Consider the following 288,358-nt stretch of genomic DNA (forward strand, 5'->3'; position numbering starts at 1 on the left):
CAGCCCCTCAAGGGAAGCCATGTACCCACAGAGGATGCACAGAAGGCCAGGTCTGGACCTGGCTTCAGACAGCAGCCAGTGCCTCATCCTCTACCTTACACTGCCCAGCCTCATATAGCAAGGATCTGACGAGAGTGTGGGTAGGAGACAGGACTCCAAGTCTGACGACCATCAGAGCCAATCTAAGACTCTTCACTCTCCACCAGCATGGATCATCTGTTAGTTTATGGAGTCTGTTGGAGTCCACACACTGGTGAAGATAGGCAGGGCGCCCTCCCACCCAAGTTCTTCCTCCTCATCCACCCAAAACAAACCTAGTGTCCTGAGGCTCATGCCCTGAAATGTGTTGTTTCCTCAGGCCTTGCCAAGATGGTTTCTACAAGGGGAGACCTTGAGCAGCCAGCCCACAGATTCTTTGCGATTACCCACCACACCGGCAGCCCTGCGCTCAGTGCTCTGGGGATACAAAGCTACAGGCTCCCTGCCCTTGGGGCACTACCACCTGGGTGAGGGGAGAAGTATAGCCTGAATGACAGAGAGTGATATGAGTGAGGAAGGGTCTACAGTGCAAGGGGGCTCTGAGGATGAGCAACATGTGAGAGGGGTTCTGAGGCAAGAGCTCCTGAGAGCCTCCTGGGGAGACAGAGAAATGAATGAGAGCCTTGAAAACTACATGAAACTGGTGATTCTCAGCCCTGGCTGGACATCACACGTGCCAGGGGAGCTTTCACAAAATGCCAGTGCCTGGAACCCCCCTACTCCATCACAATCACTGGCTGTGGGGCCTGGACATCAGTATTTTTCCAAAGCTTCCCAAGTGGGTCTAATGTGCGGCCACACCTGGAACTGAAACTTACTGCACTAGGAAACAGAGACTCAGTGTGGGCTTTCAGCAGCAGAGGGACATGATCAAAGGGTTGCTCAAGAAACATTTATTGAAGGGAGAGGGCCAAGGCTGAAAAACTACCTATTGGATACTATGCTGACTAGTTGGGCAATGAGATCCTGAGAAGTCCAAACCTCAGCATCACACAATATACCTATGTAACAAACCTGCACGTGTGCTTCCTGAATCTAAAATAAAATGTTTAGAAGAACATTTAGTGAGCACCTACTCTGGCTATCCAAAGATGAAGAAGATATGGCCTGGACACAACAATATATGTAAGTGCCTGCCCTTGTCCAGCCAACAGATTAGGAGAAAAAACTGGATCCATAAATATGTGTGATGTAAGGGAAGTTATTTCACGTAAGTATGAGCCAAGTGCTCTAAGGACATTGAGAGTTGCTAGAGAAAGCATTCTTAGAGATATTAGAACTCTTTCCTCAGAGATGTTTAGGAGTTTCCCAAGCAAAGAAAACGGAGGAGAACATTATAAATGGAAGACTGAGTACTACACAGGTGCTGAGTCCTATGGGGACCAGGTGTGCTCAGGGAATATTGGGAGAGGGGGACAGGAGGCTGGAAAGAATGGGGAAGGTAAACGCCAAGTGCCTGAATTCTATCTGAGCTCTCAGTATTTGAACAATGAGACAGAGTAGGCAGATCAGAAAAGAGAGAGGAAGGTAGACCAGTTAGAAGCCCAGGTAGTGATTCGGATGTAAGGTGATGAAGGGCTGGACCAAGAAATTGACAATGGGAATAAGGAAGGGAGAAACCCAAGAGAGATTTCCTAAAAAGGCAATGGAATTTGGTAACAGAACAGAGATAAAGAAAGAGGGAGAGGTGAAGATGGTTCCACAGTGACTAATTTGAGACAACGGGATAGATAACACAGCAATAGCAAAGACTGAGGACGCTGGGTAGATGACTTAAATTTTGTTTAACTCCAAGACATCCACATGGAGATGTATCGAAAAGGCTAGCAGAAGGACCGAAGTTGGATTGTAGAAGGTGAAGGGGGAAAATATAAGCAGAGAAAGTGGAATATCCAGATACAAACTATATACACCAGGCACTTGGCAGAAGAAGGAAAGAACAGGGGTGGCACCTGGCAGATCAAGTACCAGCATATTTGCCAGGACTGGCTCGTGTGTGGGTTGAGACCAGAGAAAGGAGGGGGAAACAAGAGTCACTGAGGAGATGGTCCATAAGGCACAGGAGCATGGCATCCAACAGGGGGAGGGGGAGAGTTTGCTTTAGAGAGGACAGGCATGTCCTTTTTTTTTTTTCTTTTTTCTTTTTTTTTTTTTGAGACAGAGTCTCACTCTGTTGCCCAGGCTGGAGTGCAGTGGCATGATCTGGCTCACTGCAACCTCTGCCTTCTGGGCTCCAGCAATTCTCGTGCCTCAGCCTCCCGAGTAGCTGGGATTACAAACACACCATCACATCTGGCTAATTTTTGGAGACGGGGTTTTGACATGTTGGCCAGGCTGGTCTCGAACTCCTGACCTCAAGTGATGCATCCGTCTCGGCCTCCCAAAGTGCTGGGATAACAGGCGTGAGCCACCACGCCTGACTAGGGCAGGCATTTCTTAATAGAGGTAGAGATGTCTGAGAAAACGTTCCCCAGGGCCCAGGTCCTATCTAAAGAGAATAGATCAAAATTATCTAAAACGGGGCTCAGGAAACATTTTCTGTAAAGGGAAAGACAGTAAAATTTTAGGCTTTGTAGGCCCTATGGTGTCTGTCACAACAGCTGCAGAACTCTGCTGCTGCAGCGTAAAAGTGGCCACCGACAACGCGTGAGTGGGTGTGCTGTGTTCCAATAAAGCTTTCGTTTCAAAAACAGGCAGTGATTACTATTGTTAATTTTACATTATGTGAATTTCACCTCAATTAAAACAAAAGCAGACCATGGGTTTGATTTGACCCATGGGGCTGTAGTTTGCAAACACCTGTTCTAGACAGTGGGGCTAGAGGGTGAAGGGCAGGAGGGGGAGGAGCACTTGGGGACTTAGAGAAGACAAGGGCTGGGCTGGCTTCCATGGGTCCCAGGAACAGTGACCAGTGAGTGATCTGAGTTCAAATCTGGCTCTGTCACTTCCTAGCTATGGGACTTTCAGTAAATTACTTATTTACTTATCTCGAGCCTCAGTTTCCTCTTCTATAAAATGGGGGAAAAGAGTACCTAACTCATTGCATTGTTCTGAGAATCAAATGAGATAATGAATGTAGGTGGCTAGCATAAGGGTCAATAAAGATTTTCTTATTTAATTTTAGGATCGACTATGAATTGCAAGACCCTAGCTGTTCCTAGGGCTCCAAGCCCTGCCTGGGTTCCCTGATCATGGATCAGCTTTTCTGTGGACTGGCGTCCAGGCAAGGCTTGGAGCCCTAGCAGCCAGAGAGGTGAGACTGGAAAGAAGGGAGGAGTTGGGGCTGGGGTGGGAGGTAAAGGAAGAGGCCCTACCAGTCAGTGGCAGAGAGAACAAAATGTGTATCTCCAGATCTACAGAGAAATAGACCCCACAGGTGCAAACACGAACTTCATGCACACATGCACACCAAGATGATGCAGCCCATCTCCACCATGCTTAGTAAAACAAGGTTCTGAAGTGCTTTGTCTCCAGCTCATAAACTTGACCCACAGGGACGGGCCTCACTGCCGTGTGGTGTATTGGACCCCAGTGTGGACCAGTGTGTCTCACTGGCACCAGCACATGAAGTTCTGGTCTGGGACTCCTGCTGCTCACCGCAGAGCCTGGAGCTGATGGAGACAGCTAGTCACAGACTCAGGGCAGCCCAAAGCCCTTCCACCTGTGCTTCTCAAGCTTTAACGAATCACCTGGGGAGGGGTTGCTTAAATGGAAGTGCCCCAAATCTGCATATTAGAAGCATCCCAGATGATTTTTTTATTACATCAGTGAGCTGAGGACTACACTTTCAGACATAAGGCTTTACTTCCTCATCTTTCAAGGCAGTCGTGTGATGGTACAAGGAGGTCCCCAACTTCCTTCCTGGACTGCGGCTATACGGCAGGGTCCACCCTTATCTCTTATGCTTCCTCCTCATTGCTCATGAGAAAAAGATAATCTGAGGTTGTATTTCTTGGGGTAACATGAGTAATTCTGAAATAAATGTGAGGATGTTCCAAGACACTGGGTTTATCCAGAAAAGCAAAACACCAGTCCAGGGAAGAGCTGATCCAGTGTTCTTCAGCCAGTAAGAAAATGTTACGGGTAATCTCTCTTCTCAGAACACTTCAGTTGAACCATCAAGTGCAACCTATTCCAAGACCAGTTTGCTCTCGTGCTGGCTATCCAAGAGGTCTGTGCCTGATTCTCGCGTCTTCATCCTAGAACACTCTGTTGCTAGCACCTACAAACTGAGTTTCAGGCTGCTAGGGAAGCGGTTGCTGTCATCTAGTATCACAGTTTGTCTGAATCAAGCAAAATAGCTTTGCACATGTAGACATTTAATACATACTTAGTGAGTGACGGAAAAAATCCATGATGGGTTATACAGGCTGACGGCATGTCAAGAATACTTAAAACCATAAATTGAGATGATTGCTTACAGAAGATATACCTCTACTCCTGCAGATGCAGTTGATTGGGCAAAAAGACCAACACAGATCATGAATAAATGACAGTGTATGAACCTAAACTACAAAGTCATCCACTACACACACACACGCAAACACACACTCAATTTATCAAAATGTATATACAGTCATGTGTCATTTAATGACAAAGATACGTTCTGAGAAATGTATCCTTAGGCAATTGTGTTGTTGTTTGAGCATCATAGAGCGTACTCACACAAACCCAGAAGGTACTGCCTACTATGCACCTAGGCTGTGTGTCATAGGCTACTATTCCTATGCCACAAACCTATACACCATGTTACTGTACTGAATACTGTAGACTACTGTAACACAATGGTAGTCATTTATCTAAATATGGAAAAGGTGCAGCAAAATACAGTATAAAAGATCTGAAAAGGTACACCTGTACAGGGCACTTATGGTAAATGGATCTTACAGGACTGGAAGTTGCTCTGGGCGAGTCAGTGAGTGAGAAGTGGGTGAATGTGAAGGCCTGGGACACTCCTGTGCATGACTGTAGACTTCATGTAGTCACTGTGTTTAGGCTACACTAAATTTATAAAAATATTTTTCTTTCTTCAATAATAAATTAACCTTAACGTAACATTTTTACTTTATAAACTTAATTTTTTTAACTTAACTTTTTGTCTCTCTTATATTAACATTTAGCTGAAACACAAACACATTGTATTATACAAAAAGATGTTCTTTCTTTATAACCTTTACATCCTTATTCTATATTTTCTGCTTTTTTCTACTTTTCTACTATTTTTCTAATTTTCTAATTTTTTTCTACTTTAAAAATTTTTTTACTTGTTTTTACTTTTTAAACTTTTTTGTTAAAAACAAAGATACACACCTTAGCCTAGATCTACACAGGGTCAGGATCATCAGTATCACCGTCTTCCGCCTCCACATCTTGCCCCACTGGAGGGTCTTCAGGACCAATAACACACATGGAGCTGCCATCTCCTGTGATAACAATGCCTTCTTCTAGAATACCTCCTGAAGGACTTGCCTGAGGCTGTTTTACAATTAACCTTTTTTTTTTTTAATCTGGAAATACCAGATTAGGTTTACTTCAAATTTTAAAAAGAGATTTTAGCAGATTTTTCTTTTTTCTACACCACTTAACTCTTTTTTAATAATTAGCAGGTGTACACCCTAAAATAACAATAAAAAGTTTGAGTGTGGTGGCTCACACCTGTAATCCCAGCACTTTGGGAGGCCAAGGAGGGCAGATTACTTGAGGTCAGGAGTTCAAGACCAGCCTGGCCAACGTGGTGAAACCCTGTCTTTATTAAAAACACAAAACAAAATTAGCTGGGTGTGGTGGTGCACACCTGTAATCCCAGCTACTTAGGAAGCTGAGGTGGGAGGATCGCTTGAACCTGGGAGGCAGAGGTTGTAGTGAGCTGAGATCGTGCCACTGCACTCCACCCTGGGTGACGGAGCAAGACTCTGTCTCAAACAAAATGAAAAATTAAAAAAAAAACAAAATATATATATATATTAAATATTTACGTATACTGAATATATAAACCAGTAACATGGTTGTTTATTATCAAGTATTATGTATTGTATATAATTGTATTAATATGTGCTATACTTTTATACAACTGGCAGTTAAGTAGGTTTGTTTACACCAGCATCACCACAAACACATGAGTAATGTGTTATGACATTATAATGGCTATAACATCACTAGGTGATAGGAATTTTCTTAGACAATCTTATGGGACCACTGTCATATATGTGTTCTGTCATTGACCCAAATATCATCATGCGGCACAAGACTGCATCTAAGTGAATGTTGTTCCTTCCAAATCAGCCCCTTGGGAAGCCTCACAGAATTATTCCAGTGACACAGTCAGTCCTCAGAATGTGCTGCATGGGTATCTCATCTTTGGAATTTGCCTCAAGATTGGTTTACTTTATGGTCACACCTCATTTTTGACCCAAAGAAGGTGATTTAGCTTGATCAGTCCCCTTATTCCCAGGCTTGGTTCCAAATGATTTCTGGTGCTTCTAGGAATCAAAAGAACTCTCAAAGGATAAAAATTTATCATTCATTAGAATATTCAAAGGCTCTGAAGAGAGTACCAAAAATGGAATCCCAAGCATGATTTGAAGAACGACAGAATTGTTGGCTGGAGTGTGTGATTCACCACAGGAGACAGAGCTCTGAAGGCACAAACTTAGTCAAGTCAGGAGACTCACTCATTTGCCCTTAATAAGGAACTTCATCCAGTTTTCTCATCCAGCAGCATGGTGGCAGGAACTGGCTAGATGCCCACCAAACCCAGTCCTCTTCTTCCTGAGCACACAGCCGCTCTGTAACTCCCAGACTGACTTTCAGTTTGACAGATTATGTGTCTACTTCTGGCCAACTGAATGCAGGAAGTGACAGGAGCCCTTTCAGCCTTGGCCCCTAAAACCTTTCTGGGTTCCTCCATGTGTCTGTCTTCTTTCACCTGCCAGCTGGGTGCTGAGAATTCAGGGGAAGACTCTGAGGTCATAGAAGATGTTCAAGCCATGCAACTGAAGGAGGTCAGGTCCCTGAATGACAGTGTAAAGAAAAACTTCTCATTCCCTTCTGACTTGCACTGGACTGTAACATGAACTAGGAATAAATTTATAGTGTTCAGTCACGGCAATGTGGGGGCTGTTTGTTACAGCAGCAAGTCTGGCCTGACTGACACAGACACACAGAGTTCCACTGAATTGCCTATGTGAGAAGCAGCTTAAGTAGAATAGAAATTGACACTGCCATTTGGAGCATTTATCCTTATGACTTTCAGTTTGGGGTTTGTATTTGAAGCCAGTGTTGTTTTCTCCATCGTCAGCCTCTTAATACATATGGTATATGTCACATCGCACAGATCAGCACTCATCAAGCCCTCCTGCTGGCTGCTGGGGCATGACTGCTAATTCTTTGAAATGCCACCTGCCCTCAGAGCTCCCCAAAGTGAATCTGATGTATACCACATGGCCCATATTTTAAGCCAGGCTTCACATTTGGTGAGTTCAACCTTCTCTAACAGAAACAGGAAAGTGCACACATATACACATGCACTGGTGTGTGTTATTTCAAACAAGATAAAACAGAAAAAAACAAACGCAGGCTTTCCAATATTTTAGAGACTCTCATTTAGAGAATCACTCTGCATCTTTTAGAAGGTGGTTGTGTCCCCCTTCACACCAATGAATGGTGGTGAGCCTGCGTCCTCCACTCACCCTTGGCTGGTTGGAGGTTGGGAACAGGAAGCGGGTGCCAGCCGTGATGCTGCAGAATGGGCTGCATTCCCGGAAGCACAGCCAGCTGGAGACCCCTGATGCTGGTGGGCCTTTCTCACCATCTGCTTTGCCTTCTACTTGAATGTGGCCTTCTTCCCAAGAAGAGTGCCTTATCAAGAGTCAGGGGCTTAAGCCTCTCCTTCCTGCCTCAAGCTGACAAACTGGCATCCGTTTCTGCTGTGAGCCTCCCCAAAGGAGCCCAGGTGCATCTCCAAGATGCAGGACTGCTCAGCAGTATTTGGTGAGCACAGATTTCTGCAATCCCCCTGCCGATTGAGAAGTGCAAGCAATGTAGAAAAATCTCCAGCCCACACCCTTCCACAGCGGATCCTCTCCTCTCAGATGTCTACGAGGACCTCAAAGAGATAAGACAGAGCAAGGCGTGAGTTATTTACTCTCGGGTAAGCCACGGTTCAAAAGAACTGGAGAGCAAGGTAGGTTTTAAGTAACATTTCCAGCTAGGTGCAATGACTCACGCCTGTAATCCCAACACTTTGGGAGGATGAGGTAGGTGGATCGCCCGAGCCCAGGAGTTCGAGACCAGCCTGGGCAACAGAGTGAGACCCTGTCTCTACAAGAATAAATTTTTTTTTTTTTTTAAGACGGAGTCTCGCTCTGTCGCCCAGGCTGGAGTGCAGTGGCCGGATCTCAGCTCACTGCAAGCTCCGCCTCCCGGGTCTTATGCCATTCTCCTGCCTCAGCCTCCCGAGTAGCTGGGACTACAGGTGCCCACCACCTCGCCCGGCTAGTTTTTGTATTTTTTAATAGAGACGGAGTTTCACCGTGTTAGCCAGGATGGTCTCGATCTCCTGACCTTGTGATCCGCCCGCCTCGGCCTCCCAAAGTGCTGGGATTACAGGCTTGAGCCACCGCGCCCGGCCAAAAATTTTTTTAAGTTACCTGAGTATGGTAGTGAGTGTCTGTCGTCCCAGCTACTCAGAAGGCTGAGGCGGGAGGATCGCTGAGCTTGGAAGATTGAGGCTGCAGGGAATTACCACTGTGCCACTGCACTCCAGTCTAGGTGACAGGGTGGGCTCCGATCTCTAAATAAATAAAATAAAATAAAAAATTTCCAAGGCTCTGGGAAGGGAGGGAGAAGGCTGGGCAGAGGAGTGATACAGGGTAGTGGCCAAATAAATTTGATAGGCCAAGGGGGTGGCTGGGTGGGGCGGTGGGCAGAGCTGAAATGGCAGTTGAGCGGCCTCTCTGCAGCTTCTCCTCTCTCTGATTTGGGCTTGCAGGTTTCCTGGTGCTGGCTAGTGAGGGTGCACCGCTGTGTCTGTGTCTCACATGATATAGCATGACCTGCTGAAGCAGAACCTCACTGTGCTCCGAAATTCCAGGTGAGCAGGTGCCAAGACATACTGCAGTTTTCATGGCTTTTTTTTTTTTTCTTATGGTGTTGCCTACAGTAAGTGGCATGGAATGAGCAGGGGTGGTAGGAGAATATTCTTGAGGTGCTCCTCCACATCTCCCACCAACATCCCGTCTTTATCTCCTCCAAAAAAATGTGTCTCACTGTTTTAGTACTCACAACTCCACGTGGAGGAAGGTAGGATTATAATTCCCACGTTACAGAGAAGGGAAGCAAAGCTCAGAGATTAAGAAGCCCTCCCAAGGCCACAGAGCTAGGAAGTGCCACAGCCAAGATGGAAACCAGAGATTTTCTTTCCCAATTCCCATGAATTTGCAGCTACACCAACCTCCTTCTCAGGTGACCTCACTTAAAGGTAAAAGGCAGGAAGAGGCCTGGGCTGCAGGTAGGCCTGCCCTCTCCTGTCTGGGGCCTTCTGCCCCATGTGTCTGTCCATCTCATTCTCTTGGTTCAGAAGCCTTGCCATGTCCTCTCACCAACCTGGTTCGAAACTCGCTTCCTCCAAGAAGTCTCCTGAGCTTCTTCCTCACTGGTTGTCTCCCCGGCACTTGTGGATTCATCTTGTAGCATGTTGCTTGGCTGCGTGCTGTATGCTTTGTGGTTACGCTCCAGCCATTTCCCGCATGCCCCCAAGTCGCATATGGCAGGCAGAAGGATGCCCCTCCAAAAATGATCTGGTCCTAATCCCCAAAGCCTGTGAAGATGTCACTTACAGGACAAAAAGGACTGTGCAGCTTTGATTAAATTAAGGATCTTGAGACTGGGAGACTGTGCTGGATTATCCAGGTGGGCCCAATCTAATCACAAGGGTCCTTCAAAGCAGAAGAGGGAGGCAGGAGAGCCAGAGAAGGAGGTGAGATGGCAGAAGCAGAGGCCAGAGGAGATGTGCTTGCTGCCTGCTGGAGCTGAAGATGCAAGGGCCCCGATCAAGGAAAGCGGACACCTCTAGAAGCTGGAAAAAGGAGCCGACCACCCCGCAGAGCCTGCAGCAGGAGCCCAGCTCTGCCGACACCTCGATTCTAGCCAGTGAGACCCCGTTCAACCTTCTGACCTCTAGAACTGTAAGATAACAAATCTGTGTTGCTTTAAGCCACTAAACGTGTACACGTTTGTTGTAGCAGTCACAGGAAAGTAACACTGCAGGGCTGGGTGTACTGCTCACTTTGTTCCTGTCTCTACTCTCCCTCAAGACCATTTCCACAGGCCCCCAGTGCAGCTGGAGCTCAGCATACACTGGGGGCTCTGAGAACTGGAAGTGACTGGCCCCTGCCCCTCCAGGGGTCTGGGCTGGCTCCTCAGCCTCTCCTCCCACTGGCCTAGTCTCAGGGGTGGAAAGCCCCCCGCTGGCCCTCTCCCCATTCTCCAGTGTAGCAAGGAGAGCAGAAACAGGAACCAAAAAATGTGTCGGGGAAAGAGGGGATCAGAAGCTGGATTTTTCCTGAACCTGGATCATGCAAATTCATTTTAAAAATAAAACCCTGTAACATTTAGAGGATTGATTTTTGCTCTCACTCTCTAGCCTTCCCTCCTCATTCTCTAGGCACACAGGGTGGCCTGCAAGCCCCTTCAGGATCCGCCTTTGCCTACCTCTCCTGCCTCAGGCTGCTGCAGCCCATAGGCTCCTGAAAGCCTAAATTATGGCCAGTCCCCACACACTGTGTCTCATCTCCTTGCCTTTGATCACACCGTCCCCTCTGTGTAGATGCCCAGCCGTCCTCTCTGCAGCTAACTGCTTGGGTGCGGGTCATTTACCTCCTCCTCCAGGGAACCCTCCCTGACCATTGTCAGAGTGGGCTAGGGGCTTCTTTGCCCACCCATGGACCCTGGCTCTGCCGCTCTCTCCACTGTCACCACACTGGACTCCTTTCTTCAGTCCTCATTTCCCTCCTCTACTTATGGAGAGGATAGAACTCCCACCCAACTCCCTTCCTCCACGACAAAGAAGAGGGAACACTTTGTCCCCTGCTCCATCTCTGCCGTCCTGTATTTCCTCCTCCCCACGGTAGGGGGCAATCTGATTGGTCACTGCCTGGACCACCCTGCATTGGTAGGCAGGGCCCTGAGCTGAAAGGTAATGTGTGGCCACCACATGGTCTCTGTCCATCTGTCACTGGGTGATGAGACCAGCTGCCCTCATCACCCAGTTGGGCATTCTTTCTCTTGGTGCCAGCTTCTCATCCATCCTCATGGGGTCTCTGGATTCTTAGACTTAAGAGGAATAAAGGTAGACTCTAGAGGACCTGTGTCAACCCTCTGATCTCGACTGCATTCTCCACTACAGCACTTAACAAAAACTGTGCACCCTCTTCCTGGTATTAATACATTAACAGACACATTGTTTCCCATCCCCTCAGTCAAAAACCTAGAGAGAAGGAAGGATGATGGACTCCTGGACCTGAAACTCCCACACTAATTTATAATTGTGCAGGATACCCCCTATTGTATAGGTGAGAGGACTTGTTAGCATGACTCCCGGAAACAGCTGAGAAAATCACCGCCGTTCTGGTTCCTCACCTGAGTTTAAGAATGCTCTGGCACTGGGCTGTACTCATCCTTAAGGTCTGAGGGTGGTGGCTGGGGAGGCTGCTTTTACCTGCATGGCCTATGATCATATTTTTACATGATAGAGCTCTGAGACTGGTGAGGTGTATCTGACTCAGATGAGATGGTTTCAGGCACCCATCTACAAAGTTATGAGTACAGTTCCTCCAGCCTTGGATGGATGGGTGGATGGAATGATGGATGGATGGATGGGTAGGTCAATGGGTAGGTGGGTGGGTGAGTAGATGGATCATTGGATGAGTCAATATATAGACTGTTTGCTCTGAAGGGAGACATTCATGGGCCCAGAAGGTCTGATACAACCCTCACTCATTCAGACGTTCTCACCTACAACTGTGGACTTCTTGGTAAAATTCAGGCCAGGAATCTGTCCCTCTCCCTATCTTAGAAAATGTTGCTGGTCTCACTGTCACATATACTGGCTGTACTGACATTTTGGGGGCATCCTTTACATAAGAATGATCCAATGACATGCATGTTTTGTCTTTCTGACAACCTGTACTTACTACTGACCTCTGTCAATACACAGGTTATTTATAATACCTCTTAATGTGCCAACTCAGATCCTCTCTGCTCCACCCACCTCTGGGGCAAGGCCTTGTTCCATCTCAGCCGCCACTGGAACCAGTTCTGGTGGGCTGCAGCAAGTGTCTTCTTGCTGCAGCCTGTTAAGCACTCACGTTGTGCAGGTCACAATGGCAGGGTGGCTGGTGCCCACCCAGAGGTAACTTTTGTTTATGGGAAGCAGAAGCCAGTAGATGAATTCTGATCCCTTCCTACCCCTAGGGTTCCTGTGGTTTCTCAGCAGAGTTCTTTGAGGTGAAGCATCATTTGCATGTGATACTAAGTGGTTGCTAGCCCTCCTCCCCTGCTTTACCCCTCTTTCCTCTCATCCTGCTTCCCTGGCTGCACTCTCCAATCAAGGGATAGCTCATAAGCCTCCACTTTCTGAGAAACCCAGGCTAAGACCTGGTTACTATTACTATTTTCACAATCTAGCTGGAGTGAAATACAAGATTTTTGGACCTCATTAGAAAGTCAGCCTGTGTACCACCTGCCTCCTACACTAGACTGAGCCATTCATTTTGGTGGTCCCCAGTGTGGAAGATAATGTTTGAATTCTTTATCATGCTCCATTCTTCTCTTATTCTTTTCCATAAAATCAATCACATTAGGAGGATGCTCTTCCTGGATACTTGGATATTCTACGGCATTTGGTTTTTAAGCTTGGTACCATCTTTTTCAGACTACTGGTTTTCAAACTCAGTATTATCCTTTACAGAGTGGTTACTTTCTTAAGTGTATAATTCAATGAGTTTAATAAGTGGATATAATCATAAAACCACCACCAAAATCAAGTTACAGAATAATTTCCCCAGCCAGACGCAATGGCTCATGCTTGTAATCTCAGCACTTTGGGAGGCCGAGGCAGGAGGATCACTTGAGGTCATGAGTTCGAGACCAGCCTGGCTAACATGGTAAACCCTGTCTCCACTAAAAATACAAAAATCAGCTGGGCGTGGTGGTGCACACCTGTAATGCCAGCTACTCGGGAGGCTCAGGCAGGAGAATCACTTGAACCCGTAAGGCAGAGGTCACAGTGAGCCAAGATCGTGCCACTACACTCCAGCCTGGGTGACAGAGTAAGACTCCATCTCAAAAAAAAAAAAAAAAAAAAGAAGAAGAATTTCCTCACCACAAAAAGTTGTGTCATGCCCTTGGCAATTGATCCCCTCCCAGACCCAGACCCAGCTTTCTGTCATTGTGCTACTGCCTTTCCTGGAGGTCAAATAAAACTTCAAGTATTTTATCTTTTGTGCCTGGCTTCCTTTACTTACCCAGTGCTTTAAAATTCAGCTACATGGTTTCCTGTGTCAGTATTTTAATACTCACTAGGATTCCATTGCGTGGATGCAACAGGATGTTGATCCATTCTTGTCAATACAGAGTTGGGTCATTTCTACTTTCTGGTTATTTTACATAAAGCTACAATAACATTGCTTGTTACCTCTGGACTGGATGAACTGGACTTCCAGGCAGTCCTGGATAGAGATGAGCCTGGGGGCAGAAAAGGCCAGGACCTGAAGACAACTGGCAGCCACAAGACTAGAGCTCCAGCTTCTTTTTGAAAAGATTTCTCTCGGCTGCCACACAAGAATGATACCTTGGCCAGGGTGGCATCAACATGAAAGGGGATATACTTGGCACTACAGCAATTCCAGTTGCTCTTCCAGCCCTCAGTCTCCAGGTCCACTCAATGACAAGGAGCAGAAATAGATATATTAAGATTAGTAATGGCCAGGTGGGATGGCTCATACCTGTAATCCCAGCACTTTGTGAGGCTGAGGCAGGAGGATTACTTGAGCCTAGAAATTTGAGACCAGCATGGCAACATGGCAAAATCCCATCTTTACAAAAATTACAAAGATTAGCTGGGTATGCTGGTGCACTCCCAGCTACTTGGGAGGCTGAGGCAGGAGGATGGCTGGAGCCCAAGAGGTTGACGCTGCAGTGAGCTGTGATTGCACAACTGTACTCTAGCCTGGGAGACAGAGTAAGAACATGTCTCAAAGGCAAAAAAAAAAAAAAAAAAAAAAAAAAGATTAGTCATAACAGCACCAAAGGAAAGGAGCAGACACGATAAGCATCTGTCCACTGAAAAGTCAGGGCCAGTTGCTGTGATTACCTCGAGCCCTCAGGACACAGATTTGAGGACTGACCCAGAGGTCTTGAAATGGAGAGAATCAAGCTTAGTCTAGATGGACACCATCAGAGATGTCAGCTTTAAGCTTTATCACAGTTACCAGTTTACATTTTTGTAATTTTTTTTTACAAATGCTTGTTTCCTAGTAGAATATCATTCCACTTGTATCCTACAGTCAGTGGCGTCTGATTACTGGTTTCTAGAGTTTTGAGAGCAGTCTCCTGGGCAGATGCTAAGGACAGCCTCTTCTCAACACTGCTGAGGAGTGTGGGACATCCTTTAAACAAGAGACCTTATTCCTGCTGCTCCAGGAACTACTAGAGGCTGTCACAGCAACTATGGTCCCTCAGGCTGAGCTCTAGGCCCAATATGTAGTCATGATATCTAGGCCACAAGATTTGGCCCACAGAGCTCTGTACTCTTTCCAGGAAGCTCTTGGGCAACAATGCAAATGAGACCACACCTGAATTTTGACCTATTCCCTACCATTCTGCTGTCCTCTCTGAAGCAAAGCCAGGACTCCCCACAAAAGCCTTCCCTTCCCTATTAAACTATTGCCAGTAAATGACTGTGACAAAGCACCAACTAAAGCACACGCCTTGGGAGCACAGGTGGCTCCTGCACTTGGTGCTTAAGGCCAGCAGTGCCTGATTCTATTCTCAATCCATCCCCTGCAATGAGCAGAAACCCCAGTATTGAAGTGGCTTAAACTCTTTGTTACACAATCCAGGGCAGTGTAAGGCAGGCAACTCCTGAGCTAGAAGAGTTGGAAACTCGACGAGTCTCATACAGGCATCATGTGTGGAGCCAACAATATCCACGAGAAAGGGCAACCATCTCTGAAAGCCCTGAGACCCCATCTCAGGTGCTCTTGGCCAAGGTTGTATCATGTCCTTACCTAACCTGTCAATGGGGAGGCAATGCGGGCCCCCAAAGGGCTTAACAGTGGTTACTTTTTTTAGCTTGTTATGTAGAATTCAAAAAAGATTCAGTAAAGGTTCTGTGATAGGCTGAAAAAGGACCCCCCAAAAGACCCACATCCTATTCCCTGGAACCTGTGAATGTTTCCTCATTTGGCAAAGCCTTTGCAGATGTGATTCAAGTACGGCTCTTGACATGTGGAGATGATCCTGGATCATCTGGGTGGTCCCTGAATGCAATCACATGTATCCTTACAGAAAGGAGACAGAGGTAGACTTCATACAAACAGAGGAGAGGGTGATGTAAAGACGGAACAGTGAGATTTGAAAATGTTGGCCTTAAAGATTTGGGTGATATGATCACAAGCCACCAGAAACCGGAAGAGGCAGGGAATAAATCCCTTGTGGAGCCTCTGAAGGGAGCTTGGTCCTGCTGACACCTTGATTTCATCTAAGTGTTACTAATTTCAGACATCTGGCCTCCAGAACTGTGAAAGAATAAATTTCTGTTGTTTTTAAGCCATCCAATTTGTGTAATTTGTTATAGTAGCCATAGGAAACTAGAGCAGCTTCTTTTTTAAAAGAGCCTGGTTAATATACCAAAACAATTAGCCAGGCGTGGGGGTGTGTACCTGTAGTCTCAGCTACTTAGGAAGCTGACGTGGGAGGGTCACTTGGGCCTAGGAGGTGGAGGCTGCAGTGAGCTATGATCATGCCACTGCACTCCAGTCTGGATGACAGAGTGAGACTCTGTCTCAGAAATAAATGTAAAGGTCCTCTAAGATCACCCAACTTAGCCCTTCATGGCTACAATCTGTCTTTTTCAGCATTTCTCCTTCCTACATGCCTACTGCCAATTCAGACTCTGCTTTCTAATGATGTTCAGAAATCGGGTATTTAACCAAAGCCAGATTGCGAGAACAGTAATCATAAATAAAACCTCATCTTCCAGGAGAGAACGTTAGGATCTAGCTGATCCTTCATCCTGACCTTCCCAGCCCTCACTCACGCTAAGCCCCTTCCATTCAACAGCTCAGTGTTTCTCAAAATGCGGTCCAAGGATTGCCTGCATTGAATCACCTGAGGCACTTGTTAAAGATGTAAAGTCTAGGACTCCATCCCAGACTTGCCAAATAAAAAGTTTAGGGGTGAGGTGCAGAAATCTGCATTTTTTTTTTTTTTCTGAGATAGAGTTTCACTTTTGTTGCCCAGGCTGGGGTACAGTGGCACGACCTCAGCTCACTGCAACCTCTGCCTCCCAGATTCAAGCAATTCTCCTGCCTCAACCTCACAAGTAGCTGGGATTACGGGCGCCTGCCATCACGCCCAGCTAATTTTTTTATTTTTAGTAGAAACGGGGTTTCACCACGTTGGTCAGGCTGGTCTCAAACTCCTGACCTCAGGTGATCCACCTACCTCAGCCTCCCAAAGTGCTGGGTGAACGACCAGTGCCCGGCCTGAAATCTGCACTTTTGACAAGACTCCCAGGTGATTGTTAGCACACTGACTCATGAGAACTTCCACCATAGAAGGAGCCAGAAGTGATCCAACAATACTTCCCTCTGTGGCTCCACGGCAAAGCATCTGACCCTGGGCCAAGTGCTAAATTTTTCTGGGGAAAGCTACTGCCACAGTCCCTGGTACTGGGTGCTTGTGATGAATGTCAGGCAGAGCTCATAAGGAAACTAAAAGAGTACCGTGCCCTCATGTCTTTCATGCTGCAAAACAGCTGCAAAGGCATTCCAGGAGTTGAGGACCAGATTCTTTGGAGAACATGAGTCACCATTAGGCAATTCATATTAACTCTTTAATTAGAAAGACCCTCACTAAACAATAGTAGTTTACAAATGCATGTACCTTTTGATCCTGCAGTTCCACTTTTGAGAATTTATCCTAGAGATACACTTTATGCTTGTACATTTGTACAAGATTCTTTGCTGCAGAGCTGATGGTCATTGCAAAAGATTGGAAAGAATCCAAACGCCCATCATTGTGGAAGTGGTGACATAAATTATAACACATTTACACAATGAAAAAAAATGAAGAAATGGCATATGAATTGATATGAAATGTCTCCAAGATAGATTGTTAAGGGAAGAAAGGTGCAGAACACGTGTATAACATGCTAACTTTTGTGTATAAAGAGAAAATGTGAGACTCTACAATCCTATTTTTGCTTGTGTGTCCATAAAGAAATGCTGGATGTATGGATGAGAACAGTGGTTACCTCTAGGCCAGGGTAGACAGGAACTGAGCAGGTGGAGGACAAGGATTGGAGGGAGACTTTTCACTCTATACATAATTATAAGTTTTGGGTTTGGAACCATGTGAGTGTATTATTTATTCAAAAAATAAATAATACAATAAAATATAAAACATACATTTATTATGGCCCTCTGCACAGGCAATCTGGTTGTGGGTCAGCTCTAGTTCTCCAAACCTGGGAGTTTTGGTGTCCCCCTGCTAGTTTTAGTGCCTGTGTAGAACTTTTCAGACTGGGTCTTACGTTGCAGAGGCTAGCACCATTCCTGATGTCACCCTGGGTGAGACGTGGTCCTCAGAATGCAGATTTCCTTTTTTGTCTTTCTTTCTCCTTCTTCCACATGTTCTAAGAAAACATAGATTTCTGGCCAGGTGTGGTGGATCACGCCTGTAATTCCAGCACTTTGGGAGGCTGAGGTGGGTGGATCACGAGGTCAGGAGTTCAAGACCAGCCTGGCCAACATGGTGAAACTCTGCTTCTACTAAAAATACAAAAAAATAGCTGGGTGTGGTGGTGCACGCCTGTAATCCCAGCTACTCAGGAGGCTGAGGCAGGAGAATCTCTTGAACCTGGGAGGCAGAGGTTGCAGTGAGCCAAGATTGTGCCACTGGACTCCAGCCTGGGTGACAGGGCAAGACTCTGTCTCCAAAGAAAAAAAGAAAAAAAGAAAAAAAGAAAGAAAGAAATGTAGATTTCCATTGTCCAAAGTGACAGTGGAAGGATGGGCCTTGAGTTTCTCAGGGAGGAGAAGCAGCCCCATGAAGGTTCCGGGCTTGGGTCCACTGTGCATGGGACAGCTCCAAAAGAGGAAGGTCCCAGCGCTGCGTCTAGTAGGGAGGCATCAGCTGCTCCCGGCTCATGAGGGAGGAGTGGTGGTAGCGATCCCGAGTGGCAAAGTCTGCGTTCTCCTGGGTGAGCTGAGTCATCTCCATGTCAACCTTAGCCAGGGATGGCGCCAAGATGATCTGCTCCTGAGGGGACCGCAAGCTCCTGCAGTGAGAGAGACACAGAGGATGGTGAGGAGGACAGAACAGAGACTGAACAGTAGAGGTGAGTCTACTGGGCATAGAGAAATTATTTGTAAACACACATATATTTAAATGTTTAAAACACAATTGTTAAAAGGTATATGTACAAGAATATATGAACTCAAAGAACAAGAAATACAAAGTATCAAATAAAATAAAGAGAGAGAGAGAGTGTGTGATATTTACCCTCCCTAAGTAGAAAGTATAAAGCTGTACCTACCTGATAGGAAATAACCGACAAAGAGAGGTTTTTGCCTTCCAAATGGTATCATGCTGGGGCTCTGTAGCTTTTCTTTGCTTTTTTTGTCAAAAATAATGGAATGGAGAGGCTGGAACATTGACAAGAGTGGAAAGAGAAAACTTCTCGTAGATGTATTGAAAATAAAGTTGAATAAGGAATGATTTCAAGAGCTAAGGCTCACACAGCAAGCAGCTAAGAGGGACTGCAAAGGCTTTTGACACCAAGGTGGCCTCAAGTGAAGAACAAGTCCCATATGGATCCCATTGTCACTGGAGTCTCTGCACATAGTTTTGGTTGGGGTAAACTGGGAAAGAAAAATGTTAGGGATGCACAGGGAAAGTGCTAACAGGAAGAAAGGAGTGAAGAAAGCTCAGCTTGGCTGTCCGGGCAGCTGCTACAGAAGGCAGACCCAGTCACAGCTCTGTCCCTAATCAGCTAGGTGGCCTCCGGAAGCCTCTTTACCTCCTTGTGTCTCTATTTTCTTATCTTCCCGGGTCTCTTCCAGTTCCTATAGTCTGTGTTAAGTCCTTAAGTCATAACTTAGACATGGATTTCCTCTTAAAATTTTTACTCTAAAAGAATCATCTACTTTATTAGTAGTAAGCTTCAATTGTTTGAATATGGAATATATTTGAGAGTTGCAAAAAGGTAGAAATCTAATGTTATAGATCTGTGGAAGAACTTAAACAGAAAGTTTCAATGGACTGTGGCCAAAAGTCCTGCTATAGAAGTTCAGATCATATGACTATGTCATTACAACTAGTTGTTGAGAACGTATATAAATTACATAGGTCTCTGAGGGTTCTGGAGAACTGAATTAACTTCTATAAAGTCTGAATCTCCAAAAAGGTTAGGAGGTGACAAAAATGTCATACCAGTCAACATGTAAGTGTTTTTGCTAATGCTTTTGTTTTGATTTTTTAGGTGAAACCATTACATTCTTCTGAGTCTGGAGAAATAAAATACTTCACTCTCTAGTCTAGAATGACTGTCGAATCCTCATTTGGACAGTTGCTAGTGCTTCAAGAAAGTAAGCCTTCTCAACGACAGGCTCAACTTCACAGAGTTCACAGGAATTGTAGGCATAACGGAGGAAGTAACCTAGCCAAATTCTTCTGCCAAAACACACTCTACATTCTTCTTCTTCTTTGGTTTTGAAGAGCATCTTGGGGATTATAGTTGGGGATTGGGAGGGGAACTTAAAACTACAAAGCAGAAACACAGCTACCAATCTCTATTTTTTTTAAATTTTGTCTTATTTTTATTATTTGAGACAGTCTCATTCTATTGCCCAGGCTGGAGTGCAGTGGTTGATCTCAACTTACTGCAACCTCTGCCTCCCAGGTTCAAGCAATTCTCATGCCTCAGCCTCCCAAATAGCTGGGATTACAGGTGTGCACCACCATGCCCAGCTAACTTTTGTAGTTTTAGTAGAGATGGTGTTTTGCCATGTTGCCGAGGCTGGTCTCAATCTCCTGGCCTAAGTGATCCACCTGCCTCAGCCTGCCAAAGTGCTGGGATTACAGGTATGAGCCAGTGCATCTGGCCAATCTCTATTTTAAAATAAATCACCATTTTTGGTTTTTTTTGTTGTTGTTGTTTTTGGAGACAGGGTCTCACTCTATTGCTCAGACTGGAGTGCAGTGTTGTGATCTCAGCTTACTGCACCGTCTGCCTCCCGGGTTCAAGCGATTCTCCCGCCTCAGCCTCCCCAGTACCTGGGACTATAGGCACCTGTCACCAGGCATGGTTTTGCCATGTTGGCCAGGCTGGTCTCGAACTCCTGACCTCAGGTGATCTACCCGCCTCAGCCTCTCAAAGTCCTGGGGTTACATGTGTGAGCCACTGCGCCCAGTCTTTGTTGGTCCGTTCACCCTCCTGAATAACCATCCCAAAATATCACCCAGCAGCCATGGTGAGGCCAATAAGTTTGATGTTGATTTAGCTGAGGCCTCTGCTGCCCACCTCACAGCCTACAGAGCCTGGTTTTGTGTTATGAATGGTGTGGACTGATTCTACTCCAACCAAAGTACTGTCCTTTTCTAAGAATAATCTCCCCCTAGTATATTCTTCTTTCTACATAGCACTGCTGTGGCCTCCAAGGTGAAATCCTAGGAATTCAGAGTACAACATAAGGAGTGGTGACCTCCCATGGCATTTTTAGGCTTTAAAACCAGAAATGACTAAAAATATTCCTGTAAATCAGGCAAGGCAAAATAGTCTCACCCACACACCACTTGCAGCTCCAAAATCTGTAGGCAGCTTTTACACAGCATCTATTTCCATTTAAACTCTACTCTTTCTCAGGACTGGGTTGTAGGGGAGAAGAGATCAGTGAAGATGTGTTGTGACCTGGCTCACCCAACCTTGTGCATCAGACAGGACAAGAGGCAGAGAGATCACTCACCCTCCCTATAGCTCCACAAGGGACATTAAGCCCAGATGGCCCAAGTAAGCAGATGACAGGGTGCTCCCCATGCACCCCAGCCTCCATCCCTGGGCCCTCTCCCTGTTGGTTTCTATAGCCCTTCTTGTCATCCCAAGCTCCAGCAGGAAGGCTTTATTTCTTGTGCCATCTTGAATAGATCGGCAATGTTTGTGAAGAGTTGTCTTCAAAAGGATTCTTGGGAATGGAGGGTGTTTAATGGGTGTGGTGATGATAGCACAGCAATGTGAATGTCCTTAATGCCACTGAACTGCACACTGCACATAAACATGGCTAGGATGGTACATCTCATGTTACATGTATTTCACTATTTTTTTTTTTTTTGAGATGGAGTCTCGCTCTGTCACCCAGGCTGGAATGCAGTGGCGTGATCTCAGCTCACTGCAAGCTCTGCCTCCTGGGTTCACGCCATTCTCCTGCCTCAGCCTCCCGAGTAGCTGGGACTACAGGTGCCCGCCACCACGCCTGGCTAAGTTTTTCTATTTTTTAGTAGAGACGGGGTTTCACCGTGTTAGCCAGGATGGTCTCGATCTCCTGACCTGGTGACCCACCCATCTCGGCCTCCCAAAGTGCTGGGATTACAGGTGTAAGCCACTGCACTTGGCCTTTTTTTTTTTTTTTTTTTTTTTTTTTTTTGAGATGGCGTCTCACTTTGTCAACCAGGCTGGAGTTCAGTGGTGTGATCTCAGCTCACTGCAACCTCTGCCTCCCCGGGTTCAAGCGATTCTCCTGCCTCCGCCTCCCTAGAAGTTGGGATTACAGGCACACCACCACGCCCAGCTAAGTTTTGTATTTTTAGTGGAGATGGGGTTTCACCATATTGGCCAGGCTGGTCTTGAACTCCTGACATCAGGTGATCTGCCCGCCTCAGCCTCCCAAAGTGCTGAGATTACAGGCATGAGCCACAGCACCCAACCCTATTTTACCATAATTTTAAAAATAGGGCTATGAAGTTACATCTGGGATCAATGGCAAAGGATCCCATGATCCACTAGCAATGTCTGGACATGGAGGGTGGAAATACCAGCAAGTACAACTCGGACATCTAGAGTCTCAAAAACCAACAAAATGCAACCAAATGAACACTGGGTTGGGTTTTGCCTGGATTTTCCTAGCCTGCAGCTCTAGCTCCTCACTGATATTGAAAGGGGAAGGGTGGGTGTCATTCCCCAGAATCTCCGGGCCTTAAAAGGTAAGAAGCAGTGGTACTGCAAGAGTGGAGGAGAAGGAATGAGATTAGGGCACATGTGAAATATACCTTCTCTAGGAAGCTTCTATTTCTTACGAAAAGTTTTTTTCCCTTTTCCTGTGTATCTGACCATGGAGGTCCCACAGAAATCCTCCAGGATCTCCACTTTATTTCTATACTTGGCCTCTGCACTGTCCCCAACCCCATCATGTCAACTACCTCTGACTCAGATGGAAGAATGTGCGTCCTAGTGTTACATTTCCCTGGGGCTTTAATCTTGTGTGTGATTATGCATTGATGCTAATGTGTCTTAGACTGTAAACTCACTGAGAGTAATGACTTATCACCCCAGCAACCAGATTCTAAATAAAGCCTCTGTTCTTGATGACTGAGGACAAGAAGGGAAGAGGACATGAGCCTAGAGGAAGCTTCTGATGAGCCGAATCTGGGGGCCAAGTGTGGTGGAGTGCAGACGAGAGTAATATCTGGTCTCCCAGAGGTGCCCAGTTGTTAGGTTCCCATGACACAATCCAGGCCCAAGCCCAGCCACGAATGGGACACCCTTGGCACCTCCCAGGACTCTGGACACTCATCCATTCTGGTACTGGCTCCACACTGGCACAGACCTGCAGGAGGGGAGCAAGAGAGACCTCATCCACCGGAAAAAGCTGAAGTTGGAGGCTGATCCTGCAGGGAAGACATATACATAACCATTTCTGAAGGTTCTACATATGAATCTAGAAGCTCAGTTTTAATAGGGTGAATGCACACCCCAGTACACACACACGCACAGAATTAACACAAATGTTTTCCTTTTTCAGTCTAATCAAACAATATTCATTGTAATCCTCCAATGATAGCAGCCTACTAAGGACTTTTACTCATGTGAATCTTTCAAAACTTTATTTCTAACTCCAAAATCACTCCCAAAAAACTGGATAAAGTGCTATAAGGAAAAATGCAGAAGACTTGCTAACTTTAGTTTTAGGAATTAAAAAACTTTGATAATTTTTTTAAGACTCATACTGACAAGTGTTGAATACACGCTATGAAATTTTCTACTAGACCATACAGTCATTGAGAATAGGGAACATGTCTTTTTCATCCTTATAATCATCACAGTACCTCATGGGATGTGGAACTTAAGAATTTTTTAACAGGTGTTAAGTGAATCAAATAGTTCCACATGTAGAAATGTTAGAGCTGAAGTTTGAAGTGACACTGTTATTGATTCTAGCCAAATAATCCTGACATCAAACACACTGATTAGAATAGGGTTTATCAATTGATAAAAATCCATCCCTCCTTTGGTGTAGGTTTAAAAAAATTCACATAGTAAATTATATATAACTTTAGAGAAACAAATCAAATGTGATTTTAGAAAATGCTTTTCTAAATTATACATACATATGATTGAAAATTGACTGATTAGATAATGTTCAATATACGATCAGGAAAATAGCATTATTTTAAGAGACTTAGAATCTCCACAAATATCAACAGTATGCAGCTGATAACATGTTTCCTCAATATAATTTAGGCCCTTATGGCTAAAGGGATGATAAATTTTAGATCTGCATTTGCAATTGCAAAGAGAAGATTTCTAATATATTTTGAGATGGTCAGAAGGAAGAAAATAAACATAAATATTTTATTAACTCACCCTACTTAAGTGTGATAATTTAGATCCTAAATTATTTGAATTTTACATGGACATTGGCCTGAAATTTGATTTCATGTTTTCCTATGAATAGATTTCTAGGAAATATTGAAATTTCTTAAGATTAAACTACTTTTTAAGAAATACAGAAGCAATCACTGAAGTAATCACTGTTAATTAAAATACATTCTATCCATGAAGTCAGCTAATGTAAGGACCTCTTCTTAACATTACTGTTTTTCTAAATCAGTATTTTTAATACACACGACTTAAAATGTTTGAAGTGCATTTCTTTCAAAGTGTTTGAAGTGCATCAGACTATTCTAATTCTAAAGAACCTTTTTTTTTTTTTGAGTCGGAGTCTCACTCTGTTGCCCAGCTGTAGTGCACTGGCTTGATCTCCGCTCACTGCAACCTCTGACTACTGTGTTCAAGCAATTCTCCTGCCTCAGCCTCCTGAGTAGCTTTGATTACAGACGCCTGCCACCATGCCTGGCTAATTTTTGTATTTTTAGTGGAGATGGGGTTTCACCATATTGGTCAGGCTGGTCTCAAACTCCTGACCTCGTGATCTGCCCACCTCGGCCTCCCAAAGTGCTGGGATTACAGGCATGAGCCACCATGCCTGGCAAACCCTTTTTTTTTTTTTTTTTAAGTTTGCCTAGATAGTTATGGGCCATTTGATTTAGTTAGTAGTTGTAACAAGTTGCTTTATTTTAAATTGGGGCATCGTAGAATTTTGCTGAAAAGGGCTCTCTAGTGTATTTTTAAACAGCTTTATTATTAAGGAATAATTGATATGCAATAAACTGTGTATTGACTATATTGTTTTCTATATTCTGGATGCTCGGGCATTTTGGATCTTGATCCTGGAGGTTCTAGCTAATTCCTAGATACTGAATAGCAACAATTCTCCAGTGGGTGGGCTTTTGATATACAAACCAACCAATCCAGGACCCTCCCCTTAATGTAGTTCTTTATCAAACTCTCCCACACCAAGCCAATATTACCCCTGCCCTAAATCACACCAGGACGAGACAACTATAGTTCATCCCTATAGCCCAGAGTCTGCTACTATTACTCAAATTATTCAATCCTAACCTTACACAGTGTACCTACCCTGCCTTGTTCATTCCTTTTCACAAAAACCCAAAAAAGTCTCTAGACCATGATCTTCCCTCTTCCTCTTCTGCCCCATGACTGACCCTGGTCCATCCCCACCTGGCCTTGCATGGCATGCCAAACCTCCTGTTTCTAACGATCTTCCTCCTTCACGACAGTCATTTCCAGGTCAGTGTGTTTTACCACATCTGATTAAAACAAATCCTGGGTACATCTGCAGAACAAACTGCATGTAAAGACAGTCCATGACTTACAATTATTCTTTATGATTGGTTTATTAGGACATAATCCCATCATTAAGTCAAGGAGTATATTTAAAGTATACAATTTGGTCTGTGTGTGTATATGTGTGTAATTTTAAGAATATTAAGTCTTGAAATTTTAAGAATATTAAGTCTTCCAATTCATGAACATAGTATATCTCTTCATTTATTTCTTTAATTTACTCTTTAGGTTTTTTTTTTTTCAGAAATGCTTTGTAGTTTTCCTTTTCTCCTCTGTAAATATGGTGATTACATTAACTTCAAATGCTACATGAACCTTGCATTCCTGGAATAAACCCACTTGATCATATTGTATTATTCTTTTTACATATTATTGCATTCAGTTTGTTAAAATTTTGTTAAGAATTTTTGCATCTATATTCATGAGATATGTCAGTCTATAGTTTTCCAAAGAGTTTTTATAGAATTAGTATTTTTTCTTCCTTAAAGGTTTGGTTGAATTTATTAGTAAAGCCATCTGGGCATAGGCTTTTCTCTCTGGTAAGGTTTTTAATGACCAGTTTAATTTCTTTTTTTTTTTTTTTTTTTTTTTTTTTTTTTTTTTTTATTATACTTTAAGTTCTAGGGTACATGTGCATAACGTGCAGGTTTGTTACATATGTATACTTATGCCATGTTGGTGTGCTGCACCCATCAACTCGTCAGCACCCATCAATTCATCATTTATATCATGTATAACTCCCCAATGCAATCCCTCCCTCCTCCCCCCTCCCCCCTCCCCATGATAGACCCCAGTGTGTGATGTTCCCCTTCCCGAGTCCAAGTGATCTCATTGTTCAGTTCCCACCTATGAGTGAGAACATGCGGTGTTTGGTTTTCTCTTCTTGTGATAGTTTGCTAAGAATGATGGTTTCCAGCTGCATCCATGTCCCTACAAAGGACGCAAACTCATCCTTTTTTATGGCTGCATAGTATTCCATGGTGTATATGTGCCACATTTTCTTAATCCAGTCTGTCACAGATGGACATTTGGGTTGATTCCAAGTCTTTGCTATTGTGAATAGTGCCGCAATAAACATACGTGTACATGTGTCTTTGTAGTAGACTAATTTATAATCCTTTGGGTATATACCCAGTAGTGGGATGGCTGGGTCATATGGTACATCTAGTTCTAGATCCTTGAGGAATTGCCATACTGTTTTCCATAATGGTTGAACTAGTTTACAATCCCACCAACAGTGTAAAAGTGTTCCTATTTCTCCACATCCTCTCCAACACCTGTTGTTTCCTGACTTCTTAATGATTGCCATTCTAACTGGCGTGAGATGGTATCTCATTGTGGTTTTGATTTGCATTTCTCTGATGGCCAGTGATGATGAGCATTTTTTCATGTGTCTGTTGGCTGTATGAATATCTTCTTTTGAGAAATGTCTGTTCATATCCTTTCCCCACTTTTTGATGGGGTTGTTTGTTTTTTTCTCGTATATTTGTTTGAGTTCTTTGTAGATTCTGGAAATTAGCCCTTTGTCAGATGAGTAGGTTGCAAAAATTTTCTCCCATTCTGTAGGTTGCCTGTTCACTCTGATGGTAGTTTCTTTTGCTGTGCAAAAGCTCTTTAGTTTAATTAGATCCCATTTGTCAATTATGGCTTTTGCTGCCGTTGCTTTTGGTGTTTTAGACATGAAGTCCTTGCCCATGCCTATGTCCTGAATGGTACTACCTAGATTTTCTTCTAGGGTTTTTATGGTATTAGGTCTAACATTTAAGTCTCTAATCCATCTTGAATTAATCTTCGTATAAGGGGTAAGGAAAGGATCCAGTTTCAGCTTTCTACTTATGGCTAGCCAATTTTCCCAGCACCATTTATTAAATAGGGAATCCTTTCCCCATTTCTTGTTTCTCTCAGGTTTGTCAAAGATCAGATGGCTGTAGATGTGCGGTATTATTTCTGAGGACTCTGTTCTGTTCCATTGGTCTATATCTCTGTTTTGGTACCAGTACCATGCTGTTTTGGTTACTGTAGCCTTGTAGTATAGTTTGAAGTCAGGTAGCGTGACGCCTCCAGCTTTGTCCTTTTGACTTAGGATTGTCTTGGCAATGCGGGCTCTTTTTTCGTTCCATATGAACTTTAAAGCAGTTTTTTCCAATTCTGTGAAGAAACTCATTGGTAGCTTGATGGGGATGGCATTGAATCTATAAATAACCTTGGGGAGTATGGCCATTTTCACGATATTGATTCTTCCTATCCATGAGCATGGTATGTTCTTCCATTTGTTTGTGTCCTCTTTGATTTCACTGAGCAGTGGTTTGTAGTTCTCCTTGAAGAGGTCCTTTACATCCCTTGTAAGCTGGATTCCTAGGTATTTTATTCTCTTTGAAGCAATTGTGAATGGAAGTTCATTCCTGATTTGGCTCTCTGCTTGTCTGTTGCTGGTGTATAAGAATGCTTGTGATTTTTGCACATTAATTTTGTATCCTGAGACTTTGCTGAAGTTGCTTATCAGCTTAAGGAGATTTTGGGCTGAGACGATGGGGTTTTCTAAATATACAATCATGTCATCTGCAAACAGGGACAATTTGACTTCTTCTTTTCCTAACTGGATACCCTTGATTTCTTTCTCTTGCCTGATTGCCCTAGCCAGAACTTCCAACACTATGTTGAATAGGAGTGGTGAGAGAGGGCATCCCTGTCTTGTGCCAGTTTTCAAAGGGAATTTTTCCAGTTTTTGCCCATTCAGTATGATATTAGCTGTGGGTTTGTCATAAATAGCTCTTATTATTTTGAGGTACGTTCCATCAATACCGAATTTATTGAGCGTTTTTAGCATGAAGGGCTGTTGAATTTTGTCAAAAGCCTTTTCTGCATCTATTGAGACAATCATGTGGTTCTTGTCTTTGGTTCTGTTTATATGCTGGATTACGTTTATTGATTTGCGAATGTTGAACCAGCCTTGCATCCCAGGGATGAAGCCCACTTGATCATGGTGGATAAGCTTTTTGATGTGCTGCTGAATCCGGTTTGCCAGTATTTTATTGAGGATTTTTGCATCAATGTTCATCAGGGATATTGGTCTAAAATTCTCTTTTTTTGTTGTGTCTCTGCCAGGCTTTGGTATCAGGATGATGTTGGCCTCATAAAATGAGTTAGGGAGGATTCCCTCTTTTTCTATTGATTGGAATAGTTTCAGAAGGAATGGTACCAGCTCCTCCTTGTACCTCTGGTAGAATTCAGCTGTGAATCCATCTGGTCCTGGACTTTTTTTGGTGGGTAGGCTATTAATTGTTGCCTCAATTTCAGAGCCTGCTATTGGTCTATTCAGGGATTCAACTTCTTCCTGGTTTAGCCTTGGGAGAGTGTAAGTGTCCAGGAAATTATCCATTTCTTCTAGATTTTCTAGTTGATTTGCGTAGAGGTGTTTATAGTATTCTCTGATGGTAGTTTGTATTTCTGTGGGGTCAGTGGTGATATCCCCTTTATCATTTTTTATTGCATCTATTTGATTCCTCTCTCTTTTTTTCTTTATTAGCCTTGCTAGCGGTCTGTCAATTTTGTTGATCTTTTCAAAAAACCAACTCCTGGATTCATTGATTTTTTGGAGGGTTTTTTGTGTCTCTATCTCCTTCAGTTCTGCTCTGATCTTAGTTATTTCTTGCCTTCTGCTAGCTTTTGAATGTGATTGCTCTTGCCTCTCTAGTTCTTTTAATTGTGATGTTAGAGTGTCAATTTTAGATCTTTCCTGCTTTCTCTTGTGGGCATTTAGTGCTATAAATTTCCCTCTACACACTGCTTTAAATGTGTCCCAGAGATTCTGGTATGTTGTATCTTTGTTCTCATTGGTATCAAAGAACATCTTTATTTCCGCTTTCATTTCGTTATGTACCCAATAGTCATTCAGGAGCAGGTTGTTCAGTTTCCATGTAGTTGAGCGGTTTTGATTGAGTTTCTTAGTCCTGAGTTCTAGTTTGATTGCACTGTGGTCTGAGAGACAGTTTGTTATAATTTCTGTTCTTTTACATTTGCTGAGGAGTGCTTTACTTCCAATTATGTGGTCAATTTTGGAATAAGTGCGATGTGGTGCTGAGAAGAATGTATATTCTGTTGATTTGGGGTGGAGAGTTCTATAGATGTCTATTAGGTCCGCTTGGTGCAGAGATGAGTTCAATTCCTGGATATCCTTGTTAACTTTCTGTCTCGTTGATCTGTCTAATGTTGACAGCGGAGTGTTGAAGTCCCCCATTATTATTGTATGGGAGTCTAAGTCTCTTTGTAAGTCTCTAAGGACTTGCTTTATGAATCTGGGTGCTCCTGTATTGGGTGCATATATATTTAGGAGAGTTAGCTCTTCCTGTTGAATTGATCCCTTTACCATTATGTAATGGCCTTCTTTGTCTCTTTTGATCTTTGATGGTTTAAAGTCTGTTTTATCAGAGACTAGGATTGCAACCCCTGCTTTTTTTTGTTCTCCATTTGCTTGGTAGATCTTCCTCCATCCCTTTATTTTGAGCCTATGTATGTCTCTGCATGTGAGATGGGTCTCCTGAATACAGCAGACTGATGGGTCTTGACTCTTTATCCAGTTTGCCAGTCTGTGTCTTTTAATTGGAGCATTTAGTCCATTAACATTTAAGGTTAATATTGTTATGTGTGAACTTGATCCTGCCATTATGATATTAACTGGTTATTTTGCTCGTTAGTTGATGCAGTTTCTTCCTAGCCTCGATGGTCTTTACATTTTGCCAAGTTTTTGCGATGGCTGGTACCGGTTGTTCCTTTCCATGTTTAGGGCTTCCTTCAGGGTCTCTTGTAAGGCAGGCCTGGTGGTGACAAAATCTCTAAGCATTTGCTTATCTGTAAAGGATTTTATTTCTCCTTCACTTATGAAACTTAGTTTGGCTGGATATGAAATTCTGGGTTGAAAATTCTTTTCTTTAAGAACGTTGAATATTGGCCCCCACTCTCTTCTGGCTTGTAGAGTTTCTGCCGAGAGATCTGCTGTTAGTCTGATGGGCTTCCCTTTGTGGGTGACCCGACCTTTCTCTCTGGCTGCCCTTAAGATTTTTTCCTTCATTTCAACTTTGGTGAATCTGGCAATTATGTGTCTTGGAGTTGCTCTTCTGGAGGAGTATCTTTGTGGCGTTCTCTGTATTTCCTGAATTTGAATGTTGGCCTGCCCTACTAGGTTGGGGAAGTTCTCCTGGATGATATCCTGAAGAGTGTTTTCCAACTTGGTTCCATTTTCCCCCTCACTTTCAGGCACCCCAATCAGACGTAGATTTGGTCTTTTTACGTAATCCCATACTTCTTGCAGGCTTTGCTCATTTCTTTTTCTTCTTTTTTCTTTTGGTTTCTCTTCTCGCTTCATTTCATTCATTTGATCTTCAATCGCTGATACTCTTTCTTCCAGTTGATCGAGTCGGTTACTGAAGCTTGTGCATTTGTCACGTATTTCTCGTGTCATGGTTTTCATCTCTGTCATTTCGTTTATGATCTTCTCTGCATTAATGAGTCTAGCTGTCAATTCTTCCACTCTTTTTTCAAGATTTTTAGTTTCTTTGCGCTGGGTACGTAATTCCTCCTTTAGCTCTGATAAGTTTGATGGACTGAAGCCTTCTTCTCTCCTCTCGTCCAAGTCATTCTCTGACCAGCTTTGATCCGTTGCTGGTGATGGGCTGCGCTCCTTTGCAGGGGGAGATGCGCTCTTATTTTTTGAATTTCCAGCTTTTCTGCCCTGCTTCTTCCCCATCTTTGTGGTTTTATCTGTCTCTGGTCTTTGATGGTGGTGACGAACTGATGGGGTTTTGGTATAGGTGTCCTTCCTGTTTGATAGTTTTCCTTCTGACAGTCAGAAGGACTCTCTGTTGGTCTGTTGGAGATTGCTTGAGGTCCACTCCAGACCCTGTTTGCCTGGGTATCAGCAGCAGAGGTTGCCGAAGATAGAATATTGCTGAACAGCGAGTGTACCTGTCTGATTCTTCCTTTGGAAGTGTCCTCTCAGGGGTGTACTCCACCCTGTGAGGTGTGGGGTGTCAGACTGCCCCTAGTGGGGGATTTCTCCCAGCTAGGCTACTCAGGGGTCAGGGACACACCTGAGCAGGCAGTCTGTCCGTTCTCAGATCTCAACCTCCGCGTTGGGAGATCCGCGGCTCTCCCCAAAGCTGTCAGACAGAGTCCTTCGCGTCTGCACCGGCTCCCGCTACTTCCCCTGTTGGTCTTCAGCTGTGCGCTGTCCCCAGAGGTGGAGACTACAGAGACAGGCAGGCTTCCTTGAGCTGCTGTGAGCTCCACCCAGTTCGAGCTTCCCAGCGGCTTTGTTTACCTACTTAAGCCTCAGCAATGGCGGGCGCCCCTCCCCCAGCCTCGCTGCTGCCTTGCGGATAGATCGCGGCAGACTGCTGTGTTAGCAGTGAGGGAGGCTTCGTGGGCGTGGGACCCTCCCGGCCAGGTGTGGGATATATTCTCCTGGAATGCCTGTATGCTTACAGCGCAGTATTGGGGTGGGAGTTACCCGATTTTCCAGGTGTTGTGTGTCTCAGTTCCCCTGGCTAGGAAAACGGATCCCCCTTCCCCCTTGCGCTTCCAGGTGAGGCGATGCCTCGCCCTGCTTCAGCTCTCGCTGGTCAGGCTGCAGCAGCTGACCAGCACCGATTGTCCGGCACTCCCTAGTGAGATGACCCCAGTACCTCAGTTGAAAATGCAGAAATCACCGGTCTTCTGTGTCGCTCGCGCTGGGAGTTGGAGACTGGAGTTGTTCCTATTCGGCCATCTTGCTCCGCCCCCCCCCAGTTTAATTTCTTTAAGAGATGACCTGAATAGCCCTGTATCTATTTCTTCTTGAGTGAGCTTTGATAGTTTGTATCTTTCAAGGAATTTGTCCAATTCATCTAAGTTGTCAATTTATCAAGAGAAAGCTGTTTATATTATTCATTTATTTCACTTTTAATATCTGTAGGATTTCTAATGATGTCATCTCACTCATTCCTGGTATTGGTAATTTGTGCTTCTTCTTTTATTCTGATCAGTCTGGCTAGAGGTTTATTAATTTTACTGATCTTCTCACATAATCAGGTTTTTGTTTCATTTGCCTTCTCTATTTTTTTTTCTGTTTTATATTTTATTAATTTCTACTCTGATCTATTCTGATTTATTATTCCCTTTTCTCTTCTTACTTTGGGTTTAATTTGCTCTTCTTTTTCTAGTTTCTTAAGTTGGATGTTAGGATCATTGATTTGCAAATGCTCTTCTTTTCTAACGTAAGCATTTGATGCTATAAATTTCCCTTAGCTACACCCCACAATTTTGCTCTTCCATTTTCACTTTTATTCAGTTCAAGATACTTTGTAATTTCACTCTTTCTTCTTTGAATCATGGATTATTTATTTTCTGTATTTTAATTAGGGTTATGTAATATTCTTTAGTTTCTAAATATTTGGGGATTTTCTTTTCTTTTTTTAAATTTTTTATTTAGGAGACAGAGTCTTGTTATTTTGCCCAGGCTGGCCTCAAACTCCTGGCCTCAAGTAATTCTCCTGCCTTGGCCTCCCAAATAGCTGGTGTGTGCCAACTGTGCCTGGCTTATTGAAGGATTTTCTGATATCTTTCTGTTATTTATTTCTAATTACTCCGCCCTTTGGTCAGAGAGCATACTCTGTTCTTGAATGGACTTGAATACTTTTAAATTTATTGAAATATTTTTTATGTACTAGAATATAGTCTCTCCTGGTAAATGTTTCACGTATAATTGAAAAGAACGTATATTCTGCTGTTTGGGGGTAGAATGTTCTCTGTCAATTAAGCCAGGTTTGTTGATAGTGTTATTCAAGTCTTCTATAGACTTACTGATTGTATACTTAATGGTTTTATCAATTATTAGGAAGGAGGTATTGAAATCTCTGACTACGGTTGTGAACTTTTCTATTTCTTCTTGTGGTTCTATCAGGTTTTGGTTTGCGTATTTCAAAGCTATGTTTTTAAGTGCATAAATGTTAAGGTTTGTTATGTCTTCCTGATATGTTTTTCCCTTCAGCTTTATGAAATGACCCTCTTTATCCCTGTAATATCCGTTTTCTTCAAACTCTACTTTGCCTAATGTTAATATACCTACCCTGGCTTTGTTTTTCATTAGTGTTAGCCTGATGTATCTTTTTTCATCCTTTTACTTGTAATATGTTTGTGTCTTTATATTTAAAGGAGGATTCTTGTAGGCAGCATATAGTTGGGTCATGCTTTTTCATTCAATCTGACAATCCCTGGCATTCAATTAGGGTGTTTAGACCACCCATATCTAGTGTGATTATTGATATGGTTGGGATTATATATACATAAACCATCTTGTCATTTGTTTTTTTGTTTGTCTCATTTGTCCTTTATCATCTTTTTCTTCTTTTTCTGCCTTATTTTGGTTACTTTTTATCTCCTTTATTGGCTGAACTATAACTGTTGTGTTATCTTAGGTTGCTTTACGGTTTATAGTATACATTTTAAACTTACCACAATCTATCATCAAGTGATGTTATAGTATTTAACAAAGTATAAGAAACTTACAACAGTATACTTTCATTTCACTCCTGGCTCTTGTACTGTTGTTATCCATTTTACTTCCACATAGCTTATAAACCTCACACTAAGTTATTATTTTTATTTGTAATCATTCATATGCTTGTCACAGTTCTCCTCCTAGACTATAAACTATTTGAAAATGGGATTCATATATGAATCAGTGTTGGCATTCAATTGACATTCAAAACTTTTTTTGTTGTTTCCAATGAATGGTAAAGAGAATGAGGGAACCAGTGGCAAAATGGCTCTGCTGCTTACCAAGGTGAAGCCCTGGACTAGCCCGGCCAATGTAGAAATACACGATGGCAGCAACACCCATGTTAACCAGGGTATACACCCACTGTATCACAAACATGATGAGAAGGGACCCAACAGCCTGTGAAAACAGAATAGGAAGAGCAAATGACCTAATGGCTTTCTACATGGTAAGCAAGCCACAAGGCTAATGTCTTCAGCAACATTCCCTCTCATCAACTTCTGATCACTGTAAAAGTCTGAATAACTGAAGTGTATGAATAATTCAAAAAACCTCATTTAAGCAGATATTTGGGCAGATACCCTCTGAGAATAACTCTTTAATTAAAACTATCAATTAGATATTTTATCTTACCTCCTTGTCCCATTCTTCCCTATAAGAAACAAATTAGGATGAAAGTATAACTTAGTGTACCTTAAAATTAAGTAACCCAGAAGTTATCATAGACAATTAATTATTTAAAAAGGAAATTATTGATTAAAATAAGCGGTTCATTGAATGTAATCTTGCCATATGTAGTCTCATCTAAATTCTAATACAACAGGCAATTAAATCACATTGCTTCTAATTAGGCCCTCCATCTTTCCTTCCCCTCAGCTCAAGATCACATATGTGTCCACCTGAACTCTGTCCCAAGAACAATTGAGATCGAGATGAAGTTACTCACCCCCAACAGGGAGACCCAGGGGTTGCACATGTGGGTATAGAAAGAAGTTGATCTTCTCCAGATATCTTGTTCTTGGAGCCTGGACTTCAAGAAGAAATCTAAAAAATAGCCAAAGATTTGGCTGCCAAATTGCTATCAACCCTCTACTATTTTTTAGGAGAAAATACCTATGAGCTCCTCTTCCTCAATTTTGTAACTTAGCCTGAAAGACAACTCCCAGGGCTTGCTCTTGGAGGAGGAAGAAAGAAGTGTTTACGGCCTCCTCCCACCAGCCAATGATCTGAGAAAGAAAGGGAAGGGAGAGACAGAGTGGAGTGGAAGGTCCTCTGATGCCCAAGGCACATCTGTCTAGATATGTCATCTGGGGGGAGGGAATTGAAAACTCAGCTCTCCCCTCTTTTTCGGATGTAAGAGGTTAGAGTTGGAGAACTAGACATCTGGTATTCTTGGCTCCCAGGTGTGACCACTGGGACTGCTAGGGCAGGTTGGCTTTTGTCTAATGAGAGATGGTCTTTGCTACCTTCTGACTCTGAAGGTTAGCTCATGTTACACTGGTCTCAGGTATCGACGAGAAAGTGATGAAGCAGAGAGATGGAGGGAGAATTGCTCCTCTGATTCCTTCCTCTGGCAATTGAAATGGCTGAGGGGAAAGGGGCCCAGCAATAAGCAAATGCATAGTCCTGCCTCATCCTTTCAGGCACAACAGGGCTTCTCAGAGCTATGCCATGTTCTGTTTGGCTCTGCATTCTCAGTTTACACTTGGTTCCAAATGCACTCAATTTAAAAATAATAATAATAATTTTTTTTAATGTCAGAGTAATGAAGTTTGGGCTTTTAGTGTAAGCCTCACCCAAATAGTGTACACTGTACCTACCTATTAGGCAATTTCTCATCTCTCAATTCCCCTCTCACCATCCCACCCTCCTACCTTTCCAAGTCTCCAGTGTCTATTAGTCCACAATCTGTGTCAATGTGTACACATTATTTAGCTCCCGCTTATAAGTGAAAACATGAGGCAGTTGACTTTCTATTTCTGCAGAAATGCTCAATTTAACTATGAAAATGCATCTAGATTGTTTAACAATATGGTCTAATCACCATGAACACACAATAATGTTTCAAACAAATGATATGTTGGATTAACTTCACAGTATGTTTATACTTCACTTCAACACTAAAACTTCAGGTGTTCTCAACTTCATAGTTTGTTGCTCAGGAAATACAGTAGAAAGCTCCCTACATAGCCCTTCTCTGTTCTCCAATATCAAACTCCTGCTTCAGCCAAACTGTCTTGACTATGCCATCTCCTCTGCCCAGCCCTTCCTTCTTCACTACAGTCCAGAACCTGTCTCATATACCAGAGTTTTCCCTACCTCAACCACCCCTGATGTGTCGGTTCCTGGAATCTCTCTGGGATCCACAACTCATGGATCCCCTAGCCCTCTGCTTATCTAACTCTTACGCATCCCTCAGGTCTCAGCTCAGTTATCACTTCCTTGGGGAAATCAGCCCCCACAGGAAAATCTAAATATAGTCCCTCATACCATTAATATTTCCTTACGACCCATTTCCTTCACAGCACTTACCATCATTTGTAGTTGTATACGTATTTACATGTTTCCATGCCCTCTGGATTATATGCTTCATGGGGGCAGAGTCCACATCCATCTTGAGCCTAGGGCTTGGCATGCAGCAGAACTCACTGAGTATTCCTAGACCAAGTCTCCCATCCTCTCTGGTCACTGTGGTTTTATGACCTAGCCCCTTTGAAGCACATGCCATCAGACTATTTCACACCCTACCCTTTATCATTACAGTCTTTTACCAACTTGTCATTCTTCTCTTGCTTGTTAAATATTTCAGCCCCTGGCTCACCATCTTTTTCTCTATCAGCATCCATTGTCATCCTTGGTGACTTCTACAAAAACAACTCATCCAAGGCCCTGCTTTCTCGATTCCTTGAAATCCTCATACTAGTAACATTTTATTTCCCTCATCCCAACCATCGACTCCCTTAGCTGCACTTGCGGTGTGCCGTTACCAGTAACCTTACACTTCCTAAATCATGACTTTAAGCAATCTACTCTCAGCCCATAACCTCCTTTAAAAACAATGTTAAGCTCATTTGCTCTGCTGTTCTTCATTCCAACCATTCATAGTCTACAGAGGGACCTTTAGATGATTTGCCTTAGTATGTTTTTGATTTCCATCACCTACCTCCCGCTTTTTACCTAGCTTGGGTTCCACCATCTAAGACTATCAGCATTCCCTTACAGACACATCTGCTCCCATGCTTCAGCATTACTCAGCAGCCTCATACCTAGGCAACTCATTCTCCTACTCTCTGGTAGAACAAATTTACAAGCTCTCTTCTCCAAAGAGAACTTTTCATGTTCTCTCATCACCAAATCAGCCAATTCACTTGCATCTATACCCTCTATTCTGTATTCCTTCCTTTCACAGTGGATGAACAGCCTCTGATCATAAGGCCCTTCCCTCCACTTGTGCCGTGATCCCATCCCTTTTGGCTTGTTCAAGGACTTTGTTCTCGCATCATCAATTTTTCTATCCCCTACTGAATCATTCCCATCAAATACAAATACACTGTCATCTCTCCCACCTAAACAAACGTCTACAGGTCACCCCTAGTTATTGCCCTATTTCTGTGTCTCCCTTATAGCAAACCTCATCAAAAGAATTGCCTATGCAGTCTCTATATCCCATGATTTCCTCAACCCACTCTTAAGATTGTATCCACTTTTCCACTAAAACTACTCTTACCAAAGTTGCCAATGATTTGAATCTTTTCAAAATCTGTGGTCAACTCCTAGTCCTCATTCCGTTTGATCTTTCAGGCAGCATCTGATACATTTGATCACTTTCTCCTTATTGAAACACTTTCGCCTCTAAGATGCCTCACTCTCTTGATTTTTCTATGTCACTGCCCACTCTCTCAGTCTTCTTTGCTGACTTGCCTCCTCCTTCCAGCCTGAAAATATTGGAGTATTCCAACATTCCGTCTTCAGCACTCCTTTTTCCCATGTATACCCACTCCTAAGAGATTTCTTCTAGTCCCATGGCTTTAAATGCTACTGATATATTGATGACTCCAAGTTTATATCATCCTTGACCTCTCCCTTGAACTTAAGTTTTGAATAGTTCATTGTCTTCTCAATATCACCCATTAGTTGGCTAATAAGCACCTTAAACTTAACATGACTAACACAGTAATCTATTCACCTCAAATCTTCATTTGAATAAATAACACCACCATTTACACAAACATGTAAGATTCATCCTTACTCCCTTCTCTCACACTTATACTTATTCTGTCCATAAACCTTGTTGATTCTACTATCAAAATATATGCTGAATACAATCACTCCTCACTGCCTCCATTGCTCCTGTCCTAATCCAACCCACTTTCTTTTTTTTTTTTTTTTTTTTTTTTTTGAGACGGAGTCTTGCTCTGCCACCCAGGCTGGAGTGCAGTGGCCGGATCTCAGCTCACTGCAAGCTCCGCCTCCCGGGTTTACGCCATTCTCCTGCCTCAGCCTCCCGAGTAGCTGGGACTACAGGCGCCCGCCTAGTCGCCCTGCTAGTTTTTTGTATTTTTAAGTAGAGACAGGGTTTCACTGTATTAGCCAGGATGGTCTCGATCTCCTGACCTCGTGATCCGCCCATCTCGGCCTCCCAAAGTGCTGGGATTACAGGCTTGAGCCACCGCGCCCGGCCCCCACTTTCATCTTTCATCCATTTACTGCAGTGGGCTCCTGTGGTACAGACCACAGCTAGAGTACAGTTCCCAGGATTTCTCACTGTTAGGTGTAACCATGTGACTAAGTTCTCAGCAACAGAATGTGAACAGAAGCAGTGAGTGCCACTTCTGGCCCAAGGTCTTTAAGAGAACGTGTGCCTCTTCTCTGTACACTTCCCCCTTCCTCTGCCTGAAATCTGAATGTGGTAACTCAGTCTTGACTGTGCACATGACTAGGTTCGAGGGCATAGTGAAGTCGTACAAATGGCAGGAGCCTGGATCCCTGAGTGGATGCATGGAAGAGAGCCTCCCACGGAGTTGGAACACCCTTCTTGCACTGTAATGCAAGTAAATAACATTTTTTGGTTATTGTTTAGCCTACCCTAATTAATATACCTCCAAATTGGCCTTGGCTCTCTCTCTTACCTCTAAAAGTCACTGATCTTCTTAAAGTCTGACTCTGGTCACATTGTAGCTGTAGCTAGAACTTTCCGAGCCTTCCATCACACTCACAATGGCCCACATGGCCCTATACAGCACTATCCCCCACTTTCCTCACTGGACTCCTCTCACCTCTCTTCCCTGGCTCACCGCTCTCCAGTCACTACTGGGCCTCTGCCATTCTTGATGAGTTGCCAGTCCAATTCCCACCTGGACCTTTCTACATGCCAGTTCCTCTACCTGGAACTCTTCTTCTACCTCTCTGTATGTAAATAATTCTACACCTTGAGAAGACTTCATCCTCTCAACATCTATTTGCCTTCATCATGTGCCTCCAAGTATTATGCTTATCTTTTTATACATCTACACCTTCAGGGACAAGGACCCTCTTTTATATTCTAAATGCCAACTCTAGGCATTTAGAAGTTTGTGTATAGGAAGCACTCGGTAAAAGTCTCCTTAATAATTATGGATTAAAATACAGTCTGCAAGATTGATCTGAATGGACGGCTCTAGTACTTTTCAAAAAATAAATTCTGTTATGATTGCCATTAATTAAATGCATAGTTTTAACAATTTAAATTGGTTGTTTAGTTTTGTACTTATCACTTATTGACATCACAGTGTGTATTTGCTTATTTATCATGTCTTCCCCTACCAGAATGTAAGCTCTATAACAGCAAAAACCTTCTATGTCTATTCAGCATGTTAAATTGTGAAGTTTTAACAATTTAATTAGTGGCAATCATAACAGAATTATTTTTAAAATTGCTTAATTTTAACAATTCAATTAATGGCAAACATAGGCTTAGTAAAATACAGTTGCCCCCTTGGTTATTAAGAAGGAACACTAGACTGGGCACAGTGGCTCACACCTATAATCCCAGCACTTTGGGAGGACAAGACAGGCACATCACAAGGTCAGGAGACTGAGACCATCCTGGCCAACATGGTGAAACCCTGTTTCTACTAAACAAAAAATACAAAAATTAGCTGGGCATGGTGGCACATGCCTATAATCCTGGCTACTTGGAAGGCTGAGGCAGTAGAATTGCTTGAACCCAGGAGGCTGAGGTTGCAGTGAGCCAAGATCATGCCACTGCACCCCAGCCCGGGCAACAGAGCAAGACTCTGTCTCAAAAAAAAAAAAAAAAAAAGAAAAGAAGAAGAAGAAGAAGAAGAAGAAGAAGAAGAAGAAGAAGAAGAAGAAGAAGAAGAAGAGGAGGAGGAGGAGGAGGAGGAGGAGGAGGAGGAGGAGGAGGAGGAGGAGGAGGAGGAGGAGGAGGAGGAGGAGGAGAAAAAGAAACACTATTCACTATTGGTTAAGAACTTATATTTTGCCTTTCTCTGAGATCTGTCACCTATTAAAGCTCACCGTTTTACAACACTTGGTCTTATACAACCTCAATTTTACTGAACCTAAAGGGAATTTTGTGTGTGTGTGTGTGTGTGTGTGTGTGTGTGTGTGTGTGTGTGTTCTGAGGAACTTGGGCAGAAGTAGTAGGAAAGGTTTGTCCTCAAGGCAGCCACAATGGTGTTTTATCTATTAGCAATGTAAGGGAGAATTTATGTGAAGATGCCCAATGACTCTTTGAATAGGTACTATAAAATAGACAATTATTCATAATTCTGAATAGCTAGGGTTTCAAAACTCTTCCAAAGTGACTAAAGGAATTTTTTTCTCATCTCAGATTTTGCTGGAAAAAGCAAGTTGTACAAACTTGTCAAGGGGGCAGGGGACAGCTTCTCATGCTAGAAATACTAGGAAGTTACAACTAGGAAGGCAACTTTACTTTATCAAGCCTCTACTCATAAACAAGCATGCATCGTGCATGTTAAAAATGCCAAACATAACAAATATAATGCAAATATTAAATTGACTTTTAAAATCTAGTGATATGTATAAGTTCTATATTCACAGCAGATATAAACACTTTAAGCATAAAGGGGAAACCCCAATTATGTTAATTTTTAAATAATAAATTTAAGTAATTTTATAGAAATTACTTAAACATTAAACCCTCTGTGAAAATTCACTTCATATCTTTATCAGAATAAATAAACATGTAGTTCTAATTAGCATGTATAAACTGATAATGTATATTGCCATATGCTACACAGAATCATGTTTAAAGTCCCTGTGGTATTTTCTCATGTTGATGTTATAATTTGCTTAACCACTTTCCAAATACTGAGCACTTAAGTTATTTCTAATTTGTCATTAGCACAAACAATGCAGCTATGACAATCTTGTACACATTTTTTGGTTTGTTGTTTGGCTGATTTGGGGTTGTTTCCTTGATAAACGTTTCCCTCAAATAGACTTACTAAATCAGGGCAATTAAACAGTTTTGTGTTTCTTGTTACGTCTTGAAAGATCATTCTCCACACAGAATGAACCAGAGGGACTTCTAGCCATGGCAGTATGAAGAGGTCGGTGAATCTTCTCCACACACACACACACACACACACACACACACACACACACACACACACAAAGGTATTATACTAGACAAAATAGTCCAAAACAGTTACTTCAGAGCTCCAGAAATTTACCAGATGAAGAAAACAAATTGAGAAGTATTTATTTTTCAAAAATGTCTAAAGCTGAGGGTAAGAAACATGAAAGCCTGTGGCCTTCTTGCCTCAGCTGCTCCCATTCAGCATGGAGCTGGTCAGAAACCAGCAGTTTGCTATCAAAGGGGAAAACTTGATTTGAAGCCAGGGCAAAAGGCTGTGGCTTTATATGCTAAATATGATGAGCACAGTAGAAAAATGAATGGGGAAAATCCTTGCTAGCCTGAAAGTGCAGATCCAGCTAGGGTGAGCAGAAGACTAGCAGAAATCTAATGGGGGAGATCCTGGAAATGAGAGCACCATAGAAAGACTAGATAACCTCCCCACATTTCCCTGGATGACTAGAAAACTATGCCCATGCCTGGGGAGGCCTGAAAGAACCTGGCAAAACATAAAACCCAGAGGAGAGTGGGGAACTAATTGGATCCAACTTTAACTGTGCTTCCCAAGTGACACACAGATCCACTGGCAGAACGCAGAGCCTTAAGGGCTATGCAGACACAGGGGGCAACCTCCTAGCAAACCAGGCTAAACAAATAAAAATAAGAATAAAAAGCTGACTAACAATATCAGCGGCCACACACTACAGGGGAGGCAGATGCCACCGTTTAAATCCAGGCAATTTACTAAAATAAACAAAAAATGAAAAACTCAGAAATATATATCAGAATAAAGAGTTGCTACAATATATTATTTAAATTGTCTAGTTTTCAACCAAAAATTACAAGACATGAAAAAATCCCAGAAAACTGTGATCCATGCTCAGGAAAGGAAAACATTAAGTAAAAGAAACTGAGTAGGTTCACATGTTGTATTTAGCAGACAAAGACTTCAAACTTCAAAACAGCTGTTAAAAATATGTTTAAAGAATTAAAGAAAAATATAATGTTAGTGAGAAAAAATTAGGATGACAATGACTTTAAAAATAAAGAGTACCAATAGAGAAATATAAACTATAGGCCAGGTACAGTAGCTCACGCCTGTAATCCCAGCACTTTGGGAGGCTGAGGCATGCAGATCCCCTGAGGTCAGAGTTTAAGACCAGCCTGGCCAACATGGTGAAACCCCATCTCTACTAAAAATAAAAATTAGCTAAGCATGGTGATAGGCATCTGTAATCCCAGCTACTCAGGAGGCTGAGGCAGGAGAATCACCCGAACCCAGGAGGTGGAGGTTACAGTGAGCCAAGATTACACCACTGCACTCCAGCCTGGGCAATAAGAGTGAAACTCCATCCAAAAAAAGACAGAGAGACAGAGAGAGAAATATAAACTATAAAAAATAACCAAATGAAAACTCTACAGTTAAAAAATACAGTAACAGAAATGAAAATTGTACTAGATGGCATCAACAGAAGATTTGAGATGACAGAGGAAAGAATCAGTGAACTTGAAGACAAAAATAATCCAAAGTGAAGAACAGAGAAGGAAAGGTGGAAGCAAAAGAAAGAGAGTCTCAGAGGCCTAATGGGATAATGTCAAATATATCAACAAATATGTAATGGGAGTCTCATAGGGACAGGAGAAAAAGAAAGGCCAGAAAAAATATTTGAAGAAATATTAGCCAAAAACTTCCCAAATTTGATGAAAAACTTTAATCAACAGGAAAGGAATGAATCAATTGATGTTGCCTCTAGCAATGTGTACATATACCTAATTATCACAAATCTGCTATTTTATTTTTTATAGCTTAATAGATATGCACTTATATATGTATTTATTATTATTGTTATTATTATTTAAAAATGGAGTCTCACTCTTATTGCCCAGGCTGGAGTGCAATGGCGCAATCTCAGCTCACCGCAACCTCCACCTCCCAGTTTCAAGGCAGCCTCCTGAGTACCTGGGATTATAGGCATATGCCACCACGCCCAGCTAATTTTTGTATTTTTAGTAGAGCTGGGGTTTCTCCATGTTGGTCAGGCTGGTCTTGAACTCTTGACCTCAGGTGATCCACCCACCTTGTCCTCCCAGAGTGCTGGAGTTACAGGCATGAGCCACCATGCCCAGCTTAATGATATCTTAAAGATGATTTAATTTGTGTTCATTTAATCAATATCATGGCCTAGTTCAAAACAAATACTCATTACAAGTGGTGGCATACACATTGTGCAGTGGTTAAGAGCACAGATTTGACAGTCAGATTGACCTGGGTTCAAATTCTGACTGTCTCATATCATAAGCAAGTGTTTAACTTCTCTGAGCCTCAGTTTTATCATCTGTAGAAAGACAGAACAATGCCTAAATCTGGGCTTCAGTGAAATAACTCATATTAAATGCTAATCTCAGTGCCAGGCACATAGGATGTGCTCAATAAGTGCTGGCTATTTTTAGCTACTAATAATACTTAACAATAAGAATTCATTTGTTGACTTGACATGAATGAGTGAGCATTGATTTTTCAAATGTTAAACTTTGTATTTATCTCACCTGACATCTTTTCAGTAAAATCTAGATTTTGGACCTTCCTGTTTTTAAAAATAATATGCTTTGGAAGGTATGCTTTTATCAGTTGTGTTTGTAAGAATAATTGTTTCCTTCTGTGACACTGTGTTGTGCAAATGTTTTTTATTTCTATTTAATCAGATACCTTGTCTTTGATGACGTCTACATAGTCAGAAATATCTCTCTTGCACAGCTGTTGTAAATAAAGAATTCTTATGTATATAGGCATAAAATACAGCCTCAAGTTAATTTTTAAAATCCATGCTCTCAGGAATATTTATTTCATCGTGATTTGATTATTACTATTTTATAACATCTGGTTTGTCAACGATTAGGTTCTTGTAATAGTTTAACTCTTTCTATTTGATCAATGCTTCAATGTTTTAGCCAATATTTGCTCAATTGCTCATCAATTAAAGTAGGCTTTACTGAGTGCTACATTATGTGTACTGTGTGGGAATATGGTGATGAGTACAGAGGTGAAAAGACAGTTCACAAACAAAGGAGTCTGACAATCTAGTGGCAAACAAATGAGATTAATATTTATTTCCTTAAGATAGACAAATAAACCTAAAGACAAATGTGTAAACAAATATGACATAAATATGATGTCATATAAATATGAGATAATACTTTATATTACTAATATGAATCAAATGTTATGGTTGCACAGTGGAAGACATCACAGAATCCTTCTCCAGAAGAGGCAAAGTGGGTCTTAAAAGTCAGATGGATTTGAAATGATATCAGAGTTTTCCAGATGGAGAAGGGGGAGGTGAAGCAATCGGAGGAGGCAGAACAGGGTGTATGAAGGCAGGAAGGAATAAAGAACATGGTGTGTTTAGGACATCAGTTTGGGTGAAAGTGGAACATACAGTGCATGGGTTGTCATGAGAAGGGTGGCTAGGAAGGTATGTTAGGGCTGGATTGCGAAGAACCTTGCATCGCACACACAATCTGGGACTTCACCATGGAAGGGGTTAGATTCCAGCAAGGGTTTTTAAGTAAGAGAGACATGATGAGAGTTTTATTTTAGAAAGATCATTCAGTGGGCAGCATGAAGGAGAAATGGGATGGGGGAGCATTTTGGAGACTTAGGAAGAGTCCAGGTACAAGATGATGAGGGTCTGCACCAAAGTAAAGGCAGCAGGGAGTGGGAGAGAGGGAATGGTCAGCAATACCTATGACGTTTCTAAGACTAGGCAACCGGACAGCGACCACTTCCTTGATTAAACATTGCAGACTGTTCACGTCTCTCCTGAAAACCCACTGAGAAGACAGAAAATGAATGAGACAGACATAAACCCACAAACACAAACAGAATGAGAGAGGAAAAATAAAAACAAGCCCTGGAAGATGGAAAGGTGACAGTGGTGACAGACTGAGCAGAGCAGAGGAGAATGAGCCCTAGGGCCTCCAGAGAGGGTGCTGACAGGGAGCAGCCCAGTTCACTCTGGCAGACCAGGTTCAGGACCAGGAAGCACCACATCCCAAGCAGTGGTGAGGTACAGGGGGCTGATGGGAGGCCTATATTTGTGGTACATCAAGATCCTTTTCTCTGCCTATGAAGCCAAGTAACAACCCTTCTGTTGCCCAATTCCCTCCCCAAGGGGGCTTTCCTCTGAAACAATCAAGCCAGAGAGTGCCCAAACTTAGTACAGCAGGCACAGCAAAGAGTGGGGAAATGGAACATGAAGCCAGGGAATGAAATGCACATCTATACCCTAAACAATGGGACCCCTCTCCAACTCACTCATCTCATCCTGTTCCCAGAATGCAAGTACCTATCTGTGTGTCCCTCGAGCAAGGGATTACAGAACCCTCCTCTAGGGGAACATACTGAAGAGTCCAAGAGAAAACCTCTAGATATTCACATGTGGGGGGGTCCTCCAGTAAAAAGTCTAGCCCCCTCCTCCTTATTCTACAGTAAGGTGCCCCAATGAACAAGCCCTGCTAATGTACAAAGCTCTTCTAAACAGTTTTTTAGTATTTCACTTTAAAAAAAAAAAAAGAGAGACAGAGACAGAGTCCTACCCTGTCACCAAGGCGGGAGTACAGTAGTGAGATGATGGCTCACTGTAACCTCAATCTCCCAGGCTCAAGCAATCCTCTCACCTCAGCCTCCTGAGTAGCTGGAACTACAGGCATGTGCCATCACACTTGGCTCATTAAAAAGATTTTTTTGTAGACACAGGGTCTCAATACGTTACCTAGGCTGGAGTGTAGTGATGCGATCACCACTCACTGCAGCTTCAACTTCCCAGGCTCAAGCTGTCTTCACACCTCAGCCTCCCAAGTAGCTGACACTACAGGCATGTGCCATTATACCTCACCAATTTTTAAATTTTTTGTAGCGGCCGGATCTCGCTATGATGTCCAGGCTGGTCTTGAACTCCTGGGCTCAAGCATTCCTCCTGTCCCAGCCTCCCACAGTGCTGGATTACAGGTGTGAGCCACCGTGCCCAGCCAGTACTTCACTTTTAAGTACAAAAAGAAGTCAAAAGATCAATGGACATTTCAGAAAAAGCCTCCAAGATTTAAAAAGAGAGAGAGAGAGCGCCCAAACCAAAGAGAAAAGAATTAAAGAAAACAGGAACAGTAAAAGGAACAGAAAAACTTTTAAAAATTATTTTTACTTTTATTTTTAGAGACAGGGTCTTGCTCTGTCACCCAGGCTGGAGTGCAGTGGAGTGATCACAGCTCATTGTAACTTTGAATTTCTGGGCTCAAAAGATCCCCCCACCTCAGCCTCTGGAGTAGCTGGGGCTACAGGCACATGCCGCTATGCCCATCTAACTTCCTTTTTAATTTTTGTAAATATGGGGTCTCACTATGTTTCCCAGGCTGATCTTGAACTCCTGGCCTCAAGTGATCCTCCTGCCCCAGCCTCCCAAAGTGCTGGGATTACAGATATGAGCCACCATGTCCAGCCTCAGAAAAAAATTTTAAAGGGGGAAGAAAAATAATATTATCAGAGAGAGAAGATAAGCCATTGTACCCATAGAACAAAAATAGATGACGTTCAAATTAGAAAAAAAAAAAAAAAAAAAAAGACAGGGACAAATTAGATTACAACCAAGAGGTCCTGGAAATTAAAAACTGGATAATTGTGACATAGACTGATAGTTGCTACCCTATCTCTCCTTTTTTCTTAGGAAGAAAAGAAAAAACACATACTTTTATGTAAAGTAGTAATATGATCGGTTTAAAAACAATTTCTCAGCCTTCTTTGCAGTTTGTTGTAATCACATGACTAAATTCCAACCAGTGAAATATGAGAAGTGTGGAATGGGACGTTTGAGGAAGCCTCCTCCAAATGACTCAATTTAGAGGCTCATCCTTTTGCCCTTTTTCCCTCTCTTTTTTCCTAGTGCCTGGAATATAAATGTAATGGCATGACCCCAGCAACCACATGTTGGATCACAGAATAATATACTAAGGATGATGGTAAAGAAAATGATAAAGGAGCATGGGTCACTCAGGACCATGGAGCTGCCATGGCATCCAAGGACTGCCCACCTCTGGATCCTTGTGTATGAGCTAGATGAAGTCACTATTATTTTCCAATTTTGTTATCCTCAGTCAAAAGTAATCATGACTGATACAACAACCAACCCTTCAAACAAAATCATAGGAAAGAGAAAAGAAAGAAAATTAGAGAGCCATTTAAGATACAAAATCAAGATAATAGAGCGGGGATGGAGGGATGGGGGTGGGGAATTATCAAAGAAAATCTATGTAAATGCATGAATTTGGTAAGAAATCTCTTGTTTCCTGGATCTGACACAGAAGTGTGGTAACAAGAGGAATTCTAAGACAACAGCTTTGTAGCAAACCTAGCAAACAAACAATCTAGAGTGGAACAGAAAGATGGAGCCATAGGACAGAGGGGAAAAAAGAAAAGAATATATTTCTGAAGAATTGGAGCATTTTGAAAACAACACAAAAAGACGTTTGACAGATCTGCCAGAGCATTTAAAGAAAAATGATGACAGAAAATCAAGCAAAGAAAAAACTAAGGCAATTATTAATTCTAGGAAACAGCAAAAGTTGAGCAAAAAAGGAAATGTAATCATAGTGTAACATATGGCTCAGAACTGAGCAATATTTACTTAGTCATGATAACAAGAATGCTAGCTTTTAATTTAATAAAAAACTGTGGGTAACTACTCTGGGGGCATTAGATGAGGAGAAGTCAGAGTGGCATGTAAGAATTAAATCCAGGCAGGGTGTGGTGGCTCACGCCTGGAATTTCAGCACTTTGGGAGGATGAGGTGGGCAGATCACTTGAGGTCAGGAGTTCAAGACCAGCCTGGCCAACATGGTGAAACCCCATCTCTACTAAAAATACAAAAATTAGCTGCGTGTGGTGGTGGGTGCCTGTAATCCCAGCTACTTGGGAGGCTGAGGCAGGAGAACCACTTGAACCCAGGAGTTGGACGTTGCAGTGAGCTGAGATTGCATTAAATCCTCATTTATCATAAGAGGAAGTCAAAAGACAATATCAGAAACTGAAATATCAAGAAGTAGCAATGCAAATACATTATTTAGTGACAGATGAACAGAAGAGGCAAATTTTTGGTTCAAAGTAGGATTTTCTGGGAATGGGACTGGAAGTAGAGTAGGGTAAAAGGGGTGGTATAAAAGAGTAGGAACTACTGTTTCTGATTATGTGACTTTAATATTATTTGGCTTACTAAACCATATTACCAAACTTATTACATTGATTAAAATAAAATAGTTTTTAATTTTTAATTAAAAGTTCCCGGCAATTTAGAGGCAAAGAAGGAAAAACAGGTTTCTGGGAGAACATAAAACACGAGGCTTTTGGGGGCTTGTTTTGGTTTTGTTTTGTTTTGTTTTTCGTTTTGAGATGGAGTCTCACTCTGTCGCCCAGGCTGGAGTGCAGTGGCGTGATCTCGGCTCACTGCAACCTCTGCCTCCCAGGTTCAAGCAATTCTCCTGTCACTGCAACCTCCACCTCCCAGGTTCAAGCAACTCTCCTGCCTCAGCCTCATGAGTAGCTGGGATTACAGGCACCCGCCGCCACGCCTGGCTAATTCTTTGTAGTTTTAGTAGAGACAGGGTTTCACCATGTTGGTCAGGCTGGGATTACAGATGTGAGCCACTGCGCCCGGCCAAAACACTATTTTTTAGACACCTCCTTCTATGTCCCTCATCTCCTCCTCTTTGCCCACACCTGTCTATATATAGTTCCAGGGAGAGCATAATGTAGAGGAAAGTACATGGGCCTCAAATACAGACAATACAATGCAGGGTGATGTCCAGCTGTGGAAAGAATCAGCTCAGAGTCTTCTCTGTGACCTCATGGGGACACAAGGTCTTCATTTATAAAATGGAAAATGCTAATATATATTATATTACATGAAGTAATAGATGTAAAGTACCTAGAATATGGTAGGTCCTTGAAAATACGAGTTCTCACTTTCAGAATTGCACATGTCCTATAAGCCTCTCTGTGAGTGTCTCTCTCTGTGTCTCTGTGTTTATAGATTTGAGAAAACAAAGTTTGAGCCACCTTCTCTCCATCCCCTCTTGCCTGGTTTGGGAGGTTCATCTTCCACAAAGAAAACATATTGCGTCCTTGACAGGTAGTTTATCACAACACATTTCCACTTCTCTTGTAAGGACAGATTGATTTTACTCACATTGGCTTTATACTTCAGTTCATTTTTGAGTGAAAAGAGATTGATCCCCAATTACTAGCTGTGGCTTCCAGGTCTAATATACAGAAGTAGATAGAAATTTCTGTTTAAAATTAACTATCTATAACAGAGTAGAATTACAAATAATTCAGCTGATACCTGACTATAATGTTTTAAAATAAATATTGCACAAAATTAACAAGAATTTTAAACCCAGCTATAACTGGTTCACAATAACTGGGTAGATAGGATAATCAGTGGTCATCCCCAAATAAGAGGCCCCAGTGTGATGCCAGAGCACTCACCTTCTCCACTGGACTCAGATTGGTTGCACAGGTCAGGAACCAGTTGTTCTCCATATGTTCCCCCAAGCTGAGTCTCTTCGCTCCTGGAAGTCTGCTTGTTCCAGCAGGACTCCTGCCCTTCCCAGGAGGCAGTGGGCAACCTGTCAGGTATCTCGACAGGGAAAGGAGGGGATTTGAGGTCCAAGAGGAAGCTATCTCGTAGGGTCTGCTTGGTGGCCTCCTTGCTTTTCCTCTTCTGACTTTCTGGGGTCCTGTTACCCTCTCCTTGCCTGGGCCGGCTACTCTCTAGCTTTCTGGTTAGCTGGAGGAACTGATCCATATCCTTGGTGAATTCTAGCAGCGTTCCCTCCAAGACTCTTTGGGCAGGTCCCTCAGAGCCGTAGCTGGGAGCTTTCTCTAAGAGCAGGTGCTCAGAGCAGTGGAGGCCTTCCGGGCCCTCCCTGAGCACTGGCTCAGGCACCGGGGGCAGGCTGCAGGAACACATGGACAGGGAGAAGTAAGAGTAGTCCACTGCGACGTATGTCAGCATGAAGTTGATGGTGACGATGGGGGCCAGAACGTTCACTTGACCCACAAGGACAAAGGCCATGGTCACCAAGCTGGTCAGGCAGATGGCAGCCACAGGTGTTTTGTTTGGCCCCTTCTGCAGCAACAAAAATAACACGCAGGACCATAAAATTTCAGATAGAATGCTTCAGAGATTTCAGAAGTTATAGGCTAGAAACACAATTCATAATGACTCAGCCACTTCTCCCCATGTGATTGTTCATCTATAAACTTGAGATAATAGTAATCCTAGTCATGGGATTATTGTGAGATCAGAGTTCATACATGTGAAATGCTTCACATAGACTGATATGCAGTAAGCCCCACAGATATTAGTTGTATTAGTAACTTTATTTTTTGAGACAGGGTCTGGCTTTGTTGCCCAGGCTGGACTGCAGTGGTGTGATGTCAGCTCATCGCAACCTCCACCTCCTGGGCTTAAGCCATCATCCCACCTCAGCATCTTGAATAGCTGGGACTACAGGTGCACACCACCATGCATGGCTAATTTGTGTACTTTTTGTAGAGACATGGTTTTGCTATGTTGCCCAGGCCAGTCACAAACTCCTGGGCTCAAGCAATCTGCCCAGCTCGGCCTCCCAAAGTGTTGGGATTACAGGCATGAGCCAATGTGCCCAGCCTGTATGAATAACTATGAACATGGTGCATTTTTAATAGAACTTTGGCTTCCCAACTATTTTCTCCTTTTGTCTTTCATTGGGTTTTGATACCAGCATAGAAAATCAAAGAGATGCAAAGTTGATTCTTCCCAGGGAGACGAAGATTCCGGAAGACACAGCAGAATCACTGGTGGCTGGAAGAGGGGAATTCTGACCCTAAACACCAGCAAATGCTCACGCACACACATTACACACACCTGTTATTAATAAAGGTGGGTATGGTGACCTTCAGGCGGACAGGAATGGAAAACAGGTGCTAGCTGCCATTCCCGGGAGCTCTCCATCACAGTCACTGACATAGTTCTTGGGCCAAAAGCAACAGTCACTTCTCAGTCCCTGTCTTCTTTGACCCAGCTGGCTACTCCCTCCTCTTCGAAACACTTTCTTCACCTCACTTCTCCTGACTGACCTCCCTCTTCACTGGCTGCTCCTTCTTGGTTTCCATAGTTGGCTTTCACGTCTCTGAACTCCACATTTAAAGCAGCCCCAGGCTCCATCCTCAGACCTCTTCTCTGTCTGTACTCCCTCCCTTGGTGAGCTCAACCAGGCTCACGCTTTGAATACTGGCATTATATTGACAACTTCCAAATGTGAATCTCCAGCCTAAAACATTCCCCTGAAACCCAGGCTTACATATCCAACTGCCTACTCAACATTCCCAGTGGATGTCTAATAGGATCTCAAATGAACAATGTCCAAAACCAAACTGCATTTTTGAAGGAAGGTAAAGGAAGAAATCAAGGATAAGTTGCAATGATGTGTTCCCTAAACCAGAGGGAGGGTGAAAATTGGAAGCGGGTGGGGACGCCCTCTGTGGTACCTCAACAAGACAAAAATGAACTATAGCTTGTAAACCATATTATTGGGAAGTGGGATTCTCTGTTTATGTCTCTTTGGTCCTCCCCTGGGCTTTAGAATGTCTATTTTAATCATCCCAGCCTTGACTCAACTAAGCTGTCCTTTAGGTATCAGTTAAGGTTTGGTTCTTGATGGTTAACAGGAAGTATAGAGGCCAGAGGTGTGGGAAATCATCAAACAGCAAACCCCAAGGGGCAGGTGAGCCTCGAGGGCAGAGTTAGAGCTGCAAGGACCAGCTCGCCTCCTGACCAAAACATGCTTTCTTCTATGCTAAACCTGGAGGACCCTGAATTCATTTTTATTGAAGAATGGGGCACTGCATTTTCATGCTGCTCAGGGTCCAAGATGTTACTAGGACGGGTTAGCAAACCCAGTGCTAAAAGTGCTAAGGGGCTGGGTGGCTGTGACATTTAAGATGCTTCATCTACTTAGCCCTAACCTAAGCCAGCCGGAGGACAGGGCTGAAAGAAATGACCTCTGCATTATTTTCGGTGTCACCCTAAAGAAATTAATCAGAGGCTCTGATCAGAAAAGCTTAACCAACTGATGGGCCAACAATCAGGTTAGCAGCAAAACATGTTTCAAAAAACAAACAAACAAAAAAGAGGATTACTCACCCCTTGTCCCAGACAGGCAAGTGCAGGGATCACTTTCTCCTGGGCAATGCACTGCAGGATGCGGGGAGCTCCATAAAGTCCTCCCATACAGGAAGCCAGGGACGAGATGTATAAGCCCAAAAGGAACAGGAAGCCCACAAGGGACACCTGTGTGAGAAGTGGTTTCATTCGCCAGTGCCAGAACCTGCTCCTGTGCCTTTCTACTCCCTCAGCACCCACCCACCTGCTTCCATTCTATCATCCACTGAGTCCTCTGGATCTGATCTCTGGGATACAGTTTCTATATCCCCAGCCTCACCCCCATTCATTCCATGGTTTCAGCTGAATCTGCCACCACATTTCATATGGACTGCACAGCGGTCCTCAAATGAAGCGTCTGCCAGACTCAGCTGCAGTGCTTCCTAAAGACAGATTTCTGGGCCCCCTCCTCAGTTTCTGGTTCAGTAGGCTTGGGGTGGGGCCTAGAAATTCGGATTCCCCACTGGGTTCCCAGAGACCACACTTTGAGAACAAACTGGCCAACTACAATGCTCATTGGCCTCTTGCCTTTAAGCTCACCCTTAAAGATGAGTTTAAATCATTCAGATGATTGACTCTGAATCATCCCCTAAGCCTCTGCGGGAGTGACTTCTCTAAACTCAAATCTAATCACAATGTCTCTGTTGCAGACATATCAAAGGCTCCCCCTGTCCTGACATATAAGGCTCTTCATGGTCTGTGACCTCTTTAGCTCCACACCCGGCACACTGAGAGTCTGGTCACCATGATTTTTCTGTCTGTAGGAAGCCTCTGTCCACACCCCCTAATCTACTCATTGTCTGTTAAACTCCTAATTGTGCTACAAAACTCAGCACCAACCTCACCTCCACTGTGAGGCCCTCACCTCTTCCCCTGACTACAGTAGTCGCTTCTCAGTGCTCCATAGCATCCCCAACATGACTTTAGGACAGCACCTATCATGGTGCCCCCTCCACTAATGTGGAGGCTTCATTTAAGCAGGTCTTCTGTCTTGTTCACCCTAGAATTATTGGTGTCCAACACAGAAACATAAATGCCAAATGAATGAATGAGATCCATGACCCACAAGGCACCAACAGATAGAATAAGAGGGCACAGCTGTTCTTCTTGGTGTCAACTTACAAAAGATCAGGGTCTAGGATGTTACTAGCTAACCCAGTGCTAAAAGTGCTAAGGGGTTGGGTGGCTGCATCACTGCTTGCCATGCGCAGCCAGGTCCCAAGCTGTCACTCATGAATTCACCCTCCTGGGCCAGACCTCATCTGTACCCATAGGGAAGCAACTTTGTTTTCTTATTTGAGGTGCCCTCTCCATTCTACTTTACTTTAGGCACAGTGGCCAGAACTGTACATTCCGAGTACTCATGTGTCCAATGCTTACAGATAGGTTAGAGTTAATATTCAGCTTTGTCACTTACACCCTTCTTGATGAAGGCTCTCCTCGCCCCATTTTTTACTTCCTTGCATCAGCAAAGCACCAGATTCATGTCATCAAGCTACACTGAACACAAGCCACTGGTTAGACTTCTTTCCTGGCTCATAAATTATCACTGGAATAATTTGACTGACTGATGAATCAGTCAGGACAGTTGATTGGGAAAAAAAAATACTTTTCTTAAAAAAAGAATATATTTGTAGGACACTGGCAATTTGTAGAATCATCAGGAGGCTAAAGGATGAGGCTCAGAAAAGGGCAGGACCAAGCCTGGAGGCATACCCAGCCTCTTCCCCAGGAACAGCTTGGCCAGGATGCTGCTGCACCCCTGCTGCCCTGTGGATGGATTCTCACCAGCTCTTTATCTTTGCTTCATTGGTTACAATGGGAGCACGCAATGGCCTAGTGTAGGTCATGTGCCCTACCAGGGCTGCAAAGGGACAGGCAAGAGAGGTCTGGTCCATTGGGTTTCTATTACGCAGAATAGGGGTACTCCCTCCCTTCAAGACCATTGGTGGAATAACCCCCAAATGGTCAGGAAGGTCAGAGGCTTGATGACCAAGACTAAGGTCCACTGTGGAGCCCACCTTGTCTTTAATTCAGTGTTGATTCCTTTCCCCTATCTTTATCATCTGTCTTATCCCCAAAGAATCTCGCCTGTCTCTTTTTTCAATGTCACAGGTTTCTTGGGTTTGTCCTACCCACCCTACTCACTGTTTTATTACTACAGAAAATCAATGTCATCTAGTGTTTCCATCACTTTGTGTGATCTGATGGCATTTTGTTACTTTCCATCCTGTGGGAGAGTTATGCTCATGGCTTATCCTGCCAGCACCCTGAGTGCCTCACGGGTAGAACTGGCCCCCTTCCCCCAGCAGCTCATGCAGAATCGGGCAAGCAGAGCTCAGCAGCTGTATTCATGCAGCTTCACGACTTTGCTGTCATTGAGCCCTAGGTGTCTTACAAAACTGTTAGATAAGCTGGGTCCATTATCAGTCCTCAATCCATTCTGAGATGTGATCATTCATCTATAACCTTTATTTCTGTCTTCTCTACCAAATGCATCCTATGGTGACTGGTTTTTAGAAAACAGATTCTATGATGAAATTTTATCAAGAAAGAGCCTTTTGAAAAGTTAAATCAATAATTCCCCACTCTGGCTAAACATAAGAATCACCCAGAGATTCTGATTTAATTAGTGTAGAGTGAGACACAGACGTGGTTGATGTTAAGAAAGCCCCCCCAGGTGATTCTAATATGCAGCCGATGTGGCACAACACATTGTAGCCATTGCAATTGCATTGCAACCCCTGGGCACAACACATTGTAGCCATTGCATTCTCCCCTCAAAAAATTCTTTGGGAGAGTCAGGCATGGCATCTCCTTGTAGAAATTTCACTGCTTCTTACCTAAAAGGTTATGTATATTTGAATTTTTACAACTCTTTTTCATTTAAAGCCTGTCTATTTACTCAGAGCAGAAAAGAGTGGGAATGCTCCAGCCTGTCATACTCCTAGAGTTGGACTGACTTCAGGAACTGGGTTGAGCCTCTGGCACCATGAGTACACGATATGGTGGCTTCCATCTTTGGCCAGCCTTCCCACAGACACACCCTGGGATTCCTCCAGAGCCCTAAGAGCTGGGATCAGACAGGGCCAAGTTAGCAACTTGTTTATGTCCAGTTTGTCGATCATGTAGAATGATCTGTTCACTTACCACTTTTAAAAAATATAAAAATATTATTCAGTCTATTTTCTGAATAATATATGAAATGTTGGTCCCCACATCTAGACAAATTATAAAAACTTCATTCCATCTCTCCTGCCTAAATCCTATCTCTTTCTTTCATTTGTCATCCATCCATCCACCCATTTAGGAAGCATTTCCCAAGGACAGGTTATGTTCCTGGCACAGTGCTAGGCAGAGCAAGGCTTATAGACACAACGGTGAACCATGCAGCTCTGCTCCCAGCCCTAAAAGAACTTAATTGTTTTCTCTATTCATATCAGACTGAAAATTTGCTAAATGTGCCAGTGGAGGTGGAAGTGAGGATTTATTTGAGCAGAGGTGTGTCAACAGTTCTTTTTAAATAAAAAGTGATTCTTTTCTGGCATACACCTGTTTGAGCCATCCCCCTCAAAGCTCTTTCCAAAATATTACATGGGGTGTGAAGTACCCTGATTTCTTTCTTCAGTAACTACTGATTAAAATAATTACTTCCATCTCTCTGCTCTTAGTATTTTCTCCCAGCTCCCACTTGAGCTTCGGTCATTGAGGGACTCCACTCATTCATTGGCTGCTCTCTTCTCTTGAAGGACAGGATTGAAAGTCATTTGCAAGGGGCTCATTCTGTCTCATCTAATTCCGGTGGCCCCCTGACATCACTGAGGAGCGCACCCTAAAAACCTTTACAATCCCAAGTGTATTAATAAGGCCATGTCTCAACAACGCTTTGGTTTTTTCCTCCCACATCTCATTTCCACAGTCATGAGTTTCCTAGCACTCTCCACGCTCCACGAACTGATCAACATCTCAACTTTCAGTCCAGTTTTACCTCTCACTTGAGAGCCATTTTCCATAATGAGACCTAGTGTGCTTCTCTTCCTGAGAGGCAGGACTGTGTCCACGATGGAGGGCAGAGGACACTCAGGCTGACCCACTCCCAGGTGCTGAGTGGCCCACTAGGACTCACGCCCTAGTCACCAGCGTTGTCCCATCCCCATCTTCCCTGTACAGCTTGTGCCATGAGCTTCCAAGGTCCCTCGTGAATATGTGAAACCATGACTATTAAATCCAGGAATCAGAGTTTGCGCTGTGGGATTACCCAGTTTTTTGGGGTTTTTGTTTTTTTTAAACAGAGTCTTGCACTGTTGCCCAGGCTGGTGTACAGTGACACGATCTTGGCTCACTACAACCTCCACTTCCTGGGTTCTAGCGATTCTCTTGCCTCAGCCTCTTGAGTAGCTCGGACTACAGGCGTGCACCACCACGCCTGGCTTATTTTTGTATTTTTTGGTAGAGATGGGGTTTCACTGTGTTGGCCAGGCTGGCCTTGAACTCCTGACCTCAAGTGATCTGCCCACCACGGCCTCCCAAAGTGCTGGGATTACAGGCGTGAGCTGGCCAGATTCCCTAGTCTTAACAACAATACTTTTGGGATATTTTTCCTTCTTAGATTGCTCTTATTTTGCTAGTTAGCAAGCCCCAGGGCTCTAAGATATTTGGTCTTTTTTGTTTGTAATAAACATGTTTCCTGGACTGTATACAAGTTTCTTTTGAAACATTTAATCTATTTCACCCCAACTAACACTGTGGTTTATACAATTCCTTTTTTAACTAAATAATACTGAGATTGACTATTTTGGCTTTTCCTATTAAATATGGTGGATTTGTGGGGAGAAAATGTGTTCCTAAAATAAATGTTTTGATCTGTAAGGGTATGCCCATAAGGAGTGTGGAAGGGAGTTAAAATTTAATTAGCACCTGCTATGTGCCAGGTAAAATGTATTATAATTAGCACCTACTATGTGCTTTCATGGGTTAGCTCAGAGCCACCACTGTATATAAGACTTTTAAGAATGCACATACACCTGAGAGCTGGGAGAAAATTCCTCTATGGTTGGGATAAAAAGTAAAAAGATGTGGCCGGGCACAGTGGCTCACCCCTGTAATCCCAGCACTTTGGGAGGCTGAGGCAGGCGGATCACCTGAGGTAAGGAGTTTGAGACCAGCCTGGCTAACATGGTGAAACGCTGTTTCTACTAAAAATATAAAAAATTAGCCAGGCATGGTGGCATGTGCCTGTAATCCCAGCTACTTGGGGGTCTGAGGACAGAGAATCGCTTGAACCTGGGAGGTGGAGGTTGCAGTGAGCCGAGATCATGCCATTGCACTCCAACTTGGTCAACAAGAGTGAAACTCCATCTCAAAAAAAAAAAGAAAAAAGAAAAAGGAAAAAGACGCTTCTTAGAGAAACCGTGAGTTGAGAAGCCAAATAATTAGAAATAGATCAGAGAAGCTGTAGGAAACCCAGACAGAAACAGATTAACTGACCAGCTGCAAATCAGTAGAAAGGAATCCAGGGCAGCCTGCAGCCATTGAAGATAATTGTTCTGGCAGAAAGCCCCCGAGAGAGAGAGAGGAGTGCGTTGGGGAGCAGCGTGTGAACGCGCGCCAAGGAGAGTAGGTCAGAGGCCCGCCCTGTCTCAGTGTCCAGAGGTGATGCGCGGGGCACACATACAGAAGAGGTCTTTCTTCAGGCCCAGGAAAGCTCAGAGATGCGCTGGCTCAGAACTGAAGCCACAGGTAAGACAGGAAGCTGAAGTGAACAGGTTATCAGGGTGGCAGGTTGTATCAAGTGACCAAGGTAAAGAGACTCCTCACTTGCACCTCCCAACTAGTGTAGGTTGCACCCTCCCCTTCTCCAGGCACTGCCAGTAAAAACAGCTGTGGCCCAATCTACCTCCTGAGCACGGTACCTGCTCCTGCAGCGAAGTCAGTCCCGAGGAGCGACACCAGTGAGCAGGAAAGCACAAAAGGTGTGGGAGGAAACTCCTGTGTGGTCCCCTTTAGGGGGTGGGTAGTGGGAACCAGAAGACCCAGGTGCTGCTATTTTGAAGTCATCAGGGTCGGTTCCATCACGGCTCACTGACTTGCTGCACCTGCCCATTTCTACTGAGAACCAAGAGCAGTAGCTTTGTTCCTTTATAGGCTTTACAATGGCCTATTCCAGGGAACAGTCTCCTGTCCTATCCGAAAACTACATCTCCACCTTTCATCCCAGTGTGTGCATAATTACATTCCCAAGTGTCATTGCTGGGCCTGGTGCAGCAGGTGCCCCCAGCTGGCTAAGTGCTTGCCTACCTGCTCACTGTCGGGACAGGTGGCATTCCAAAGGAGGCTCCCCCGGTTTGGTGCCTATTATGAGGTGTGGAATTTCCACCCACAAAGGCTCTCAGATGCCAGTCTCTAGGCTGTTTTTACCCTACTGCTGTTTGTGGCCTTAGATACAAAGCTGCCTGCCCTCCCATATACCTACTCTGAGCATTCCCTTGAAAAGCAGGGGAAGGAGAGGAGGGAGGAGCCGCGGCCCAGGGGATAATCAGATCAGAGTCTCTAAAGGGTGCAAGGACCTCTGTGAAGGAAAGCATGAGAAAGGAACTTTAGAAGCAGGCAGAGCAGCCCAGCCACTGGCAAGCTGCAGACGAGCAGGAAGCATTTCCCCCTGTCAAACCAGCCTCACCCAGGCTGCTCCTTTAGGCCTTCAATTCCTGTCATGCAGCCAAGCTTTCATTCCGCAACTAGAGAACAGGCTCTTGGGAGTGAAACTCCAGACGGAAGCGTGCATGTAGATACAAAGGAGGGCTATAGACTCCTGGCTCGAGAGCACACCTTGCCGCCTGGGGGTCTGTGACCTTGGGTGCTGAAAGGTGGGTATCAGTTCTCTCACTAACTGAACTGCACCACCTTTCAAAAAACCTGCTTTTATACTAAGGTCAAAACCCTTGAAAACAAATAATCACCTTTGCATGGGTGCCTACAAGCCTTAAAAAGAAACCTGTGCTAATGTGAAAACCAAGCTCAAACGTATCTCTCAAAAGAAAATTCAGAGTTTCCTGCCCCAGGTTGCCCTAGGCGCTGGCCCTCCACAAAGGTCAGCAGGGCTGCTTTGCAAAGCCTCACACTAAGAGAAAATGGTACTCCATCCTCAAATATAGGGGCTCATGCCTGTAACCCCAGCACTTCGGAAGCCTGAGGTAGGAGGATCACTTAAAGCCAGGAGTTTGAGACCAGCCTGGGCAACATGGTGAAACCTTGTCTTTACAAAAAAATTGAAAAAAAAAATTATCTGGGTGTAGTGGTGCATGTCTGTAGTCCTGGCTACTTGGGAGGCTGAGGTGGGAGAATCACTTGAGCCCTGGAAGTTGATGCTCTAATGAGCCATGTTCATGTCATTATACTCTAGCCTGGGTGACAGAGTGAGACCCTGTCTTTAAAAATTTAAAATATTAAATTAAATTTAAAAATACATAAAATATAAGCAGCGATACTCAGGAGTTAACAGAAAAACTCCCTAACCAACTACATTTCTTTGAAAACTGATGGGAATCTCAGGGTCTACTTTTTCTCCAAGAACTTAAAGGAGGGTAGGAGTTTTCGGGGATTTCCAGAAAAATATCTGGAAATCTTATGTGGATTCTAGGATGCCAAATAAATGTCCTTGATGTCACATGACGTCCAGCCTGCTAACGGAGGAATGCCAAGAATTCATTAATCTTCTCCTGGCAGGGTGTGGACTCTAGAAACAAAGATGTTGCAGCCAAATCAACCCACAGTGTCTGAGATTCTCAGGAAAGCAAAAGCGGTCAAGGACCTCGGAGACAAGGAGGGCCTTGGCCCTCACCCTGGCGCTGGGCTTCCTCCCTCTCCCTCCACCTCTGCCTGTTCCCAGCCTCCTTCTCCACTTGCCACTTCTGAACAGCACATTCTATTCATCATGCAAGGTGAAGCTATTAGCAAAAGTGAGGCACTTGCTTAGCTGGGAATTTGGGGTGAACAAATTCTTCTGTTTCTGTCCTGACTTTTGACAGGAAGAGATGTCACCATTATCTAGCCCCTCATGTTTGTGAATCTCTCTGGGCATCGTTATCTGTTTCTCGAAATCCCTAAGCAGAGCCTGTACCTTTTCCATCATCTCTCTTCCCCATCACAACCCAACACTTCATTCCTGGGCTAGAGACTATATGGAGGCTGGGCGTGGTGGCTCAAGCCTGTAATCCCAGCACTTTGGGAGGCCAAGGCGGGAGGATCACTTGAGGCCAGGTGTTTACGACCAGGCTGGGCAACACAATGAGACCTCATCTCTACCAAAAAATTAAAAACAAATTAGCCCAGTATGATGGCATGCCCCTGTAGTCCCAGCTACCTGGGAGTCTGAGACAGGAGAATTGCTTGAGCCTGGAAGGTTGGGGCTACAGTGAGCTGAGATTGCAACACTGCACACCAGCCTGGGCAACAAAGTGAGACCCTGTCTCAAAAAATAAATTAATTAAATTTTTAAAAGACTATACGGATTCCCAGACAGTACTGCAAGGGGAAGGCGGCCACTTGTTGGTGAAAACAAACAAATGACTCCAGCTGACTGAGCCCTTCGAGGAGCACAAGCCTCACTCACCTTTTCCGCTATCAGGAAGTCATAGCGAAGGGCCTCTCGAGTGCAGATGGCGCCCAGGAGGAAAACGAAGACAATGTACAGAAACCACCTGAAAACCCAAGAGCAGAACAGGGCTGCCCCCCACTCACCTCACCCAGCCCCATCCAGTCCCCCGACTCAACCTTCTGTTTCCAAAGGGAACCTGTCTCAGAATGAGACAAAGGCCAGTCATGAAGCTTCCCCAGCTGGCTTGGGAGGATACTTTTTGTACTATTTCTCTTCTGGCACATTTCTTACCAAAAAAGGGGTACCATTGTTTTGTTTTTTTTTTTACTTTTAAATGTATATAAAAATATGGAATGCTTCATGAATTTGCAGATCATCCTTGCACATGGGCCACACAAATCTCTGTATTGTTTTAATTTTAGTATATGTATTGCTGAAGTGAGCACTGTTTTTTCTCTTTCTTACATTAAAAAAGAAAACCACACAACGGGCATTCCGAGTAGGGAAGCGGGAGGCCCAGTTGCCTTTAGGTTGTCAGGATTCGGGCCAGGGCAGCCTCACATCCCAGCCTCCTCCAGCAAAAGAACAAGCTGATGATCCTTCAGGCCTCTAAGTCCTGCTGGTCTGTTATCTTTGGATCAGATAATAAAGAGGGAAACTAAAGTCAAAAGGCAGAGAGCAGAGGCCTGGCTCTGTCCCCAAGATGCCCTGTAACCTTGAACAAGACCCAGGTTCCTGTGGTCTCCTCACTCCCATCCGGGTGGTGAGAGGATGGGCCAAGGGTTCATGGTGGAACCTCCCAGCTGGGACCAGAAGCAAGACAGGGTCCTCATACAGAAGCCTCTTTCTTTTATTTCCTTCCCAACACTCAATTCTATCTCTGTTGTCTTCATTTTCTTCCCAATGTTATTGCCTTGTTTTGCACAAAATACCCTGATGCTGTATTCCAGGCTGATAGCAAAGGTGTCACTGCAATAAGCTAAGAGCAAATTCAGTGTTTGTGAAACAGATACATTAATATTTTTCTAAATACTGTGGTTAGAATAACACAGGCCCTTTTAACTTCTCAAGTCATTGTCTCTGCTCTCTGAGCTCATTGCCTCTTCACACCCACCCAGTGAAGGGCAGAGAAGCTTCTTCCTGTGGTACAGAGAGAAACAATATTCTAAAAAGTCAGAAATAGACCCAAAGCCACCCAGCCTGCTTGTGTGGGTGGCACAGTTTGAACTAAAACCCCAGAGGCCTGATGGCCTGGGGTAGTTGGAGGGGAGGCTCACTGGGGGAAGAAGGAGAGCTGGGTGCTGAGCTTCCACTGTGTGCCTTCTACTCTCTCCCCCACAGTCTATGAAACACATATACTGTCATCATCCCCATTTCACAGGAAAGGAAATGGAGGCTCAGAGAACTCAGTAAATTATCCAGAGTCACGCAGCCAATCAGCGGCAGAGCTGAGAGGCAAACCAGAATTTGTCTGACTGCAAAACTCTTCATCTTTAAGCTCCCTCCAGGGATCCTGGAAACTCCGTGGTTAAAAAAATCCCCAAGTTCAAAATGGGGGTTGAGGAGGGACGGGGGCGGGAGGCCGAGGAAAGGAAAGAAAGGATTTGGTCTGTGATCTGGGTCCTGACACTCCTCCTCGGCAGCACTCCCAGGCAGGGCGCATGAAAGGGCAGTGTCTGAACCCACCAGACGTGAATTTTCCAGCCCGCCGAGTGTTAAAAGAAGGATCGGAATACGAAATAGATGGGTCACAGTCGGGGCACTCTCAGAACAAAAGGGGCAATCCCTCTTCTGCCTGGGGTTCTCTCTCCCACTCTCCCGCTCGGACTGATTGCCATGAGGGGAACTTACGAGATGCCAACAGCTGCCAGGGAGCCCAGGGGGATGCTGGAGGCAGGCTCCCTGAGGTCGCCCCCCATGTTGAAACCGGCCATGACTCCTGAAAGATACCCAGATAGGGAATGGGGTGAGCAGCCTTCTCCACGCATCACCTTCCCCAGGGCTGCCCCTCCTCTCCTCCCGGACCCTCTCCTGGAAGCTGTCCCACAGCAAGCCCTCCAGCTGCAGCTCTGCGCACAGGCTGCTTTTCCATCTCCCCTGGCAACTAGGGAGGCATCCCTGTGGCGTGAAAGGGACCTTTGTGGGTTGGAGGAGACTCAGGAGGAAAGCCCTCCCGGCTCCAAAAGCATCCTACCGCTTAGCGCAAAGCAACCAGGGGGAGGAAGGCGGCTTGCAAGGCACACAGAGGTCCTGCGCTGTGTGCTGAGCTGGGACAATGCCCTGGAGAGGCTCAGCATTACAAAGGTCTGGCAGCCTCCTGCTCAGTGGCTTTCCCTGCCTCTGCTGCCTGCTGATTCCGTGGGAGCTTCCGGTGTCCTTGGGGTCAGGTACCATCCTCCAAGCTCCTAAGCTACCAAAGGGTTTGAAATAAACTCCAAAAAAACCAATCCTGATGCCACTGACATGGAGTCACAAGCTCCTTTTCATCATCACCTCTCTTCTGCAAGAACACTAATGACAATGAATGAATTCATAAGGGACCCACAGCACTGTGCTGCATGGTGAGGTGGGGGTGATGCCTCTTCCCTTACGAACAAATATATGAAAACAACAAGACAGGGTGTTCTGAACATCGGATGAGGATCCAGCCCACAAGTGCCATAACAACTCAGTGTGATGGGCTGCCCTGGTCAGGAAAGCCCCATAGAGGGGGTGCAGCTTGAATGTGGCCTTGAAAGAGGGGTTCGAACGGGCTTAGGGACGGGAATGAATCTAACACCATGATTTGCGAACACTTTCAACCTGCCTGGGCCTGTGTCAAGTGCTTTACAGGCACTTTTTTATCCTGTTTAATTCTCGTAACAGCCTCATCAGAAAAGTAGAATTATTTCCTCATATTATAGAAAAGTGCTCAAAGAGGTTAATTAAAACAGTCTAAGCTCACACATTTAATAAGTGGCAAAGCTAAGATTCAACCCTGGTCTGTCTGACTCTGAAAATTATGCTCACAATGCCTCTGCCATAATGCTTCACAGAATCCAAGAGAAGTGCAGTGAAGTGACAGTTTGGAACCAGAAAGTGAAAGTAGGGGAGTGTATTTCAGAGAGAACCCTGAATGCTGGCCCGTGGATGGGGGTGCATATACTGTCACCCAGCAACTCCATTATGAGGACTTTACCCAAAGTAGATAGTCAAGGCTATGAGGGAAGATTTAGCCCAACAGTTTTATAAATGCTTGTTTAGAACAGTGGAAATTAGAAGCAACCTAACGTCTAAAAATGGAGGACGGGTTAAATAAGTGATACAGCTTTCAATAAATACTAGGTCTCAGAATACTGTAAGGGACATGTTGTGACATGGAAAGATGTTTAGAAGCTTTTGCTTAGTTTTAAGAAGCATATTAGAAAACAACACATCTGGTATGATCCCACTGTTATAAAAATATATAGAAAAGGGAACTAGAACATGTTTTAAAACATTAAGAATGTAATTTCTGGATGATAAAAGAACAGGTCATTTTTATTTGACTGTTTATATTTTCTCACTTTTCTACAATGATCATTTTGAAACACGTGAAAACTAACTTCTAAGGTTTTGTTGTTGTTGTTGTTGTTGTTGTTTAACGGCATGTTAGGCATATTTTCTTTCCTCTCATTCACTCCTCTCCAAGATCCTATTAAAAGCATAGTAAATCACTCCTGTAATCCCAGCACTTTGGGAGACCAAGACGGGCGGATCACGAGGTCAGGAGATCGAGACCATCCTGGCTAACATGGTGAAATCCCGTCTCTACCAAAAATACCAAAAAATTAGCCGGGTGTAGTGATGGACGTCTGTAGTTCTGCCTACTAGGGAGGCTGAGGCAGGAGAATGGTGTGAACCCAGGAAGCGGAGCTTGCAGTGAGCCGAGATGGCGCCACTATACTCTAGCCTGGGCGACAGAGTGAGACTCCATCTCAAAAAAAAAGAAAGCATAGTAAAGGGGGAAAGTGGATAAATTCCTATAAGCAAAGAGAAGTTGAGGGACCCTAAGTAGATGAAAGGTTCACATAAATGTCTGGAACATAGAACAGAAAATGGAGAACATAACACAGAGGAAAAGAGAAGGAAAGAAAGCCTCGGAATGCTTCTCTACAAGATCTGAATACACCAAGGAAAACCAGGGCTGGACGTTTGCACCCCAAATGAAGCCCTGCTCAAGAATCAACAGCACTCACAAACTTGTCATCAAGGTAGGGCCCCAGCAGGGAGACAGACCTAAACGCATGGCAGCCAGGGAAATCCACGCCTGCAACCAAGGTCGCCCGATGTGTGATGAAAAACAGCAACAAATAAACAAATACATGCATAAATAGAAACAGAACAACCCAGGCTGGAAGAAACATATAAATCAGGATACAGAGAGAATTTGGAAGAAAACACTGATTAGTAGCTCCAGATACATCCAAGAAGAATATTCTATCTATAAAACAAGGTGCTGTGAAAAAAAAAAAAAAATCCAAGAACAAGAAAGAACTTTTGGAAATTAAAAATATGATCACTAAAATTAAAAATGTAATAGATTTAAGGGCCAGGCATGGTGGTTCATGCCTGTACTCCCGGCGCTTTGGGAGGTCAATGCAGAAGGATCACTTGAGGCTGGGTGTAATGGCTCACACCTGTAATCCCAGCATTCTGGGAAGCCAAGGCAGGCAGATCTTATGAGGTCAGGAGTTCAAGACCAGCCTGACCAACGTAGTGAAACTCTGTCTCTACTAAAAATGCAAAAATTAGGCAGGTGTGGTGGTGCATGCCTGTAATCCCAGCTACTTGGGAGGCTGTGGTGGGAGGATCACTTGAGCCCAGGAGGTAGAAGTTGTAGTGAGCGGAGATCATACCACTCACTCCAGCCTGGGTGACAGAGCTCCTTCAGATAAGAGTTCAGAAAATTTACTTCCCCCATATTGTTTCTAAGATACTAAAATATGTATTCCAGCAAAATGAGGATGTAAACCATGAAGAAGGAAAACATGAGATTCAGAAATCAGTGGTGATAACTGAGGAATGGAGTGAAGTTCCAGAATAAGGGTTGCACAGCAGAGAAACTGCCAGGGATTAAAGCAAAAAATGGAGGCTCCTGGAGGGATGCCTCTGGAGAGGAAATGCTTCCAGCACAATGGGCAATAGAATTAAACTGAATGATTTTAAGGATATACTGACTGCACATTTTGGCAACAACATAAAAAGAAGAGTTATTATGACTATACTTTCAGGGATCATTTCTATAGTTTGTTATTAGAGAAGTTTCTCTGAACGTGTAGAGCACTGTTGACATTCTCTTTTGTTGAACTACCTCAAATATCACTAAACAGTCATTTAATACAGCAAAGCCAAATATATTTATTAGAACTCACTGCAGTGAGGTAGAACACCACCTTGCCAGGGTATTGGCTGTACCTCCCAAGGGGGAGGGCATGTTCTCAGGATGTTGGGGTCTAAGGTATTTCATGATGGAAGGAGGATAGAGATTGGGTAAAATTTGTGATATGGTAGTTTAGTATTGGTGGACAGAATAAGGTGAGTATCTTATGGGAAGAATTGATTAACTGTTATTTGACAGGTGAGCTCTTTGTCCAAGTAATCAAACTACTGAATCAGATAAATTGATTTTCATTAATATCTTGAAGCAAATAATATTAGTGGTTTATAGTCTTTATCTTTCCTGGGTAAAGTTTTCATGGAAGAACTAAATCATGTTAATACAGGTTATCTCAGTTTGCATTTTTCATTTTGATATACATCTAGTTTACTGTTTTTACAGAGATTCAGAGTTGTGAGTCCAAACTGTTACCACAGTATAGGTAAGCCTATGAGCTTTGGAGAAATTTATATTGTTAGATATAGTCTACTGTGTTCAGCAAAAAGGGTTGTGGAAGGGTTACAGTTAGTAGAAGATGGGAAAGATGGGGAAAAGGTATACCATTAAATCTGTGGTGGTGAACTCTTGGCTATGTTTGAGGTGGAGTGATTTTTACCACTCAGAATCATCTTTAGAATATGATATACCAGGACTATTATCTTCAGGTCCACATTTTACAGAGTGCTGTCCTGATGTGGGGCCAGAGAACTTACTCTGAGAAGGAAGCAAAATTTGCTAGCAAAATACTCAATGCTCTTAGAAGAAATGTTAATGACAAAACCTTTGTGTAGGCAAGAGGCAAGGTAGTTGTGACCATATATATCTACATGAAAAGAATGATGTCTACGCTTATTTATTTTCAATTAATAAATCATTTTGGCTGCTAAAAGAGTTATTGAAACTCCAGGAGAAGTGAATAAGAAAGTTAAGCATTATAAATAGCTAGAAGGGGGATACTGAATATCTCCTATACAAAGAAATGGTAAATGTTTGAGATGATGATATGCTAATTACTCTGATCTGATCACTATACATTATATGTATCACAACATATCCCAAAAATATGTGCCATTATGTGTCAATTTTAAAATTTTTAATTAAAAGTTAAAAAATAAATTAAAAAAATAAAAATTTAATTTAAAAATTAAAGTTAAGGTCTAAATATGAAGCAAACCAAAATGTGACATGATTTTAAACAACTAATAAAATGTTAGAAAAATTCTCCCGTTTGACCATGGTATAGGAACTTCCTCTCCTAAATGACACAAGGGCTATATGAGAATCACAGTGAAGAAAATGAAATTCCAGCCCAACACTTTGCTCTTCAGGGAGCAACAGCTGCACAGTCATAATCGTGTATTTGCTTATTGTTCTTTAACTTCTAAAACTGGCCTATAGGCAGAACACAGAGGACATAACTATTGATATGGTTTAGATCTGTGTCCCCACCCAAATCTCATGTTCAATTGTAATCCCCAAAGCTGGAGGTGGGGCCTGGTGGGAGGTGATGGGATCTTGAGGGTGAATCCTTCATGAATGGTTTAGCATCTTTAGCACCATCCCTTTTGTGCTGTTCTTGTGATAGAGTTCTCACAAGATCTGGTTGTTTAAAAGTGTGTGGCACCTCGCCCTCTCTCTCTGGGTCCTGCTCCTGCCATATGAAGACACCTGCTCCCCCTTCGCCTTCTGCCATGAGTAAAAGCTCCCTGAGTCCTCCCTAGAAGCAGATCCTGCCATGCTTCCTGTACAGCCTGCAGAACCATGAGCTAATTAAACCTCCTCTTTATATATTATCCAGTCTCAGGCATTTCTTTATAGCAGTGCCAGAATGAACTAATGCAACTATAGTTATGAAACAGAATATGAATATTATCTATCTTGACAATGTAAAAGAAGGTTATAGCTAGCTGATATTAGGAAGTGAAAAGAGGAAAGAGAAGGAGAGGGAAGAGAAAAAGCACTAATATTTTCATCATAGTAATGTAGAAAACAAAAATATATAAGTCTCATGTTCATTCACTAGGCCTGACTTGAATGTTACAAGCTTCAATTAGTTTAATAAGCAAATTTAAAAGGTAATCTAAGCCACGCCTTTTGAGCTACCTGTTAAATGTGGTAGGTAGCTATGGAAAAACCTAGCAAATATTTACATAGCAGTTGCAATAAATTTTAAGTTAATTATTTTGTATCTTGTTATCATAAAGTTGAGTTTCTGAGTGTTTGCTAAGTAGAGCAAAGAAATGTCAAATATATGAAGCAGTTTGTTTTCATAGTTCCAAAGATAGCTGACTTGTAACCTCAAGGCAAAAAATATTTTTAATAAGTGTGTGTGTGTTTGTGTGTATGAGCGCATGTGTGTGTGAGAGAGAAACTATTTGTTCAGTTAAAGTTTTAAACTACATTTTTCATGGGATTTTGCCCACTCGCCTGCTAATAATCAACTTGCTATCTATAGTTTTCCTGATAATGCTCTAAAAACTCAAGTACAAAAGGATTATGTAGATTCCTTTAAAATTAGGACAATAACTAAAGCATTCCTTATAAAAATAAAGATACACATAAAATAAATATAATTCTAATACATTAATCTTAAAACACAACACAGAATCTCAATTTCCCACGCCAACAGCAAGAACTGAAGGGATGTAACCTAAAACTGATAGAATAGCAGAGATTTAAGTATATTCTTTAAAATTATCAATGTAATCATCAAAATAAGTAAAACTAAAAATATAACTATCAAACATTGGAAAGTGGATGAGGGAGCATGTAAGAAAGCGAACTCTCATGTTTCCTAGCATGAAGTCAACAGACGATGTCTGACTTTGATTAACCAAATTATATGTATACTTACGTTGCTTGGTTATACACAGCTCTCAAAGTACTAAAAATGATTAAAGTGGTTGTCCCTATGGAGGAGTATTGGGGATAGTGAAAGGTGGGGTGGGAGACTATTGCTTTGTATTTCAAGCCCCTGTGCTGTTTTATTTTGTATCATGTACAGGTCTTATTTGGATTAAAATTAAAAAAAGGAATATCCAGGACCTGCTGTATTCCTCTGTCCTCTCCCTGCTAATAAAGACATACCTGAGACTGGGTAATTTATAAAGGAAAGAGCTTTAATTGACTCACAGTTCCATATGGCTGAGGAGGCATCACAATCATGGCAGAAGGTGAAGGAGGAGCAAAGTCACATCTTGAATGGCGGCAGGCAAGAGAGAGCTTGTGTAGGGGAACTCCCATTTATAAAACCATCAGATCTCGTGAGACTTATTTACTGCCATGGGAACAGCATGGGAAAGACTCACCCTCATGATTCAATTCCCTCGCACCAGGTCCCTCCCATGACACGTGGGAATTGTTACAATTCAAGGTGAGATTTGGGTGGGGACACAGAGCCTAACCATATCATGACATAGTGCTCCTTATTCCTCGCCATTGTTGTACCTCCTACATTTTGTCAGGTCATTTTGTACACCTTTCTTCAGATCATTTATACAGAAGTTAACCCATGAAGACCCCTGAGAACACCACAGCGATATATGCTTCTGTGGAGGAAAGTGACTGATTGATCCTAATTGCTTCCTGCTTCCAAACACATACTGTCTTCGTAACAAACCCCCTTTCTTCCTTCCCCAGGTTCTGTGTAGGCTTCCTGATGTGCAGTACATTAGGATGCTGGTCAGTGGGAGGAGAAAGGACTGACTGTAACACGGGAATGAGCCAGGCCCAGACGTGGCCAGAAAGCTGGCTTTTGAGAGAAAACAGAGAAGCCAGAAAGGAGATCATATCACAGACACAAAGAGTCACAGACAAGGAGATGCAGGCAACTCGGACTGCAGACAAGAAGTCTCATGGGTGATTCCTGCTGGGGCAATGTGGGCGGTTCCCATGGCAAAGTATACATTTGGATTTTTTTGTTTGTTTGGATTTATTTTTTTGAGATGGAGTCTCCCTCTGTCACCCAAGCTGGAGTGCAATGGTGCGATCTTGGCTCACTGCAATCTCCGCCTCCTGGGTTCAAGTGATTCTCCTGCCTCAGCCTCCCAAGTAGTTAGGATTACAGGCACCTGCCACCATGTCTGGCTAATTTTTGTATTTTTAGTAGAGATGGGTTCACCATGTTGGCCAGGCTGGTCTCAAACTCCTGACCTCAGGTGATCCGCCTGCCTCGGCCTCCAAAGTGCTGGGATTACAGGCGTGAGCCACCGCGCCCGGCCTGCACATTTGTTATAGGGGCTCACACACTGTGACTGTCATTTCCAAAATTCTACCTCTGTGTTACCACACGATTCTTGGGCAATGCTGTCTAGCTTCGGTGAATTATAAATGTCTCATTCGCTAGTTAGAGCTAGAAAAAGTATTTTGACTTAGTATTTTTTTCCCCATCTTTGTTAAGTGTTACAGAAATTCTCTAGTTTGCTTTCCTTTTGCATCCAGTGCAATTTTAAAACACTATCGTTAAGGTTAGAGTTACATTTAGGGTTGGCATAATAGAACAAATACGATTTCCCAGAGCATTAGTGCCCAGGTGTTTTACAAATACTACATTTTTTAAAAAGTTCCACAATGGAAAATAAGGTTGGGAAAACCTTAATTAGAGAGGTTCTCAGTGCTGGGCTATTGTAGTGCTTATAATATGCTAATATTCACTGTCCATCGCTAAGAACAGCACACAGTGTTTCATAAAACTTATTTGGCATTGAACCCTTTTTTTTTTTCAAAGAAATGAAACACTGTGTTCATTATTAAAGTTCCCCAGAGCACAGTTTGGGAAACACTCAGTGCCCATTTTATAATTACTATTTGTTCTTGACACTTTTCTTGGTGGGCTTCCAAAAATTGTTTAAATTTGGCTATTTAGGGCTGGATGTAGTGGCTCATGCCTGTAATCCCAGCACTTTGGGAGGCTAAGGTGGATGGATCACCTGATGTCAGGAGTTCGAGACCAGCGTGACCAACATTGTGAAATCCCGTATCTACTAAAAATACAAAAACTTAGCCAGGCATGGTGGGATGCACCTGTAGTCCCAGCTACTTGGGAGGCTAATGCAGGAGAATCACTTGAACCTGGGTAGGTTGCAGTGAGCCGAGATCACGCCACTGCACTCCAGCCTGGGCGACAGAGCAAGACTCCGTCTCAAAAACAATAAAAATAAAAAATAAAACCGCTATTTAGAATCATGATTCTTAAGGCTAGATGGTACCCTAGCGATCATCTTCTCCAACCTTTTATTTCACAGATGAAGCAACGGAGGCCCAAAGAAGGGAAGCCATTTGATTCAAGTGTTCCAAGCTAATTGCTAACAGAACCAGCACTAATCCTCAAGTTTCCTGATTCCAAGTCAGTGTTCTTTCCACTACATCACACTGCCTTTCCATTTCTTCCTAACACCCCTGCTCTTTGTAGATTTCCCCTTCTGAAACAGTAATTGCATGATTAATGTGGGGTTACATCCCCACCACAAGGCTGAGCTTATCAGTTACAATCGGCGCGGCGCATTGATTTCCCCACAGGCGCTTGCATCACCAGTTCCTCATCTCTAGACGGTGCTGGATTGATGGCATTTCTGGGTTTTCAACGCCAGTTCCAGGAAGTAGTTAATTGCTTTACCCAAAAATGTTTTTTCTCCCTGCATCACAACGATGATCTGTCTGGTCTGCACACTGTTACCATGTGACTTATGTAAACGGCTTCCTTAATACGGGGAGAGCCTTCTGGCTTGGTCTTCCACCCCAGTCCTGGGGCCTTCAGGCACATCTTTATGATCTCAGCTGTAATATGCAAGTCTGATGGTGTCAGCCATCACTTGACCAGCTTAGGTTTATGAGGCTACACCTCGACTGGCATCCGTAGCCACCTAGACATTGACATTACGCCTACAGTTTCGATGGATGGTGAACAGGGGGCTTGGGGTCAGCGCCTAGTTCCAGTGTCTGGTCTCACAGAAAACATAGATGGCCAGAAGATGAATCAACCCCTTACAGCTCTCAAATATACATCCTTGGGTAAAATAACCAGTGTAAATGTCAATGACCACTTACCAACATTTGCAAGCAGGCAGCTCATCTCTTTTCTTCCCTGCCCCCTGAATCACCCAATGGCACACATAGACCAAAGTCCTTACTTATTACCAATTACCACAAGCCCACTTCCCACTCCAATTCTCTTTTCTGTTCCTGAAAATGAAGATTCGTAGGAAAAGAAAAGCCCAACAGTTTTTCTAGGCTTTTCAGGTTCCTGTTAGTTCACAAAGGACTACTTACTCTTTCTCAAGGAACTTCCAAGCTTCCTCCTGGGGACTTTTCAATCCAAATCTGTGTCCTGAGAAACTCTTCAACTTTTTCTTCCCATTTATAGCTGAATTGTTTCTCTGCTGCCTGTTTTCTAAGTTCATAACTTTATTTTTCTTTCTTATGAAGGTAGACTACACATGCACAAATGTGCCCAAGTCTCATCTGCTGCCTTTTTTTTTTTAACTGAAGAAACAAAAGGGATCTATTACTGTCTGGAGGCAATGTGGCTCCGAGCCCTGCTTTCCTCACCTGTAAATGGGGATTATACTATTTGCTTTGCAGGGCTGTGATGAAGTTGGAACAGATATTCATAAGCACCTAGCATAGTGGCTGGCACCTTGTAGGTGCTAAATAAATGCTCACCCAGGAGAGATGGGCTCTGCTCCTTACTCAGAAATCCCTCAGATTCCTAAAGACTGGTCTGCCTCTCCTTACCTTCCTTCTGATTTCCAAACCCCATTCCTTTCCCATACCTGGCTTGTTGGTTTGTTTGTTTAGCTGTTCCTGCAAAAATCTCTAAACCTCTCTTGCTCTGTTCTTGGAGCAAAACTTGTGAGTTTCCCTCCCTTTCAATGTTTTAGAAATCCTCCTGGGACAGACAGTGTCAAATAATGCAACTTTCTATCTCCAGGACCCAGGCAAGATTTATTGGCTTCTGAATGAGGGGCGGCACCAACATTGTGTGTTCTCTCTTCCAGCATCCTCTCTCAGTACGTGGGAAGCAACGGGGTTTACCGCTTACTGGCTGGGAGATGTTGGGGAAATAACCTCTCTATGTCTTTGTTTCCTCATCTGTAAAATGAGTAAATAATAGAACCTGTGGGAGGATCTAGGTTCCATGGGGCCCGAAATTTTTTTGAAAGTACAAAATTATGAATATAAGATTAGGAACAGGGCTTTGGAAGGAGCCCACACAAGTGAGGGACCTTGAAGCCCAGGCTTCATCTACTTCATGGCAGCCCTGTGTCTGATGGAACCAGTCAGGCTGTGGAGAAGTTTAAATGGAAAACTATGCACAAAGTGCTTAGTGCCTGACATAATAGGTTACTGTAATAAGTATTGTCGATATTTATAATTGTTTTGATACAAACTGTTGATATGTATAATTATTTTGATAAAACAATTATAAATTAATTCCATAAATAAAATCACAAAAAATAGACATGTATAGATATGTATAATTATTTTGATAAAACAATTATAAATTAATTCCATAAATAAAATCACAAAAAATAGACATGTATAGATATGTATAATTATTTTGATAAAACAATTATAAATTAATTCATAACTAAAATCACAAAAAATAGACATGTATAATAATTATAAACCTTTTTTTTTGAGATGGAGTCTCACTCTGTCACCAGACTGAAGTGCAGTGGTGCTATCTCGGCTCACTGCAACCTCCACCTCCCGGGTTCAAGTGATTCTCCTGCCTCAGCCTCCCGAGTAGCTGGGACTACAGGCATGCACCATGCTTGGCTAATTTTTGTATTTTTAGTAGAGAAAGGGTTTCACCATGTTGGCCAGGATGGTCTTGATCTCTTGACCTAGTGATCTGCCCACCTTGACCTCTCAAAGTGCTGGGATTACAGGCGTGAGCACCACACCCGGCCTAAGCTTTTTTTTTTTTTTTTTCCGAGACGGAGTCTCGCTCTGTCGCCCAGGCTGGAGTGCAGTGGTCAGATCTCAGCTCACTGCAAGCTCCGCCTCCCGGGTTTACACCTTTCTCCTGCCTCAGCCTCCCGAGTAGCCGGGACTACAGGTGCCCACCACCTCGCCCGGCTAGTTTTTTGTATTTTTTTAGTAGAGACGGGGTTTCACCAGGTAAGCCAGGATGGTCTCGATCTCCTGACCTCGTGATCCGCCCGTCTCGGCCTCCCAAAGTGCTGGGATTACAGGCTTGAGCCATCGCGCCCGGCCCTTTTTTTTTTTTAAGACAGGGTCTCACTCTGTCGCCCAGGCTGGAGTGCAGTGATGCAATCTCAGCTCACTGCAACTTCTGCCTCCCGGGTTCAAGCAATTTTCCTGCCTCAGCCTCCCGAGTAGCTGGGACTACAGGCTTGAGCCACTGAGCCCAGCCAAAGCTTCCATCTTGTCTCCTGTTTCTGCTCACAAGTCCATCAGAATGAAGGGAGTGGAGTGAGCCCCCATCTTCAGACTGTCCCTACTTGGGGCTCTCTAGTCCTTAAACATGGGGACCCCATTCTGATCCCCATGTTTAAGCAGGTTTCTGTCCTCTCACTCATAAGACACATAACTTGTGAGGAGACCCAGGGGATGCCTGGGAGGGGAGAATGGGGGAAGTAGACCAGAGGAGGGGTGAGCACTAACAGCCGGGCTGAGGGGCCTGGAGACAACCAGCCAATTGGAGGGCCCAGCAAACTCCCAGAGCTTCCCAGAGTGTGTACATGAGCAGGAGAGAGGAGTCAGGCCCAGGGAGGTCAAAGGGCATCACAGAAATAGCTGGGCTCTTGAAAAGGAAGGTGACTGTGGACGTTTCAGTAAAGGCTGTAGGTTTTCTACCACATTTTTTCGTGCTGGGTGCGGTCAACCACAGGCCCATGTGTTGGCTGTGGCCAAAGAGGCTCTTATCCCTTCCAGTAAGAGTTTGGAATCTGGGAACAAGGGTTACAGGACTTCACATGACTGACGTTCTTCTCAGTGAATTTCCATTTCCTAGTTCCTCTGTGAATGGTGTTCCTGGATCCCCAGAGTGGCTGCATCCGCGTGGTGTGTGTGAAATCCTAGAGAGGGGATGTCTGTTTCTCAGGGAAAGTTTGGTAGTGAAGCTTGGAGAAGGAACACACGTTGAGAAGCAAAGCAAGTACAGTGTCCACTCCAAGCCCCCCATTCCACCCCTGCAGCCACCAGCACAATGGAGAAGAGTGCAGTGAGGGGGCAGGGGGACAGCTTCCTAAATCCAGAGGAGCCCCCAGACCAAATCTCCAGCCGCTCTCCCAGGAAGTCGCCTGCCCTTGGGATAAAACGTCTGAAGTAACTTAACTATCATATCTCTGATGGGAGGATGGGGGGCTGGGGGACAGAAAGGTTTGTTCTTCAAAACTCTCCCCTTGCCACAGCCAGGAGGTTCTCTTGTTCCAGAAGAGGATGGCGTTGGAGGGAGCCCCAGCCATGACTCACTTGGAGCTAACCCTTAGCAAATCTATCACCATGGAAACTGCCAATCATCCACGCTTTTCATAGCTTAACCGAACATCTGCCAGGAGACAGCAAGTCATACAAACCATTCATCCTGCCTATTGTGTTTACATTTGGGGCCCTGAAAAACAGAGACAGAGACACAGAGGGCAGCTCTCCACAGCAGGGTGGCGGCCCAACTCTGGCCACTAATCAGCTGCGTAACCTCTGTCGGGTCCTTCACAGGCTCCTCTGCACCCCTCCTCCCCCATCTGGTAAAATAAAGGATCGGATCAATGATTCTTAACCTTGGTTGGGCCAAAGGAGAGTGGGAGGGACAGGAAAGCATGTCCCCTAAAAGGGGTGGGGCAGAGAGGCCTGTGTAGTTACAATCTATGCACTATTATCATTTTACATTTGAAATCTTACAAAATAATACTCATAAGTTAAACCACAGAAAACAAATCTTGACTCATCGTCTTAGGTAGCTATAGCTTTCTCCATCTCTGAGCCAGAACGTCCAGTGTCTGTGAGGCTTTTAGTATCATTATCAAAAGGGAATATAGGCCAGGCATGGTGGCTCATGCCTGTAATCCCAGCACTTTGGGAGGTGGGAGGCCGAAGCGGGTGTATCACTTGAGGTCAGCAGTTCGAGATTAGCCTGGCCAACCTAGCAAAACTCCATCTCTACTAAAAACACAAAAATTAGCTGGGCATAGTGGCATGCTTCTGTAATCCCAGCCACTCAGGAAGCTGAAGCACAAGAATCGCTTGAACCCCCACTCACACCAGGCATCCTCTCTCTTAGGAAAGCCAGCCGTGGGAGCAGGGTGGAGGGGCGCATCAGGGCCACATTGCCAAGACAACCCCATGGTGCACCGGAGTACACTCGGGACATTCCCTGCGCAGTGTGACCAGGCAAAGAGGCCTTCTGCCCCTGCCTCTAGGGTAAATGCTAACCTGGCATCTCGGCCCAGGGGTCTTCACTCAGTGGGGACACTGGCAGGCCCCAGGGAACACTCAGATGGTTTTCAATTTGTGTGCGGAAGGAGAGAGGAAGAGAGGCTGGGAAACATCTTCAGATGTTAATTTTGTTTTAATTCCCTCTGTTTTTCCCCTTTCCTTTTCTGTCCATTCAAGAGGAAGCTGACCTATATTCTCTTGCCTTGTGGGAGACAGGAGGCAGAGAGGAAGCAGAATTTGCCTGTGCACTGTTTTGGCTTCTGTTTCTCAAAAGCCTAGGTCCTTAGAAGATTTTGGAGGGAAACAGAAAAGAAACAGCAGAATGGCTGGGGAAAACCAGGGGGGGGACAAGGAGTAAAACTATCACACAGTTTGTGGGGCCACATAAAAATACAAATGCAGAATCAAAAATTATTAAGATTTTTTTTTTTTTTTTTTTGAGACAGTCTTACTCTGTCGCCCAGGCTGGAGTGCAGTGGCACGATTTCGGTGCACTGCAACCTGTGCCTCCCAGGTTCAAGCGATTTTCCTGCCTCAGCCTCCTGAGTAGCTGGGATTACAGGCATGTCCCACAACACCCAGCTAATTTTTGTATTTTTAGCAGAGATGGAGTTTTACCATGTTGGCCAGGCTGGTCTCGAACTCCCAGGCTCAAGTGATCTGCCTACTTCATGCTGGTATTACGAGGCGTGAGCCAGTGTGCCCGGTCCAAGAATTTTAGAAACAGCAAAGCCGTAAAACAAGCACGAGGCCCTTCTCAGGGTAGGGACAGTGTGAATGCATAGGTCACATACCCAGAACGCTGGCCCTGGACAGGAGTGTCCCCCATATTTGACAGAAAACTGGTTCTGGAGTTTGGGGCAGGGGGAGAGAGAGGCTGTTCACAGGTACTGGGGAAATGAGGACCTGGGACCCCCCCACTCCCTGGCAGTACTGATGAGGAGCTGGTAAGACCCCCAGTCTATGTACTTGGGAAGTACCCAGACCCTAAGCATAGGGTTCCCAATCTCAGATTTCTGGTCCCTGAACGTGGCTCAGAGGCAGCACAAACCTGAAAGGCCCTATGGACAGGACGATGGGAAGGCCTGGTTCTGTTTACAGATAAGGAGTTGCAGAGCCCCCCAAACATGTCTGGGTACTGTATAAAACCCTAAGCCCCTGGAACTGGTGCAGAGCATGGCAGGAGCAGGTGGAGGCATGCTGAATTACTGATGTTAATTTTAAGCCATCCTGGCAGAATGAAGGCTTAGAGTCAGAGACTGACTCTTCTTGTTTTATAAAAATGAAAACGCACTATTTCTGGCAAATCTGGATTTGTGGATCAGGATTCGACCTGCCACTTCCAAGCCCTAGTTCCAGGCTCATTTCCATGGCCGAGCTTTAAGAAAAGTCAGGCAGGAGGCTGACGCAGTGATACAAGTGATAGATGAAGCTGGGACCAGAGTGGTCAGCTGGTAGAGATAAGGAGAAGTAGAGAGAATCTAGCGACTCTTAGGAGGTAAAATTGACAAGACTTAGAGGGCACTGGAAAGAAACAGGGTGCTCTGATCACTGGCATAAGCAATTGGCTGGGTGGAGGTGCCATTTACTGACATCAGGAGTACAGGAGGAGGACGAGTTGAGGGGTAGGTGAGATGGGTCTGGTTCAAACTTGTTCGGTCCAAGATACTCAAGAGAAGATGTCACATGGGCAACTGAATGCATGATGTGAAGATTGGAGGAGAAGTCTGGGCTGGAAGTGTGAATTTTAGAGTCATCAGTTTTGAAGGTGGTTATTCAACAATGAGCATGGATGAGACTCCAAGGAAAATAGTTGAGAAAGAGATGCGAGGGCCTAGGAATAGCCTGAAGACCCCCAATATTGGATGGTCAGGCAGAGGGGATGCACCTATGAAGGCAAGTCAGAGAGTAGGAGGGAGCTGAGAAGGCTGCACCATGGAAGGCAAGAGAAATGCAAAGGGAAGTGCATTGTTGCTGAGAGGTCAAATAAAGTGAGAAACTAAAAATGCGTGCTGCATTTAGTAACAAGGAAGTCGCTGGTAAAAGAGCCATGTCATTGGAGAGACAGGCTTGCAATTCCCAAAGGAGAGAGTGGGAGAGTTGAGCAGAGGATGAAAGAATGGAGACGCGGAGACATGTTATGTTTGGCATGAAGAGGAGAGGGAAAGGCTATTGCTATAAGGAGAAATGGGATTGAGGAAAATCAATTAAAGATGATTAAAGTTATTGTCCTTTTCATTTTAACAGCTTTATTGAGGTATAACTAACATACTATAAGATGTACATGTTTAAAGTATAACAACTTGAAAAGCTTTGCTATATGAATATACCCGTAAAATCATCACTATAATCAGGAATACACACACACACACAATTTTTTTTTTTTTTTTTTGATACAGGGTCTCACTCTGTCACTCAGGCTGGAGTACCATGGCGTGATCAAGGCTCACTAGGATCAAGCAGTCCTCCTGCCACCCACCACCCACCCCCAAGTAGCTGGAACTACAGGTGATTCTCCTGCCTCAGCCTCCCGAGTTGCTGGGACTACAGGTGCATGCAACCACACCCAGGTAGTTTTTGTATTTTTAGTAGAGATGGGGTTTCACCACGTTGGCCAGGCTGGTCTCAAACTCCTGAACTCAGATGATCCACCTACCTCGGCCTCCCAAAGTTCTGAGATTGTAGGCATGAGTCACTGAGCCCGGCCCAAGCTAACTTTTTAATCATGTTTTGTAGAGACCACAGGGTCTCACTATGTTGCCCAGGCTGGTCTTAAAGTCCTGAGCGTGACAGATGCTCCTGCCTTGGCCTCCCAAAGTGCTGGGATTATAGGTATCAGCCGCCATGCCAGACCAGGAATATAATTTTCATCCCCCCAAAATTTCCTTCTGCACTTCGGTAATCCCTTCTTCCTGCTCCTCTCACTCCCATTCCCAGGCATCTGTCACTATAGCTTGCATTTTCTAGAACTGCATATAAATGGAGATGTATACAATCATATTTATTTGCTCTTTTTTTGACCTGACTTCTTTTACTCAGCATAATTATTTTGAGATTCACCTATATTGTTGTGTGTATCGATAGTTCTTTCCTTCTTTTTTTAGAGACAGAGTCTCACTCTGTCACCCAGGCTGGAGTGCAGTGGCACGATCTTGGCTCACTGTAACCTCTGCCTTCCATGTTCAAGCAATTCTCCTGCCTCAGTCTCCTAAGTAGCTGGGACTACAGGTATGCACCACCATGCCAGGCTAATTTTCTTTTGTATTTTTAGTAGAGACGGGGTTTCACCATGTTGTCCAGGCTGGTCTTGAACTCCTGACCTCAGGTGATCCGCCTTCCGCAGCCTCCCAAAGTGCTGGGATTACAGGTATGAGGCACCATGCCCAGCCAGTTATTCATTTTTATTGTTGAGTGTTTTCCTATTGTGTGGCTACACCATAGTTTGTTTATGCACTCATCTGTTGATGAACATTCAAGCTATTTCTAGTTTGGGGCTATTAAAATTTAAGCTGATTTGAAAGTTCATGTGCAAATCTTCATATGAACACAGGCCTTTGATCCTCTGCAGTAGATAACTAGTCATGGAATAGCTGGATGTAATTTTTAAGAAACTGTCAAACTTGTTTCCAAAGTCATTGCACCATTTTACATTCCCTTCAGCAGCGCATGAGGGTTCTGGTGTCTCCACATCTTTGCTAATACTTGTATGGACAATCTTCTCAATCTTAGACATTCTAGTAGCTTCTCCTTCTTTTTCTGTCCCTATCCCATTTGGGTGGGGACAACAAGTGAGGAAATGGCCACGTATAGGAGGGCAGAGGGAAAGGGGAGAGAGACAAGGAGACAAGGCAAATACACTCCAGGCTATCGACATTCTCTTGATCAAGAGTGAAATGCTTTTCTCTCTTCATTAAGAGTCTGTTCCCTTGGGACAAACCCAGTCACTAGCAAGTGTTATTTTTTATGGAGCATCTGGTCAACATGTTAGCTTATTGCCTTCCAGGCCAGGGACACAAGCATGGGGCAGGGGTCCTACAGGTAGCTTGGCTGTGGGAGACTCCTCTACAGTTACTGCAGAACTTGGGGAAGGGAGGGTGAGGAGATTCATTCCTCACCCCTGGAATATTGTTTTGGCTCACACCCAATATAGCAAGAAAAGATAATAGTATTTTTCTGCCCTCTGGGAGAAGATGTGCTGGTATGGGTAGAGGGAAGGGAAGGCATTCCCTTCCATTCCATTCCCTTCCATTCCAGGCATGCACTTATTCCACCTGTGAAAAGAGCAGCTTGTCCTGCTGAGGAATCTGTCCTGTTCAGCCCTATGAGATATGTGTCCTTTCTATGAACAAGAGGTGCAATGTGTAAGGAGTGAGGAGGATTAAATCATATTGAGGGCCTTCGGTAAACTCTGTTAAAATAATAGATTTTTATGTTTGAGGCCAGAGGTTCAAGACCAGCCTGGGCAACATAGTGAGACCCTGTCTCTACAAAATACATACAAAAATAAACAAAATAACAAAATTTTAGTCAAAGCTAAGCCCATATCTAAAGTTGGATATACATACCAAGAGCACATGCAGGCCAATGATGATGCTGAATTTTGGAACCAAGAACTTCTATCCCAAATTTGAGAGTAAAAAGGAACCCAGATTACAATACCTGTAGCCGCTGGGAAGAAAACCCCAAACACAGTGAAAAAAGATTCCCCAGGGCTGTAATCGGGCAGCGTGTTGTTCTGTAGCAGTTCGGGCGAATATCCAATGAAACCATGTTCTGAAATAATGCAATGGAGAGCAACGTGAGCCCAGTGAGAAGACACAGGAGGCATTTCCCCAGATGACAGTACTATTTCATATATTACTTTAAATATTGGAAAAGTAGGGGCATGTATGTTACACAGAGTGACAGAGCGGGTCTGCAGAACCATCTTCCTTCCCACTTCTAGGGTTGACTTTTGTGTGCCGATCCCATAGACACAGGTGGATGAAATAACATGAAAGGAAGCAGTGGTTAGTTCTGGGAAGGGGAGCATTTTCATCTTTTGCTTCACAGACTTTAATATAGCTGAAATATCTTTCAATGAGCATGTATTTATGTGTTTGTTTTCCATTTAAAAAATCAATTGATATTTGCAAGTTACTTTCCTACTCAAAAACCTTCAACGAATCCCTAATAGTTACAGAATCAAGTCCAAACTCCTATCAAAGCCTCCACAACCTGGCAATAGCCACCACTCCCTACTCATCCCTTGCTTTTTCTCCTCTCCAGCAGCCACACCCTGAGGAAGGCCACCACACCCAACCCCGTGCCTTCGTTAGGCAGTCTCCTGGCCTTCCAGACTCTTCTCCCATATCTCTAAGCATCATAGTGGGCCAACTGTTCAACCTCAGCTCAAATGGTGCTCCTTTGGGCTTTACAAGCACTCCCTAATCAGAATCTATTCCTCCCTCCTCACTGCTCTTGGCGCTAGGTCTGGCCACAGTAAGACCTTCCCCAACTAGATTCCTTGAGGCACGAAATCCAGGTCTGCAGGTCTCTATCCCCCAGAGCTAAGCACTGCACTGGTGCACAGTAGCTAGGTTGCAAATATGGGTCACGCTGAAAAGAACCTTTCTCTTAGATCTCTCAGCCTATGGGCACATCTTGCTTCCACACTTTCAATTCGACTTGTTCACAGACTACATGATAGCAGGAACATCTCAGATCTTATTTCCTCAAAGCATTTTAAACATTTTTGTACATCGACTTTAACAAAGTTTTTTCAAGTGGTTTCAACCCTGCAGGCACATTGCTTCTTTGTCAAAGGAGGTCACTTTGAACAGCATCTGTGAACACGCTAGTGAGCTGCGGGATTTTAAGACACAAGTCAAGTGTTCTTGGTTTCAGGAACACCCAGGATATTCAGCCTCTGCTTCTGAATCTCATCTCTGAGAAGGAGTTGGTTTGTTCCTATTAATTGTTGTCCAAGAGAAGCTGTCAAACTTGGACAGGAGGGCCCTCTGCCCTCCTATACGTGGCCATTTCCTCACTTGTTGTCCCCACCCAAATGGGATAGGGACAGAAAAAGAAGGAGAAGCTACTAGAATGTCTAAGATTGAGAAGATTGTCCATACAAGTATTAGCAAAGATGTGGAGACACCAGAACCCTCATGCGCTGCTGAAGGGAATGTAAAATGGTGCAATGACTTTGGAAACAAGTTTGACAGTTTCTTAACTGTCAAACTTTCTTAACTACTTTCTTAACTACTCGTTTTCCCTCAACCCCTGTGGTGCCGTAGGATGGGTATTCAGCTCTCACTCCACAGCCAACCCTAGGGTTTCAGGGACAGAATTTCCCCAAGCCGCATCCTCCACCTGCTTGGAGCTTAATTACAGCCCAAGCCTCCATCCACAAAAGAAGGCTCCGGTCACTCCGATGAGTCCAATGAGGTCGCCCGCGCTTCACACAGCTTCCAAGATTCACAACTTCATAAGAAAAACATTTTTTAAAAAAATAATAAAACGAAAGCTCAGGGAAGCACAAGGGACCCTTGAGAGTTCAGTCAGGACTTAAATCATTGTCAATTGCTTTATTTTGCCTGAATACAGAATTTGTTCTGGCATATTCAATCCTAAGTGCTATACAACTTTTCTGAATGGTTTGGCGTCTTCATAGCTGGCCCTCCCCTCATTAACAAAAAAGCAATAATAGCTAAGTTAACTTTAGCTTATCCGCTGGCTGACCTCACTGATGAGTCTTAAGGAGGAGAAAACTAGCCCAGCCCGCCTTGGAACTGAGCTCAGCCAAGCTGGACTGATGTGCAGATCGGAAAGCACATCTGAGCGGAGGGCTGTGCATGCCCGGCAGGCCTGCCTTGCAGGACATAAAACACTTCATCAGGCGCATTCATCTCCAAGGGCCCAAGGGCGGCCCTGACACAGGGGAATATTTGGTCACCGGGCCTGAAGGGCTTTGCTCTGGCCAGCCTGAAGGTTCAGAGGGATTTCAGGCCCAACAGATGAGTCACTGGGAAGCCTTTTCTCGCCTGTTCCTTCAGCAAGACCTGCAGGCTGAGATAATGAGTCACTTGGCTGCCTGTGGGCCTGCCTCAGTTGCCCTCTCTTGCAGGGCTAATGAGAAATGGAGCCCTGCCACATTCGCAAGTGCACACTCACACTCACACTGCTGCTGGCCCAGCCTGCTCTGAGCTGGAGCCAAGCTCAGTTCTGAATCTTGTTCAAGGAAATAGTCTTAACTTTGCAAAGAACACTATAGACAAAAATATGTGTCAATGCTTTACTTACAATAATGTAAAATCGGGGGAGGGGCCGGGTGCAGTGGCTCACGCCTATAATCCCAGCACTTTGGGAGGCCGAGGCAGGCAGATCACTTGAGGTCAGGAGTTCGAGACCAACCTGGCCAAAAGTTGAAACCCCCATCTCTACTAAAACTACAAAAATTAGCCAGGTGCAATGGGGCATGCCTGTAGTCCCAGCTACTCTGGAGGCTGAGGCAAGAGGATTGCTTGAACCTGGGAGGCAGAGGTTGCAATGAGCCAAGATTGCACCACTGCAGTCCAGCCTGAGCAACAGAGCAAGACTCTATCTCAATTTTTTAAAATTTAAAAATAAACATAAAATAAAAAACATCAGAGGAGGTTCTAAATGTCTAACTATGTGAGACTGAGACATTTTAAAAGCTTATAATGAGTTTTTAGTATGAGAGAAAACTGTCCATGTTATATGTAATATATGTTAATTCAGATACCATTTATAGTATAAATACAAAAAAAGGTGTATTAATCTATACATGTAAGAAACAGCTAGAAGAAAACACACTGAAATACTAACTGTGGTTGTTTGTATAATGCAATTACAGGCAATTCTTTTACTTTTTTTTTATTTCTACAAAACATCCGCATTTAAGTTAATGGGCTGAGTGCAGTGGCTCATGTCTGCAATCCCAGCACTTTGGGAGGCTGAGGCGGGAGGAATGCTTGAGCCCAGGAGTTTTAGACCAGCCTGGGCAACACAGAAAGACCCCTTCTACAAAATACACACACACACACACACACACACACACACACACACACCACTCATCTGGGCATGCTAGTAGCTACTCAAGAAGCTGGGGTGGGAGAATCACTTGAGCCCAGAAGGTAAAGGCTGCAGTCAGCTGTGACTGTGCTACTGCACTCCAGTTTGGGTGACAAAATAATTTTTTTAAATGAACATAATCTACTTGTCATCAAATAATAATACCTTTTAGGAAAACAAACAAAACATCCCACAATTGAAAGCCCACTTTCTCCAGGAAGCTTTTCTATGTATGAAGAGCTTTTCTTTCTTTCTGTTTATACTCTGTTTCCCAAAATGACTTGAGTGGCTTATGAGAAAAACATAAACAAGACAGGGAAAATAAAATAAGGACCAAAGGAAGAAAGAAACTGAGCAAAAGAGAGAGAGGGTGAGAACACCCCGAGTTGTACCTGCATGACCCACAGTCTGAGGCCTTATTCAGAGAGAATTTTCTGTTTTGACCAAGCCCACTGAGGCAGGGCATTGGATCTGGTGGCCCATCCCTCACATGGGCCACTTTCCAGTGGATAAAAAGGAGTCCCCAAAGCTGGCACAGTGGACCCTGCCTCATTTCCTCTGCCCCTATCTTCCCAGGCCCTTATGACTTGCACCCCTCACCTATCACCACCCCACCTCAGGGTCCCCAATCCTGAGCCAGTCCCCAAAGAGTCTTCCTCACTGATCCCCATCCTGCCTGCTGGGGCCTGGGTCTCTTTACCACACCCTGAACCTGGTGGCCCAGCCAGACCCGAGGCATGGCTGACTCTCTGTTGGGCTTATGCAGAGTGGGTGCCCAGGGGAGTAACTGATGTCTTTGGCCGGTACTGGCTAGCTAAGCACGGTGTGAGGTCAGCGGGTCACACCCAGGATTAGGGCTGAGGTCCATGCCATCTGCCATGCCCTCCAACAGTGGCTCTTAATGCCTGACTTGCTGATGCCCAGACCAAAGGTTCCTAATTCTTTTAGTTGCCTCATTTGAGAGTCTGATGAAAACCATGGTCCCTGTCCCCACAGACACCACATTTTGCATATCATTTTGGGAGAGGGCAGATTTCTGAAGTCTCTCTGGAGGGCATGGACCTTAAGGTTCGAGACCTCCACTCTAGCAACTACATCTGGACCTAAGACTGTCCCGCCAGGAGGCACCCACAACTTCCCAAGGCCTGACTGCCGCCCTGCCCTGCCTCAGAGTGGACAGCAGCCCTGAGAGTGACGCAGCCAATAAGGTTTTAATGCCATAATCCTTGCCAAGCAATGGCCACGACTGTGTGCACAGAGATTGCGCAGGTCACCCCAAGAACATCACAGTGCAACCTCACTTCTGAAAATGATGCCAAGCAACCAATGACTGAACCCTTCCTATGTGCCAGCCACTGAGCACCAAGACCTTACAATGTCATACTTGTACGACGACTGAGGACACAGAGGCTCCGGAAGGTGAAAAATCTTGTTGGAGGTCACATAGCCAGATGTGTCTGTATTTCACCCACTGCCTCTCCTGGTGGCAGAACCCAGGCCTCTCTCTCTAGGAGGTGGGTCCCCAGGCCCTGGCGCTGCACCCCCTTACAGAGAGATACCTACAGCACAGGGTGCCTTTCAGCCCCAGGAAACATGCCCGCAGAGATCATGGCATCTCCCCCGCCCCATCTGTGTAGGGCAGGCAGGAGTCCTATCCTGTGGAACACCATGTGCTTACTGGTATGCGACTGGCTGGAGTTTACACAGCTGGGAGGACACAGCCCGTCCTGGACCCCACATCTGAGTGAATTCAGGTCTCCATCTACCACACTGTCCCTCTGTAATCCATCCCAAAGTCATTCCCCAGGAGTGTCCTTTTCTTTTCTTTCTTTCCTTTTTTTCTCTCAAAGAGACGGGGTCTTACTCTATCACCCAGGTTGGAGTGCAGTGGCACTATGGTAGCTCACCGCAACCTCAAACTGCCAGCCTCGAGCAATCCTCCCACTTTGGCCTCCCAAAGCACTGGGATTACAGGTGTGAGACACCACGTCTGGCCTCCCCAGGGATTTCCAGCACTTGTTTCTTGACCTCGGAAGAGTCTCTTTGCCTCTCTGTTGGGCTTTTGATTCCTCTGCTGGTGAAACTGAGAATGTGGTCTGGGGTCCTGTCATCTGACATCTTCCAACTCTCAAAGGCGTGGGATGCCTGGGGCCTGCAGCTGCTGCCTGAGAATGGATCTGGGTTTGACCTGAACATCTGTTTCTCTATCCAAGGAATAAAAATACTTTGGTTCAGTTTGAGCTGTATGCTTTCAGGAAGAACAAAAACAAAACGGTGGGCGGGTAAGAGAGAGAACAAATGACGACAAGACCCAGGCAGTAACAGGCAGAGGGAAAGTCCTTGAAGCTCTGTCTGCAGAAAGGTTTGATCTTTCCACCCGCAATTCGGGTAACTCGGGCTTCTTGTGATGTGGCCAGTGGGCTGTGGCTCTTCAGGGCCCACCATCTGCTCCCAAGGGGTGCTCGTGGGAGCCTACCCTCCTCCCCTTAGCCAAAGGCAGGCAGCGGGGTCACTAGTGGGACCGAGAGCTGCTCCAGCAGGGTTGTTGGGGTGCCCAGCAGCCGGGCATGGGGCCCTTGGTCTGGGTAGGTGGCTGCTGGGGGGCTCTGGGTGGCACCTGCGGTGCCCCCGACACCCCTCCCCACCCACCGCCGCCACCGACGCCGCTGGGGGCTGCCGAAATTAGAAGAGGGAGTCGGGAAGTCATACCCCTCCCTGTGGGCGTCGGGTTGCACTGCTGACTAACTTAGAAAGCGAGATTTCTAAAAATGATGCTGGGGCTGCGGGCTGCGGCTCCTGCCGCGGCGGGGGCTTCCGGCGGCGCTCTCTTCTGGGTCCCCCACCTCTGGACCAGCGACCGACGACCAGTCAGACAGCCCTTTCCTGGGAACGGACAATAGGAGAGGCTGGCGCAACCGAGAATAGCCAGCGCGGAGGAAGGGCTCGGGACGGTGCAAGGAGGGTGGGGCTCGGAGGGCGCAGGAAGAGCGGCTCTGCGAGGAAAGGGAAAGGAGAGGCCGCTTCTGGGAAGGTATCCGCACCACGACGCCGGAGGGGCGTCGGGGGAAATGGGAGGCCCGGGAGACTGCGCGAGGCTCCTCGGCAGAGGAAGTGGGGGCGGCGCGCACGCGGGACCTCGCACCCGGCCTCGCGCGCAGCCCCTGGACAGCCCAGCGCGTCTCACCACCTGCACCTCGCCAGACGCAGCCTCATGGAGACGGGGATCTGCAGCCAATCCGAAACTGCCTGGCCCAGGGGGTCCGCGGAAAGGGGAGGAAAGGGAGTGTCCACGGGCCCCATCCTGCCACTTGTCACCCACAACAGTTCCTTCCCAAGCAGCCCCACCCTCGCCCGGACACTCACTCACTCAGATACTGCCCAGCCCCAGATGGGCTAAGAGGCGCAGAGATGGGCAATTAAACACAGCAGGACCGGTCTGCTTGGGCTGGGGGTGGGGTTTTTCTTTTGGGAGATACAAAGGGTGAAGCAGTTATAGGTTATCAGGGAGGAGCCCAGTCAAAACTGAACTCAAGAAGCACAGATTTGGGAGAAGTCCCCGCCATGCTCATCCTCCCTCGGCGTGAAACACAGGGCCCCCTTCCAGGCACAAGGACCCTGAAGATCTCTGGGTGGAGGAAGGCAAGAACAGTGACAAAACCAGGAATCAGGACAGCTGGGTTAGGGTCCTGGTTATGCGAGGACTCACTGTGGGACTGTAAACAAGCCCTTTTCCCTTGGAGCTTTGCAACGCAAATTTTGAGTCAGCGAGATCGGCATGGGCCAGAGACCCAGCCTTCCTAATGAGCTCCCCGGTGATGCCATGCTCCTGCCTGCAGTCGCACTCTCAATAGCAGAGTACGAGATAATTTTTCAGAACCCTTCTAATTCTGAAGTCTACCCAGCCAGAAGCCTACTCTCAGGCCTCTCAGGACACACTCTCCAAATACACAGTTGGTTTCCAATGACAGAGGTAAAATCCCAAACCAGCTTCCATAACATGCCCCCCTCTCTACCCTGACTCTGTAGTTGTTGATACAGGATGTGCTCCAGAACCCTGAAACAAGCTCCCTACCACAGTTTCATATGTTAATAAAACCTTACTGCCCGATAATGAGAGATTATATGGAAAGGCAGAGAGATGAGGAAACCTTCATGGTCTCATTCATTGGCCTATTTTAACAACTGAGGAAACCAAAGGGCAAGCTGGAGCCAATTGTTCAAAAGACATGCAGAGTCAAAAGGGGAACAGTAACCCTAACTGAGAGTACAGTTTGGAGTCCAGATAGTATCAAGTCCCAATCTGTTGGGCTCTCCCATTGAACTGGGTCATAACAATCCTGGTACAACTATTGGTGTTCAATAAAAGTGTTTTGAAATAGAACTGACTCGGGCTGTATTGCATCGGACTGTTTTGAAATTAAACTGAATCGGGCTGTATTGCTTTGTATTGATCACTGCCTGGAGATTTGGAAGAGGAAATAATGAGAGGTTTCGAAGAGGTCCCCCAGGAGTTCTGGGCGTGAGCCTGGAGCCTTCCTCGGACCACAGTCTCCTCCCTGGCTTCAGCCCTATTGACTTTGGTTCTCCAAAGAGAGGGTGGAGAGAGGATGTGCACAGGGTTTTCAGCCCAAGACCCCACCCAGAGAGAAAATACACAGAGGGAGGGCTGGGCATTCCAGCAGTGGCCAGAAGGGAAATCTAAAGTGTGGCTGGACCTGTCCAGAGGGCCAGGGGAGTCCCACCCAGTCCGCCTAGGGAGGAGCAGCATGGAACCCCTGCCTGGCCATGGGGAGGCCTCCACCCTGTGGGAGGGCTGGCTGTGGGGAAGAACCCCCAGGGCTGGGCAACCCAGGGGATGAAGGGCCAGGTTGGGGGATGTCAGGGCAGGCTCCCTGGCCTGGGAGGGAAGCGGTTGAAAGTGTCCCATAAAAAGAGCAGCTCCCGCCATGCCCTGTGGTCTAGGACGGCAGTCCCGGGGCTCTTTCTGAGCTAAGGATTCCTTATTTGTGAAAGGAAAGATAAGCTTTTTCTTCATGAAGAGAAATTGTTCCATCTGTTAACACGGGCTCTATTTGAAATGCTTAATAAACCTTTTCTCATAACGGCCTTGAGGTTAGTAAGCTGAGATGAGATTTTTGCCTAGAGAGGCCTACAGCCGGAAAGAGCTGTCAAATGCCCAAGAATGTGAAAAGAATCTGACTTGAGGAGCCACTAGGTTCTCACCTGGGCCCCAGGAAACAAGAGGCATCTTCGGGTGAGAACAGTGCTGTCCACTTCCGCTGCGCACCATTTGTTCCAAGTGCTTTACCGTATTAACTCATGGAAACCTCACAACTACCCTATGAGGTAGATGGATTTTTTTTCAGGGAATGAAACTGAGGCACAGAGAGGCAACTGGGATTCAAACATTGTGTTGCCACTGCTGCGGCGATGCTTGTCCAAGGCTGCAGGGAGTCTTGGACGAGTGCCAGGGGCTCCAGGTGGTCCCGCTGGGACCCTGCAGAGGGGTCCAGAGAGACCCCTCCCCTAGCCCAGCCCATAGAGCCCCCACTAGCCTGCCCTAGAAAGGAGCCCTAAGAAAGGAAAATCTGGCCTCCTTATCTCCTGGGGGAAAGGAATGCACTCTCCCTCCCGCCAGGATAAGGGGCTGTTTTAACGGGAAGTCTCCACCCTGGCTGTGGGTTCCTCCCAGCCACCACTTATTCCTTCTGGCTGTCTCTGCCTCTGGCATCCCACTTCTCATGCTTCAACTCCTGACCCCCAACACCCCCAAAATAATCCTAACTCAACTCACGGCCCCCTCAAATCAGCTGCCCCTGCACAGCTCCAAGCTGGTCAAGGAGTCTGCCCTGCCCCACTGTTGCTTGGATATCCTCTCTAGGCAGGCAGCTGAGAGGGGGTGGGAGGTCAAGTGGCCCCTGCAGGGAAGGGGCAGCCAGTATCAACACACAGATATGTAAGCAGAGCCCCCCTCCTGCCAAGCACCAGGCTGAAAATATTCACATGCTCAGACCCCTTCCCTACCAAGTTCTGCAGCCATAGGCAGCTCTCCCCCACCCCAAGTCCTACCCAAGAAACAGAGCAGGGCCTTCCTTAGAATCCCATGGCTAAAGATTCAGTATCATAGAACTGTTGAAAGTTAGCATCACAGCACACTTTAGCCTTAAATCCATTTTACTGATGGGAAAGCTAAGGCCTGAGAAAGGAGACGCCCACATCACAAAGTTAGCAGCTGGGGCCAAGCCCTTGTCCAATATGTCCTATGGGTCCCCATTTCTCTGCTGTTACTGGCTGGCTACTTGCCTGTTTTTTCCACTAGACTATGAGCTAGGTGGGGGCAGGCACCATGCTCTCTTATTTTCTGGGGTATCTCCAGCACCTAGCCCCAGGGGACATGCAAAAAATATAAAACATTAATATTAACAAACAATAGAAACAACCCAAATATCCATCCACAGATGAATGGATAAACAAAATGTGGTATATCGATACAATGGAATATTATTCCACCATAAGAAGGAATGAATTTCTGATGCATGCTACAACACAGATGAACTTTGAAGACATCATGCTAAGTGAAAGAAGCCAGACGCAAAAGGACAAATGTTGTATAATTCCCTTTACAGTAGTTCCCCTTTATCCACAGGGCATCCATTCCAAAACCCTCAGTGGATGCCTGAAATGGCAGATAATACCAAACCCTGTATATACTATGTTTTTTCCTGTATATACATACCTGTGATCAAGTTTAACTTATAAATTAGGCTCAGTAAGAGACTAGCAACAATGACTAATAATAAAACACAATTATATTGTAATAAAAATTTTACGAATGTGGTCTCTCTCCCTCATCTCGAAATGTCTTTTTTATTCTTTTCTTTCTGTTTTTGGGGGGATGGCGGGGACAGGGTCTTGCTCTGTCACCCCGTCTGGAGTGCATTGGCACGATCACAGCTTACTGCAGCCTCCAGCTCCCAGGGCTCAAGTGATCCTCCCACTTCAGCTTCCAGACTAGCTAAGACTACAGGCCAGTGCCACCATGCCCAGCTAATTTTTTATATTTTTTGTAGAGACAGGGTCTCACTTTGTTGCCCAGGCTGGTCTCAAGCTCCTGAGCAGAAGCAAGCCTCCCACCTCAGCCTCCCAAAGTGCTGAGATTATAGGCATGAGCCACGGCGCCTGGCCCAAAATATCTTATTGTACTATACTATTTTCATCTATTTTTGGACCACTGTTGACCATGGATAACTGCAACTGCAGAAAACAAAACTGTAGATAAGGGGAACTATTGCATATGAAATATCTAGAATGGCAAATTCAGAGAGGCAGAAAGTGCCATAGAATAGAGGTTACTGGGGGCGGAGTTTCTGTTTGGGGTGATGATAAAGTTTTGGAAGCAAATGGTTAGGACAATTGCAAAACAGTGTGAATGTAACTAATGCCACCGAATTGTACAGTTAAAAATGGTTAAAATGGCAAAGTGTGTGCTATGGATATTTTACTACAATAACAAAAAAATACACAATCCATTTCTTTCCACAGCACCCTCCCCGTGGATCCTCAGAGATGCCACCTTGCTTAAGGCCTCGGCTCCTTCCTGCCATACAGATGTGGGAATAGAGGATAAAGGGGGCTTCCTGCCCAAGGCTGGCGGAAGGTAAGGACAGAGCCACAGGCCCTGCCTACTAGCTGTGGCCTCCCTCGGAATGCAGTGGCATGATCACGGCTCACTGCAGCCTCTACCTCCCAGGGCTCAAATGATCCTCCCACTTCAGCCTCCCGACTAGGTGGGACTACAGGCCGACGCCACCATGCCCAGGTATTTTTTCACATTTTTTGTAGAGACAAGGTCTCAGTTTGTTGCCACAGCGAACACCTCTTCTCACCACAGGAAGGTCCTTCCTTCACGAGAAGCGAGGCGGGGAAGCTGTCCAGCAAGCCCTCTGACCACCAGTCACCAATGTAGGCAGAACTCACTGTGTGCTCAGGGGTTTAGGTGGAAAGGACCATTGTGCTCAGGAGTTTGCTGACGTCTGGAATCCGTGGAGTTTTACTCAAGGGTGAGGTGTGTGAGCATTTGCAGCAAAGCTGTCAAGAAATACAAGCTGCAGCGTCTCAATATCAAGCATGCCCAACTCCCAGGGAAGACTTCCGCAAAATCAAGGGTGCTGTTGTCCTAGTCCTATGGTCAGCACATGTTCTCATTTTCAAAACTTTCCTGGTCACTGGGACCCAAGGCCTGGGAGCAGCGTTTAACCTGCGGTCCCACTAAATGACAGCTGGCCTTGAGTGAGTGTGCCTTTAACCCGGGCTGCCCTGGGCTAGTGCCATATCACCTGACCTTGCAGCTCCAGGCTGCACCCCGCTTCCCTTTGTGGGGCTGGCAGAGGCGCTCTGCTCTCCACCTCCTGGCTCTGAGAGGAGGAAACCAGAAGTGGCCCCTTCCTGTGTCTCTGTGTGTTCTTTTGCAAGCCGTTGTGTGCCTTTTCTGCAGGCGCTTATGGAGAGTGAGGTGTGTTTGTACCATCTCCCTGTCAGATTAGGAATCCTCAAGGTCAGAGACAAGTTCAAGCCTCCCTCGGGATCCCCTCCTCATCCCCAGGTGGCTGCAGTCACTGGGGTGCTGGATGAGTCCAGTGACCATACATCCTGCCCCACATCCTGCCTGGACAGCCTGGGAAGTGTTTTGATGACTGATCAACCCAGAGAGCACACGGGGAGAGCAAGAGGAGAAGAAAGGATGCTGCTGCCCTTGACTGAACGTGACTGAGGTGCTCCAGGAAACTACCTTGGTATGCAAAGTATAGTCCCCAACCTGCGGCATTGGAACCTTCATTTTAACAAGCTCCCCAGATCCTGAAGCACTGTCTTAGAGTATAACCCCGGGCCTCCAGGGAACTATTCTTCCAGGACAAGCAATGATAATGACAATGACTTTTTATTGAGCACCTACTTTGTGCCAGGCATGACACTAGGCCTCTTATAAACATTATCTTATTTTATGCTTTGGCAACCCAGCGAGGCAGGCGCTATTACCTGCTTTTCAGAAACAAAGAGAGCAGGTCAGAGAGGTTACTTAACTTGATCAGATCCATGTAGCAAATTACAGCTAAGCCGGAACTCGAAGCTGGAGGTCTGACTCCAAAGCCATGTCTCTGACGACTGTAGTATATGTGATGCAATCTTTCACATCAGGCCAGCAGTGACAGCCACTTGCCAACTCTCTATGGGGCCCAGAGGTCTAAAGGCAAAGGCAATCCCCAGGCAGATGTCTAGAGGCTGCCCCCTTGCCTAGTGCTGGCCTACGGTGTGGACACCTATGTGTTGGGGTTAGGTCAACCCTACGGCAGAGGCCTCGATATTTCTTCAGAACACATCCCTGAAGATGAAGGTGCGTGCCTCAGTCCCCAGGGAGCATGAAGATCCAGGCAAGATCCAGGTAAGTTGGATTGTGAGCAGGTCTGGAAGCTCTAGCACTGGCCTTGTCTGGGTCCTGGAGTGAGGGTCGCAAGGAGAAGGGTGGGGGTGGGGGATGGGGGCCCACACGGGTCCTTTGTATATTATTTAACTTTCAAATTTGCGATTTGGGGCATCATCTCCTGCCAGCCTCAGGAGGCAGCACTCTCCTGCCAGCTCTACCTCTGGGTTACCTCCCACCCCCCACCCTCGGCCAGCACTCACAGGCTCTTCACACCACAGAGCCCACTCCTGCACGCCCACTCTCAGCCCAGAACTTCCCACCTTGTTCTCTGGGTCTGTAGCTGGCCGCCTTGCTCCCCACCCAAACGTGAGTGACTTGAGGGCACATCTCCCACTTTGTGCCTTATACAGACCCACCATCCTGCCTCCTACGTGAGGAGGTACCCCCAAAATGGTGAAGCCAGAAGTGCCTTCAGGTACGCTTCTACAGTCACATGACAAGTAATCTGCAAATTCCCCACAGCCAGGGGACACGTGCCACGTGCAGTGAGAGGAACACAAACCAGCAGTTGGGGGCACAGGCGGGATGTGTCAGCCCACCCCTCCGCGGTCACCCACCGCTTCCTCGGAACTCCCAGCTGCTCAGGGCTGAGGTGGGCGAGGCTCAGAAGTGTGGAAGGGCCCTCCCCAGCTGGTGATTTCATGTGTCAGGCATCCATCCCCTGAACGGAACGCCCAGCCAGGGAGCTGGGCCAGCCCATCCCTCCTGCCCACAGAGTCACAGAGGGGGAGCAGACTCAGGGGTCAAAGCTGGGCAGCGCTCACTTGTACTTCCTTCTGCAACCTTTACCAGGACACACGGCCTCTTCAACCCATGGCTCCTTTCTCTGATCCCCAAGCCAAAGCCAGCAAATCAAAATAATTCAACAGAGACAGCTGGGTCGTGGGATCAGAGTAGGGGCTCGGAGCCAGGGCTCTGGGATTCTGGTCAGCCATTTTTTCTTCATCAGAATCAATCTCAGAATAAGAGGGAGGCCTAAGGCATGCCTGCTGCTGGCCAGGGGTGATGGGGACCACTGCCCACAGAAAGCCTTCTAACAAGGGCTGGATCCAAACAATCAGGGAACAAGGATGCCTAAAGCATTCGTTTCTCACCTAACTAGAGAAATATTAAATGTGCAACTCACATAATTTGACAAACAAGAACCACCAACATAAAATAAGTGTAATACTGAAAATATTCAACAGGTGAAACAAGTCAAAGAACATGCTTTGCTTCCTATTCAGGCTAGGAAGGGAGAGAAAGAGAAGGAATGGAAGGCGAGGAGGGATGGGGAGATGGCAAAGTGGGGGCAGAGGAGAAAAAGAGAGACAAAAGGATTGGGGTGAAAAAACAGAGACAAGCATAAAGGAAGAAAGGATGAGGCAGAAAGAAAAGAGGAGGGAGAGTAGGTGGATTTGGGGGAATGCTGGACAATTGGTCAGGCTTGGTCTGCAGAAGTTCAGAAATCCTTACCTGGCCTTTGTTTATAATTCTTCACTGTTCTAACCCTTTAAAATGCCTCTGTTCTAATCCTTAATCTTTCTCCCTTCAGGTCAAGAATGCCTTTGAGAATCTGGCAGTACTTCTGAACCCTGTCCTGGAAAAATACACTTATTTTCATACAATTTTGCATGCAACTTCAGGGGCTCAAGGACTCTTTGTTAAAAATACTTATTCTAGAAACTCCACTCTGATTGGGAGACCCATAATGGTAAAAGCAAAAACACCTCAACTGCCAGATGAAAGTAAAATGAGGGTAGGATGTGTTGTATTCAAGTCATCACATTGAGCTTTAATTACACCATTGGCTTCAGTGACAGAATTTGGGGCCTAAGCACCTTTTCCTGGTCACTACCCCAACAGTTGTATTGGAAGCAAGGCTGGCTACTCCAAGGGGTCTACTGTGTACACGGATGGTTATTTTGCAGTAAAGGGCCTGTCTTTGACCCAGGTAACAATGTGTGAGTCATAGTAACCCTTTACAGATCAATAGGATTAGTAAATCCCATATATGTAGTAGTTTCCAAATCTGAATGTACATAAGAATTTCTAGTATGCTTTATCTAAAATGTAGATTACTAGTCCAAAATTTGAGAGTATGGATCAGATTGTTTTTCTAATGAGTTTCTAGATAATTCTGATACAGGAAATTCCCACACCAAATGCTGAGACACACTGTTCTCAGAGAAAATTCCAAGTCTGAGAGGCTGAGCTTCTGGTTCCACAGGTCAGCTGATTCTCTACTCCTTGCAGTGCAGTTCTTGTACACTAGGGGACAGGACTGAGCGCATATGCAAGGGCACTGCAAGACGAGGTTTGGACTACTGCAACAAAAAGGCTACCTTTACAGGGGAAAATAGAATGAGCAGTGCAGAACATGAAAGGTAGAGTGCCCGGTGAAACCTTCCTAGGGCCTTGAAGGCAGTAGTTCCCAGATCTGACTTAAAAAGCATGATAAGGCCGGGCGCGGTGGCTCAAGCCTGTAATCCCAGCACTTTGGGAGGCCGAGACGGGCGGATCACGAGGTCAGGAGATCGAGACCATCCTGGCTAACACAGTGAAACCCCGTCTCTACTAAAAAATACAAAAAACTAGCCGGGCGAGGTGGCGGGCGCCTGTAGTCCCAGCTACTCGGGAGGCTGAGGCAGGAGAATGGCGTAAACCTGGGAGGCGGAGCTTGCAGTGAGCTGATATCCGGCCACTGCACTCCAGCCTGGGCGACAGAGCGAGACTCCGTCTCAAAAAAAAAAAAAAAAAAAAAAAAAAAAAAAAAAGCATGATAAAAAACTACCCGGAGCCCTTCTTACAATCCAGATTCCCAGGCCTCAGGCTATTAGGAAACACACACGCACACACACACACACACACACACACACACACACCCCAAGTTTCCTCAGGGATTCTGATACACATGCAAGTATCACAACTTGTTTGTTTATGGCTCTTCAAGCCCAAGGGTATTTTGATCACGATACCAGATCACTATTATAAAGAGGCTTCAATAAACTAAAGTGCCCTTATAATTCTAAAGCAAAAACCAGTGAACATTACCAGGGTTTTCTTCTTCTTTTCTCTTTCTCTTCCTCCCCCTCTTTCTTTTTCATTGAGGAGACTAATTGGAGAAGGTGGGCCACACTGGAATGCCCTGAATGGGTTCCAGATGGTGAAGTCATTGGGCTCTTGGCCCAACTGTTCCTCCCTTTTCCCTGGAGTGCTATACAAATATTATCATTTTCTGACTGTGCAGTGACATGAAAATGGTTGAGAGGCTCTAGGTCAGGTGTAAAAGAAACTCATGGAAAGGGAAGAACAGCTCGGTCCAAAAGAAATTGTGGAGATACTTTCCGATTCTCCGCAAGGTGGAGAATCCCAGATCAGATGCCAAGCCCAGCATGGATTGGTTTGGACTCGTCATGGTGTCCGATCCACACTGGGTTTGGCATCTGATCTGGGATTGTGAGGGGGTGGGGTGGGTCTCAAGAGAAATGCTAAAGTGGCAGCCCTGCTTCAGGCTGCTTAGCAGAGTGGTGGCAACAGGGAAACCCGGGCACAGATTGCAGATCCCCCGCCCAGGGAGGATGACCCTGATAATAAGACTGTCTTACATTTATTTAGAATCTTCCTTTGCCAAGGCAATCGTATTTATAGTAGTTGCTCATTTTGAGTATAATTTTTTAAAAACATTTTGAGTTTCTGAAATTTGGATGTCTTACAAGCAACATGAGGACTTAATGTAACGTTTTTTTCCACCTGAAAATTTGGTGTAACTTAAAATTGATGGTGACTTGGAATTGAGGAAATACGTTTTATTACCTCATTTAATCTCTAAATAATCTGTGAGACATATATTATTCTCTATTTTCTAGAGGAGGAAACTGATGCTTAGGTGATTTCCCCAAGGTCAGGGATGGAGAAAGTGGCAGAGCCGGGACTAAAATCCAGGTTCCAGTATTTCTTCCCTGATAATGTATGAGCAGATTTGTTCGTACAGTAGGAATTTGGGATTACAGAGTAATTTCTCCAGGAGAACTGCTCCAAAAAGTGACTGCCACCCAGAGTTACTGGGGCAGAGAAAGCAAGAAGTGACTTTCCTTTCACTTCAAGTAGAAATTTGAGGGAAAAAATAGAAATGTATATAGGTTTATTTGGTGGCTGTTCTTTGTTTGCTTTAGGCAATAACAAAAGTCCCTTGATTACTTTAGGGACTTCAGAATGTACCATGCTCATTCCTCATGCCACGATCACCTCTGGTACATGTGAGTTTAAAATGGTGCTATGGCCAGGCACAGTGGCTCATGCCTGTAATCCCAGCACTTTGGGAGACCGAGGCAGGCGGATCACGAGGTCAGGAGATTGAGACCATCCTGGCTAACATGGTGAAACCCCGTCTCTACTAAAAAATACAAAAAATTAGCTGGGCGTGGTGGCGGGCACCTATAGTCCCAGCTACTTGGGAGGCTGAGGCAGGAGAATGACGTGAACCCAGGAGGCAGAGCTTGCAGTGAGCCGAGATCGCACCACTGCACTCCAGCCTGGGCGACAGAGCAAGACTCCGTCTCAAATAAATAAATAAATAAATAAAATGGTGCTCATTCGGTCATTACAGATTCACTGCTTAAGTCTGTTACTTTATTTACTTTAGAATGTTTTTCATTTTTGAGAATCAGGATGCTAAAGTGTCATACCTTTAAAAATCTAGCATTTTGATTTCTGCAAGTCCAAGAGGATGCAGGAAGAAATTTAACAGAAGAAACCATCTTCAAAATAATAAAACCCAAAAGTTATTCTCTACAATATCCAGTAAGTGCTTATTTTCTGGAAAACAGTTGGCAGGGGAAGGAGAAGAAGGAACCACCCCTCCTCCCAAAACTCAAAGAAAAAATAACTACTTTGGACATATTATTTCTAATCCTTAAAAAACACCCTTCCTGGAAGGTATTTCTTTCCATTAGACAGATGAACAAACTCAAAGGGTTTCGGTGACTTGCCCACAGCCACACAGCTAACAAGAAGCATGTGTTCTGATAGCATTAATCAGAAAAGCACATATTGCTGACATGGATTCCCTGTTTCATGAGGGGAGGGACCATCACTATCCTATTCTCTGCTGTATCCCAAAGCCTACCTCCTGGCACCCCGTTGGCTTCAATGACTACCTATGGGGTGGGTGGATGGGAGGAAGAAAGAAAGGGAGGTGGAACAGGTGTGTGTGCAGCCAGGTGCTCTGTCCACCCTGCCACTCCTCTTCTTTGGAGACAGTGCTCTGACAATCTGTTCCATCAACTCCATTCTCCTGAGACTCTCATCACACTTTCACAAGCTGCTCAGATTACATTTCCTAGGACTGTGTCCATCCATCTGCCTCACTGGATGCTGATCCACTCTGGTGTGTTTTCCAGTCAGTCACTCAGCAAAGTGCAACGGAGAGCCAACTACGTGCCTGGTACTTTCCAAGATGCCGGGATAAAACGGCAATAAGATGGGATTCCTGTGTTTGAGGTTCTTACAGCCTGAAAAACAATGACCTCTGCATTTCCTACTCAGCACCGCGTGCCCTCAACATCCAACGTATGGGGATTTTCTGTAGCTGACTATCAAACTCTCTCAGCTACCACCAGTGCTTCTTTCTGCTATTTCTGATGCCTTGTTTTGTTACTTTCAGAGGCATCAAATGATGGCCCCAGTTGAGGGACTCTTCTCAATAGCATATTCTTGTGCTTCTTCATTTAGGGCACATCTCCCATGCTGGGAAGTACGAGACAAATACCAGGAGTTGGGCAAGTGTCACGCTAAGTTCTGACCCTGGCTAGGCAGCCTGCTGACTTCCAAGAGATAATGAATTTTTTGTATTTATTTATTTATGTTTTTTTGAGATGGGGTCTCACTGTCTCATCCAGGCTGGAGTGCAGTGGTATGACCTTGGCTCACTGCAACCTCCACCTCCCAGGTTCAAGCCATTCTCCTGCCTCAGCAGATGAGATGATGTGGGGGCGGATGACGCAGGCATCGTGACACAGCACTTGGCTATTATTGGCCTTGAGCTCCGGACTAGCTGGGGTTACGGGTGTGCAACACCACACCCAGCTAATTTTTGTATTTTCAGTAGAGACAGTGTTTTACCATGTTGGCCAGGCTGGTCTCAAACTCCTGACCTCAGGTGATCCAGCCACCTTGGCCTCCCAAAGTGCTGGGATGGCAGGAGTGAGCCATGGTGCCTGGCCAGAGAATGAATTTTAAAATCAAGTTTTATTATGGGGAAACTGAAGACCCACAGATATTAGGGTGCTGGCCTAGGGTCCCACAGACAGTGGTAAAGAGAACACTGGCTTCGAGTCTCCCAGTGCAAAATACTTTAACTACCATCCCCTTTCACTTCACTAGTTAGCAACTTCGCAAACTGCATTTTCAATGCCATGCCCTACATGGGACTTACGTGTCCTGCTTGTTTTCTAATTCAGTCAGTGAAGAGCAGGTGGCCCCAGCCGCTGGAAACAATGTGAGCTTGATGGTTAAGGACATGAACCCTGAGGTCAGAAGCCAGGGCTCAAATTCGGGCTCCATTGCTTACCAGCTGGATAACTGCTGGGCAAGATAACCTCTCTGAACCTCAGTTATCTCATCTTTATCATAGGGATAATAACAGCACAGGGACCCCGTGGATATCGTTAGGATATAATGAGATGTATAATGCTGAGTATAGCACCTGGCACATAGAGAATGCTCAATAAACATTAGCTATTACAGTACCCCCCTCCCTTATCCATCAGGGGCACATCCCATGATCCCAGGGGATGCCTGAAACCACAGATAGTACCTAACCCTATATACACCATGTTTTTCCTATATATACATACCTAGGGTAAAGTTTCATTTATAAATTAGGCACAATAAGATATCAACCACAATAATTCATAATAAAACAGAACAACTCTAACAATATACTATAATAAAAGTTATGTGAACATCTCTCTCTCAAAATAGCTTACCATGCTCTATTCACCCTTCCTCTTGCAATGATGTAAGAAGATAAAATGCCTACGTGATGAGAAGAAGTGAGGCAGATGACGCAGGCATCATAGCACTTGACTATTATTGGCCTCGAGCTCAAGTCCTCTGCTACTTGACAGTTGATCTGATAACCAAGCCAGGTACTAAGTGACTGATGGCAGTTAGTGTGTACTGTATGGCCGCACTGGACAAAGCAGGGTTCACATCTTGGGTGAGATGGTGCAAGATTTCATCATGCTACTTACTCAGAATGGTGGGCAATTTAAAACTTACGAACTGTTTGTTTCTGGAATTTTCCATTTGTTTTTTTCAGACTGTGGTTGACCACGGGTAATGGAAACCATGGAAAGCGAAGCCGTGGGTGGGAGGGGGCTACTGTGTTACTTTCCTTGCTCACCTCGCCACATTCAAATCTTAAATTCAAGAAATGTACAGCAATATGAACTGACCCAGGACTTTTTTCTCATCTCAATAAATTATTCCACTTAACTTTATTCTCTGCTTACAACAGAAATATACTCAGTGTTTCAAAAAGTGTTAATTTTATCCAGGTCATTTGGTAAAGAATGTCTGATAAGGACACCATGAGATTCTGATGCAGGAATTGATGTAGACATCTGACATAATTTTCTGATGGCTTATTAGAAATAAGTTTGAAAGGACTAAGAGCTGGGTAACAGTTGACGAACCACTTTTCTTAATCATTATTGCTTACTCTTGCAAAAAATAAAAACTCAGCTTCATAACTCAATTATTTTTAATTTTTCAGAAAAGTGTCACATATTCTCAGAGAAGCAAGGGAAATTCCCCTTCACATCCCTAGACTGTATGCTCAGGGTGAAAGACACTATTGTTTGGGCCACAGACTTGTGAGCCAGACATGATTTTCACATGCAAATGGGGGCCACATACAGAGATAATCCAGGCCCCGGGCCAGGCACAGACCCCGGCCGGCTGCCTCATCATGCTCTCACGGGGCATGTGGCTGAGCTGTAGTGCTGTGATGAGGCAGTCTGCCATCCAATGGGAGAGGCCATGTGTGGAAAAAGACTAAAAATACAAAGCACACTAGAAACCATACAAATGAATTTAGTTCAGAGTGAGAAGGCATTTCGTCACTGAATCATGGATGGGGCTGGCCAAGGTTTACCAGAGGAAGTGAAGTGTTGGCGCTCATGCGCCAGACATGGTGCCGGCTGCTTTCTTTCCAGTATCTCTGGGCCAGGCCATCAGTGTGTGTGACCATGCATGGGTCTACATGTGCACCCACTCACATAGCCAGTGGTGCGAGGAAAGTAAATACAGCAGGATCTTGGACGCTTTTTAATTTTTTCATCATTGTTTTGGATTATAAACTAATGAGACAAAAAAACAATCAAAGTTCTCATTGGTTAAAATAAATTTTGTTTGAGTTTAACAACTGAGTGTATGTTCCCAATGGCGATGGTGGACCAAAGACAGGATGGGAGGTGGGATGAGAAGGGCGGGAATGGAAACAATTAAGAGGCATGTACAAACAAATCAAGAGAATGAGATCATGAAACTGTCTCCCAAACTGCGTCTGGTCTTCATCTCTACCCCACCTCAACTGCATCAGTCCAGGCTGTGTCTTCTCTAGACTGGACAATTGCAACCACCTCTGAAGGGCCCCAGCCTCAGTCCCTCCCCATTTGTGCCTACCCTAACCCTAGGCAGGGCTCCAAAGAGCAAATCTGATTCTACCCCTTCCCTGCTTCAAAGAAAAGCCTACTGACCTTTTGCTCAGCTTTTATGATTTCTGTATCTTTAAAACACATGCAGAATTTAAACTTATTCCTGGTTCGTTTGTTTGTTTGTTTGCTTTTCTAACTAGAGAGGCTAAGAAAATTCTCAAGATATGTCATCAAGCCTCTGTTTATAGTACATTCCATCTGGGACTTCTGAATGTTGCTATATTAGTTTTAACTTTTAAAATATTATATACTATGTGAGCTCAATTATGTTTTAAAAGCAAAAAGGATGGAAAAAAGGCTATAAGGAAATAGCTTTTAGACATATTTTTAAATTAAATATTTATTGTTCTTAATAAAAATAAGTTAAAATTATCATTTAGTAGGTACTATCTACTCACAAATATGAATACAAATATGGAAGGCAAGAATACCAGAAGGAAATATACTAATTATAAATACAGATGCTCCTTGACCTTCAGTGGGGCCATGTCCCGATAAACCTGTGATAAATGAAAAATAATGGCTACGATCTGAACAGAGACAAGCTACTCTTCCACTTTTCACCAAGGCCTGTGATACAAGCTGGTCCTGGAAGCCCTAGAAGCTGAGAGTTCCCTGAGCTTCCCTCTGCCTCCTTGCTTTGAAGCACCATCACCTCAGGGAACTGGGAAGAACTCTGTCTTGAACCTGAAAAGGCTTGTACCCTTCTGGCCCTCTGTCCCCACACCCTGTCCCAGCACACTCAGCTCCAGCACACCTTCCTTCCTGCACTTCCTGAACTCTTCCACACACGCTGAGTCTTCACATATGCTGTTCCCATTCCTTGGGATCACCATCCCCAGTTTACTACCAGGTGAACCCTTGTGTGACCTCTGGGGTGCACTCACATCACCCTCTCCTTGAAGACCTCTCTGAAACCCCAAGGTCAAGGTTCCTCCACTCTCCTCCACCTGCAGCTTGCATATTTTCCTTTAAAATACTGACCCAGGAAATGGTGATTGTTTGGCGAGGGGAGAGACTGTGCCTTCTTCTTGTGTGTATCCTCGATTTCTAGCTTTGGGTCTGCACACATGGGACTCAGGAAAAGTTTTCCAGTGAACTGATTAGAGTGGAGGAGAGAAGGAAATCAAGGTGGGGAGGAGACAAAGAAATACAGAGATGAAGAGACACATGAGCCAAGGAAGGACGGTGGAAATGAAGAAGTCAGGGACTGAATGTTACTAAGACACAACTTGACGACTCACTGTGGGAAACCTTTTCAGGAATAAATAAATTTTGTCGTTTCAATCTAAGGTTTCATTTCTAACTAGAACATTTCTCTGCTTTTATTTGTTCCTGGTAAGCCCCAATGTCAAATCAGCCTTTTTTTTCTTTTTTGAGACAGTCTCGCTCGGTCACCCAGGCTGCAGTGCAGTGGCGCTGTCTTGGCTCATTATAGCCCCTGCCTCCCAGGTTCAAGCAATTCTCCTGCCTCAGCCTCCTGGGTAGCTGGGATTACAGGCACACACCACCACGCCCAGTTAATTTTTGTATTTTTAGTAGAGACAGGGTTTCACCATGTTGCCCAGGCTGGTCTCAAACTCCTGACCTCAAGTGATCCGCCCACTTTGGCCTCCCAAAGTGCTGGGATTATAGGTGTGAGCCACAGTACCTGGACCCCCAATGGACTTTTCTAATCATAAATGTATCCAACTATTATAAGATCCTCTTTAGACAACTTTAGCTTTTTCTTTAGATACTGTTCCCACATATTTCAAACATGAAATCACTATTTTCCCTGGAGCGATACCTAAAACTTGCTTCTCTGCTGTTTGCAAATCCTCAAAAGTCAGGGAGGAAAGCTCTTACAGTCACTTTGGAAGGGTGTCACCATGCAAATTCAGTTTCTGACTGCAGTGATTAAGTATCAGCCCATGAAGTAACACCTACTGAAAATAACAAGTAGCCTCAAATATTTATTATGACACTAAGTCAGAAATCATATTGCAGCAACCCACCAAGAGAAAATACCTTCTTCATATCTCTTCCATGATATCATCCCAAATGACTTCAAAAAGACTCAGAAATCTGTTTACAAAGCACTATTCAGATTTCCACAAACATTCCCTAGAATCAGGGGTAGAATCCGCAGTGATCACAGTCCTGAATCTAGGACTGTAAAGTTTGCCAGAGCGAGACAGACAATGATATGTCACAAAGAGATATACTACTACACCTTTCTAAATGAAAAATAATACTTTTTGGAGGGAAAATAATAAAATTATCTAATTAAAAAAATTTTAAGTATGGTTAGTTTGTCATTGAAAAATATTAATACCAGACTTATCAGTTAACACGGCAGACTGAATACATGAACCTAATTTTGTTCCCTCCCCACATCCACCAATATATATCGAAGAACATTTTTTTAGAGGTGGGGTCTCACCATGTTGCCCAGGCTAGTCTCAAACTCCTGGACTCAAGCAACCCTCCCGCCTGGGTCTCCCAAAGTGTTGGGATTAGAGGCATGAACCATTGTACCCATCAAAGAAATTTTTGAAAGGATATAAATCCATAAGAATGGGGAAGACAGGAGAACACAGCAACAAAATTTTGGAAGTTAAAAAGTAGATGGTCCAGTGGTACAGATATCAGACCCAAGAAAATGGAATGTCAAGTCAGCAGAGGGAAAATCTGAGAACCAATCTGATTTAGCCCTCCAAATTCTCAGAGGTCTCAGGAGCTGACCGCACCAGGTATTTCTGGATGTGGGTGTGAGAGATGGAGGCCTTGGCCTCCCAAAGTGCTGGGATTACAGGCGTGAGCCACTGGCCCTCAGCCAGTGTTCTGGTTTGACCCACTCCTGAGGGCTAGAGGTAGGCAATGAGGAGCTTAGAAGCAAAATACAGAGCAGCTCGCTCTCCCAAGCACTCCCTCCAGTCATCTAGAACCCCAGGCCTAGTGACGGCCCCTCAGCTGCCCAGACACATGCCCTTTCCTGGGAGTCAGATTTGACTCTATGAACAGAAAGTAGGTAAATAAATAACCAAAAGTCTAAGAGTGACTGCTGTGGAGATGCAACTGGAGAGAAGCAATAGTACTGGTAATGTTCTCTTTCTCTCCTTTACTTACTTCCTTTCTTTTTCTCTCTCTCTCCACCCCCCCGCCTCCCCCCCCGCCTCTCCCCCCCCCCCCCGGCCTTTCTGTCTTTCTTTCTTTTTTACTTTCTTTCTTAGGATCAGGGTTCTCACTTTGTCACCTGGGCTGGAATGCACAGCTCACTGTGACCTCAAACTCTTGGGCTCAAGTGATTCCTCCTGCCTCAGCCTTCTGAGTAGCTGAGACAACAGGTGTGCATCACCATGCCCAGCTAATTTTTAAAATGTTTTCTAGAGATGAAGTCTCACTGTATTGCCTAGGCTGGTCTCGAACTCCGGGGCTCAAGTGATCCTCCTACCCCAGCCTCCCAAAGTGCTGGGATTACAGGGGTGAGCCATCGCACCCAGTGTGACTTGATTCTCAACTCTACCTATGGTAGGTGAGGTACTCACCTCTCACCACCTTTGTTTCCCCACTGTAAAATGGGAATAATAGTATCTACTTCTTTTGTAAGAGTTAAATGAATTATTACATATAAAGTACAAAAAACCAGTGCCTGGCATATAGTAATGCTCAGTAAAGGTGAGCTACCACTGTCCTCACTATTACAGATAAGCAGTGTCTGACTACACATGATAACTATCTGCAGGTGAAGTTCTTTCCATCCAAAGGTCTACAGGTCCTGGGCCTTGCTGAGGGGGTCCTTCTCCTCATGGCTTCCTGGTGTCCACAGCCTTTGCCATCTCTCAATCAGCCACTGGTTGCAGATGCGAGTTTAGATGAAGCAGGTGACGCTTGTAACACCTTAAGTCTTTTCACGCTCAGGATTAAGACATGGATCCCTAAAAGTGGCCAACTTAGCCTGCTGGTGGGCTGTCAGACTGCATAGCTGCCTCCTCCACCAGCCAGTGCCATAAGGGGCCTCTTCGCAGCAGAATCAATACACAGATGTGAGTGATGACTCATCATAAACACAGGTGATCACATGGGACTCGGAGGCAGCTGCATGGGGGCACAGGGCAGGGAGCGCTGGGTGGGGAACTGGGAGAACTGGGTTCTAACAGTGGCTGTGTGTGACCCAGCGAAGGTCACTCATCCAGATTCCACATGCCCGGGTTCTGGGACTCTTAAGTGGTTTGATGGTTTGCCTTTAAATACCATGTAATTAATGCAGGGAGAGAGGGAGGTCAGTCACAGGGCAGTGAGTCTACTGAAAAACGCAGTCCATCATCCCAAACCGACTTCAGAGCCAGTGCTGACCTGCTTGAGCTTCTCATCCCCTTGTCTCGGCAGGGCTCATAACAATGTTATCACTTTTTAAAACATATGCCTAAACTAGTTCCTATTCCAGACAATTGGCAGGTGCCCAGTTAATAGATTATTCCACCAGACAGTTGAATGCATTGGCCATTGATCAAAAATGAGGTCACTGCAATCCTGTGTGCTATAACTGGAAAAGGCTGATGAGAAACAACTGTATCTTTTTTAACAAATAGAAATCCATATTCCCATTTCCCTAAATTTGTCTTGCCTGGCGCATAGTTCAGAAGCAAAGGAGGATTTTGTTTAAGGTCAAGTTGGTCTTGCTTTTCGGCCCAATATGTTGGGTTGTGTGAGTGTCCACGTATGTTTCACATCAGCAAATCCCCAACCGGATTCCAACTGACCTGCAGGAATGTCTGGCCAACACTGCCAGATCCCTGGTCTTTCTCTCAAACCCGCACAGTCGGAAAGAACAGGTCAGGAGACTCTTTGTCCCAGCTATCTGGATCCTTGTTTACATTTTACTCACTTGTATCTGTGCTGTGGACACAGGTAATATGAAGCACATGTACTTTTCCCAAAAAAGAAAAAAGAAATCTAGAAACACAGAGCTGTTATTACCAGAGGCTGCAACGTCTTCCCAGCACATGGGCATTCGCAGACAAAGCTATCCCCGCCGACCTGCTGTGGGAAAGACGTGCACTCTGATTTCACCACTGACCCAGCCGCACTCTTTTGTCCCGTATATAACGCCTCCCTAAGCATCTCCTTTCCTTGCAAACAAAAAAACCCTGGAGGAAAACTTTCAAAGCCACAGTTTCTTCTCAGTTGCAACCCTTCCTTCCTTCCTTCTTCCCAAGAAGATCTGACTGGGCTTGCAAGCTGGCCCCACCCTGGGCTGGGCCTCCACACAGGCATTGTGCGATCCTCTGCCATTCTGTGCAGACAGAATACCTGCAAACTGCTGCCAACACAGGAAGGTCGGCGCCTCTCTGGAGGGAGGCCTGGGGAGTATCCATTGCCCAGGCGACTGCAGATAAGCAGCTAAGGGGCTAGGGTTCTCCACACCTCCATGTGGGTTTCAGAGCCTTTCTCTTGTACTTCTTTTACTGGTTTTGATTCATCCTTCATTCATTCACTTAGCAAACCTATTGAGCTCCTGCCCACAGCAAGCCCCGTGCTAGTGTTGGAGGACACAGAGTTGACTGAGATAGATTCCTGTCCTCAAGGCTCTCATGTTGCTGAGACAGGCCACTCGGGGAGCAACCCTGACACCTGGGACTCCTGGAACCCCCAGTGAAACCACCTTTCTGCAATCCCAGTATCGATCCCACCAGCAGCGTCCCTTAGATCACGTCACCAGAGACAAAGCCAACAGAGGGTGAAAGCAACAGGAGCATGGTGTGGATCCACCAGCCCAACCTTACCTCCTGGGTTTCATCCCTCCCTTAGCACCAGCAAGGACTTTCAGATTCAGATTGTTTTTGGTCTTAAGAACTTTCTTGCTACAGCCAAGTGGCAGGCAGGACATGGTGACTGGCCTATGTTGTGGTTAGACCAAGTGAATGAGTAAACTTTTCAAGACTAAATCATCAATGCTACGCACTCTGGATCCTCCAAACACCTGCTCATTATCAGCATCTGCAATACAACAAGAACCTACCTAGGTAGTAAATAACATACACATAATGATGATTCACAAAGAGGAATGAGGGCAGTAAGAGGAAGCATCCCAGGCCTGGCCAGAAACCCCCACCCAATAGCTCATCCCAAGGGTCCAGCCAGGAATAGAGGCAGAGGGAAAGAGATCAGAACCAGAAAAAGAGGAAGAGGAAAAAGAGTCCGAAAGGGATGGGGAGAAAGAAAAAGGAAAAAACAAAAACAAAAACAGGAGAAGCCTAATAAAGGTTTGCAATGGTACTTGGGGCTGGGCACATTGGCTTATGCCTATAATCCCAGCCCTTTGGGAGGCCAAGACAGGGGGATTGTTTGAGCCCAGGAGTTCGAGACTAGCCTGGGCAATATGGCGAAACCCTATCTCTACAAAAGACACAAAAATTAGCTGGGCATGGTGGTGCACAACTATAGTCCCAGCTACTCAGGAGGCTAAGAAGTGGGAGAATCGCTTAAGCCTGGGAACTCGAGGCTGCAGTGGGTCAAGATCACATCACTGCACTCTAGCCTGGGTGGCAGAGTGAGACCCTGTCTCAGAAATTTAAAAAAAAAAAAAAAAGAAAAGAAAAGAAAAAAGAAATGCTACTTGGTGCTTCCCATCTCTTTCATTGTGGCCACAAATTCCAGCAGGTCTGCTGCCTCTTTAGGGGCCCTGTGATCCCTTTGTACTTCTGATTAACACAACCTTCCAAGGAATCATCCAAAAAAGGGGCAGAAATTCTCCATGATGCTGGGGTCAGCCTGCCTGAGGCCAAGGATGCAGAGGGCTGGGGCCGAGCAGCTGGGCTCCCAAGCTGGCCTCACCCTGTGTGCTCCAGGAGGAGGTGCTGCTGAGGCCCTGTGGGCTGAACTAGGAGCGCCCCTGCCCGGCCGGACACCATTCCCTGCCTGACTTGGGTCTTGAGTTTGGTCCTGAACTGAGCGTGTCTATGGCCTCTGTTCCTGGTGGCACTGGGGAGGTATGTTTTAGCCACCTCAGCTGCTGGTCCTCACAGTCCACACCTCATCTCCTGCTTTCCCTTCAAGAGGCTCACCCCTAATAGTTTTAACCAGGCATGAACGGGCAGAGCAGAGACTGGCAGGTTCTCAGATCCCCTTGATCTGAAAGGAGAAAGGAAGCAGTAAGGAGTTCACCATCTTCCTCCAAGGGCACCCCAGAGCCAGCAGGTGCCAGGGAGCACCAGGGAACCAGGTGCTTTGGAGTCAGTTGCCTCTGGGTTTCAATCCTGGATGAGGATTGAAAACTCGGACTATGCAAACTCAAGAAAGTTGCAAAACCTCTCTGGGACTTTGACTTCCCTGTCTGTAAAACTGCAATAACCATCTCACTCAGTTGTTTCAAAGATACAACTGTTGCAAAGAATCTATGCAAAGTGCCTGACACAGAGTTGGCACTCCTTCCCAGTTCGTTGCACACATTCATATCCAAAACTAAGCAGGTGTTTGCTGTACTTTTGGCCCTCAGCTGAGTGCAGGTCAAGTGGGAAATACAGGAGAAAAAGGAGTCAGTCCTTACATCAGGGGCTAACTGAAGAAGAGTTCCAGTCCCGGCCCTGAGCCCGTGCCCAGTGTAAACGGGATGACAGTCTTGTCTCCAGGGTGTTGCCAGCCTGAGCTCTGAGGTACTTGGCCTGGATTGCTTTGGTTTCCTCCACTGAGCCTGGGTGCCCATCTCTGCAGATAACAGAGCACAGCCTGCATGAGTAGAGGCTGAATGGCAAAGGTTCTCAACCCTGGCTGCACAGTAGCACCGGGAGCACTTGAAAATACAGACCACCAGGCCCACCCCAGAGTGCTGATTTACTTGGTCTGGGGCGGAGCTTGGGATTCTTTTCTCCGCACCTGAGGCTCCCCTGGTGCTTCTGATGTGCAGACAGGGTTAAGAACCCCAGGGATGGAGGCCAGGCTGTGAAGCTGGGGCCCCCCTTAAACAGCTCGTCCGCTATTCCGAGACTTTGTTCCTTTCTGCTGGGCCAGGAAAGGGCTGGAGGCTGAGGCCTGGGCTTTGAAGTTACTTCAGCTCTCTAAGTCACTGTCCTGCTTCTCTGAGCAGCACAGCCCACCTCCCTCCCACCATCATCATGAAAGTCACATGAGAGCGTGCGGAAGGCCTTGCTGTGTGGCACCGCCCACCCGCCAGCCCAGGAGCAGAGTGTGAACGCCAGGATCCCACAGCCATTTCACGCAAAAGAGTGTTTCCTCTTAGTACCTCCGTGGGCAGCGAGGAAGGGCTGAGCCAGCTGTCCTGGGACGAGCCTTTCCAGCCATCAGAGGCCAGAAAACAAACAGTCAGAATCACTACTCCACACAGAGGCCATCTCGGGCACTGCAGGGCCCTTCCAGGCTGCCCTAGCTCACCAGAGTCCAGAAGACCCTTCCTGGCAAAGCCACGCAGATGCCCTTCCATCACACGGCGAAGGGAGCCGCAAGGGAGGCTCAGGGACATGCCCTGCTGGGAGGACACAATTCTGGTGATAGCTAACTGCTGGCTCTTCATCTCAGGAGGATAACAGAGCCCCAGCGAAGGGGGACCCAGGCAGGTGTTCCCCATGGGGGCGTAGAAGGCTCCCTCCAGGCACCCATGGATGAGCCATCCTCACCTGTCCAGGCAGAAGAGGCCACTGAGTCAGGCCTCACAATCTTCCATGCAGTGTGTTCGCTCCTTGCACAAATATTTCCTGAATACCTACAATAGGCCAGTACCGTGGAAGGAAGACCCCAGGCCTGGCCCTCCGCAGCCACAGTGCAGGCCAGCTGCCAGGCCCAGAGAGCAGCCAAAACATCCATGTGTTCCCTGCATCCCGAATGGAACAGCCACCTGGGGAGATTCTGGGTGTGTTTCTGGGTAAAGAATATTAATTTTTAGCTTACCCACTTTGTATGTTTGGAATTTTGTCAGAGAGGTTTTTTAAAAAATATATAGAACAGTGAAAACGCCTCTTCTGGTAAATCAAATTCATTCAACAAATATGGCTCTTTCTGCTTCCAAACCAGCACACGCTGCCCAAGCATTTCGCCCAGCCCAGCGCTTCTACTGCTCCCACGCTGAGGGTGCTTCACCCCAGCCGTGACCACACCTCCGAGCTCTGGGCCACCATCTTCAGCTGACCTCTCACACTAGCCTCGCCATTTCCCCCACACCTGTTCCAGCTGCCATGTTCCTCCCAAGTCCCAGAACATGAAGCCACCAGCCAGCCACGTGTCAGCCTTATCCCTTTTCCTGGCCTCACCCCATACCCCGCCCCCATCTCGTCTCTTTTCCACCCCAGAGGCCCTGCCTGGCTCTTTTGGGTTGCCGTAGCAGCCTCTCAAGTGAGTCCTGCCTCCTTTCTTCATCCCTATCCAAGGCCAGTTTCTGTACTGGGACCAGAGCAATCTTTCTAAAATATGAGCTTGAGTCAGGTTTCCCGCTGCCCCCAAAATAAAGCCCAAGCCCCGCTGGGTGGCTGACAAAGCCTCTACGTCCGTCCCCCTTAACAGCTCCCACGGAATCTCCTCTAAAAAGTCTTTCCTGCCTCTCCGACTGCACGGGGAGCACCAGGAGCTCCGGTGCCCTGTGCAAACCCCTCTCACACCACCTTCACCACTCAGTAACTTTTCTGGGTCTCCCTTACATGAAGAACAGTTAAAATGAATGAACCGCCATGACATGCACTAACATGGATAAATTGCAAAAATATGTTGGGTGAAAGAAAGCAAATCGTAAAATCATTCACTCACCTTTCAAATTATGTATCAAATGAAAGGATCCATGCGGTATGATACAATGTATATGAAATTTTCAAACACTAAACAATAGCAGACAGCACTTAGGGCCATCTACACATGGTAGAAAAATAAAAACACATGGGGAAGATGAGCCTCCGGACAGTGGTCCCTTGGGGGACAGGAGGGGGTCAGTGAAGGTACAGCTTAAACTACATCTGTAATACTTTATTTATTTTTATGTTAAATAGAGCTCTGAAGCAAAACTGGCAAAATAATATCCATTAAATTCGGGTGGTGGATAAATGAATATCTGCTACATTCTTTCCTATACACTTGGAAGTGTTCATCAGTACATTTTTAAAACTTTTTTTTTTTTTTTTTGGAGACAGAGTCTCCCTCTGTTGCCCAGGCTGGAGTGCAATGGCACAATCTTGGCTCATTGCAACCTCCGCCTCCCCGGTTCAAGAGATTCTCCTGCCTCAGCCTCCTAAGTAGCTGGAACTACAAGCATGCACCACACCTGGCTAATTTTTATATTTTTCATAGAGACAGGGTTTCACCATGTTGGTCAGGCTGGTCTCAAACTCCTGACCTCAGGTCATCCACCCACCTCGGCCTCCCAAAGTGCTGGATTATAGACATTAGACGCTGCGCCCAGCCTTAAAAATTTTAACAAGGAACCAGAGTCCCAAATGTCCTCATTAAAGTCCCTGGCGGCCCGAGCAGACTGTTACAGCCCCTCACCCAAAGGATCTCCACAGGCCTTAGGCCTGGCAGCCATGCGCAGACAGTCAGGAAGGCAGCCTGGAGATGTAAATACGATTTTCATCCTTGTTTTTAACCAATGAGAAAACCAAGGCTCAGAACATCTAACGTGGCTCAAGACCACACAGGGGATCCTGGATTTTAGACCATGCCTTCTTCGTGTACAATTTCCCGAACTACTTCATCCAAGAGCAAGAACTTAGGTCCAAGAGAGCATGGTGAAGAGAATTCCAGAATCAGAAGCAGAGCTGTATTCATATGCTTCATAAATCAGCGAATAAACATGTTTTGGGGGGAATTGTTCAGAAAGGGCCTGAACTGGAGATCCAACCAAATGGGTAATTAATTTAGGGATAGCCCATGTGGCTCTTTGAATGCAAACAGAATGGGTTTGGGTTTTGTCCTATAGCAACAGAAAGCCACTGATGCTGTTTAAGCTGGAGAGTGACCAAGACAAAGTACTGTTATAGGAAAACTGACCTGGCTTCAGTGCATAGGTGTCAGTCACCCTTACGAAATGGCTGGGGACAACCAAAGGGAAGATCCTCAAGGGATAAATTTGGATTGGGACATTGTCTAAATGGCCCACAGAGGAAATGACATCTGCTGATCTGAGGTGAGAACTGTGGGGTTGTAAAGGATAGAAGAGCTTAAACTAGACAGAGAAATGAAAGTTCTTTTCCAGGTTTTCCAGGCTTGGGGAATGGTGATAGGCACTCAGATGATGAGCTGATTCTTGGCTTGTTGATTAACTGGTGAAAGGGCAGTTGGGGAAGAAGAGACTAAGTAAAGAGAGGAGTGAGAAATTGAGTTTTTTTAATTTTTAATTTTAAACTTGAATTCAAGATGGTGCCCAGACAGCCAGGTAGAAATCCGACAGGAGCTGGCGATGTGAGAGCCACACTGAGGAAAGCTGGAGAAGCAGGGGAGAGGCACTGGTGCAGCGATGGTGGAAGCTTATTTCCGAAGAAAAAGGCACAAAAACAATGCCGTGATAGCAGAGGACTGAGCCCCGTGGCCTCCCTGCCCACATCAGGGAACAGGAAATCCAAGAAGAGAGCTAAGCCAGTGTTGTGTTGTGGAATAAATAGGAAGAGACCATTTCAAATTAGCATAGGTGGTCAACAGTGCAAAAAGTTTCAAGAATAAGAAATGAGTCAAGGTCCTGGGGTTGAAGATCAGGAGATGATGGGCACCTGAGATAAAGGAATCTCAGCAGACAGCAGAGGCAGGCATGCTTGCCCCATCCCTTTTACAGTTTCAAAGCAATGACCTTGTCCTCACAGCCAAGCACAAGCCCCCTCCCTCAGCCAGCAGAAGCAGCTCCCGTCTGCTACATTCAGCGTGAGATGGACCTGTGCCTGGCCTGGCCCAACTGACCCACTTCCCACAGATGGCAGAGTGCCATGGCAGGGCAGAGAGTGTGCAGTGTGGGCTCTGGAGTGGAACCCTGTAGAGACCAGGCTACCGTCTTCCTAGATAACCAAAAACTTAAGCTTGGAGAGGCATGATTTCATTTTTAAAGGCAGAACATAGAATTCAAATGTGCCACATGTCACTTTATTTTCTAAAATGTATTTTCTCTATATTTGCCTGACTTCTATGGCAATAAAATCATTTTGGCATGACACTCATCTTACATAAATGAAAATATGAGCCAACAGAATGGCATTTTAGTAGCTTTAAGCCAAACAAATTCTTGAGAGGGTCTTGTTTAAATTAAGTTTTCATGCTATTTAGCTTTTTACAGTGAAGAAGCTCTGTGTCTTCAGAGAGCCTTATGCAATGATGCTTGTTTTTGGAAGGACAGGACAGGAGGTGAAGAAAGGAAGAGGGGCCCAGGTTGCCAGGCTGCAGATCAAGAAGTCAGGAGATGAGGAAATGAGGGCGATGAGGAGGACCGACTGTTACGGGAAGTCTGGAGATGAAATGAGAGACAAGACATAGAGTGAGGGTGACAGGGGAAGACAACTTGAGATGGAAGGACACACTGGAGGGAAGGGTGTGCCAGGGGAAAGCATCTGACGAATGACAGTCTGCACCTGACTGTGAGGCTGCCAGCCCCTTCACCCACCTCCACTCTGCTCCCCGAACTGAGGCAGCTGGGCATGTCCCTGGCGGGAGATGAGAGAATTCTTCTCTGGAGAATACGACTATACCAGAGAAAGACCTGCAGAAACGAACATTTGCGAGACTTCCAATGAAACAACGCAGTTTGCCACCGATCACCCTACTGTGATGCCCACCTGTCACAACTGCCACCCACTCGGGTTGTGGATGGAACTCCCGGTCAGCTCTGTGGTGCCTCATTACCAACAATGCATGGACAGCCAAGGACTACCAGACATTTGGAGAAAGCTGGCAGCACCTGACAGGGAGAGCAAAACAAGATTGTAGAAAAAGAAATCTGGAAAAGAAAATAGGGAAAATAGAAAGCAAAAACAGAGAAAGATTATAGACGATTCAAAGAAAAAAAAATACAAGTGGGAATAGAATACAAAAAAAAATCCTCATTAATGTTTCAAGAAAGGCAAATTAAAAGAAAAAGTTACATTTTTTTGCCCATCACATGACAGAAACTTGAAAAATTGAGCCTCTTCAATCTTTTCCAAGGTATGGGGAATCAGTAACTCTTAGCTACTGTTAGTGGTCATTCAGAATGCAACAACATTATTGGAAGGCGATCTCGTAGAACCTAACACAATTTTAAAAGTGTTTGACCTTTGTCCTGTGAATTCTATTTACAAGCAAAGATCCTGTAGAAATTAGCTCAAACTTTTGTATAGGACGTACACATCAGCAATATTTGTGATAGCAACAAACTGGAAAAATCTAAATACTCATCAGTAAGTTAATCTTTAAATATAAAGCATTTAAACCTCTAATATGGAATGGTATGTAGGTGTTTTAAAAGAATGAGGAAATCCTAAATGTACTGACATTGAAGGATATCCATGATATGTTCAAGAGTGGGGACTAGCAAAACAATGTGGAATTTAATTATACTTTTACAAAGAGCTGTGCTGTGTGTGTTATGTACAAGCACGTGTGCATGTGAGCTTGTGCATGTATAGAAAATAGACTGCGAAGCTATGTGCCGATCTCCCTCTGGGGAGTAGGAGTGGGAAAATGGAGTGAAGGGAAGAAACTTTCACTTTTCACTTGAAAAATTTCAGAATTTTTTTCATTTTTATGAAACAAAGACATTGATTTTGTCTTTAAAATAAAAACAAAGAGAAAAATATAGTTTGACTTAAGTGTATTTATAACATTTTCCTGATTTTAAAATTAACTATTGTGGTTTTTAAGTGTGCCTTCAAATTCTTTGACACTTTTCCATTGAAAAGGTGAAAATTAGGCCGGGCATGGTGGCTTAAGCCTGTAATCCCAGCACTTTGGGAGACAGAGGCAGGGGGATCACTTGAGGTCAGGAGTTCAAGACCAGCCTGGCCAACATGGTGATACCCTGTCTCTCCTAAAAATATATAAATTACCCAGGCATGATGCCAAGTGCCTATAATCCCAGCTACTTAAGAGGCTGAGGCAGGAGAATCACTTGAACCTGGGAGGTGGCGGTTGCAGTGAACTGAACTGAGATCCCGCCATTGCATTCCAGCCCAGGTGACAACCACAAAACCCCTTCTTTAAAAAAAAAAAAAAAAAAGCTCTCATCTTCTCTGTTCTCTCTCTCTCTCTCTCTCTCCCCCTCCCTCTCTCTTTCTCTCTACCTGTTTCTCTCTCTCTCTGATTGTTTACTCTGGGAGAAATCAGTTACCCCTTGTCTTAAGGATACTAAAACAGCTCTCAGGAAAGGACCACATGGACCACTGAGGCCTCCTAACAAGAAGCAATACCAACTTGCCAGTGAGATGCTCCAGCCCCAATTAAGCCTTCAGATGACCACAACCCTTGAGCACATCTGACTGAACCTCACCAGAGACTCCGATCCAGGGCCGCCAACCAAGTCACACCCAAATTACTGGCCCACAGAAAAGGCCAGAGATAACAAATGTTTATTGTTATCTTATGCCACTAAATTTTGGGGTAATTTGTTTGACAATAATAGGTAACTAATACATGGACCGATCTCCCTCTGGAAAGAAGTGGAGAAACTGAGTGAAGGAGGAGACTTTCATTCTTTACTTTACGTTTTACATTTTTACATTATACATTATATATTTCAGGATTGTTTGGAATTGTTTCATTTTTTATATTTAAAGAAATGGGAAGAAATAAAGTTAGGCTTAAGTGTACTTTAAAAAAACTTTTTAAAAGTAACGCTGGTCAGGCGCGGTGGCTCACACCTATAATCCCAGCACTTTGTGAGACCGAGGCAGGTGGATCACCTGAAGTCAGGAGTTCGAGACCAGCCTTGCCAACATGGTGAAACACTGTCTCTACTAAAAATACAAAAATTAGTCAGATGTGATGGTGCATGCCAGTAATCCCAGCTACTTGGGAGGCTGAGGCAGAAGAATTGCTTGAACCCAGGAGACGGAGGTTGTAGTGAGCCAAGATTTCACCACTGTACTCCAGCCTGGGCAACAAGGGTGAAACTCCATCTCAAAAACAAACAAACAAAAAACAAAAAAACCACTGGCAAAAAGGGACAAAGTTGGAGGATAGATGCTAACCAACTTTAAGACTTACTATAAAGCTGTAGTAATCAAGACAGTATGGTATTGGAGACAGAATAGACAAACAGAGCAATGGAAGAGAAAAGAGAGCCCAGAAACACACAAATACAGTCAACTGATATTTGACAAAGGCACAAAAGCAACTCAATGGAGACAGGAGAGTCTTTTCAACAACTGAAGCTGGAACAACTGGATATTCATGTGCCAAAAAAAAAAAAAAAAAAAATCCAATATAATCAGGACACTCATCTTACACCCTTCACAAAGTATTAACTCAATCTGGATCATAGACCTAAGTGTCAAACAAAACTTCCAGAATGAGAAAATCTAGGAGTTTAGCAAAGAGATTTTAGGTATAGCACACAAGGACCCAAGACATGATCCATGGAAAAACATTGATAAGATAGACTCCATTACAGTTTAAAACTTCTGCTCTGCAAAAGACACTGTTAAGAGAATGAAAGAAACCCAGACTGGGGAGAAAAAAATTGCAAAACACACATCTGATAAAGGGCTTGAATCCAAAATATACAAAGAACTCTTAAAACTCAATGGTGGCTGGGCATGGTGGCTCATGCCTGTAATCCCAGCACTTTGGGAGGCCAAAGCAGGTGGATCTCTCGAGGCCAGGAGTTCAAGACCAGCCTGGCCAACATGGTGAAACCCCACCTCTGATAAAAATACAAAAAATTAGTTGGGTGTGATGATGTGCACCTGTAATCCCAGCAACTTGGGAGGCTGAGGCACAAGAATTTCTTAAACCCGGGAGGCAGAGGTTGCAGTGAGCCAAGATCTTGCCACTGTACTCCAGCCTGGGCGACAGAGCAAGACCCTGTCTCAAAACAAAACAAAACAACTCAATGATAGGGAAAAAAAAAACAACAGTTTTTAAAAAGGGCAAAAGATCTTGACAAACACTTCACCAAAGGTGATATACAGATGGCAAACAAGCATAAAAAACATGCTCAATATCATATGTCATTAGGGAATTGCAAATTAAAACAATGATGTGATATTACTGGGCATCTACTAGAATTACTGAAAAACAAAAACAAAAAAAAAAAACTGACAATACCAAATGCTGATGAGGATGTGGAGCAACAGGAACTCTCATTCATTGTTAGTGGGAATGCAAAATGGTACAGCCACTTTAGAAGACAGTTTGGCAGTTTCTTACAAACATAGTCTTACCATATGCTCCAACAATGATGCATCTAGGTATTTATCCAAATGAATTAAAAATGTATCCTCACAAAAACCTGAACATGGATGTTTATATCAGTTTTATTCATAATTGCCAAAAACTGGAGGTAACCAAGATGTCCTTCAGTGGGTGAATGGATAAACTGTGCTACATCCAGTTTCTTTTTATTCAGCAATAAAAGGAAATGAGTTATCAAGCCAGAAAAAGACATGGAGGAATCTTAAGTGCATATTACTAGTGAAAGAAGCCAAACTGAAAATGCTACATACTGTATGGTTCCAACTATACAACATTCTGGAAAAGGCAAAACTATGGAAACAGTAAAAAGATCAGTGGTTGCCAGAAGTTGGGAAGCATTAAGAGGCAAGGCACAGGGAATTTTTAAGGCAGTGAAACTCATCTGTATGATGCTGTAATGTTGCATACATAACATTGTACATTGTCAAAATCCATAGACTGTGTAACGATGAATGAACCCTAAACTATTAGCAATAACGTATCAATATTGGTTCATCACTTCCCGTAAATGTACCACATTAATACAAGATATTAGTAATAGGGGAAACTGTGGTGGGGGAGGGAGAAAAGGGGTATGTGGGAACTTTTGTACTATTTGCTTAATTTTCCATAAACCTAAAACTGCTCTAAAAGTAAATCTATTAATTAAAAAAAAAAATAGTAACGCTGGTCAATGGAAGGAAAAGTAGAAATAAAATAATTTAGCCACATAGAATCTCAACAGAAAGATAGTCACTATTAGGCATAGTTCCTTCCAGTCTTTTTTTCAAATGTCTACATATATGTCCTCATTTTTAAGAGCTGAAATCACTCTGTTAAATTCATTCTGAAGGTTTATAGTTTGGTTTCAGTTTGGATTTTTAACCACAAAGAAAATATCCCATATGAAACATCAGTGATACCAAAAACAGATTCTTGAGGGGCCAGTTGCTATGGGAATGACTGAAAATAAATTTCATTTCACACTACACTCTACTAATGTATTGACCAGAAGGAAGGAAAAATATTTGGAGTAACTTAGAAGAGCAGCCAAGAAAACTTCTAATCAAGAAGAAGGAAAATACATCAGGCTAGTGTGAGGTTTCAAAGAAGCCAGTAGTATCGCCTTGCAATTTAACTAATTAAGCTCTTCCAGCAACTGTGTCGCTGGAGGGGGAAGTACCAGGAATCAGGGACCCTGAGTGGACTCTGTCTTTCCTTCACTGACAGTTTGATGGGCCAAAGGCCAGCAATCTCCCTCCATATGTGGGCCATCTCTGCAGGGTGGTACATGGCCAGGAAAAAAAAAAAATCACCGTTTCCTTCCTGGAGATGCGTCAAATATTTAGCAAGCTGCAAGGCCTGGGCTCCAGGTGATCAGTATGAACATCACATTGGCCCTGAGCAAAGAGTGGGCCCCAGGGTTAACCCTTTAGGTGCCGGATCATTGGGCCGTCTGAAGGTTCCTGGGGAGGCACTAGGATGCCAGAAGGTAGGGGGAGTGACAATTTTCCAACAGAAGATTTTAACATGCTCGGAAGTAATAAGGCCAGAGGAGTGGACGCCAACCAAATGCTGACCCTCCCACAACCAACATTTTTCTAAAACACAGGACTGTGTAGACAGGACTGTGTAGACGCACATCGGGGTGGCCTCCAAAGGGAAAAGCAGAGTTGCTGTTACAGAAAGACACTGTGTCATCGTGCAAAAACAGGCCCCTCTTCTCACCTCAGGGAACAGCTTTAGCATCAAACAGATCTCGCTAAATAATATTTTTTTTTGTATTTAGTAGAGACAGGGTTTCACCATGTTGGTCAGGCTGGTCTCAAACTCCTGACTTCAGGTGATCCACCTGCCTCGGCCTCCCAAAGTGCTGGGATTACAGGCATGAGCCACCGTGCCTGGCCTGGTTTTTTTAATAGCAAGGAAATAAAAGGACACATAGAAAATGTGCTAGGCGATGTCTGTGAGAAGAGGAGCTTCCAACCTGGTGAGGCTGCTCTAAGACACACCTACTCACCTGATCCAGGAACAGCCCACACCAATTGTAGGTAAAGCCTATGGGGGTTGGGGGAGGTGGGGTTGGCAAACTCACCCTACAAACATCTATAAAGCAGTGAAGATCTATAAGGCCACATACTGGACTCCGAAAGGCTTACCTGGGTCCAGGTGGGTGAAAGAACCCACCACAAAGTCCAGTGTGGACACGGCCAGCAGGAACAGCAACAGCAGCTGGAGGCGGATTATCCATTTGACACCCGCGAGGTTAATGCCCAGCAAGGCCAGAAGCACTGCAACTGAAATTCCTCGCACAGCCCAGATATTCCTGAGGCCCAGCAAATCTGAGATGGATTCAGCAAAGCCGGTGATGTACATGGCACCTGCAACACACTGACATGCGATTCCAGGTAGAAGAGTCAGCAGGACAGAAAGGCATGGGCCCACAGGCAGAACCGCCTGGCGCTGAGATCCCTGCACCCCCATGGGACGTACTCACTGGCACCGAGGCTCAGCGCCTGGGACCAGCACAGGGTTAAAGCAGCCTGTGAACTTGCCTCAGGCCCCATTTCTGCTTGTCTACATCTCAACTAAAGAATGAAGGAGGAACCCAAGCTGAGAGCCAGCTGTCAGTGGTAACAAAGATGAAAAGACTATGGGAGGAAGAAGATGGGACACTGGGCCAAAGAGGCCTCCAGATTTCTCAGTCCGAGTTATTCAAGTACTAAATATAGAACAAGAACACACAGGAGGTCCCGTCTACAGAGCCTTAAAAGGGCACTGCAGTAAACCAGATTTTTCTTCATTTCTCTGTAGGTCAGTATTATTTTTAAAATTATCTAAAACTTAGCAATAGAAAAAAAAAAGTGAGTGGCACATCTTTTTCAATGTCATGTGACAAAGGCTACCCAAGGACTATCTAGGTGAATGTACTTCATTGCACTCACTGTTTGCTGTTGATTAAATATGCCCCAGATTTAATAAAATTACATGTTACCTTATGGATTTTTTTCCAGTACAGATGCAAATAACTTCTGTCCAGTGGAACATATAACCCAAAAGATTAGGATTTGTTGTCCTGAAAGACATTAGCTGGTTTTCTATCTAACCCATCAATCTTATCCTAACATTTATTTATTCAACTGCCTAACTATGAATTTACAAATTTGACCTCTATCCACCCAGCATCCTTCGCAACTGCTCTGTAACATCTTACTGGCTCCTCTATTAATTCATAAATTAAATAAAATCCCTGGTCCAGGTGAGGCTTCCTATGAATATCTGTTATATAATCTTTTTAAAAAAACAAAAATGAAATGAAATCCTTGGCACATGTTTTCCTTATATTTGCCTGAGTGTCATGAGTTTATCTTTTGGGAAATATTTGAAAGATCATTTCAAATTAAATTGTTGAAAATAACATCAGCCTCACTTTTCCTAATTCCTCAGCCTCAGCCTCCTTCTCTCCTCGGTTTTGTCCTCCACTGCCCCCAGGGCCAGCTGGTCACTCTTATCACTGTAGCCCTGCCCTTGCCATTCTCTGGGAACAAATTCTATTAGGGCCTCATTCATTCAAGTCCCTCCTTTTCCATGAATTCCTCAACCTCCTTTTCTGAATAAATAGTAAGCTAACTGCTAGGGCCATACAATTAATTATCTGGTTTCATATTCTAGTATTATGTCATGCACATAAGTTTGTCTGCCCACCCTACCACCAAGAATGCAAATATCTTAAAAAATTGTTTATGCTGATTGTACCTCTTCAAGTACTTGCATTTGCTAAGTATGTTGCAAGCATTCGATAAATATTTTGTGATATGCTGATCATATAAAAGGTGCTCTGGGAAGCAGGCTCCATGAGTTCCAGCACTTTCATGTAAAGGCAAGAGAGTAATACAACTTCTGGATTTGAGAGGAGCTTGTGAACAAGGCCCCATTCTTCAGTGAGATCAGCTCACTTTGCAACTAGGCACATGTCATGTTTGTCAGCATCCCCCAAATTTACACACTTAGCTTAACAGTTATTCCAGCATCCCATAATGACAAACATTTCTGTCCATATTAGGGTGAGGTGGAAATTCCAAGAAATGTGAAGGAAATACAATCATTTCTGAGAGAGAGAGAGAGAAAGAGAGAGAGAGAGAGAGAGAGACTAATGTTTTCCTGCATTCATCTCAGAACTCAGACTTCCTCATTACTAAACACCAAGAGTGTGATGTGTGATAGTGAGGTTATTTCATCAGTATTTGGCCAGGTCAACAGGACTCTTCATGGTCAAAATTATCTGAGCAAAAGAAAGAAAAGAAAAGAAAAGAAATGACAAAAATGTAGCAATGAAGACCATTTATATGGGCACCATTTTCCCGGTACCTGACGTCTCTGACATGCAGAGGATGATGCCATGGGACCATTTGCATCTGAAGCTTCCAAACTGATTTTTTTTTTTTCCTAGCAGTAGAACAATTTGCTCATGCAAAGTGAGCCAAGCTGTAAATGCTGCCTTTTGTTCCCAGTAACTCCAGTGGATCTCATCTTTCTGGTTTGTATCTAAAATTGCTTTTTAGCCCAAAGATGCCAGCAACAGGGTAGGGGGCAGGGTAGGGGGCAGGGGAAGCTCCTCAGGAGGCTTGTAAGGGCGTGGTGGTTAGGAGCATGAACTGCGAAGCCAAAATATCTAAGGCCAAATCCTAGCTGACTTGGGAAAGTGTTTTAACCTCTCCATGAAACACAGATAATGATAGTAACCTTCAGAAGGTTACTGTGAGAACTAAATGAGATGATTTATGTAAAGTCCTAGAACAATATCTGACTGATAGAGTTGTAGAAACAATAGCTACCACCTGTAATCCCAGCACTTTGGGAGACCAAGGTGAGCAGATCACATAAGGCCAGAAGTTTGAGACTAGCCAGGGCAACGTGGTGAAACTCCATCTCTACTAAAACTAAAAATAAGCCGGGCACAGTGGTGTGCACCTGTAGTCCCAGCTACTTGGGAGGCTGAGGCAGGAAAATCGCTTGAACCCAGGGGACAGAGGTTGCAGAAAGCCGAGATCACGTCACTGCACTCCAGCCTGGGCAGAAAATAATAATAATAGTAATAATAATAATAATAATAGCTACTGTCATTATCATTATGACTTTGTTATTAATCACTGCTGAAGAAGAGGAAACAGTAGCTAGCTGTGAATATCATAAGATACTTTGTTGGTGCTAAATAGATGATGGTACCATCACTGGAAATTTGCAATATAAGTTGTAAATAAGGATGCTTGAAACCAAAGAGACTTACTTTAAGGAAAGCAGTAACAGCCCAAAATTAAACCATCTTCTCAAAATGAGTCTGGGGGTAGAAATGAATGAGGGACCAGAAAAACAATAGAGAAAATCAGCAAACCAATAATTAGTTCTTTGTAGACACACCTTTATCCAGACTGATCAAGAAAAAAGAAGCAGATGATTATTTAAATTAGGAATGAAAGGGGAGACATTACCACCAACCTTACAAAAATAAAAAGGATTATAAGAAAATCCATAGACAATTAATATGCCAATGCATTAGATAACCTACATGAAGTGAACAAATTCGTGGCCAGGTGTGGTGGCTTACGCCTGTAATCCCAGCACTTTGGGAGGTTGAGGCAGGCGCATTACCTCAGATCGGGAGTTCGAGACCAGCCTGACCAACATGGAGAAACCCCGTCTCTACTGAAAATACAAAATTAGTTGGGCATGGTGGCGCATGCCTGTAATCCCAGCTACTCGGGAGGCTGAGGCAGGAGAATTGCTTGAACCCGGGAGGCAGAGATTGTGGTAAGCTGAGATCACACCATTGCACTCCAGCCCAGGAGGCAAGAGCAAAACTCTGTCTCAAAAAAACAAAACAAAAAAACTCCCAGATTAAAAAAGAAAGAAAGAAAGAAAAGAAATAGACAATATCCTAGAAAGATACAAACTATCAAAACTGAATCAAGAAGTAGAAAACCAGAATATGCCTATACAAGTAAAGAGATTCCATTAGTAACCAAAAAACTTTCTATCCAAAAAAAACCCAGACCAGATGGCTTCATGGCAAAATTCTACCATATGTTTAAAGAATTAACACCAACCCTTCACAAACTCCTCCAAAAAATAGAGAAGGAGGCAACACCTTCCAACTCACTCTATGAGGCCAGAATTAGCCTGACACCAAAACCAGACAAAGAATCACAAGGAAACTACAGACCAGTATCCCTCATGAATATATACACAAAAATCCTCCACAAAATGTTAACAAACCAAATTCGGCAATTTATAAAAAGGATTACACAGTAACCACACCCTGATCAGGGACTCCCGGCCTGCGTCAGCTAAAAGCACAGGCACTCCAGAGACAGTGACCAGGGGGACTCTAATGTTTGGGACCAAGGCCCAAGTGGAAAGGCGGCAAAACAGCTGGGATGCTGGTGCAACGGTGTCTCAGGCTGTGGCTGCCAGTGCTTAGAAAACATCTTATTTGTGAACATCTTTTTTCCAAATCAGCCCACATAAGGAGGACTCTCAGGAGCCCAGCTCTCTCTCTTTGTCCAGGGGTGTTCATGCCGGTACCCACCCATGGCATCTGCTTCTAGAGGCTCACTTGGTGTCTGCACCGAGAGGGGGAAAGCAGGACTTTGCCTACCTTGCAGCCTGGTTGGCTATAAAATAGCAGAGAAGTAAAAAAATATATATATATATACACACACAGACACACACACACACACACACACACACACACACACACCCCAAATCCCCAGGGTAATACAGTAAACTGACCATTTATTACTCCCCTCTCCAACTACTATACTTAAAGACCTTTCTGCAGTCAAGGCAAGTGCTTTTTAAGAGTGCAGAGGCCATCCATTTGCCTTCCCTGCACTGTCCTAGACACACACGCACCCCCACCACCCACACATGCACACACGCGGCTCTGTGCTGTTGGAGAATCAGATATATTTATGCTTGAAGCACCCTGCTCCTGCTGCCTAAAAATAAAAGAAACAAAACCAATGCTTTCTCTGGGGAGATTTTTGCACACTCTTACTTAGACAAATTCTTCTCTTTAAACTGTTTTTTCAACCACCCACCACCATTTGCACTCTCATAAAAGCCTTTTTCAATCCAAGAAATGCTGACAAAGAACTGCTTCTTAATGTCTGTACTTTGTTCCCTGAGCATTAAGTCACCATGCCTGTGTTTTAGCTAAAAAAGCCTTAGGATTTCCCCCTACTCGCTTGTTTTCGGAGTGCCTTCGTCCATTCTGATGAAGCAGCTCCTCATTAACATTCTCCCTCTCAGACCGGGCGTCCACACAAGGGGCTTGCGGCCTCCCTGTGAAGGCCACCCAAGCTATCAAATGCTGTCGGGGAGCTCCAGCTCATTTGAGAAATGCCTGCTTCTAGGAAAGCCCTTTGGCACAGGCAAAATACCTGCTTTCAGTAAAAAAGCACCCCAGGGCCCAGGCCACCTGGCTGTCCCCCGGGCTTCAGCTGCTGTCATGCATGCTGGTCCCCAGATTGAACAGCAAGAATGTGCTGGCCAGGCCCTGCCCTGCTGGTCACATCAGGCATCCAAGAGGCGGCAGTGGCAGAGGGAAAGGAGTGCTGGGCGAAGAGGTCAGGCCCCGGATGGTGACTTGGCTCTCTGCTGAGTTCCCCTCAGAGCCCCAGCCTGCTCGTCTGTCACATGGGGCAATTATCCCCACCCTCGCCTCTCACCAGGTCAAGTGAGGAAATGGACAAGAAAGTGGCAGAGGGCCAGGCAGGGGGAGCGTCCCGGGTGCAGGTCTCACCTGGCCAAACACATAGAGCAGCCCGATGGTGCCTCCCGTCTGCCCACCCAGGACCGAGGAGATCATGGAGTAGACACCACCGCTGCCGATGCTGCTGCGCTCCCCGACACCAATGCCAGACAGCACCGTGACGAGGGCCACCAGGACGACAAAGGACACCAGGAACATGCCCAGGAGCACTCCCGTGTTTCCCTGCAGCAGAATAGCAAGGAGTGAGACTGGGTTAGGTGAGGAGGCCCTGCCGGCTCCCTGCTGGGAGCACTGACCACCTCCCCTCCTCCCACAGCATTGGAATGGGGGCCGGGGGTGGGGGCACAGAGTCAGGACGACTAAAAAGGACAAAGCAAGCACCACAAGAGCCAAGGCCAGGAAGCAGTTCTAACTGAAGGGAAGCGTCCTGGCTGCAAATTCTTCAGGGACTCTCGCACTTGTAGGGTACAGTCAGAGCTGCCGATGCCCTCACGAGGTGCCTCCTAATCTGACTTTGGGCCTAACATGCAGCAGCAAGTTCTCTCCCCACTATGCTGATTCCCTGCCTGGAAGGCCTCTCCTGCTCATTGTGTCTTTGCCAGGTTAACTGCAGCATATCCTTTAGGCCTGTGTTTAGCATTTCTCACCAGGAAGCTGGCCCTGTAACCCTTTCTCTGGGCTCCTCCAGTGCCGGGGCTTAGTGCTTTTCACAGGACTTGCCAAACTGAGTCTGTTTCCAAGCCGGTTTTGACGTCTAGGCTGTGAGCTCCAGGCGAGGATGGCATGGTTTAGATGTCTGGATTTGGATCCCCTCCAAATCTCATGTCGAAATGTGATCCCCATTGTTGGAGGTGGGGCCTGGTGGGATGTGTTTGGGTCATGGGGGTGGACCCCTTGTGAATGGCTTGCTGTCCTCCCACAGTAATGGGGGAGTTCTCACTCTGTTTGTTCGCAGGAGAGCTGGTTGTTTAAAAGAGGCTGGCACCTCTCTTGCCTTCTGTCCGGCTATGTGGCACACCTGCTCCCTCATCACCTTCCCCCATGAGTGAAAGCTTTCTGAGGCCTCACCAGATGCAGATGCTGGTACCATGCTTCTTGTACAGTCTGCAGAACTGTGAGCTAAATAAACCTCTTTTCTTTATAAATTAGCCTCAGGTATTCCTTTATAGCAATGCAACATGGACTAATACGGAGCAGGATCATGTTTTCTTCCCCTTCATATCCTCAGTGCTTAGCATAACCTCCACAAAATAGGTGTTCATTAAATGCTTGTTGAGCGAATAAACAAACACATGCACACCTGGAGATGAACACATGTAGATAGACACATTTCAGTGTGAAAAGCAGGAGTTCCCGAGAGGAAATGGACACAGCACATCTAAGAAGGAGCTGCAACGTCACATGTTTTGCAATAGAAAGCAAGGAAGACTCCTGATAGTCAAGACTCCACGTGTTGCAGGTGCTGGAGAGAGAAATAGGAGTGGGCAGAGCCAGTTCAAGAGCTGAGTGTCCTAACATGAGCTGGAAGTCAGTTGTACTCTGTTCCAGTGTTCATAATATAATGCTCAGGGGCTCCACTGCTGGTCTGAGACCCACCCTGGCTGTGGTTAAGGCTGAACCCTGAGCTGAGGATCTGAGTGTGGCACAGAATGAGAGCTTAGGAAGATCTGACCTTGCCCAGACTTCTTATGGGGGCTAAGAATCCTGCACATCCCACTATAAAGGAGTTTAAATCTCCCAAAATTTGCCCATGTAATGGTTAATTTTATATGTCAACTTGGCTAGACTATGGCAACTAACTGTTTAGTCAAACACTAGTCTAAATGTTGCTGTAAAGGTGATTTTCAGATGTGATTAATATTTACTATCAGTTGACCTTAATTAAGTAAAGGAGATTACCCTCCATATTATGGGTGGGCCTCATCTAATCAGTTGAAGGCCTTACAAGGGAAGACTGGTTTCCTAAAGAAGAATGAATTCTGCCTCCAGGCTGCAACACAGAAATTCTTCCTGCATTTCCAGCCTTCAGACTCAAGACTGCAGCATCAATCCTTACCTGCTAATATATACCTGAGATATTTACATCTCCTGTTGGCATTGGCCTGTTTCTCTGGAGAATCCTGACTAGTAGATTCTACACCTTGAATGGCCTCCTCTCTTTCACCCATCTAGTCCAGCTCACCCTTCAAAGCCTGGCTCAACCGCATCTCCTCCAGGAAGCCTTCCTGGACACCTCAGTGACTGCAGCACTCATAGCCTGTTCCACCCCAAGGGACTTAATGCTGTTTTGAGAACTCTCCTAATGTGATATCTACCCATCATGGTTGTTAGCTTATGAGGCGAGGCGGGGAGGAGAGGAGGGGATGAGGCCCCAGGCCATGTCTTGTCTTTTGTAATCCCATTGGCACTAAGGAGTGCTTGGCCCACAGCAGGCGCTCAGCCATGTTTAGATGGTGACTGGCTTGCCTTTTGTTCTGCGCACCTGTGTGGTCTACTGAAGTCCCACTGCACGAGATGGCACTGTGTGTGGGACTGAGAACACCTGCTCCAGGCACACATCTGCTTGGAAGGTCCTAGGATGCTTTTGTATAAGACTTAAAGAAGAGGCCTTTTGTTCCTTGTACAGAAGGAGATGAACTGACCCCCAGGATCTCACACAGCAGAGTGCATCCTAGGCGATCCATCCCTAGAGGTAGGCGGCCCACACCTATGACCAAGCATCCTCATTCACAGTCTTACCCACAGGGTTGCGGTACAGTGGGGGAAGGCAACCATGAGGGCGGACCCAAGATGAAGTGAAGAGTACCAGGAAAACTACAGAGGGCCACAAGCTGGAGCCAAAATTGCCATCAATGATCTCTCCGACCCATCTGGAGTCCTGCCCATGATGAGCCCTGACTTCTGTGCTCCTATTCCACAGTTAAATCTACAGTGTGAGGTTTCCACCGCAACTTCAGAAGCCTACGTTCGCAGGATGCTCATTTAACAAGCAATGCCAGCTATTCACTGTGCTTGCTTCTGTTTCATGTTTCAGGAGTATCTGTGCTTCAGGAATCTGTGGCCTGCACTATAGAATGCCAAGAGGGGCAGAGCTTTCCTGTCTCAGGCCCGTGAGAGGCTCCAGGCCACTAGCTCAGTACTCACCACCAGCCAGCCTGTCCTCAGGAAGAGCACAACCCCAAAGATGTTGATCATGCAGGATGTGAACACACCATCCCAGGTCCCAAAGAGCACAGGCTCCCACACGAACAGCTGGCTCTTCCACCAGGGCTGGGGCTGGGCCAGGGCCTCCTGCAAACAGAATACACAGAAATCAGCTGAGGGGAGGGCCAGGGATGGCATGGGGAGGGAGTGAGAGTGGAACAGAAGGAGGGAGGTAGGAGAACTCAGCTTAAAAACAATCCTGTCTTATTGTGCCAGGGCATGTGTGTGTGTATACACACATGCACGCACACACACACACACACATCCTGAAGCATACCTCTACAAAAGGGTCACTGTTCTCTCATAACAACAGTGATTCCCGTACCCACATGTAGCAGAGACTCATTGTTCACAAACCTAGTCCTTTCCCTCTAGTCATCACTCAAGTAGCCAGGGAGTCAGGTAGACTCCCAGCCTCTTTGCAGCTAGATGTGGCTGTGTGACTGAGTTCCAGCCCATGGAATGCAGGCAGAAGCACTAGATGATGCTTCTAAGTGAGTGTGAGATTCTGGGTTTCACCTCCTGGGACCCATGAGCCCTCTTCATCCTCCAGTCCTAGCAGGGACAGCGGCTTCCGGCAGTTACTAACCTATGGCCAACCTTACTGGGCGCTCTTTGCTCCTTCAGCCCTTCTAACACCTCTGCAATCAGCCCTGTGGATGAGATTCCCTGTTTAAAATGACTGGAGTTATTTCTGTTTTCCTGACTGAGCACTGATACCAGTGATCTCTGCTGATACCCCAGGATTCTACAGCATTATTGGACAATTGTTTGGAATCAGAAGCGAATAACGCATAAACAGATTCCTTGCTTGTTTTTCCAATTCACAAATAACAAAGGCACTTATAAACACTCAAATGGAAACCCTTTACTAAAAAAACCATAACTTTGTGGATATACTAAAATGATCTTAAACAAAACCAGTAGCAACTCACACTGTGAATGCTCTTATGTAGGTCTGGCAATTAATCTAAACTCAGGCATGAACAGAGTCTTCCAGTGACCGCAAACGACTACAGGAGTGATTACTGTTCTCAGCTGGGTTGGGTGGGTGGGGAGAGGGAGGCATCCAAAGCTAGGAGTCACCATGTGCAATGATTCTGGACCTGGTGAGCAAATGTTATCCATAAACACAATAAAAAGGCAGAAAAATCAAGAGTTGAGGGGAAAATCTAAGATCCAGAGTCCACGGGGCATGGCTGCTGAATGGTTGAGAACAATGGGTGCGCCCAGGATCTAGGACCAAAGGCTGAGGCCAACGGCACATGCTCAAAATCAAAAGGGAGGATCCCAGCTCCTCTTCCACCTCCTGTATCACACACATCCACAGATCAAGAAGAGGCCCCCAGAAATACTCAGGGATCTCAATTCAGCCACATGGGACTGATGGGTCCGGGGACTCCTTGTGTCCCCATCAGTCTCCAACTCCGTAAGCTTCATTTATGCATGTACACGACTGCTTGCCTGTCCTTCGCAAACCACAAATGAGCAATCTCCTGAAAGTCAATAAATGTCAGAACAGTCCTCGGAGTTCGGAACAAAGACTCTGCCAATCTAGGCTTGCCCTTGAGCAAATGGTACCAAAGGACCTGTCTGGGGAATGCAGGATTGTTTCCCAGGATCCTAATCTCGAAATTCAGGATAGGTCCCAACTTCCTGTCTCCGTTTGTGTTCCACTTCCTATTGTGTCTTGTTACAGGCCTACCGTTCCTCAGTAATAACAGTGACTCTCAGCAACAGAAAGACTAATACTATAGAGAGTGCCGTCAGCTTCCACAGGAGCCCTCTGCTCTGTTCCTCACAGCAGCCCCGTGAGGCGGGCAGGGAGGGGGCCCCGCTGAGGGCTGAGGAGACGGAGGCTGAGAGAAGAAACCTGACGGCCCAATCTCACAGCCAGGGCTTCTCACAGCCAGGGCTTCCCCTAGCACTCGCAAGATCTGTGATTTTCCCTGCACCACACTCAGCTAAACATTACTTGCCCTTTTTGCCCCTAAATTTAAATCTTTCAGGTTTCAAATTCTAACACTCTGGACTTTGCATAACAGCAAATACATCTGCCTTACCCGTGAATGCCTTTGTGATGGTAGAAACCTTATTCCTCTTTCATGCGCGCCTTCGTTTTCCCACTCTGAAGGCTGGCTTGCGTATGCGTTTGTTTACCTGCTGGTATATGAAGTGCCTTTCATTTCCTTGATCTTACTGGACTAGTGAATCAGCCTCAAGGGTAGAAACTTAGAGCAGGTAGAAACTTCGGGAAACCCTTTACCCAGAGAATGAAAATATAACTGATTTAAAATGGGTTTGGTGACTGAGCCCTGGCAGCTTGTTTCAGGATATTTAGGGGTGTGTGCCTACCTTTTCTCACCGTGTGACAGAAAACTATAACTAAGTCTTCCCACAGTCTGCTCATCAGAGACTGGGTGGGAAGAGCGTAGGTTTGACCCCAAGGGAGTAACCCTGATGTTCTCGGAGAAAGAGAGAGACACTACGGAAGCCCAGCAAGAGAGAGAGAAAGAAGGAAAAAGAAGAAACCAAAACAGAGAGAAAGGGGAAGAGGATGAGATGGAAAGCCCCAGAATAAAATGCCAAATAGATCCCCCGAGGGATATTTCCCAGATGCCACGCTGCCTCCCAGGCATCCACATAGAAGTAGCAACTTGGGGCTGGGCGCAGTGGCTCATGCCTGTAATCCTAGCACTTTGGGAGGCAGAGGTGGGTGGATCACTTGAGGTCAGGAGTTTGAGACCAGCCTGGTTAACATGGTGAAACCCCGTCTCTGCTAAAAATTACAAAAATTAGCCAGGCGTGGTGCGTGCCTATAGTCCCAGCTACTCGGGAGGCTGAGGCATGAGAATCACTTGAACCCAGGAGGCGGAGGTTGCTGTGAGCCGAGATTGCACCACTGCACTCCAGGCTGGGTGACAGAGTGAGACCCTGTCTCAAAAAAAGAAGTAGCAGCTTGTGTGTCCCCGCTTTTCTCACAGATCCCTTGTCCAGCCTCACCACATTCGTGATGCCATTCAGACTTTAGCTAGTGCCCAGAGCTCGCCTCTTGGGAGAGGACTGGCTGGAAAACTAAAAGCGGCTCCCTTGCGTCATGAGAGCTCTGGCTCTGTCCTGCGTGCTCTCCCATTCTCTTCAGCTCCTGTTCTGACAGGCTGAGGGGCAGGGCCACGGTCTGCAGTACGGGCAGACATGCAACAGGAGGACAGAACGTCAGCTCCCCTCCACATACACACAAAGTACTGGATTCTCCTGAGTCTGCATCCCCAACTCCTTCCCCTAAGGCAGAAAGAAGGAACGCTTCACCCCAAATAGGCCCTCCCACAAAGTCCACGCTAAGATTCTCTGAGTGCCACCACCCAGTCTTTTCTGTCGCCCAGGGGAGGAGGGGATGGAAGGGCTGGGGTGATGGTTGCTGAAGGTTAGGCCAGTTCTGTGCTCTCTTGTGAAACACCAGGAGAGAGGTCTGGTCCCAACCATAGGTTGCTCTCTTTAGGGCCTAGTGTCCCAGATTTGGGCCCCAGTCATCAATTCCAGCATAACATGAATCCCATTCAACATCCTATTACATAGACATAATGGGCTGGGGAAATGGAATGGCCCTTATACAAGGCATTGGGTCTATTGCAAAGTAGAGATAGAGGATGAGGGGGATAAGAAAAGCAAGGGGCAAATCGGTCCCTCAGAAAGGGCAGCATAAAACATGCCTGAGGGCAAGAGTCCTCTCCTCCCTGAAGACCCTCAGCCTGGCAGGGCCAGCTTGACAGGTTCCAGGGGTGCAGCGACTTGGCGCCTGGCCCAGGATGATCCCTCCGCCATGCTCCTCATGGCTAGGGTCTTCCTACCCAAGCACCCAGGACAAGAAACCAGACTCCTGTCCGTCTGAGCCCGGGGGCCCGCACCCCATGCTGGAAAAACCATGACTGCCTGGTGGGTGTTTTTAATTCAGAAGGGGAAGTCGTTCTCCTGTGAATAATCTCCATACTTGAGCAAGGTGGGGAGCAGGTTGAGGGGGGAGAGGGGGTTGTCTAGAAAGGCGGGGAAGTTGCACCTGAGTGGGAAGTATCTCATTCCTGCATCCAGCAAGCAGAGCTGAGTAAGAGGCTGGAAAGTTCTGCCAGAGGCAGTGACATGAGCTCAGCCCCAGAAGCCTTTTGCCTCAGTCACCAGCTAAGTCTTCATGAACGCGTTTGAAATGTGAGATGACACCTTTTCTCCCTTCTGGGAGCTGGAGGAAAAGCAATCAGTTGAGAAATTCTGCTTCTGTCCATGCAGGTCAGGGGTAGGTCAAAGCAAGACCTGGCCTGCCCCTTTCTCTCAAAGTGCACCTGCAGAGACTGGTTCCACCTGGATTACACACACATGCAAACCAGCAGATGGCTTCCTCAAAGTTAATTACTGGATTATTAATTAAACATCAGAGAATATGCCCAAGCTGCTGCTGAACTGCAATCCAATGGGCAGACTGAGGAGCCTCATTCCTTTCCCCTGCCTCTGAACCGGCCCCATGTGCTGGACCACAGGGATTGAGAGCTGGGCCGGGCGCCAGCATGGCCGTGGGCTCCATGGGCTACAGCCCATATGTGCAGCTACATGCCTGCCTCGGGGGGGTTGGTAAAGTTTAGATGAGATGATAGTTGTGAAAGCTTGTGTAAACACAAAACACAACAGAGGATTTTAAATACATACGAGGATTTCTTCAGGGAAGTTGGAAGGAAGACAAAGAAGTCTTTTGATTGTATTTGCTATTTTCTCCAGCTAACTTGTCTTCATGTTTAAAGTGGAATCCTTGCTCTACAGCTCAGCCCTGAAAGCTGCATCTCTAACCCCTGCCCAGCCCAGGCATTCTGAGTAAAAGAGAGCCCATCCTTTCTGTTTTGTAGTGGGAGCTCCAGAATGGACCTCCAGTGAGTGCTCTGCCAGGCGACTGATGCTGGAAATGGAAATGGCTCTGCAGCCAAGGAAGCAAGGATCCAGTTGGAGCCATCAAGGTCTTATTTCCCTGGATTAGGATCTGGGCAGCACCCTTGGTCTGTATAGATTTAGTCATTCCTAGGAATGTGTGGTCTTCGTGGCTGCGTCGGTCTCTTCTACCATCGAGCTGGTACGAAAGCTGTGGTCAAAATCTAGTCGTTCCCACAGACTCAATCTGTTTTGTTTTTTTTTTTTTTTTCTCCATACCTGTGCATCTTCATACCTGTTCAAGGCTGGGATTCTCACAAGCCCATGACCTGGTCACACATGGCTCAGCATCCGAAGTGGCAAGACCATCAGACGCTGTGAAAACATTGATGCCGAAATTCTGCCTCCCAGAACCACACAGCAGCCTCAGAACTCAGAGCCCAGAGATGAGCTCTGGACACCTGATGTCATCTGGCAAACAACAAAACGCCACAGCGGCCATGCCAAGGCCACCTAAACAAGGGCTTCCTTGGCCCTTCCCAACCTCCTTGGCAAAAGGGCAGAGCTTTTCCTGCTGGACTCGGGCTGCCGCAAGGAAGTCTACCTGGATTTAACACAAGGAGGAGCAACATAGACCCTAATGCCCCCTCCCCCTAATAACAGGCGAACCACTGAAACATCAGCTGCAGAAAGGTTATTCTTCCAGGTGCTTCAGTGGATCAGCCAATATTCTATCCATTTAAGAATTCATATGTAGTGAGGAGACCCATCCATATAGTTAAAATTTTGGGAATCATGTTAATATTTTACATACTCAACATCAAATACAATTAAATCAACAAAGATGAGAGTTCAAAATCTAAACAGAATGCAAAAAGAAACAAATTATCCTAGCTGTATTTCAAATGACTGCCATAACCATACTTAAAGTGGAAAAAGAACTAACTGGAGTAACTTATGAACATAGTACTTTGATTATGTATCACAGTCTAAAATAAAAACAACTGCAATTAACATTAAATGCTGGATCGAAAATTTGAGTATTTGTAGGAGTATGAATTACCAATTCTAAATCTGCTTTCTGTGAATTGTAAGCGAATAACAAAATATATTGAATAGGAGTCAAGTTTCTCATGGTTGGAGAAGGAATTCCAACTAAGGAAAGAAGAGAAGAATAACCCCCATAGTGATGAATTGGAGTTAGACATATTAGTATGAATTTATGGTTTTTAATATACAGAGACCCAGATAGATCAATGTACATATTTATATTTACATTCCTTCCCTCTGCCCACTTAAAGTGTCTATAAGGCCAGGCACAGTGGCTCACACCTGTAATCCCAGCACTTTGGGAGACAGAGGCTGGAGAATTGCTTGAGGCCAGGTGTTTAAGACCAGCCTGAGCAACATAGTGAGACCACACTGCTGCAAAAAATAGAAAAATTAGCCAGGTGTGGTGGTGCGTGCCTGTAGTCCTAGCTACATAGGAGGCTGAGGCAAGAGGATTGCTTGAGCCTAGGAATTCAAGGTCACAGTGAGCTACAATCATGCTCCTGTACTCCAGCCTGGGCTACAGAGGAGACCTTGTCTCAAACAAACAAAAAAAAGTGACTATAAGCCAAGACATCCCAGTGGCAATGAACGTACCTAGCACCCAGATCTTGATTTCTAAGAATGATAGAATTTCTATGTAAGAATGATAGAATTTCTATCTATCTTAGAACGAAGAATTTCTAAGAATGATAGAATGATCTATCATTCTTCACTTTAAGGAGCCAGGGCTCCTTGCGGAAGTTACTAATTCAAGGCTAGGGCAGAGAACGTACAAAATGAGTCTGGAATATCTTCTGCCGGAAAGTAGGGAAGTGCTGAAAAGAAGAAAATGACAAGGATGTGTCAAAAGGACACAAGAGCCCACTTGAAGGGGCTCCCACTAGCCAAATCTGGCACAATTTGGCCCTGAAAGTAAATAATAGCAATAGAATTTCAAGGAGTAGAATAAGAATCTGAGTCCATATGGACATAAATAAATAAATTCACTGTTTTTTTTTTTTTTCTTTGAGACAGGGTCTTGCTCTGTCACCCAGGCTGGCGTACAGCAGTGTGATCACGGCTCACTGCAGCCTCAACTTCCTAGGCTGAAGCAATCCTCCTGCCTCAGCCTCCTGAGTATCTGGGATTACAGGCGTGTATCACCATGCCCAGCTAATTTTTTTGTATGTTTTGTAGAGACAGAGTTTTGCACTGTTGCCCAGGCTGGTCTCAAACTCCTGGCTCAAGTGATCCTCCTGCCTCAGCCCCGCAACGTGCTGGGATTACAGGTGTGAGCCACCCTACCTGGTCATGACTAATCATAATATATCTATTTCTGCTCATTGTCACTGAGTGGACCTGGAGGCTAAGGGCTGGAAGAGCAACTGGAATTGCTGTAGTCCCAAACATATCCCCTTTCATGTTGATGTGGCCCTGGCCAAGGTATCATTCCCGTGTGGCAGCAAGAAGAGAAAGCCCTTCCTTACAGTGAAAAGCCAGCTGATCCATGTGGAAGGAATTAGGGGGTTAGAAATTCACCATTTTGCAGCCATCACAGCAAGAGCCAGTTCTGCCAAGGATCATCAATGGATGCTAATGCTAGTGAGTGAAGGATTAATGAGGAACAGGGTATTTCTATAGTCTCAAAGCATCCTCTACAAATTACTTATTAACTACAAAGAGAAATTAGTGACTTTAGAGTGGATTAACCTAGTGGACACCACCTTAAATAAATAGCCAAAGTTAACATCACCAACAACGGGACAAATGGAAATCACGTAGCTCCTACTATGATGTCCCGGGAAGAGCACGCCATCACTGCTGTGGTGTTCCTGCCAAAAATAGAAAACCTAAATCTATCTGTGACAGATCATGCCCCAAACTGAGGGACATCACCCCCAATTCTGCCTATAAATTACAAAAAAACAAAAATAAGAAAACCTGAGGACAGTCTACAAAATAACCAACATGTGTTCTGTTAAAAAACAACAACAACAACAGCAAAAAAAAAAACAGTCAAGGTCATAAAAGACAAAGAAAGGCCAAGGGACTGCTCCAGATTAAAAGAGACTAAAGAGAGTATCACAACTGGCCAGGTGTGGTGGCTCACGCCTGTAATCCCAGAGCTTTGGGAGGCTGAGGTGGGTAATCACCTGAGATCAGGAGTTCGAAACCAGCCTGGCCACTATGGTAAAACCCCATCTCTACTAAAAATACAAAAATTAGCTGAGTGTGGTGGTGGATGTCTGTAATTCCAGCTACTCGGGAGCCTGAGGCAGAAGCATCGCTTGAACCTGGGAGGCAGAGGTTGCAGTGACCCAAGGTCATACCACTGAACTCCAGCCTGGGCGAGAAGAGTGAAACTCTGTCTCAAATAAAATAAAATAAAGAAAGAGAAATTATCACAACTAAGGGTCACGTATGATCCTGGATTGGATCCTGGAAGGAGGTCTGGGGGAGAAGCTGGGGGATGTTAGTGGGATAACTGGCAAAATTTTAATGTAGAGTTATGGATTAGAAAATAGGATTTTGTTTTGTTTTGTTTTTTTGAGATGGAGTCTTGCTCTGTCACCCAGGCTGGAGTGCAGTGGCATGATCTCGGCTCACTGCAAGCTCCGCCTCCCAAGTTCACGCCATTCTCCTGCCTCAGCCTCCCAAGTAGCTGGGACTATAGGCACATGCAACCATACCTGGCTAATTTTTTGTACTTTTAGTAGTGATGGGGTTTTACTGTGTAGGCCAGGATGGCCTTGTGCTCCTGACCTCGTGATCTGCCCGCCTTAGCCTCCCAAAGTGCTGGGATTACAGGCGTGAGCCACCTCGCTTGGCCGACAATAGGATTTTTGAATGTTACATGTCCTGATCCTGAAACAGATATTGTGGTTAGGTAAAAGAATATTCTTGTTCTTAGGAAATAGACACTGAAGTATTTATGGATAAAAGGACATGACGTCTGCAAATTATTTGTATACGGTTTAGAGAAAATATATGCATATGTGTAGAGAGAATGGTCTAATAATAAAGCAAAAAGGCAAAGCGGCAACAAGTGGTCAGTTCGAATCGACTGAGTCAAGAGTGTGTGGGCTTTTTTATTGTATTAGTATAACTTTTCTATAAACGTAAAATTTTGTCAAAATAAATAAATAGGTTGCAAAACATTATGAATGTATTTAATACCATTGAACTCTACACATAAAAATAGTTAAGACAGTAGGCCTGGAGCAGTGGCTCATGCCTGTAATTCCAACACTTTAGGAAGCCAAGGCAGGAGGGTCACTTGAAGCCAGGAGTTCGAGACCAGCCTGGGCAACATAATCAGAACCTTTCTCCAAAAGAGAAAAAAGGCAGGTGTGGTGGCACATGCCTGTAGTCCCAGCTACTTGGGAGGCTGAGGTGGGAGGATCGCTTGAGCCCAGGAGTTCGAGGCTGCAGTGAACTACGCTCACGCCACTGCACTCCAGCCTGGGCAACAGAGCAAGACCTTGTCTCAAAAAAAATAAAATAAAATAAAATAAATTTTTATAACCAACTATAATAAACACAAAAATATGGTTACAGAAAAAAATGGTATAAACCTTGACAATGTAAAAATAATAAAACAACTATTAAAAATGGAAATGAAATGAGAGAAATGGAAGGAAGTGTATGTGTGCCAATGCCCTATTTTTCATATGGGAAATAGGAAGTAAAATGATAACAAATTAGTAACCTAAGAAACTGAGGTATAAGGATATTATTTAAAGTTACAATGAGAAAAATTAGAAGACATGAAAACCAGAAGCCATTAGCAATGACTGCCACTGGGGAACAGAAGTGAAGGAAGAGGGAAAGAAGGCTTTTCGTTTCATGTCATGCTGTATTGTGTGAATCCTTCTCACTGCATGCATGTAGTACTTCTATGATAAAAACCCTAGACTATCCACAGGGGCTCACACCAGGAATCCCAGCACTTTGGGAGGCCCAGGCAGGTGGATCACTTGAGTCCAGGAGTTTGAGACCAGCCTGGGCAACATGGCGAAACTCCGTCTCTACTAAAAATACAAAAAAATAAGCTGGGCATGGTGGTGTGCCCTTGCAGTCCTAGCTATTCAGGAGGCTGAGGTGGGAGGATCATCTGAGCCTGGGAGGTTAAGGCTCCAGTGAGCCATGATCGTGCCACTGGACTCCAGCTGGGAACAGAAAGAGACTCTGTCTCAAAGAAAAACAATGACAACAACAACAACTAACTTATTTTATATTTAAAGAAAAAATTACCACATTATTAGAAATATTTTTAAACCAGAATGGGTTTTTTGGCTGACCTAGCATTAGGGATACCATTTATGGCTATATGTCATTTCATTCAGTGGATGAATTCACCAAAAGATTTCTGTAATTTCAATCACATTTTAAAATGTATTGAATGAATGGAATACTTAAAGATGGTGAATCCTTTTATAAAATCAATGCCTACCTCAACATTTTTTGTGTATCTTTAAGTTTTTAAATGTGTTTTTGCTTTGTGTTATTCTTTACTAATAACTACCTAAAATTAAAAAGGAAAGTGACTCAAAATGAGTCATGGCTTTTTGTTTTAAGTTAAATTCTGTGAATGCAGAGACTCATGGCAGAGCAGGAACACAACTATTTTTGGCTTAGTGAGGGTTGCTTGGCCACCATGGCCTCAAGTTAATCAGTGAGCCCCTAAAGCTGGTAACCAGGGACAGTGATGTTATTCACAGGATATCTGCAGATTGGGAAAAGAACATGCTAGAATTTTTACACAGGTGAGTGATTTGTGCCACACTACCCTTTTTTCTTTCTTTCTGGCTGTTCATGTGGGGAAGAAGACATTCACACAGCAAGTCAAAAACAAATAGGCTGGACACAGTGGCTCACATTTGTAATCCCAGTGCTTTCAGAGGCTGAGGCGGGAAGATCACTTGAGGCCAGGCAAGGAGTTCATCACCAGCCTGGGAAACATAGTGAGACCCCATCTCTACAAAAATTTAAAAATTTGCCAGACATGGTGGCACGTGCTGTGGTCCTAGCTACTTGGGAGGCTGAGATGAGAGGATCCCTTGAGTCCCAGGAGTTTAAGGCTGCAGTGAGCTATGATCACATCACTGCACTCCAGCCTGGGTAACAGAGTGACACCCTGTCTCTAAAAACAAAACAACAAAAAACAAAGGGAATGTAAATAGGACCTTTTTTTTTTTTTTTTTTGAGACGGAGTCTCGCTCTGTCCTCCAGGCTGGAGTGCAGTGGCCGGATCTCAGCTCACTGCAAACTCCGCCTCCCAGGTTCACGCCATTCTCCTGCCTCAGCCTCCCGAGTAGCCGGGACTACAGGCGCCCACCACCTCGCCCGGCTAATTTTTTGCATTTTTTTAGTAGAGATGGGGTTTCACCGGGTTAGCCAGGATGGTCTCGATCTCCTGACCTCGTGATCCGCCCGTCTCGGCCTCCCAAGCAGTGGTAAATGTTAAAGCATTATTGTATTAGAAATGCATCAAAGCTGGGTGAGATGGCTGATACCTGTAATCCCAGTACTTTGGGAGGCCCGTGGGAGGATTGCTTGAGCCCAAGAGTTCGAGACCAGCCTGGGCAAAATGGCAAAACCCTGCCTCTACAAAATATTTTAAAAATAGCCAGGCATGGTGGCATGCACCTGTGGTCCTAGCTACTCAGACCCAGGAGGTTGAGGCTGCAGTAAGCCATGATTGAAAAAAACAAAAGCAGCAGCAGCATCAAAGCTAGGTACTACCTCTAAAGACTTTTCATGTCAAGCACACCCACCCTTCGATTAAGGTGTTAAAATTCAGAAAGAAAAAATTTAGGAATTCGATTATACTTGATAATTATTGAAGAGCAAAAAGAGATACTGAATTGAATTATACTGAAGTATGTGTATTTCTTTTTAATTTTATTTTATTTTTTTTTTTTTTTGAGATGGAGTCTCACTCTGTCACCTAGGCTGGAGTGCAGTTGTTTGATCTCAGCTCACTGCAACCTCTGCCTCCCAGGTTCAAGAGATTCTCCCACCTCAGCCTGCTGAGTAGCTGGGATTACAGGCAGCCGCCACCACACCCGGTTAAATTTTTTTTGTATTTTTGTAGAGACGGGGTTTCACCATGGTGGCCAGGCTAGTTTTGAACTCCTGACTTCAGGTGGTCTGCTCGCCTCGGACTCCCAAAGTGCTGGGATTACAGGCACGAGCCACCGCGCCCAGTCATATGCGTATTTCTCTTTATCCTACTACAATTAATTGATAATGTTCTAGGAATACAGAATTGTCTAATGTTTTAACTGTTATTCTGAAGAGAGATATTTTGGTCAGAGAAAGTATAAAATTAATGAAAAAGTAAGCTAAAACTCAGTTACTCTCCCCTACGGGAAGCCAGGGTGTTCAATCAGGCGAGGCGGCCAGAGTAAAAGCACCACCTAATGGCACCTTATTCAAATTACAAGAATAGTACTTCAGAGGCATTACCATAGCATCTAGGTGTTCCTTGCAAACCCCAGAAGATTAAATGATGGCAAATGCAGTATTTTGTCTATATCTGACTATGGATGAAATTTACCTTAAGGCAGTGAGAAGGTTTGAAGTTGCCTAATCTCTCTATTCATAGCTAGGCAGAATGTATTAACCACTTTTTTTTTTTTTTAATCTGTATCTAATGATGTTACGACAACTTAAAAATCTTGCTGACCAAGGACATGAAAAACCTCTACAATGAGAACTACAAAACACTGATGAAATAAAGAGGACACAAACAAATGGAAAGACATCCCATGCTTAGAATTATTAATGAGAAGAATTACTGTTGTTAAAATGACCATACTATGCAAAGCAATCTACAGAGTCAATACAATCCCTATCAAAATGCCAACGACATTCTTCACATAAATAGAAAAAAAAAAACCCTAGAATTTGTATGGAACAACAACAAAAAAGAGCCAGAACAGGCAAAGCCATCCTGAGCAAAAAGAACAAAGCTGAAAGCATCACACCACCCAACTTCAAAATATACTACAAAGCCTTGGTAGCCAAAACAGCATGGTATTGGTATAGAAACAGACACATAGACCAACAGAACAGAATAGAGAATCTGGAAATAAATCCACATATTTACAGCCAACTGATTTTCAACAAAGGTGCCAAGGACATATATTGGGGAAAGGACACCCTCTTTCCCCAGTAATAAATTGTACCAGGAAAACTGTATATCCACATGCAGAAGAATGAAACTAGACCCCCATCTCTCGACCTATACAAAAAGCAACACAAAATGGGTTAAAGACATAAATGTAACATCCAAACTACAAAACTACTAGAAGAAAACATAGGGGGCATGCTTTGGGACATTGGTCTGGGAAAAGGTTTTATGGCTAAGATTTCAAAAGCACAGGCAACAAAAACAAAAATAGACAAACGGGGTCATATTGATCTAAAAAGTTTCTGCACAGCAAAGGAAACAGTAAATAGAGTGAAAAGACAACCTGTAGAATGGGATAAAATATTTGCAAGATATTCATGCAGCAAGGGACTAATATCCAGAACATGTAAGGAACTCAAACAACTCAACAGCATAAAATGACTAATCACATTAAAAAGTGGTCAAAACATCTAAATAGACATTCCTCAAAAGAAGACATACAAATAGCTAACAGGCATATGAAAAAATGCTCAACAACACTAATTATCAGGGAAATGCAAATCAAAAACACAATGAGATACCACCTCACGCCTGTTAGAATGACTATTACCCAAAAAATGTAAGATAACAAGTGTTTGTGAGGCTTTGGAGAAAAGGAAACCCTTGTGCACTGTTGGTGAAAATGTAAATTATTACAGGCATTATAAAAAACAATATGGAAGCTCCTTAAAAATTAAAAATAGAACTACCATATGATCCAACAATCCCACTGTGGATACTTATCCAAAGGAAAGGAAATGAGTATATCAAAGGGATGCCTGCACCCCCATGTTTATTGCAGCCCTATTCACAATAGCAAAAGGAGTCAACCTAAGTGTCCATCAAAAGATGAATGGACAAAGAAAATGTGGTAAATGTGTACAATGGAAAACTATTTAGCCCTAAAAATGAATGAAATCCCATCATGTCAGCAACATGGATGGAACTGGAGGTCATTAGGTTAAGTGAAATAAACCAGGAACAGAAAGACAAATATCACATGTTCTCACTCATATGTGGAAGCTAAAACAGTTGACTTCATGGAGGTCAATAGTAGAATGATGGTTATCAGAGGGTAAGAAGGGGATTGGGGGATAAAGAGAGGTTGGTTAATGGGTACAACTGTATAGTTAGATAAAAAGAGTAAGTTCTAGTGCTCTATAACACAGTAAGGTAACTATAGTTAACAGTAACTTATTGTATACTTCAAAATAGCTAGAGGAGTAGATTTGAAATGCTCCTAAAACAAAGAAATGATCAATGTTTGAGGCGATGGATACCCCAATTACCCTGAACTGATCATTACACATTGTATATATGTACCAAAATATCACATGTATCCCATAAACATGTATAATTATTATATATCAACTTAAAAATGTTTTAAAATCTTGCTGGCCTAGAAAAGACTGACCCTCCTAGACCTAGCCAATTCTCAGAGATAGCAAAAGGCTTAGCCATGAACATACCTTTCTTAAGCAAAATAACCAATGCTGAGTCTATACCTCCAAAAACCACCTCCTCATCTAACTCACATACCACACCAAGATTTCTCCCAATGCAAATCATTCCAGAGCCACGCATCTGGCAACCAGAGGCCACCCCTACAACCCAGAGCCCACTAGAATTATTCAAACTGCCAATCCTAAGCTGTTCACCGTGCCCTGCCTTTCCTCTCCTGAAAAAACCCCAATAAAGGCTTTGGGCTGGGCATTCCCCTAACTCCTGTCTTCAGCCCCCTGAGCATCTCTGGTGCTTCCCCTGTGGCCCTGCGTGGCATAGTGTATTCTCTTTTCTCAAGCAAGGTAAGTAACAAAAATCTTCCTTCAGTGACATTGACCTCTCCGTGTTCTCACCTCTGTAAGTTAAAAACCTGCAAGTACAGATGAGTCACAGAACCCTGCCTAACTCATTTCAGTGAAGAACACTGTCACTCCAGTTTCTAGGTAGGACACTTTTATCCAGAAAACATCCCCACTCTATTTTTTACAAATATGCAGCATTTGGGGCCCAGTTGTCATTTTCAGGCAAAGTAACCAGTGGGGCTATAAAATGGAAAGGGGGAAAGACAGAGGAGAAAGAGAGGAAAGGATGTCAGTGTGCACATGAAATACTTGTGCTGCATCTCAATCCTGAGAACAGGATCTGCCATTTCTCTCCAACTCCAGGAGCACTAGCCTCTTGTCTTCTGCTGCCTGTAAAGCTGCTTCTGTCCCTTGACCAGAGGTGGTTTTACGGTGAAGCGAACAGCTCAAGCCTCAGGACACATCACTTGGCATTTGGTCCCTTCCAAAGATAATGCCAAATTTTCTATTTGCAATTTGTATCCTTTCTACTAAAGAGAGTCCATAAAAATGGTATAAGCTTCATGCCCTACAAAACCTGGGATAGTGAGAGGGTCATGGCCCTAGGAATCCCAGAAGTGAGTCCTGCTCTTCCACCCAACCATTTGGGCTCCAGTGTCCTCATCTTAAAAAGAGGGGCTTCAAGAGATATAAATATGTTTAAAGAAAAAAAAGAGGGGCTAACAAGACCTTCTTGTCTGAAGTTCCCTTTTCCTTCCTCCTCAGCCTCATTCATTTCTCTACATCTGCTAATAAAGCAATATGCTATTGCCTGGCATGTGTCTACCGAGGCTCACTTTGCATAATGGCTTTTTAAAGATGCTAAAAAAGCCCTGAAAAATGCATCGTAAAAATAAAAGTCAGTTCTTAACCATACACTGGCTAATGAACACTCAGAAAATAAGAGCTAAGCTTTTGCGATGAAGCCTGACACCCATACTCAAAATTGGATGTGTCAGGGTCAACTCAGGGCTATGTTCTGGGGCCAGTAGCCTTGCTTCTAATCTGGTTCTGCCACTGTTTGTGTGTGGCTCTGGGCAAGGCATTCAACATTTGTGTCCTCCTGGACCCACTACTGCTGGAACTCAAGTCTCTGGGCTTGCTTCTTGACACGACAAGCAAAGGGACCAAGCCAGAGGATTTCTGAGGACTCCTCTGTGTCTTCATTGCTTGGTTCTGTCTATCTGCCTCTCTTGCCGGTGCCACCTCCCTATTCACCATTGCCCCAAAACTTGACCAGACTCTATCTTACCACGCCAAGCTCACTAAGGTAAGCCATCTAATTAAAGAGGAAAAGACAGAGAAAAAGTGTATATTAGTCCGTACTTGCACTGCTATAAAGAAATACCTGAGACTGGTAATTTATAAAGAAAAGAGGTTTAATTGGCTCATGGTTCCACAGGCTGTACGGGAAGCATAGCAGCTTCTGCTTCCAGGGAGGCCTCAGGAAACTTTCAATCATGGTGGAAGGCAAAGGGGAGGCAGGCATCTTACATGGCCAGAGCAGGAGCAAGAGGTCCTGGGAGGTGCTGTACACTTTTAAACAACCAGATTTCATGAGAACTCACTCACTATCAGAACAGCATCGAGGGAATGGTGCTAAACCATTCATGAGAAACCACCCCCAGGATCCTATCACCTCCCACCAGGCCCTACCTCCAACACTGGGGATTACAATTAAACATAAGATTTGGTGGGGACACAGATCCAAACCATGAGACAGCAAGGGAGGAGAGGACACAGAAGGGAAAGAGCTGGGACGTTGTACAAGAAGACAGGGAGCAGAGTCAGAACCCAGGCAGGCCTCAGCGACCTGGAAACTCCTCCTCCTGCGCTTGGGCCAGACACCATGGTTCTGATGGGGAGCCTACTCCCACGGCCGGCAGTGGGTTTTTTCCTAGAATAATTAGCCAGACTTTGGCCTGCAGACCTCCTAGAAAAGGGTCCACATGGACCCACTAGTGCCATACTTCAAGTCTCTGTGGTAAAGCAGAATGCAGAAGAAAGAGCATGAATCTGGTATACTAGTTAAACTGGCTTTTGGTGACTTATTCTCAGGCCAGCTTCCCTTTTAAGTTGCTATTGAGACTCTCCAACCCTGCGAGAAGGGAGACAAAAGCCTCAGTCTAGCTGCAGGCACTTCTTATTCAATAAGAACTAGGAGATTGCTGTTGTTTTTGTGTTTGTTTTAATATCTCCAGCAGGAGCTGGAGGTTCTGGCAAGAACTGTCATTCAATAAACACCTGGTAAATGAAACCGAGTTTTCTCCCTATTCCTGACGCTAAGAGCATGAGATTCTGCTGGACTTCAGACCTCCACACAGCTTGTCAGCTTGCCATCTGTTTTTGTCTCAGGCTACCTGCTTTCTCCTGCCAACTCAGTCTTCCTGAAACAACCAGATTGCAACCGTGCTCTCTGTCTAGTACCTGGCAGAGACAAGCATCCAATCATGGCTCGTTAGCCTTCCATTCACCTCCCTCTGCACCGGCTGTTTCTTTCTTAGGAAGCCCCAGGTTTCACAGCCTAGTCCGCTGGGTTTCTGTGTGCGGTCGGCTTCATCCAATCATTAAACGAGCATTTTACTTAGTGCTTGTCATGTGAGAGGCACTGGCCCAGACCCTTCCACATATGGCATCTCCTTTAATCTCATAAAAACCCTGAGAATCAGATCCACTCACCCCATCACATAGTTGTGGAAATAGACTGGGAACCCACGGGTAATTTGCCCAAGGGCCCAGCCTATCCAGCAGCACGGTCAGAATGGAAAACCCAGAACCCAGGTTTGAGTCTACCACCAAAGCACACAAAGTGCCTCCGGACAGAGGCCTCTGGAACAAGACTTGGCCTGCCAGCATTTCGGTTGGTCTCCAAACACACACTCATATTCCCGAACCACTCCAGACTCACTCAGGCCTGGAAAGCATCCACCATCCTCAATAGACTGCCCACCCAGCAGGTTGTCCAGAACAATGTCCCACATTCTAGTGTTGGTCCAAGGTATGATTCTGGGTTTGAGACTCCTGCCTTAGGTCTTCCGCCTGACTCAGCTGTGCTGAGTCATGCATTTATTTGCCAATGGATCCTTCTGCTTATTTATACCAGTACCCCTTGGATTAAATACATACTCCCCACCTTAGTTTTATTATTAGCTATTTATATAATATAAGCTGAATGCTGACCAGGAACCAAGCACTATACCAAATATTTATGCAAATTATCTCTTTTAATTGTCTTCAATCTCTACAGTAGTTTCAATCACCGGGCAGTCATTTTGTAGGTGAGGAAATGGAGGCTTAGTGAGGTTACAAAACCTGTTCAAGGTCACAAAGCATTAGAGCCAGGACTTGACCCAGGCAGCACATGCACCCTCGACCACCACACCATTAACATTCAGATCTATAACTCTTTCCTAGCTGGTTCACTTATTACTGACCAGTCTACACACACACACACACACACACACAGAGAGAGAGAGAGAGAGAGAGAGAGAGAGAGAGAGAGAGAGAGCGCTACCCTATCTGGTCCTAAAATGATTAAAGCAAACAAAGAGTTAATTCATTCACCCTCCACCTAACTTCCAAGTGTCCCCACCCTTGCCAAACTTCCTGTGAGCTACTTTCTAATCACCGTGACCAAGAGAAGAGCAGGTCAAGACTGAAGGTGGCATGACACTCACTAGCCTGTCTTCCCACTGGGCACTACCTCCTAATCTTGTGTTCTGCAGGCGTCAAATCTCCTAGCAGAATTTCTGATCCCCAAGACTGGAATACAATTTTTCAAAGGTTCACAGGAAATTTCTTGAGGGCCAGCCACTCCTAGAGTTCAGCTTCCAGCATGTTAGCCACCTAACCTACTCTCTGTTCCTCCTCACAGGTCCTTGATTTACCATCTGGGTGGCTTTCCTTATACCATTTGGAGCAGGAGGCACATAGCAAAAAGGATGAAAGCTTGGGACTTGGCATCAAATGTCCCTGCCTTTACAGTGCTACAGTTCTTCTTCTGTCAAACCAAAATAATCATATCAACTTCAGAATGTTGTAGTGGAGATAAATGAGGTAATGCATATTAAGTGCTCAGTATACAGTAAGTGCCCACTAATTGGTAGCTATTATCATTTTCTCACCCTCCCACCTGGAATATGCTTCCCAAGTCCACCATATGTTCCACTTCCACCATTACTTTAAGACTTAATGCAAATGGCAACTCACCCAATTCCTAGCCAGGTGAGTTCAGTTCAGTAGAAGCAACACTGATGGAGCATCTTCTACACACAACCCACCACGCCAGGTATTGGGGATACAAAAATAAATAAGACATGCCCTTGAATTTAAGTTCACAGCCTTAAGGGAGACAGAAAAGAAACAGCTCATTTCAATGCTACCTAGTAAGTGCAGTGACACAGGATGCCGTGGAACAGGAGGGGTGAGCTAACCATCATGGAGGGCCCTGGGGGCCAAGATGAGGAGTCTGAGCTGAATTCTGAAGGTAGTGAGGAGCTATTGAAGGAATTTAAGCAGAGGGGTCAAATGTACAGATGTATGCTTCATAAAAGAATCACTTTAGTAGCAATGTGGAAAAAGAAGTTAGGAGAGTATGAATGATCCAATCAAGAAATGGTATCCTTAACAAGACAGTGCAGGGGAGGGAGAGAGAAAGAAAGGATGGATTTCCAGATCATGAACACCGAAGGCCTTAAAATTGGGCATTGGCATTGGGCAGTGTCCAATCCTTCAATGTTTAGATATTAAGAGAGAAGGAGGCAACACAGAGGTCACTGTATCCATTACATTGTAGAAATCAACTCTCTCAGGGCCCTTAGGACAATTTAACTTGCATTGTAGTTTTCTGTTGTTTGTTCATGTGGTCAATCAACTAACATTTACTGTCCACTTAAATACCAGGTCCTACCTTGGGTGAAGGTTTCAATGACAAATTGTCGATAAGAAGCATCAGCAAAGATCAAGGGAAAGATATAAGCCCTGGGGAATGGTGTGGTTTGGCTGGAAAGTGTGGCAGGAAGATGAAGACGTGGGGAACCCGACTTGAGACTCAGGTGGGGTCAGACTGTGTAGGGCTGAGGCTGGAAAGTTTGAGCCCTGAGTGGTGCACATGAGGAGACACCAAAGGTTTTAAACAGGGGAGAGATGAACGGATGCTCTCACAGGGGAGAGCCCAGAATGTCTTATTTGTCTTCTTTGGGAATTCCTGGGGCCTTACGTTTTCCATCTGGGTTTCTGTTTCATGTTGGTTCTCTCCCCACTGATGGGGCTTGTTCCCCTGTTATAAGGCTGGGAAACCCTCCTGCTCCTCTCTAGAAGGCAGGACAGAAGTCCAAGAGATAGTGAAAAATTCATGTTGAGTGATCATGGATGGCAAAGACCCTGGGTGCACATAGTTTCTGAATAAAAACCTTAGTATGGTTTATTATTATTATTATTATTTCTTCAGGGACCAGTTCTCTGTTTCTGGGGACAGCCACTTCAATTCCATATCTACAGAATGCATATTTGCTATAACTAATGATCAGCAGGGAGAAGATAAAGAAAAAAAAATAAAAAAGCAAACACTAGGGCATCCAGAAATCCTTTTGGCTTCAGAACTTAAGAGTTTTTTCAGAAATAAATTTACCTTCTTACATTGGTTTGATCCAGAATTAAAATGAATTCATATTATGTGAGTCCTCACTGTGACTGTCCATGGAAGGCCTCTCAGGATGGGGTTTGGAGTTGTGGGAGATCTCAGGATTCAAAATCCACCACAGATAATGCCAAAAGTTTTCTGTACATCAACAGTTAATAATGGCTATAATATTTTGGCTATATTTTCTCATTAAACTGGATGACCAAAAAAGACTTCGGAGTTAATTACATCTAAAGAGTGCACTGTAATGTTTGCATCCAGCCCACTGTCTGGGGATCCCAGTGCTCACAGGCCTCCATCACAGGCCTGGCACATCTGGAGCCTACCTGCTGGGCTGCCTCGTGGAAGAGCTCCTGCACCTGGGACATCTGGGTCATTCTCCAGCAAACGGGATCCTGGTGATCTGGACAGGGAGACTGCTCTGCAAGGTAACAGCATCCTTGGTCAGGCTGGTTCCTCCTCTCCTCTGCTCTTGTTGTCCATCCTTTCTCTCTACTAGAATTGTTCAAACTACCAGGCGAGGCCCTGGCCGGGGAAGAAGCCTTGTCTGCCTCATCTGAAAACTTGGCCGGGTTACGTTTTTGGTACCCAAGTAGATCCCGCTGGTCCTTCAGAGCCCATCTGTGCTCAAACGTTGCTGCCCTAAAGCCTCAGGCACTCCCAGCTCTCTCCTTCTTCCCTGAGATCCTTAAATATGTGAGGGTCACAGCCCGGCTGCCCAGCCTTGAGGACACAGAGTCACACTCCTCTCCTGCCCTCAGGTGCCTCGTGAACCCCTCTCTCCAGGAGGAGGGCATCATGACTCACTAGACCTGGCTGCAGGTGGTGAGTGAACGTAGCTGAGCAGAAGGGAGAGCGGCCATGAGGAGGCTGTCTTGGGACCCTTCTGGAGCAGGGCCGGAGAAGGGTAGGGGAGAGAAGAGGGTGGGTGAGAAAAGGCTGGACAGGACTAGGGCAGCTCCTCAATCCACCCCCAGGCACCCACCTCTTCGCGCTGGACCTGGCTTTCCCTGAGGGGAGGGGGAGTTTGTCCCCCTGCTCTGTGTGGCTCTTCTCCCCAGCACAGTGCTGCAAGGTAGACGGGGCTCAGGACCCTTTGGAAGAAGGAGGAAGGGGGAGGACGAGAGCAAGAGGGAAGGGTAGAGCTGGTCGTCCTGGGAAGAAGGCGACTTAGGACAGCAGCCAGCGCTGGCGAGGAGGGAAGGCGCCCGGGCACTAAGAGTGGAGGGTTGGGGGAACAGGGTTAGCCCAGTGGGAAGCTGGGAAGGCTGGGGGACTTCGTGGACTGCAGTCCTGCCAAAAGCCGGGTGACATGGTAAAGGACCAGAGCACCCGGGTGTCCCCCACAGAGCAAGGGACCCCAGGCTTCAACTCGCCCTTCCCGCCGCCCCGCAGAGCCGGCTCCTCCGCGGAGCCCCGACCCTCACGTCTGGGCCGCGCTGGGACCCGGACCCCTTGGCACCCCACGCAGACGCGAACCCCCACCCCAAGTACTGGGGCCACGCCCGTGTGCCGGCGCGCGGGTGACCGGCGGTAGGGGAGAATCCACCTGGGCGGGGAGGTGGGGGCAAAGGTGACCCCAGACCTGGCTCCTAACTGCGGGCCGGGGAGAGGAACTGTCCCGAGACCACCCTCTCCACCCCCCACAGCCCTTCCGCCCTCACCTGCTCCCGGGACAGCCAGCTCCCAGCGCCGGGCCCGCCCGTTCCCCGCCCCGCTGCCACGTGGCTGCCCCGGCTCGGCTGCACGGGTCCCAGCTGTCCTGTCCCGGCGGGGGCACCCCTGCCACGCCAGCACCGGGAGTCTCGGGCCCAGGTGGAGAGGGGGCGGTGCAGAGGCTTTCCCTCCGCAAGGGTCGGGCCTTCGCACCTAACTGGACAAGAACTTTCACCTGGGTAGGGGCAGGGCTGGCAGAAAACAGGGAGTAGGGGCCGCAAGCACACAGGCTCAACGTGACCAGCCACTGCCGCTCCCCCCTCGACAGTGCCACCAGCGGAGGTGCCCAGCCCCGAGACCAGGGGACTAGGGACAGGAGCCTACCCTGTGCGGCTCTGAGAAATGGCTGTGAGCGCTGCACGCAGGACTGAGAAAGCCCGGGGTAAGCCCGGAGTGCAGGGAAACCCGCAGCCCCCTGGGCAGGTGCCGAGAAGCATCTGGACAAGCTGACCGAGACCCCGGTAGCGGGGGTCTCCGTGTGCGCCTGGCTGCGTGATCAGGTGACCCCAGACTCTGAGGGCGTGGAAGTGCTTTTGCCAGGAAAGTGCTCTGGGCATGCTGTATAGGGGTGAATTACCCTTACCACTTTCAGCAAGATCCAGAACTGCCTTTCCTAGGGGTGAAGTAAGGTTTCCAGGGCCTCATGTTGCAGGAAAAAAAAAACCTAAATTAACATACAGAGATTAAATTATCTCCATTCCCAATCTGGCATATTTCCTAAAACTTAAATAACTTGCGAGGCTTCCATGTGGGCTTCTGAGAAACAGGAGGGCAGCTGGGAGAACTTCCCACGCCCACAAGCCTTTGTGTGAAAATCCCTAAAAATAGAGGTTGTTCTTTTAAAAACAAAAGGGAAGGCTAAGCCATGGGAACACTGACGGAACCTAACCTCTCGCTTCTGCTCCAGCGAAGACGTGTGTGAAGATATAGAACATCAAATTTGCCATTTTTACCATTTTAAGTGTACAGTTCAGTGGCATTAATCACACTCACAATATTGTCCAGCCATCACCGCTATTTCCAAAACGTTCATTGTCCCCAGTAGAAACTCTATACCCACTAAGCACGAACTCCCCGTTTCGCCTACTCGCAGAGATAACTCCCTTCATCTACTTCCCGTCTCTATGGATTTACCTATTTTGTATATTTCATGTAAGTAGAATCATACAATACTTGTCCTTTTGTGTCTGGATTACTTCACTCAGCATAATGTCCTCAAGGTTCATCCATGTTGTAGCATGTGTCAGAATTTCATGTTCAGCCAGAAAAAAAGACCCCCCAAAAATTACAGATTAGCCATCTGCGAACAAAGGATGAAGAGGCGGACAGGTTGACACAGTTATATTACTGGAATCCATTATGCAGTCACCCCTTGGCATCTGCAGGGGATTAGCTGCAGGCTCCCCGACCAATACCAAAATCCATAGATGCTTAAGTCCCTGATATAAAATGATGTAGTATTTGCATTTAACCTACACACATCCTCCCACATACTTTAAGTCATCTCCAGATTACTTACAATACCTAATTCAAGGCCAGGCACAGTAGCTCACACCTGTAATCCCAGCACTTTGGGAGACCAAGGTAAGAGGATCGCATGAGCCCAGGAATTCGAGACCAGCTTGGGCAATATGGTGAGAGCCTATTCTTTTCCCCACAAAAGAAACTTTAAAAATTAGCTGGGCATGGTGGTGCATACCTGTAGTGCCAGTTACTTGGGAGGCTGAGGTGGTAGGATTGCCTGAGCCCAGGATGTTGAGTCTTTAGTGAGCCATGATCATACCACTACATTACGCCTGAGTGACAGAGTGAGATCCTGTCTTAAAAAAAAAACAATCAAACCAAAAAAAAAAAAAAACTATGTAAATCGTTGTTATACTGTATTGTTTAGGGAATAATGACAAGAAGAAAAGTTTGTACATGCTCAGTACAGATGCAACCACGCTTTTTTTTTTTTTAAACCAAATATTTTTGACCTGCCATTGGTCAAATCCACAGATATGAAGGGCTGACTGTATTTCCATGATCCATCAGTATGACCAGCAGAGTCATTTTTCTTATTCATTTTTGGTGGGTCATACATCACACATTTTTTTTTTTTTTTTTTTTTTTTTTTTTTTGCCTCAAGCTGGTTTCCTCTTCGCTGTCACCTTCCGATGAGCCTCCCTCTAAGTGTCAACATGAATTCTGAAGAATCTACATTCAATTCCATATCAGCCTGAGTTAAAAACATTAGAAAAGGAAATCCACCTCTTGCTTTATAACCACCTACTTCCCGTCACTCGTCATTTTCTAAATAAATGAGAAATCCCCTTCAAAGTTTACAAGCATCTTCTAAACCCAGGAACAAATATATTTGTTTCTTTTCTTCATGTTAAGGCTAGAGAAACCTGCCCTTTGCAAAGAAAAAAGATATATATCCTGCTTAATGTAGATTTTTCTTATAACAATGATACTAACCTTAAAAAAAAAATACTCATGTTGAAAAATAGTATCCTGGCTGGGCAAGGTGGCTCGCATCTGTAATCCCAACACCTAGGGAGGCTGAGGCAGGTGGATCATCTGAGGTCAGGAGTTTGAGACCAGCCTGGCCAACATGGTGAAAACCTATCTCTACTAAAAATACAAAATTTAGCCAGGTGTGCTGGTAGGCATCTGTAATTCCAGCTACTCGGGAGGCTGAGACAGGAGAATCGCTTGAACCCAGGAGGTAGAGGTTGCAGTGAGCTGAGATCATGCCACCTGCACTCCAGCCTGGGTGACAGAGTAAGACTCTGTCTCAAAAAAAAAAAAAAGAGAGAGAGAGAGGGAGAAATAGTATCCTGCATATCCTTTAAACATTGCCATTTTTAAGATACTGCCCTACATGAACTAGTAAAAGCACATTTGTTGCATCATTAATTTGTAATACTTTAAACAATGAGAACAACCTAAATGTCCATCAACAGAAGACTGCTTAGATAAGTTATGGTACAGCCATACTACGACAGCTGGCATTAGAAATAATTAGGTGTTTTTGGGCTGGGTGCAGTGGCTCACGCCTATAATCCTAGCACTTTGAGAGGCTGAGGCCAGGGAATCACCTGAGATCAGGAGTTTGAGATCAGCCTGGCTAACATTTCTTTTTTTTTTTTTTTTTGAGACGGAGCCTCACCCTGTCACCCTGGCTGGAGTGCAATGGCATGATCTCGGCTCACTGCAACCTCCACCTCTGGGGTTCCAACAATTCTCCTGCCTCAGCCTCCTGAGTAGCTGGGATTATAGGCACCCACCACTGTGCCCAGCTAATTTTTGTATCTTTAGTAGAGATGGGGTTTTACCATATTGGCCAGGCTGGTCTCGAACTCCTGACTTCGTGATCCGCCCCCCCCCACCCCCCACCCCTTAACCTCCCAAACTTCTGGGATTACAGGCGTGAGCCACTGTGCCCAGCCGCCTGGCTAACATTTCTAATAAAAATACAAAAAACAAAAACCCCATTTCTTTTCTTTTTCTTTTCTTTTCTTTTTTTTTTCTGAGACGGAGTCTCACTCTGTTGCCAGGTTGGAGTGCAGTGGCATGATCTTGGCTCACCACAACCTCTGCCTCCCAGGTTCAAGTGATTCTTCTGCATCAGCCTCCCGAATAGCCGGGATTACAAGCACCCACCACCACACCCGGCTAATTGTTGTATTTTTAGTAGAGATGGGGTTTCATCATGTTGGCCAGGCTTGTCTTGAACTCCTGACTTCAGGTGATACACCCGCCTCGGCCTAAAAACCTCATTTCTAATAAAAATACAACAAAAATTAGCTAGGCATCATGGTGTGTGCCTGTAATCTACTCAGGAGGTTGAGGCACGAGAATTGCTTGAACCTGGGAGGCAGAGGTTGCAATGCACTGAGATGATGCCACTGCACTCCAGCCTGGCTGACAGAGTGAGACTCCATCTCAAAAAAAAAAAGAAAGAAACAAAGAATTAAGTGTTTCCATATGTGCTAACATGGAACTCTGTTCATTACATAATAATGAATAAATACAGCAAGTTGAAGAATAATGTATAGTGTTTTTTAAAAAGCAGTGTGTACATATGTATATAGTACATATATATACACAATATATGTATACAGTATATATATGTACTCTATATATGTGTGTGTGTTGTACAGAAAAATACAGCCGGTGCAGTGGACTCATGCCTGTAATCCCAGCACTTTGGGAGACCGAGGTGGGTGGATCACCTGAGGTTGGGAGTTCAAGACCAGTCTGACCAACATGGAAAAACTCCGTCTCTACTAAAAATACAAAAAAAAATTAGCTGGGTGTGGTGGTGCATGCCTGTAATTCCAGCTACTCTGGAGGCTGAGGCAGGAGAATCGCTTGAACCAGGGAGGCGGAGGTTGCAGTGAGCCTAGATCATGCCATTGGACTCCAGCCTGGACAACGAGAGCAAAACTCCATCTCAAAAAAAAAAAAAAAAAAGAAAGAAAAGAAAAAAGAAAAATACACATCAATCTGTTAATAGTGGTTATCTCCAGGGAGGGATTGAGATAGTGAGTATAGACTTTGGAGTACAAATTCTGAATTTTTGTTGTTGTTGTGGTAGAGACAGGGTCTCACTGTGTTGCCCAGCCTGGTCTCAGGCAATTCTCCTGCCTAAGCCCCGCAAAGTGCCGGGATTATAGGCGTGAACCACCAAACCAGTCCATTCTGGATTTTTATTTAATTTTTTTTTTCTTGCAATGAGCATACGTTACTTTGGAATCTGGAGGGGATGGGGTGGGAGATGAATAAGAAAATTAAAAACAAACAGTGTTTGGCAGATTGTATTTCCCATATGCTCTTCTTACAATATGATGTTGGGATTCCTTCAAAAGGAGTTAGGGTCTATGTTACCTCCCATTGAGCCTGAGTGGACCTTTGTAAGTACCCCAACCAATAGGAGAAATGGTAGAAATGACACTACATGACTTTGTGGGTTAGGTCCTAAAGGCAATAGGGAGCCTGGCTTCCTCACTGTCAGTGCACTTACCCTTGGGATTCAGCTACCATGTTGTGAGGAAGCCCAGGCCACAGGGAGAGGCCACTTGTGGGTGTTCCAGCCAACAGCCAGTGTCAACCACTGGACATGTGAGTGAAACAAGCCTGCAGATGATTCCAGTTCCCGGTGGAGGCTCCAGGCGTTGTACAGCAAAGACAAGCTGTGCTTGCTGGGCTCTGTCTGAATTCCTGACTCACAGAAACCATAAGAGAAAATAAATTATTGTCGTTGTTGTAAGCCACTAAGGTTTGGGGTAATCGTTATGCAGTGATAGTGAATACCTAGAACATCCAACCAAGGTTAAAAAATTAAAACATTTTATTTCCTTTCAAAGTAGTTCTATTTATTTCATTGTTTGAATTCATTGTTTTTGAAGCTCAGTTATACATTAAAAAAGAATAATGTTGTTATTAAACTCACCTTTTTTTTTAGATGGAGTTTCGCTTTTATTGCCCAGGCTGGAGTGCAATGGCGCAATCTCGGCTCATGGCAATCTCCACCTCCTGGGTTCAAGAAATTCTCCTGCCTCAGCCTCCCAAGTAGCTGGAATTACAGGCATGCACCACCATGTGCGGGTGATTTTGTATTTTTAGTAAAGACAGGGTTTCACCATGTTGGCCAGGCTGGTCTTGAACTCCCGAGCTCAGGTGATCCGCCTGCTGGGATTATAGGCGTAAGCCACCACGCCCAGCCTTAAACTCACCTTTTTCTCTAGTCAGTAACACCTCAAGGTCAAGGTGAAGCACATAATAGTGAGCCTATTGCTTTGTGTGTCTCACCCAGCTCAGCCACAGACAGATGCTCTCTCACCTCTTTCCTTCCAGTGGCTGGCACTGAGAACTGCCTTCTGTGTGAAGGCTGGCAACAAAATCATAACCTGAAAGACAGTGTCATTTGTCAGAAAGTCTGAACCCTGGAGAGGGATCAGGGCTCCAACAAGGTCAACCAGAATAGGAATGGGAAAGCAGGTTGAAAACATTGTCATGATGTGAATAGGTATGTACACAAAAACATATCTATCTCATAACCTAGGCCTTGGAACCACAGTCAAAAGTGCTTCGAGAGGTGGCTTCCCTAGTGTGGTGTACTTTTTATAATCACCTAGGGGTGGTTTCAGAAAATGCCAGTACCTGGGGGACCCACCTCCAGATATTCTGACTTAATTACTTAATTGGTCTGGGGTGGGGCCTGGAAATCAGTATTTTCTTTAAACTTCTCAGATGATTCTAATGCTCAGCCAAGGTTTGAAAATCATGAGATTTCTAGCCCAATAGTTTTTTTTCCCCTCTTCAAAACACCTGAGAGATAGAATACGTTTTGCTGGCAGTGGTGTCTTATTGTAGTTACAATTTTCAATGACAGGGAGAAGGTGGATATATCACTGAGGCAGCACGAGTAATTTACTATTTAAACAGAGTACTTATATAAACTGCATATATGTTTTAGTTGCTCATTGTGATGCACCTCCCTAGGGCAAGCCTGCCTATTTAAAAAAATCACAGGAATTCTGCACACACTCACAAGGGTTTGCCAGCTCTGAGGGTGGAGCCGAGATGGGAACCTAGGTCTCATGCCAATGCCAGACTCTCTCCTCTACACAATGCAGCCTGTTTAATCCAGGCGAAGAGAGAAAACAGAAAAAGGTTTTCCTTCTTCATGGACTTTGAAACGCACTTCCAGGAGCCCCAGGTCAAAGAGGGTGTCCTGCCAGAGGGCCACCCAGCATTCTGGGGAGTTGTGAGGGGGTGACTCGGGAGATGCAGGCCTGAACAAAGCACAAGCCCCTCACACGGGCTGAGAGCGCCTGGCTCCCAGGGAAGTTGGGGTGGGCCAGTCTTCTTCCTCTGGTTTCCCTGGTAAGACAGAATGGAGAGGGAGGGGCCACGGCTTTCCTGGTGTCAGGCGTTCAGCTCCTGTTGGGCAGGTCTCTCCTCCAGGATCTAGGCTATTTGTTGATTCTGGGGGTTTGCCCTGACAAGAGAAAGTCATTCTGCCTCTATCAGCCACCTGACATCTGTCATGGGCTAGGACCTGGTGGGAGCACAAAACAAAATGTGATGCAGAAAGGAGCCTGAGAAACAGGGTCCAGATTATTTTATGATGACAGTGGCAGCCTCACTAGACTGTGACAACAAAGTGATTAGCATTAGCTTTTACTCAAATACCATCTATGGCAGACCCAGTGACAGGCTGTCTAGAGTGTAGATGAGAGAAGTCAGGTCTGGATCTGAGACCTGGTTCTCCCTCTTCACTGTGTGACCTTGCCCACGGTCTCCAATGTGTCTAAGCTTCCATTTTCTTACTTGTAGCATGGAGTTAATGATTAAGACCTGCTGAGCCTACCTGGTAGAGTGGTTATGAACATTCTAGAATTTTACTGGGAACTGAAATCCAGATCAGCTATCTCTTGGTTTCACAATCCACTATTTTCCCTCCCATTTTGAAAATCCCATGTCCAGTTTTCTGGTCTTACTGTGGTTATCCAGAGCCTCAAACTCCCTGACAGTGATTCTTCTGCAGGACCGGCAAGCTCTCTTTGCATCCTTGGATATAACTCAGGGGGCCTGCATCCTCTCCTTCGACCACATTCACCAAACATCTGTTGTTCACCAAGGACTGTGGCCAACACAGAACACACAGTGGAAGCAAGACCGCTCTGGGCAGGCAGGCAAAACAGACATTCATCAAATTCTCACACATTACAAACAGCCATCTAGAAGCTACAGAAACTGTACAGAGTGATGAGAGAGAGATTCTGAAATGGTTAACATGACCCAATCAAGAAAATCAGGATAAGTTTTTCTGGGAAAGTGATGCTAGGGCTGAAATCCAAGGGACGCATGGGGTGGGAGTATGAGGTTTAATAGAGTGTAGACAGAAAATAGTGCCTTTGTAGCGCAAGAGGGCATGACCAAGTATCCGAAGCTGAAAGCAGTCCGGTGGTGAAAGAGCTGAGAGGATGAGAGGCTTACTGTAGGGAAGGCGGGGGCTACGGGCAGCAGATGACTACATAGGGCCAAGGTAAGGAACGCCATGTTTCTCTAAGTAACAACTGGGAAGCTGCTGATGCATGGCTGTTATGTGGAGCAAGAACCAGAGGCCAACAAGAGTGTATGTACAGAAACTTACAGAAACCCAGGCAACACCTGGAGGTGGTTTGGGCTGTGGTAGAGGTAAAGGGAGGGAGGGTTCCAAAGAATTTGAGAAATATTCACAAGCCCTGCTCTCCAGGAGTGGCCTGACTGATCAGATCGTAGAATACTTACTGAACCCCATCCAGCAGTGAGCATTTTCCATTACTAGGCCTCACATGTGGACATGTCTCTTTTTTGCGTCTTCCTTTCTTTGCTCCTATGCAACTGGAGCAGTGAGAAAAGGGGTGGGGCCCACCTGCTCACTGATGAGTCCTGGCCATCCTACTCCTTATTCACTCGATTCTCATATACTGAAATGCCCCCGTCAGCGTGAGATGGTAAGGTGCCACGGGGAAGGAAGTGGCTCTAGAGGCCTTATAGTTCCAGCCACATCCTCTAGCTCATTTCTACACTAGGGTTTGGGAAATGGGCATAGCACATATTAAGAGGGTGCCTTGTTTCCCACTGGCCATTGATTCTTGTGTGCCACTTTAGGGAATTTTTTTTTTAAGGTTATGGCAAGTGCAAGTTGTAGTTGAGTGCAGAATGCTGGCATTTCCAGGCCCCTGGATCATAGCATCAGTCTTAATGCCATTGAATCTCCACCATACTTCTAATACCTTCAGATTGCCCTCTGAATGCCTCCTGTACCCCCTAGCATTGCTCATTCATTCACACTTGCTCATTGTGTGAGGTAGCTTTATGCTCTCTGAACTTAATGCCTTTAAGAAGCTTACAAACTAATCCAGGGGGTCTCACAATCTTCTGATGATCAATTTAGTTTTGAATGTTCCTGAAATATGAATACTAAAAAACAAATATGCCTAACCTGCATGAGAGGCAGGGCTTCAAATCTCATCACATAGCATCTGCTGCTTGCTTCTATTCGATGTATACCTGTGATTATGGCATAGACACTCAGGAGAAAGAAAGAAAGAAAAAAGAATAGCAAAGAAGGAACAGAAATAGTGAAAGAAAAATAATGTAAGAGAAAAAAAGGGAGAGAGAAGAAAGTGGTTCCAATGTCTTAACCTCATTGTCCATAACTGTGCTTTTGAATCACGGGTTGGCCAGGTTCCTGTTCATGATTAACCAGTAGCTTAGGAGTGAGACAGTGGGGACCTCCACCCCAGTATATTCCCTTTCTTTTGTAGGATGACACTTCTGCTTATTGTTTCTCATTTGTGGCAATGTATGTCAGTGTTGTTTAGACTTCATCCAGAATGTTCCATCCCGTTCAGGGTATGTGATAATGAAATCATACTTTTTTTTGAGACAGGGTCTCGCTCTGACACCCCAGGTGGAGTGCAGTGGCGCGATCATGGCTCACTGCAGCCCCAACCTCCTGAGCTTGTGATCCTGCCATCTCAGCCTCCTGAACTGCTGGGACTTTAGGTGTGCACCACCACACCTGGGTGATTTTTAAAAGTGTTTTTGAGAGATGGGGGTCTCTGTATGTTGCCCAGGCTACAGTCATAGTTTTTTAATGAAGTTTTTTTGAATTATGTTCCTAAGGTTTAGGGCATGTGCTTTATAATACCCCGTACTCCATTTGTCAGTGAACACAAATTATGAGATAAGTAATCACTCATTTACAAAATTCCTATCACTTTCTGCCTCACTAACTAGTTATTCCTTGGTCAATTAAATCCAGACAGACTCTCATATCTTCTTCAGTCTTTTGAAAGATAATATTGTCTACAAGCGAAAGTTATTACATGTTCTGCTTTACATGAAATGAGGCTTCCAATTGTGAGGAAGCCAGACTCCCTACTGCCTTTAGGACCTAGCCCAAAAAGTCATGTAGTGTCATTTCTACCATTTCTCCTATTGGTTGGGGCACTTACAAAGGTCCACTCAGGCTCAATGGGAGGTAACATAGACCCTAACTCTTTTGAAGGAATCCCAACATCATATTGTAAGAAGAGCATACGGGAAATACAATCTACCCCACATTGTTTGCTAATTTTCTTATTTATCTCCCACCCCACCCCCAACAGATTCCAAAGTATTTGGAATCTGTATTTACTGAATACAGTAAATACACTTGTCCAACTCTGCTCTATCTTGCTTTTGTGCCGCTTCAAAATCTGGATAGGCTGGGCACAGTGTAATCACACCTGCAATCCCAACACTTTGGGAGGCCAAGGCGGGAGGACTGCTTCTGTCCAGGATTTCAAGACCAGTCTGGGTAACATAAACAAACAAACAAAAACCTTGTCTCTATAAAAAATAAAACAAAGATTAGCTAGACATAGTGGAGCAAGTGTGAAGTCTCAGTTCTTCAGGAGGCTGAGGCAAGAGGATCTCTAGAGCCCGAGTTCGAGGATACAGTGAGCTATGATCATGCCACTGCACTCCGCCTGGGCAACAGAGCTGAGACCTCTTTAAAAAAATAAATACATAAAATCTGAATATGGTATGTATTTAGTACTTTACAGTTTACAAATTATCTCAAGTGATTTGACATTCACAGAAATTCATGTAGGCATTTATTATCCTTATTTTGCAGATGAGAAAGTTGAGGCTCAGAAAAATGTGACTTGAGCAAGGCTACACAGATCAATCAAGGCAGAGCAGTGATTTAATCCTCTGAAGTCCTCTGTTTATTTCACTGTCCCTTATTTGCCCACGCAGCCTATAGAATATTATCAAACTACAACTCTACTGTCTCACAATCATCCTCAACAAAAAACATGCATAGCTCATTTAAAGCTGTCCCATGCAGCATTGGATATGCTGCCTTGGAAGTACTTTCTTAAAGGATATTTTTAGTCCGAGGTAGGGTGATCACTTGCGACCGGGAGTTTAACAGCAAGCCTGGGAAACACAGCAAGACCCTGTCTCTATACAACATAATAAACATAACTGGGTATGGTGGCACATGCCTGTAGTCCCACCTACTCGGGGGGCTGAAGCAAGGGGATCACTTGAGCCTAGGAGTACAAGGCTGCAGTGAGCTATGATCATGCCATTGCATTCCAGCCTGGGGCACAGAGCAAGACTCCATCCCCCTCCCCCCACAAAAAAACCATAAAACAATCCACAAAAAAAACCCTATTTTTTACACACATATTACTAGACTCTGTGTATATTCTCCCCCTCCCCCCACCCCCCAACAATGCACAAACTGCTCTTGGCCATCTTCTGTGCTCTCAGCCATCTTATGCAAATTACTCTGCATGCCTTTACTCTGCTATGTCCTCTTTCAGCCATTTCGTGATCTAGCAATCAGTCTTAACTCTCATACTGTCTTCACAAAAGTTGCGTTAGGGTGATGGTGCTGAAACTCCTATAGTTTTCCCATAGGGGAAACTACCATATCTGAAGTTTAAAAGGTAAGTTTCAGAGGCCAAAACACCTTGAAGGAAATGGCCAAGAGAGAGAATCATATATAGAGACAGCTGGAAGTTACTTAACATAAAGTACCATAAACATAATTGTAGTCTGGGAGGATTGAACAAGTAGCATATGACTTCAAAGTGTTTAAAATATTAATACCTTTCCATGAAGACTGTGCTAGAATGACGAATCAGCCTTGGTTTAGTTATTTCTCCACTTCCAGGAAACCATCTCTCACCACCCATTTCCAACCCCGCAGTGGGGTACAGGTGACCCTCTAGTGTATTTTCACTCTCACAGTGTGCGAACCTCAGTCCTGTGGTAGGTCAGTTCCTTCAAAACAAAGTCTATTTCTCATTTGCACAGTCCAGGCTTGAATCCTATCCCTAACTTTGTTATTTTAGGTAGAGTATAATTTTTGACAATGTTCCCTATTTCCACTTTTTTAGTCTGTATGTATTTTCTATCTTGTGGAATTTATTAAGATTATATTTTCTAATCCTATCCTAAAACAGGGAATAAATGTACTTACAAGTTCGAGGGATAAGATTACTCAGCACAGCATTCAACACATCTTAACACTCATTGTTTGCTTGAATAATCTAAAGAACAATACTGCAACCTGCAATTGATAACACTATAAATACCTTTCACATGGTCAAATAAAGATGCTAATGGCCTCAACCATCTATTATACACAGGAAGCACAATGCCTGTTATTAAATAGGTGATTGGTGCTGAATGAATGTAGGGTCAAACAAGTCAGCCCCAGTGGATTCAAATCAATAGAAAACACAGTTCCTACCATGGGCAAGGCATTTCTTTGGCTCCTTTCCCCACCTTGACACAACATCGTATTTTCAGAACCTTATTAAGAATGAGAAGCTAGGGAAAATTAAGGTTACAACTTTAAAAGTTCATCTGTCACAACAAAAAAAAGAGAATTTTAGACCAATATCACTGATGAACATCGATGCAAAAATCCTCAATAAAATACTGGCAAACCGGATTCAGCAGCACATCAAAAAGCTTATCCACCATGATCAAGTGGGCTTCATCCCTGGGATGCAAGGCTGGTTCAACATTCGCAAATCAATAAATGTAATCCAGCATATAAACAGAACCAAAGACAAGAACCACATGATTATCTCAATAGATGCAGAAAAGGCTTTTGACAAAATTCAAAAGCCCTTCATGCTAAAAACGCTCAATAAATTCGGTATTGATGGAACGTACCTCAAAATAATAAGAGCTATTTATGACAACCCCACAGCTAATATCATACTGAATGGGCAAAAACTGGAAAAATTCCCTTTGAAAACTGGCACAAGACAGGGATGCCCTCTCTCACCACTCCTATTCAACATAGTGTTGGAAGTTCTGGCTAGGGCAATCAGGCAAGAGAAAGAAATAAAGGGTATTCAGTTAGGAAAAGAAGAAGTTAAATTGTCCCTGTTTGCAGATGACATGATTGTATATTTAGAAAACCCCATCGTCTCAGCCCAAAATCTCCTTAAGCTGATAAGCAACTTCAGCAAAGTCTCAGGATACAAAATTAATGTGCAAAAATCACAAGCATTCTTATACACCAGTAACAGACAAGCAGAGAGCCAAATCAGGAATGAACTTCCATTCACAATTGCTTCAAAGAGAATAAAATACCTAGGAATCCAACTTCCAAGGGATGTAAAGGACCTCTTCAAGGAGAACTACAAACCACTGCTCAGTGAAATAAAAGAGGACACAAACAAATGGAAGAACACCATGCTCATGGATAGGAAGAATCAATATCGTGAAAATGGCCATACTACCCAAGGTTATTTATAGATTCAATGCCATCCCCATCAAGCTACCAATGAGTTTCTTCACAGAATTGGAAAAAACTGCTTTAAAGTTCATATGGAACCAAAATAGAGCCCACATTGCCAAGACAATCCTAAGTCAAAAGGACAAAGCTGGAGGCGTCACGCTACCTGACTTCAAACTATACTACAAGGCTACAGTAACCAAAACAGCATGGTACTGGTACCAAAACAGAGATATAGACCAATGGAACAGAACAGAGTCCTCAGAAATAATACCACACATCTACAGCCATCTGATCTTTGACAAACCTGAGAGAAACAAGAAATGGGGAAAGGATTCCCTATTTAATAAATGGTGCTGGGAAAATTGGCTAGCCATAAGTAGAAAGCTGAAACTGGATCCTTTCCTTACTCCTTATACGAAGATTAATTCAAGATGGATTAGAGACTTAAACGTTAGACCTAATACCATAAAAACCCTAGAAGAAAATCTAGGTAGTACCATTCAGGCCATAGGCATGGGCAAGGACTTCATATCTAAAACACCAAAAGCAACGGCAGCAAAAGCCAAAATTGACAAATGGGATCTAATTAAACTAAAGAGCTTCTGCACAGCAAAAGAAACTACCATCAGAGTGAACAGGCAACCTACAGAATGGGAGAAAATTTTTGCAATCTACTCATCTGACAAAGGGCTAATATCCAGAATCTACAAGGAACTCAAACAAATATACAAGAAAAAAACAACCCCATCAAAAAGTGGGCAAAGGATATGAACAGACATTTCTCAAAAGAAGACATGCATACAGCCAACAGACACATGAAAAAATGCTCATCATCACTCGCCATCAGAGAAATGCAAATCAAAACCACAATGAGATACCATCTCACACCAGTTAGAACGGCAATCATTAAAAAATCAGGAAACAACAGGTGTTGGAGAGGATGTGGAGAAATAGGAACACTTTTACACTGTTGGTGGGATTGTAAACTAGTTCAATCATTATGGAAAACAGTATGGCAATTCCTCAAGGATCTAGAACTAGATGTACCATATGACCCAGCCATCCCACTACTGGGTATATACCCAAAGGATTATAAATTATTCTACTACAAAGACACATGCATACATATGTTTATTGCGGCACTATTCACAATAGCAAAGACTTGGAATCAACCCAAATGTCCATCTGTGACAGACTGGATTAAGAAAATGTGGCACATATACACCATGGAATACTATGCAGCCATAAAAAAGGATGAGTTTGCGTCCTTTGTAGGGACATGGATGCAGCTGGAAACCATCATTCTTAGCAAACTATCACAAGAACAGAAAACCAAACACCGCATGTTCTCACTCATAGGTGGGAACTGAACAATGAGATCACTTGGACTCGGGAAGGGGAACATCACACACTGGGGCCTATCATGGGGAGGGGGGAGGGATTGCATTGGGGAGTTATACATGATATAAATCAATTGATGGGTGCTGACGAGTTGATGGGTGCAGCACACCAACATGGCACAGGTATACATATGTAACAAACCTGCACATTATGCACATGTACCCTAGAACTTAAAGTATAATAAAAATAAATAAATAAATAAATAAAAAGTTCACCTGTATTAGTGGGTAAATATGTAAATGCTCAAATGTTCTCTAACAATTCAAGTCCATTTCTAAACCTGAGTTTTCCCAGTCACTTGAAAATCACTTTGAGATGTCATTCTAATTTACAGTATCACATTTCACATCCCAGCTCTTACACATACGCATATGCAGCTGTGTGAGTGTCTGGGTAAAATGTTCCTTTTAATTACACTTGAAAATGACAAAAGAATGAAAATTATGAGACCCAAATTTTAGCTTTAGTTCACTTGAAACTTTTCACCTCTATTTATTCTTTATGCATCATATGAATATAATTTATATCCTATCAGGTTCACCAGAAGAAAGAAAACAGAACAACCAGCACTCTGAAAAAAATTTTTTAAATTCAATCCAAACATATAATCAGAAAAATCTTCATACTCACTTTGTGTATGATAAATTGTCAAGTAAGACTCAATGACAACACATTAATTCAAGTGACTTCAATTTTTTATTTTTTCTTATAATCTTTAGAAGACTGGAGAAGTATCATGTAGAGTATCTCCCCACCCCTCTCCCCACCATTTCTAATCATTCAAGAAAAACTGGGATCTAGGAAATGCATTAGTAGACTATCAGTGGTATTATTATGTACAATTGGTTAAAGCACCATGCTAATAAGGCCAGGGTCCTAGGACTGATCATTGCAAGGGCCAATTAGTTTAAATTTGTTCCATGGACCCAGACTGCACTCCTAACTGCAGACAACTTTCTTACAATGCATCCCGCTGGTCACAAGCTAGGGTACTGGCAAGGTGGTAGATGGATGAAAACAAATCTCCACTAATGAAAGAAAAAAGAAAAGAAATCCCACATATGCTGATAGTGGGTTAACAGAATCTTATCTGTAAAGAAAAAACCACATATTTTCTTAGCCCTATGATAAACACGTTTCAAGTCTAAAATATTCAATGACAGTAACATTTGACTCTTGCATTTTAGAACTGTCTAATAAATAACATTCCACACAAAGCTATAATAAAGGCCCTGATAATTGTTACCCAATTTGTGTAACTGTTAATTCCACACAGACATACTTTTCTCTTTACTGTTAAATCTATGCACCATGATTTTTGCATATTTACCATTCGTTATTTGGTTCAGAATATTGTGAAAAATTCAGCTCGAAAATTATCCATAAAACTGTATTCTATATTTTTTTATTTTTCAAACAGCCAGTGTCCACATTTAAAATGCAGAATTTGCAAATATTAGTCTGATAATTCAATTTAAAGTAAAGCAAAACAACTTCCTTTAGTATCACAATACATAAAATGGTTTTATAAACTCCAAATGGCAAAGATAACTATATGACAATAGTGTTGAAAGCCGTGAAACTCATTAAACCTCTTATCAATAGGTCAGTTTAAAGAACATCTCTATGTTCCATGACTATGCATGAAACAAGCTTTCACTGTATCATAAAGGCTCAGCAATTCATTCATGGCATAATATAGGGTCAAGCAAGATTTTGTTTTTACAATGACAATTAAAATAGATTTAAAGAAACAAAAAATCCTCCCAATTGTTTAAAAACAATTCTATTTGGAGAGCAAAATATTTTAAAATATATCGACTTACCAAATTTCAATTGTGTCAGGATGCTGACTACTGATGCAAAAGTTTGTATTTAAAAATATCACAAATATCTTTTTATTTAACAGTGAAAATTTCAATGTGATAAGTTTCATTGCAAAGCAATTGTCACCTGAGTAGATTTTAAAATTTAGTGCTCCTATTTTTTGTGGGAGAGGGGAAGGAAAGACCCATTTTGTATCTGATCCCGAGTTTGCAGTTGAGTCCTTCACAATAATTTCTTAGGGAGTTGAAGAAAACAACCTGACGCAACCTTCCCAAGACACACGATGCCCCCTTTCCCTTGAAAATTTGCTCTGGCATTTTAGGAACTCTCAGTATTCATCAAATATTTCCATTTCACTACCCACTCAAGCATAGCAACCCAATTCATTCAGTTCTATACAACAGTGTCTATATTATGTACATATTTAATTATCAATAGGAAATAGAAAATAAAAATTTACAGTGATTGAGAAAAGGTCAGAAAATGGGATAGGAATAGTAATACTGTATAATCAGAATATCCTATTATCTTACCAGTTTTAATGACAGGGTTTTTCTTTTATTAGTTGAAATACAAAGAAGGCATAGGGGATCCCAGGAAAATAACACTATATATCAGAAAATTCAACGTGCTCCACCATCAGGATTTCCATCACACATTTAATTTCTTCTGTACAATGTTTATAAACTTGTTTTTCTTTTCAAAATCATCAGATTTTCAGATTAAATTCAGCACTACACAGTATGCCCTTGAAGTAAAATGAGGTTACCTGCTTTATTTGGATACCAAGTTCCCTTCAGACAGCATTAAAATAAAGACAAGTAAGACTACACAGATAAAATCCAGTATAATTCAAATCCAACAATGAAAAATTTCCCCCATATTGTTGCAAAATTCTTTCTACTGAAATGCTTTGCTACAATAATAAAAAGCATACATTACATATAAAAGATACCAGTGTACTAAAAAGTGACAGAAGTGGACTAGCAAATCCTTCAAAGCACATTATATAAATGACTAGCATTTAAAAACATTTTTTTCCTATAAAATGTAGGTCATATACATTTATAAATTGGCGGTTTTATTTCTAAAGCAGTGATGTGTGTGTTCAAATAGCTGTTCTGTACAGTATAATATCTACTCACTTGAAACTATAATAGGTTTGTCTTTCTTTGTATTGAAGTTGAATAAATTCATCTGATCAGCTGAGAAATCAAGCTTGAAAAATAAGTATCTAAAAATCAATGTAGAAAGTTTAGAATTATTGAAATGTAGTTATGAAATATGAAGAGAACTATCTATTTCACAATGGAGCTGAAGTCACCTCAAAACTTACGGGCTTGAATCTAAAACAGAAACAAATATTAAAATCCAAAGCAAATCACAAAGTTAGGTAGCAGTACAGAAGCAGGAAAAAAAACCACATCCCTTCCTTCAGTGTGATGGGCACTAAGTTTTGCGGTCTTCCTCCATCTTGCAGAAGAGTGGTAAGGCCATTCAATGCTTAGTGAAAGTGAGTACAGATGAAGTCAGATTTAGCCTGTCTCCCCTGCAACTTCAATTATGCTGTGTAAACAGTGTTACGTTCCAATAGGAGGAACAATGGAATTTGCTTATAAAAACTGATTAAAGATAATCATTATTAAATGAAATAAGGATAATTAATAACTCTGAAATGTTTTTAGAACTTTCCTGATGCTACTTGTAAAGTTAGCACTGCTATGTATTATTGCTTACATACAGTACAACATCATATGCCTTCTAACATAAAGCAGTACTGTGATTTGTTTGTACATATTTACAGATTCTTAAAAACAAGCTGTAAAAACATTACATACTTTCAGACAATACAAATTAGCACATTGGTACTCACTTCAAAACAAATGGAATGCATAACATTAATAAACATCATAAAGGAAGACTCACATAAAAGTCCTTGATTGTCAAGACACGTTTATATATAAACTCTAACTGTGCAGAATTAAAGATTCAATCATAGGTACATCCTTATTTGATGAACCATATTTACAGCATGGTATTGCATAAAAAAATAAAATAATGTTTACAGGGTTTTACTTTTTTATCCATTGGATTAAAGAAAGCAACAAACATAACAAGAAATGTTTGTCTGCTTCAGTTTGTTTCCTACCAAAGTTTAAGTGAAAAAAGGAAACACGGTTTTTATTTGCAGAATATAGCAAAACAACTGGAAAATTATTTCCCTGAAATAAAGCAATTTGAAACGGAAAAGGTTTTAAATTAAATTTCAGACTCAAAATATTTCTGATTATTATAGTGCTTCTTCAAGTAAATATACTGTGAAAAAAATGAGTTCTAGTTTAAAATGTTCTAAGTCTAAGAAATGCAGTACTACAGTAATGCCTACTTTTTAAAGTTTCCCGGCCCGGCCTTTTTTTTTTTTTCTTTTTTCTTTTTTTTTTTTTTTAAACAGCCCTTTAAAAACCCAAATTAATCAAATGAAAGAAGTGGCAAAAGATCTAACCTAGCTGGCACTCTGCAAGTGTCTCTCCTCTGTGGAAAGGAAATCCTGCCCTGAGCACAATTTTTGACATAACTGCCTTCTGCCTCTTGATATAAAAATGACCTGACTGATGGCTGGCACCCTCAGTCACAGCTACGAAGATGGATTCCTACCTTATCAAGTACCACATTTGCATGTAGACCCAAAACATTTAAGAGCCACTTACTCAAAACAAATATGTGTGCAATAAGGTTTTAAAAAACCCTTTAGAAGATGTTCAAGAGATATTACCTCATCTAACGTGATGTTTCCAATCTTCAAACGTGAGAGTAGGTCCCAAGAGGAAAAGCACACCTCACTCAGATTGATCAAAAGTTTAAGGGTGTACCAGCATGTTTTTATAGAACAATGTGCTCACTTTGAGAAATGAGAAACATGAATTGCAAAATAGTATCTCATATCCTCCATGTTTCAATCTAAAGCAGCACACAAGGCTACTTATTTTCTCCATTAATGCCCAGATAGAAATTAAATAACCTTCTGAACCAAAGTGGGGAAACCCAAAACTGTTGAGATGTTTATCATATTATGATAGAACAAGGTAACTCTGGTAGGCATTTGGAATTTCACAGTAAGAGAGTGATGACTATACATAAATGGTAAGTCAGTAAGTTATGCTGGCTGAGTATCACTTATCTAAAAAATGCTTGTAACCTGGTAGAAAAGTCTGCCATTATGTAGATTTAAAGAAATGTGTGAAAACAGGAATGCAACACCTGAAAGTCTGCTTGCATAACTACCATTTTCAAAGGCCTTCCTTCCCAAGCTTACCCTAAGTGCTCAGCAAGAGTCACATCCTAAAAACTGTGCTGGTGATGTTAAAACAACTGAAAAAACCTCTACACTGTATCAAAATTACATCAAGTTCTCCATGGAACAAAATTTTTGATGAGGCTCCAAAACAACTCAAGAAATAAATGCCTACTCTCATCAAAAGTACTATGAGAAAAATACCAATGCCTATCTAGGGTGAGCACAGTTCCATTTTTAACATATCACCTGAATGAAGCCTTTTTGTAATTATGTAATGCACAACACACACAATCTTAAGAGTCAATAATGGCAGAACTTAAATATTTACTTCAAAGAAGTCTAAAATTCTTGAAAACTTTGGCAGCAAAGAAAGCTGTCAAATGGGAAAACTAGTATTTCAAGCAAAACTTAATAACCAAAGTATAGAGGAAACCACATTAAATATAATTTATATTCCTTATCATAAAAACACCAATATATTCAAAATAAATGAAGGATGTTAAGGGTGGATAGTTATTTCTTCCCTTTCTTTATGAGAACAGTCTTGGGATAACATTAAATAAAAGCAAAAATAATTTAAATGGATAACATATTCTATATTGAAACAAAGACTGCACATCTACAGGGCCAGTATAAGAGTCAAAATGGAAATTAAGAATAGTTCCATTTTCCAAGGGTATTAATTTTAGATTTTCACTGGTGCTAAATCAGTATGTGCATTGTGACGAAGATGGCAGAAATTCAAAATGTAAAAATGAAAAAGTTGGAACAAAGAGTCAATAACTAATATAACTTCCAAAAATCAAAATTGCCCAACGCATAACTCAAACCATCATTCTTCAGAAAAGTGTGTGTGTGTGTGTGTGTATATAAAAGCACTATTTATTGTACCATGCTGTATTATTTTAAGACAGAGTATTAAAAAAAAACATTCATGGTATAGGATAAAGTCTGTAGTTTATTTAGATTTTGAAACGCAACAAAAATTTTCCGATCACTCATCTAGCTGAAAAAGAAATGGTAGTTACTGGAATTAGTAAACACTTTTGGTTTGTAAAGTTGTAATGAGCAGTGTTCATTAAAAAGTAACTCAAGATAAAATAAGCAATTAAAATGCCCATTTCTTTAGTTTCTCTGGATGCTGTTTAATTATCCAATCTATCAAGAGTCTAGAAAGAAAAAGATTAAACCAGGTTTTACAGTTCAAAGATATCCCAATTTCTTTTTATTGCCAAAAGTTAAAATTGTCAATTATGAGATGATTATGACACAACCATATCAAACCTAAAAATCTAATTTGTTTTTTACTTTGAGAAATCAAAAATACCAAATAGATTCTAAGTGCTCTATGTTAACTGAAGTGTATATGTAAAGTAAAATACAATTAAGCTTTAAAACGTGGAATATACATTTTGTGTAAGCATTATGTTCTTGGGAATGTAATCTACAGAATTTTTTTTACTAAAACTTCAAAACCTTGATACCTGCACATGAAAAATCATAAAAAATATCTAGGTACAACTGTACAAAGAAACTGACACCAATATGCATACTTCCATAGAGAAGTGACTGCTTCAACAGTTGTGTGTTTTGGTAAAAGTTTTGAAAGTATGCATATTTTTAAAGTAATTAGGCTTTTAAATAGTGGAGTCTTAGACTATCAGATTTTTATTACTTTTTTTCTTCAAAAAAACACATGTCAATATAATGCAAAATGAAAATCAAGGGTATATGGCATTATCATTCTTTTTAAAAGGTGGTTTCTTGGTTTTTTTCCCCCTATAGGACACACTAATTTATTTAAGCCATAATCTCTTGACATTAAACTTTTTAAGTTCACTCTGTCTGTAAAGTATACTCAGATTCCCTGCTGAAGTGCAATGACTATGCTGAAAAACTTAGAAAGAGTATGAGTAAATTTCACACAATTACTAATCTCCTAAGAATGTACAATGTTATCAGTTAGGAAACAATTGTGCGAAAGTCTTTTTTTTTTTTTTCCTTTTTAACTTGGTGTGGGTGGAATAGCAAGTTTCTGATCTAAAACAAGTAATGCATTGCTTCTATAAAGGTGACAACATGTAAGGCAGTTCAAAGAATGCTGACTAACCAAACGAAATGCAGTTATTGGATTATCTTGCTATTCATATCAGCTTAACTTGTTATTACGCATTGCTCTTAAATCTGTACAGCACTCCATTTACACAGAGTAACCCCACTCTTGATTAATCTGTTCTAAAGTGCCAGTATTATTTACACTTTTTTTTTTTTTTTTTTTTTTTTTTTTTTTTAGCCAAAAGTCTGGCCAGTTGTGGCATCAGGTGAAGATGTCATCCCAGCTCTATTATCATTTACATTCACCAAGGGAAATTCTGAAAATTCAGCACTTGTCCCTGGTCCCCGAAGGTTCACCTGTCCATTGGCAGTGCTAAATTGAGTAGCTATTCCAGCTCTTGATCCATGATACGGAGCACGGAAGGGCTGTTCAAAGGAGCTCATTTGGTAAGCTTGGTGGACAGGCTGGGCCTCAGCTTTCTTCTGAGAAGTCACTTGATCCAAAAAGTCCTGTGTTGATGTGGCAGAAGCATGGTTTGTCTCATCACCTGAAAAGGGAAATGAGTGCTGTGAATCACCAACTATTAGTCCAAAATGGGACTTATCTGGAGTTGTTCTTAGTGGAGAATTCATTCCTGATCGAAAGCTATTGATGGGCATGGTGGCATAGACCTGCTTGTCTATGGAAGAGAATGCTGGCTGATTTGGGAGGGTCTGGTTATCAGTCACAAAGTTAAGGCTCGGGCTATTCAAATAGGCATCATTTTGGCTAGTTCTGTCCAAAGCCTGCTGCAGAAACTTGGAGTATTCCTGCAACATGTTGGCTTTATCTGATGAGGATGCTTGGGAGCTTGATCCAACATTCTCTGACGGGGTGACCTCTGGTACTTCTGAAGAATTTATTGATATGCTAGAAGTCACTTCAGTATCTGCAACACTGAAGGATATCTCATGCTGTCCATTAGCTTTGTGGGAATAATGATCCAACAGAGTCTGCAGTACCTCATCTGGAATAACATTTTTGTCATGATTACTCTTAATCTCCACATTCAGTGCCTGTGACTCTAATATGGATGCCGTGGTACTTTCATCAATGACACTTGCCACAGCTGCTTGTGTTACAGAAGGCTGAGAAGCTATGGTACCCACATTCAGCGCATATTCCCTGCTGTTGTTACTTGCTGCTTGAAGATACCGCTTCTTCTTCAAAAACTGCATGGCATCATCATAATTAGTACTACTATGCACAGGTTTACTGGGCCCCTCCTGCAAATTATCAACCTGATCAATGTCAGCATTGCCTTCTGAGTCCAGTAAAGCCTGTTTATCCACAAGTTCAAAAGCATACTTTGAAACTTTGCTCTCTTCATATGTGGATAAAGGTGAAATTGTTTGATTTTGCTCCAGTGGCTGTTTCAGACTTCTCTTACTATTAATTTTTTTGAGAACTAACTTAGGTGGGTGTATTTCTCCTGACGCATCTTCTAAATGAGAGCCCCCAACTGAAGAATGTGGCATTTCAACAGCATATTCTGCAACCATATATTCATCTTTTACTTTAGTACTTGAAGAATAAAGAGGCAAGTAATCATTTTTGTCTTTTTTCAGGTCAGATTTGTCCAAAGCACTCTCTTTGTCCATTCCAGATGATTTTTTCTCCGTTTTCTGCCTTTTCTTTTTTGGCAGTGAGTTGTCTTTTGGTGACGTAGAAAAGCCAGAATCTTCCTCAGGTGTCAGAAGGCCACCTTTGATGGCACATCTATTTAGTTTTTTGTCATGATTTTCATGGCACATACGTTTATGTTTCAATACACGATCTGTTCTGGAAAAATACTGTTGAATTCGGAGGATGGCAGTGGGTTGTGTTTTTGGTCAACCAAGAAAAGAAAAAGTGAAACAAAACAATTAATATAAAGATATATTAATGCGATAACATACATAATTCGAAACAAACTCACTGAGCCAATTTTCTATTATAAATCTAATCCATAAGTTAGAAGGCCCCTCAAATAGTTCTAAGTAGTAATATTTTCTAATCTAATTTATAATTATTGTATAATTTAATTACAATAGAAGAATTTCAAGCCATCTCTCTTACCTGTAAACAGTATTCACACTGGTAAGGTTTTTCTCCACTATGAGTTCTCTTATGCCTTTCCATATGATATTTTTGTATAAATCTCATACCACATTCATCACAGCGAAATGGTTTTTCACCTAGCACATAATATAGAAAGTTTAAAACAAAACAAATATTGTAAAATAATGAATTGCCTTGCCATAAGAATCTCTAAGAATAAATGGCTTTTGAAAGTTATAACTTCCAATTTCATTTGTCAAATATATTTTGCTTTATAAAAATGAAAAGGATTAGCATATGCTATTGGAAAGAAAAGGATGAATACAGGCACAGTCCATTTTCCTGTCTTTTTGTTATATGCATATGTAATATACTCTTTCCAAGGAGAACAGCAGTGCCAGGAATTTATAGCAATATGAACAGACTAGCTGATGTTTCTAATCTTTTTTTCAATAATATAAAATATTGTGTAACACTAAAAAAAAAAAAGTTACCCAGGCACAGTACAACACAATTCCCGGGCACAGCTTTTTAACTCAATTTCTTTTTTAAAAATGTTTGTGGTTAAATAAAATCTGAATCCTGAAAACATCCTTAAAAATCTAATTTAATAAAATATAAAAAGAACTTAGAGTCTTAAGTTTGTTTATACTTATTCTTTTCCTCAACTCAAGCCAGCACTTCCTATGTCATTTAGGGAATGAATTAAACGGAGTATTGTTAATTGGACATATAACACAACACACAACCCCCACCCCCATTTTTTAAAATTCCCTAATGACTCCTAGAATCTTCTGATCCATAGTCAGGCATGTTATCCATTGTGCCACTGGCCCCAGCAATGATTTCTAAGCCGTAAAGAACCACTACTACAAAGCTCTAGGATAGTTTTTACTGATAAAACCACAGTCTAAGTAAACAGAAGGGTGCGACAAGAAGTTACCTTGAATAACGCTTGTTGGGGAAACTACTGTTTCTACCGTTCAAACATTTAACAAAAATTTTACCAAAGACTACTAGTCTACCCATAGCCCTTGTTGTAGGAGGTTAAAAATATAAAACATACTACTTGTCTTCAGTTTATAACATAATTGGGAAAACAAGATACACACATTTTAAAAAGACAACTAACACTATGTCTATTTTGATTTACTTTTACATCTTTATATTTCACTCTTTCTCTTTGTAACCCTTTCAGACAAACCAAAATACCTACCATCTTGTGCTTTCCTACTTTTACCCTGATTCACGCTGCTCCTTTGATCAGGAAGGCCCACCTTTGGGTGTTCAAATACTATATTCCCTTTGAGACCCAACTCATCTCCTTTGGGATACTCTGTCCTATTCTCCCTGGTGAAAGGTGTCTTTCAGTTTCCACAGAATTCTATCTGTACCTCTCCTACGGCACTCATTACTTTCAACTCAATAATCATTGAGTTAAACTTTTTTTAAATTTCAAATTACTGAGTTGACATAATTATAATTATTTAATTATTTTGTATATCTCTATTCTTCTACTAGATTGTATTTCTTTAGCTCAGAATCCAGGTCTAAATTATATTTATGTAGTTCAAAGTACCTTATGCAATTAAAAACATTTTTTTTCTTGTACAGATGGTGTTTCACTATGTTGCCCAAGGCCTGTCTCGAACTCCAGGCTCAAGCAATTCTCCTGCCTTGCCCTCCCAGAGTGTTGAGGTTACAGGCATGAGCCACTGTGCCTTGCCCCTTGTGATATTTTTTAAGTGCCAAGTGAAAGGCATAAATGGTGACCATTACAGTGGATTATTAAGGGGAAAATGTTACTATGAGCTAGTATGATTTGGAATAGTTTCTTGGAAGTGTTGAAATTTAAGCTGAGTAGCAGAGAGATTAAAGCCAAGGGAAAAAAAATGTTGGCGGGGGTGGGGGGAGGGAAATAACAGTACTCTAAGTGTTTAGATACTATAAAATGTGCAGGAGAAATGGTGTCTAAGAAGAGAATTTAATTGGCAACAAGTAAGTTGTTTTAAAACTTTCAGGAATGTAACTTCAGTAATTACTGTAGAGCTACCAAATTTTAGAGCTAAAGGGTTTCCAGTGGCTTTTGAACTGTGCTCTTTCAAGTTCCAGAGGTCCAGATGGACGGCTGCTGATGTGGCAAAGCTCAAAGTTTGTCACCCAAAATTAGTACAGAATAGCTTTTATACAATGGGGCTCCAAGTAAGGGTTCCAAAGATTCAGAGACTAGAAAGATAGCTTACGACAACAAATCCAGACCAATTCACTCACTTTATAGAAAGGAAATACTGAAGGCCGAAAAGTTAAGGCATGTGGTCAAGGGGTTAATGAATGCATTAACTACTGAAGCAATGGAAGTTGGGAGAGAAAGTCACTTATAAAGGAAGTTTGGAAGTGAAAGAAATGAAAAGATGGAGATGGGAAATAATAGTTAAGAGGCAATCCATTCCAGAATAAGCACTGTTTGACAGGGAGACTGAACTGACTGAAGGCAGAGGAGCCAGTGAAGAAGAGAAATTGATTATCAATACCGAATACTGCTGAAATGGTGTACAATCAAACGAACAAAATCCAGAGGAAACAAGATGGGAAGGGAAGGAGATTACAGGTAATATTGTTGGATAGAGGAAGAAAGAATACGTGCAAATTTTGAAATAGAGCTTGTAAAGCTGGGTGCAGTGGCTCATGCCTATAATCCCAGCACTTTGGGAGGCTGTGGAGGGTGGACTGCTGGAGCTCAGGAGTTCAAGACCAGCTTGGGCAACTTGGGGAAACCTGTTTCTACTAAAAATACAAAAATTTAGTCATGTGTGGTGGTGTGCGCCTGTGATTCCAGCTACTCGGGAGGCTGAGGTGGAAGGATCGTTTGAGCCTGGGAGGTGAAGGTTGTAGAGAGCCAAGATCGTGCCACTGCACTCCAACCTGGGTAACAGAGTGAGACCCCATCTCAAAAAAAATTAAACTAAATTTAAAAAAGAATGTAGATGATAGAGCTCATTAACGTCAGAAGTTAGTTATTTATCAAAAGTGAGAAAGAATGAACGAGAAAAATTAGTAAGTTGATTACAAGTCAATTCATTCTGTATATTTGTGGATTGGAAGACTTAATACTGTTAAGATGGCAAAATTCCTCAAACTGATCTACAGATTTAAAGCAGAAATTGACAACCTAATCTTAAAATTCACATCTAAAAGAGCCAAAACTATCTTGAAAAAGAACCAAGCAGGAGGACTCTTACTTTCAGATTTCAAAATTTACTACAAAGCCACAATAACCAAGACTATATGATCACAGCTTAAGGACAAGACATACATTTCAAGGAATAAAATTCACAGTCCAAAAGTAAATCCTTACATTTATGGTCAACAGATTTTCTAAAAAGGTGCCAAAGTAATGGGGAAAGAACAGTCTTTTCAACAGATTTGATACCCACATACAAAAAAAATGAAGTTAGACACCCTCCCACCAACTCCCACACCTCTCACATCATAAACAAAAGTTAACTGAAAATGGATCAGAGGCCTAAACGTGAGACCTAAAACTATAAAAATGTTAGAAGATAATACAGGACCTTAGTTAGGCAGTGGTTTCCTAGATAAAACCAAAAGCACAAGTAACCAAACAAAAAATAAATAAATTGAACTTAACCAAAATTAAAAACTTTCATGCTTCAAAGGACACTATCAAAAAAATGAAAAGACAGGCCAGACACTGTGGCTCACGCCTGTAATCCCAACACTTTGGGAGGCAGAGGCAGGTGGACCACTTGAGGTCAGGAGTTCAAAACTGGTCTGGCCAACATGGTGAAACCCATCTCTACTAAAACTACAAAAATTAGCCAGGCGTGGTGGCACACTCCTGCAATCCCAGCTACTCGGGAGGCTGAGGCAGGAGAATCGCTTGAATCTGGGAAGCAGAGGTTGCAGTGAGCCAAGATCACACCACTGTACTCCAGCTTGGGCGACAGAAAAAGACTCTGTCTAAAGGGAAAAAAAAAAAGCCCACACAAATGAAATGACATTTAGGAAGTATGTCTGCTGTTGGGACTGAGGAAGAGTTTGGCACTTCCTCAAAAAGTTTAACACAATTATCACATGACCTAGTAATTCCATTCCTAGGTACATATCTAAAAGAATTGAAAACATGGATTCCAACAGATGCTTGTATGCCAACACTGATCACAGAATTATTCAAAATAGACAAAAGGCAGAAGTAACCCAAGTGTCCATCAACAGATGAATGGATAAATATATGACATATACAAAGAATGAAGCATTATTCACCTAGAAAAATGAAATTATGATACATATTACAACATGAGTGAATCTTGAAAACATTATGCTAAATGTAAGATGCCAAATACAAAAGGGCAAACATGGAATGATTCTGCTTATATGAGGTATCTAGAACAGGAAAATTCAGAGTGATAGAAAGTAGAATACTGGTTATCAGGACTGAAGAAGAGGGGAAAAGAGAGTTATTGCTTAATGGGTACAGAGTTTCTATTTGGTTACACAACATTATACATATACTTAATGTCACTGAATTGTACACTTAGGATAAACTTCATGGTATGGTTGTAACAAAGTGAAGACATAACTCACAGAATGGAATAAAAAATATTTACAAATCATGTATCAGATAAGGAACATGTATCTAGAATATAAAGGGAACTCTTACAACTCAATGGGAGACAGACAACTAATTTAAAAATAGGCAATGGATCTGAATGGGCATTTCTCCAAAGAAGATAAACAAATGGCCAATCAGTACATGAAAAGATGCTCACCATCATGATCATTAGGGAAATATAATAATTAAAAAGACAATAACAAAAGCATGGATGTAGAGAACTGAAACCCTTATACATGGCTGGCAGAACTGTAAAATGGTATTAAGTGCTTTGGAAAACAGTTTTGCAGACCATGAAAATGTTAAACATGACCCAGCAATTTCACCCCTAAGCACATACCCAAGAGAATTAAAAATTAAGTTCACACAAAAACTCATGCACAAGTATTCACAGCAGCATTATTCACAATGGCCAAAAGAGGAAACAGCCCAAATGTCCCTCAACCAATAAATGAATGAAAATGTGACATATCCAACTATAAAATTGGAATGGAATATTACTCAACTATAAAAAGAAATAAAGTACAAGCTACACACATGCCCCAAACAGGCAAATCCATAGTGATAGAAAGTGATTAATGGTGACCCAGGGCTGCAAGGGAGTGGAGAATGGGGAGTGACTACTAACAGGTATTTTCCTTTAGGGGGTGACGAAAACATTCTAAAATCCAGATAGTGGTGATAGTTGTACAACTCTGTAAACATACTAAAAACTATTAAATTATACATTTTAAATGGGTGGATTTTCTGATACTGTGAATTATATCTCAATAGTTATTTTAAAATATGCATGGTAATACAATTGACACTATGCAAAGTGAGAAGTTATTTTTTTCACTCAAGGAGCTCAAGATTAATTAAAAATAAATTAACTGGAGAAAGCTGGGTGCAGCACCTCACGTCTGTAATCTCAGAACTTTGGGAGGATGAGGCAGGCGGATCACTTGAAGCCAGGAGTTTGAGACCAGCCTGGCCAACATGGCGAAACACTCCCAACCCACTGTCTCTGAATGAATGCATGCATACATACATACATAAACTGGAGAAAACCCATGTTTAAATTACTTGCTACATTCTAATAGATGAACCAATAATTAACAGTTTATTTAACTAAAAGCAACACTACGGCATTTCCTTTAACAAAAGATTCAACCAGGTGTGGTGCCTCACACCACTGATCCCAGCACTTTTGAGAGGTTCAGGTGGGAGGATCACTTGAGTCTAGGAGTTCAGGACCAGCCTGGGTGACACAGTGGACCCTGTTTCTACAGAAAATTTTTACAAATTAGCAGGGTGTGGTGGCACATGCCTGTGGTCCCAGTTACTCAGAGGCGCAGGCAGCAGGATTACTTGAGCCTGGGAGGTTGAGGTTGCAGTGAGCTGTGATTGCGCCACTGTATTCCAGCCTGGGTGACAAGAGCAAGATCCTGTCTGCAAAAAAAACCAAAAACCAAAACCAAAACAAAACCAGAAACATTAACGCCTTAAAAGTGATTTGTACAAATGTTCCTTTGTTGCTAAAAACAATCCTCCTCCCAACTAAATAGAGCAATTGTGATGGCTAACTCAGCCAAAACTGGATGCAACATAAATTCATCTTCTATGACTTACTATTTTTTGATTGGGTCTCATTTTTTATTCCTGTCTTTTGCTCTCCTTTAGTACCTATTTCCTCCCTTTTTTACTGTACCATCTTTCTTCATATCCCTTTTCCTCCCTCCCATTCTTATACTCGTCTCCATTCCTTCCTTTTAAAACTAGCCATTCCAGAAATTTTTAAAATTTAAGTTTTGCCACTTAAGGATCCCTGTTTATGGATTAGGGAATGTATTTACAGAGTTAAAAAAAAAATCAAAACACTTAAAAAAAAGTATACAGGAAAATGTCTTCCTCCTATCTTTGGCCCTGACAAAGGTAACTACATTTATTTGTTTGAGCCAGTTTCTTTACAGAGTTTCTTTCTTTTCTTTTTTTTTTTTTTTTTAAAGACAGGGTCTCGCTATATTGCCTAGACTAGTCTTGAATTCTGGGGCTCAAGTGATATTCCCACTTTCTGAGTAGCTGGGATTATAGACATGCACCTGGCCAGGTTTTTCGACACAACGTAAGTAAAAATGAATACATAATCTTTTCTACTTTTCCCTCATTCTTTTACAAAGATAGCATATTTAATTCACTATTCTTTTTTTTTTCCTTCAGTCAACAATGTATCTTGGAGATCTTAGCAGCAAAAAGAGAATTAGCTCATTCTTTCTCACAGCTGATGTTATTTATTTTTCACTGATGGAAAGACATACTACAATTTATTTAACCAATCCTCTATTATTTCCCAACATTTGCTATTATGATTTTGTAATGGATAACTTTGTAAATATATTAATTCACATACATGCAGGTATATTTGTGGAATAAACACCCAGAAATAGAATTTCTGGACAAATAAAACATATATTTATGATTCTGAAATGTATTACCAAACTAGTCTTCAGAGGAGATGCTATGAATCTGTACTCCCACACCAGCCATGGATGAGTTACTGTTTCCCTATAACCCACTATGTTGTCAAACTTTCTGATGACTACATATCTAACAGGTGAAAAAACTATCTCAGTAGGAGGTGGAGTCATCTTATATTTCATTTTGTGCGAACTGTCTGCTCACATCTTCCACCTACTTTTTTGTAGTTCCAGGTTTTTTGCTTGATGACTTAAAAGAGCTTTATTAAGAAGGCTGGTCTTTTGTCTATAATGAGTTTCAGAATTTTTTTCCTGGCCTTTCCCCTGCCCTTGAATGGTAGGGGTAGAGTTGTTTGCTCTTAGAGGTTTTCATTTTTATGTAGTTGAATTTATCAATCTTTTCTTTTATGGATACTGGATTTTGAGTGTTATTTAGAAAAGACTTCTCCACTCTGATCTGCTCATATTTTCAGACACGTAAGTTTAAACTGTAAGTTTCATTTTTTACATTAAATCTCTCATATGGCCGGGTGCCATGGCTCATGCCTGTAATCCCAGCACTTTGGGAGGCTGAGGCAGGCGGATCACCCGAGGTCAGGAGTTTGAGACCAGCTTGGCCAACATGACAAAACTTCCCGTCTCTACTAAAAATACAAAACTTAGCTAAGTGTGGTGGCATGCGCCTGTAATCCCAGCGACTTGGGAGGCTGAGGCAGGAGAATTGCTTGAACCTGGTGTCGGGGAGTGGGCAGAGGTTGCAGTGAGTCGAGATTGTGCCACTGCACTCCAACCTGGGCAAAGGGGTGAGACACTGTCTCAAACAAAACAAAACAAACAAAAAACAAAAATTAAAAACAAACTCTCATATATTTGGAGTTTACCTTGGGGTAGAATGTGAGGTATGGATAAACTTTTGTTTTTTCAGATGGCTATCCAGTTTCCCCAACACCATTTATTGAAAAGTTCAGCTTTTCTTGATCACATTTCTTACCATTCCTTTATCACAATCATATACTAATTAAGTTCCATGGGTCTATCCTTAGACCTGCTAATCTGTTCCACTAGTGTGACTGTTCATAAGCCAGAACCAAAATGTTTCAATTCATAAGCCTTTATAATTATCCTTTACTGTTGGTAAGGCTAATCTTCCTCATTGCTTTTTCTGCATTCTTCTCGTTTGTCCTGCTGGACCACTTCCCTATAAATTTCAGAATTAGCTTATCTGGAATTAGAGGGAGGAGAGTTCTCTGAAGTGTTTATGTTAACTTATGAACAATTTGATATTCTTTATGGCGTTTACTCTTTTCTCCTAGGAAGAAAAAAGATACGCCTTCCCATTTCACAAACCTTTGTATCCTCAGTAGTGCTTTGAATGATTTCCTCATATGGGATTTTCTACATCTTCTTAAATTCATTCCGGGGTTTGTCTTTTTGTTGATATTGTGAAAAGAGTGTTTTCTTCTGTTATATCTTCTATTCCCTGTGTGTGTGTGGCTATACAAAGGGTAGGTTTTCTGCTATTTTAATGAATTTACTTGTTTGCAGTAATTTTTCAGTTGAACCTCTTGGGTTTTCCAAGTTTATAATCATATTGCTTACAAAAAATATTTTTTAACTTATTTTTTCTCGTCTACTATTCTCGAACAATTAAAAAGTGGTAGTGATAATGGGCTCTATATGTTACTCCTGATGTATACTTTGGTATGTTTCTCATTCTTTTTTTTAAGAGTTTTTTTTTTGTTTTTTTTTTTTTAAGAGACAGGGTCTCACTATGGCACCCAGGCTGGAGCGGAGTGACACAATCATAGCTCACTGCAGCCGTGAACTCCTGGGCTCAAGTGATCCTCCCCCATTTTAGCCTCCTAAGTAGCCAGGACCACAGGCATACATCACCATGCCCAGCTAATTTTTAAAAAATTATTTTTTATAGAGACAGGGTCTTGTTATGGTGTCCAGACTGGTCTCAAACTCCTGGCCTCAAGTGACCCTCCCAACTCAGGCTCCCAAAGTATTGTGATTACAGACATGAACTACCACGTCTGGCCTGTTTCTTCATTCTTGAAATAAGAATAAAATGACTGATATCTATTTTTCCTAAGAAAAACAAAAACACTTAAATGAAAAATTCCCTTGTGGAGAAAATCCCTTTATCATTTTAAATCTATACAGCACTTGAATGATTTCAAGACTGACAGAGAAAGCTTACCTGAAAAGTATCAAGAAGTTTTAAATGTTTTTTACATCCAGGAAGCAATAACATGGTAAGGAAAAAACAATTTCCAGGTGTCCCACAAAATGGTAATTCTCCCCTACCCAAGGGCCCTAAAGTTTCTCTTCTAACAGTTATCCAGTGAGACTGTTTCTCCCACTGTGATGTTTCTCCCTGGTAACTTTGACACTGCCCACAATCAGCTGTTTATGGATAAAATTTTTTACTATAATATATGGGTAACTGTTAGGGTAAACTATATATGTGAGAGAGTTATAAAGACATCTATGTATAATCTAGCTCACTATGGTTTGACAGACTAATCTGATTTTTGGCAACTGCAAACCTTCCTTTCCCTCTTCAAACTATTCCATCTGGCTGCTGCAATGACCCACCCTATCAAAATGGTTCTTATAAATCACATTCAGGTCACCAATACAACCAAGTCTCCTCAGAAATCTTTTTCTCTTTTTTTTTTTTTTTTTTTTTGAGACGGAGTCTCGCTCTGTTGCCCAGGCTGGAGTGCAGTGGCCGGATCTCAGCTCACTGCAAGCTCCACCTCCCGGGTTTACGCCATTCTCCTGCCTCAGCCTCCCAAGTAGCTGGGACTACAGGCGCCAGCCACCTCGCCTGGCTAGCTTTTTTTGTATTTTTTAGTAGAGACAGGGTTTCACCGTGTTAGCCAGGATGGTCTCGAACTCCTGACCTCGTGATCCGCCCGTCTCGGCCTCCCAAAGTGCTGGGATTACAGGCTTGAGCCACCGCGCCCGGCCTCTCTTTTTTCTCTGAGACAGAGTTTCGCTCTTGTCCCCCAGGCTGGAGGGCAATGGTGTCATCTCGGCTCACTGCAACCTCCACCTCCCTGGTTTAAGTGATTCTCCTGCCTCAGCCTCCCGAGTAGCTGGCATTACAGGCATGCACCACCATGCCCAGCTAATTTTTGTATTATTAGTAGAGATGGGGTTTCACTATGTTGGCCAGGCTGGTCTTGAACTCCTGACCTCAAGTGATTCACCCGTCTTGCCCTCCCAAAGTGCTGGGATTACAGGTGTGAGCCATCATACCCGGCCCAGAAATCTTACTAGTCCTCTCAACAGCATTTAACACAAGTGATCCCTTTCCTTTTCTTGAAACTCACTTTTCCCTTGGCATCTATGACATCCATATTCCTTCAACCTCTCCAACTGCTCCTTCTCAGTGGTCTTTCCAGTTCACCCTCTTCCTTCCAAATGTGCAACGTTTTTAGTTCTTCAAAACAAGCTTTCTGCTTATCTCATTATATATTTTGCTCTTTGGCATGAAGGGAAGCCCATCTATCCACAGCTTTAATTACTCTCAAATCTGAGCTCCAGAACCACATATCCAAACTGTTTATGTAATATATCCACTTCTATAACACTTAAGGATCTCAAATACATCATATCTCAAAATAAACTTAGGGACTATGACATGGTTTGGCTCTGTCCCCCACCCCAATTTCATCTCAAATTGTAATCCCCACAATCCCCATGTGTCGAAGAGGGACCAGGTGAGAGGTGACTGGATCATGGGGCATTTTCCCTCATGCCATTCTCCTGATAATGAGTTCTCACAAGATCTGACGGCTAAGGCAATTTTCCCTGCTCTTGCTCGCTTTCTCTCACCTGCCACCATGTAAGACTAGCCTCTTCCCCTTCCACCATGATTGCAAGTTTCCTGAAGCCTCTCCAGCCATGTGGAACTGTGAGCCAATTAAACCTCTTTTCTTTATAAATCACCAGTCTTGGGTATGTCCTACAACAATGTGAGAATGGACTAATACAATCTTCAACTTACAGGTTACGCCACAAATGGCACTCTTCTCCCACCTAAACTACACAAGCGAGAGGACTGTACAATTTTTTTCTTCTTTATCCTCTCTCCATATTTGGACAATTGACAGGCCCTACTGATTCAGCCTACTAAATACCTATCAAATCTGTTCACTTCTCTCCACTTGCCACTGTCATCACCCAAAGGTCAAGACACCATCATCCTGTGGTCTCGCCTATTACATAATATCCTCCTAAGGAGTAGTCTCTCTGGGATCTACCATCTTCTTCTAATTCCACATTACAGTCAGGCTCTGTTTATTTCAGTAAATCTGATCATGTTTAATGCATATTAATGGCCTTCTGCTGTTCTAAGAATAAAAATTAAAATCGGGTCCTCTATTCATCTGGCCCCTACCTTTCTTGTGTCTGACCTTTCTTCACAATTCCCCACTCTGCTTTCTGAGCTCTAATCAAAGTGGCTTTCTTTCAATTCCTAAACTACCATGCTTTTTTCTTACCTCTATAATCATTTTCTGCTAAATTTTTTCTACAAAACTTACCCAAATCAATTCTTTGTTATGACTGCAAATGTAAAGCACTTAATACTCAAAAAATGGTAGCCATTGTTGTATTAATCAGAATATATGTGGATATTATTTTAATAATAAAGGGTCTTCATAAAATCTGGGTGAAAAATACTTAAAATGAGACTATGACAAAGTTCACATGGCATAGTAATACATACTTGACAACAAAAGGAAACATCCATATTTAATAAATCATTACAAAGTGTAGACAATAAAATTTACAAGCATCATAAATATTACCCTAACCAAAAAAGATCATGTACCATTATGTGATGCAATATAAAATAGTACTTAAGAGTACAGCTTCTACAGCCAGATGAGCTGAGTTTTAATGCTGGTCTCAGCATTTCTTACTGTGAGAAATAAGCATGTATTCAAACTTCAAGGACTTTGTATTCTCACCTGCAAAATGGAAATATTAATAGAATATACCTCAGACCCAAATATTAAATGAGATAACTAATGTGAAGTAGTAATTTAAGAATGAAGCCTAGCACAGTAGTGTAACAGCTCAAAAAATGTTAACTATTAAGAACAGGAATGACAAGGTTGATAAAAAATGATTACTGCCATACTTACATATTGATTATAATTATAACCCAGTGTCTGGGCTATATATCCTAAATGAAACTATCCTTAAGCTGAACAATAAACTTGAGAAAAGGTGAAACAATGACAATTACTAAAATAAACCCATGGACTAATAACCACATACCCAATAATTTTCCTTAAAACTTTAGAAAAATATCAGAATATCTTTGGCATATAGTCCTTCCAGAAGGTTAGAAAGATCATTTATCAGGCTAAGTAGAACTCATATACTATGCAGGAAATTACATCCTATAGGAAATCATCTGAGACTAAATTACAACCAACGAAGTAAGATATAAAGCCTGAGAAGCTGCAACACTAACACAAAGACATGTCAATGTCAGTTAAATCAAACTGACAAAAAACTCAAAGGCATTAAGGTACCTAATGAAATAAGTAATTTTTCTGGGTATCAAACTTTTAAAATAACACCTTTCTAGTATAGAATGGTTTTCTTTCACTAGAATGCAGGGCCATGAGAAACTTCAAATTCTGCATTTCAAACTTCAGAAAGATTGGCAATGTTTGCCCATTTTGTAAATAACAGATTCCAATAAGAGATAACAAATAAAAACTTTCCTTCCCCAAAAAGAAAGTTTAAAAAATTCTTCCTTTTTTTCTGGGTTTTATTCTGCAGAGCTATGAAATTACACATTTATATACACTGTAATATTTAAAGTAGTCTATTTCTCAAGTTCCTTAGGATGAAACAGCAAATGAGAGGAGGAAAGCTTTTTTTTTTTTTTTTTTTTTTTTGAGACGGACTCTCACTCTGTTAACCAGGCTAGAGTGCAGTGGCGCAACTTTAGCTCACCACAACCTCTGCCTCCTGGGTTCAAGTGATTCTCATGCCTCAGCCTCCTGAGTAGCTGGGATAGCAGGCACCTACCACCAGGCCAGGCTAATTTTTTTTGTATTTTTAGTATAGACAGGGTTTCACCATGTTGCCCGGCTGGTCTCAAACTCCTGACCTCATATGATCTGCCTGTCTCGCCCTCCCAAAGTGCTGGGACTACATGTGTGAGTCACCATGACCGGCTGAGGGAAACCGTTTCATGGCTTCCATAGCTTAGGTTTTAAACTTCCACTTTATGAGGGAGCCATCAATGAAAACTGATCAATTACCTCTAGTAAGAGCAACATCCTAAGGAAGCCTGTTCACAAATTAAAGATCTGAGAGTTGGTCTAGGAAGCATACATGAAAAATACAAAACAAAACAAAAAAAACCATTGTCCTAATTCCAAAATAAGCTGAACACCATACATTTATGACACTTTCACATCTCACTTTTCTATTAGCCAGTTACACAGTCAGTACACAACTGGTACTAGCATCTAAGTATATTAACACTAAATAACTGATGTTCCAATGATGGCACCTAGGGAGTACAAGACCTAAATTAAAGCAATAGCAGTTACTGTAGACACCATCTAAATATGACATATGTAAAATTAGTAAAATGGCTGGATATGTAGGCACCAGTGAATTCCTACCAAACATCAATGAGTTAGAATCCCAACACATACAACAGAGTTTAAAAAACAATGTTTACTAAAAAGTATCCTGACTTCTAACATTTTAAATTAGTCACGTCTATTTCTGAACTTGATGTAGGCCCCCAGTTTCCGGCTACCTCTTGAAAACAAGTGCCCTATAATAAGAGCTCAACAGTGAAGGCTACATTAAGCCCATAATGGACTTACCAAGTCAGATGACTCTATGTTGAGTCCCCTTAAAAGAAGCCCCTGTCATCAGCTTACTCTGCATACAAAACTGTAAAAATGCACATCAGCTTTCTTCCCTTTTAAAAAAATTAACTAGCGTATAAAAGATGAAGGACCATTCTCTCAGAAAGCATACTTTTTTCATGACTAAAATCATTTTCCTAATCAGGGTCCTGTGGCTTTTTGCCCACCCGTATGATGTCACTATTATTCTGCCACAATAAAATGATTTGCTTTTTTTATACTAGCTGTACCTTACACTTTAATTTCCTTTACACTGTATTTCAGATGGTTTAGGTGCTCTAATTTGAGCACAGAGCATTAACACTACTTTTATGCAAAGAAATGAGAGTCAGACTCAGAATTAGTGACAAATTCAGCAGCTATCTCTTCTGGATTTGGCTGTCAGTTAATATCTACAGAGAATAAACAAGCGCTACAGACTCCAGGAACACGAAGTGTTCTGCTACAAGAGCTCTATTTCTTAAAGTATCATCTTTAAAATGTAGGTGTAATTTGCATTTCAATCTAGAATACCTGTCTTATTTCTGTCTTTAAAGCTTAAAAGCTCTATTCTTGTACACCATACACAAAAAAACAACTCAAGAAGGATTAAAGACTTAAACGTAAGACCTGAAACCATAAAAATCCTTGAAGAAAGCATGGGGGAAAGCTCCTTGAGATGGTCTTGGTAATGATTTTGTAGATATGACAACAAAACCATAAGCAAATAAAGCAAAAATAAATGATTAGGACGTCAAACTGAAAAGTTTCAGCACGCTCAACAAAATGAAAAGATAACCTACGCAATGGGAAAAAACATTTGCAAGTCATATATCCATCAAGAAAAGAAGCTAATATCCAAAATGCATAAGAAACTCATACAACTCAATAGCACAAACCCACAAATAGCCTAATTTTAAAATGGGCAAAGGACCTGAATATACATTTTTCCAAAGGCATGCATTTTTCCAACAGACATATAAAAATGTACTCAACATCACAAATCATCAGGGAAATGCAAATCAAAAGCATGAGATGTCAGTCACCTCATACCTGTTAGGATGGCTATTATCAAAAAGTCAAATGGTAACAAATGTTGGTGAAGATGTGAAGAAAACAAACCACTGCACACTGTTGCCGAGATTGTAAATCTATGATAGAGCCATTATGGAAAACAGTATGGAGGTCTCTTAAAAAAAAAAAAAAAAAAAAAAAAAAAAACAAACTAAAAATAGAACTACCATATGATCCAGTAATTTCATTTCTGGGTATATATCCAAAGGAACTGAAATCATTACCTTAAAGAGATATCTGAACGTTCATTGTAGCTTTTTTTTTTTTTGAGACGGAGTTTTACTCGTCACCCAGGCTGGAGTGTAATGGCACAATCTCAGCTCACTGCAACCTCTGCCTCCCAGGTTCAAGAGATTCTCCTGCCTCAGCCTCCCTAGTAGCTGGAATTACAGGTGTCTGCCACCATGCCCAGCTAATTTTTTGTATTTTTAGTAGAGACGGGGTTTCACTGTATTGGACAGGCTGGTCTCAAACTCCTGACCTCAGGCGATCCACCTGCCTCAGCCTCCCAAAGTGCTAGGATTACAGGCGTGAGTCACCGAGCCCGGCCACTGTAGCATTATTCACAATAGTCAACATACAAAAACAACCCAAGTGTCTGTCAGTGGATAAATGGATAAAGAAAATGTGGGGGGTGTTTGTGTGTACATAATGAATTATTCAGCTTAAAAAAGGAAAGCCTATCATTTGTGACACTATGGATGAACATGGAGGACATTATGTTAGTTGAAATAAGCCAGACAGAGAGAGATAAACACCCATGATGTCATTTATACATGGAATCTAAAGAGGCAGAACTCAAAAAACAGAGAGTAGAATAGTAGTCACCAGAAGCTGGGGTAAGGAGGAATGGGTGGATTTTAGTCAAAGGTTACAAACTTTCAGTTGTAAGATGAGTTAGTTCTGGAGATATATAGCATGGGACCTATAGTTAATAATTTGTACACATGGAATTGCTGAGAGTAAATCTTAAGCGTTCTCACCACACACACAAAAGATCGTTATGTGAAGTGATGGTTATGTTAGTTTGACTGTGACAATCACTTCACAATGTATACATGTATCAAAACATCATGTTGTATACCTTAAATATATACAATTTCCATTTGTTAATTACACCTTGATGAGGCTAGGGAGAGGAATAAATTATCCTCACCAGGTGATGAAAGTTTTGCCCCGGTCATGATGCTAATAAACCAAGCCTGGGAATGAACTCTGGCTGGCTGCCTTTCATCTCCAGAAAAGCTGCTTCAGTGCTTTATTCATCTGAGATACTTTATCTCAGAGCATCCCCGAGTGTGGACCTCTGATTACATGTACATACTTCTTTCAAATAATTTGTAACTTACCTATAAGAAACTAATGCTCAATATTTTCTATAGTTAAAAAAAAATGTAGACCAATAAAATGCCAAATGGCACCCCAGTCATTAATTCGTTTAGCAAGTATTAAGTTGTTACCAGTGTCTGGTCTTCTTCCAGGTAGATGACAGCAGTTGGAATGAGTTGAACCTAAGTTGTCTGGTTTTATTGTTTATTTCCATTTTTTGGACTATTTGACTATTTGGTTAGTTCTGAAAGCATCATCACAATCAAGACAATACATTTATCTTAAACCACAAAATTTTCCTTTTATTCTCTATATTTCCTTTCTCCCGCTCCTCTCTGTCATCCCCCTCCAGGAACAAATTGTCTGCTTTCTAGTCCTTTTATTCTCTGTATTTCCTTTCTCTTGCTCCTCTCTGTCATCCCCATCCAGGAACAAATTGTCTGCTTTCTATTCCTACAGTTTATGTTAATTATCATTACGGATCTTTTCAAACATACACAAAAGTAGAGAATTCATAAAGATCCCTCACTCATCTATCACCCAGCTTCAATAATCGCTCATAGGATTCTCCCACCTTAGCCTCCCAGGTAGCTGGCTCTACAGGTGTGCACCACCGTGCCTGGCTGTAACTACATTTTAATTGTTACAAGCAAAGCATGAATCTGAAAATCAGTAAGAATAAATACAAATTAATCATATGTTAAAAATATTTTCCAAATGTAATTTATTACCCATATGATGTACGTTAAATCTTTTAGTGCTTCAGTTTGGTAGTAAACTTTTATTTTAAATATTTTATTTTACTTATACAGTCTAACCCATTTTTTAAGAAATAGATGTTATATGAGAATACTTACATTACCCACTGAATATTTTAAAATTCATGTTCCTTAAAATATATAATAAAACTTAGGCTCCAAACTCAACAGAGAAAAATTAAATCTAACTGATATGTCAAATTTTTGGTTTTGAATTTCTATTTCAAAAAAATATGTTAATGTAAACTCATTACCTTTTTGCTTTTTATTCTGTATTACAGTTAGAAATATGAAGTTAATAGTATATTGCACAGAAAAATAAAATTAAACATGATGTTATATCTTGGAAAATACTAAGAGGCCTTTCGATAAAAAAAATACTTCATCAATTTGAAAAACAACCTAGGGGAAAAAACTGCAAATCACATATCTAATAAATGAAAAACTCTCAAAAATCAACAATAAGGAAAGAAACAATCCAATGTTTTAAATGTGTAAAATAGCTGAACAGACACATTATTCCTCTACCCCACAATATACAAATAAGCACATGAAAAAATGCTCAACATGTTAGGTCCTTATAGTAAAACCACAATGAGATACTAGCACACACTTATTAGAATGACTAAAATAAAATAGAGCAGTGCCAAGTGCTGTCAAGGACACAGATCAATTGGAAATCTCGTAAGATACTGTGGAGATGTAAAATGGTATAGTTGCTTTGGAAAATGCTATGGTGATTTTTCATAACATTAAACATACAGGCATACCTTGGAGATATTGCAGGTTCAGTTCCAAACAACCATAATAAAGCTAACATCACAATAAAGCAAGTCACACAAATTTTTTTGTTTCTCAGTGCATGCAAAACGTGTAAAAGTTATGTTTACATTATACTATAGCCTATTAAGTGTAAAAGAGCATTACGTCTAAATAAAACAAACATACATATCACAATTTAAAAATACTTTATTGCACTGGATGCGGTGGCTCATACCTGTCATCTCAGCACTTTGGAGGCTGAGAAGGGCAGATCACTTGAGGTCAGGAGTTCGAGATCAGCCTGGCCGACACGGTGAAACCCCATCTCTACTAAAAGTACGAAAATTAGCTGGGCATGGTGGCGGGCACCTGTAATCCCAGCTATGTGGGAGGCTGAGCTAGGGGAATCGCTTGAACCTGAGAGGTGGAGGCTACAGGAGCACTTTTAATTTCCTTTAAGAACTTTTTCCTTTGCACTCACAACTTGGCTTCCTGGCACAAGAGGCCTCGCTTTTCAGCCTCTCTTGGCTTTCAACATGTCTTCCTCACTAAGCTTAATCATTTCTAGCTTTTGACTTCAAGTGAGAGGTGTGCGAATCTTCCTTTCACTTGCACACTTAGAGGCCACTATAGGGTTAACTGGCTTAATTTCAATATTGTAGCATCTCTGGAAATGGGGTCACAGCAGAGGCAGAGAAATGAGGGAACAGCCAGTTGGTGGAGCAGTTGGAACACACACAACATTTATCGATTAAGTTCATTGTCTTATATGGGCACAGTTTGTGGTGCCCCAAAACAAATACAATAGTAACATCAAAGATCACCGATCACAGATCACCACAACGGATAAAATACTACTGAAAAGGTTTGAAATATTGAAAGAATTATCAAAATGTGACACAGAGATAGAAAGTGAGCGCATGCTGCTGGAAACATGGTGCTGACAAGACGCTCAACACAGGATTGCCATAAACCTTCAATTTAAAAAAAAAAAAAACTGTAATTTGCAAACTGCAGTAAAGTGAAGTGCAATAAAATGATGTATGACTATCCATTTATCATATGACCCAGCAATATCACTCCAAGGTATTTTCCCAGTGGAATACTACTCAGCAATGAAAAGCAATGAACTATTGGTGCATCAACACAGATGACTTTCAAATGCACTATACTAAGTGAAGTAAGTCAGATTCAAAAGGCTACATACTATATAATTCAATTTATATGATGTTCTGGAAGAGGCAAAACTACAGAGACAAAAATCTTACCAGTGTTTGTCACAGGATGTTGGTAGGAGAGGGGCTCACTTCAAAAAGTACAAGGGACTCCTGGGGAGTGACAGAACTAGTCTGTATCTTGATTATGGTAGTAATTATGAAACTGTCAACACTCACAAAACTACACACTAAAAATGGTAAAGCTTATTGTATGTAAATTGTACGTTAAAAGAAATCTGAGGTCAACAACACATATTTCCCTTCATGGAAAACGAAGATTTAAACTACCTATATATACCTAAACATATCTAAACAAAACACTGAAAAAAATCCTCAGCTTTTTTGCAAAATAAAATAAATTACCATTTGCCCATCTTTCTCCAAAAGATCAAAACTTCCTGATTCATTGATAACCAGATGCACTAAAAACTTACTGAATTTCTCGTTTGATGACTTCAATTTGCTCAGTGATTGATACAGGGTAGGGGAAGTGTTGGAGGTTTATGGAAAGGAGAATGTATGAAACACCTGTTTAGGAGAAAGACTGACAAGCTTTTAAAAGGGCCACACAGTCAACACTTTTTAGGCTTTCATGGGGCCATATGATCTGTCACAACTACTCAACTTTGCTGTGTAGCCACAGATAATACATTAAGGAACTGGTATGTCTCTGTTCCAATAAAATCTGAATTACGACACTAGACAGGTGGAGCTGGCCCATTGTTTGAACTAATGACCCAATCTGGATGAGCAGGAGAATGAAAAGACTAAGGAAATCATTTCCAGAAGTCATTATGGGTTCACTTAAAATCTAAAGTGACCCTAATTCCCTGTGGCTTTCTGTTGGAGTAAAATAGTCAGGTTAATAAAAAGATCATTAAATTTACTTATGGCTGTAATTTAGCCAACGTAAGTACTACATATGAGAGGGCAAGGGTATGAATGTAAGCAAGGGAGTGAATATGATAAATGATGACAATTTAAATTAAATAAGGAAAATGAAGATACAAGGAAAAAGAGGGATAGTGAAAAGGAGGTAGAATCACTGGATTGTGAGTCCTCCTGAAGAGGAAGGATTGTTGAAACCTAAGTACTAAATGACATGAGGAGGAATGATAGGACAGTGTGTCTGGGAAATAAGAAACTAAAGTCACAGGAAGACTAAAGTTTGGTGAGCAATAGTCTAAAGTATGACTATGACAGAGGAAGAACAAATGACAGTGTCACCAACAAAACAGAGGTCTAAGAAGTGAGAGGGTGGGGCATTCAAAATAACCTGACAGGGTTGACAAGCTATCTTTCTTTTTCTTTTTTTTTTTTTTTAAACACAAAGGGCCACACATTAAATAATATTAAGCTTTGTAGACCAAAAGGTAAAAATCAAGGATACTGTATACAAACTCGTGTAATAAGAGAGAAAACAATTTCCACAACAATTTTATTAATGAAGTGCAAACTGTAATAACAATGCATAACTTTTCACCATACAGGTCTACTAATGAAAACATTGGAATTCTCTTATAGGGCTTCAAAATTAGCATTCCCTATCATTAAAGTCAATTGTAAATGTATGTTAATGCTGATCTGCAATGAGATTTTATGTATCTCATCTTTGAAACCATCTTGTCACAAAGACATACTGATAACAATCCATGAAAACATGATTTTATCAAGCATTATTCACCACTTGGAAGGCATTTACAAAAAATTTTATTAGATCCCTGATATCTGCCTTTTATCATGTATTACACTGGAGATTAATTACTCCCAATTAAAGAGTAGGTAGAGTTGCAGAATTAAGTGGATTCTGAAATATGAAAATTCTCTTTGCACTTGCCTCAAGGTCCAAAATCTGACGAAATTGTAGTTTGAGCTTGGAAAATAAATCCATTGCCTATTTGTGTGAGAATGGAGACTTTGCTTCTTGTTCTAACTTATATCATAGGAAGTACATAAAGAAGCATTTTGTGATTCAATATCAGGTGCTGTTAACTTTATCACGGGAGAAATTTTACATATAGACACTGGTTTCCCTTGTAATAACAGACTGAATTTATTAAGAAACCTTTTTTTTAAAATTATTATTATTATTTTGAGACGGAGTCTCGCTGTCGCCCAGGCTGGAGTGCAGTGGCCGAACCTCAGCTCACTGCAAGCTCTGCCTCCTGGGTTTACGCCATTCTCCTGCCTCAGCCTCCCAAGTGGCTGGGACTACAGGCGCCTGCCACCTTGCCCGGCTAGTTTTTTGTATTTTTTTTTAGTAGAGACGGGGTTTCACCGTGTTAGCCAGGATAGTCTCGATCTCCTGACCTCGTGATCCGCCCTCTTGAGCCACCGCGCCCGGCCAAGAAACATTTTCAAGTCTTCAGCAAAAGCTAATTTCCAAAGCTATTCTTTAGTGATTGAGACTGGTGCTATTAATTCAGAAAATGTTTAATTTTGGCTTTACATTCAAAAGCTCTCAATAAGACTTTACCACTTCTAAGATATTAAACTGCTATATAGTAGAGTAAGTCAGAACATTCAGCTCCCATAGCTGACAGAAATTCACAGAACACTGATAATGGTTAAGTCCACCAGAGCAAATGCAGTTCACTATTCACACTATTGGTTCAATGATACATAATGTATTCAAACGTTTCTCACAAAGTACTGGTCACAAATACTACCATGAAAGGCCATAAACTTTAAATGCTTTGTATTACTTCTCAAGTTTTGTAAATTAGTCCAACTAAACTATTCTGTTCCACACGTATGTTTTTCCCCCACCATTCGCTGTAACACAACTTAGCAGATCCACTTCAGTTTATATTAAAATAATGTTTTGTCAAGTTCTTTAAAATATTCATTTTTTGGAAAACACCTTGACATTTAAGTTGCATACCATTCCATTTATCCATTTAAAGTGTATAATTCCATTTTGAAACTATTCTTGCCTATATGGTTCTTGCACAGAGACGAATTCTTCAGTCACTTCAAACCTTGTATTGACTTCTTGAATAAATAACAGGGTAATATTGTACTATAAGAAGAAATATATATATTTAGGCTGGGCACGGTGGCTCACGCCTGTAATCCCAAGACTTTGGGAGGCCAAGGTGGGTGGGTCACCTGAGGTAAGGAGTTCAAGACCAGCCTGGCCAACATGGTGGAACCGTGTCTCTCCTACAAATACAAAAATTAGCCAGGTGTGGTACCATGCACCTGTAATCCCAGCTACTCAGGAGGCTGGGGCAGGAGAATCACATGAACCTGGGAGGCTGAGGTTGCAGTGAGTCGAGATTGTGCCACCGCACTCCAGCCTGGGAAATAAGAGTAAGACTCCGTCTCAAAAAAAGAAAAAAGCAAATATATATTCAATTTTTGTCCCCAGGTCCAGACAAAGAGCTCCTAAAACTCTAGTAATTTCCTGAGTGATTGGGGTGATAAAAGCATCTTTTGTTCTAGTATTTGGTCTTTGTCCCTGATTCCTGACAGAGCTCCTAAAATCCTTTCAATTTCCTGAGTGATAGGAGTGTCTTTTGTTCCTGACACAGAACTCCTAAAACCCTAGGAATTTCCTGGGTGATAGGAGCCTCTTTTATTCTAATGAGGCGACTCTTTCTGGGACCCTAGATAGCTTCCGGATAGGGGCTGGTCACCAGAAAGACAAGGCCTTGAGTAGAAGCCTAGAAATTTCAGCCCCATTCTCCTCAACCTCCAGGAATGGAAGAAGGGCTAGAAACTGAGTTAATAATCAATCCATCATGCCTACATTACCAACCTCCATAAAAGTCCCTAAGTAATGAGGTATTGAGAGCTTCTGGGTTGGTGAACACATCCAAGTGCCAGGATGGTGGCACACCCTAAATCCACAAGACAGAAGCTCCGGTACCTGGGACCCTTCCAGACCTTGTCCTGTGGACCCTCTTCATCTGGCTGTTCATCTGTATCCTTTATAATAAAATGGTAAATGTAAGTAAAGTGCTTTCCTGGGTTCTGTAAACTGTTATAGTAAATTATTCAAACTCCCTCCCCTCGTGATTTATAGCCAGTTGGTCAGAAGTACAAGAGGCCTAAACTTGTGATTGGCTACTGAACAGGGGGCAGTCTTGTGGGACTGAGCCCTTAACTTGCAGGATCTGATGCTAACTCCAAGTAGTTAGTGTCAGCATTTAATTAAACTGTGTAATAGGACACTGGCTGGTGTCCAGAGTTGGAGAAGTGTTTGTTGGTATGAGGAAAAATCCACACATTTGGTGTCAGAAGTGGGTAAAAACAGATCATAGTAATTGGTACCATCTGTCAACTCATCAATAGCCAAGGAAAGCCACTTGAAATCATCTGCCTTGTTTTTTAATTGACTATTGATGTTGATACCATGTAGGATTTCATTTGAGAATCAGAGTTCCATCAAAAAAATTTTAAAAGCCATTCTCCTATATCAGTTTCACTCCAATTTCTTCTGTTTATATTACTATTAAATTTCACCTGTATTTATTCTTCCTCTGAAATGTCTTTCATGTCCATTTCATTCCATTTTCAGTCTTAAGGTCTTCTTCAGACCTTCATCACTTAATAAAATATACTTTGCTAGAGTATGATAGTAGTATTCCTAAGAAATCTCATTATAAAACAATCATTTCAATGAGGCAGGGGAAAGAGAGACTGAGATTAGTTTCAGAAGTTAGTTTCCTTCAGAGGAAAAAAATTTAATAGCTAATTAATTAGATCTACAATGCAAACACTGCTGAGCAAATATATCCAGACTGTTACAGAGTAAGTAGCTTTAACTCTCAGTTCAAAAGAGTAATGATTTCATGTAAACTTCAAGTTTACACACAATATTCCAAGAACAGCTTTCAAATACAAAATATCACGTAAAATACAAGGGGGAAAATGAACAAAAATACTTTTATTCTGCTAAGACAGTCTGTTACTACTGCTTATTTTTTCGCTGTAATATTTTACTTTTTAATATCAGAAAAGGCCTAGATAATGTTAGACATTGAGCAAATTCTCCTATTAAATAATCTAGCAGAAGTCTGGATGATTAAAGCACAGCATCAAGTATTGCTTTTAGTAGCCAGCTTCCACCCATTCCTGTAATAATCAAGAGCTTCTTCAGCCTTGCCTGGCATCTCATCTTCTTAATAACAGCACTTGAAAAGTTTCCCGGCCTGTCTCTAGTATTTTTGTTGAAGGCTTCTGCATAAGCCAAACACCCTTGGATTTGTCACAGAATCCTAACATTTTAAAATAATACCTTTCAGGTTCCTATAGGTCCACTGTCTATTTCTCCTAAACATCATTTAAGGAAACAAAATGTCTGAAGAACAGGTAGAACATAAGATTTTTCTATTGGGATAAAGTTGGACTTTCTCAGGACTCTAGAGTTACAGTGGATCAAACTCCATGTCCTCCCCCTCTATCCATTGGTAAAGAACTCAAAGGTTGATGAAGTGGGCAAGACCATATATGACTGATTTTTAAGGTGAAGAGAGATGAAGTGGGAAAGAATATATATGATTTTTAAGGTAGAGTTCCTCCATTACATAAGTACAATAAGCCCATATAGAATACTGTGGGTCTTCAAACAGCAACAAATAGGTTGTTCTTTTTGTGTCTGCAGTCATTTTGTTTTTTTTCATGAATGCGTTTGTCTCTTTAATTTTAACTAATCACGCAAATGTAAAACAAGAAAGAGTAGGGGTCACTATTCTTGTATCAGATAAAACAGACTTTAAACCAACAGTAAAAAAAGACAAAGAAGGTCATTTTATAATGACAAAGGATTCAATTCAATAAGAAGACTTTGTTATCCTAAATATATATGCACCCAAAACTGGAGCACCTAGATTCATAAAGCAAGTATGTCTAAACCTAGGAAAATATGTATACAGCCATACAATAATAGTGGGAGACTTCAACATCCCACTGACAGCATTAAATAGATTACTGAGGCAGAAAACTAACACAGAAATTCTGGACAAGTGTCTAATTTCTCACTTGACCAACTGGACCTAATAGACCTCTACAGAATACTCTACCCAACAACCACAGAAAATACATTTTTCTCATTTGCACATAGAACATACTCTAAGATCAACCTCATGCTGGGCCATAAATCAAGTCTCAATAAATTCAAAAAAATGGAAGTCATACCAAGCGCATTCTCAGATCACAGTGGAATAAAAATAGGTATCAATACCAAGAAGAATCCTCAAAACCACACAATTACTAGAAACTAAACAACTTGCTCCTGAATGACTTTTGGATAAACAATGAAATTAAGGCAGAAATCAAAATATTCTTTGAAACAAATGAAGACAAGAGACACAAGCTACCAAAATCTATAGAATGCAGCAAAAGCAGTATTAAGAGGAAAGCTTATAGCACTAAACTCCCACATCAAGAGGACAGAAAGATTTCAAATTAACAATGTAACATCACACCTAAAGGAATTAGAAAAACAAGAACAAACTAATCCCAAGGCTAAAGGAATAAAAGAAAACAGAGTAGAACTAAATGAAATTGAGACCCCAAAACCATACAAAGAATCAACAAAACAAAAAGTTGGCTTTTTGAAAGGATAAACAAGGCTAACAGACCACTAGCTAGATTAACAAAGGAAAAAATTCAAATAAGCACAATCAGAAACAACAAAAGTGACATTACAACTAATCCCACAGAAATACAAAAGCTCCAAGGAGATTATTATGAACACCCCTATACACACAAACTAGAAAATCTAGAGAATACAGTTAAAATCTTATAAACACACAACCTCCCAAGATTGAATCAGGAAAAAATTCAAACCTTGAACAGATCAATAAGGAGTTTCAAAATTAAATCACTAATAAAAAACACACCAACCAGGGGGCAGGGGGAAAGCCCTGGACCAGATGGATTCACAGCTGAATTCTACCAAACGTACAAAAGACAGCTGGTTCCAGTCCTACTGAAAAACTATTCCAAAAAATCAAGGAGAAGGGATTCCTCCCTAACGCATTCTACGAAACCAGTATCATCCTGATACCAAAATCTGGCAAAGACAATGAGAAAAAAAACACTAAAGGCTAGCATCCCTGATGGAAATAGATGCAAAAATCCAGAACAAAATACTAGCAAACTGAATCTAGCAGCACAACAAAAAGTTAATTCAGTTTGATCAAGTATGCTTTATTCCCGGGATGCAAAGCTGGCTCACCATATGCAAATCAATGAATGTGATTCACCAAATAAACAGAATTAAAAACAAAAATCACATAATCACATGATCAGCTCAATAGACACAGAAACAGCTTTTGATAAAATCCAACATCCCTTCATTATAAAAATCCTCAAAAAACTAAGCATCAAAGGAACATACCTCACAATAATAACAGGCATCTATGACAAACCACAATCAACATTATGCTGAACAAGCAAAAGCTGGACACATTCCCCCTAAGAACTGGAACAAGACAAGGACGCCCATTCTCATCACTCTCTTCAACATAGTACTGCAAGTCCTAGCCAGAGCAATCAGGCAAGAGAAAGAAATAAAAGGCATCCAAACAGGAAAAGAGAAAGTCAAATCGTTTCTCTTTGCTGACCATATGATTCAGTATCTAGAAAACCCTAAAGACTCTGCCAAAAGGCTCCTAGACGTGATCAACAATTTCAGTAAAGTTTCAGAATACAAAATCAACAGCATTTTTATACACCAACAACATGCAGCTGAGAGACAAATCAAGAACATAATCCCATTTACACTAGACACACACACACACACACACCCATACCCTAGGAATACATCTAACCAAGGTGAAAGATCTCTATAAGAAGAACCACAAAACACTGCTGAAGGAAATCATAGATGACATAAACAAATGAAAAAAATGTTCCATGTTAATGAACTAGAAGGAATCAATGCCATTAGAATGTCCATACTTCCCAAAGCAATCTACAGATTCACCACCATCCCTATCAAACTACCAACGTCATTTTTCACAGAAATAGAAAAAAACTATTCTAAAATTTATATGGAATCAAAAAACAAAAAACAAACAAACAAATAAAAAAAAAAACGACAGCCCCAACAGCCAAAGCAATCCTAACCAAAAAGAACAAAACCACGACTTCAAACTATACTACAGGCTACAGTAACCAAAACAGCATGGTACTGGTACAAAACCAGATACACAAACCAATGGAACAGAACAGAGAACCCAGAAAACAAAGCTGCACCTACAACCAATTGATATTCAAGAAAGTTGGCAAAAAATAATCAGTAGGGAAAAGACTCCTAATAAATGGAGCAGCGGAAACTAGCTAACCATATCCAGAAGAATGAAACTGGACTCCTACCTATCACCATATGCAAAAATTAATGCAAGACAAATTAAAGACTTAAATGTAAGACATAAAACGATAAAAATCCTGGAAGAAAACCTAGGAAATACCCTTCCAGACACAAGCCTGGGCAAAGAATTTATGACTAAGTCCGGCAATTGCAAAAACAACGAAAACTGACAGGCAGGGCACAGTGGCTCACACCTGCAATCCTAGCACTTTGGGAGGCCAAAGTAAGAGGACTGCTTGAGGCCAGGAGTTCAAGACCAGCCTAGGCAACATGGCAAGACCTGGTATCTACAAAAAAAACTGCAACAAAAACAAAAACTGACAAGTGACACCTAAAGAAACTAGCATTTCTGCATAGCAAAAGAATCAGCAGAGTAAACAGACAACCTACAGAATGGGAGAAAACATTCTCAAACTATGCGTTCAACAAGAAACTAATATCTAGAACCTGTAAGGCAGTTAAATCAACAAGCAAAAAACAATTAACCCCATTAAAAACTGGTCAAAGGACATGAGAACAGACACTTCTCAAAATAAGACATACAAGCAGTCAACATATGAAAAAGGCCAGGCACAGTGGCTCATTCCTGTAATCTCAGTACTTTGGGAGGCTAAGGCAGGTGGATCACTTGAGCCCAGCAATCTGAGACCAGCCTGGGCAACATGTTAAAGCCTGGTCTCTACAAAAAGCAAAAATCAGCTGGGAGTGGTGGTGTGCACCTGCAGTTCCAGCTACTCAGAAGCCTAAGTGGGAGGATCACTTGAACCCAGGAGGTCGAGGCCGCAGTGAGCCCAGATCATGCCATTGCACACCAGCCTAAGTAACACAGCAACACCATCTTAAAAAAAAAAAAAATGAACACCATAATGACATACTATCTCACACCCCTAAGAAGGGCTATTACTATGTCAAAAAATAACATATGTTGGTGAAGCTACACAGAAAAGGGAACATTTATACACTATTGGTAGAAATGTGAATTATTTCAGCCACTGTGAAAAGCAGTCTGGAGATTTCTCAAGGAAGTAAAAATAGAACTACCATTTGACCCAGCAATCCCATTACTGGGTACATACCCAAAAGAAAAAAAAAAAATTCTACCAAATGACACATGCACTCATAGGTTTATGGCACTACTATTCACAACAGTAAAGACACACAATCAACATAGGTATCTATCAGCAGTGGACTGGATAAAGAAAATGGGGTACATATACACCATGGAACACTACAAAGCTATAAAAAGAGCAAAATGATGTCTTTTGCAGCAACATGGATGCAGCTGGAGTCCATCACCCTAAGTGAGTTAACGTAAAAAATAGAAAACCAAGTAACACATATTCCCACTTACAAGTGGGAGCTAAATCTTGGGTACATACAGACATAAAAATGGGAACAACAGACGCTAGGGACTCCAAAAGGAAGAAGAAGAGGAGTAGGGGCAAGGCCTGAAAAACTTCCTATTGGGTACTAGGTTCACTGACTGGGTGACAGGATCAATAGAAGCCCAAATTCAGAATCGCGCAATATTCCCTTGTAAGAAACTTATATATGTACCCCCTGAATCTAAAGTAAAAATTTTAACTAAAAAAAATTGTAATAATTAACCTACAACCTTGTCAGTTCACTCCTAGGTAATTAAGAGTAAACTTAATTACCTAGTATACTTGCCAGAGTATATTTTCTGGAATAGTATAATTGCGAATAGTATAATTACCGGAGTATATTTTCTGGAATAATTAAAAATGTACACTGAAGCTAGGCACAGTGGCTCACACCTATAATCCCAGCACTCTGGGAGGCCAAAATGGGAGGATCGCTTGAGCCCAGGAGTTTCAGATCAGCCTGGGATAGATAGGGAGACCCCATCTCTGAAACAAAAAATACAAAAAATTAAAAATGATTACCCAGGCATGGTGGTATGCTTCCAACATTCAAAAATCCTGAGGTCTTCAGGAGTTTGAGTTTAAAGAAGTAATTATTTTTCCAAAAGAATATGGTGTGAAATAATTTGTCAAACAAAGCATTATATCGAGACCCAACTGAACGAATGTTTCATCTTCTGTAGAATGTAAAATAATTTTTCAAGGGGCCCTACATTAAAGAAAGGCAGGTTAACAAGTCAAAGAGTAGAGAAACTTATCTTGTTTTAGAGTACATTTTCTACAGTTTTTGAAAATATTTTAAAAGGGGAAACCAAACCATACTATGGTCAAATAAGAAAAATAAGAAACTACTGTCAAAAGTAACTTCAGTCAGGCATGCTGGTACACCCCTGTAGTCCCAGAAACTCAAGGAAGCTAAGGTGGGAGGATTGCTTGAGCCCAGGAGGTAGAGGCCTCAGTGAGCTATGATCATGCCACTGCACTCCAGCCTAGGCAAGAGAGGGAGACTTCATCTCTGAAAACAAAAAAAGTATTTAAGTTTTGCCTACTTTCTCAAAATGACCAAAACTAAAGTAATATTACATTCCTTAAAGCTTAACTATGTTGTTCCATTTGTTTTAGAAAAATTTAAATACCTAAATTTGATTAATACATTTGTAATTATGATTATTTTTGCATAAAAATATTAAATATTCTGTAATTTTTTCATATTAGTTATGATTAACAGTAAAATATTTTCCAAATTTCCATCTTTCCTCACAAAACAGTATTTTTTTTAACACATGGTAGTTAATTAAATGCCTTGGTATCTTATAATGCTTTACAAGATAAATCTGACACTCCTTAGCTTAGCATCAAGGCTAGACAATGCAATTCCAAAATCAAGCTTTCTAGACTTATCTCCTCACCTCCACTCTCACCGTCCTTCCTGCTCTCCTCATGTAAACGGCTATTTACATGCACATCTTGCCTCTGCCCACTCCATTGTGAAATCCGGTCTTACCCCTCCACCCACAGACTTCTTTCCAGTGAAGCATAGAAGGCTACATACATACAGGTTACAGGCCAGGTCCAGGACTGGCTTTGCCCTGACCTGAACAAAATAAAAATCTCCCTAGTTAAAACCAAAAGTTGATGTCATTCGAAATTTCCTTTGTGCTTGATCTACCCTTTCAATAGCATATTGGTTAAGGGCACAAACTTTGAAGAGCTAGATTGTTATTTACCAGTTATACGCACTGAGGGAGGTGACTTAATCATTTTGAACCTCATCTGTAAAACAGGAATACCAGTACCCTCCTCACAGGACTGCTGTGTGGATAAAGTGCTCTTCCATGAAGCCACCACTCTGAATCCTGTCTGGTCTATTTCAATGAAATTGTAAAGCTCAGGTTGTCTGCACCACTGTGTTGGAAACTTGACATATGCTTCGTTAAACTGTAAGTCGCACGATTCACATGTTCATTCACTCAATGACTATATAGAAGAATGAGACCACTTCAACCAAGTCTCAATTTGTTAAAGACTTGTTAAAACAAATGCTAAACATCTTTTTAAAATATAGCTGCTATGAACTAACAAAGAACATTCTATATAGATTTGAGGGGTAGGGATACTCATCCATAAAATATACACACTTAATTGAAAACTGGGCAACTTTCATTATAAAGCCTCTGATTTGCCATATTTCTGTTGTAAGACATAATAATAAATGGAATCAATCTTCTGGATGACTTCTCCTATCCTCCTAAACAAAAAAAAAATTTAAGTATGGTTTAATATTTTTATACATATCAGGTTTTTATCAATTTATATATATAATTATACCATACTTTAATTATATACATATATACACACACATATACGTGATTTCTTTTATTGTCTTTACTGAGATATTTTGATACATAGTGTTAAGCTTTTATATGTTTTATGTATAACCAATCTTTTAGTAGGAATTATTAACAGCTTTGCAGATTTAAAAAAAAAATGGTTTCTAAAAGCTTTGTTAAAGCAGAAAATGTCAGTCCCAGCAATCCATACTTCTCTGCTTAATACTTCCTTGGCAAGATCTGTCCATGCCAGTGCAGTCTGGGCTTCAGCAATCACAATGCCAGGAGCTTGTAGTGCACACAACATTCTCAGTTATACAAACAGTATTCATTTCCTTCATCCTTACAAATTAAGAGTTAAACTCTAAGTAGGTCTTTAACATTTTCTTTCTTAAGACTTCTCTGTTAAAGCTAATTAACTATAAATTAGGGCTTGAAAAACATGAGCGGAAAACTAATTTGTATCAATAACTGAACCATACTAAGGGAAATATAAAGGGTTAAGCTAAGTTAGTCAAGGGTAAATCAACATTCTCTGTAACCCCATCCCATTACCCCAACTGGTTTACAAAAATAAAAGTGCATTATTATTCAGCTATTTAATACAGTTGTGAATAAAAGTCATAGTAAAGAGGAAAAGAGGACTGCTGTATTTTTAGGCATGAAGAACACCAACTTAGATGACAGGTTTTCCAGTATTTTTGTATTTTTAAAGACAGAACTATATACATCTAAGAATTAAAGGCTTAAAAAAGAACCTTACAGAAAAAGAAACCTAGTGAACATATATAATTCTGAGTGATTTAGTTTTTTCAAAAATTTCTTTTGTTTTTGGGAGTAGAATCTCTCTCTCTTTTTTTTTTTTTTGAGATGAAGTCTGGCTCTGTCGCCCAGGCTGGAGTGCAATGGCATAATCTCAACTCACCACAACCTCTGCCTCCCAGGTTCAAACGATTCCCCTGCCTCAGCCTCCCGAGCAGCTGGGACTAAAGGCTTGTGCCACCACACCCAGCTAATTTTTGTATTTTTAGCAGACATCGGGTTTCACTATGTTGGCCAGGCTGTTCTTAAACTCCTGACCTTGTGATCCGCCTGCCTCGGCCTCCCAAAGTGCTGGGATTACAGGCGTGAGCTACTGCACCCGGCCAGGAGGAGAATCATTTATAAAAACTTCCCTATAGAAACTTCCCTATAGAAATAGCTTCGTAATATTTTTACTAATTGAAATAAAAAATAAATTATGAAAACTGGCATAACTAAAAAGCAACCATAATTTGTATAACAGAACATCAGGACAGGTATTCTGTGGCTTACTATTTAGAGGAATTTACAAAACTAAAATTAACAATGGTACTTAGGTTTTTACTCCTCAATCCCTCTTGGTGATAAGACTGGAAGTTTCTTAGAGTAAAATGTTCATTGGGTGAGAAGAAAATGACACAACTACGGATATGTGCCATTCTAACATTTATTCTATATACGCATTTTTAAAATAGGCACCTTAGACAAGGAAAGGGCACATCAGACAAAAGTACTTGATCCACAAGGAAATCTGCCAATGATGATAAATATTTAACCTTGATATGCACTTGATCAGTAATTCTAGCCCTAAACAAAATGATCAATTAGAATTATCTTCAACCTTAGCCTCAAGTCCTCATCTTCTCTCACACATCCAAAACATCACCTAAATAAAGGATCTGTAATATTTACAAAAAAGATAATATTCACAAAAAAGGTAAATCTCCCATAATTGCCAAAAATAGCAGTCCTGAGGGTATTTAAAATGTGAGTTTTCAGTGCCTTAATCTAAAGGAATAAAGCTTAAACCAGAATTTCAGGGATCAGCCTTTGGATGAAAAAGTACTCTCCCCTAAAATGGTATTTCATAGCCAAGCCCAAATTTAGGAAATGGAATTAAATAATAGCCTGTCTAGGGCACGTTAAACATTTTACCTTTTGAAACCAAATCAACTATGTTCTTGGTTTTAGTAAGACACAGGTTTCTTTATGGTTGGCCATAGCTACCAAGCAAGTAATGATTTTTAACCATGTTGCAAAAGGCCAGAGAATGGGCTTGGAGGCTTGAGGGACCAGGAGGAGACAGTATAATGAGACCTAAAGGGAGAAGGAAGGATGTATGGAAAATGGAGCCTTTAAGGGCTGATGGTTTTCACCAACCTTTGAGGGTCAGTTAGGTGACTCATTACTCACTTGAAAATTAAAAAATGGATAGATATATGGAAAATCTTTTTTAATGCTGTAACTATTTAAATGTATTCTTCTAAACTGAGGGCCTACAGAGAAAGAAAGCGTTCACGTGGGCAAACTTTAGGGCACTACCCTCCTCCAAAAATAAAAGCCATTTAGAAAATGAAAGAACAGTAAGAACATAATAATAAATGATGGAGATCTATTTGTGGTTCTAGATATATATTCCCAAATAGGTTTAACAAAAAACATTTTACTGCCTTTAAAAAGAATCTACAAAAAGAATCAAGAATATGAAGTAAAGAAGAGAAAACTATCCCCTTATATCACTTCCACCTAGTGGGGAGGGAACAATAGGGCAGAATTGATTCTCTCTTCAAAAGAACTTTTCTTTGTTAAGGAACCCTAGTGATTGCTTTGCCCTGGTTCCTCTCAACTCCTTATCTTCTTCTACAATGTTCTCTATAATATGAGAACTCCAGCCTTTGCTTCTACCGCTCTTAGATGCTACTATACCTATAGGAAGGCTAAGCCATAATTGGCTTAGTAGCAGAGCAAGAAAAACTCAAAAAGGCCCAAATATAACTTTCTGCTTCTAGTCCCATTCTGCATAGCCAGTGATTTCACATGTGTACTCTGGAATCACAGAGGCTTGAGCTGAAATCTTGGTTCCATCATTTATTAGATACACACATTTGGGAAAGTTCCTTAACTTCTGTGCACTTCTTACTACCTGCTCATCTATAAAATGTGGATAGCAATGACTCCTGCCTTTCACAATTAATGTGAGGACGAAATGAGATATTTAACAAAGTTTTCAGGTACTTAGTAAATTCTAAATAAACATTAACAACCCATTATACTATGCTTAAATCCAAGATTCCCCACGGTCTAGTGTAGTTGATTACAGAATTGTGACCAGCACTTTAAAAAAAAAAAATTCATACACACACACACACACACACACACAAAATATCATAGTGCAATAAAGGTAAGTACTGTTTCAAAAATATTTTTTTCAGATACACACCCACCCACACACATATATTCTTAACTTAGCCTCATGTAGCTTTTCTGTGACACCTTCCCTAAGTAACTTTCACAGACAGCACATGTGTCTCTTCTTCAGGGCACAATAGTATCTTCAGAATTTTGTATAAAATTCTAGAACACTTAACTGCACTGTGCTTGTTTATATGTGTGTTTTTCCATGTCTATTTTCCCACAAGAACGTAAACTGCAAAGAAACTGCCTTATGTTATCTATTTCTGGTGCTTGAAAAACACTGGATGCTCAATAAATTTTTGTTGAATGAATGAGTAAAATATCAAACCCTAATAGGTATTAAGAACACACAAAAATAATCACTTTCATTTTTATCTGATCAGGTTTTATTGTTATACAGGAATTTAAATTTAGCTATAAGTCACACAAAATCTATAAATTTTTTCTCCCATAGTGCATAGTATAGCCCCTTCTAACACAGATGAATACGTTTACTTAAAAAATTGAAATGAGTAATGTGCAAAATGATTGTTAAAAAGTAGTACATCCAAGCATACAGACGTGTTGCACAGTTACAGTTTTATTATTTGTTTGTTTGTTTGTTTATTTATTTATTTATTTTTTTTTTTTTGAGGCAGAGTCTCACTCTGTCGCCGGGGCTGGAGTGCAGTGGCCGGATCTCAGCTCACTGCAAGCTCCGCCTCCTGGGTTTACGCCATTCTCCTGCCTCAGCCTCCCGAGTAGCTGGGACTACAGGCGCCCGCCACTTCGCCCGGCTAGTTTTTGTATTTTTAGTAGAGACGGGGTTTCACCGTGTTAGTCAGGATGGTCTCAATCTCCTGACCTCGTGATCCACCCGTCTCAGCCTCCCAAAGTGCTGGGATTACAGGCTTGAGCCACCGCGCCCGGCCTGTTTATTTATTTTTTTTTGAGACGGAGTTTCGCTTTTATTGCCCAGGCTGGAGTGCAATGGCGCGATCTCGGTTCACCGCAATCTCTGCCTCCCAGGTTCAAGCGATTCTCCTGCCTCAGCCCCTCGAATAGCTGGGATTACAGGCACGTGCCACGACGCCCGCTAATTTTGTATTTTTAGTAGAGATGGGGTTTCTTCCATGTTGGTCAGGCTGGTATCGAAGTCCTGACCTCAGGTGATCCACCCGCCTCTGCCTCCCAAAGTGCTGAGATTACAGGCGTGAGCCACCGCGCCCGGCCTGGCTGAAGTTTTATTTAAGCAGATCAGACACATTCATGCTTCTTTTTAGGGGCAAAGAAAATTGAAAAAAAAGTTATCGGACAGAAAACGTTGCTTCTATATGACAAACTGTCCTTTCATAAACACTGCAGGTTCCATGAGAACACATCTAAATAACAACACTGGGCAGGTACTTGCTTGAGTACTTTTAAAACAGAAAAATATGAAGAACTTTAATATTTCCAATATTCTCATATTATCACAATTCTCAATTCTATTCAAATGCAAAATTCAAAGTTATACAAATTTACCAACTCTGCTTTCATTCCATCACAAAAAGCAAAACACTGGAAATCAATTCTAAAGAAACACTTTTCAACATGCTTAGATGCAACAAAGGTTAAGCCGACAGACTATTAAATCAAAGTTACTTATAAAAGCTGGTTTTACCACTGGCAAAAATAGATGCAAATAAATATTTTCTCTAAAATGAGACTTAGGTTTTTAAGGTATGTGTTCCTTTATAATGATCTTCTAGAATATTTAATTTCTAAATCATTAATAACGACTGAGAAATTGGCAATTCTCAACTTTTTAAGATTACATGTTTACTGATAGGGTAAGGTATATACACGAAATGCAAAGAAAGAGAATGAATTGTACTGCTGCTTCAGTAGTCAGGAATTCACTTCCTACCTCAGACTAATTAATGATAACTTAAAGCTTAGTAAATACCTAAGGAAATAGCAATTTCAGAAAATCTTCCTTCCTTTTGTGACTTTAAACATGTATTTTAGGTTATTATGCAACTCTATTTCAAAGTAATTTCTTAGGCTTGGACATTAAAGTTAAGTCTTAACAGTTAACATTGATTTATTGAAGGGATAAAAAAGATAACCTGTGATTTATAGTCTACACCAATGGAAATGGCAGCAAGTCACTGCCACTTATTAAAAATTCTTCCCTCCATCTGAAATAATCATTTTAATGAACCTAGTAAGGGTGGTTAACACTCACCAGTATGAATCTTCTCATGTCTCTGTAGCAGGTACTTCTGTATGAAACGCATGTCACATTGACTACATTGAAATGGTTTTTCGCCTTAAAATAATTTCACATCCACAAATTAGTTACTGAATAAAACAACAGTTTTTAGTTACTGTTTCTGAGGAAAGAAAAATCTTAGATGCCCAAATTTTGGAAAATTACAAAATAGCCATACAATTTTTTGATGTTATTAACAGAATTTTATTTCCTCTCCATTTTTTTCCCAGGATTTAAAAATTCATATTCTCACAATCACATAAAAATGAGATTAAATTTGATCTATTTATTCAAGGGGGGAAAAGGAAATAAATAAAACAATTTAAAATTAAATTTTAAAATCATGGGGTAAGAAAGAACTCTACAGGTTCTCACGTGTCTTAAACATCTTTTCTTTCTTTTTATTTGGAAGAAGGTGTGCCCATCCTGTTTTCTCCCTAGTTAACCATCCATTTATGCCCTTTTACATATTTTCTTCAGAACCTTCAGAACTTTCTAAACATCCCTTTTTCAAAAGATGTTGTCTCTTCAAACTTTCTCTCTCTGCTGGGGCTTTTCCTTTTAAGGAAAGTATTCTCTGGCCTGTTCTATGCTGAGAAACCTTGTTTCAGTCCTGAAACACTTCTACCTTAGTAGTTTCTCTCCTTCCCTTTCACTACACCTCCTTAAAAGAATAGTCCACTCTAAGTCTCAAATTCTTCACTGCCCACTTGTGGTTTAACCCTTATACTCTGCTTTCTGAAATGCTACTTGTGATCTCCTTGCTATTTATTCCAAAGATTTTTTTCTCGGTTCTCTAACCTCTATCCTCCCTAGGGCACTGGCACTGTTGGTCACACCCCGCTTGGAATTCTAGCTTCTTCCAGCTTCTGGGATACTATTTTCCTAATTCATCAAATCTCCCTTATAACTGTTTTTATTCCTCATTTCATCTTACATGTCTAGTTTGTTTACCCAAAGGTCTGCCATCTTTAATACTGTTCTCTACAACTTCATCATCTTAGCTATCATTTATTTATATTTGATTTCCAAATCCATGTTTTAAACTCTGCCTGGATATTTTGCATACACAAAAAATGAACACTGACAAACAGGCTTTTAATAATACATTCTCTAATCTCTAATTTTTCTAGCTAAATGGAGCACATTAAGCCAAACAGGTGTCCAATTAAGACTATTTAATTAATTTTACACATCCATGCTAATTGTTTTCTTACTCAACATTTTTTCCTGGTTTCCTTCTGACATTCCGGCCTACAAAATCTCTGAATTGGAATGCCAGATTAGCTGTGGTCTTAGGAATGAATGACGTTTACACGAAGATGAAAATAACAAAGATAATAACTTTAATGGCCACAAGCCCATTTCAATTCAAGAAATACCTGTATGAATGAAGACATGTCTCTGTAAGTGATAGTTCGTTCTAAAGGCAGCATTGCAGTGCTCACAAACGTGAGATTTAGGGGTTTTCAAACCAAGTGATCCATCCTCATTTATTGTAAGGATCTAGTTCAAAAAAAAAGGCAAAAACAAAAGAAATAAGTTTTAAAAATGTAATTAAATAGTAATTTTTTAAAAAGATAATGCAAACAACGGTCACCAGAGATTATGAAATATTTTGTTTTTAAATAATCTTGAAAAGACTATTAGAATAATGTTATTAACTGTAAGAAAGTACAATGTGACTCAGAATGAGCAAAAATCACTAATAAAACCTTGGAAGCTGGTTAAGTAAGATCTCATCACAGCCTTCTCCTCTGGAATGCTGATGCGTGATGGAGTTCCTAAGTGTTCAGTTAGGGTGAGCACAGGTATATTTTCAATTTCAAATTCTCATATATGCAGGAAAAAAGCCTTTAGACATGATCTAAATATCACTCAGTATGGGACTAATTAAATAAATCATGGAAAATGAATACAATTTAATATTATGTGGTTGTAAAAATGACAAAGCTTTCTAATACTTACATGAAAAGGTGTCAGGATTTGTTAAGTTAAAAAAAGGCAAAGTTTAGAAGTGTTTTGCTAGTTTTGCAAAGTTTAGTGTATAGTTTTGCTAACTTTTGTACATAAAAGGTACATACAGGAATATATATTTGTATAGGCATAAAAACTACTTGAGAAGGATATATATACATAGAAGTATATATCCTTGATTGTGATGGCTGGGGAACTGTGCAGACAAGAGATAAAATGGGAGGGAGGTTTTACACTGTATACCTAACACATTTTTTTGAACCATGTAAGTGGTTACCTATCACTTAAAAAAAAAAAAAGGAGAACACTAAGTTTTCAAGTTATAATATGTAGAATTTAGGGTCTGTTTCTAAGAAGACCCTAAAGGTTATTCTAGAACTACTAAATTATTGTTAAACATATTCCTAAGAATATTTGTCAAACAAATTACAAGTGGGTATGGGGTCCATGTGGGACATAAGTACAGAATAGGAAAATTATTTCTTAAAAAAAATTTTTTTTTTAAATAGAAGTGGGTAAAAGGAAGGAAGACAGGAGTCAAAGAAAGCAACCTTATATTTCTGTGCTTATTGAGATTAACAGTATCGTGAGTCTGGTCTGGATGGCACCAGAGAAAAACTCACCTTAGGTTGCATGTATTCCAATTTATCAACAACTTGTTCAATGTGCAACATTAAGCTGCCTTTTGGCCAGGCATGGTGGCTCAAGCCTGTAATCCCAGCACTCTGGGTGGCTGAGGTAGGTGGCTCACTTCAGCCCAGGAGTTCAAGACCAGCCTGGGCAAAATGACAAAACCCCGTCTCCACAAAAATTAGCCAGGTGTGGTGGCACATCCCTGTACTCCTAGCTACTTGGGAAGCTGAGGATGGGAAGATCATTTGGGCCAGGAGGTCAAGGCTGCAGTGAGCCATCATCATCCCACTGCACTCCAGCCTGGGCAATAGAACAAAACCGGTCTCAAAAAAAAAAAAAAAATTGCCTTTCATCAGACATGTGGAAGAGTGAAAATTATTCCTTTTTCATTATTGAGGAAAGCAAAAAAAAAAAAAAAAAAAAAAAAAAAAAAGAATATGATGTTGAAGCAGCAAAGAAAACCAGAAGATCTGATCAGGAGTATGGCCAGTGAGAGGGAAACAATGCTCTAGGTGCGGGCATACAGAATGGGAGCTAAGGAACTGTCCAACATAGGTAGAGAAAACTGGGAAACAAAGAACTGTGGAAACTGATGAGGGCCTGCAAACACACAACTGTGACGCCTTCTCAAACCTAGAAAGGGGTAGTAGGTAAAGGAAAACGGCTTTAATCTTTAAAACATTTTTACTTTAAATTCAAGAAGACAGTTTAGCTTATACTATATGCAAATCAGCAGTAATTATTATGCAAATTACACAGGGCATTTGGATTCTGGGCAAACAGCCAATGTGGTCAACAATGCTTCAAAGTCTATGCACCAAAGTCATGGAAGGGAAACATTTGGCAGGAGAATGGAAGTGGGTGTCACAGCTTCCTGAGGAGAGTCAAAGAGAGTGGAACGCTTCATCTCTGGGCCAGTCAGTTTTAAATTTTTTCAACCCCTCCAAGTCACATAATAATAAGCAAGTTAAGACTGTGCAAAAGGAAAACACACAAAATCTTTTAAAATATGACTCAAAATATTTTTGACATAAAACAAACACAAAGATGTTAAATACTTATATAAAATGGAACTAAAAACAAGACAGTAGCAGGTATTTTTTCATGTATGTTGATAACAAATAAGAAAATCCAACTGCCAAAAAACATGGCACTTCAATAGCTTTCTGTGGCATAGCAACTGCAAGGAAAGGCTTTGTAAGGAACAAATCTGGCCCAAGTTGCTTAATGTGAAACGGATGTAATCCTTGACTGTACAAAGTCCTTTTATGAAGAGTTGAGGAATTCTAGGTCATTGTTTTCTGGTACTGCTGCCTTTCATTGTAGATTCAAGCCTTAATTCAAGGTGAATTTTGTGGATGAAACAGCTACCACTGCCTTGTGGATAAACACACAGGAAAATATAGCTTTTTTTAAGTTCAAAGACAGAAAGACCAAATTCTTGGACATTTTATATTTTCCTTTCTTTCTTTAAGCCAGAGTAACAAACATCTTCGTTTAAAGGACACAGAGTAAACTCATCTTGACTCAGATGAGCATCAATGGCCCTTTCAATTTGTAGCCTGTTTTAAATATATCCAAAAGATTTTTATTCCCCCTTATAATCTCAGTGTCCAAAATGGTATCTGGAGCATAGTGGAGACTCTATTCCTGTCAACGGACCTGGCTGCCTGCTGTTCATATCAAATACTCCTCCTAGCTTACCACTTTATTATTTTTTAAATGTGTTGCTAAAAGCAAAACTTTACTTTTCAATTTTTTAGTTTTCAGATAACTGAGTAGTGAGAGAAGCGGGTAGGCAAAGAATAAAATCCCTTAGCAGAACAAAACTAGCACATTAATGCAGGCAAAATTTTCTTCCCTGGTATTGACTTGCCTTCTTTTCTTGCTCACACCTTTTCAAGACCTTTAATGTAGAATGTGATCTACCAGCTAAGTGTGTTTGCCTTGGAGATTAGCAGTCTTACCTGCAACTGGTTCCATAAAATATTTTTGCTTTTCTTTTTCCCCCAACACATGAACATCATTACAATTAAAGAATTTTATGTTTAAAATGTTAAATTCTAAGATGCCTGCTATAGCATTTTCAGATGCTTTATCTTGCCTCTTGTCATTGCTACTTCAGGAGAAATATGGTATATTACATACACCAAGTAATCAGGCTTTAGCAAGTGGAGAAATCAGTAATACCCTAATTCTCAACACACTAGATTTTTATTTCTTATGTGTTCAGTAAATTTAAAACAAGATTTTATAGGAAAAAAATTGAGTATCAAATGGAATTTCTCAGTTAATCTGCTTTATTAATCTCATATTCATTGTGATATATTTTCTGTTTTAAGACAAATCCATTACCAGCCAGCTACCTAAATATACACATACGGTGAACGTTATCTTAAATAATATACCCATTTTCATTAGGCAAAGCCCTAAAGTCTGCCTATTCAAATTCATAGATTTTTCACTCCATAAGGATCACTGCCACTGACTAAATGAAACCTGACACCCCTCACTGAGAAAAAGTTCTGTTTTCCTAAAAGGTAGACATGATTTTTCACATTTAAATGTGTACTACTAAAATTATTAAAGCATATTTTAAACTAAACACTATAAGTTTTATCATATATTCCTGAATCAATCAAAATCAGCTTCTAAGCCACCAAAACTCAAAAGACAACTTAGATAAGAGAGTTTATATTTCTCACCTATTATGAGATGTTCTACTGCAACTGGGGATGGAGAATGACAGCTGTGACAATTGTCTTTACTCTCCAAATCCAATGAGAAATGGAAAATAGTGCAAGTCCAAAGATAATACAAGTAACAGTCACCCTGAGTAATACCCATCATGGCAACTTGACTGTCCTGGGCATCCTTATTAACCCACTCTAACATTGTCACTTTCTTTTATTCATCGAGTTTTTTTATTGTTTCTCAGTACTAGATTTTTCTCATCACCAAATTGCAATTTTTTTTTTTTTTTTGTGACGGAGTCTCGCTCTGTCGCCCAGGCTGGAGTGCAGTGGCCGGATCTCAGCTCACTGCAAGCTCCGCCTCCCGGGTTTAGGCCATTCTCCTGCCTCAGCCTCCCAAGGAGCTGGGACTACAGGCGCCCGCCACCTCACCCGGCTAGTTTTTTGTATTTTTTTAGTAGAGACGGGGTTTCACCGTGTTAGCCAGGATGGTCTCGATCTCCTGACCTCGTGATCCGCCCGTCTCAGCCTCCCAAAGTGCTGGGATTACAGGCTTGAGCCACCGCGCCCGGCCCAAATTGCATTTTTAAATGGCAATTCACTGTATCATAACCATGGTACAACAACTATGTTAAGCAAAATGACCCTGGGTTTTAGAAATCCCTGTTTCCTGAATATTAGGCAAAGAAGTAGGTGATATTTGTTAAAGGAAGATTTACATCAGATTTTTTTTTCAAAGTTAGGGTTCAGTTCTATGGAAAAACAATTTGCCCAAAACACACAATTTCCTGGGAAAATTAGATAAATAAAACTCTATTATTTTGCCAATCTTCTTCTTTCATTTTCTTACTATTCCATACTTCCTGTTTTCATCCTCAAGTCTTATAATCAGTTCATCTTTAAAGCTACTTCTTCCTAAATCAAGGTAACATGTAGAAGAAAGCATGACAAATGTCTGGTACATCTACTTCTGTTTCTTTTCATTAAATTTTCCTTATTTTACATAATTCAATCTTAAATCTTTTTTATACCAAAATCCAAAATCTTTTCTGGGAACCAACAATATATAATAAATTGTTGGGAAAGGATTCTCTATACAGTTTATAATCTATTTGATGTGTGAAAAGTACTCTTCCTCACTTCAGCATAACTTTGAATAATCAATTTTTATTCAGATCACCTAAAGTGTTACAACAAACAATCCAGTTCCTTTCTTCTGATGAGAGATCCTGGCACATAACAGGCACTCAAATTATTTGTTGAATAAATGAAAAGAAGAGATATATTTCAGAATAAAAAGATGTAATTAAAAATACCCTCTCTCTGTTACTAAGGAGCTTGAAAAGACCTATATATAATATATACGACATGGGATTCAGATAATATTGTTACATTTTACTGAAAAAAATTCTTAGAATTCATTAATGTTAACCCAACAATCCTCCTAAAACCCTTCTGAGATGGAAAATGTTACCTTCTAATTCACGTAACAAGTGACTACCAAAGTCCAGTAGTAATACTTCATTTATTCAGAACCTTCTAGTGTCAAGATTTGAGGTTCTCAAGCTTAAGAGTATAACAATCACCAAAAACAGACTCAAAGGGGCAAAGGAAAGTGATGTTAAGTGGCCACCCAGATATACAGCAATGTAAAAATGAATAGCATGTCACCAAGGAATGAGAAGTGAAGTGAGAATAAGCAGTATAACACTTAAAGTCTAACAGTGAGGATTTTCAGGGCCAGGTGGGTGGGGGAGAGCCCTAAAATCTCTGTTCTCCTAGAGGGCTTCAACTGCAATACACGATTTTTAAAAATATTTATGTCAGCTTCAAGACATTAAACACTGAATTACGTTCAAATACACTATATTTAAAAGGAAAACAACACATTAAAGATTTCCCAAAAAATGGTGAAAATAAAATGAAATTTGATATTTAAAAGGTGTAAGCTTCTATTATGTAGAAAACTTACTTTCATAAAACAGCTAATTCCACAACAGATGCAAATAGCTTGACCTAGATGATGTTTCCTAGCTCAGTTACCCTCTTCATCAGGCATCCTGCCAAGTGTATTTAGGCAGCTTTCAAGTATTAAAACCTACCTTAAGATGACCAGGCTTTCCCATTGCATTTAAGTTTTCCAAAAAAAAAAAAAAAAAGACTCAGCTTTGCCATATGAGAAAGGTTCAGAAGGCAATTATTGCTTAAAATCCATGGCAGCTAAAAGATGACATAACAACACAGTACTTCACAAAACTTACCATAAAGGGAGCCATAGTTACATGGATGTTTATAAGCTCTGATATTTTTACTAAAACTGTATCACATTAGTTATATTTCTTGTGCAGGTCCCCAATCTAATAGTACACAATGGTGACACAAACTCAAAATATTCACAATGGCAAGATTTTAAGATTTGGAAAAGGTGCTGGGGGATAGTGGAGTCCTCTAGGCATAATAAATCATAATTCTTTGAGGAACTTAAAACTGTTTTTAAGGAATTTGTAACAAGTAACACTTACTGATTTATAAACATGGGTGAGTTTCTCTTTCTCTTCATACCAAAGAGCAGAACAAATTACTTTAACAAAAGTTCTGAAGCATAAATTTTTATACACACTCTTGAGAAAATGTAAAATTACTCACTGATTATACCTTAAAGTTCTAAGACTCCAGACACAAAAAACCCATTCATCTGGAGATGGCAGATGAGTGGTTAAAAACAGTTCACAACCATTCCCTGTCCCATTACATGTAACATGCCAGGATAATTGAAAAATAATTGTTTGTTCTTTATTAAAACAAACAAACACAGGGTTCCACAATGTTGCCCAGGATGGTCTTGAACTCCTGGGGTCAAGCAATTCTTCCGTCTCAGACTCCCAAAGTACTAGGATTACAAGTGTGAGCCACTGTACCTGGCCTGTTTGTTATTCTTACACCTCTGTCTTCTGTATATTGTTTCTAGTCACTTCATCTTTCTAAGAATTTCTCTAAAGGGCTTCCTTAAAACATTCTCTTATATATACTATACTTAGAACAGGACAACTCTGTCATCTGGCCACTATAGGTATATAAATACTTAAATAATACCTTTAGAAATATTCTAAAATGATACATTATAAATGTTTTATCTCAAATTAGACAAGCAAAATAGCTTAAAGTCTGTAAATACCTATCTATATTTACAAATACCTAGAACATATCACCAAAAACAGAGTCCAACACCCAATAAGAAGATAATAATCTGGGTTTTAGTCAGAATTTCAAGAAGAGAGCACACTTGAAATAGATACCCCATAGATCAGCAATGAATCCAAAGTAACAATCAATCACTATCACAAACGATTTTAGAAATAATTTTGTACACAAAACCTGGTACTATTCTATATTTGAAGCACTTGATTTGTTCATTAATGTAAAGAACCCCCAAAAATGATATAAATTACTGAGAAAAACATTAAAACCCCAAGAAGAGAGAAGTAGAGGGAGAGGGAAGAAAAGAAGGGAGAATTTCACAAAACATGAAATATAAAATGCCAACAAAAATTTTAGAAGTTTAGTGTGACCAGAAACTAAAGAAATTCAAATTTAAACTATAATGAGGCTCCCATCTTAAGCAAAGTCACTCAAGACCAGTGAGAATGCAGATACACCTCAGGTTCACTGCAGGTAGAAATGTAACTAGTATAACATTTCTGAAAAGAGTAACATTATCAAGAAATCTTTCTAAAATTTCACACCCTTTGATCAATAGTGCACAAAGATACATACTCAAACATTTTAAGTGCAGCATGATCTAAAACAGAAACAAAAGGACTACAGCTTTCAAACAACATAATAATGTCCAATAAAGCAATAATTAAATATAACATGATCTATCAAAAAATAGATTATGTAGCTAATAAAAGGATTACAAAAAACATTAAAAATTTAAAGCACAAAAATTGCTTACATACACTTTAAGTGTTAAAAATCAGCTAATTAAATCTATATTATACCTACATATCTATCCTGCACACATTTGAAAAAAGATAGAAAGGGAATATGGCAGAAAATCCAAGTAGTTATCTCAAGGAAATGTAACTATGGGTTATTTTAGTCTCTATGTTTTTCAAAATTTGCTATCGCAGACATACTTATATATCCCCCAAATAGTGGTATGCTGGCAAATATTTAACCACGAGCTAAGGAATCAGGGGGTAGAGAAGCATTTGCTGATTTCTGGGGTGTAAATATTCCCACCATAGCTAATTATAAGCTACCAATCGTTTTGGCAACTAGTTTGCAAATGAAAACTTGCAAGCCAGCTAGAGCTGGCTCCAACACTCCAATAAGTCCAAAAGTATAAAAACCATAAATAATAATGATGATTATGATTTCAAAACACAAATTTTTAAAAAGCCATCAAAAAAATCTATTACAGTATGATCTTTTTTAAAAGGACTTTCTCACCACATGAGGGAAGAAAAAAATAAGACTTAACTATAAAAATGCAAATATACTGCGGAGAGTTCAGAGAATTTCTAGGAATACCAAAAATGCTGCATACATTCAGCTATCACTATACTAAAGAGAAAAAAGCAGGCCAGGAGTGGTGGCTCATGCCTGTAATCCCAGTACTTTGGGAGGTTGAGGTGGGAGGACTGCTTGAGACCAGGAGTTGGAGACTACCCTGGCCAACAAAGGAAGACCCCATTTCTGTAAGAAATTCAAAAATTAGCCAGGCATGGTGGCACATGCCTGTGGTCCCAGCTACTTAGGAAGCTGAGGCAGGAGGATCCCTTGGGACTGGGAGTCTAAGGCTGCAGTGAGCCATGATCATGCCACTGCACTCCAGCCTGGGTTACTTGCTGATTTACTAATCCATTCATTAACCCATAAAATATTTATTGAGGATCTATTATGTCTCCTATTCCAGGCTCTTAGGATACAGCTGTGAACAAAATGAAGTCCCTGCCCTCATGAAGTTTACATCCTATTAACAGGGATCCTATACCTTTTCCTGATGAATAACTGGTATTACATTTTCCTGAAACCTTCATATAAAGATAAGGAAAACTAACACAAATGAGAAGAAAGGGCAATGCATGCCATCTGTTAGAGAAATGGAAAAAGAAGAGTTCATTTTTAGACAAGTCAGGAACCTGGTGAAAGAGAAGCAGAAAAATTGAAAGCAAGGCCCACCACCTCCATGCAGTCATGCACCCCTTCCTACTAAACCACACAAGAATTTTACATCTGCCTTAGGGTCCAGCCAGGTTCTTGCCTATAGAATTAACCAACAGTTGGAATTAAGGGGTTGTGATTACCACCTTAATATATTGTCTTACTTTTGCAGGAGAACGTTGTTTCCGCTTCTTCTTTTTCTGTAAGTCTACTGGCTCTCTGATTTGTTTTTTGTCTCTCATCAGTTGCTCAGATACATCAGTAAAAGTAATTTCCTGCTTTACACTTATCTGTTTAAAAAAAGAAAAGCCAATTTTAGACATAAAAAGTTCATTGTGACAAAAGGCCATTTTATGTTTAATCCTTTGCTAAACCCACATATAGGTAGGTGCTCCCAGAATGATGATCTGTGTGTGTGTGTGCTAACTATATACTGTGCTATAGAATTCATCAACAGGCAGTGAGTAATAAGAATTGAGAGTACATAAATTGAGGGATAAACAATTTTTTTTTAAAATCTACCTGAGAAAAAAGGTTAAAGACGTCCTGGGAAAAGATGATCATAAGACCAAGCAGAAGTCAGGAAATCGTAACATCAATTTCATTCCCACATTTAAGGAAACTGATACTTAAAAGCACAAAAAAAAAGGTTAAATTCCAAAAACCAAAACACAATACTGAATGGGCTCTGTATTTATAAAATATCAAGTAAATCACACAAAATTCTAAAAGATAATTTATCAAAAGAAGGACAAATTAACAATGAAAATCTAATCATCATCATGCTCAACATTTTTGTCATATGACTCAAGATCTTAGCCAGTACTTTCCTGGGCTCTGTAACAAACCATCATCAAATATGTTTTTACAGAAGCAAGTATAATTTTAGGCCGCTATACTGTACAAGATGTGATACTAACTACATAATAGAGAAATACTAGAAGAAACATTAAGATTTCAACAGTGTTCTTCAATTTTCAGATCTCAATTCTCAGAGTTACTTGTCCTTAAAGAAAGAAAAGAAAAACCAAGGTTCTAAGATCACTAACGGTACTGTCGTCACTTCTCATCAGATTTGATGGTGTTCAGTCATCCCCTCCTCACTGCCACATTTTCAATCTATCCTTGAAGTTAAACAAGAACCTTAAAACTAAGAAACTTTCAACTCAGGCTATAAAATACACTAAAGATCCTTGAGAATAACTCAGTAAGAACAATATGCTAATGGCTACATTTTCAATAACCATACTAAAAAGCATGATGCAAAAGATGATCAACATCTTACAGATTCACAGTGTAAAGGTGGAACACAGCTGCGTAGAAGAGGTTCACAAGAAAAATGCAACCTAAGCCAGGAATCTCAGACTGACAAAATAAAAAGTGGAAGTTCTCATGAATTCCTGAAATGCAGGCCATGGGAGAATCACAAATCAAGAACCTTGGCACAAAAACATTATGCAAATGATAATTTATTTAGCTAGTAATTCTACCAAGTTACAGAAGGGTGCAGTGACCACTCTTCTGGCTTCATTGGTATCAATTATTTTGAATACGAAATAGGATGGTAAAATCACCACCTACAAGACTTGGGAATACAGACCTCTTGTCACCTCTGAAGTGATATTTACTGAAAAACAATTACTGGGAATGGGTATGAGACAAGAAAAGATAACAGACTATGTAAGCAGCTGTGGAATTTTTCTGCCCTATTTTGACAGACTACCAAAAAGTAGTGCAAACATTTCTGTCAGCATGTAAATTCCAAATAAACTATGGAAATGTAGCACGCGGCAATAAAACAGAGGAACTCTTTAACAAGTGTCAAGAGTGTAAGATAAATTCATAAATAAGTTCTGCTGTTAACTGCCATTCACAAACCAAAGAAGAGTCTTTATATGCAAACAGTAAAAAAGATTAATACATATATCTGAACCTGTTATTTCCACATATATGGAAAGTGATTATACGAATACTATGATTTTCACCTAGTCCCATTAGTACCCTCATACCTATTTGCAGGCCTGAATTTCAATGCTGTTCTTATTACCAGTCCAGAAATGCCACCACCACTACCATCCACCACCACCCTACCTGCCCTTCTTCAGATTTGCCTAAACTCAGACATTTCTCCTAAAACTCTAAGGCCCCTGCTCATCCACTGAGCCAATCTCCCTCTGGGCTTCCCACTTTGAAACTACAGAAGCTACCAGACATGATTTCCTTTTCACCTCTCCCTTCTATACTCATCTAACCTCTTCCCCAAGTTAAGACAGAAGTAGAGACCTATACTGTCATGCTTCCTCTCCTCTTACCACTCCCTATGCTGGTTCTTTCTTGCAAGTTCTAAAACATCTCTTAATTACCCTATTTCTCATTTTCAATCTTTCCCTCTTTATTCTCCTGACTTTAAACATAAAGAGTCCTCCCTATACTGAAAATATCCTTCCTTCGATTCTAATCATTACTCAACTCCAGAATGACTTGCTTTATCAAGACTTATTTCTCACCCCAAAATAAAGTCTTACTTTTATATTTAACTACTTAGTGTACATGTATACTGTCTTGATATTTTAAAGTAAGATACTCTTTATTGGTATTTCTTATAACAGCTGTCATTCATTTTCTCATTCAATGGCTACTAAGTGCCTGCTCTGTCAGGCTAAAATACTATAACAAAAACATTTACTGAGATTGTAATATGTGCAAAGTGCCATTCTACATACATTCTAGATACTACATTCTAAATATGAGATTTCCTTTTCAAAGGTCTTAAAATGTAGATGCAGAGTTCTGATGCATTACCAAAAAAACAAAACAAAACAAAACAAAACAAAAAAACAAAACAAAACAAAACAAACACCTAATACAGACAGCACATGTCATACTCAAACTGAACGGAACAGAGAATAAGGGTAGAAATTCAAAGGGAGAAATAAAGACAATGTGAAATAACTGCATCAGACTTTAGGGACAAAACAACAGATGATGACAGCTGCAAGTTTATCACATATATCCCGTTTTAATTTTTTCTTGCAAATTTGCTACTCTTCTCAACTTCACCTAGTCTCAATAAGTGATGTAACAAATATAAATGTAACTAAAATAATGTTGCCAGTCATAATATTATGAATAAGTATTTCACTACAGTTGCAAATTTTGGTCTACCCTCTCTCCCCACCTTCCAAACAAGATGACTGACTCCTTGGAATCATTTTAGACTCTTCCTTCTCTTCATTCCCAACATCCTGCACCCATACCCAGTGACATCCACTTCCCTCCAATTAACCATACAACCTCACTGACTTAGAGCATTATCATCTCCCAATGTATTCTTCTACAAATAAATTAATATAAAACTATTTCCTTATCATTTCCTCAGTGAGGAATTGGCAACAGACTGTTGCCTATAGTATCCATTATCAGCTCCCCAGCTCAACTTTCAAAATTCTCTATGATCTACTTTACAGAAAAGACCTAAGGTACTTGGCAGAAGGATATGACCTTACCATCACTCCTCTCCATTTCTGGAGTCACATGTTCCTATCAATTTTCAATTTCAAATTTTGGTATTCTCACTCATCTTCCAACCCACTGGAATAAAATGAAGGTGGTCTTTCTGTTTTCTCCTATACTCTACTACTGATTCCATTCCCACCCATTTCCACAGCTCTGCTGTTTCACTATCTATTTTATAGTTTCCCTGACACTACTGGCTACTTCTTCTCTTCTTAAAAGCACACTGAAATTTCCCCTATAAGTTCTTGTGGACCAAAATTTTTCCAGCTACTATCTTCCTTCTTTTGGCCAAACATTTTGAAAGAATAATCTGTAGTCAGCATAGAGAAAGAATTGTGCTCAAATTTAGAGAAATGGTTGTTCTGAGAGTAAAAGTAGTACACACAGCCGTATAAAAAAAGATGTGTTTAACTATCACTAGAAGGAACCTGTTCAAAATACTGCCTAGGCAACACCCAAGTTGAATCAAGGTGACTAAAAGTATAACAGGTTTAAATATAAAAGGAAAGGTATGACACAATTAACGGTACTGTAAATGTACTGTCTAAAGAATGTCAGCAATATGGGGGTATTCATGGAGTCCAGAAAAGGAGAAATTTAAGATTAAGTTTAACTTGCATGTATATTTCCAGGACAGAACTGCAAGAACAGTTTGATGTAACCAGACAACAGGAAGACTTCAAATTCCAAGCTCACAAAGCCACAGAACAGGACAGGGAGGTGAAGCAGTACACTGATGGACAGGCCTGTGTGAATCATGAACTGTATCTGTCCCGTTTGCCTGATCCATGACTGCATGCAAAATTTTGAAAGGAGCTACATTTGTCAGGCAAAAGTCCATAGCTATCCTTTGATTTTGAAAAGGTTCAGAGAGCCACAGTTGGAAATAAACATTCTGGTCTATATACCTATTACATTTCTCACTATAAAAGTAAATTCTGGTTACTAGATCACCATCTTACAGTTTATATAATTAAAGATGAACTAGATGAACTGATCAAATCAAGTTACCTTACCTGAATCAGTGCTGACCATCCCTATCCTACTTGGAAATTCTAGTCTTCCAAGTTCCATAAAATCACCTAATTTAAGTTCTCTCCTTTTCTTCATAGCAGTTCTTCTGGATCCATCCTTCCAGTAATATGTGCCTATATTTTGTAACAGTTTCAGTAAATTTACATCAGTGGTTCTTAACTCTTTATGTTTAAAGTTGGGAGAATAAAAAAGGAAAGACTGAAAATAAGAAAAAGGTCAGGGTAATCAAGAGATGTTTTAGAACTTGCAAAAAACAGTCAGCGTAGTGGGGGACTCCTGAAGGTCCCTTATACCCTTTCAGGTCATTCATGACATCAAAACTACTTTCACAATAGTATCAGATTTTTAAAACTCTCTTTCTCACAAAAGTATACAGTGGCATTTTACAGAGGCTAATTAAAATGTGATATCACCACAGACTGAATATATGTCACCACAGATATGCGTTATATCCAGTTATATTAAGTCAGATAATAAAGAGATATCAAAAAATGTAAAACAATTTCCCTCTTCTCACTAAATTTTTTGTTTTGGAAAACAGTTATTTTTTATTTACAAATGTTACATGCTAACGTAGTGAGTTTTATTGTGACAAATTAATACGTAAAACTCTAAATTTCTCAACTTTAATTTCGAATATGGTAAATACTGATACATATAACCAACATAAGCAAAAGCTCTTAGAAGTTCTCAGCACTTTTTAAGAGTATAAAGGGACCCCAAGACCAGAATATTTGACAGCTGCTAATCTAGATATAGCTTAACTATACAATCCCTTTCTCTCCTACACTCAACCTCTTTTAATACAGATGCCTGGGCCCCACCAATATAAAGAAATTACTATAGATGTTGTGTGCATGCGTGGCTTAGTAGACATACATGTATTTCCTAGCTTGTTTGTTGAGGTCACTAAAAAGCAACGACACCCAACACACCTAGCACCCAGAACTTGGTTTCTAAATGCCATTATCCAAATAAAAAAGAACCAGAGTCCTCTGAGAAGTGGTTGAGCCCAGAGCTGAGTCGGGAAAAATATAAGATTACTTTAGAGATCATAATGTCAGAAGCTAAAGCATTCAAAAACGGATCAGAGAATGTCAAAAGGACATAAGACCCAGACTAAAAGAGCTCCTAATGGCCAAAGATGGAGTGATCTGAGCAAGAAGGTAAGCAACAACAGTACTGGATTATAAACCACAGAATAAAATGAATATCCACAGATACAAAATGAAATAGTAAAAACAACAAATAAATGGAGGAAATGGGACAGCTACAAGGAACATCAATATAGAAGGAATGAAGAAAAGACAAAAATCACTATTAGGTAAACATCATGGTAATAACCATCACAGGCAAGGTCCCCACCAATAGATGCTAAAGTTAGTGGGAAAAATTTTGAGAAACAGGATATTTAAACGGTCTCAAAGTATCTCCTCCAAGGTATCTGTCAATTAGAAAGAAAAACATAGTAATTTTACAGTGGGGAAACCCAGCAGATAATCACAGTAAAGAAGGATCAAGGTTACTATCACCAGTTTTAAGACCTATCCACATTATGTGCCCCTGATATGATGCACTGAGGGGGACACAACATCACTTCTGTGGGGATGTCAAAAGTACAGAGCATCAATCTAACCATGAGAAAACACCAGAGAAGCTCAAATTAAGAAACAGCCTACAAGACAACTGACCGACATTTATCAAAGTATAAAGGTCACAAAAGACGAAGAAAAGTCTGCATTCAACTGAAACACATTGGAGGTGGCTAAGAAAATAGGATAACTCAATGAAATGTGGGTCCTGAATTGAATCCTCAAACAGAAAAAGGGCATTTGGAGGGAAACATAAAATTCAACCAAGGTCTGTAGTTTAATAGTATTTCACCAATGGTAAATTCCTGGTCTTGAAAACTGTACCATACGGTTGCATAAGTTTTAACATTAGGGGAAGCTGGGTGAAAGGTTTATGCAAACTCTACTATTTCTGCAACTTTAAGTATAAAATTATTTCAAAATGAAAAGTTAAACTAGACTCTGATTTTTCTAACTACAAAAATACTCAGCATTTACATGGCATTTTTATGAGTTTGTGATTCTGCCTCCTCAGCATAAACTAAGATTTATCAGACATTTACTACGTACCATGCACTGTCCTAAGTGCTGAAGACATAAATACAATACACGGGGAAGACATGGTCTCCAGCCTATATAGTCTATTGCACTGAATCCTACAGTAACACTATGTTAAGAATTTTCATTAAAAAAAATAGAAAACTAAGGCCCAGGAAGGCTGAGTTACTTGCCTTAAAGCACATTAATTAAGACAGAAAGACAAAATTTAAACCAAAGTCTTCTGAATCCAGTGACTAAGATCCTAACGATTGTGATCTGTGAATTCTTTCTTATCCTCATGTTACCAAAATTTCAGGGAGGTGTCTTACCCAAGTTATTAAGTTGTAAAACTAGGACTTAAGATCAAATACCTTTCAGTCCAGGACTGCTTTTCAATAAATCTAAATATTCAAACTTATTTAAAAATGCTTTTTATACAAACATACTGTATTTTTCCATATATGAACTATAGTTTGGTTGCTTCCAAAATAAGAAAAAACTTCTAGTGGTTTTAGAACATGTAGTGAATATTACTAAAGGAAAACAAAATGTTAAAAAAAAAAAAAAAAAAAAAAAGGCCAGGCACGGAGGCTCATGCCTGTAATCCCAGCACTCTGGGAGGCCGAGGTGGGTAGATCACTAGCTGAGGAATTCAAGACCAGCTGGCCAAGATGGTGAAACCCCACCTCTACTAAAACTACGAAAATTAGCTGAGCGCAGTGGCAGACACCTATAATCCTAGCGGCTTGGGAGGCTGAGGCAGGAGAATCACTTGAACCTGGGCGGCAGAGGTTGCAGTGAGCTGGGATCGTGCCACGGCACTCCAGCCTGGGCGACAGAGTGAAACTCTGTCTCAAAAAAAAAAAAAAGAAGACAAAATGCCAAGAATATTTAGATGAAACAGAAGACCTGGGTTTCAAAACTGTCTCTTCCAATTACTAGCTAGGTGAACCTGGCTTCCAGTGGTAATATGGCAAAACAAGAAAAGCACAGGCTTGGGAATTCAAAGAAATAAAATCCAGTTTCAAATAGTAACACTAATAGTGTGTGACACTGAACAACTAAAACTGAATCATGCCGAACTTTGCTCACCTGTAACCTAGAGGGGAAAATCTCATAGTTAAATACGATAACTCTGTAAAGTACTAACTACAGTACAGAGCAGTATGAAATAGTTCTTGATGCCTCTTAGTATCATAATAAACTCATCTGTTAATTGGTAGTAGTAATAAAATCCATCTTACATCAGAAAATCAAATGAGATTACATGAAAAGCACCTTGAAAACCTTAAAGCACTAGATGAATATATAGTTATTAATTATCATACAATTAATAGGTGTGTAACTGCTTGGATACACAAAGGATTAGCAATTTCTATAAAATATCTCTACTTAGACATCTTGATATCTAAAACTCAATATGCCTAAAAAATAATCTTTCCTTTCACGTTAGATCCTCCTTCTAAATTCCCTGCCTTTCAATATATTATCCCAGTATCCTATCTAAAGATTCTTTTTTTTTTTTTTTTTTAAAGACAGAGTCTCACTCTATCACCCAGACTGGAGTGCAGTGGTGCAATCTCACCTCACTGCAACCTCCACCTCCCAGGTTCAAACAATTCTCATGCCTCAGCCTTTCAAGCAGCTGAGACTACAGACATGTACCACCACGCCCAACTAATTTTGTATTTTCAGTAGAGACAGGGTTCGCCATGTTGGCCAAGCTGGTCTCAAATTCCTGGCCTCAAGAGATCCACCCGCCTTGGCCTCCCAAAGTGTTGGGATTACAGGCGTGAGCCACCATGCCCAGCCAATGCTATTTTTTAGTTTTCTTTTCTACCTTCCACCCAGGACAAAGTCCAGTTGTCGCTGTTCTTCCTAAATATAATATACAAATCTAGAAATTATACTTCATATTTCCTTCTTTAGATTATTTATAATGATACTAAGTTGGGACTCTCATATACTACTAGAGGGAAACTAAATTGGTCATCTTTTGTAGACTACAATCTGGCCAATATACAATAAAAGTCTTAAGAGACTTATACTGAAGAAATGCTTTCACTTGACAAAAAAGCACACATATAACACGACAATATTATTTACAACAGTAAGAAAAGGGTGCAAATGTCTAATACCCAATAATAAAGATACAGTCAGATAAGTTATAATGCAGCTATATGGCATTATACAAATATTAGAAATCTGACTTTTAATGACCAAGATGAAATGCTCATGGTGTAAGTTAAAGTAATAAATATAAATAGGCATGCAGATAAATACCTTTTCACAATTTTATACAAACACAAATATAAATAGAGCAAATTTTATGCAAACACACAACTACCTACATAGAAAAACAAAAACAAAAATGAAACATTAAAATGCTAGCAATGGAATGTTAAGAGCAGTTACCCTAGAGTAGTAAGATTATAACAAGTTTTATTCTCTTTATAGTTTTAAAATTTTTACATTTTTCAACCTTAAAAAGAAATCAAATCCAGTCCTAGTACAAATCCTTACCATTAATTTAAAAACATATTATTATCTTAATATACTAAGTTGTTCTAAAAACTGAAACATTAACCCAGCAAAGTAAAGTGAAAGAAAATCTCTATGGGTATGTTTGAGAAAGAAACCAGAGCTATCAAACAAATCTTAATCTCCACAATTCACATCACCAGCAAAAATCAATTCCCAGTGGATTACTGATCTAAATGGGAACGGAAAACCATAAAGCCTCCAGAAGTTAAGAAAGGAAAATACCTTCACAATGTTGGGATAGGCAAAAATTTCTTAAGAGGGACACAAAAAATACCAAAAGGAAAAGACTTATACAATAAATTGAACCTTATTAACTCCTGTTTATCAAAAAAGCAAAAAGACTAGCCAGAGTCAGAAATGATAACTGCAATACATACATCCAACCAGTGGATAAAAAACTACTACAAATCTGTTAGAGAAAGAAACAATCTAATAGAAAATTAGGCAAAAGATGAACATCTACCTTACTAAAAAATAATATTCAAATTGTCAATAAACATGAAAAGACATTCAATTTCATTAGTTATCAGTGAAATGAAGCATTAAGCCATATTGTAATTCCACTATCATACCACCAAAACAGCTAAACTTAAAAGACTGACAAGATCAAATAGCAAGGATATAGAGCAATCATTATAAATTGGCAAAACCAATTTAAACAACTTGTCAGTATGTACTAAAGCTGAACATATGCATATCCAGTAAATTCAATTCTAAGTATATAACCAACAGAAATGAGTAAATATACATACAAGTGACATCCAAGAATATTCACAGCAGCACTTAATACCAAACATCTAGAAACAATCTAAACGCCTATTAGACTAGAATAAATGAAATTCATTCAACTGATGATTATACAGAAATTACATGCAATAACATGGGTATATCTCATAAACAATGAAAATAAAGAAACCAGATACTCAGTATATAGTGTCTACGATTCTGCTTATTTCGAATTCAAAGTCAGGTAAAACTAATAGACTATGACAAAAGTGTTGGGGTAGTAGTCGTCTTTAGGAACTAGAGGAGTGCTGTGACCAAAAGGGATTCTATATCTTGATCTTGAGAGTGGTTACATGAGATGTTCACTTCAGAGAAATTAAATCAAGATGTACTCTTATGATTTGTGCACTTTTCTGTATAAATGTTACATTTCAATAGATATATACCTAGAGCAATAATGTTATAAATGTGCACACACGCACACACGCGCGCGCACACACACGCTCCTTTCCAATTATTTCATTCAAACAAACCCAGTAACAACAAATGTCAATCAACAGAGGAGTGTGATTAAATAAATTATGGCATATCCTTTAATCACTCATTAAAATAGGGCAGTTTTATATGCAATAACATGGAAATCTCCACAAGATGTGTCATTAAATGAATAATGTAAATTTCAAATGCACACAAACAGCATTTATCCAATTTATGTAAAACAAAATATTGTATATTTATATTAAATATGCTTTTTTTTTTTTTTTTTGAGACAGAGTCTCGCTCTGTCGCCCAGGCTGGAGTGCAGTGGCGCAATCTCAGCTCACCGCAAGTTCCGCCTCCCGGGTTCATGCCATTCTCCTGCCTCAGCCTACCAAGTAGCTGGGACTACAGGTGCGTGCCATCACGCCTGGCTTTTTTTTTTTTTTTTTTTTTTTTTTAGTAGAGACAAGGTTTCACCGTATTAGCCAGGATGGTCTCGATCTCCTGACTTCATGATCCACCCGCCTCAGCCTCCCAAAGTGCTGGGATTACAGGTGTGAGCCACTGAGCCCAGTCAAATATATGTATTATATATCCAACATGTATTATATAGACAAAAATGTATGCACACAATATGTTTCTTTATAAATGTAAAACTTCCAGAAAGGTATCAATATTAGTAGCTATTTCTTTGGAATTAATAGTAGACAGACACTGGAAACAAGGAAATTTTTACTTTTCATTTTATTATTTCTTCTACCTTGTTTTAATTTTTACAATGACAATGTAGTCCTTTTATAATAAAATACAAATATAAAAACACCAAAGTAGACCGCTCTGAAACTAATGTAGCTAGGCTGACTCTACATACCCTGTGCTAAATGATTTCCAATTTGTGTACTGTACTACTAGTCTAAGAGCGTAACTCTCCTTTAGTACCACTGTCTCACAATTCCAGATGAAGCAATTAGACATCAAAGGTCAGGCAGAACTATATTAAGAGTGTTAGGAGACTGGTTATGTTATTAAAGTCAGCTAGAAACCAGCTGTGGTGGCTTACACCTATAATCCCAACACTTTGAGAGGCTGAGGCAAAAGGCTGGCTTGAAGCCAGAAGTTCAAGGCCAGTCTGGTAACCTATCAAGTTTCCATCTCTATAAAAAATTTAAAAATAAAAATAATAAAGTCATCTATAAAGAAATCTTCTACCAACAATTTATGTCCACTTAAGGAGGAAAAAAAGATATAAACTAGGTCAAACAACCTTAAGAGCAAGTGAGGATACTGAAAAATAGACCATGTTGGGTCAACTCCCTAAAACAATCTACTGGAAGAGACAATCTGATTCATCTACTTGCCTGTTGAGTTGAAATCATTAATAATAAGCAATAAACATGACTCTCACCAGGAAAGGAATAGTACTCAGTACATGCTTTCTGCCCAAATAATGATTGCTGGTAGATAATACACTTTTTTAAAGAGCCATGTGGTATGAGAGTGAAATCTCGTGAAAAAAATAGAGTTGAAGTTAGTTACCATCTATTCTCCTTAAAACAAAACTACTACTGAATCCCTCAAAAAACCTTTAAAAGAAATGCAATGGTAGTTAGGAATTGGGTATAACTTATAAAAGACTTTGAAAAAGTACATAATGTAATAAATAACAAGTTGGAAGTTAGCCAGAGAGGGGAAGAAACATATTCTATAAATGGCTATTTAAGCCAACAAATACAAAGGCAAACTGATTTGTCACCCCCCAGAATGATTCTGAAAGATCAATCGTCACCAATAAACGCAATGCAATTCCTCAATTAAAGCAAAGCACAAAATATTTGTCAAAAATAATAAATACCACAAAGCCACTGAAATGGGTAAAACAATTCCTTTTTTCTAATAGGAAGAAAAAAGTCACCAATCCCTAGCATCTGTATATTAAGTTTTTATTGACTGGAGCATGAAATATTTGGGAGAATTATCTATACCCTCCTCCCTAAACTAGTAATAGAATTTAAGGAAAATTAAAAACCAAAACAGAGGTCTTACACCAAAGGCCAAATATATTTTGAGTTTCCTGGGCCATTAAATGAATTAATCATAAACACAAAAATGCATAACAGTATGCCTGCAATTTTATACATGCTGCTTTATAGCAAAAAAATTCATGACTAACAATGCTACACGAATGCTGAAGCATTTTTTAAGGAATTATATACATGCCTGAAATATTTCATATTTTATTACATCATTATGTGACTAGAGCATGATTTTTTAGATAGTTCCTACTTTATAAAATCCTTTCGCTCAAGTGATACAAAGCAATAGTTTTCTAGAAGATGAATGTCGCATACAGCACTGTGAATTACAATTTGCCCTATTTTGCTAATACAGAACATAGTCCTTCCTCTTAACATGCTTGCCACCAAACTGAAAAAATAAAGACCATAAAAATTTACGATTTGCTAAATACTCCTGAATGGGTCTGGTAAGTGTGTAAAATGGATAGGCCAAATAATTTTTTTAATTGCTGAAATAAAATTTTGTTTCTGAGTTGAGAGGCTTTCTAATATAGTGCTATCTAATAAAATATTCTGAAATGATGAAAATAATTCTTTATCTACACTATCCAATACAGAAGCTACATGTGACTACTGACAACCTGAAATGTGACTAGTGTGACCAAGGAACTGAAAAATTAATTTTATTAAAATCTAATTTAAATATTTAAAATATTAAAAACAAAATTCTAATGAGAAAGATGTAGACGTTCAAAGGTTGGCCTAGGCAAGGCATAGTAGCTCATGCCTGTAATCCCAGCAGGATTGTTTTGAGGCCAGGAGTTTGAGACCAGCCTGGGCAACACAGCAAGACCCCATCACTATTAGTAAAGTTTATTGAAATAAGAAACAGCTGGCCTATACTTTGCTGTTGAAAACATAGTGCCATTGAGCTAAATCTGAGTGACTTAGAGAGCCAAAATAAATCCTGAAAATTGGTAGTTATCACAAATGATGACTTATATTTCAAATGTCACCAGACACTAGCGAGTTTACATAAGCTACAGAACTTAAACAATTTTAAAACACTAAAAACTCAATTTTTTGCTTTGAACTGACCAAAAAAACTTAATATAAAGTTATCTGTACCTTCCACATGAATGAGCAAATCAAAGAAGAAAATCATTAACATGTTCAGTATCAATTTTTAAAAGGCTTTAGCACAATCTACAGAAACACTTGAGTAAAGGACTGTGAAGTTTCTACAGTTTAGGGGACCTGGATCATATTATTCTAGATCAATTTCTCTCTTCAATTCAAAAATGTACATTCGGCCAGGCGCGGTGGCTCACACCTATACTCCCAAACCCCTCTCTTCAATTCAAAAATGTACATTCGGCCAGGCGCGGTGGCTCACGCCTATAATCCCAGCACTTTGGGAGGCCGAGGTGGGTGGATCACCTGAGGTCAGGAGTTCAAGACCAGCCTAGCCAACATGGGGAAACCCTGTCTCTATTAAAAATACAAAAATTAGCCAGGCACGGTGGCGCGCATCTGTAATCCTAGCTACTTGGTAGGCTGAGGCAGGGAGAAATGCTTGAACCAAGGAGGTGGAGGTTGCACTGAACTGAGACCGCACCACTGCACTCCAGCCTGGGTGACAGAGCGAGACTCTGTCTCAAAAAAAGAAAGAAAGAAAGAAAAAGAACATTCATGGCCAGTTGTGGTGGCTCACACCAGTAATCCCAGCACTTCGGAAGGCCAAGGTGGGAGGATGGCTTGAGCCCAGGAGTTCAAGAGCAGCCCGGACAACATACTGAGATCCCATCTCTGAAAAAAATTTTAAACATTAGCCAGGCAAGGTGGCACACAACTGTGGTGCCAGCTACTCTGGAGGCAACGGTGAGAGGATCACTTGAGCCAAAGAGATCAAGTCTGCCATGAGCCATGATCATGCCATTGCACTCCCGCCTGGGTGACAGAACAAGACCCTGTCTCAAAAAAAAAAAAGAAAAGAAAAAAGAAAATACATTAATGAAACCCAGACCTGCCCTTTACCTTTACCCCCCCACCTTATCAACAGGAACCCATAAGTAAGAAGTAAGGGATAGAATTTCTCATGTCTCTTATGTTCTACTATAAACCAATGTTATGCAAACACTTTGCAAATTCTGCCCATCTGGTATATGGCGTAACACAGCTTTTCACTGATTCATTTTCAGAATGGACTCAAATTTATCATTATCTATTGGGAATATAAGGAATGAATTATCAAGCAGACACTGAAGTTGTTTTAGAAGAATACACAGTTGAAAAATGTTCAAAATATACTGTTAAGTGAAAAGACTACATAAAAAGCAATATCATCTCATGTATGGCATGCTTGTCAAAAAAGCATAAAGCACATAAGCCAAAATTTATGAGTGACTATATCTGGGTGACAGGGGTATGGTAGGGTATTTATTCTAGAGATATGAACACCTATATTCACAGAAAAACCTGCACACAAATGTTAACACTAGCTTTATTTTTAATAACCAAAACCTTGAAACAACTAAACTGTCCCCTCGATAAGTGAATGGTAAACTGTGGTACATCGATGCTATGCAACACTACTACAAAACAAACGGTAACAAATTACTGATATATGCAACAACCTGGATGACTCTCAAGAGCACTATGTTGAGTGAAAAAACAGTCAAGTTCAAAAGGTCACATCCTGTAGGATTCCATTGATACAACATTCTCAAAACTGACAAAGTTCTAGAGATAAACAACAGATTAGGGGTATTCAGGGATTAGGAATGGTGGAAGGAAGACAAGAGGTGTGCCTATAGCAGATAGCACCAGACAGACCTTTGTTATCCTGGCTTAGTTCTGTATCTTGATTGCTTTGGTGGCTACACAAATCTACACGTGCTATAAAACAGAAGTCCCCAACTCCCAGGCCATGGACCTGTTAGGAACCTGGCTGCATAGCAGGAGGTGAACAACCAATGAGCAAGCAAAGCTTCATTTGTATTTACACACTCTCCCCACTGCTCGCATTAATGCCTGAGCTCCGCCTCCTGTTGGGTCACCGTCAGCATTAAAATCTCATAGGAGCTCAAACCCTATTGTGAACTGCACATGCAAGGGATCTAGGTTGCCTGCTCCTTAATGAGAACCTAATGCCTGATGATGATCTGTCACTGTCTCCCATCACACCCATATGGGACGGTCTAGTTGCAGGAAAACAAGCTCAGGGCTCCTACTGATTCTACATTATGGTGAGTTGTAATAATTACTTCACTATATATTATAATAACAGAAATAAAGTGCACAATACATGTAATGCTCTTGAATCATCCTGAAACCATCTCCACCCCCACCCCATTCGTGAAAAAACTGTCTTCCAGGAAACTGGTCCCTGGTGCCAAAAACCGTTAGGGGTTCTTGCATAAAGTACTCAACATGGGATACACTGTAGCAATGTGAATTTCTTGGTTTTTGACATTGCAGTACGTTTATATAAAATGTAACAACTGGGAGAAATTGGATGAAGGATGCAGGGGGTCTTCTCTGTACCATTTTTGCCACCTTCCATAAATCTGTATAATTTTAAAATAAAAAAGGATAGATTTTGTCCTTTTCCCCTTCCTGCTCTTGCCTATCCTCTTATCCTCCAGGAACCAGTCAGTTCTAAAGCCGTAAGCTGGGGCCAAGCAAGATGTCAGATACCAGACAGAAGGAAGAGGGCTTCTACATGGGAGGAGGCCCAATATAAGATGTCAAAGCCCAAGAAGGGTGAGGTGGTTCTCCATATAGAAGGGCAGCTCAGCATGAGGTGTTGGAGCCCAAGCAGCATAAGGAAGGGTCTAGATTGTGGGAAAAGAGCAGCCTAGAGCATGATGTCAAAAGCTAAGTAGGATGAAGAAGGTATCAAAGAGTGGGTGTGGACCAGTGTAGTGTATCTAAGAGTGCCCTAAGGAAGGGGTCCACTTGGAGCTAAGGTCTAGTTCAAGTTGTCAAAGCACACGCAGGAGGAGAAAGGTATCCACACACGGCAGGGGTAGCAAGTACTCCTGTGAGGTTTAGAAGCCTAGGAGCATCTGCATCAGGCATTAGGGTAATAAGTAAATACGCTGAGATAACAAGCCAGGTTTCTCACCGTCTAATGTACTCTGTTGGACTGTAATGGGAGGTATCAGTAGGAACTTATGGTTTTCAATATTGATAGGTATGGAAATTATTATAGAAAGGAAAATGTGCACTATATACAAACGTATATAATTACATACATACATACATTCTCTAGCTCTGTCCATCGAGAGGCCTGGGAGCAGGTATACCCCAAGTGCAAGGAGCAGCATGTTCAGCACCCAGACCCTGGTTTCTAAATACCATTCTCCACTAAAATGAACTAGGGGGTCCTTGGAGAAATAGCTGACTCCAGAACTGAAGCAGAAAACGGACAAGATAAGCCTAGAACATAATGTGCCAAAAAGCAAAGAAGTACTCAACGACTGACAAGGTATGTCCAAGAACATAAAACCAGCTTGAAAAGGCTTCTGTTAGCCAAATCTTAAACAAACTGAGTATGAAAATAATCACAGTAATATATTTTAACCCAGCAAATTTTTAACAACCCTAATTCCATACTGATGCACATAAAGTGTGATAAGGAATAACTTTATAGTAGCAAAGCCTGGAAGGTGTCAATTGATCAAAGTGAACCATCATCTGAATGACGGCAAATAAAACTCAGGTGCTGCCTGTCAGAATGCAATGGGGAGAAAACACAGCACTGTTTCTATGATATTCCTGCCAAAGATGCTTAACTTAAATATCATAAGGAGGAAAAAAAATCAGGTAAGGCCTGAGGGACATTCTCCTAAACCAATGTAAAATATAAATTCCAAAAGTGATGAATTAACCCAGACTAACAAAAACTGAAGAACATGACAATTAAATGCAACATGTAATTTTGAACTGAGTCTTTTGGATAACAAACTTTAACTGCTGGACTTTGGCAGTTCTCTCCCAGTAACTAACAGAACATGTAGATCAGTGAGTACATAAAACAATTAAAGAATACAATTAGTGAATGGGCACTGTGGCTCACGCCTGTAATCCCAGTACTTTGGGAGGTGAAAGCAGGAGGATTGCTTGAACCCAGGAGTGTGAGACTAGCCTGGGCAACATAGTGAGACTCTGTCTCTACAAAAAAAATTTAAAAATTAGCCTGGCATGGTGGTGTGTGCCCACAGACCAGATAGCTCAGGAGACTGAGTTGTGAGGATAACTTGAGCTCAGGAGGTGAAGGCTACATTAAGCCATGATCACACCACTGCACACCAGCATGAGCAAAAAAATAAATAAAAGAAAAACAAAAAGAAAAGAAAAAAGTGAATACAACTAAACGATTTGACCTAACTGACATTTAGAAAATAACCCAACCAACAATAGTCAGAATACACATTCTTTTCAAGTACACACAGAACACTCATCAAATAGATCATATGCCAAGCACTAAAACAAGTCTCAATAAATTTGAAAGGGTAGAAATCATACAGCATATATTTTCTAACCACACTCATTAGGTATCAGTGATGAAAAGGTATCTGGAAAATTTTTAAACATTCAGAAATTAAGCAAAATACTTCTAATTAACTCACGAATCAAAAAGAAATAAAGGAAGTTTAAAAGTATCTTTAATTGAATTACAATGATAAAAATACATCAAAAGCCATGCTGAGAAAAAAGTTTAGAGCTTCACATGTTTAGGTCAAAAAAGAATATCTAAAATCAGTCACCAAACTTTCTACTTTAAAAAGTTAAGATGAGAAGAGCAAATGAAAACCAAAGCAGTAGAAAGAAATAATAAAAAGTAAAAATGAACAAAAGTTAAAGGGAATAGTGAAAATCGATAAAATCGAAACGTCATTATTTGAAGAGACAACAAAAACTAATAAATCTCTACCCAGTCTAATCAAGAAAAAGAAAAATTATTGTACCAACAGCAGGAATGAGAAAAAAAGAAATCACCATTGGTCCTTAAAACAACAAAAGAAAATATTAATAGAACTTTGGTCAATTAAACAATTAAGAAATAGACACATTCCTTTAAAAATACAATTTACCGAAACTTATTCAAGAAAAAAAATATTTAGTATGAATAGCCTACTTATGTTTCTTAAATAAAATTTGTAATTTAAAACCTTCCCACAGGTTGAGGTGGGAGGCCACTTGAGCCCAGGAGCTCGAAACAAGTCTGGACAACATAGTGAGACCCTATCTCTATAAAAAAAAATTTTTTTTAATTTGCCTGGTGTGATGACATGTGCCTGTAGTCCCAATTGTTTGGGAAGCTGAGGTGGGAGGATCATTTAAGCCCAAGAAGTTGAGGTTACAGTGAGCTGTGACTGTGCCCCTGCACTCTGCACTCCAGCCTGGGCAACAGAGCAAGACCTTGTCTCCAAAGAACAACAAAAAAACCTTTCCCACAAAGAAAACTCAACTCTAGATTAGCTTTACTGGTAAAGTCTATCAAATATGTATGATAGAAATATCAATCTTACACAAACTCTTTCAGAAAATAGAGAAGGAAATACGTCCTAACCCATTTAAAATGAGGCCAATATACCTAAAAATGACATAGCTATTACAAAAAAAAGAAAACCATGGACTAATATCTCTCATAAACATACAAATGTTTAAATTAGTAAACTGAATTCAACAAGAAAAAAGGATGACACATCATGACCACATGTGATTTATCCCAGGAATGCAAGGGCTGTTTAATATTTGAAAATCAGTACAATTCACCATATTAAGAGAATGAGAGGATATTCATATGATCATTTCAATCAATGCAGAAGAAATACTTGATGAAGTTAAATATCCATTCACGTTTTTTAGACAAAGTCTCAGCAAACTAGAACGAACACTTCAACGTAATAAAAGTAATCTATGAGAAACCTATACCTAATCCCTTTTTTGAAACAGGGTCTCACTCTGTCACCCAGGCTGGAGTACAATGGTGTAATCTTGGCTCACCGCAACCTCCACCTCCTGGACTCAGGTGATCCTCCCAATTCAGCCTCCCAAGTAGCTGAAACTACAGGTGCACACCACCATGCCCAGATAATTTTTTTTTTTGGTTTGGTAGAGATGGGGTTTCCCCATGTTGCGCAGGCTGGTCTTCAACTCCTTAGCTCAAGCAATCCCTTGCCTGCCTTGGCACCTGAAAGTGCTGAGATTAGAGGCATGAATCACTGCACCCAGCCTCTAACATAATTCTTAATGATGAAAGAGTAAATGCAGTCCCCTTAAGATCTGGAACAAAGCAAAGATGTCTACTTGCATCGCTTCTATTCATCATTGTTTTGTAGGCCCCAGAAAGTGCAATAAGAAAAAGAAATGAAAGAGATACAGATTGGAAAGAAAGTAAAACATATGGACAATACGATAGTGAAGAAACCTAAGGAATCTACAACATAACTACTATAACTAATCAGTAAAGATAACAAAGTCACAGAACACATAGTCAATATAAAAAGAATCAACTGCATTTCTATATTCTAGAAAGTACCAATTAGAATTTGACATTTTAAAACATACCACTCACAACAGCATCCAACCAAAGCCATGAAATACTTACGGATAAAATTAACAAAATGTGCCCAATAACTTTACACTGAAAACTACAGAACAATGCTGAAATAAAGAAAACCTAAATAAAAGTAAAGGTGTACAATGTTCATGGACTGGGAGCCATTATTGTTTAGATGTTGGTTTGTATCAAGTCAATATACAGAATCAATGCAATCTCAATCAGAACCTGTTGGCTTAAAAAAAAAAAAAAAAAAAAAAACCCTAAAAGGTGGATTCTATATTTTATATGAAAATGCAAAGGTCCTAACATAGTCACTACAGCATTACAAAAGAACAACAAAATTGGAGGACTTACACAACTTGATTTCAATATTTACTATAAAAGATACAGCAATCAAAACAGTGTGATACTGATTTAAAGACAGACACTAGGTCCATCAATGAAAACCCAAGAGAACTAAGACTTACACGAACATGTACCAAGAGAAATGAAAAAAAGACTTGTACAACAATTTTCCTAACCGCTTTATTCATAATCATTGAAAGAGACAACATAAATAACCACAAAAAGGAAAATGAATAAATAAATTTTAAGATATTAATTTAAATGACTGAACATTAATCAATAGGGAAAAAGAATGAACTGTTGATACATTCAACCAACATGGATGAATCTCAAAACGTGTTGTGCAAAAGCAGCCAGACACAAGAGTTGCATATAACTCCATTTACATGAGGTTCTCAAGGGACAATGACAATTTATGAAGAAAAAATGTCAGAACAATTGTTGTGGAGGGAATTGACTGGGAAGAATTACAAAAAAACTCCTCAGGATGACAAAAACATTTGGTGTCTTGATGGATTATGGACTATACAAGTTTATGCAGTTGTCAAAACTCTGAACTACAAACTCAGAATCCGAGCATTTCACTTTAAACTTTTCCTCAATTAAAAACAGAATGCATATTTTCATTCAAAAACAATCTGCCTACTATAACCCAGGTATTGAAAACACAAAATTTAAAGGCAGGATACAGAAAAAAATACCTTAAAATATAATGACAAGACAGTCCTGCAAGCAAGGAAACGCAAAGTTATTATAGTTACCATAAAGAAAATCACAAGAAAGAGAAATCTTTTAAGGTGAAACATGAACAACAGGAAATTGCCAAATAAATAATATTATAGGCATATACGACATTAACAAAAGTAACAGAAAAAAAACCATAGTGGACCTAGGCAACTAAATTAATTTCATATGCTTAAAGCATAAAATGGTGGGGAAAGGGGCTGAACTACAGTTTAAAAAAAAGTTGGATAAGGGACAGGAGTATGATGGCTATTTCCGCCCATGCAAAAAAGTATATTTTAGCTGTTTAGTAATGAGGAACCACTGGAGAAGTTTCGGTAAGGGAATGACATGTATACATCTGGTTTGGAAAGATGACAGTAGAAACTATCTGAAAGATACACTGGAGAACGCTCAGACTACTGTCAGTCCAATAAAAATGTCAGTCTATTGCAATCTATAGACTACCTCATCCAACAAAAACAGAATGCGCACTCTTTAAAAGCTCACACATAACATTTCACCAAGGTGGACAACATTCTGGGCCATAAAACACAATCTAACAAACTTAACAGAATGGCAATCACACGGCGTCTGCTCTAAGACCACAACAGAATTAAACTAGAACTAAATATGGTAGCTAGAAAGTATTTCAAAATACTTGGATATTAAACGACACACTTCTAAACAATAATGGTGCAAAGAAGTTTGTTTTTTGTTTTGTTTTGTTTTGTTTTGTTTTTTAAGACAGAGTTTCACTCTGTCAGCCAGGCTGGAGTGCAGTGGCGCAATCTTGGCTCACTGCAACCTCTGCCTCCAGAGTTCAAGTGATTCTCATGCCTCAGTCTCCCACATAGCTGGGATTACAAGTGCATGCCACATGCCCAGCTAACTTTTGTATTTTTAGTAGAGATGGGGTTTTGTTGTGTTGCCCAGGCTGGTCTCAAACTCCTGAGCTCAAGTGATCCACCCACTTTAGCCTCCCAAAGTACCGAGATTATAGGTGTGAGCCACCACACCCAGTCCAAAGAAGAAATCTTAACAGATATTTTTAAATATATTGAACTAAACGAAAATAAAAACACAACTATCGACATGTGTGCAATGTACCTAAAGCAGTACTTAGAGGAAAATTTATAGTATGAATGTATATATTAGAAACAAAAAATCTAAAATGAATACACTTCCACTTTAGGAAAGTAAAACAAGAAGAGCAAAGTAAATCCAAAACAAGCAGAAAAAAATAATAAAAATTAGAGTAGAAATAAATGAAACTGAAAATAGGAAACAGAGTAAAAAAAAAAAAAAAAAAAAAAATCAAGAAAACCAAAAGCCGTTTCTTTGAAAATATCAGTAAAATGAGCAAGCATCTACCACTGGGCAGGGGGAAATGCAGAGTTATTCGAATATGAGTTTCAGTTTCAGTTTTGCAAGATGAAAAAGTTCTAGAGATCTGTTGTACAACAATGTCAACATAGTTTATGCTACTAAAATGGACACTTAAAAATTGTTGCTCTCTCCTCTGCTCGCATTCTTACTCTACCATGCCCTGCTCTGAAGAGACAGCCACCATTACCCCCGGCAAACAGGCCTGGTTTGCAGAGGAGGGCGGCATGCAGCTCCATTTTGCCCCACTCTCTGAGCAGGCCACAACCCTGACTCCGGGATCCACACAGCCCAAAGGCTATGACCTCGACGGTGCCTATGATGATACAATACCACCTACGGAGAAAGCTACAGTGAAAATGGACATTCAGATAGCTCTTCCTTCTGGGTTTTATAGAAGAGTAGCTCCATGGTCTGGCTTGGCTGCAAAACACTTTATCGATGTAGGAACTGGTGTCATAGACAAAGATTACTGAGGAAATGTTGGTGGTGAACTGTTTAATTTTGGCAAAGAAAAGTTTAAAGTCAGAAAAAGTGATCGCATTGCACAGCTCATTTGTGAATGAATTTTTAATCCAGAAATAGAAGAAGTTCAAGCTTTGGATGATGCTAACAGGCATTCAGAAGACTTAGGTTCTACCAGAAAGAATTAAAATTCATGCTAAGAATAGAAAATGAGAACTCATACTTTTATCTTAAAGAGTTTTTGCTTAAAGCATTTTGGTAAAACTTCTGTAATCTTAATAGCTTTACCTTCTAAAAAATACTGCATTTTCTTATGATCAAGGAAAAGAGTACCTCTGCTCAGATCACAGAGAAACTTTGTTTTTCTGCTGATAGTTGTATGTAAATCTTCTTTGTCCTGATATAAGGCAAACAGTGTCTTTTTAAAATCAAATGTACATCAATTACAGACCCAAAAAAAACCCTATATAATTTAACTCAGTTAAATGATACTTCACAAAAATAAAAAAGGAATTTAAAAAAAATTACTGTCTTAAGAAAAAAAAAGAGAAAACACAAATTACTAATATCAGAAATGAAAGAGAGGACATCACTATAAACCCCTGGACATTAAAAGGATAATAAAAGAATACTATGAACTTTGCTCCCACAAATTTGACAACTTTATCAAAATGGACCAATTCCTTGGAAGACACAATCTGTCAAAACTCACACAAGAAGAATTACATAATCTGAAGAGACCTATATTTATAGGAGAAATCGAATCAACAATAACCTTCCAAAACAGAAAGCACCAGACCCAAAGCAGTTCACTGGTGAATTCTACCAAACATTTAAGAAATTATATTAATTCTCTACAATCTCTTCCAGAAGACATAAGCAGAGGGAATACTTGCTAATTTATTCTATGAGATCAGTATTACCCTAATACCAAAAACAGACAAAGACATCAGGAAAACTATAGACTAATATTTATCAAGAACACAAATGTAAAAATCCTCAAAATATTATCAAATCAAATCCAACCACATTTAAAAAGAACTATATACCACAAACAAGCAGGATTTATTCCAGGTAAGAAAGTTGCTTCCACTTAAAAAAATCAATTAATGTAATCCATCACATCAACAGGCTAAAGAGGAAAAAGTTATTGCAATGGGCTAGGTAAAGCTGGTGAACGTATATATCAGAGCACAACTACAAGTAGTTATCCATTCACTCACACCATGTGCCAACACCTGGACTACAGTGAAAAGTAAGACAAAACTCCTGTCCTTACAGTCTACAATCTATCAGAGAAACATTGTACAAGTAAATCACAAGTCCCTGTCACAGGGACTCAACCTAGAGTTAAGAAGAAGTCAACTTATATCTACAGGTTATAAAACAGGTACGATGTATGACTGAGGGTATTATCTCAAACAGGATATATTAAAGTCTTAAATCAAAAGAAAAAGTACATGTTAGATGAACTGAAAGGAACCCAGGTTTGATATCATAGAAAGAAGAGACAAGAATTTACATGATGGTTGTGGTTTCACTGATTACTGGGTAAAAATAAAGGTAGAAGAAGGAAAAAGATATGGGCTCTTATGAAACATCTTAAATGATGTCTGGGGTAGACAGGAAAAAGTAAAGGGCTGATATACTTTAAAAAGATAAACAGATCAAGCAAGTGGAGAATACAAAGAGAACAGAGAATAAGAGCATATTAGAAAAATTGAAGAAGGCAGGAATTACAGAATTTGAAGGAAAAACCCTTGAATGTGTGCTCTTTTTCTAGTTATGTTGAAGATTCAAATGTTTTACTCTTTAAGGAGAAACCTAGAAGTTAAATAAAGTATCTTTCAAAATTAAGCATTTAAAATTTAACACCAAAGTAATCCTGATATAGAAATATTGTTATCCTGAAAGAAATAAGCTTCTAAAATAATATAATACAAGAACTTAATTTTGCCTTTCAAATATGATTTATGTCAATATTTTAGTATATCTATTCAAGAACACTATTTAGCCCTGAAACATTTCCTGAAATTTCTTCGATGACTTGCAGTATTACTTAACAAGAAATTATGTTTCTAAGTTTAGTATCCTATAAAGGAATTACTTACAGGAACATTAAGTGCATATTGTAGTCCTTGAGGAAGTCTTTCATGTGTTTCCATCTGCTCTTCATCATTTTTCACTGTCTCCTCGTGGACCATGAGTTCATCATGTGATATCATATCCTGTTGTCTCATTTCACTTTCTTGTAACACTTCATCTGCAGCAAGGATCTCCTGGTGAGGCATACTTCGATCTTGAAGTACTGAATCCTGTAGCTCTCCAGACACAGTAGACTGGCCAGACACTCCACCCATTACAACCATTGTCCTGGAAGACTGCATTTCGTCTATGCCGCCACATTTAAGAAACAATCCTTCCAGTTTGTCGTCAATGTTCATGCTTAAGTATAACTGCCTAGAAAGACCAAGTTTGGCAACGAAACATAGTAAATTAGTTTTATATGACTACTTCATTTTTTTAAAGTTTCAAATTAAGAATTTGAATATTCAAATACAAAGATTTTATTCATGTACTTTGGAACTGCCTCCAATTTTAAAATTATAATACCAATATCGGTTTCCAAAGGCTGGTAAAATAAAACACAAATTTTCATTTTGATATAAAGGCATAAAATCCTAACTACTTAATTATTGAAAAATAAGCCTGACATAAAAGCAAATTAGGGAAAAGTATTTGTAACATCAGTCAAGGGATCCATACACTTTAATATATTAATAATATATTGAAATGTGTTAAAAATAAAAATATAGATGAATTCAATAAGGAATAAACTGACAGAGAACATCATCAAGCAATCATTTTTAAAAATTTAGAAATAGTCATTAAACACAAAAAAAGAGTCTCAGTAGTAATCCAAGAAATTACCATTAAACAGTACTATCATATTTCAACTACCAAACTGATAATGACTCTTAAAAAATACATCCAATGTTGAAGTATTAAAAAAAAGACACTCATCTACTGATAATAAAAGTATGTATTATATCAACTACTTTCAAAAGTCATTTGGTAGTATGTATCAAAAGCTATAAAAACTGTACATATTCTTTGAACAAGGAATTCTACATTTTGGAATTTATCTTGATGAAATAAAAAATGTAAACAAAGGTATACACAGAAAACCACTACAGCAGTCATTACCATAATGAAAATGTTAAGTATATTTCAGTTTAGTCACTTCTTTCCCAAATTAATCACATAAGTAATGACCAACTTTGATCATAGTTTTCAGCAGTCAAACACCAAAGTTAAATTCCAACACACTACTGAAATCAAAATACTCTTTCCTTTACTAAGGTTATCGTTAACGGAGAAACCTTCACTGAAATGAACAGCTTAAAACAACCTTATGAACAGCAAAATATACAAATGTATAATTCAAAACTTGCTAATCTTTCTTCCCTGGTACCAGGTATTATCAGCCTAGAATATATACAGTATATCTGTACAAAACACCTTATTTCACTTTTCAAAATCTTTAAGGTAGCAAAGTTAAAATCTAAAGGTCAAAGATTGCTGGGTATGGTAGCTCATGCCTGTAATTCTAACAATCTAGGAGGCCAAGGTAGGCGTATCACATGAGCCCAGGAGTGTTAAGACCAGCGAGGGCAACAAGGCAAAACTCCATCTCTACAAAATAAAAATACATTAATTAGCTGGGCATGGTGGCACGCACCTGTGGTCCCAGCTACTTGGGAGACTAAGGAAGGAGGATGGCTTGAGCCCAGGAGGTCGGGGCTGCAGTGAGCTGTGATTGTACTACTGCACTGGGTGCACAGAACAAGACCCTGTCTCAAAAATAAATAAATAAAAATAAACGTCAAAGATGTTACATACATCACCAAATATCTGCTCTCTTCAAAAATTTCATTTATCACATTTCTTAGAAAATAAACTAAAACTAAATGAAACACTCTCTTAAGGCTAAAATTTGATTATTCTGACCATTTATTTGGAAATCCTTAAAAATTAATTGGTGAAAAGTATTTGTAACATCAGTCAAAAATTCCATATCCTTAATATACTAAAATACCTTAAAAATAAGAAGAGATGAATTCAATAAAGAATAAACTGACAGGAACACTACCAGACCAATCACTAAAGAAAACTTAGAAACAATCATTAAATATATAAAATAACTATATTTTTATGTTTTAAATATATAAAACATTGGCCGGGCGCAGTGGCTCATGCCTGTAATCCCAACACTTTGGGAGGCCGAGGCAGGCAGATCACGAGGTCAGGAGATCAAGACCATCCTGGCCAACATGGTAAAACCCTGTCTCCACTAAAAATACAAAAAATGTAGCTAGGCATGGTGGCTGGTGCCTGTAGTCCCAGCTACTCAGGAGGCTGAGGGAGAAGAATCATTTGAACCCAGGAGGTGAAGGTTGCAGTGAGCCGAGATCGAACCACTTCACTCCAGCCTGGCAAGAGCAAGACTCCATCTCAAAAAAAAAAAAAAAAAAATTGGGGGCAGTGCATATATACATAAGTATATATATTTATGGGTTACATGAGATATTTTGATATAAGCAATGTGAAATAAGCAAATCATGGAGAATGGGGTATCCATCCCCTCAAGAATTTACCCTTTGAGTTACAAACAACCCAATTACATTCTTTATTTTTAAATGTATAATCAAGTTGTTATTGACTATAATCATTCTACTGTGCTATCAAATAGTAGGTCTTATTCATTTTTTTTTTTTTTTTTTTTGCCCATTAACCATCCCCACCTTCCCCTTCTCAGCCTCTAGCAACTATCCTTTAACTCTCTATATCCATGAGTTCAATTGTTTTGATTTTTAGACACCACAAATAAGTGAGAACATGCATTTGTCTTTCTGTGCCTGGCTTATTTCATTTAACATAGTGATCTCCAGTTTCACTCATGTTGTTGCAAATGACTGGATCTCATTCTTTTTTATGGCTGAATACTACTCCACTGTGTACATGTACATTTTGTTTATCCACTCATCCGTTCATACACACTCAGGTGGCTTCCAATTCTTAGCTATTGTAAACAGTGCTGCAACAAACACAGGAGTGCAAATATCTTAATATACTGATTTCCTTTTTGGGGGGTATATGCCCAGCAGTGGGACTGTTAGATCGTATGGTAGCTCAATTTTTAGTTTTTTGAGGAACTACCAAACTTTTCTCCATAGTGGCTGTACTAATTTACATTCCCACCAACAGCATAGAAGGGTTCCCTTTTCTCCACATCCTCACCAGCACTGGTAATTGCCTGTCTTTTGGATATAAGCAATTTTAACTGGAGATGACATCTCATTGTAGTTTTGATCTCCATTTCTCTGATGATCAATGATGTTGAGCACCTTTTCATGCTCATGCCTGTCTGCCATTTGCATGTCTTTTGAGAAACGTCTACTGAAATCTTTTGTCCATTTTTTGATTGAATTATTAGATTTTTTTTCCTATAGAATTGTTTGAGCTCCTTATATATTCTGGTTATTAATCCCTTGTCAGAAGGGTAGTTTGCAAATATTTTCCCCCATTCTGTGGGTTGTCTCTTCACTTTACTGACTATATCCTTTCCTGTGTAGAAGATTTTTAGCTTGATGTGATTTTTTTTTATTTTTTTTTTTTTACCTAATTGTATGCTTAGCATCAAGTCAAAACAATAAGTATTGAGGAAGTATTAGTATTCCGGGGACAGATAATATTTTGGAAAAAAGGCATAAAGTGCTAGAGTGAGAGACTTGGAACAGGAAGAGAGCACACCTTGATACAGAAGTAGTAAACTGAAGACAAAGTGGAAATACTCCAAATGAAAAACAAATGACCTCTTCAAAAATCTTCCTGAAAACCGACCACACGCAAAGAAAAATAAATCTCTCTTCCTTTTTACATAAGTTCCTTATTCCTATGGCCCCAAATTAAGGCATATATTGGGAATTAAACTGTCTGGCCTGGAAACTTTTTGAAATACCCTGAAATTTCCCCAAAATACCAGAAAGTACTAAGATATCAAAACAAACTCCAATATCAATGGATACAAGGTTTTAAATAAGACAAAGCTTTAAACTGAGCTTTGGAAATATCTATCAAAATGAAAACTGTATGTACTCTTGATTCAGCAATCTCACTGCTAGGGATATATAGTATCCAACCTTATGGGTTTATTTACAGACATTCATCAAAGAAGAAAGTATAAGGGTGTTTGCTACAACCCTTCAATGGGAAAAGACTGGAAACACATTTAAGCATCCATAGACAGGGGACTTGTTACATTAATTATGACTCAACCATACAATGGAACACATGCAGCCATTAAAAGGAATGAGGTTAGCTTTATGTGCTGGTTCTCCAAGATATATTAAGTGAAAAAAAATCAAGGACAACTATGTAGATAGTAAGATCCTTTCTATACACACACACACACACACACACACACATACATAGAGAGAAATATATATACACACGCACATATGTATGTATGTATATATATATATATATATATATATATATTTTTTTTTTTTTTTTTTTTTCCTGGTAAGAAACTTAACTGGAATTTGGAAAATGAAATAAGAAAGGATCTTCATGAAGAAGACTAATTTTGACTTTTTATTATTCCTTTTTCATGTACCAACATCTTTTCTTTCTTTAAGGTTACAGCAAGCTAACAGGGTATGAGTAACAAAATTGACTCTAGGTCTTGTTTTTCTTCTTTATTTTAAAACAAAGACTTAGTGTTATTTTAAGACAAGTTTCAAAGACAAAGTGAGTCATACCTCTATCATATACCTCAACCTGTCTCTGGCCAGGAAATTTTACCAGGTCCATGGAAAAAGGGAACAGGACAAAACTACATTTATTAATTAAAAAAAGATAAAGTAGAAAAAACACATTGGTATTGTCCTTGCACCTCCCTTCTCTGCCATTATGGTTTTAACCTTTCCTACGGAAACTCTTCAGTGGTCTCAGTCAAAGCTCTCACGTGCCTCACTGCATATTCAAAAATCCAAATACAACAAAAGGTTCCAAGCTCAAAAGCTAACACATGCCATATCCCTCTCCTAATTTCATTATTTTTAGGGAGGATCAGCTAAGTGTAAAGAAAGAAAACTGAGGTAGTCAAGCCACACTAATAAGTGGATAATTAACTGTCTCTTCCTGTTAACTCCTCAAAAAGCCAACTGCTTTCTAATCCAAATGTGTGTATAATTAATGGAAAGACAGGGGTTAGGGATACGACACAGAAGAGGAAAGAAATAATGCTTCCTTTAAATCTTATTACTCACATGGAAGACTGATTTGGAAGGGGAAAAAAACTAAACAATTAATTTCAGCTTCAAGGAACCCCTGTCCAACTGGAGAGAAAAGAAAATACGTGGAGTAATAAGCCACGCTGAGCTCCCTGTGAAGACCCTTTATCTCGCAGAGACCTTAGGCAGCTGATACCACAGAGTACAAAATGGCAGCGCTGTTAAGAACCAAGACAGGCTGGACAATGATGTCCGAGGGCTAATTCAGCTAAGAATGAGAGGCAATACTTCCTCTGTACTTCAAGTTACCCACAGCAGAGAATGGTGAAAACTACAACAGAGCAGGAAAGAGAAAGGAAGGAGACCAACTAAGGCCAATTTCTCCTAAAGCTCCCTTTCACAGATTACTTTGAATTCTGCATTCTTTCCCCGCTTCCATGATTTATTCTTCCCTCATCACCATCCCTCTGCGAGAGAAACCGGCTACAGGGGTATTTAGGGGGCCACAACACAACTTCCAGTTCCATTGAATTTCCCCTCCCCGCTCCCACTCCCAACCCCACACATACCTAACATTCTTCCTATTGACACGTTTAGTTCAGCTGTGTAAAAGTCTAACTGTAGTGACTTAGGTAGCCATCTAGTCATTTAAGCCTAGTGGCAGAGGGGTACTTAAAAAGAATGTAAATTATCTGCCATTACTTTTCTCCTGTCTACCAGAAGAAATAGTTGACTCTTCTTGTGGTCATCTTCGAATTTAATGTTTCTAATCAATTATGTGTAAGTAATTAAAAACTAAGCTTTACAGATTTATATTAAGTTGAAACAGAGCAAACAGTTTTGGGTCGGGGCTTTTAATAAGGAATTAAATACACAGGCTTTTAACACAAATGTTTTTTGACAATTATTTCCAAAACTTGGGGAACTGTCTGGGCTTGTCTTCAGAGGACAAAGTTAACAGAAGCATTACAAATGGACAAGTTGGGTACTATTACTCATTTTTAATCAAATATACAAGGCTCTTAAAAATGCTTCCACAAGGGCCAATTAAAAATTGGGAAAAAAAAATGCTTGCTGAGGTTTTCTTAATGGGAGTTTTATACAATTAATGGGATCTTTCCAAATTAGTATGTTTACGTCTGTATTCTAAAATTCAGAAATTATGAAAACCTGGAAAGGAAAGACAACTAATGTGTGCTGAAATGTAAGACACTGTGCTGGGCACCTTTAAATATATTGCCTTACTTAATACTTACAATAACCCTCAAGACAGTAACAGCATATCCCCATTTAACAGACAAACTGGGGCTTACCCAAGGATGCATAGCTAAGAAGTAAACTGAGATTTCAAACCAGACTTACCTGACTCAATGCACTTTTTACCTTATCACACTATTTCCTGACTTTAAAAGCCCCTGGACACATTAGGAAGTAGTTGAATTCTCATTGCCCTCTCACCACCTGCTCTTAAGGCCTCTCTATCATCATTGCTTGGCTTGGCAAAGCAATCAAACTATCCTTAGCTGACTACTCCATCTCATGGCTACCATGGGAGAATGTTCTGACACAGAATCTCCTTTTCTTCTGTGGGAGGACTCGACACTTTCCACATTTTCTGTTTTCCAATTTCTATCTGTTACTCATATCTCAGTGAATTTCTCCTCAGCCATTCTTTCTTTTTCATGGGTTTAAATATATCTTCTTAAGCTACCTTCCTTCCTCTGTTTTCTCAAAGCCTTACCAGGAAAATCTCTCTACCTTCCCATATCCAATTGGAAATTTAAAAATAATCCTAAATATGGCTAATAAATGTAAAACCAGTCAGTGCTAATGATACACCTGTATCAAAAAAAGAGGGCTGTACAATTTAAAATGAAAACAGCTTTGAAGGCTTGTGCTATATGCTCTAAAATTTTTTAAAGCACCAAGTTCCCTTTCAGAATGTATATGAACTTCCATGTGCCACTTATTACCTTTAATTAATCTGCATTTGAGCATGAAAGAAATAAATATTTCCCACTTAGAGATCCTCCATTTCTATGTATTGAGTTTGGTAGTAATATTATTTTCCATAAACTTTTTTGAATAATATGGAACTTCACCTATGAGTCAAAGCAGGTTATAATGGGCAAGCTTCGGAACCTAATCATCGTCTTTTGTATAAAAAGAGTAATTTTCAACTTAAAATATTCTCACAAATTCAGTAACACCTCTTCCCCCGACTTTGTAACATAACCCATTCATTTTAAAATGAAACTTCACTTGCCCGGCCGGGCGCGGTGGCTCAAGCCTGTAATCCCAGCACTTTGGGAGGCTGAGGCGGGTGGATCACGAGGTCAGGAGATCGAGACCCTCCTGGCTAACACGGTGAAACCCCGTCTCTACTAAAAATACAAAAAACTAGCCGGGTGCCGTGGCGGGCGCCTGTAGTCCCAGCTACTGGGAGGCTGAGGCGGGAGAATGGCGGGAACCCGGGAGGCGGAGCTTGCAGTGAGCCGAGATCGCGCCACTGCACTCCAGCCTGGGCGACACAGCGAGACTCCGTCTCAAAAAAAAAAAAAAAAAAAGAAACTTCACTTGCAAGCCAAAAGAGAGGCACTCAAAGGAACCTGTTCTGAAAACAGGTAAAAGAAAAAAAGCTAGATTTCACAAACTACTTCTGATCCAAAGCACTTTGTTATTTGCAGGATGCCAGTTACATTCACTTGGATATTAACATTTCTAACCTATGTTTCTAACTGTGAGAAATTAGACCTTAAAAAAATCAGCATTAGAAATATAAGTATCAATGAGCCTCCAAATCATTTGGTGAGATGAAACCCATGATTAATACCAGAACCTTTAACAAATTTGCTATTTGTTATTCTGAAGAAGTTTTGCATTTGCTTTCATCCTTGAAAAGTACAGTTTTGATCTAAGCAGAAACCACTTCATCTCTTATTAAAAAAACAAAATCTATTTCTTGTCTAAGTACATTCAAAGACCTCCTCAGATATATCTCTGTATAACTACCATTTTGTATCTATAAAACATACCTTGTAAACTATGTTAATTTTTAAAGTACTACTATTTCAAAATATCCTAACAGGAACATCATTTATACAATGGGACACAATGGCCTCTCTGATCAGTGCTAACACCAATAAAGGATGTTTAAATAAATACCTATTTCAATAGCTGCTAAAACAACTATTAATCAGAAAACTTACACACTAACAATAATCATTTTATATAATACGACTTCAAAAACCTAAAAAGTGTTTTAAAAAAACTGTTTTTTCACCACAGAAAAATAATTTATAAATATTTGAATAAGCCGAAGTTAATAGGCATTTCTATACCACACTGAAGCCCCTCTCAAATGAAACAGAATCTAGGCATATTCTGCATTCCAAATATTTATTATCTGTTCTGTAAAACAATGTAACAAGAAGATAGCGTATTTAGAAATACTAAAATATCAAATTTACAGAAATTCAAACAGTTTAAGAAACAGCTATAATTTATCTTAACAAGGAGAGGGGGAGGGAAAAGGTTAAAAAAAAAAAGTTCCCACAAAGCAGAATCCTACATTCTGTTGGATCTAGTTATTGCATCCATCACATTTTATGCCAATATCAACAATTCATACATTAATATTCAAACTATAAAGTTTCTGTATTCTTTTATGATCAAAAGAAATATTTAAAAAATATTTTAAAAAACTTCTTAAAACAAAATGTCCCTGTATACTATGAACAAATGTTAAACACCTAATTTTTTTTTTAATTAAATGAGACGGGACTGGGCGCATACCACTACGCCTAGATTGCTAATGGTTATTTTTAATACATACTATACAGTAACCAAGACTCATTCTAGAACAACAACAACAAAGTTAACTGTTTAAATCAACAGCACTTCTTTTTTTTTTTTTTTGAGACGGAGTCTCGCTGTGTCGCCCGGGCTGGAGTGCAGTGGCACGATCTCGGCTCACTGCAAGCTCCGCCTCCCGGGTTCCCGCCATTCTCCCGCCTCAGCCTCCCAGTAGCTGGGACTACAGGCGCCCGCCACGGCACCCGGCTAGTTTTTTGTATTTTTAGTAGAGACGGGGTTTCACCGTGTTAGCCAGGAGGGTCTCGATCTCCTGACCTCGTGATCCACCCGCCTCAGCCTCCCAAAGTGCTGGGATTACAGGCTTGAGCCACCGCGCCCGGCCAACAGCACTTCTTTTTAATGGAAAATATATCTGACTCAAACCTTAATGTGACAGATACCTGGCTATCTCCCCAGAATCTGTTCTCTCCTTCTTATCCAGTAATAAAAATTAAGTGTAACATATGGCTCCCTAGATCAGTCACTTACTTCCCAGCCTCCTTTGCAGCTGGTTGTGACATGTGACAAAGTTAAAACCAAAGGGATCTGAGTGAAAGTGATATACACAAACTCCTCTTAAAGGTAAACAGAATGCCCTTCTCTTTTTCTTCTTATCAGCAGACACAGTGGCAACCAATCTCGCCCACAATATAGAAACTGCACATAAGAAGAGCAGAGCAAGACAAAGGAGCCCTGGGATATAGTGATTCTGCAGCCTCCATATACTCTCAAGATAGTTTACACAGACTTTTCAAGTAAATTCAAATATATTTCTACCTTTATAAGCCTCAGTCACAGTAGCCAAGCCTATATACTTAAGTGATTACTGAATTATCTATAAGACTGCTTCCTTATATTAGTGCAGGCATACACACATGTACAGATGTATAGAAACTGATATGGTTTTTCCACATTTTAAAAATTATATAGCAAACACCATTAAACTTGACTAACATGCCTAACTTTCCTCAGTGTGAAAAGTTTCTTTGAAAATTCTGGGAAATTTAATATGAGTGTATATGTGTTCAGGATGGGGGTAAAAAATGCTATACCCTGTTGAGAAAAAGTGTTAAACCAAGAAAATAACTCAATTCAATTTCACTTAAGATTACACATTTTTGTGTGGGTTAGAGTCTAAAATGACATCATTATTCATCTCTTAAATTTGTTTCCTCAAGAAAAAAACTAGTTTCTTCCAAATATAAATACCAAAACTTTAAGAAACGATTATATAAATTCAGTATAAAATTCTAGCAGCTAAACACAATGACTTCATATTTGAAAAAACTTATTTATTCAAGATTATGAAATATAAGTATTAAAATTACCTGAGACTAAGGTAAAAATGAAGACTTCAAGGAAGGGAATGCTGTAGAGTTGAAAAAGAAATCATGGTTGAGTTTCTACCTTTCATAGGCTTCAGAAATCCTCAATACCACCTTAATCACTTATGCCATCCAATTCCTACAATAAACACACACACAACAAACATTATTAACGGTAGGAAAAAATACTATACAAATATAATATGTGCAAATTGGTATGAATACTGAAGTGAAAATTCTTTCTAAATATAGTAAGTTATGACTCAATGATCAATGTACTGACTTGTTTTTATGTTTGAAATTGGGAAAATGCAATAGAAGTAAGTAGACGGTAAATGAGAAATAAATTTGGCCTTATAAAGAACAACTGCCAGCCGGTCACGGTGGCTCATGCCTGTAATCCCAGCACTTTGGGAGGCCAAGGCAGGCAGATCACAAGGTCAGGAGATCGAGACCATCCTGGCTAACACGATGAAACCCCATCTCTACTAAAAATACCAAAAATTAGCCGGGCGTGGTGGCGGGCGTGTATAGTCTCAGCTACTCGGGAGGCTGAGGCAGGAGAATGGCATGAATCCGGGGGGCGGAGCTTGCAGTGCGCCAAGAATGCGCCACTGCACTCCAGCCTGGGCAACAAAGCTAGACTCTGTCTCAAAAAAAAAACAAAAAAACAAAAAAAAACAATTGCCTAGATGTGGAATCTACAGCCTCAAAGATACAGGATATTCAAGGAAATTCAGAGAATTACAGACCTAAAAGGTTAGAAAAAACAAAACTTAAGAAACTGCTTACAAACACTAATCATATCTGCTTTGTTAAAGTCTATGAAGTGAAGAGAGAAGAAACACAATGGCAGCCTTACAAACAAACAGAACTAATGGCATGCCAAAACTTAAAGAAACTATTATATAAATTCAACATAAAATTCTAGTGGCCAAAAACAATAAAACAATTATGGTTATAAAATCAGATTAAATATTATCAGCAAGATTACCACTGACAGGAAAAAGCTGACAAAAAAGATAGATAAAAATATATGGAAAATTTTTAGCACATTCAAAACAAAAACAGAGTATAGGCTATACACAGGAAGAAAACTTCCTGACAGTGACTATTCGGAGCATAGTTAACAGACTAAAGATTTTATGGAATTTCCTACCCTGGAGGTTCTTAAAATATTAGATTCCTATCTATCAAGAATAGTTTGCATACACTCCTTCACAAGAAGTGTGGAGACCAGATGATACATGAAAGATCCTATGATTTTACATTAGTTTATGATGGTGCAAAGGCAAAAAGAATAGTCTTTCCCACCTACATCCATATCAGTAATGATTTCCTCTTTGAACTTCAGAAAGTATATTAATTCATTTTTTAAAACACATTTCAACAGTTTACATATTTTTTTAAAAGTTCAAATTCTTTCTTTTTTTTTTTTTTTTTTTTTTTTTTTTTTTTTTTTTTTTTTTTGAGACGGAGTCTCACTCTGTCGCCCAGGCTGGAGTGCAGTGGCCGGATCTCAGCTCACTGCAAGCTCCGCCTCCCGGGTTTACACCATTCTCCTGCCTCAGCCTCCCGAGTAGCTGGGACTACAGGCACCTGCCACCTCGCCCGGCTAGTTTTTTTTTTTTTTTTTTTTTTTTGTAGTTTTTAGTAGAGACGAGGTTTCACCGTGTTAGCCAGGATGGTCTCGAACTCCTGACCTCGTGATCCGCCCGTCTCAGGCCTCCCAAAGTGCTGGGATTACAGGCTTGAGCCACCGCACCTGGCCTGTTCAAATTCTTACAGAGCTATTCACCTCTCAGTACTTTTGCATTTCAGAATTTTCCTGGATATTCACGCGTATCTCTTTTTCCAGATACACTTTCGTGCAAAATAAAATTTCTTTTTCTCAGTACGATTGTATCATATATAAACTATAAAGAAATGACAACAATAACAATAAAAGGGGAGTGGCTCTTCACAATCCGGAGTTGTTACAATATATTATGTAAAATATCTACTATAGATATGTTAAATATGTTAAAAGGAACTCATGTTTTAAAGTTTTTTAATTATGAAAAACCACAATCAGGCCAGGCGCGGTGGCCCAAGCCTGTAACCCCAGCACTTTGGGAGGCCGAGACGGGCGGATCACGAGGTCAGGAGATGGAGACCATCCTGGCTAACACAGTGAAACCCCGTCTCTACTAAAAATACAAAAAACTAGCCGGGCGAGGTGGCGGGCGCCTGTAGTCCCAGCTACTCGGGAGGCTGAGGCAGGAGAATGGCGTGAACCCTGGAGGCGGAGCTTGCAGTGAGCTGAGATCCGGCCACTGCACTCCAGCCTGGGCGGCAGAGCGAGACTCCGTCTCAACAAAAAAAAAAAAAGAAAAACCACAATCAACAAGTAAGAGATCCTCAACAAAGATGCAGAAATTATGTAAAAGAACCAAATGGAAATCCTGAAGTTTAAGAATACAGTAACAGAAATAAAAAATTTATCAGAAGGGCTCAACAGATCTATGGCAAAAGAAAATCAGTGACTTTTAAGATACATCAATAGAAACCATCTACTCTGAAAAACAAGAGTGGAAAAAGATGGAAGTAAAATGAACAGAGCCTCAAAGACATGTGGAACAACATTCAGCTTACCAACATTTTGAGTACCAGGAAAGAAGGGCAGAAAAAAAAATTAATAAAATATTGGCCAAAACGTGACAAATTTACTTTCTTTAAGATGGAGTCTCGCTCAGTCACCCAGTCTGGAGTGTAATAGTGTGATCTCGGCTCACTGCAACCTGTGCCTCCCAGGTTCAAGTGATTCTCCTGCCTCAGCCTCCCAAGTAGCTGGGATTACAGGAACCCGCCATCATGCCCGGCTAATTTTTGTATTTTTGTAGAGACAGGGTTTCACCATGTTGGCTGAGCTGGTCTTAAACTCCTGACCTCAGGTGATGTGATCACCTTGGCCTCTCAAATCCCCACCTGTGCTGGGATTATAGGTAAGAGCCACCATGCCTGGCCCCAAATTTAATTTTTCTAAGGAAAATAAATCTACAGATCTAAGAAGCACAATGAATTTCAAGTAGGAAAATATAAGGCAACCTACAACTGGACACAACGTAGTCGAACTTGTTGAAAGCAAACACAAGGAGAAAAATCTTGAAAGTAGGAAGAGAATAATGATTCAGCATATGCAGAGATTAGTGGCTAACTTCCAGTTAAAAACAATAGAGACAACAAGACAGTGAAATCACATATTCAAAGAGCTGAAAGATACAGCTGTCAACCAAGAAGGCAGCAAAACTATCCTTCAAAAATGAAAAAATATTCCCAGATAACCAAAATAATGAAGCAGTAACTAACGTGATTGAAAGGAAAAATTAAAAAATTAAAAATTCAACAATTATATTTGGAGATCTCAACGTCTCACTCTAAATAAGTGAGATAATAATTAGATAGAAAACTAGAAAGGACAGAGAAGACCGGAACCACACTATCAACCAACTATACGTAAGTGGCATATATTGAAAACACTACCAAACAATACTAGAATACATAGTGTTTTAAAACATTCTCTAGGACAGGCAACATGCTGGGCCATAAAGTAAGTCTCACTAAATTTAAATGGATTGAAGTCATAAAAATATGTTGTCTGAGCCGCACAAGGTGGCTCACGCCTGTAATCCCCACACTTCGGGAGCCTGAGGTGGACAGATTGCTTAAGCCCCGGAGTTCAAGACCAGCCTGGGCAACACAGCAAGACCCTGTCTTATAAACAAATACATTTATATGTTCTCTAACCATACCAGAATTGAATTTGATATCAACTAAAAAACTGGGAAATCCACGAACATTTGGAAATTAAACTTCAAACTTCTAAATAACAAAGACAAAATGTAAAGGGAAATTAGAAAATATTTTTAACTGAATGAAAATGAAAACAAATATCAAAATTTACAGGATGCAGCTAAAGCAATACTTAAAATATACAGCTTTAAATATATATTTGAAGAGTTTCATATATATCTTATCAAAAAATGTGAACTGATTCAAATACTCTTTCTTATTCTTCCATAGAGTTTCAAATTTTTTTTAAGTAATATGCTCCCAGGCATTTTAACTTTGTAGTTGTCATTATGAATGTATACCTCTTCTTCCATCATAAGTCCCAATACCTTTTATATTTTAAAAGATAATTATTTATGTATATTCATTTTCTTCCTAAAGACACCTGGCCAAACTAATTTAAGAAAAAGAAGAAAAAGAAACAAAAGTCAAAGTATGATAAGTTAGAGATTCATGTTATTCAGAGATGCTATAACCTGAAGGGAAAAGTGAGCCCTATAATCAATGATAAAGACCTTTTAAATCTAACACAGAACTGTTCTCCACTGCCCACCTCAGTCATGGAAGATGAGATTAGTATATTCAACAATAAAAAATGAAAACTTCTGTTGGGCAAAATAATAAAATCAAAAGATGAGCAAAACTTGAGCAAAAGTAATCTGTCTAATAAATGACAAGAGGCTCACAAAGAAATGGTAAATATTTAAAGTGATGAAAATACTCTAATTAGCCAGATCTGATCATTACACAATGTAAGCATGTAACAAAATACAGAAAAAGTGTTTATTGTGAACATACACTATTTTTAATAGTGTATAAAATTTAAATATACACCATGTATGTTACCATAAATATACACTATATATGTGTCAAGTAAAAATAAAAAACATTACACTCTCATAAGTGTATACAATTGTCAACTGGAAAACTTAAAAAAAAAAATGACAAGAGGCTCCTTTCCTTAATATACAAAAACATAAAGAGCTCCATAAAAGGGCAAAGCACATGACCAAATCGGTAACTGAAAACATACATTATGGCCGATAATAAGGGGGAAAATCTTCAAACTCATTTGTAAGAAAAGCAAAGCTAATCAACAAAAAACTGACAAATATTAAAAAGTTTAACACTAGCTAGTGTTGTCAAAGAGATACAGAGATCCCCTCTCTCACAGACTAGTGATATTTGGCCTTCTTTTTAGAGTTAGGCAATTTATCCACCAAATTGTTAAATGTACATAATCTTCAGTCCAATAATTTTTCCCTTCGGAATTTATACTACAGATATATATATATATATATAATTTTTTTTTTAATTTAAGACAGAGTCTTGCTCTGTTGCCCAGGCTGGAATGCAGTGGTGGCATCTTGGCTCACCGCAACCTCCGCCTCCTGGGTTTAAGCAATTCTTCCGCCTCAGTCTCCCGAGTAACTGGGATAATAGGCACCCACCACCATGTCTGGCTTATTTTTGTATTTTTAGTAGAGCTGGGGTTTCACCACGTTGGCCAAGCTAGTCTCGAACTCCTGACCTCAAGTGATCCACCTGCCTTGGCCTCTACAGGCATAAGCCACCACTCCTAGCCAGATACATTTTTAAATATGTGCAAAGGTGTACCCAAGAATATTCACTGCATCATCATTTACAATAGCAAAAAAAAGGGGCTAAATATCCGTAAGTAGATGACTAGTTAGAAAAATCATGATATGTCCAAATATTAGAATACTATGCAGCATAAAATGAGAAGGAATGATTTGCAAAAATGTGGACGTTTATTTTTTTAATATTACTGAATAATATGGTGTGATCTCATTTGTGTAAAAAAATGTGTAAATATAAGCACACACATAAATGCCTGTATATGTATAGAAATTGTCTGCAGGGATATACAATGATTATACTGAATAGGGAGGGGTTGGAAAGCCTTTTCTCGATGTTATAACATTCTCTATTGCCTAAGTGTATACACCTATTGTAATAAACATGAGTAAAGAAGTGAAAAATGTTGAACATAATTATCAGAAGATGAGGAAAAACTAGGAAAATCCTAAAATATGGCCACTGAAACTCCAAATAATTTCAATCTGCAAGGTGAAAAAGAATTCTCAGGCTGAGCGCAGTGGCTCAGGTCTATAATCCCAGCACTTTGGGAGGCCAAGGCGGATGGATTGCTTGAGCTCAAAAGTTCAAGATCTGCCTGGGCAACATGGCAAAACGCTATCTCAACAAAAAAAAAACACAAAAGTTAGCCAGGTAGGGTGGCCTGTGCCTGTGGTCCCAGTTACTTGGGAGGCCTGAGGTGGGTGGATCACTTGAGCCCCGCAGACAGAGGTTGCAGTGAGCCAAGATCACACCACTGTACTCCAGCCTGGGCAACAGGGCAAAACCCTATCTCAAAAAAAAAAAAAAAAAAAAAAATTCTCAAAAAACAAATTTTAAAATGCACAGAGAAACTTCAGAATTTTTATGATCAGGCCGGGTACAGTGACTCACACCTGTAATCCTAGCACTTTGGGATGCTGAGGCAAGAGGACTACTTGAGTTCAGGGGTTCAGGACCAGCCTGGGCAACATAGTCGAGACCCCGTCTCTATAAAAAAAAGTAAAAAATTAAAAATACAACAAATAGAATAATTTTTATGATCATTCAAAATTGACATGAGTATGTGCCACCGACAGATATGTAAACTCCTTGAAAACTGTTAGATATTTTCTTTCATGTTGTATGAAAGATAAAAGCATAGGTTTAATATATGCACCAACATAGGCCAACAAGAAAGGAGAGGATCATTTGCCTTTCTAACATAAAGGAAATGAGGCCTAAAAGAAGATATGCAAGTAATCTTAAGAGAAGATAATGGACTTCATCTTATAAAATTAACAATGTTATTTTCTATGTACATATGTCCACATCTACATATTATTTATACTATTTATAATAGTGATATCATGTTATTTACATGAATATAAAAAGAAAAGGGATTGGCCATAAATGCACACTTATACCCAACAGTTATTGTAAGTATGTGTAGTAACATGAGCATCTATCACAGGTAAAAATTAAAGATTGAGTCAAACAATGCTGAATTACCTCCATTAAATATGTCAGGCAAATGCCCATCCCGCCAGATCACGTGCTTAAATTTTCAAGCTGCTGATTCCTCCCTCTATCCTACAAAAGTACACAAATACAGGTTATCCCCCCAAAGAATCAGAATTAAACAGTCTTAAAGTCAGGTAAAATTGTTACATTTAAGTGTCCTAAGTCTAACAAAATTCTTTCCATGGTAGATACTGTTAAATAAAATTAGTAACAACTAACACTTAGTCTGAGTGCAATGACCCATCAATGCTAAATGATATTACAACAATGACTCAGATACAAATTGGACTTTTTCAAACTTAACTTCCAGTGAAGAATTAAGATTTCTTTGAAGTCAGGACAATAACCTTGACAATTATCTTAAATATCCTAAAATAGGAAGGAAAGCACAAACGTGTTTCATTAAAATCATATTCTGATACTCTCCAACACTCAAATAGCACTGTTTTCTTGATAAACTCTTACAGTAACATTTCCCTCAGCTGAAAAAATCTAAATATATTAAGGATGCAGTTTTTGAAAATACAAACATAAGCATCTTAAAAGTTCAAAGCAAAAGGTATTTAATAACGCTAAAATGGTCCATCAATATTTTTTAAACATCATGCTATAATCGACCTTTTAGCAGAGACTAACACAGAAAATTAACATTCCACATTGGTATTATTGCATTGATACCAACCACAGATCACTTTATTCATGTAATTGGGATTTTTCCCAGGTATATTAAATGAAAGTAATGAAGACTGAAAGTTGAATTATCAGAAATAAGGAACAAGCCAAATATAATTTTATTCAGAAACAATAGGTAAAGCATTTTATGTAACAGTCCTAATACAAGTTTAGGGATCCATAAATACCTTGCACATCAATAAAAGCCATAAATGTAAAAGCAGGGTATTTTCTAGAAATTGATAATCTCTAGAAGATAACCAAGTATATCAACTCAAGGTTGCATTTACATATGCTTTATCAAGAAACTACAAACAGTACAGTCTTTCTGATAATTTAGCATTTTCTAGTACTTAGCTAGTCAGTAGCTTTGTTATTGAGCTAGTTACAAACAAAAAAATCTACTTTAAAATACTTTATTTCTACTAAGCTCCTAACTGCCTGCCTCAATGTTTTGCAGCCAAGCATTCAAAAGCATATATATGTCATTCCTCTCAATTATGCAAAGTTATTTTAAGTACATACTTCTATAGCAAGAGTACCAAAAGGATAATAAAAGCTATAAAACTATACTACTAAGTTAGACACTATTAAAAATGGTTAAAGTAAAGCAAAATTATGTTAAATTAGGTCTAAAGCTGCCTCTCTGGGTAGCCAACAAAACCTAACTTACTATGTAAACAAACTGCTACCTAATTTAAGAGTATATTTTTGTAACAAGTAGCTGAGTCTCAGCAAATCACAGTAGCCAAACCTCAGCCAATTACAGACTGTCACCTGATAAGACTATGTCCACATAAGGCAAATGCCAAGAGGTAACCAATCAAGCTATTTCTGCTTGTCACTTGCTTTTTCTGTGTATAAATACTGCCTGCCTATGTTGCTGGGTGGAGGTCTCCAAACCTCTTCTGGTTCAGAGTGCTGCCTGATTTATGAATAGTTCTTTGCACAGATACGCTCTGCTAAATTTGTCTAAAGTTCTTCTTTTAACAACTGTTTCTGCATTACACTGCCGCTGTTCAGTATTCTATTAGAATATTATATATTCTGTACATATACTGCTACATACATTACTACATCCAACTTTTAGAATTGCTAATTACAAGAATAAAATTGAACAGAAAAGGACACTGCAAAGCCTATATACGGGGAAAAAATGTCTTCACATTATGCATTTTAACATTATGAGTCTTTTTAAAAGTTGATGTGATGTATCTACTCCACAATCAGGATATTATTACACAACTCATCATGAGCTAGTAACATCCACAGAGTGGACAAATGTTTTTGAAATCTTAATATTCAGTCGAACACATTTTCACAAAAAGCATACTCACCTTCTTGCATCACATTTTATTGAAAGCACTAAATTACTGCTGTCATACATCAAAGAATATAACTTAGATATGTAAAAAGAAAACAAAAATAAAATAGTGAAGCAAGAAGGAAAAGGAAACATGCATACACACAAAATAATATAACCTCAAAGTATAAATTTATAAACAGAAATTCTGGAATGTCTTTCCCACACAACCATTCCTCTACCATGTAAACCCACAATTACCCCCAAGTCACCTGTCACATAGTCTGTCTCTGGAACCCTAATTCATTTAGCATCATCTACCAATTTCATGTCTTCAAGCCTCTATCCCCCTTTCTCCTCTTCCACTCCTCTCAACCAAGAATGGGGAGAAGAGAACCTACTAAGCTAGAAACTGAAACCATGCAAATACAAAAACGCAGATATAAAACTACTTGGACAACCACCCAAGTCAGTTCAGATCTTCCTCTTTGCTTGCCCTACTACCCCACTTCAGCAGTCAGTGAATATTCCTGCTTAGCAATTCTTTTAACATTTTGCTGGCTAAATAATCTTTGATTATAAACACTTGGGCAGATATAAACAGATTAAGACTAAAAATATACAGATGTTCCTTGACTTATGATGAGGTTATGTCCCAATAAGTAACAAGTTCATGCCTATAACTAAATGCCTATGCCTTTTGCATCATCATAAAGTCAAAAAATCCTAAATCAAACCACTGTAAGTAGGGAACTATTGTATTTTAAAGTAGGAGTTTTATTGTATCTATGCTATCAATCAAGATAGCAGTTGTTTCCTATCAACCAAGGACAGCAAATGTTAATAGATATACAATAATATACATAAAGACTTTTCATTTTACATGGTACAAACTTCTATACCTATATAATATTTAAGGAAATTTTCTACTAATGCCAATTTGAATAATTACGGCACAGAAATAAAATACATAAATATTTTGCAGAGGCCGTTAGCTACCACCCTTCCACTATTTAGCTTTGATAGACTGGCAATGTTCCAATATACTTACTAGCAGGTGGTCCAATGTATTAATTAAGCCAACATTTTTGTCATTAATTTAGTCAACATTTTTTATCACATGATATATATTTACAACACATTAAGATTCCTAAGACATAATAAAATACCCTGGTCTCTGTCCAAAAGCATTCATAATTTAGCAAGGATGATAAGCACATACGGAGTAAATGTTTGTGATAATAATGTGATACAATTGAAGCATAAGCAATTTATCACGGAAAAGTCAAAGCAGTGAGCAATTAACTCTTCCTTTGCTACCTTTTCAAAAGAAAAGGAAGAAGGTGATCTCTTAATGTTGATTCCACATGTAAGAATATATGCAATATATAAGTAATGAATATATGCTTTGGACTCTGCTCAGTAGTGTTCCTAGGACACTACAGGTATTAACTCAATCAAAACAACAAGCCTATGAGATTGGTATTGTTATTATTCACATTTTACAGATGACAAAACTAAAAGGTTATATAATTTACTAAAGAATATGAAAGTAGTAAGAGGCAGAACCAATCTCCTTATAAGGGTCTACAAGGCCTTACATGCACTACTGTGCTTATCCCCCACCCATCAACGACCACCTCCACCACTACCCACCCTCATCTTTCAGACCTCATTTTCTATCCTCTCCCCTTGTTCACTCCACTCCAGCAGCAGTGACCTGACCTCCTTATTGTCCCAGAATCTCCAGCATGCAGCAGAATCTACTGCACTGGCTGTTCCTCTGTCTGGAACACTCTTCCTCGAGAGATCTTTGTAACTAAATCCTTTAGCTACTACAAAGTCTTGCTAAAGTCTTGTTAATGAGGCCTCTTCCAGTCACACCATTTAAAATTACAACATCCCACCATATACACTCAATCCCCCTTTTATCCTGTTATACATTTTGCACAGTACTGCCCACCTCCTAACATATTACACAACCGACTTATTTATGTTTTTTTCTGCCCTAACTATAAGCTACACAAGAGAAAAAATTTTTGTCTGTTTTATCCACTGATATATCCCAAGTGCCTAAAACAGTGCCTTACACATAAGAGACGCAGTATTTTTTAAATTATTAGTAAAGCTGGAATTTCCTCCCAGGAAAATCAGGCTCTAGAAGCTTAACCACCATACAACACTCTCTTTCTAATTATGGAATCATAGATAACAAAACTAAGGCATGCAGAAAAGTCACCCAAGGTCACATTAACCTAATAAAATGGTGAAACTTGGTCTCAAAACCAGCCTAAACGGAGTTTGGCAACATTACGTTACCCTTAGAATTTCCAGAAAAAGACTTGACTGCCTTAAAAATAGAAGAAATTTCAACATACTGATAAGTCTACTATGAACTTTATGAAACACTGTATCAAATGCACCATGGTAATTCTTAGCAACATAAATAGGTTAGTCCAATCTAACTTAATTTCCATTCTTTGTTTAAAAATAATGCTAGTAACAAATTTCAGAAGTACTCCTTCAGAAGAGCTACAAAAACTGCATGCACAATGCAACAGATAGGAAGAGCTTCTTTCGTATTTTCAAATATTTCACATTTCATGTTTTCAAATATTTCACATTTCATGTAGACAGTTTCTACTGATACAATATTTTCAAAGTATATCTTTATGTTGTTTGCAGAGTATACTTTTAGCCCACCAAATTATGTTTTAACTGTCATCTTTGCCTAGAAAAGTAAAATTGCTAAAGATGAAGTTTTATGAATTAACGTAGCAAGATACAGATAAAAGATGTGTTAGAAGAAACTCCCACAAAAATTCTGTCAAGAATATAAATTTCTAAGGCAATAAATAAAACCTTAATGTTACTCCTAAGTATGATCATCCTTTGAAAAGCCATTCATTGATAAAGAACATAGTTCTTGGTTAACTAAGGTAATCTTTCTAGAAAATCATTTTTAAAGTTTCAATGAAATGTGTAATGCTTACACATTTTAACTGTTTATACTCCCAGGAGCTCTATCAAATAAAAAGGCTACCACTGCCCTTTAAATCAAAAGCCCAAAGCAATGAAAGGATAAATTACAGCACACATGGTATAAGAATCTGAAACTAAAAATGCTTACAGTCCTTTAGCATCTTTTAACTAGAGCACATTTTACACATTATACATTTACACATTAGTCAAGTTATATTTTTAAATTAGTTCTTACTTTTATGATTTAATGAGGCTTTTTGAATGATGTTTTAAAAAGAATAAAAACTTGTTCCAGGCAAGAGATTTCTATGAATTTGTTTTGAATCTCTATAGAGTGACAATGCAAAGAACAGATGAACGTGTTCTTTAAACTTGTAATAACTGCTTTGAAATTTAAAGTTATTAAGATTCCCCCTAAGGAGTAACACTTTATATATTTTGAACTAAATGATATCTGAATGGCCTAACAGTATATTATTCATAACCATATCTATCCCAAGGAGGGATGACAGCCCAGTAAATTCAAACCACCCCAGAAATCACTTTTTTTTTTTTTTTTTGAGATGTAGTCTTGCTCTGTCACCAGGCTGGAGTGTGGTGGCATGATTTCAGCTCACTGCAATATCCACCTCCCAGGTTCAAGCAATTCCCCTGCCTCAGCCAACTGCATAGCTGGGACTACAGGCATGCACCACCAAGCTCGGCTGATTTTTTGTATTTTAGTAGAGATGGGGCTTCACCACGTTGGCCAGGATGTTCTCGATCTCCTGACCTCATGATCCACCTGCCTTGGCCTCCCAAACTGCTGGGATTACCGGCATAAGCCACCGTGCCTGGCCAGAAATCACCTTTCAAAAAAATAAAAAATCAAGTCACAATCTTTAAAACTTTGCAATTGGTGTGGTTACTGCACTTAGCTGAGAAAGAAAATCCTACAAAGGAGCACTCAGATACATAGAAGTTGGCCTAGCAAAGTGAGTAAAATAAAGCCATCAAGGGAAAATTTTCACCTTCCCTTGATCTTTTCAAATCAACTAACCAATAAATATTCGTCAAAGAAGAAACCAACTGTCCATCCATGTTAGAAAAATAATGCTACAAAAGTAAGCAGTTATAAACAATGCTACAAAAGTAAGCATTTTATAAACTTTAGACTATAAACCACTAAAGAGATAGAACTTTTAAATCTAAATCACCTGCTTCCAGAAGAAACATTCCAAAACTAACCCTATCACAGAGAGGATGCTGCACTGACAAGCAACTATGTAATCCTTTCCCAGATAACGTAAATTAATTTTTAAGGTTAGTAAGCCACAAAACTTAAGGAAAAGCTGTTTAATTCTTAAATTTTTACTGAATAAACATTCATTTTGTAAACAATCATGATACATTTTGTACTATGATGATCAAGATCACCCAGGCAAACTTTGAAACAATCTTACTCAAAGACGAAACAACCATCTTCTGATAAAGTACTTTAGAGTTTACAAAGTGCTTTCACAGGTGACATTTCATTCCCCACCCCCTAAACACTCACACACAACTACCTGGGCAAGTATTATTGTTTGTCTCAGTTCTTTAGATGATGAAACAGGTTCAAGAGGTTAAGTAACGAAGATTATACACCATCTTAGTGGCAAGACAAAGACTTCAACTAAGGCCGGGCACAGCAATTCATGCCTATAATCCCAACACTTTGGGAGGCCAAGGTGGGAGGATCACTTGAGCCCAGGAGTTTGAGACCAGCCTGGGCAACAAAGTGAGACCCCATCTCTACAAAAAAAAATTTTTTTTTTAATTAGCCAGGCAAGCTGGTGCATGCCACCCAGACACTAGGAAGGCTGAGGTGGGAGGATTACTTGAGTCAAGAAATTTGAGGCTGCAGTGAGCTAGGACTGCACCATGCACTCCAGCCTGAGTAACAGAGTGAGACTCTCTCCAAATCAAAAACAAAAGCCATCCACCAGATCCTCCACCTCCTAATAAATGTCTACTCTAACATAACACCACAGGTAAGGTCATTTTCAAATTAAGATATATTTAACATTACTCTTAGCAATCTTCTAGGAATCAGAAAAAAAAGTAAACATCTTTAAAGTTCAGTGTAACACTAATAGACATAAATTTTGACATGAAGATGTTATTTACAATGATAGATACATATGTGTATAATCAGAGAAAACTCATCATTTTTATTACATGAAGTTATTGTAATAATGAAGGGAACACTAGAAAAGAATATAGAAATGCCCATTTAAAAATTAAAGTTTAACACTTCATTTAACTTTGATTTTTGAAGTGTCAATTCTTTGTAATCAAAAACATGTTAAAATACTATTACAAGTAATTAGCCGGGCATGCTGGTACACACCTGTAATCCCAGCTACTCGGGAGGCTGAGGCATGAGAATCACTTCAGCATGGGAGGCAAAGGTTGCAGTGAGCCAACATTGTGCCACTGCACTTGACTGTGCGACAGAGTGAGACTCTGTCTCAAAAAAACAACAACAACAAAAATACTATCACAAGTCAAAAATAAGAAGGAATGGAATTACTAGTTTTAATATAAATATAATTAAATATGGTCATTTAAAAACTTGTAAGTGGGCCACAAAAAGCCATACTCCATTTCCAGTACATCTTTTGATATTCTTCACCTTATTCAATGCCAGAACCAATCTGATCTACTCTGTCTAGAATACATGCCCAGAATTACACTAGGCACTGAACACAATGTAGAGGTGTGCCTAAACATAAAAAAAATCATATAGTCCCTGAGCTAAGGGAATAATTTTTAATCTGATTAGGAAAACTGAGATTTGTCATAAGAATCAATTAGAGAATACTAAGTAGCAGCTGCAAAGGAGCCCAGTGATTCTGTAGTTGTTGTTGTTCTTAGTGATGGGGACTCACTACATTTCCCCAGGCTGATCTCAAACTCCTGACCTCAAGGGATCCTTCCACCTCAGCTTCCCAAGTTGCTGAGATTACAGGTGTGAGCCACCGTCCCCAGCCAAAAACACTAGCTTCTATTAATGTACGGTGAACATTTTCTTATTTTGGGCCAATTTATTCTCCATTAGAAAACTAGGCAATGTAAAAGCATGACAATTTATCTTACCTTTTCCAATCTATTAATTAGAATAAATCAGTTGCATAATACAAGATTTTCAGTCTTTTTCTGAAAAATGTTTAAAAGTACTAAAATGCAGTAATGTATTATGGGAACAGTTGAAATATCTTAAATACAATCTATTAAACACATCTTTGAAGAAAATGCTCAGAATTCAAAAACTCACTTTAATTAACTAAATAACAAAATTCTGTTTATGTATAGATGCACAGGAAAATAGTACGCATCTATTCCCTAGCAACCTCTTGAGCAGGATATGACTGACTTCACAAAAACTTTAGTGTGGTTTATAAGTGAAGCATGCATTTTACATAATGCTTAAAAGTAAACAAGGCTGGGCCGGGCGCGGTGGCTCAAGCCTGTCATCCCAGCACTTTGGGAGGCCAAGACGGGCGGATCACGAGGTCAGGAGATCAAGACCATCCTGGCTAACACGGTGAAACCCCGTCTCTACTAAAAATACAAAAACTAGCCGGGCGAGGTGGCGGGCGCCTATGGTCCCAGCTACTCGGGAGGCTGAGGCAGGAGAATGGCGTAAACCCGGGAGGCGGAGCTTGCAGTGAGCTGAGATCTGGCCACTGCACTCCAGTCCAGCGAGGCTCCGCCTCAAAAAAAAAAAAGTAAACAAGGCTGTACATTTTAAAACAACCAAAATAATATAATTGGATTGTTTGTAATACAAAGGATAAATGCTTGAGATGGATACCCCATTTTCCATGATGTGATTATTATGCCTGTATCAAAATATCTCATGTACCCCATATATAACCTACTATGTACCCACAACAATTAAAAATTAAAAATAAATTTTAAGTTCACAAAACATATAATTATATACCATTATTTTCAATGCTGAAATAACTCGCTGGATTGAGATGATGCAGGGACTTCAACTTCCAGTTCAGATAAAATGGCCTAGATCCTACTGCCGCTACTCACGAAGCACAACTGTAAACCATTGAAATAACAAGCAAAGGAAAATCCAAAGGTGGTAAAAAGGCAGTAAACCAATTTGGGACCCAAGGAATGGAGAAACAAAAGAGCATCAGAGTGTTTCATGTCCTCACACCCAACAGAAGAAGACAACCCAGACCTGACATTTCCCAACCACCAATCTAGCAAAAGAAAGTAGCTCAGATAGTCAGATTCCTCCCCCAAAACAAATAGCAACAACTCTCTGATGTTGTCCTGAAAACATCAGGAGAAGGAGATCAACTGGAAGCCCAAATGACAAGACCACAGGAAGCACTCTTCTTCCTTACTTGGCCTGAGACTCTGTTTTCCACCTAGAGATAGAGAGGCAAGTAGGAGAAATTCAGGGACCCAGCTGTAGCAAGTGGCTCAGGTTGGGCCAAGAACCTCTTCACTTGCCCGAAGTTACCAGGACAGGGGAGAAAAGAAGAGACCAGTAGGTGGGTCCCACCATAATCCTCTCCCATCTGTAGACAATCAGAAACCCAGCATGGGGAAACCCCTTCCAGTGGGCGCTCCAGTAGGATCAAACAAACCAAGTAGTCTGCAAAGTCTCTAAAAATTAAACTGCCACTGGAACCACTCCTAAATAAAAATGTAAATAGGGCCCAGAGCCTCCTAAGTTAACAGATAAAATGTCCATGATGTAACAAAAAAACACCTAAGAAAATCACACCATAAACGAGAAAAGAAAATCAACCAAAGCCAAAATAGAGGTAAATCAGATGTTGGAATTTGACAAGAATTTTTAAGCAAAAGTTTCAACAATATATTAACAAATTCTAGGCCGGGCGTGGTGGCTCAAGCCTGGAATCCCAGCACTTTGGGAGGCCGAGACAGGCGGATCACTAGGTCAGGAGATCGAGACCATCCTGGCTAACACGGTGAAACCCCGTCTCTACTAAAAAATACAAAAAACTAGCCGGGCGAGGTGGCGGGTGCCTGTAGTCCCAGCTACTCGGGAGGCTGAGGCAGGAGAATGGCGTAAACCTGGGAGGCGGAGCTTGCAGTGAGCAGAGATCACGCCATTGCACTCCGGCCTGGGTGACAGAGCGAGACTCCGTCTCAAAAAAAAAAAAACAACAAATTCTACCACAACAAGTGAAAAAAACACAACCAGCCATAATAAAAATGTTTCCACAATTATACATTACCCAGAAACAAGTGAAAAAATGCAAAATCTCAGCAAAGAAATAGAAGTTGTAAGACCAGCGTGGGCAACACAGTGAGATCCCATCGCTACAAAAAAATTTTTACAAATTAACTGGGCATGGTGGCATACACCTGTAGTCCCAGCTACTTGCCAGGCTAAGGTATGAAGATTACTTGAGCCTGGGAGGTCAAAGCGAGAGTGAGCTGTGATCACACCACTGCACTCCTACCTAGAAAAAAAATTAAATAAAATAAATAAGCAAATAAAAACTAAAAAGAAGAAAAAAGTAACTAAAATTACAATAAATTTTTAAGGTGGGCTCAATAAAAACATAGAGATGGGCTGGGCATGGTGGCTCATGGCTGTAATCCCAGCACTTTGGAAGGCCAAGGCGGGTGGATCACCTGAGCTCAGGAGTTCAAGACCAGCCTGGGCAACATGGCGAAACACCATCTCTACAAAAAATATAAAAACCAGCCAGACATGGTGGCTTTACACCTGTAGTCCCAGCTACTCAGGACGCTAAGGTAGGGGTATGACTTGAGCCTGGGAGGTGGAGGTTGCAGTGAGCCAAGATTGTGCCACTAACTCCAACCTGAGTGAAAGAGCCACACCCTGTTTCAGGGTGAAAAAAAATGGAAATGACGAGGAAGAGAATCGTTGAACTTGAGGACAGAAAATTAGAATTCACCCAATCTGAACAAGAGAAGAAAACAAACTGAAAAAAGTAGTAGCTTCAGGGAACTACAGGACAGTAAAAAAAGATCCAACATTCACACAATCAAAATCCCATAAAGACAAAAGAAAGAGAGTGCGGTTCAAACACTACTTGAAGAAATGATGACTGAAACATACTCAAATTTAGGGAACACTAACTTGCAGATCCAAATAGCTAAGCAAATACAAAGAGTTGATAAGCCTAATGAAATTCACGCTAACACATCATAATTAAACACTCAAAAACTAAAGACAAAAAAAAAAAAAAAAAAAAAAAAACCTTGAAAGCAGCCAGAGAGAAACAACACATTACCCATAAGAGAACAGCAATTCAAATGACAACAGATTTTTCATCTCAAACCACAGAGGCCAAAAATAAAAGTGGCACAGTATTTTTCAAATATTGGATAAAAGACAACTGCCAACTGGGACTTCTATATCCAGTGAAACTGCCCTTCAGAAATAATAAGGAAATAAAAGTATATTCTCAAATAAAGTTTTTAAAAAAAAGTCTCTAGCACACCTATCCATAAAGACTGGCTGAAGGAAATTTGCTGAACATAAAGAAAATGATTTTTTAAAAAAGGAATGTCAAAATATCAAAGAAGAAACAACAGAAGAATGGAAATATAGGTGTAAACAAGACTTTTCCTTCGTTAGTTTTATAAATCATATTTCATGACTGAAACAAAAGTTGTAACATCATCTGATACTCAAGACAATCATATTTAAAATTGGAGAAGGTGAAAGGTAAAATAAAAGTGAGCTTTCCACACTTCTGTTGAAGTATAAATGTTGATACTAGTAGACTAAGTCACGTATGCATATAACAACCAAAACAGCCACTACAAAACCGAGATAGACTCAAAACAACATTTTAAGTCAAGATGGAATCCTAAATAAAGGTTCTAGTAGTCTGCAAGAAGACAAGGAAACAAACATTCACGCACTACCAGAAAAATTCTTAATTTATATTAAACCAGAAATGTAACTATTTCTGTAGAAGATTCATCCTGGCAATGTTAACTTCACAGGAGGCTAACACTACGGCTCACATTTTAAACACAATGGAAAAGCAGATCCATGCTTTTACACGTCTTTTTTAGTATGCAATCTTTTCCTATGACTAAAGTGTCAAGGCTCACCTTGGAGTACATTTAATAAAAACGCAAAGCACACATAGAGATTTACAATTTTAGAGACAAAAAGAAAAGGTCCTATTATGTGGTCCCAATGAGAGATGAAGCTAGCTGGACTTCCTGGGAAGTGGAGACTTGGAGAACTTTTCTGTCTTACAAGAGGATTGCAAAATGCACCAACCAGCGCACTGTAGCTAGCAAGAGGATTGTGTAAGATGCACCAATCAGCGCTCTGTAAAAACTCACCAATCAGCACTCTGTGGCTAGCAAAGAGGATTGTAAAATGCACCAATCAGCACTCTGTAAAACGCACCAATCAGTGCTCTGCAAAATGCACTAATCAGCACTCTGTAAAACGCACCAATCAGCAGAATCCTAAAAGCAGCCAATCGCAGGGAGGACTGAAAAAAGGGCATTCTGACAGCACAGAAACGGAACGTGGGAGGGGACAAATAAGGGAATAAAAGCTGGCCACCCCAGCCAGCAGCGGCAACCCACTCAGGTCCCCTTCCACACTGTGGAAGCTTTGTCCTTTTGCTCTTCACAATAAACCGTGCTACTGCTCACTCTTTGGGTCTGTGCCATCTTTAAGAGCTCTAACAGTCACCGACTGTGAAGGTCCATGGCTTCATTCTTGAAGTTAGAGAGACCACAAACCCACCGGCAGGAACCAACTCCAGACACACCAACAATAAACTCAAAAGTCTATGACAAATGGGGACTCTGTTGAGCTGTTTATACAAACTTTAGATTTGGTACAATTATACTGAAAGTTGGGTTCATCTGAAATGTTCAAAAAAAAAGTTTATGTTAATCCTCAAATGATGCTTATTATAGTTTAACAGTTCTGTTAAATGCACGCATTGAATTACTTGAGTTACCCAACTGCAGCAGCTGCTCCTAACTGTGTATGGTTAAGGACTTTAACTGGCCATCTTCCTCAAATTCTATTCCTTCTTGACCATTCTCAACAATTGTCTTTGTAGTGATTTTTCTGTCATTAGCCATTTTAGTAGAACCTTATATCAATTTGGAAGTGCCCATCCCACTACCACCAAATGACATGGAAGAGAATGAAGTGAAACCCGCATGACCTAATGATCTGAATGTAACAAATCTTGTATCAAAAGAAGAAAATCCACTTCCAAAAGATGGAAATCCACTGAATGTGGAAAAAATGACTCTGTCCCTTGGCTTCCTCAGGGACCCTATTCCAAAAAAAAAGTCCTCAAAAGGGTCTTCAAAGAAGTCAAATAAAAATGGGTTCCTTCCACCAAAAAAAAATTCCCTGAAGACATCATCTGGGTTACAGAATGTGAAGCCAAACTCAAATGGACTGTCAAAATGACTTCCACCTCCTCCACCACCATTTAATCCTTCTTTGCCATATCTGTTATAGATGTACCATCTTTTAGCATCTTACAGCACCTCACATGCCTCAGCCACTTGTTTTAATTTTCTCTCTGTTTCTTCTTTATTCTCAGGAATGTAATCTGGGTGCCACTTCAGTGCCAGTTTTCATTATGTTTTTTTAATATCCTTGGGTAAGGTATGTCTCTGCACACCTTCATAGTAATCCAACATGTTTTAGCAGATTGTTGGAAGAGGACTGAGGATGCAGGTGGCAGGCGATGGGACACAGGGGAGGTGGGGCAGTGGCCTGGATGCTCTGGGCTCCGGATCTCCTCTCAGCTAGCCTGAGTAGATTTTTTTTTAATGGCCCAATTATATGTTGCTTGCAAGAAATTTAAATTCGGCAACATAACAAAAAGCACAAGAATGGAAAGATATAACAATAAATTTTTTAAAGCAGAGTGGCTACATTAATAGCACAATCAACCAACAGGGTCTTATTGACACATGTAGAGAATATTCCACTCAATAACAGCAGAATACACTTTTTTTTCAAGCACCCATGGAACATTCACCAAGGCCATAAAACAAACCTCAAAAAACTTAAAAGAACTGAAATGGTAACAGTGTATTTTCTAACCATAATCTACTCAAACTAGAAATCAGTAACAGAAAGACAACAGGAAAATCTCTAAATAGAGGAATAAACAACACACTTTTAAAAAGTCCATGGATCAAAACAGAAGTCTCAAAATTTTAAAATATACATAAAAATAAATGAAAACAAAAACAAAACACACATCAAAATACATGGGATGCAGCTAACAACAACCGGACGCACTAAATGCTTACATTAGAAATGAGGAAAGATCTAAAACCAGAAACTGAATTACCAAAAGAAACTAAAAAAGAGCAAAATGAAGCCAAAGGAAGGAATTATTTAAAGAAGAAATAAAAGAGGAATATAGAGAAAATCAATTAAGCAAAAAATAAGCCTCTAACAAAACTAACAACAACAACAACAAAAGACAAAGAGAAGACACAAAACATCAAGTATGAAACAGAGGACATCAGTACAGATCTATAGCAATTTTAAAAGAATGTAAGGGAATACTACAAACAATTTTACGCTCTTAAATTTGACACCAACTTCTCAAAACCACACTAGCAAAACACAACCAAGATGAAATAGAGAATATAAATAACCCCATAGTCATTAAATAAAACTGACTTCTTAATTTAAAAGTTCCCTCAAATGCTGCCAAAAACAGACAAACAAAGAAACCTGCAGGCTCAGATGGCTTCACTGGTGAATTCTACCAAACATTTAATGAAGAATTAATACCAACTGTTCACAAACTCTTCCCAAAACTTGGGGAGAATATTCTTCAATTCATTTTATGAGATCAGCATTACTATTACCAACACAAGAAAAAGACATCACAAGAAAAGAAAATGACAAGCCTATAACTCTTATAAATGTAGCTGCAAAAATTCTCAACAAAATACTAACAAACCAAATCTACCAACACACAGAAAGGATTATGCATGACCAATCTCAGAAATGCAAGTTGGCTTAAGATTTGAAAATCAATATAATACACCACATCAATAGAACAAAGGCCAAAAACTTTTATTTTTGGCAAATCATCTTAGATGAAGAAAAACATATGATGAAATACAAAACCATTTACACAATAAAAACACCCAACTAGGAAAGGGAACTTCCTCAACCTGATAAAGGCCATCTATGAAAAATCAAAGCTAATATCATATTTAAAATAATAAGTGCTTCCCCCTGAGATCAGAAATAAGACAAGGATGTCTGCTCTTGCTACTACTTCTATTCAACACTACAGTAGAGGTTCTAGCAAGGTAAATGATCTGATTTGGTTCTGTACCCCACCCAAATTTGATCTCGAATTGTAATCCCCACATGTCAGGGGAGGGACCTGTAATCCCCACATGTCAAGGCAGGGAGATGACTGGATCATAGGGACAGTTCCCCCATGCTGTTCTCAAGATAGTGAATGAGTTCTCACAAGATGTGATGGTTTCATAAGCATCTGGCATTTCCACTACTTGCACTTCTCTCTCCTGCCAACACGTGAAGAAGGTCCTTATTTCCCCTTCGTCTTCTGCCATATTTGTAAGTTTCTTGAGGCCTCCCCAGCCAATTAAACCTATTTCCTTTATAAATTACCCAGTCTTGGGTATTTCCTTATAGCAGTGTGAGAATGGACCAATACAGTAAATTAAGCAAAAAATTGAATTAAATGACATTAATATTGGGGAAAAAAAAAACTGTCTCTATTTCCAGATGACATGATCACATATATAGAAAACCCTACAGAATCCACTAAAGCTACTAGAATAAACAAGTTCACCAAGGATTCAAAATTTACAAAAATCAACTATATTTCTATACACTATCAATGAAAAATTCAAAAATAAAATTAAGAAAATAATAAACACTTATAATAGCAGCAAAAAAAAAAAAGTGCTTGGTAATAAATTTAACAAAACAGCTACAAGACATGTACACTGAAAACTACAAAACATCCCTGAAAGAAATTAACAAAGACCTAAACAAATATCTAATGTTCATAGACTGAAACATTTCATATTGTTAAGATGAAAATACTTCACCAAATCACCTACTGATTCAGTGCAACTCCTATCAAAACCCCAGAACCTTTTTTTGCAGAAATGGACAAACTAATGCTAAAATTCATATGGAATTGCAAAGGACCAAGAAAATCCAAAACAATCTTGAAAGAAAAGAACAAAGTTAGAGGATGCATACATTCTGATTTTAAAACTAACAAAGCTACAGTAATCAAGACACTGTGGTACTGGCATGAAGATAAACACATAGATCAAGGAATAGAATTTAGAGTCCAGACATAAATAACTACATTTATGGTCAATCTTTTTTGTTAAATTTTATGTATTCTTTTTTTTTTTTCCTGAGACAGGATCCTGCTGTCGCCCAGGCTGGAGTGCAGTGGCACGATCTCAGTTCACTGCAAACTCCACTCTCCAGGTTCAAGTGATTCTCCTGCCTCAGCCTCCTAATTTTATGTATTCTTTTTATAGAGGCGGGGTCTCATTATGTTGCCTGGGCTCAAAGATCCTCCTATCGCAGCCTCCCAAATAGCCGAGGCTACAAGATTGTGCCCACTGCACCAGGCAAAGTCAACCAATTTTTTGACACCAAGACAATTAAGTAGAGAAACAAGTTTTTTCAACAAACCAGTGCTAGAACCAAAGAATATCTACATGCAAAAGAATGAAATTGGATACCTTCATCATTCCATATATAAACATTAACTCTAAATGGATTAAAGACCTGGCTCAATGGCTCATGCCTGTAATCCCAGCTAACGCAGGTAGATTATTTTCACCCAGGAGCTTGAGACCAGCCTGGGCAAGGCTATCTCTCCAAAAACATACATACATACATACATACATACATACATAAAATAAATTTAAAAAATTTTTTTTCTACAAAAAAAACTGTTGTTTCTACAAAAAAAACCAACAAAAATTAGCTGGGCATGGTGGCACGTGCCACAGTCCCAGCTACTCAGGAGGCTGCAGCTGGAGGATTGCTTGAGCATTGGTTGAGCCTGGGAGATCAAGGCTGCAGTGAGCTTTGATCATGCCACTGCACTCCAGCCTGGGTGACAGAGCAAGACCCTGTCTCTAAGAAAAAAAAAAAAAAAATAGTTAAATGAATTAAAGACCTATAAGTAACAGTTAAAGCTATAAAACTGTCAGAAGAAAAGTCTGGTGTGGTGGTGCATACCTGTAGTCCCAGCTACTCAGAAGGCAAAGACAGGAGGATCACTCAGGCCTGAGAGGTCAAGGCTGTAGTGAGCTGTGATAGAACCACTGCACTTCAGCCCAGGCAAAAAAGCAAGACCCTGTCTCAATTAAAAACAAAACAAAAAACAAAAAAAAAGCTATACAACAGCAATAGCATCAAAAAGAATATTTAAAAATAAACTTAACTAAGGAGGCAAAAGACTTGTACACACCGAAAACTACAAAACACTCATGAAAGAAATTAAAGACACAAATAAATGGAAACATATCCCATGTTCATGGATTAGAAGACTTAATGTTAAAATGTCCATACTACTCACAGTGATGTACAGATTCAATACAATCTCAATGAAAATCCCAATGGCATTTTTTACAGGAACACAAAAACAATCCTAAAACCCAAAGAGAACCACAAAAGCCCCCGAATGTAGCCAAAACAATCTTGAAAAAGAACAACAAAATTAAAGGCCTCACACTTCCTGATTTCAAAACATATTAAAACAGTATGGTACTGGCATAAAAACAAGACATACAGACCAATGGAACAGAACAGAAAGCCCAGAAATAAACCCAGGCATACAGAGGCAACTGATCTTCAAGAAAGGTGCCAAGAATCTACAACGGGAAAAGAACAGTCTCTTCAATAAATGGTACTGGGAAATCTGGGCAGCTATATGAAAAAGAATTGAAGTTTGACCCTCATTTTACACCATACATAAAAGTCAACTCAAAATAGATTAGAAACTTTAATAAGAGCTGAAACTGTAAAACTCCTAGAAAAAAACATGGAAGAAAAAGTTTATGACACAGCTATGATTTCTAGGATTTGACACCAAAAGCACGAGCAACAAGCGTAAAAACAGACAAGTGAGATTACATCAAGCTAAAAAGCTACAGAGCAAAGAGATCAATCAACAGAGCAACCAGGCAACTTATGGAATGGGAAAAAATATTTGCAACTACACATCTGCTAAGGGGCTAAAATCCACAATATATAAGGAACTCCTACAACTCAATAGCAAAAAATAACAAATAGCCTGCATTTTAAATGGGCAAAGGACCTGAAAAAATATTTATTCAAAGACGACATACAAAAGGGCAACAGGTATATAAGCAGATGCTCACCATCAGTAATCACCAGGAATATGCAAATCAAAACCACAATGAGCTACCATCTCACACCAGTAAGAATGGCTATTATTAAAAATCAAAAACTAACAGACGTTGGTGAGGCTGTGAAGAAAAGGGAACACTTAAATATTGCTGGTGGAAATGTAAATTAGTTCAGCCACTGTGGAAAACAGTTTGGAGATTTCTCAAAAAACTTAAAACAGGCGAGATGTGGTGGTTTACACCAGCACTTTGGGAGGCTGAGGCGGGAGGATCACTTGAGTCCAGGAGTTTGAGGCTGCAGTGAGCTATGATCTCACCACTGCACTACAGCTCAGATGACAGAGCCAGACCCTGTCTCAAAAAACAAACAAACTTAAAACAGAGCTACTATTCGACCCCAAAATCCCATTACTGGGTGTATATCCAAAAGAAAGAAATCATTATACCAAAAAGATACATGAACTTGTATGAACAACCATTATCCAAAAATAAAAATAACAAGTATTGGCAAGGATGGAGAAAGTGTAAACCCTGCGTACTGTTCACAGGAACGTAAAATGGTGCAGACACTATTTTTTTTTTTTTTAAAGTTCAGAGGTTCCTCACAAAACTAAAAAAAGAACTACTATACGTTCCAGAAATCCCACTTTTGCATATTTATCCAAAAGAATTGATAATGGGTTTTGGGTTTTGTTTTGTTTTTTGTTTTTTTTGAGACAGAGTCTCACTCTGTCACCCAGTGGTGCAGTGGCGTGGCACAATCTCGGCTTACTACAGCCTCCATCTCCCGGGTTCAAGTGATTCTCCCACCTCAGACTCCCAAGTAGCTGAGACTACAGGCATGCGTCACCAGGCCCAGCTAATTTTTTTGTATTTTTATTAGAGATGGGGTTTCACCATGGTGGCCACGCAGGTCTCAAACTCCTGACCTCAAATGACCCGCCCGCCCTAGCCTCGGCCTCCCCAGGTGCTAGGAGAACAGGCGTGAGCCACCACCATGGATTTCTGAGGAAATATTCACACTTATGTTCACTACAGCAGTGGTCCCCAACCTTTTTAGCACCAGGGACTGGTTTCATGGAAGACATTTTTTCAATGGATCAGGGATGGTTTCAGGATGAAACTGTTCCACCTTAGATCATCAGGCATTAGATTCTCAAAAGCAGCATGTAAAATAGATTCCACTGTTAACAACAGGCTTCATGCTCCCAAGAGAATCTAAGAGAATCTAACACCACTGCTGATTTGACAGTAGGCAGAGCTCAGGCAGTAATGCTCACTGACCTGCCACTCACTTCCTGCTGCGCAGCCCAATCTGTAACAGGCCTCGGACTGGCAGCGGTCCATATGTGTATACATACATACACACAATGGAACATTATTCATCCTGAAAGAAGGAAATTCTATAACGTTGACAACATGGATGAACCTTAAGAACATAAGTGAAACAAGCCAGTCGCAGGAGGCCAAATACTGTATGATTCCACTTTTGCTGAGAAAGATTCCACTTTTATGAGGGATCTAAGATAAAGTCAATCTCATAGGAGCAGAAAGTAAAACAATGGTTGCCAGGGGATGACGGGACGTAGAAATGAGGAGTTGAGGCTGGGTGTGGTGGTTGAAATGAGGAGTGAAATGAAATGTGGAGGTAGAAATGAGGAGTTGAGGCTGGGTGTGGGATTACACCTGTAATCTGATTACACCAGCACTTTTGAGTGACCAAGGTGGGAGGATCGCTTGAGGCCAAGAGGTCGAGACTAGAGTGAGCTGTGATCGCACCACTCCACTCCAGCCTGGGCAACAGAATGAGACCCAGTCTCTACAAAAATAAAAAAAGAAATTTTAAATTAGCCAGGCGTGGTGGCAGGCGCCTGTAGTCCTAGCTACTCAGAAGGCTGAGGTCAGAGGCTCGTTTAAGCCCAGGAGGTTGAGACTGCAATCCGTTACTGCGCCACTGCACTCCGACCTGGGCCACAGAGTGAGACCATGTTTCAAAAAAAAAAAAAAAAAGTGAACAGTTGCTATTCAATGGGTGTTGTTTAAGGTATCCAAAATGAAAACGTTCTAGAGATCTGCTGTACAACATTGTGCTTATAGTTAACAATACTGTATTGCACACTTAGAAATTTGTTAAAAGGGTAGATTTCATGTTATGTATTTTTTATTACAATAAGAAAATTTTAACTGTTATGCTTCAAAAGACACTATCAAGAAAGTGAAAACAACCCACAGAATTGGAGAAGATATATGCAAATCATTTAACTGATAAGTCTAAGATGCAGAACATATAAAGAACTCTTAAAACCCAACAATAAAAAGGCAACCCAACTAAAAAACAGGCAAAAGATCTGAAGACATTTCTCTAAAAAATACATACAAATGGCCAATAAGCAGAAGAAATGATGCTCCACAGCATTAGCCATCAGAGACATGCTAATCAAACCATGAAATACTGCTTCACACCCATCAGCATAGCTATAATCAAAAAGCCACTAAGAAGGGTAATCAAGGATATGGGGAAACTGGAACCCTCATATACTGCTGATAGAAATGCAAAATGGTAAAGTTGTTTTGAAACATAGTCTGGCCGGGCGTGGTGGCTCAAGCCTGTAATCCCAGCACTTTGGAAGGCCGAGACGGGCGGATCACGAGGTCAGGAGATCGAGACCATCCTGGCTAACACGGTGAAACCCCGTCTCTACTAAAAAAATACAAAAAACTAGCCGGGCGAAGTGGCGGGCGCCTGTAGTCCCAGCTACCGCGGAGGCTGAGGCAGGAGAATGGCGTGAACCCGGGAGGCGGAGCTTGCAGTGAGCTGAGATCCGGCCACTGCACTCCAGTTCGGGCAACAGAGCAAGACTCCGTCTCAAAAAAAAAAAAAAAAAAAAAAAGAAACATAGTCTGGAAGTTACTCAAATGGTTAAACAGAGGTACCACATGACTCAGCAATTTTTCACTCCTAGATACACATATACACCAAAGACATTAAAACAAATGTTCACATAAAAACTTGCACATGGACGTTCACAGCAGCATTACTCACAATGGCCAAAAATAAAAAAGTGGAAACAACCCAACAAGTGATGAATGGATACAGAAAAAATGTGGTAAGCCCATATAATAGATTACTATTCAGCAATAAAAAGGAATCAACTGCTGACACATGCTACATCATGTAACATTACACTAAGTAAAAGAAGCCAGACATAAAAGACCATCTACTTTATGATTCCATTCATATGAAATGTCCAGGCAAAGTCCTAGAGACTGAAAGTAGACTAGTATGCCAGGGACCAGGAGGAACAGGGAATGGAAATTGACTGCTAATGGGTAGTTTCTTTTTAGGGTGATGAAAATGTTCTAAAATTGATTATGGTGATGGCTGTACGACTGTGTAAATATGCTGAAAACA

General features: G+C 41.3%; 2 protein-coding genes, 1 non-coding gene and 3 pseudogenes across 6 annotated transcripts in view; 2 read left to right on the top strand and 4 right to left on the bottom strand.

Moving 5' to 3' along the window:
* Nucleotides 1-17,657: 17,657 nt before the first annotated feature.
* On the bottom strand, nt 17,658-153,188 carry SLC12A8 (solute carrier family 12 member 8). Its single transcript, XM_010354813.2, has 14 exons — nt 153,129-153,188; nt 151,791-151,885; nt 130,806-130,952; nt 127,692-127,883; nt 122,047-122,278; nt 81,962-82,075; nt 63,355-63,442; nt 61,519-61,606; nt 52,893-53,039; nt 50,192-50,834; nt 35,002-35,099; nt 34,337-34,454; nt 23,142-23,202; nt 17,658-18,601 (listed from the first exon to the last, which is right to left on the bottom strand). The coding sequence occupies exons 2-14, from the start codon at nt 151,839-151,841 to the stop codon at nt 18,439-18,441; spliced, it is 2,142 nt and encodes a 713-aa protein (XP_010353115.1). The 5' UTR covers nt 151,842-151,885; nt 153,129-153,188; the 3' UTR covers nt 17,658-18,438.
* On the bottom strand, nt 61,846-61,949 carry LOC115892098. Its single transcript, XR_004051986.1, has one exon. It is a non-coding gene; the product is annotated as a U6 spliceosomal RNA (small nuclear RNA).
* LOC115892312 lies at nt 66,740-66,812 on the top strand (annotated as a pseudogene).
* A 15,376-nt stretch (nt 153,189-168,564) lies between the features above and the next one.
* The window catches only part of ZNF148 (zinc finger protein 148), a 142,518-nt gene continuing 22,724 nt past the window's right edge, over nt 168,565-288,358 (bottom strand). For 2 of the 4 annotated variants that reach the window (XM_010354812.2, XM_030942336.1), the window contains 8 exons: nt 266,568-266,648; nt 259,650-259,785; nt 249,280-249,628; nt 224,411-224,536; nt 215,157-215,280; nt 213,748-213,831; nt 177,163-177,281; nt 168,565-176,897 (listed from right to left, as the gene is read on the bottom strand). In XM_010354812.2, coding sequence (XP_010353114.1) covers nt 175,299-176,897; nt 177,163-177,281; nt 213,748-213,831; nt 215,157-215,280; nt 224,411-224,536; nt 249,280-249,612 — 2,385 coding nt within the window. In that variant the 5' untranslated portion in view covers nt 249,613-249,628; nt 259,650-259,785; nt 266,568-266,648 and the 3' untranslated portion in view covers nt 168,565-175,298. Of the gene's footprint in view, nt 176,898-177,162; nt 177,282-212,695; nt 212,793-213,747; nt 213,832-215,156; nt 215,281-224,410; nt 224,537-249,279; nt 249,629-259,649; nt 259,786-266,567; nt 266,649-288,358 lie in introns of those variants that run through there. The other 2 variants (XM_030942337.1, XM_030942339.1) reach the window with 2 other exon arrangements.
* LOC104655409 lies at nt 246,931-247,179 on the top strand (annotated as a pseudogene).
* Nucleotides 279,515-280,220, bottom strand: LOC104655410 (annotated as a pseudogene).

This window comes from Rhinopithecus roxellana, chromosome 1, assembly GCF_007565055.1.
Source record: "Rhinopithecus roxellana isolate Shanxi Qingling chromosome 1, ASM756505v1, whole genome shotgun sequence".
Classification (NCBI taxonomy): Eukaryota; Metazoa; Chordata; class Mammalia; order Primates; family Cercopithecidae; genus Rhinopithecus; species Rhinopithecus roxellana.

Coding starts and splice junctions, on each gene's coding strand:
- SLC12A8 (XM_010354813.2), bottom strand. CDS start 151,841: ATGACCCAGATGTCCCAGGTGCAGGAGCTCTTCCACGAGGCAGCCCAG. Junction 130,953..151,790: donor TCCACGAGGCAGCCCAGCAG/GTAGGCTCCAGA, acceptor TTCTGTTTGCAG/GAGGCCCTGGCCCAGCCCCA. Junction 50,835..52,892: donor TTGCCTGTCTGGGACAAGGG/GTGAGTAATCCT, acceptor TTGTTGCTGCAG/AAGGGGCCAAACAAAACACC.